Source organism: Halichoerus grypus, chromosome 15 (assembly GCF_964656455.1).
Source record: "Halichoerus grypus chromosome 15, mHalGry1.hap1.1, whole genome shotgun sequence".
Lineage (NCBI taxonomy): Eukaryota > Metazoa > Chordata > Mammalia > Carnivora > Phocidae > Halichoerus > Halichoerus grypus.
In genome coordinates this window covers 43,894,108-44,181,881 of record NC_135726.1, presented here as the reverse complement: position 1 = coordinate 44,181,881, position 287,774 = coordinate 43,894,108, and the positions used below count along the sequence as shown (strand labels likewise).

Here is a 287,774-nt window from a genome sequence, read left to right as displayed (position 1 = left end):
AGAGAGCTGTGAAAGCTGTCAAGAAGAGGCAGGAAGATAGAAGGCTGGGAACTGAGTGTGGTATCAGAGTCAAAGGCTGGCTTGGATGGCAAGGCTGAAGAGTCTTAGAGTGAGGCCACTGCAGAAGCAGGGGCAGGTGGGCCAGAAAAAGCCAGGGGCATTGAAGAGCCTGGCTTCCTGCTGCTGCCTGGATCGGCTCCCAAATTTCAGCTCAAGGGCAGTTCCTGCCCTAAAAGGAAGGGCGAAAGTTCTGGTAGGGCTGCTAGCCATAAAAGCAGGTAGCAACGGTGGCCTTTGCAGAGGTCCCTGGTCCCATAGGACGGGGCTCATGTTGGACCCTGGTGGAAACCTGAAGATGAAAGCCTGGCAAGGCAGAGTGGTGTCTACGGCAGATACACCAAGTCCAAAGCAGCCACTGAGGTCCGTTCTGCAGATGTGCTGACTGCGATGTCAGGGGGGTGATTGCCGAGGCTGGTGAAGACGGGGACACTGGCGAAAGGGACTCGGAGAGGAGGCTGTAAGAAAAAGGGAGGAGAATCCACACACATAGATGTAGGTGACTCGATTCTAAAGACAGGAGAGGGAGGGGGATGAGGTGCTAGGAGGTGTGGTAAGAGGAGAAGATCCTGCAACTATGACTGAGGGATTGGAATGCAAAGGGCCTCTCTTCTCATTATTAAGTGAAACCCCAAAGATGGGCTGGAATCTAAAGTAGCACCAGGAGAGACAGCAAAAGGAGAGTTGGAAATTGTGCATCCCATTTCATGACCGATATCTGGTGTGCGGGTAAATAAAGGGGCAGACGGGATTGGGCCCCCGTGGACAAGTCGGTCAAGTCAGTGACTGCTAATTTGGTCATTTCTGGAATCTGCGAGGGGAAAGTGGCCAATGGCAAAGTAACTGGGTTCCCTGCAAGAAATAGGGAGCGAGAAGAGGTAGGCTGAGTGGTCTGAGTTTTATCCTCCAACCTTGTGGTTCCATTGGTGCTGTGTTGTTCTCCAAGCTGAGGTCTTCAGCAATGACCATCCAAGGAAGGGAGGAGGTGGGAGCAGACTCGCTTCGAACCCACAACCGTGGCAGTGGCAGTAGTAGAGGCCCTGAAAATTTCTGTTCACAGAGCCGACCACTGACAGGTGTGGGTGGAGAATTTCTCCTTGACAGAGTATCCGAAAGCTTTTCTGTCTTGGGTCTTCTTTGACATCAGTAAGGGGGGAGAGCTGAGTCAATGGCCTTCATCAAGCTCTTCCTTTCTCAACCTCTCTGGCAGCTGGGCCAGACAGCCCCGCTGCACCGGGCTCATCCTGCAGAGAGGCAGGAATCCTCCAGCAGGGCTGGATGAGCTGCTGAAGGCATGGCCTTGGGTGAAGGAGCTCATGGAAGATATCTGACCTAAGCAATCTTCTTGGAATAGAGGTTTCCCTTCTGAGGCCCAGGATGCTCCCACATGTGTGACATCTCCACTTGTCACCAGGAGCCTAGGTGCTGATGGTACACTCCCACTGCTACGGGGACCCCTTTCTGGTAGTCCTGCCTTTTGCATACTTTTGTCTTCCTTTGATATCCCCTTCCTTCACACTGCTGGTGACTTCAGCTCAGTCTCCTTTAAGCAAGAATCTGGGGGTGACTGGATGGCCTTGGCCATCCCCAAACCCAAGTTGGGGAGACTGGGGGGGTTGGCCCTGTCTCCCCTGGTGTGTCCAGACAGTATGGGATGGCAGCAGTCTGGGATGGCTGACTACCAGATTAGGTGACAAAGGAGGAGTCATTGTGTGCTCTGGAGAAGGGGTCTGTATCATTCCAGAGCGGACACTTTGAGGTACATGCAGAGAGCAACAGCTTCTTCAGAGAGCCCCCTCGGGACCATGAGAGAGCATCACTGAGGCTGCCTGATCTGATACCACCTGTGAGGGGGATGTAACACCAAGAGGGAGAGGCCCTGGATCCAGGCAGAACTGTCTAACTGTCTAGGAAAAAGGCCAAGGGCAGGAGCAGGGGCAGCAGGGTGATCTCTGCCAGAAGAGGAACACATGTGTGCCAAGGGGCAGGGACAGGGCAAGAGAGAAGCTTGCTGAGGAAGTTGCCCATGAAGGACAATTTGTATACTGCTGGGTCTTGGAAGTGTAGTTAAGGACATTTGGAGAGCTCTCCTAGCTCCCTGCTCCTCCATGGCACCCCGTGCTCTGTTCAGCCTGCTGCTTGTGACCCATCACTGGAACACGGGACAGAAGAGCACACCAGCTCAGCCTCCACCAGCAGAGGGCATGCGGGAAAAGTGCCAAAGGCAAAGGGCAAGGCCCAGAGGGCGAATCCTCCCGGGACTTTCTAGCGCTTCCTGACTTTCCTGCTGCTGGTTGCAGGTGTGTGACCCCAGATGGGCCTGGCGGTTTGGTGAGACCGTTAAAGCCCATAAATTCCAAGAGCCTGCATGACTGTCAGCCCAGTGCCTAACTGGAGGGCAGCAGCATGGGCAACCTGTGGTTGGGGTTCTGCCAGCCCTTTTCCCTACGGTCCCCGGGAGGCCGGAGCCTGCTCAAGGCCAGAGCAGGAGAGCAACGGAGACCCTGCCCAGGTGGGGCATGGCTTGTGAGAGTTTGGGGTAGAAACACTAAAGCTGGGGAGACTGGGGGTTGGCCCTGTCTTACGTGGTGCGTCCAGATGGTATGGGATGGCAGCAGCAGGTCTGTGCTGAGGTGGGAGGGCGGTGAATTTGCCCCAATAAACCTCTTGGAATAGAGGTTTCCCTTCTGAGGCTCAGGATGCTCCCAAATGTGTGACCTCTCCACTTGTCACCAGGAGCCTAGATGCTGATGGTACACTCCCGCTGCTACGGGGACAAGCACAGGAGCCACCAGTTAACTCTCACAACCCATCTCCCACCCCTTCCGTGCCAGTAGGTCATGGCTCAGAATACCACCTCCTCCAGAGGCCACTCCAGCTTCTCTCCAGTTCCTGGAGCCGGGGGCCCCTTTTCTGTGGCCACTCTGGAAAGGCAAGTGTCCTGAGCATCACCAGCTGGACTACTGGGTTTCTGAATACCAGTGGCGACATGGAGATTGCACCACGACGCGTCTTTTTTTTCTGGCAGGCATGTCCTCTTTGCTTGTTTTCGCAAATTCGGTAAAATAGCATTTAAGCCTTAGACCCTTCATCAAGTCACACAGGTAGGAGTAATGCCGCAAGAATTTTAACCCAGGCTCTGTGATTCCAGGGTTCGTGCATATAACCACCAGACTGTGGTAGCTTCTCATCAGGTATGCACCCTGTTTCACCATTTTTCTTTTTTTTTTTAAAGATTGTATTTATTTATTTGACAGAGAGAGACACAGCGAGAGGGAATACAAGCAGGGGGAGTGGGAGAGGGAGAAGCAGGCTTCCCGCGGAGCAGGGAGCCCGATGCGGGGCTCGATCCCAGGACCCTGGGATCATGACCTGAGCCGAAGGCAGACGCTTAACGACTGAGCCACCCAGGCGCCCCCACCATTTTTTGATACTTAGTACAGTCGCATACACTTAATGAGCACGGTCACTGCCTATGAGGAGATCTTCTTTGGCTTAACTCATAAATCAACCACTGGCCATACCAGGCTCCAGGCTCAGAAGATGTAGGACAGGGACTGTGAGTTGGTAACATCCCTAGCAGACATTTCTCCTCAATATGAGCCTTGCAGCAAATCATGCAGCTATGACAGATCTCCCAGGTGCATGAACAGCAGGTGCTATCAGCTGTGTGCTGGATCTACCCTGGCCTACAAGCCTTTTGCCCCAAGGGCACCAATATCTGTTGTAATAATTCCATAACCAGCTTTCAAGGTCATGGCCAAGATGAACAACTTACCAATATTAACTTTTCCAGTTCACCAGTTGGTACAGCTTTCGTTTAAAATTTTTTTAAATTTAAAAAATTTAAAAAAAATTTTTTTTCCTCTCAGTATTTTGTAGCAGTGTTCCAGAAATTATAGATCATAGATCATGGGTCAGATCTGGCCCCCAGCCTGTTTTTGTAATGCCAATCAGCTTGAAATGACGTTAACATTTTAAAAATGTCGTAAAATCAAAACAAAACCAGAACATGTGACAGAGACCATACATGCAAAGCCTACAACTATTTCCTATGCGGTGCTTTATAGTGAAACTTTGCCAACCCCTGACGTGTACTTTTTTGGTGCATAGGTCTTATACAGTATCTGCTAATTTACTCCTCACTACTTTGTGAGATTTTAAAAATGCTATTGTAAATGGTATCTTTTAAATTTTAGTTTTCAGTCATTTACTGGTAGCATATCGAATATACAATTGGTTTTTATATATTGATCTTGTATGCTGGAAGTGTGCTAAATTTCCATGCTCCTGGTATTTCTTTGTAGAATTCTTATGATTTTTTAAACACACATTCATGGTTTCTGTAAATAGAGTTTTACATAATCCTTTTTAATCTGTATGCCTTTTACTCCTTTTTACCTTTACGTTTGCTCTGACATCCTGTAAAATATTGAATACCAGTGAAGATAATAAACATGTGTTCCAGGTTCCAGTTCTTAAGTGTTCAGTATGCTGTTAGCTGAAGGTTTTTTGTATATGTGCTTCATCATATCAAGGAAATCCCCTCCAATTTCTATTTTGCTGGAGATTACTTTGAAAGAAGTGTTGAATTTTGTCAATTACTTCACAAACAGATTTGAGATAGTAATATGGCTTCTCTCCTTTATTCTGTAAATATGAATTACATTGATTGTTTTTTTTAAATGTTAAACCAACCCTGATTCCTGGGACAAACCCCACCCAAGAGGTGGTCCTGCTAGATTATCCTCTTATATTTGGTGATTTCCTGAAATGGTCATTAAAGACTTTTATGTCTATGTTCCTGAGGGATATTAATCTTTAAATTTCTTTATGTTTTTGTACTAGAGTAATGCTGGCTTCTTCGTAGAATGAGTTAGGAAAAGTTTCCTTCTTTGTTTTCAGAGTTTGTGTAACCTTGGTAAAATATCTTCCTTATATTTTTGATACAATTTACAGGAAAACCATATGGATGTGCAATTTTCCTCATAGAATGGTGTTTAAAGTCACTTGTTATCCCTTTAATACCTACCAAATCTGCAGTGATGCCCCCCCTTCATTCCTGATATTGGAAATTTCATTTTTCTTTTTTTATTTCCTGGTCAGTTTTTCTAGGGATTTGTCAATTTCATTAACCTTTTAAAAATCCGTTTTTAGTGTGTTAATTTTTCTGTATATTTTCTACTTCTGCTATTAGCTTTATCATTTATGTCTACTTATTTTGGATTTAATTTCTTTTTTTTTAAAGATTGACTTATTTGAGAGAGAGACAGAGAGTGCAGGGGGTGGGGAGAGGGAGAGAATCTTAAGCAGACCCCAATGAGCATGGAGCCCAACACAGGGCTCAATCCCATGACCCTGAGATCATGACCTGAGCCAAAATCAAGTCGGGCTCTTAACCAACTATGCCACCCAGGCATCCAGTGCTGTCCAGTGTTTGTAAGTGCAAGAAGGCTGTGATGGACCTTAAAGAATATACATGTGTTAGATGGGCTACCTTCGGTCAGGAGTTGTACTGCTGTTGACTCGGAGTTCGATGTGAATGAATCAACAACATGGCACATGCTCAAGTAGGAAGAAGAAATTCACTGATCTGTACATGAAGCCACTCCAGAAAGTGTTAAAAGTATCTTTTAGAGTGTGTGGTGAAGCTATGAAAAAGATGGAAAAGCAGCTCAAGTTGTGGATTCGTGAGATGAAGATCAATAAAAAAGTATAGGAAGGCACTGTTCTGAGGCTGAAAGCCAAAATTTAAGAGTCCTGTTACCCAGATAGGGAAAATGTTAAACCCTGATCAGCTAGTTAGCTGGCTTGCACATTTCAAGAGACAATACAGTATGAGCAGTGTGCAGATAAGGCCATTCCTGCAGATCAGGAGGCTATGGAATAATTTTTTAAATACCTGCTAAATATTAATACAGGGAAAGTGTTATTGTGTAAGAGCAGGTTTCAGTGCCAACGAGACTGGCTTGTTTTCCTAGGCTATTGACAAATGAACCCATATAATGCAAATGGCCTCCAAATCCCCTCTTCAAATTATTCAAATATCATGCAATCTTGCTATTTTGTGTCAATACTAACAGTGACTGACTTTAAGTGCAAACCCCTAAGATGTACGGAACCCCAAATCCACAAGAACTTAAAAGGAAACTCCGGTTCAGGAGTTTGACATCTGACATACGAGATGTCAGAAACATTCTGGGATTAAGCTTCTACCACTGCCCATCCAAGAAGCTGACTGCTGTCTCCGGGCCAAAAACCTTGCCTCCAAGGTTGTATTGATTTTGAGTATTGCCCCAGTCCATTGCCATGAAGAACTTGCAAATGCCCACCCCAACCTAGGTGTTCTTTTCATGCCCCTAAACACTAGGTCTGTCACCTAACCTGGCCATCAGGACATAATAAAGCTTTCATGGTGAACACCACGAGGGAACTTTATAGTAAAGCAATACAACACCAACAAGGAAACCGGCATGACACACTACTGGCAGTCGGTCACTATGGCCACGGTCGGGGACTGTGGTGCACAGCCTGGGGTGGTATCGAGGAGACTACTATCAGTAACACCTGCAAAAATGGCCAGACCGCCCAAAAAAGTTCAAAGGCTTTGAAGGTGTCACAGAAAATATAAAGGCCAATGGCAAACACATAATGCATATCACATGGCAAATAAGTGGAAAAAGCCTCAGTGACATGCGGGAAGATGTGGAAGAAATTTGGGCAGAAAAGGTGGTAGAATCCGCAAAGACCCAGAAGAGAGAGCAAAACAAGGCACTAAAGTCAGTGGAGATGAGGAAGGTGATGAAAACCCGGCTACCACTGAAATGTCCCTCTCACAGCAGCCGTATCAGAATGGAATTCTGCCTTGGAAGAATTTGCAATGACATGAAAGAATGTGACCCTATTGTTGAATGCAGCCTCCTGCTATTTTTCAAGCGGCTTGAAATAAGTACCATCAACTACTTTGGTTTTCTTGGGGTAAGCCAAGGTCAAGAGGTTTAGCCAGAGTGCACTGCCCCACCACACGTCCCACAGCTCTCTCAAAACTAGTTGTACTTAATGTTAATCTTTGATTAATTTTAACTTTTTCTGCACTTTCTTTGCATGACTGTACAATATAGCACAGTGTAGGTGTTCACATTACTGTACTGTTTACTGTGTTTATTTAATGTGTGAGACTAAACTGTGTGTATTGTTTGTATGACTGACTTAAAGTAGTACAGTAAAAATAGAATACACTATACAAAATGATGTAACAGAAATAGTTTTATTATAATACTGCATATTATTTCTAAGAAACATATATTAAATTCAGATGCCTTTAAACAGAACAAAAATCCCTAATAGGTCATGCATTGATTGGTAGATGAAAACGTGAACAGAGGCTCAGACGAACATAAGTTTGCATTTCCCTTAGAAGCAATGGTTCAGTAGTCATTAATTCAGTGTTTGTGATGGATTTACAGAATACAACTACGATGAATAACAAGAATTGACTAAATATATGAGTGTGTGTGTGTATGTGTGTTAAGTATTTTATGACTCAGGCCTCTGAATCTCTCACAAACATTTATGCTCCCCAAGGGTAAAAATGACAATGTTTTAGAATAAGGAGTATTTTCAAAAAATGTTGGCAGCAGGGCTGCCTTCAATGGTCCAACTCTCCTGACGACAGATATATAAAGGACACATGGGGCGCCTGGGTGGCTCAGCCAGTTAAGTGTCTGACTTCGGCTCAGGTCATGATCCCAGGGTCCTAGGATTCAGCCACACACCGGGCTGCCTGCTAAGCGGGGAGCCTGCTTCTCCCTCTCCCCCACTCGTGTTCCCTCTCGCGCTCTCTCTCAAATAAATCTTAAAACACACACACACACACACACACACACACACACACACACACACACATAAAGGGAATGAGGTCTTTTTCTCTCTCATACCCCCACCATCCCCTGCCCCAACCCCTAATGACAAATTATCACAAGCTTGGCAGGGAAATTGGAAAGAAGCCATACACTCATTTCCTTTCCCTTTCTCTTCTACATCTCCTCCTCCACCTCTCATTGTACTTCTAAAATACTCTTGAGATGATTTTATAGTATAAATATAAGAAGCATTCTTGCTGACATATTTTCTAAATGCATAACCACTGGGCCTCACTTGTGGATGATTCCCAGGGGTAGTGTAAGGGTGTAGGCTGGGTCAATTTCTAATATGACCCTTGAGATGACCTGCCACAAAAAGCTTTCACACAGATGGTAATTATGTTTCTCTTCAGTATGAATTATCAGATAATGAGCAAGATATATTTCTCTGGCCAAAAGGTTTTCCTGAAAAGTTACATTCAAAAGAAAAGGTATTTCACCAGTATGAGTTCACTAAAATTGACCGATGTAAACAACCTGCAGAGGCCTTTAAACTCTGGTATGAATTTTTCGATGGTGAGTGAAGGATGAACTGTGGCTGAAGGTTTTTCCACATTCACTACATTCAAAGGGTTTCTCTCCAGTGTGAGTTCTCATGTGTTGAGTTAAGGCAAAGTTGTCACAGAAAGCCTTCTTACAGTCTTTGCATTCATACGGTTTCTCTCCAGTGTGGATCCTATTATGACGAACAAAGTTCGCAGGCTGGGTGAAGGCCTTCCCACATTCTCTGCATACATAGGGCTTCTCGCCAGTGTGAATCCTCATGTGTCGAGTAAAGGAAGAGCTGTAGTAAAAGGCTTTCGCACATTCTTTACACTCCAAGGGTTTTTCTCCACTGTGGGTCCTATTATGTCGGATAAAAACAGAGTGGTGTGTAAAGGCTTTTCCACAGTCACTGCATTTATAGGGCCTCTCACCAGTGTGAATCCTCATGTGTTGAATTAAGGAAGAGCTGTCACAAAAGGCTTTCCCACATTCCTTGCATTCAAAGGGCTTCTCCCCAGTATGAGTCCTCTTGTGCCGGATAAAAGTGGAGCGGTGAGTGAAGGCCTTTCCACATTCGCTGCACTCAAAGGGTTTCTCTCCAGTGTGAATCCTCATGTGTTGAGTGAAGGATGAGCTGAGGCAAAAAGCTTTTCCACATTCTTTGCACAAAAAGGGTTTTTCTCCTGTGTGGGTCATATTATGCTGGATAAAAGTGGAACGGTGAGTGAAGGCCTTTCCACATTCACTGCACTTGTAGAGTTTCTTTCCAGTGTGAATCCTCATGTGTTGAGCAAAGGAAGAGCTGTAGTAAAAAGCTTTCCCGCATTCCTTGCACAAAAAGGGCTTTTCCCTAGCATGGGTCATATTATGTTGGTTAAAAGAAGAGCGGTGGGTGAAAGTTTTACCGCATTCTTTGCACTCATAGGGCTTATCTCCAGTGTGAATGCGCTGGTGCTCTGTGAGGTGAGACCTGCGTTTGAAGGCCTTCCCACACTCAATGCACTTGTACGGTTTTTCCCCAGTATGCAACCTCATATGTCGAATGAAGTCTGCCATATAACGACAGGCTTTCCCACATTCACTGCATTTATAGGGCTTCACTCCAGCATGAATCTGCTGATGCCGACCAAGGGCCCAATTCTTGCTAAACCTTTTCCCACAGTCTTTGCACTTATACATTTTATTCCTTGCATCTATCACAGGGGCTTTTCCTGGTCCTTGTTCATGTTCACGTAGATCACCTTGGGTAGTGACTCGCTCCTGCAAAACCGTTAAACACAAACGATCATCTGTCTCCAAATCATCATGTTTATGGGTCAACTTCCTAGGGCATGTCTCCTTGTGGGGGTCTGCTCCTGGCCTCAAGTTCCCTTCCTGCATTTCTGATAGCTTTTCCTGATCCCTTGCTTGCCCCAACCTGGAATCCCTTGGGACTCCCTGGGTCACTTGTTCCTCAAAAGGGGCTTCCTCAGTGAAGGCCAGCTGAGAAGCAGTAAGTTCTGTGGTCTCAGGTTTTGCTTTTTCACCTGAAGGGAATCCAATACAGAAAGGTGTCTATTAGTCATGTCAACACAGAACAAACAAAATTACCATCTGAGTGGTAGAATGAAGATGAAAATAACCCCTCTAATTCCTGTGGCATTTATGTATCTATTAAGCCCAGGTTTACAGTTTCTTTCTTCACTAATCCTTGGACTCTTGACATCTTTAAAAGGCAACCCAGGAAGAAAAGCTGGGGCAGGGCGTAGAGAATCTGGAGCGGAGAAGACTCCTCACCCTCCAGAATGGCGGAGGGTGGGCAGAGTAACGACTACACCGTATGTAACGACTGGGCCCCAACACGGTACGGCAGCACGGGGAACGGGCACCGAGCCTGACCCACATGGGAGACCGGGGGAGGCCAGTGGAGGCTATCTGGAAAAGGTGCTGTGGGAGCTTATTTCTAAAGGAGAGTAGGGATTCTCTGATGGAGGAATGAGGAGAGAAACTACAACATGCGGTGTCTTCAGAGAATTCCGAATGCCAGGCAAAGTGAAGTGGACGAGAGGATGGTGGAGATGAGGATGGAGAGGCAGACAGGGACTAAGGAAAGAAAAAAATCTCGGGATTCTGGGCTGTGGGATAGTGGGGGACAGTGAGAAACTATTGGGCGGGCGTACTGAGTCTACTTCATCTGAGTAAAGACTAGGAGAACAGACACCAAACAAATACCACTGAGATGAGGAGAATTATAAATTTACCACATTAATGAAGATCTCTATGAAAAGGGAGATTAGTAATATAAAGTTGTCCTTAAATTCATCTATAAATTCAATACAACCTCAAATAAAATCCCAATAGTTTTTCAAGGATATTGACAAACTGATCGTGAAATTTACATAAAAGAACAAACAGACCAGGCTATCTCCAAAGAAGAAAAAAGAAGGGAGTCTTGCCCTTTGAGGAATTAGAATTATGATGATTATATACAAGGCAGTACGATGTAGCCATAGATTTAAGATAAACTGTCAAAGGAAAAAAACAGAATTAAGAGCTCAGAAATGTATGTATGAACTTTGAAATATGACAGAAGCAGCAGAGAGGCCCAGTGGGAAAAGGAGGGACCACTCAATAAGTGGATCTAGAGAAACAATTTCCCATATGGGGGAGAATGAAATTGCATTCCTAACCTCATGCCACATAAAAATTAACTCTAGACTGATTAAGACCTAATTGTCAGAGGCTCACCATTAACAACATTTAGTAACTAGTAAAAATGATTATCTTTTAGATCTTGGGAAAGTGAAAGATTTCATAAACAAGATAAAAAAGCATTAACTGTAAATGAAAAGACTAGTCAATTTGACTAAATATTATTTTTTAAAAGGCAAACGGTGGGGGGCGCCTGGGTGGCTCAGTCGGTTAAGCGTCTGCCTTCAGCTCAGGTCATGAGCCCAGGGTCCTGGGGTTGAGCCCCGCATCAGGCTCCCTGCTCAGCGGGAGGCCTGCTTCTCCCTCTGCCTCAGGCTCCCCCTGCTTGTGCTCTCTCTGTCAAATAAATAAATAAAATCTTAAAAAAAAAAAAAAAAAGGCAAACAAGGGTATCTAAATTAATATCAGATACCACAGACTACAGACCAAAGTAAATGAGAAAAAGAGGGACATTATACAATGATAAAAGATCAATCCACCAGGAAGACATAACAATCCTAAATCTGTATGCAACAAATATCAGAGCCCCCAAATAAACCAAAAACTGAGTTCAAAGGAGAAAGAGAAAAACCACAATTACAGTCGGTAACTTCAACACTCCATATCCAAAATGAAAACTAAGCATATTTGTATGAGCTGACATTCACAGAAGATCTGCATCAGCCAATCAACACATGAAGAGGTGCTCAGCTCCCCTGGGTATGAGGGAAGGGCAGAAGAGCACAATGTGATACCGTATTACATTCACCCGACTGAAAAAACTAACGAACTTGACGGTATCAAGCGTTGGAAAGGCCACAGGTCCGTGGAACCGTTAGTGTAACGCAGGGGAAGTGTAAACACGTAAGATGCCATGTGAGAAAACAGCAGGGCAGCATCTAGTAAAGTTCTCCTTCTGCTCACTTATAATAATCGAAAAATTCTAGCCCTAGGAACACTACTAAGAGAAATTCCTACACATATGCATGAGGACATATGTAGGTGAATTTTCACAACAGCACTCTGTGGGTATAAAAAACTGGACACATGAAAGTGCTCATGAAAATAAATGAATACATTGTGTTATATTCATGCAAATGACTACAGAAGAAAAAAATAAGTGAACTATACTACATGCATGGTGAATCTTAATAATATACTGTTGAATAAAAAGTACAAATCATGTAAGACAATATAACCTATGATATACTTTTCATAAAGTTCAAATAAAAAAGCACGTATATACATGAGTACGATGAAGTAATTTTTAAGTCTGTTTTGAGAATGTCAGTTAATAATGGCATTATAAAAACACGTACATAGGATACACGCATCCCTGTGTTTATTGCAGCATTATTTACAGAGACCAAAATATGCCCCAAGCATCCACTGACTGATGCATGGATAAAGAAGAGGAGTTATATATATGCAATGGAATATTATTCAGCCATAAAAAACAATGAAATCTTGTCATTTGCAACAACATGGACACAGCTAGAGAGTATAATGCGAAGTGATCAGTCAGAGAAAGACAAATACCATATGGCTTCACTTATATGTGGAATTTAAGTAACAAAACAAATGAACAAAGGGAAAAAAGAGACAGACAGAGACAAACCAAGAAACAGATTCTTAACTATAGAGAGCAAACTGATGGTTACTAGAGGGGAGGTGGGTGGGGGGATGGGTTAAATAGGTGATGGGGATTAAGGAGTACACTTGTCATGATGAGCACCAGGTGATTAACATAAAAATGTAAAAAATATATATAAGTACCTTCATTTATTTTTTGTTTTATTTACTGTGGTAAAAAAATATATATATAACATAAAATTTAACATTTTAAGATAAAACAATCTTAAAATGTAATGGATAGAATAATTAGATGAAGTGGAAAAACTCCTTGAAAGATTCAAATTACCAAAACTGACGCAAGATAAACAATATATGAATAGCCCTATATTTACCCCAAAAGCAAATTGTTATGGACTGCATGTTTGTGTTCCCCCAAAATTCATGTGTTGAAGCCCTAACCTCCAATGTGAATTTGGAGATAGGGCCTTTATGGAAGCAAGAGACACCAGAGTGTTCTCCCTCTTCTCCCAACCACCCCCAGCACACACACAACACCTAGGAAAGACTATGGTCTCCCTTTGTCTTCTTATAAGGACACCAATCCCATCATGGGGACTCCACCCCCATGACCTCATCGAAACCCAATCATCTCCCCAAATCCCGACCTCTTAATAGCATCACACTGGGGGTTCTAACCCCCCAGCTCCAAGTATGAATTTGGGGAGGACACATAACAATGTTCACAATAATGTTACATAAGAAAAATTATGTAAATCAACCAGTCCAGTACATGGCAAATGTTCAGTAACCTGAACACCCCTCTTATCATTATTATAGGTGTTGCACTTGCCAATCAGAATGTCCACAGTAACCTGAGTAAGAACATTTTCAGTAGTGTGGTGCTGAGAAACAACACTACTGGGTCTCAAAGAATAAAGGGGAAGATACCACCTGCTCCCTAGTAGGTGTTAACGGTTGACGACCCTTATGCATGACTGCTGGGAATGTGAAACGGTGCGGTCCCTTTGAAACTGTTTGGTGGTTTCTACTGAAGCTAATCATGTATCTACACCATGATCCAGCCAGGCCACTCATTTACATATTCCCAACAGAAATGTGTGCTTATATCCAACAAAAAATATGATCAAGAATATTCATAGCTGCATTCTTCACAATATTCTGAAAATGGAGAACAAGCCAAATAACAGGAAAATGGATATATGTAATCTATTCATTCACTGAGACACTGCACAGTTAAGAAATAACTCTAAATTTTGCAAGCACATGAGGGAACCTCAGAGCCATGATGATTATCAAGACGGACATAACAGTATTATGTACTGTGGGGGTCCATTTATAAGTCTTTAAAACTAATCTACAGTGATTGAGTTGAACAGCGGCTACTTTTGTAAAAGGGGTATTAACAAGGAGGGAGCAGAAGAAACCTGGGAGGTGCTGGAAATATTTCTTGACCTGTGTGGTGGATACTTGGGGTTATATATGTAATATTTCATAAAGATGAACCTTTAAGATTTGTATATTCACTATGTGTAAGTTATACCTTCGTACAGTAATTAAAGAAAATAGTAAAATAGTAACGAGGAAGCCTAGAAGTCCTGCGTAGCTGTCTCTTCAGAGAATGAGAAAACTCCCAGAAGCTTGGTTGTTCAGGTGAAATAGAGTCGTCAACAATTACATGTGTTGGGAGAGCCAAGAGCATGTTTTGTTTCAAGTTTCCCCCAAGTGTCCAAAACTTCACTGTGTTTCCTATGTTGAGTTGAGAGAAGGTGAAGATATAGAAGAGGCAGGAATTATTTCCTTCACTTCCTTCACTTATGTGAAGACCCAAGGTCCCAGATGCAGCAGACTCATGTACGGCTTCCTGTAATTCCTACCTCGTGGTGCTTACACCCTGTTATGATGCCCTCTGGCAGAATGGCGCAGGCCCTTGATTTGCTTCTGATGTGGCCAAGTGGTGGAAATGTAAAAGATGAGGCTGTGTGTTGCATCCCTCTTGCTGGAGTCTCTCCCACCAACACTTGATCTGAAGGAACCTGACATGCTGTGGGGTGTCTCTGACTGTGGTCTTACCATTCTATAAGTCAAGAAAGCCAGGGACCAAAGAACGACCCCACACCACCTCCGTCTTCTTCACACCCTCTATCCAGCTGTTCCTGAATCTTGATCGTGTTTCATCTTCCGTATCTCCAGAATCCGTCACCTTCCCCAGCTCCATCGGTTCCGCACGAGCATCCTCGTCCAAGCCATACTCGTCTCTAGCCCGCATGACGCTAGCAGATTTCCAGCTGCTCTCCATGTATCTGCTGCGTGCCTCTGATCCGCTCTCTGCCTTCCGTCCGCTTCCCCATCCACTCACCCTACTTCCGTCTGGGAGCGGACCCCACCAAGTTGTGCCTGGACTTCTGACCCACAGATGAGAAGCAGTATATAAGTGATACTGTAAGCTCTGTTTGTGGTAATATTGCCACACGGCAAAAGACAACTAATACACCTGAGAAGTTAGGCGAAGGTGAGATCTAGACTCTGCTGGGGGAACTCGCCATGCCGGGCGTGAGAACTCTTCCACAGAGGTGAGAAGTAAGCTGCAGGATGAGTCTGTCAGGGGTAAAGAGCAAGAAGGCCAAGTGTGTAGCCTCTCTTCTCAATGTGAAGTAGGTCACATGCTGAGTTATGAGCAGTGAGGTGGGTGGCGATATCTCGAAGAAGGGTGAGTGGATGGGGAAGCGGACGGAAGGCAGAGAGCGGATCAGAGGCACGCAGCAGATACATGGAGAGCAGCTGGAAATCTGCTAGCGTCATCGGCCTAGAGACGAGTGTGGCTTGGACGAGGATGCTCGTGTGGAACCGACGGAGCTGGGGAAGGTGACGGATTCTGGAGATACGGAAGATGAAACACAATCAAGATTCAGGAACAGCTGGATAGAGGGTGTGAAGAAGACGGAGGTGGTGTGGGGTCGTCCTTTTGTTCCTGGCTTTCTTGACTTACAGAATGGTAAGACCAGTAGTTGAAAATGGCGAGGTGGGAGGAGTGGGCCAGATCATGAGGTCCTTTTTAGGATGTCAGTGGAACACTGGAACATTAGGATATTCAAGTGAAGATGTGGAACTGCAGAGCGGGGTGAAGGTGTGAGACAGACTCTAAGGGGTGAGGAGGGGAGGGCTGGACACTTGCTGGCTGAGCAGCCAGAAGGAACACGAGAGGGGAGAGATCACGAATCTGCACTGAAGCCTCTCCACCCACTCGATGGCCCCAGCAGCTCTGACAGCCCAGATGTGAGGCTGAAAAAGGCAAATGTCTCCTTGAGGTTTTATAAGACAGGAGGGCAAGAAGAGAACAAGGCTAGGGACTGCTTCCGAATATCTGCTTCACAAGTGGAGGGATGGATAGATGCAGAGATGTATAGGTGAATGAATGACTGGATGAAGGTGGAAAAGTGTGGGATGCAAAGTATAGTTAGAGGTGTAATCTGCAGAAAAAGAAAGGACTGTCTTTTCTGAATTTGGAAGGAAGTCTGAGATATTATTCATTATGACTAATAATGCCTAAATATTACAAACACACAACTTTTGTTACTTTGTCAGTCACTCTGAGTCAGGCAGTGTGCAATAAGCAGTTTCTTGTTATCTAATTACATTCCCAAATAATCCGATGATGCAGAAACCATCATTACTATCTTTTTCTAATGTAGGCTAGTTTAGCAGACTAGGATATGTTCATCATATCCCTGGCCTCTTCTCCTTGGGCACAAAGCTAAACCACATTTCCCAGTTTGATGCGACATGTAGCCTAATGACCAGTTCTTGTCAATGAAATCTGAACGAAGTGATGTATGTGTGCAAGGGGATAGGACTACAGATCTTCCACAACTTATGATGGGTTTCATCTCAATGAACCCATCAAAATGCGTTTTTTAAAATAAAGATTTTATTATTTATTTGAGTCAGAACGAAAAAGAGAGATCACAGAGGCAGAGGAAGAAGCAGGCTCACCGCTACGCAGGGAGCCCAACGCAGGGCTCAATCCCAGGACCCTGGAATCATGACCTGAGGTGAAGGCAGACGCTTAACCGACTGAGCCACCCAGGGGCCCCCAAAATGCATTTAATACACCTAACCCACCACACATCATAGCTTAGCCTAGATTACCTTAAACGTGCTCAGTACACTTACATTAGCCTACAGTTGGGCAAAATCATCAAATACAAAGACTATTTCATAATAAAGTGTTGAATATCTCATGCATTTATTGAGTATTGTACTGAAAGTGAAAAACAGAATGGTTGTAAGTGTACTGTGGTTTACCCGCGCGATTGCACGGCTGACTGGGAGCTGTGACTCGCTGCTGCTGCCCAGCATCAGGAGAGAGCGTCATACTGCAATATCGCTAGCCCAGGAAAAGATCCAAACTCAAAATTCAAAGGCCACCTTCTACCGAATGCATACTGCTTTCACACCACTATAAAGTGGAAGAATCCAAAGCTGAAGCACTGTAAGCTGGGGGCCGTCTGTCCTCCCCTGCTCTCCTATTCCTCTTGGCCACTTGGATGATGCCAGGGCAAACTTAAAGCAACATACTGACAACAGAACGCACCTGGATCCCTGAAAAAATAGGTGGTACAGAGTACCCCTGCTGACCCACATTAACCATGTCATAAATGAGAAAAAAACTCTTATTAATTTGTTAACTGACGTAGAATTGGGAGTTTATCTTTTACAGCAAGATAGCATTAACTTAGCCTAACTTGTATATCAAAGGAATAGCAAGATCATGCAACTTCCTCAGTCATGAGGCCAGTGAGTGGCCAAGCATTTAGAGCTTGTCTCTTACTCAGTATACCACCTCCCAACCCTAATAAAGACGAAGAGTGCGATGGGGTGGAAAGACAAGGGAAACAACTGGGAGTGCTCCATGACCAACCAAGACTCCGGGAAGGCCACAAAAGAAGCTGCCCATGGAATTTCAGACAGGTGATCCCCTGGTAGTCTGTGAGTTGCCATGAAACCCATTGCCAGGACACCCACCTGCCAGACTCTCAGCCACCTACCTGTATAGGTGCTTTTGGAGAGGCCTCTCTTCACTGTCCATAGTTCCTGCCCATGTTCCACTAGGTAGGTCAGCTCTGGTTTGGGAACAGGATGCCCTGTGCATGCAGAAAGAAATGGGGCATGGGTATGTAGGTAAGGACAAAAGGAAAAGTGTCAAGTATACAGGAGTATACACCTTTCACATGCCACCATGAAACTCCAGAAAGGAAATGACTCCTTCCAGAAGGTGTTCCCTAATGAAGCCAGTAGGATTCCACCTCCCCGTGGATCAGAACTACCTGGAGATGTCTGTTAAACCAAATGTGAGTTAAACCAAATCTCTGGGCATAAGGACAGAACACAGGGAGTCTGTAAAGCTCCCCAGGTGATTCTGGTGCCCAAGGATGGCTAAAAAACATTGGACTGAATCAACTGTTGAATGGCATCTACTGATAGTTGTCCGAGGTGGGCCGTGACCTAAAACCGCTACCCATTCTGAAGAAAAAGCCTTTAATCCAAGTTGGGAAGACAGAGCTGAAGGTGGGGACCTGCTGCCCTACTTGCCGCTGTAGCATCCCATGGCGACTTTGAGGATACTGGCCTGATGGCCTGGACCAAGGACAGAAAGTGAACAGACACGCCTGGGTTGGCACCTACCAGGCCAGGAGCCAGCATCACCTCAGGGCTTCTCATCAGGTGAAGTCATTTTCAGGGGTGAAATCAGTATGAGGAGGTTTTCTGGTACATGCACCCAAGCATGTTTTGCCAAATGTGAAGGCTTAAAGACAGGAGGACTCTGGAGAGAATCCAGTGACTAAGGCACCACAACCCACAGAAACTCCTAGAAAATCCTATACTGCAGGCCAGAATGTATCCAGTTGTCCTGCAGCAAATGCTCACTGATGTTTGCTAGATGCCTGGAACTGAGCCCCATGATGGGGCAGTGTCAAAGTTAAATCAGAGCTTCCTTCATCTCTGTCCTGGAACTGAGCTCCCTGTCCCCACAGGGACTTGGCTCCTGTTGGTCCCTCCATCTGGAATACTATTCCCCACGCATCTCCTTTCAACAACTAATCACAATGGTCACAAGTTACTGCATTGATGACTGACCTCCCGGGAGAGACAATGTGGACACAAGGCCGGGAGAGCCCTGTCATGGTGACCATTTGGACATCTGGGAAAAGGGAGACCTCAGGCCTCAATTCAATTCATATTCAGACCAATTTCTGGGTAAACTGGCCATTTAAAGTTTCACTGGGAGAATAGTTGGGACTTACTGATCTAGTACATGTAACAAGTACATGTGTCATACTTGCTTGTTCCTAGTTCTATTCTAAGCACTTCACCGCTATTAGGTCACTTGGGCTAAGTGAAAGGTTACTATAAAAATACAATAAAATCAAATTAACTGTATTAAGTCCCCGGAAGCTCACGCTGCGTCCTCAAGGCTATGTGTCCTACAGCTATTCTTTCTGAAGGGGAAATTAGCTAAGAGACACAGGAGAGCTAAAGATGCAGCACCAAGCCCAGACTCTTCCAGCAACAATCAGAAGGCAGGAAAGAGGAAGGAAAAAGGAAGAGCTTTCTTAGATCCCCATCAACGCCATTGATGATGTGTCTGTGCACCCTCTAAAATGATCTCCCTTAGCAGCAGAGAAGCAAGGCATAGGCCTTAGGAGATAAGGGAAAACTGCAGACACCAGGAGCCAAAGAAGCCATTTAGCCGAGATTGTGCTGCTTAGAAAAATACCAGTAGCACTGATGTCAAATATCTTCCTGTCTGTCTGATTCGCCCACTTCTTGGAGAACTCACAGGTCCTGCTTACTGGGCCATGAGGACATTTGATCCACCAAAGTGAACCAATCACCTTACCTATTACGGAGATCTGGAATAAGGACTTCAGACTGAGGACAGCTTTTGCTGGACACTTGGGTAAAAATGTTGAGAACTATGTTTCTTATACAACAATCCCTATTGGACACATAGGGACGCCAATAAGAGGTTAGAACAGAATAGGCTGAGGACGTGGGGAGACAGGAAGGTGGGTCCCAGAGGCCTTCTCAATCAGCCATGCTTAGAGAGAAAGGATGGAATGAAAGCCTGTGGGTACCACTCTGGAGAGCAATGAATCCTTACCCAGTGAGACCAGGAGCCCACAAGTCTCCAGCATCACCTCCCGGTATAAGGTCCTCTGGGCTAGGTCCAGGTGTCTCCACTCCTCCCCAGTGAAGGTCACAGCCACATCTTTAAATGTTATCAATGCCTGGAATATCAAACAGAAGTGATGGGTGGCTGTATATCTATTAGATGAGATGACAGCCTGTTGCTTGGTCACCGGCAGAAGTCCAGAAAGAACCGAGGCCTGAACCCCTGAGTATCTCCTGAGAACCTAGCTCTGTGCTGGGCTCAGGAGAGAGGCAGGAGGTGCCTCTGACAGAGTAAAAGAACGTGGGAAAGAAAAGCCTCCTGTGTAGGAAGCCATTGGAGAAAGACACAAAACAATGATAATCTTATGTAGGCAGTGAGGAGCAGATATTAAGCCCATGAGTAAGTGCCATCACCTCCATTTCACAAGCAGCAAACGGAGGCTCAAAGCCAAGTGGAACAGAGTTGTGTGTCTAATGAGAAGGGGCAAGATTTGAACCCAAGTCCCTCAGGTCCAGCCATGGTCGGGGGTTTAGATTTAATCTAAGTGTGACATAGTCCCAGAGAGAAAAATCTTTCGTTCATCAATCCCTTATTGGGCACTGGTGCAAGCGCAGCACTGTTCTAGGCTTGGAGATAGAGCAGAGAACAGGAGCTCACACTCTGGAGCTGGGGAGAGGTCTGGACAAGAAATTAAAGAAATGAGCAAGATCAAGTCATATGGCCCTAAGGGCTCCGAAAACAACAAAAGAGAATGAACTGATTGCAAACATTAGGGGACTTTAGCTGGAGCAACCAGGGAAGGCCTCTCTCAGGGGGCACTGGAATGGGAGCAGGCCAGGTGAGGAAAGATTAATAACTAACCTAAGCCCGAAGGTGGTCAGAGCTAGGATGAGAGTAAACAGGGTGACATGCTAGAGAGTAACTTAAGGCCTGTTGTGTGTTTACAACTCAGGAGACACAGCATTCCTGTACACCATCATTAATGAATATTGGAATGGAGTCACTCTTCAAGCACAGGTTTCCCCCACTATCTGAAAGCACAGTGTTCCTATGAAAACTTTCCTAAGCCAAAATGCAGTAACATGAAAAGTATCCCCCAACTTCCTGAAAGTTCCCCTTACTGCCAACTTTGCTTTTAGGAAAAACTTACATTAGCACCTGTTTTCACCAACCGAAAGAAATCCCAAAAGGATTTTTGTTTTTACCTTACTAATGTAGTCTCTCCTAAAAGCCAGTGGCAAAATCCAAACCTTTGGAAAGCGGGAGAACCTGAATAAGAAAATGTGTTAAAGAGGAAAATGGATCACTGTTGCAAGTTGCAAACCAACTCCACTTGTAATACACAGACGGCAGCTGCAAAGTTCAATCCAGTGACTGTCTTGTCTTCCCCACCTGTCCAGGGGCCTTCTATACCTACCAGAGAAGCAGCAATTCACAAAACGCAGCTCCCGTCCCCTCTCCCAGCTTCCAGCTGGGTAGAGGCCTAAGGCAGGGAGGCCCGAAGGCCAGGCTCTCCCTGGTGTGAGCCTAAGAGCAGAGCAGGACCAGGTTAGTCCCTCTCAGAATCACATCCAGACTGATGCTCTCTGGGTCGCGCTGAGCAATAAGGACACTTCACACACATACTCTCTCTGGTTCCCTCAAGTGAGAGACAATAATCGTTAATACACACGGTATTCCAATTTTAGACCCGAGGGAATGGAGGCCAAGGGCAGTGAAAAGGCAAGCTGAGGTCAGGGGCAGAAATGGGGGCCTCCCCCCCTTATAACCCCTGGCCTGGATTCAGAACCCTGGGTTAGAAGTGATTAGATCTACCCCCACCCCCACCCCCCCGCCGCATTCCTCCAGGAACTCCAGATCCAAGAGCATTAAGAAGGAATGGCGAAGAGTCCCAGGATCTGTATCACTGCGGGCGGAACCGTGAGGACCGCGACCCCAGCGCGCGTGAGCCTGCGCGACCCTCCACTCACCAGCGCCGGCGCCGCCATGAGGCCCACGGGCCGAGCGAGACCGCGAGAAGCGGCGACTAAAGCCCGTCTAGCGAGCTCAGCCGACCCCTCACCCCAGCCCAGGGCCGGGTGACCAGGGACCTCGGTCTCCGCTGTGTAAACGCGCAACAAGGTCCGGGGGCCCCGTGCGGGTGCCTCGGGAACGAAGGGCTAGTGCCGCGGCGCCGGAGAGGCTAGGGGGACAACCCCGTTACAGGTGGTTTCGGGCTCATGCAAAACCGTGGAGGTAGGTCCTATCCTCCTCACCGTCCTTCGCTCAGTCTGGAAGACCCTTCTGGGTAGCGGCCTCCTCCCACCGCTCCAACCAGAAGCGCCGCTCAACACAGACACGCTACACCCAAATGACGTCCTAAGCGGAGACGCCAGAAGTCCCGCCCACGGTGCGGCAGAAACGCCCCTCTCCGCTCTCTGTCATTGGCTGAGCGCCCGCCTTCGCCATCAGAGGCACTGCCTTCTGGGTAATGTAGTTTCTGACTGCATCTAGGCGGCGCGCGCTCTGTTCTCTGAGAAACCTGGCTTAAAGTTCCAAAGACCGGGGTATGGCTTTTAAGAGGTTGAAGGAGAAGCGCACAGATTTCAGTGGCCCTTCAGGCAAGGTCTCACCTCAAACAGGTGACGCCTACCGTGACCTTCCTCCCTGTGTACCGCAGTGGGATCACTCACTTCTTTCTGAGCCGGTATTTACAACGAAATGTGAAGATAATTCTTGAGTGTAGTGATTTTAAAAGTTCCTCTAATCGGCAGTTTCCAACCTGCAGACCACTACAGCATTCCCTTGGGAATTTGTTACAAATACAGGCCCCACTTGACTCCTACTGAATCAGGAACTCTGGGCTAGGGCCCCACATCTATGCTTTAAAAAGCCCTCCAGAGGAATTTAATGCTCCAAAGCGCTGAGAACCAGCCTCTTTAAATTCCAATGAATAGATGAGCTAAAACTGCCTCTTTTGTGGGAGATAACTAAAAAGGGCTCAGTAGCAGACCTGGCACATAATGGCAAGTACATAAGAGCTAGTGCTGTCATTATTATTATTTTATATTAGTATCATTGGTAATGTCATCACAAGGATCTGACATGCACTCCGGGGAGACAGGAAGTCTGATGCTTCTTGGCAGAGGCATTGGTGACATTTGTCAAAATATATAATACTTTGACTCAACAGGAGCCTCCTGAAGAGTATTTAAAATGTTTACATAACAATACACTCGAATCAGGCAGAAGCATTATTCAAGACTGCTTTTGACTTCCTTTATGACAGGGACTCTTCTATGATATGAGCACTGAAACTAAGGTGAGTGGGAAGAAGGATTGGCGCGGTATAGAAATGTTTTTAGAGAAATGAAAAGGCAAAAAAGTCAGACAAAAATTATGATGTATTTCCACAAAGTTACATCAAGCGAGCCTGCCTCTCCGGCCTCCCCTTCCACCTCTTCAACCTCTGCCAACCCTGGGCCAGCAAGACCTTCCCCCCGCATCCCCCTCCTCTCCTCATCCCATTCAATATGAGGACGATGAGAATGAAGACCTTTATGATGATCCAATTCCACTTAGTGAATAGTAAATAATCATCATGCTTTATAGTTAATAAACGTATCTGTTGTGTATGTATGTGAAAATCTAGTAACTGCATTGTGAGAACCGTATGGAACCTTTTCGTGTCCTCATCATCTAAGTCCTCCTTGTGTAGAACTTTAGGATCACCTGAGAATTTTTAAAAATGCAAGGTCTCTGGCCCACCTGATGAGGGAACACAGAAGGCCAGCTGAAGACGAGGCACAAGCCAACACCCTGCAGAAGCCTCCCTCGTCAGTTTGATCAGACTGTCCTGGGTTTAGCACTGAAAGTCCCATGTACTGGAAACACCCGTCCCGGGACAAAAGTCCCAGTGTTCAGTGATAGGTACAGAAGTTTGCAGCAAACCCATACATGAGCCAAAAACATATGGGCTGAAAGCAAAACTGTTTTTAATGCCAGGATGCTGGGTATGGCATAGATTATTGGCCATGTGTAGTTGCTGTAGCTGGCCCAGCTCACACCTGAGTGATTTTATGTTGAGGCATCATGTATAAAAGACACCTTACTTACCCCGATGCCACCTAATGTATATAGTGAATCAGTGAAGCCACAGAAAGTGAAGCAGTTTCCTGATCCACACTGATCCCACCCCAGATCAGACATTCTTCTGTCTCAGTTCTTTCCTCTTCTTGCATGTCTGTGCCTGTATTTGTTTCCTATCACTGCTCTAAAAAAAAATATTACTACAAATTCATTGGTTGAAAACCACACACACACACGATTTATCATCTTGAAGTCTCTGAGCCCTTGAACTTCAGATCAGAAGTTCGAGGGGCTCTGCTGGGTGTTCTGAATAAAAATCCACAGGGACAAACTCAAGGTACTGGCCAGGGCTACAGTATTCATCTGGGGCCCTGGGCCTTCTTCCACAATCACTTTGTTTCTGTTTTTGTTTTCAGAATTCATTTCCTGCTCACAGTTTCCATGTGTCCTCCTTGACTTTTAAGCCAGCAGCACTGGATTGAGCGCTTCTCTCTAGCTTTGAATCTCTCTTCCTTTTTACCAACCAGCCAAAGAAACTAATCTGCATTTAAGGGCTCCTGAGATGAGGCTAGATCCGGCCAGATAACCCAGGATCATCTCATTTGAAGATCAACTGATTAGTAACTTTGCTTACATTTACAAAGTCTCACCTGCCACATATTCAGCATATTCATGGCAGTCACACCCGGGGGCAAAACGTAATGGGTTCCAAAATTCAATCTACCATGTCCCCTTTTACCTGTAAATTCATTTATATCTAAATATCTATGTCTATGTATAGGTTCTGGAGCAGATTTATATTTTCTTAATAGTAAGCCTGGAATTCTTTTATATGTGAATTTAATAGTTTATCCACACAACTCAGCTAATGAGTATCCTCATGTCACTCTTACAGGCTCTAGATGTTAAAAGCACAGCTGGACTCAAATTATGGTTTGTCTCAGTTCCGCACAATGTCCTTAGTCATAATAGTTTGCTTCTGAATAATTGTGATTTCCCCTGATTTTTGAAACCAAATGAATCATTTTGGGGAAGTTTTCATTTTACTTACTTGTATGGATTTTTTCCTCTACTTCACCTGATAGTCACATGCTGGGTCCGTGAGGAATGACTACTGACGTGAGTTTACATCTCACTCCTGTCCCTGACGACAGAGATCTCATTTGGAAGAGACCTGGGATTTAAGCCCAATATCCAGCCTTAATTTTTTAAGTGTCACATTTACATAATTCTTATTATTTCTTGTTTCTCATGCCATAAATCAGGTATTTTCTTAGCTGTATTAAAATTCACACATTTGTGAATGAAAAAGCAGGTTTCCATATGGTGGTTGCACTTGTGTAAGAACACACTTCTATTTGAGATTTGTCCCAATTTTTCTCTTAGAGAAACTCCCAGTATGTGCATTTGTCTGCTAGGGTTGCCATAACAAAGTACCACAGTTTGGGTGGCTCAACCAACAGAAATTTATTTTTCTGCAGCGCTGGAGGCTAGAAGTCCAAGATGAAGGTGTTGGTAGGTTTGGTTTCTTTTGAGTTCTCTCTCCCTGGCTTGCAGATATATGCTCTCACAGTGTCCTCACATGGTTTTCCCTCAGTCTGTGTTGTCTCTGATCTCCTCTTCTGATAAGGACAGCAGTCATATTGGATGGGGGTCCACCCATGTGACCTCATTTTACCTTAATTATCTTTGAAAAAGCCTATCTCCAAATACAGCCACATTCTGAGCTAATAGGGGCTAGGGCTTCAACAGATTTTGGGGAAACGCAATTCAGCCCATAACATTGTGAAATATGGCATATGTATAAGAAATTTAAAACTATGAAGATTTTAATCTTTTTAAAGTTGATACCTATGTAACCACCACTAAAGGCAATACAAAGAATAATAGCAGTGCCCAGAGTCCGGAGAACTCCATCCCAGTCACAACGTGCTCCCGCTCCAAAACCGAGAGGAATTCTAAAACCTGACTGAAAGCCAGTATGACCTGACTTGTTGGATAGTTTTTCCTATTGTGTCTCAATCCCAAAAATAGAGTTTGGTTGTGGCTGTTACTGAATTTTATATGAATGGAATCCTAAATTAGGGGCTCCATTTGGTCTTGTTATTGTCTTCAAAATAAACATACAAGATTCACCCATCTCATCCTGTGTATCTGCATATTATCCATTTTCATTGCTGTTGAGCTAATAATGGATCTATCCATTCTGCTGCTGATGCACATTTGTATTGTTTTCAAGCTACTGGTAACGTAATCATGCTGCTGTGAGTTTTTGTCCAAGTATTCTGATACACATAAAATCGACCTTTGTATAGCAGTAGTTTACACACTTAAAAAAACATTCATTGGGAAGACATAAATATGTTTATGTACTTAACTGCAGAACTTTGAAATATACAAGGCAAAAAGTGACCAAACTAAAGGATAATATACAAATTACAATCATACTTGAGGATGTTAACACTTCTTTCTCACTAATTGTTAGAATAAGTAAACAAGAAGCAAATCGGAGTGCAAAAGATTTATCTTGACCTAATGGTATTTGTAAAACACTATATCCAACATTAGCTGAACACACTTCTTTTTCTTTTCTTCCTTTTTAAAGGACATGGATGAAACATTTATTCTGTCTTGCTTGAATGAACTGTATTTCAGGGTAAGAGGCTGATGTCAGACAGTTCTTTTTTTTTAATTTAAATTTATTTAATTAACATACTGTATTATTAGCTTCAGGGGTAGAATTTAGTGATTCATCAGTTGTGTACAACACCCATTGCTCATTACTTCAGGTGCCTTCCTTAACGCCTGTCACCCACATACCCCATCCTCCCAACCACCTCCCCCTCCAGCAACCCAGATTGTTTTTTATAGCTAAGAGTCTATTATTATTTGCCTCCCTCTTTCTTTTTATCTTCTTTTATTTTTCCTTCCCTTCCCTTATGTTCATGTGTTTTGTTTCTGAAATTCCACATAGCAGTGGAATCATATGGTATTTGTCTTTCTCTGACTTATTTTGCTTAGCATAATACCCTCTAGTTTTATCCACGTCATTGCAAATGGCAAGACTTCATTCTTTTTGATGGCTGAGTAATATTCCAACATATATATATATGATATATATATATATGATATATATATATGATATATATATATATATATATATCACCTCTTCCTTATCCATTCATCTGCAAGGGACATCTGGGCTCTTTCCATATTTTGGCGATTGTGGAAATTGCTGCTTTAAACACTGGGGCACATGTGCTCCTTCAAATCACTATGTTTATATCCTTGGGATAAATACCTAGTAGTGCAATTGCTGGGTAGAACATACTGCTTTTTCAAGTGAACCTGGAAGGTTCATGAGGTAGGCATATATTGGGTCAAAAACTATGTCTTGACAAATTTCCAAAGTTGAACATATATACAGGGTTTTTTCTCTGAACACAGCGGAATTAAAGCAGAAACCAATAACTAAGATATCTAGAAAATCTGCAAATATTTAGAAAGAAATGAAAACATACTTTCACATAACCAGTGGGTCAAAGAAGGAACAATATAAAATTAGAAATAATTTGAACTGAATGATAACTGAAACAGAGCAAATAAAAAAAATTTTTTTAAGATTTTATTTATTTATTTGAGAGAGAGAGAGCACAAGCAGGGGGAGTGGCACGCAGAGGGAGAAGCAGGCTCCCCGCTGAGCAGGGAGTCCAACTCTGGGGCTCCATCCCAGGACCCCAGGTTCATGACCTGAGTTGAAAGCTTATCAGACTAAGCCACCCAGGCACCCCAGAGCAAATCAAAATTTACAGTATGTGGTTAAAGCAGTGCATAAGGGAATGTTGCATCTTTAAGTGTTTATATTAAAAAATAAGAAAGATCTAAAAACAGTGACTTAAGTTTCCATCCTAAAAACAGAGAAATGAAAGCAAGTTAAATCCAAAATAGAAATAGATAACAAATATAGGAATGGAAATAGAAAATATACAGCACAGAAAATTACCAAAGCTAAAGTGGGATTTGTAGAAGACTAATACAACTGATAAATGTCTACTAAGATTAATCATGAAATAAAAAGTGAAATTTCAAACTATCAGTATCAGGGGAAAGGGGGTATTGCTACAGATTGGAAGACATTCAAAGGATACGGTGATTCTAAACACCCTTTGAGCAAGAAAATTGCAGGTTCAAAGAGTTCTCCTGGTGAATTTCATCACATATAGAAGATATTTTACCAGCGTTGTACAAACTCTCAGAAAATAGAGGAGGCAGATTCTCCGAATCCATTCTATGAGGTTAACACTACCTTCATACCAAAATATAAAAATAAATGTACAGATTCATGTACTCATAAACACAGATATGACAATCTTTAACATATTAGGAAATCCATCCTAACCAAATTTAAAAATGTACTCTAGAATGACCAAGTGGAAATTGCAGCAGGTACCCAAGGTTGGTTTCATATGGAAAATCAATCAATGCAATTTACCATCTGAAGAGACTAAAGGAGAAAAGCCACCTGCATATCTCAAAGCTGTGGGGGAATTAATTGATGAAGTTTAACATAGCTTTCAAAAAGATCTCTCGGTCAAGTAGGAATTGGAGGGAATTTCCTCTTTCCTAAGGCAAAGCAGGGTGAAGTGACCACAAGTGACTCTGCCTTGGGACAGAAGACTTTGAAAGCGGAGCGGAGTCTGCACCCATCGGCAGGGCCTCTCGAGGCCTTGATCTGGAGAAGAGCTCTCACCCGCAGCTGTATGGTTTGCCATACAGCTACAACAGATGCCTCATGGGCTCATGCTGGCAACTAGTGACCTGTGTCCTACACCTTCTGAGGGGACTGGAGCCCAGTGCGGCCTGTGGGGGCCTTAGAAGTGCCAGTAATTCAGACCTGGTGGGCAGCGTGGGATCCTTACAGGGGTGCCATGGTGCTGAGCATCCGGACTAGAAAAATGGTCATCCGTGATCCCTGCATGATGAGGGGGCACCACAGTCAGGTGGTGAGTGCATGAGCTCTGGAATCAGACGGACCAGTTCAAACCCTAGCTTCACCATCATGTGGGGCCCTCTGGAAGATGCTGAGGGTTCATGCTTTTTGTAATCTGTAAAACTGTAAGAAGAAGCGAAGAGCACCTGCCTGCCTGGAAGGGATGTGGTGGGGCACAGCACCTGGCAGGCTAGGCCACTCCATCGGCCCCTACTCAGAAAACTCGGCAGCCCCGCTGCTGATGCTTGGGACTCACACTTTTCCAGGGCTGCGACAAGGCTGGCCTTGTCTTGCTCCAGGACTAGAACAGACCACACACGGGTCCCTTGTAAGCGGATTTTCTGGAAACCCAACCTACCAGTATGGAAGAAAGGGAGGATGTGAGGGTAAACAGGTGTTGTCCATGGCGGCTGCCTGGGTGAATCACACCCTGTGTTGCTGGGTCACTCCATGGCCCCCCCGTCACCTGCCAGCTGAAGCCATCCCCAGACTCTGGGTGCACCAGTACCCGCAGGAAACAGAGCCCAACCTCATCCTCTCCGTCAGGGTCTCTCTTACACTGACCTAGAGTGAGCCAGGCCCCCAGTCCATCAAGACTTAGGTTGCTCCAGGGCTCGGCTCTGAGCAGGCTCTGCTTCCTCTGCCCCCGGGAGAAATGGCTAGTGGACCTAGAGGCACAGATTGCCTCAGCTACAGCCCTGGGCCAGGTGCCGAGGAGGCTGCAGACCCCGAGCCCCGGTGGTCCCACTTCTGCTGGCAGCCAGCACCAGCAGTCCTGAGCAGTGCCCACAGAGTGCGGGGGCACTGCTGGTCCCCAACACCTGCAACCGGGTGCGGAAATCCCAAAGGGACTGGAGAAGGGCCGTTGGCCCCACCCTCTGCCCTCTGGCGCCCTTGCTTCCACCCTTTGCTGGCCAGGACTTTCCTGTCACACATCCAGTGATGAGTCCCCAGCATCAGGCTGAACAGTGCATGATTCGCCTTGGAAGAGTAGGTAGCTAGAGGCACCTCCAAATTACGTACTACGCTCCCAGGATCAGACAGCGAACACATACCTCTACATGGGCAATTTAAAGCAACCTTCTCCCCTTTCCTGACCCAGCTCCTGTTCCCCAAGCAGCTGTCACCCACCCGTTCATCCAGCCCCGTGTCCCTCCTTCACTTCCACCAGTGCCTCGGTTCTCACTGGCCAGCCCATCACTGCCTCCCCGTCCCTTCGCCCGGGGCAGTCAGCACATCCGTAGAGGTGACCTCCCAGGGCATTTTGGAATTGGGTGTAACCCACATGGGCTCCGCTCCCCATTCCCAGGCTTTCACCTCCCGGTATCCCTAAGGATCCACTGTGCGTTACCTCCCCATTAACCAGTGATGAGGGAACAGAAGGCAAGCTGAGAACAAAGCAGAAACCGGCACCCTGCACCCACCCCCTTTGGGATATATGTGACATTCCTCAGGCACCGCTGGCCGCCCTAAAGGAAACAATGGTTGACTGATAGACATCACAGTCCTGCAGGACCAGGAGTGCTCCTCAGTTTACAAATGTCCTAGTGATTTACAAGGAAGCAGCTTTCTTATCAATAGCCTAACTTCCAAGAGACCATAACTCAGTTTCCTGAAGCCCTAACATCACCCTCCCCTCCATAAAATTAAGGGAGGCTGAGGCAGAAGGAAATGTAAATAAAATTGGATTTCTTCTGAACCTGAAGCCCATTGACAAGGACGTGTGATAGGAGGAATGTAACATTCCTCCCGGAAACTCCCAACTGTCTTCATGTTAGTGTCTCATTAGAGGGAAAAACAACCTTGGTTTGACAATAACCAGGCCCCCAGTATCCTGAGAGACTCTAGCATATGACAGTCCTTCTGGACACCCCCTTTGTCCTCACCTCCCCAACTCCTCAGTATATAATCAGCCACTCCTCAAGACCACAGGGCAGCAGCTCTTTCTGCCCACGGGTCCTGTCCCCGTGGTGGAGAATCATCCTGTTGATGCAGTTTTGGAATATAGGTGAGGCTCAGTGGGGTGGAGTCTGGAGCCGACGAATCAGTGTTCTCTTCCCGCGTCTGGTCGGTGCCCTCGGGGCCCGTCTGGCCAGAGCCAAGCTCTTCCTATTGGAGAAGCCTGCACCACTGAGAAGAAACACAGGCTTGAAGATGCTGCTCTTCGTGCCTTCGGTCAGATGCCTCAGGGCCACCGGGCCAGGGCACCTCTGTTGCTGTCACAGGGGCTGGCACCACAGTGTGGCTGGAGAAACGACCGTCCGCGAATCCAGGCAGGGCACGTGGGGTCCATGAGGGCAGGGCACACGGAGTGCCGTGGGAGGCGGGGCACACTCGCTGTGTTTGGGCACACTTGTAGTTCCACCATCATTCAGAGCAGCTGGGGATACTCGTGGCCAGAGCACATGAGTTGCAGTCAGATGGGACAACGTCACTCTTAGGAAGACACTTGGGGCCTGGCCTTCAGTCGGTCCACTGGGGCCTTCTGGCCAGGATGCCCCCTTTGACTTTGTAGGAGCCGACACCACTGAGAAAATACCTGTGCTTCCCGCACTTCTTCACCCCCTCTGACCAGATCACAGGGGCCTCTTGAGCGGGTCCAGCGAGGAGCAGCCTTGCCTTGGGGGTGGCCTTGGCACCTGTCCAGGGATTCCCTGTGGCCACGAGGGTGGGGGCACCCACCCACTGGTTGTCTTCTCCTGCAAGAACTAGGATCGCAGCAACTAGGAAGCAAAAGCCTCCTCTACACATGGCGGCGACCACTGTCCCTCACTCGTGGGTGTGCTTTGCTGGGGAGGGACAGTCTCAGGCGCGTCTAGTTCTGTCCATCAAACTTCACCTGTTGTTTGTTTCCCTAGAGCAAGCCGGAGGCCCAACAGCTCAGGGTGTTTGTGTATGTATCCAGATTGTGGGTTGCGATGAGGCTGCTCAGGGGTCAACACACTGGCTCGAAAAGGTCCACTGTGGAGAGAAGGGAGAGGTCTGTAAGCATCACCCGGGCAACACTCTGCTTTCCACTGTCGGCCTGCAAGCCTCAAGCTCCAGGCCCGGTTCCCTCTAGTCTTAAACCAGCAGGACACCCACTGCTACCAACAGTGCCCCTTCCCTCTTGCCCATTGGCTCCAGTGGGTCCTTCTCCTTCTTTCCCAGATAGAATATACGTATACGTACGTTGTTCTTGTTAATTGGGCCTCCGCTGATGTGTTTTGCTTCTTCAACTCAATGAGGGAGGTAGAAGTGACCTGTATAAGTGGTAGTGTGTTGAGCCAAACTTAACTGTGCAAAGCTTCTGTGGCCCGGGAGATAGGACGCAGAGGCAGTCCCACTGGGGGCAGCAGGAGCTGACTTCTGAATCTGTGCTGTGTCAGGGACAGCAGCCCGGGAGGAAGCGAGGTGCAGACGGGGGACACGGGCCATGACTCTCCCTTGCCGCTTCCTTCTGGGCTTCTCCCCGGCCGCCTGGCCTCCATGGAGGCCACATCAGCCTTGCTGCGTAAGCAAACCACACTGTACAACTGTAGTCTATGGAAAGTATTTCGATGTCCCCGTTTAATTCAGATTAGGCCAATAGTCCACACACATTCACACTTCACCCAGTGAGGACTGGCTTGGGGGGAAAAAGGAAGAAAAACTCATGTCTGTTTTCTGATTTTTGGAAAAAAAAATTTTTTTAAAGATTCCTTATTTGATAGAGAGAGACACAGCGAGAGAGGGAACACAAGCAGGCCAAGTGGGAGAGGGAGAAGCAGGCTTCCTGCTGAGCGGGGAGCCCGATGCGGGGCTCGATCCCAGGACCCTGGGATCATGACCTGAGCCGAAGGCAGACGCTTAACAACTGAGCCACCCAGGCGCCCCTAGTTTTTGAAAAATTTAAGTCAAGGATCACTATATAGATATTGTTCTCATGCTGCTTTAAAGAATCTGAAATGATTCTCTTTTCTGGTCAACAACTGGGTAGGTTCTATTTGGAAAAACAAGTCTTCCCCTCGTCTAACCTACTGAAATATCAAATTGCAAGAATGACAGTGTCACTCAAGCTTGGCTGGCCTTAGAGTCATGCTGTGTCTCCACGAGACTTTATTGCTGAAAACGGAATCTTTTCTAACACATGTTACAGCCCAAAAAGACAGGGCTGTAAGCAAAAAGGCAGGCATTTCCCTCAGCTTCTTACCTGTTATTTTCTTAAACATTTACTTGGTGGTGACCCTACACTAGACACTATGGCAGACCCTAGTGATGCCGAGTTTAAAGGCATCTCTTGCCGCACAGGAATTTACAATATAGTGAGAGTCCGACGAACAAACCAAATATTACACAGGACGGGGTAGTGGTGGGGATTTCAAAGCAGGTAGGAAGGACAGAAAACTAAGTCTGGGAGGGATGGAACTTTAATTACTCCTCAAGAAGAAGAACGAAATGGCCAGGTAGAGATGGACTATTTTCAGGTCAGGGAAATACCACATGAAGAGTCAGGGAAGGAAGAGCACTCATGACCCAGTGCGCACCAGGCAGAATCTTCTCTCTGACCACAAGAGAATTAAAGTAGAACCAATAATGAGTAGAGCATCCTCAAATATCCAGATATAAAGCAAAACATACTCTTTCAGAACCAATGAGTCAAAGAAGAAATAAGAACAAAAATGGGAAAATAGTTTAAACCAAATGATAATTAAAACACGGCAAGTAAAAATTTGTGAGACACAGCTAAAGCAGGGTGCTTCAGGAAACTTTGTAGTTTTAAGTGTTTATATGAAAAAATAAGAAACAGTTAAAAATAATGGTTCAAGTCTGCATCCAAAGAAAATAGCAATTGGTTTAAATAAGATCCAAAATAAGAAACTGAAATTACACAGCACTGAAAACTAAGCTGAGCGAGGAATTTTTAAAAGATGGGTAAAATTCATAAACCCCTACTGCGACTGGATGAGAAATAAAAAGAAAATTCAAATGACCAATATTATGAGTGTAAAAGGGGGTATGACTGCCCATCTGAAAGACAGGAAAATGGTAACAAGGGACCACAAGCCCCTTTCAAGTTAGAAATTTCCACCTCCAAATGTTTTGTTGTTTCCCCTGATGAACTCTATCATACCTATACTGACATTATTTTACCAGTGATACACAAATCCTTTTAGAAAATAGACAAGGAGGTAAGTTTTGCTAACTCAGTCTAGGTAGCCAGCGTTATTTACCCTCATCCCAAAACTCACAAGGAAAAAAAAAAAGCACAGGTGAATATCTCTTATAGCCCTAGAACCCCCCCCCCTTTTTTTTTTTTTAAGATTTTATATATTCGACAGAGAGAGACACAGTGAGAGAGAACACAAGCAGGGGGAGTGGGAGAGGGAGAAGCAGGCTTCCCGCTGAGCAGGGAGCCTGATGTGGGGCTGGATCCCAGGACCTGAGCCAAAAGCAGATGCTTAATGACTGAGCCACCCAGGCGCCCCATAGCCCTAGAAATCTTTAATTTCATTCTAGGAAGTCAAATCCTACCAAATATAAAACGATGATCTAGTATGATTAAGTGGGTTTTTTTTTTTCAAGAATGTAATGTTGTTTTGAGTGACTAATAATGCATTCATGTATAATCACCATATGAAGAGACTAAAGGAGAAAAGTCATAGGATCCTCTCAATGGTTGTGGGAAAAGTAATTGACAAAATTGACTCCCCTTTCAAAGGAAAATGCTCAGCAAGGTAGGAATGGGACAGTTTCACTTAGGTGATAAAGCACATCTACAAAAAAACTCCAATTAACAGCACACTGAATGCTTTTACCCTATCATCAGAAGCTAGGAAAGGCTGCCCTTTGTCTCCACTTGTCTCCACTCAACATTTTCCTGGATCTTGTAGCTAATGTCAAAGGTAAAGAGAACTAATAAAAGACATACAGGTTTAAAAAGAAGGAAGAGTGCCTTTCTTGCATAGAAAACACGATTGTGCTTGTAGAAAATCCAATGGAATCTACAAAGAAACTGGAAGAAGGAAGAAATGAATTGAGCAAGTTTCCCGTGTAAAGGTCAATATACAAAAGGCAACGGCTTTGTCTGTGTACTACCAAATACCAACACGTGTAGAGTGCGTCCGTGCAATGTACGTACATGTACAAGGCCTTTAAGCCAGGCTCGATCCCGCACCCACCTGGGGTGCGTCTCCTGTCCTTGGACCCGGGAGATCATTCACAGACTGCTGTGTAGTCAGCTACAAGTCTTCCTCAGACAAGAAGTGCCTGATGGTGCTATGCGGACCATTGGTACTCCCTGCAAAGGGAAAAGAATGAGAATACAAGGCATGCAGATGGAAAGGGAAGTAAATTAGCTTTATTCATAGAATCATGATTCGGAGAAAACATTATTGCGTATGTAGAAAATCTTGAACCTACACAGGAACTTCCAGAAGGGAGGTGATAGAATGCTGTGTCTGTGTGCTCATAGCATGTTCTGTAAACTACCAATGTACTATTGAAAAATAAACTTCACAAACCCCATACAGTCCTTATGAATAAATTAGCAAAAGCTGTGGAAGACCTATAGCCACAAAACTATATAAGGGTGGTTGTGAACTTTCTCTTCAAAGTCCAGAAAATAGATATTATAGGCTTTGTGGCTCATAGATCTCGGTCACATATTTCTGCGTGTGTGCGTGCGCACGGGCATGCGTGCGTGTATATGTTACAAGTATTTTCAATTGTTAGCATGGTTCTCAGCTCTCTGGTCTTACAAAAACCGGCTATGGGTTGAATCTGACCCAGAGGCCTCGGTGTTGGCTGCTAGCACAGAATATTGCTGAGAGAAAATTAAAAAGGCCTAAATATATGGAGATATATACCATGTTTGTGGCCTGGAAAACTTAATATTGGTCAATTGTCCATTTTGACTAGGACTCTGAAACCTGACCTATGGAGTTATCCCAAGCAATGCTGGTGCCCTCAGGGCATAAGGGTTTTCAGGGCAGGGAATCCTGTGCCCACCTGATGGGCGTCCCCTATGCCCGCACTGGAGAAGACAGATCCCAGCCAGCTGTGTGGTTTGCTGCAAGACGCAATTACAAGAGAAATCTGCCGTGGAGATGGAGTGACAACTGGTGGTCCCTGCCTACGTCTCTGAGACTGAGGCCCAGTGTGGTCAAGACCCACTTAGAAGTTGAACCGAATTAGCCCTCCCAGAGGCCAGTGCATGTGCTCATCACAGGTGTGCCCCCAGCTAAGGACCTTAAGGACTATTTTAAAAAAGAACCTGGTGATGTGCACGTGAGGAGGAGTCACCAGGGTCTGATGGTTCAAGGCTGGATCTGTAGAATCAGACAGCTTGGGTCAAGCCCTGGCAGGGCCACTACCACGTGTGTGGGCTGAGCAAAGTTCTAGGCCTTCCATATGGTTTTGCCAAACTTGTAAAGCTAAGAGAAGAGGCTCTGCCTGCCAGGAAAGGGTGATGCGGTGGGCAGCATCCGGGCAGGTCAGAGCCCCGGGGTGCTGCCTCAGAAACCAGCCCAGCCGGGCAGCTCATACTGCGGGCTCAGGCCTTCCCAGGGCGGCCGCCGAGGTGCCGGCCTCCAGGATGTGGGGCGGCCCCACAGAAGATCCCCGAGGTCGGGGCCCTGGGCCCTGAGCTCCCCGCGGGCGGCGGCGGGCTGGCATAACCGCTGTCCTCCGCGGCGGTTGGAAGGACGCGGCTGGCGACTCTCGCGCCCGCCGCTGCCGTGTCCCGTGTCCCTCGCCCCCCCGGGGCACTGGCCCTGCTGCCGCCTCCCTGGAGCCCGGGGTCCCTCAGTTCCCGGGGCCGGCGCCCCCGCTTCCCCCGCATCCGGCCGTACCTGGTCCTGCCGCCGAGCCCGCTCCCCGCTCGGAGGGTCGGGGCCCCGGTACTCGGGGGCGACGCGCGCTGCCCTCGGGGACCGGAGAGAGAGAGCGCGGAGGTCCCAGGGCACCGAGGCCGCGGCGGCTGCCCGGACCCAGACGCCCAGGAGGCCGGTCCCGGTTCCGGGGAGGCCAGCCCCGCCGTCCTGGACGGTCCCCACGAAGCGCGGGCGACACCCGGTGCCACCGGCTGCAGCCCCGTGCGCACAGCCCGAGGCGACCGAGTCCCGCGGACCCTGACCGTTGTCCTCGCCCTTTGCCCTCACTGCCTTTCTCTCCAGCCTTCCGTCCTCTGCGCGCCCGTTCTCTGCCCCCCCCCTCGGTCCCCCCCCCGTGGCCCTCCTGAGCCATGGGGCAGGGCGCGGGGCTCGGGTGCTAGGACACCTCGCTGACTTTTCTACCGAGTCCAGGGATTCTCCTGCACACAGAGGGCTCTTTCCGGAAGCTTCTGCAGGCAGCTTCGCCCCCCTGCGGGTGCCCCCCAGTGTCCCCCATGGGGCCTGGGTCACCCCTGTCCTGCCCCTCACTGGGATGCTTGCAGGCTCCTGGGTCTGCACCCCTCGCTCCTCTGTCGCCTCTGTGACCTGTCAGCTGGAATCTGAGCCTGCAGTCCTGGTGGGCCTCTGTGCAGGGGGGACTCCCAGAAGAAGGTGCTGTTTGCTGGCCCCCCCAATATGTTCTACTAAAGCCAGAGCCAGAGACAGGCTGCCTGTGGCTACTGACACTCATTTAACCTCCTGGACTGCTGATGGCTGGGGCGACATATATGTTGTTTAATCTGCAAACTACCTGTGCACCTGAGACAACCACCTCAGAAAGACGGAACAGCTGGTCTCTGTCCATACAGAGGTCTGGGACCGGCCCTCGATTTACCCTGGTTCTGTCTGGCTTCAGTGCCTCAGTGAGCACACACGTCACGACCCCTCCCCCCCCCCAACAGCTCCCGCCCGGTCGCCTGCCGCAGTCAGCTCACAGCGCAGGGACCCCCGGCACTCAGGGCTGAGTCCCGGCTGGCTGAGCAGACCCAGTCTAGGACTGACGCAGGTGCAGTCAGGTGTCTGGATTCTAGCGTCAGGTACGGGAACGAAGGAAGACCCGTCAGAAGCAAGGACACTGAGGCAAAGACTCATCACCACAATGGGTTTAGGTTCAAAAGGACTTTTTCCCCCCCACGTACAGCTTGCACATGCTCACTGCTGGGAAGATGCTTTCCCAGCTGCCGGTGCTGGTGTCCCGGGACACAGAACCCTGAGGAAGCCGGAGGTGGCTCCTGGCTAGGTCCTGGGCCCACGGCAGGGCTTCCCAATCCCCTCACAGGAGCCAGCACAGCCCCTTGGCTGACCCCCCGCTCGCCTGTTCCTGAGGGGTGAGATGCCTTTGGCGCAACGGAGCAATAGCCAGTGGACACAGAACATTAGACCCGCTTTCTTCAAAACTTAAAACATAGAGAAGGCAGATCATTGCAAGTAGAGTCCACATTTTAAACAACAGATGGGTTTCAAGGGGAGATGGCCACACTTTACAAAAACCACCAGAGAAATATCATGTTTAAAACCCAACACGAGAAAGGAGATGTGACAGAGGCAGCAGCTGTGTTCCTTTGCAGCTCTTTTGAGGGGTCAGAGGCGGGTGTGAGGCCTCTGGCGGGAGAGAGGGCTGAAAGGTCTGAGAGCCAGCTCTGGGACACCCCTCAACCCTGAAGAGGCCTGAGGGCAGGCTCTGTTCTGCCGCCACAGGGGCAGAGAGGCTCCCCTAGCCCCACAAGGACACTGTAATTTTACATCAGGGAGAAAATACCTTCCCGAATTGTTCTTATGGAAAATTGGTTACTCGGCAGTGACCCAGAAAAACATACAACTTAGAATTGAAGCCTAAAAGCTTGAATGGGCCCCTTTTAAAATTGGGAAAATTGACCAACCACAGAAGAAAAATAAAGATCTCTACTGTGTGACTTCCCTTTGTATTTTGCATATGAGAGGAGAAAAAAGCAGGGCAAGGAAATGCAGGATATGAGGCTCTTGCTGAAAAGCTGTGAAGTCACTTCTAAGTCAAAGAGACAGGTTTTCATGACAATTACCATCTAGAAATACATATGTTTTCAGATAATAGGGAACTGGCAGGCCCATATAAGTTACTAAACTGCTAACTGAGTGTGGGACCAAGGCCGGCAGCGAGGGGGTGGGGGAAGCGCAGGGGAGACCTGCTTTGCTCCAGAGGACAGATGGCAAAACCCTGGGATAAAGAAGCCAAAGGCCAGGAAATAGGGGTGGCTTCATGTTCTCCTCCACCTTGGGGTGGTTTCATGTTCTCCTCCTGCCTGCACCCTAAAGGGGTTCTTCAACTTTACGGGTTGTTTTCAGCTTCTGAAATGAGGCGATAATTAGGCTTTAAAGCTGAAGGCTTTTGCCTACCGGTTGGAAGAAATATGTGCAAGTCATATATTTGAAAAGGGTTAATATCCAAAATATATAGAGAACTCATACAACTCAACAGCAAACCAAACAATCTGAATAAAAAATAGAGGATCTCCACAGACATTTTCCCCAAGAAGACATACAGATGACCAACAGATGCATAAAAAGATGCTCAACATCACTCATCATCAGGGAGATGCAAATCAAAACCACAATGAGATATCACCTCACACCTGTCAAAACAGCTGTTATCAAAAGGACAAGAAATAACAAATGTTGGCAAATATGTGGAGAAAAGGGGACCCTTGGGGGGCACCTGGGTGGCTCAGTCGTTAAGCGTCTGCCTTCGGCTCAGGTCATGATCCCAGGGTCCTGGGATCGAGCCCCGCGTCGGGTTCCCTGCTCGGCGGGAAGCCTGCTTCTCCCTCTCCCACTCCCCCTGCTTGTCCTGCCTCTCTCGCTGTGTCTCTCTCTGTCAAATAAATAAATAAAATCTTAAAAAAAAAATTAAAAAAAAAAAGAAAAGAAAAGGGGACCCTTGGGCACCGTTGGTGGGCATTTCAATTGGTGCAGCCAGTAAGAAAAACTGTATGGAGCTTCTTCAAAAAATTGAAAACAGAACTGTCATGTGATCTGGCAATTCCACTGCTGGGTATTTACTGAAGAAAATGGAAATACTAACTCTAAAAGATATCTGCACCCTATGTTCACTGCAGCATCATTTACAGTAGCCAAGATTTGGAAACAACCTACATGTCCATTCATAGATGAATGGATAAAGAAGATCTGGTAGGTAGGTATGTATGTGTGTGTGTGTGTGTGTGTGTGTATATGCATATATATATGTACCTATATACATACATATATATATATATACATATACACACACACAATGGAATATACTCAGCCATTAAAAAGAATAAAACCTTGCCATTTGCAACAGCATGGATGGACCTTGAGGGCATTATGCTAAGTTAAATAAGTCAGACAGAAAAATAAATACTGTATGATATCACTTATATATGGAATCTAAAAAACCAACCAACCAAACAACAACAAACCAAGCTCATAGAGATGGAGAACACATTGGTGATTGCCACAGGGGAAACTGGAGGGTGTGCAAAAGGCCTTAAGGAGGTCAAAAAGCACAAACTTCCAGTTATAAATTAGTCATGGGGATACAATGTACAGCATGATGGCTATAATTAACATTGTATTGTATATTTGAAAATTGCTAAGAGAGTAGATCTTAAAAGTCCTCACCACAAGAAAAACATGAAAAACAAATTGTAACTATGTATGGTAAGGGATGTTGACTACACTTATTGTGGTGATCTGTCTGAAGGCCTCCTTCCTTGTTCTGGGAAAGATCTCATCTCTGATCCTTTGTCAGGACAGGCTGGGGGACCACCCCCTCCTCAACCTGAAAGGGTGGTGGGAGCACACAGTGAGAAGTGGACCTTGGCTTCCTCCATTTAGCAATATTCATTTAAGGTTTCTTCCATGTGTTTACTAAAACCTACTAAGGTTGGTAGCTTATTTCATCACTGAATAATATTCCATACTATAGACCTACCAGTTTGTTTTTCCACTCTTCTATTGAAGAGCATCTTTGTTGCTTCCAGGTTTTGGCAATTACAAATAAAGCCACCCAGGAGCCCCTATAAAATGTTTTATGTAGGCCTAATGGTAATCAAACAAAAACAAAAACAAAACCCACCAAAACCTATAGTAGATACACAAAAGATAAAGAAAAGGAATCAAAGCATAGCCCTACAGACCAAATCACAAAGGAAAACAGCACAAGAGGAAGAAAGGAAGAAGGGAACTATAAAACAGACATAAAACAATGAATATGAGGAATTCTTAATCTCAGGAAACAAACTGAGGGTTGCTGGAGTGGGGGTGGGTGGGAGGGATGGGGTGGCTGGGTGATAGACACTGGGGAGGGTATGTGCTATGGTGAGTGCTGTGAATTGTGCAAGACTGTTGAATCACAGATCTGTACCTCTGAAACAAATAATGCAATATATGTTAAGAAAAAAAAAAAAAAGAAGAAGATAGCAGGAGGGGAAGAATGAATGGGGGGAATTGGAGGGGGAGACGAACCATGAGAGACGATGGACTCTGAGAAACAAACTGAGGGTTCTAGAGGGGAGGGGGGTGGGAGGATGGGTTAGCCTGGTGATGGGTATTAAAGAGGGCACGTTCTGCATGGAGCACTGGGTGTTATGCACAAACAATGAATCATGGAACACTACATCAAAAATTAATGATGTAATGTATTGTGATTAACGTAACAATAAAAAATTAAAAATTAAAAATAAAAATAAAATAAAAATTCACACACAAAAAAACCCAATGAATATGATGGCAATAGTAAGTCTTAACTTATCAATAACTATTTTAAAAAGACTAAATTACCCAACCAAAACACACAGAGTGGCTGAAAGGAAAAAAACAAAAAACAAAAAATAAGCCCCAACTATATGCTGTCTTAAGAGACTTATTTCAGCTTTTAGGATAAAGATAGCCTGAAAGTGAAAGGAAAAAAAAAAATCCCTACAAATGAACACCAAAAGAGATCGGGGTACCTACATCTATATCAGACAAAACAGAATGTAGGTCAAAAAATATCACAATATACAAAGAAGGTCATTATGTAATGATAAAGGTATCAATTCAAGAGGACATAACAACATAAATATGTATGTGCCAAACATCAGAACAGCTAAATATATTAAGCAATATTAATAGATCTGAAGGCAGAGATAGATTGTGATGCAATAATAGCAGGGGACTTCAACTCTCCACTTTCAACAACATCCAGACAGCAAATCAATAAGGAAATATTAAATTTGAGCTACACTTTAAATCAAATGGATCTAGCAGACACATACAGAACATTCCATCCAATGGCAACAGAATACATATTCTTCTCAAGCACATATGGAACACTCTCTAGGATAGATCATGCTAGGCCACAAAACAAGTCTTAAATTTAAGAAGACTGAATCTTCTTGTTCTGAAGAAAAACTGGAAAATTAAATAACACATTCCTGAGCTAACAAAGAGTCAAAGAAGAAAACAAAAGGGAAATAAAAAATATACTAAGACCAACAAAGATGGAAACACAATATATCAAAACTTATGGGTTTCAGCAAAAGTGATTCTAAGAGGGAAGTTTAAAGAGATAAAGACCTACATTAAGAAAAAAAGGGCTGCCTGGGTGGCTCAGTCAGTTAGGCGTCTGCCTTCGGCTCAGGTCATGATCCCAAGGTCCTGGGATTGAACCCCACATCAGGCTCTCTACTCAGTGGGGAGTCTGCTTCTCCCTCTCCCTCTGCCTGCCACTCCCCCGGCTTATGCTCTCTCTCTCTCTGTCAAATAAATAAAATCTTTAAAAAAAAAGAAAAAAGAAAAGAAAAATCTCAAGCAAACAACCTAACTTTATTATTATTTTTTAAAGATTTTATTTATTTATTTATTTGAGAGGTCAAGAGAAAGCATGAGTTGGGGGGAAGGGCAGAGGGAGAGGGAGAAGCAGACTTTCCACTGGGCAGGGAGCCCAACGACGCAGGGCTCGATCCCAGGACCCTGGGATCATAACCCGAGCCAAAGGCAGACACTTAACTGCCTGAGGCATCCAGGCACCCCAAACAACCTAACTTGAAAAAGAAGAACAAACTAAGCCCAAAGTTAGCAGAAGGAAGGAAATAACAAAGATGAGAGCAGAAATAAATAAAATGGAGAATTAAAAAAAAATAAAAAGATAAAAAAACTAACAGTTGGCTTTCTGAAAATATAAACAAAACTGATATGCCTTTAGCTACACTTAAGAATGAAAGGGGGAAGGGGCGCCTGGTGGCTCAGTCGTTAAGCGTCTGCCTTCGGCTCAGGTCATGATCCCAGAGTCCTGGGATCGAGCCCCGCATCGGGCTCCCTGCTCAGCGGGAGGCCTGCTTCTCCCTCTCCCTCTGCCCCTGCTTGTGTTCCCTCTCTCACTGTGTCTCTCTCTGTCAAATAAATAAAATCTTTAACAAAAAAAAAAAAAAAAAAAGAATGAAAGGGGGAAAATTCAAATAACAACAGAAATGAACAAGGAAACATTACAACTGATACCACAGAAATACAAAGGATCAAAAGAAAATGCTATGAACAATTATAAGATAATGAAACCATGCCCCATAGGGTTAATGAGGTTGAAACTAGCAGAACATTTAAAGCTTATTTTTCAGAGAACTGTTTCTCCCTAATCAGCTATTGTGTCTTTTCAGACCCCACTAACACATCCACTAGCTGTCTCTGCAGAAACTTGGACTCAAGGTCAACTGATATGGGTCCAGCCTAGAAACAAGCAAGGCTTCCTGGAGACAACAAGCCCAAGACCCCCATCTAGTTTTTATTTGCTCTTGGAGCATGCCCATAGCCCTTTCTCCTTGTCCTAAGACAATGTCCTGACATCAGGGGCTGAATTTTGTTTTGTCCTGATGTTAAGTCACCACACCGAAATGAACATGGGATGTAGGTTACAAATATGTTTGCTCCATGCACATACTCCATCTTTCCTCATGAATAGTCATAATTTCCCCTGCCCTCTTCATCAATATGTATGTAATCTCCACCCCTATGATTATAAAAAATTTGTTCTCTCCCCCTTTGGGGTGGTAGATTTGAGGCCTGCCCTCCCATCTCCTCATCTGGCTGCCCCTCAAACCCTTCCCTCGAGGCACACCTGATGTCTCCGTGATTGGCTTTGCTGCACATCAGGCAGAGGTGCTCAGGTTTGGTAACAATAAAAAACTGGACAACCTAGAAGAAACGAATAAATTCCTAGAAACATAAAACTGAAAAGCTTGATGGGGCACCTAGGGGGTTCAGTCGTTAAGCGTCTGCCTTCAGCTCAGGTCATGATCCCAGGGTCCTGGGATCCCCTCATTGGGCTCCCTGCTCAGCGGGAAGCCTGCTTCTCCCTCTCCCACTCCCCCTGCTTGTGTTCCTTCTCTCACTGTGTCTCTCTCTGTCAAATAAATAAATAAAATCTTAAAAAAAAAACCAAAAACTGAAAAGATTGAATCATGAAGAAATGAAAATCTGATTAGATCTATATTCAGTAAAGACATTGAAACAGTAATAAAAATTCTTCCAACAAATAAATCCCATGAACAGACGGTTTCACTGGTGAATTCTACCAGACATTAAAAGAACTAACACCAATCCTTATCAAACTCTTCCAAAAACTGAGGAGCAAAGAATAATTCCAACTTATTTCACAAGGTCAGCAATACTATGATACCAAAGCCAGACAAGTATACTACAATAAAAGAAAATTACAGGTCAATATACTGATGAACACAGATGTAAAAATCTTCAAAAGAATACTAGCAACCTGAATCCAACAGCACATTGAAAGAATCCCATACAATGATCAAGTGGGATTTATGCCAAGGACTGCAAGGATGATTTAACATGAAAGTCAAGAAATGTGATACACCATATTAACAGAATGAAGGATAAAAGTAATATAATCATCTCAATAAATGAAGGGAAAATATTAAACAAAATTCAACACCCTTCATGACAAAAACTTTTAACGAATTAGGTATAAAAGGAATGTAATTTGGGGCACCTGGGTGGCTCAGTCGTTGGGCAACTGCTTTCGGCTCAGGTCATGATTCCAGGGTCCTGGGATCGAGCCCTGCATCGGGCTTTCTGCTCCGCGGGAAGCTTGCTTCTCCCTCCCCCACTCCCCCTGCTTGTGTTCCCTCTCTCGCTGTCTCTCTCTGTCAAATAAATAAATAAAAATCTCTAAAAAAAATAAAATAAAAGGAATGTAATTCAACATAATAAAAGTCCATATAGGACTGGCCCACAGCTAACATACTCAATGGCAAAAACCCAAAAGCCTTTCCCTCTAAGATCAGGAACAGAAGGGTGCCCACTCTCACTACTCCTCCTAAAAAAGTACTAAAAGTCCTAACCAGAGCAGGCAGGCAAGAACAATATATAAAAGATACCTGAATTGGAAAGGATTAAGTAAAATTGTCTCTATTTATAGATAGATTTTCTTATATATAGAAAACTCAAATACACTATTAAAAAACTGTTAGAACTAATAAACGAATTCGGTAAATTTGTAGGATACACAATCAACATACAAAATTCAGTTGTGTGTCTATACACTAACAACGAACTACCTGAAAGAGAAATTAAGTAAGCATTGCATTTACCATTTACCACAGTATTAAAAGTAATAAAATGATTAGGAATAAATTTAATCAAGGAGGTCAAAGACTTGTACACTGAAAACTATAAGGCACTGATGAAAGAAATTAAACTCAAATAAATGGAATAATATCCTGTGTTCATGGAATGGAAGAATTCATACTTTCAAAATGCCCATATCACCCAAAGTGATCTGCACATTCCATGCAATCCCTTTAAAAGTTCCAACAGCATTTTTCACAAATATTTTTTTAAATCCTAAAATTCATATGGAACCACAAAAGACCCTGAATAGTCACAGCAATCTTGAGAAAGAACAAAGCAAAAGGCATCACACTTACTGATTTCAAACTATATTACAAATTCATAGTAATCCAAACAGTATGGTACTGGCATAAAAACAGACACACAGACCAATGGAACAGAACAGAGAGCCCAGAAATAAACCCACACAGGTATTGTCAACTCATCTTTCTAAGGGCACCAGGAACACACAATGGGGAAAAGATTTTTTTTTCCATAAGTGGTGCTAAAAATTTGGATATCCACATGCAAAAGAATTAAAATGGATCCCTATTTTGCACCATACACAAAAATTACTTGAAATGCATCAAAGACTTAAATGGAAGACTTGAAATTATAAACTCCTAAAAGAAAATATAGGTAGTAAGCTCCCTGATACTAGCCTTGGTAATGATTTTTGGTTTTTATTTTTATTTATTTATTTTTTAAAGATTTTATTTATTTATTTGACAGAGAGAGACACAGCGAGAGAGGGAACACAAGCAGGGGGAGTGGGAGAGGGAGAAGCAGGCTTCCCGCCGAGCAGGGAGCCCGATGCGGAACTCGATCCCAGGACCCTGGGATCATGACCTGAGCCAAAGGCAGACGCTCAACGACTGAGCCACCCAGGTGCCCCAGTAATGATTTTTTAGATACGAGAACAAAAGCACTGGAACACAGGCAAAAATAAACAAGTGGGATTGCTTCAAATTGATAAGATTCTGCATAGCAAATGAAACAACCAACAAAATGAAGAGGCAACCTACAGAATGGGAGAAAATATTTGCAAACCACATAGCTAATAAGGAGTTAATATCTAAAATATTTAAAACTCATACAACTAGGGTGCCTGGGTGGCTCAGTCGTTAAGCGTCTGCCTTCGGCTCGGGTCACGATCCCAGGGTCCTGGGATTGAGCCCCACATCGGGCTCCCTGCTCCGCGGGAAGCCTGCTTCTCCCTCTCCCTCTCCCCCTGCTTGTGTTCCCTCTCTCCTCGTCTCTCTCTCTGTCAAATAAATAAATAAAATCTTTAAAAAAAAAAAAAAAAACTCATACAACTAAATAACAACAACAAAGAACACCTAATACAATTTTAAAATGGGCAAAGGACCCGAACAGACATTTTTCCAAAGAAGACAGGCAAATGGCCAATGGGTACATGCAAAGATGCTCAACGTCACTCATCATCAGGGAAACGCAAATCAAAACCACAATGAGATATCACCTCACACCTGTCAGGATGACTATCACCAAAGAGATAAGAGATAACAAGCGTTGGGGAGGATGTGGAGAGAAGGGAGCCTTTGTGCACCTTTGATAGGTATTTAAATTAGTGGAGCCACGATGGAAATCAGTATGGAGGGGATCCTGGGAGGCTCAGTCCTTAAGCGTCTGCCTTCGGCTCAGGTCATGATCCCAGGGTCCTGGGATCGAACCCCGTATCAGGCTCCCTGCTCTGCAGGAAGCCTGCTTCTCCCTCTCCCACTCTCCTCCTGCTTGTGCTCCCTCTCTTGCTGTCTATCGCTGAGAGAAAGAGAAAGAAAGAAAAGAAAGAAAAGAAAGAAAGAAAGAAAGAAAGGAAGGAAGGAAGGAAGGAAGAAAGAAGAAAGAAAGAAAAGGAAGGAAGGAAGGAAGGAAGGAAGGAAGGAAAGAAAAGAAAGAAAGAAAAGAAAAGAAAAGAAAGAAAGAAAGAAAAGAAAAGAAAAGAAAACAGTATGGAGATCCCTCAAAAAATTATAAAGAAAGCTACCATATGACCCAGCAATACCACTTCTGGGTATTTACCCAAAAGAAAAAGAAAAAGAAAAAGAAAATCTCCAAGAGCTGCGGTGTTCTCTGAGGTGGTCCTCTCGCTGCACTGCTTCTGGTGCTGTAGGAGGCCTGCAGGGCACCAGAGTTGTCTCCCAAATGCCACCAGTGTGCAGTTTTTGCCTGGAGGGTATTTCCTGGCGCTCAATCAGGAGTAAAATGTCTTTCACAACTGGGCACAACTCTGGGCAGGGTGGGCCTTCTGTTTAGGTGGATCTACCTTGCAAGCCTTGACCTTAAAAAATCCCTAAATTTTCCTCCTTGAAAAAGTCCCCTCCCCCATCCTCCATTTGAAACCAATGCTGTGAAAGCAGAGAAATGCTGGTGAAGTACGTGCAGACTTCAGTGGGAGAGGGCAGCCGCATCACTAAGGTTTGTCTTACAAAGCCAAGAATGAGCACACAGGTCGGGCAACAAGGGGCTGAAGTTAGGGTGAGGAGGGTCTGTGGTGCAGTACTGAGCCTGCAGGCCCATACAATGAAGAACATTCCACGGGGAGCTCTACCGTGAGCAAGGACACAGTGATGGGATGCAGCACAAGGAGGGAGAGGCTGGGTCCCCAACTCACTTCTCCACAGATGGCTTTCAGCAGGGGCTTGTCTGCTGGTGGCACGTGAGTGATGAGAAGGGTGTTCAGACCCTGGGGAAACTGACTGCAACCGAGGAGCTGGTACTCATGAACCACTTAGGATATGTGCACATCTCACAACCCATTTTGTGCAGCTCAGTGTTGGAGAGCATTTCAGAGGGAGCAGTGGAGAGGAACAGGGGAGACCTGGAGACCAGATATGGGTGACCAGAAGTCAGAGGAGGAAGGATAACAGGGCAAAATGTCAAGAATGGGACTACAGGACAGAAATGAGTTATGCCTAGTCCGTGGTATGAATACAATGATGGGCACTGGAGAGGTTCCTGGTATGATCTGAACTTGGCCCTGACACTGAGCCATCTCCTACTTCCCACTTAGCAGGGTCAACCCCCCCCACCCCCTCCCAGGGCCCTCTTGCTGTGGCTGGAGTCACAGCTGCCCTGTCAGGCACCCATGTCTCTCCCCGCAGCTCCAGTTGGACAACTATGCATATCTGGGAAGACGCCAGTCCTAAAGGGAAGACAAGTGAGTGGCCAGCCCTGATGCAGAGCAACCCGCCCCATGACAGACCACAGGAAAGAAAACTAGTATTACCAAAGAACCTTGGAGGAGTGTCTTACAGGAATAGGCCAGTGGTCCCCACGAGAAGTGATTATGTTGGTGTCTGCAATTTCTGGCTGCAATTTCACGAGGAAATGCCCGCTAGAGAGAGGTGGCTAGACTCTGGGGCAGAGTTGCAATGAATCTGGACAGTCACTCTGCCAGAGTGAGGCCGAGTCTGGTGGGACCAACTGGTTTCACTGAAAGACCTCCTACCCCCATATCCTTCCCTACACATCTGCCGAAGGGCTTGGGGAGAAGAAGGGGAAGTGTACTCTGCCCAGCCTGCCCCCCCCCAGCACCCACACAGGAAAATTCAGGGGAGCAGTGTCCATAGTCTGGCTGTGGGAAGGAAAGAGCAGCTCCTGGAGAAAGGAGGAAGGAGAGAGCCCAGTCAAAGATGCTGGGGTGAGCGCGAGAGACCTACCCAGTGAGGCCACAAGTGCAAAGTTCTCTAGCATCACATCCTGGCACAGGAGTCTCTGAGTCCCATCAAGGAACTTCCACTCTTCCTGAGACAAGTCCATAGCCACATGCTCAAAGGTCACAGCAGGCTACCATCATGGGGACAGCAGTGTCCCTGAGCCACCTCTCACTGGGACCCTCAGTCTACCCCCCAAACATCCACTCCCTGCCCCCCCACCCCAGCTCCTAAACTGACAGGATATGCAAGGCCCAGATGCCACTGATTCTAGCTCTCTCCTCTTTCCTACTGATCACTCTGTCACCCCGTATCATGCCCACTCAGGCATGAAGGCAGATAAACAAATGTCATTCAAGCACTGGGCGTGACATGAGAGGCCCCACCTCCTCTCTTGCTAGCAAATTCCCCAGGGGTTCCCAGAGCATGCCTCCCAGACACAACCAAACATGGGCTCAGCTTTCCCCCTTAAGCTGCTATGAGCAAGGCCCTGGGACCCCCAGTTCTCCCTCCCTCCACTGAGCTCATCACTCCATGGACCACACCGCCCTCCCATCTCCGACCCCCACCATCATGGCCCAGCCCACATCCACAGTATGTTCCTAGCCATCCCACATGCCACTCTGCCCTTGGCACCCAGAGTGTTTGGCAAATACAATCAGGATCCATCCTGCCCTGGACCTCGGGTGGCCCACACTGGCAGAGGAAGCCCCTAGTCCTGCTTTAAAGGCCTCTTCACCACGCCCTTTCCTGCTTCAGCCTCAGCCCCCTGCAAGCGCATGCAAGAGGTCAAACACCTTAAGCCTCATCGGCTGTGTGCTGTACACACAGTCCCCTCACCAGTCTCAGCCTTCCTCTCTCCAGCCAAGCCTCACCCAACACTCCACCCCACTGTCCCCTGGCCTTCAGTGACTCTCCTGTTTGCTCCTGGGTTGATCTACCAGCCTGTGGAAAACCCTCCAAGCCCCACAAGGTCACCGAAGTAGGCTGGCCAGCCCTTAGAGGGCTGAGTAAGCACTGGCCTTGGCCTCCCTGTCATCTCATTCCCATCACTGTTGTGCTTCCACATCCATCTCATGTCCATTCCCCTGTGGAAGCCTCGGCCCCCTACCAGCCCCACCTCTCTCCCACGGCCACCACTCTCCCTCATCTATCCTTGTGATCTGTCCTTGTGATGCTCACCAACCCCATTCAGGTGCCCAAGACACCTTTGCCACCATGACCTGAAGATGTCCCCTCCTAAATGTGATTCACAGCTCAACCCTGGTCCCCACACAGGCCATCACCTTGTGGTGTCTTAAGCCCGAGCCCTACACTCAAATGCAGATTTGTGTGCATCTTGTTGTCCATCAGTGCCTCCACTTTGAAGTCCCAGAACTCCTCATACCCAACATGTTCAAACCGAACTCCTGATACTCCCTCTGAAAATTACTCCTACAAATGACTACATCCTACATTTCAGTTGATGGCATCTCTTGCCTTCCAGCTGCAAAAGCCCAAACCCTTGGAGTTATCCCTGTCTCCTCTCTCTTTCATCCTCCATAACAGAAAGCAGTCAGACCTACTTTACAAGCAAATCCAGAAGCCCTAAATTTTTCCCACCTCTACAACCAACAACCTGATCCAGACACTACCAATACTCATCTGAACTATTCAGTACCCTCCTCCCTCACCCCTATTCTCTGTTCTCCAGTCTGAAGCCAGAGGAAGTCTGTTAAGTCCTGATTCAGATCACCTCCCTCCTCTACTCTGAATTTCCAACATTCCAAACTTCCTCAGAATACAGGCACAGTTCCTTAGTCTGCCATTCTAAGCCCGACTCCTATATTTCTTCACCAGACATAATGGGAGACGTGCAGTTCCCTGAATCCTGCCAACTCAGTTTCACCTAGAAGTATCTGCAAATGCTGATCTCTGTGTCTATAACACCTCCTAAATAGCATTCTATTGGTTGTCAGAAATGGAAACCCCCTCATATAACCCCTGGTGTGGGTTCAGGACCCTGAGTCTCAAGGAATCCAGGGGCCCTAGTCCCAATAGCCATGGGGGCGACAGGTGCAGCATTCTGGGACACCGCAATCCCAGAGACTATATGGGTGAAAATGGGTTGGGTGAGGGCCTGAGATACCCTCCACTCACCTGTGCATGGTCCACAAACATTCCTGCAGCCATGGGTCCCTGTGAGAATAAGACTGTGATAGCTATCCATGGTAGGGTCTCAAGGGTTCATCCAAACCTTTTATCACTGATCCAAATGTCTAATTTATGAGCCTGTCATTAGTTTGACCTCGTTAGCTGTATGAGTTTGGACAATTCAATCTCTCTGTGCTTCAGTGTCTTCTTCTGCAAAATGGGGATAGTAAGGGGACCACACTCATAGGGCTGGCGTTGGGATCAAACACATTAGTACATATTAAGTGCTGAGTGTATGCTATCCAAAGAATTAGGGCTTTTGTCAGTGTTCTCAACGTAAATTAAGTGATAGACTTTGAAATTTTGTTGTTTTTTTTTTTAAAGACAGAATTTTTTTTTTTTTATTATTTATTTGAGAGAGAGAGAATAAGAGAGAGAGCACATGAGACAGGGGAGGGTCAGAGGGAGAAGCAGACTCCCTGCCGAGCAGGGAGCCCGATGCGGGACTTGATTCAGGGACTCCAGGATCATGACCTGAGCCGAAGGCAGTCGCTTAACCAACTGAGCCACCCAGGTGAAATTTTGAACTTGTTTCAGCTACCTTTATGCATTTAAGAAAATATGATATTTAAGACTTGATTTTAGTATATTAGCATACCGCTTAGTTACATATTAAGGGGTAAACCAAGTATTAAGTGCTTTCATAAGTTTACCTTGTTAAATCCATACCTTTAAAATCTTAATTAGGGGCACCTGGGTGGCTCAGTTGGTTAAGCATCTGCCTTCGGCTCGGGTCATGATCCTGGGGTCCTGGAATCGAGCCCCACGTCGGGCTCCCTGCTCAGCGGGGAGCCTGCTTCTCCCTCTCCCTCTGCCTGCCACTTCCCCTGCTTGTGCTCTCTCTCTGTCAAATAAATAAATAAAATCTTTTAAAAAATTAAAAAAAAATAAAATCTTAATTGACTGGGGTGCCTGCGTGGCTGAGTTGGTTAAGCACCTGCCTTCGGCTCAGGTCATGATCCCAGGGTCCTGGGATGGAGCCCTGCATCGGGCTCCCTGCTCAGTGGGGAGTCTGCTTCTCCTTCTCCCTCTGCCAGCCTCTCCCCCTGCTTGTGTTCACTCTCTCTGTCTCTCAAATAAATAAATAAAATCTTTAAAAAAAAATTTTAATTGGCTACCTACAGGAACACAATCAGACGAATAGTGATTGCTTAATTTTAAAAAATAAATGGTGTTCCTTAAGTTCATTAAGTTAAAAATAGGGGGTATGGGGGCTAGGCCTTGGCAGGTGGAGGGATGCTAGTCCTCTATCCTTAAAATAGTCCTCTTTCCTTAAAGTCTACCTTGTATTCTATCATTTCTACCCCTGACCAAGCCAGCCTTAACATTTCCTCAGCCTAAGTAAACTTGATTCAGGTTTCTTCCTGACTATAGGCCCCTTACCTCCCTTTTCTTAGAGCATTTACTTTAGGAAACTCGCAATTGTAATTTCTTTCTCTGTCCCTTGAAATATATGTAAATCTTCTCCCAGCCCAATTTACAACCCAAGAAATGACTTTTTCAAGGACTTGGGAACCATCTCTTTGAAATATAAACATCGAAAGAGACACCATCCCTATCTCTCAGTCTCTGTGGGAGAGTGGGAGCCTAATTTCAATAGATACCAATTAGAAAACACATATGTCTTAATCATAGAGAAAAAGATTTGCAAAAAGAGTTACTCCTGAGTAACTCCATGTGCTCCATAGATCCCGCTGACCAACCTCCCCATCTGGCTGGTGTCCTCCAGTACTTTTTCAATGGCTCACTCTAGCACTTAAAAACACTCCTGTCTTTTGTTTCGGGGGAACTCAAGTTCAGTCCCTCTCCTATTGCAATAGCCTTGAATGGTCTTCTTTGCTCATTTTAACTTTGTCCAGCAGCCATTTTACTCTGACAGCCCTCTGGTTACTGCTTTGGTCTAGCCTCATGGTAGGGCTCCCAGACTCTCTTGCAGGAGCTTTCTCCAGCTTTTCCCACTTCCACTCTCCTCACCCCTCCGCCAGGTCCGTTCTACACTGAGCAGCCTTTGGGAACCTTTTAAAATCCTACCTCAGATCAAGTCTCTCAGTTCACAACTCTCCATGGCTACCATCACCCTCGGAATGAAGGCCTAACTGCTCAGGCTGCCACACCACTCCCAATCTGTTTTCCTGTATATAAGAGACAGGCCCCAGGTTTCCCGAGCACTCCACTCGATCTCACTTCCAAGCCTCTGCATATGATAGTTCCTCTGCCTGTAATACTGTTCCACTCCTCATCACACCGATGGTCAAAAATGGGCACCCCCGCCAGGAAGGCGCCAAGGTTCTAAACAAAGGGCCACACTGAAAGTGAACCGTGCAGGCACTCCTCATTCGGGTCTTTAGGATTCAGAGGCAGGAGTTCCCACGGGTGTCGGTGTGGAGGATGCAGCACCAGCTTGCGCGGGGTCCATCAGGGCAAACACAACCATCAGGGCCCGTCGGAGAGGCAAAGCGGGGAGTCGCCAGGAAACAGGCCAGAGTGCTGCGGGCTCAGCCAAACGCACGGGGTCACCCCAAGCGGCACTCTCACCAAGTCTCAGAACCGCCTCTGTCAGTGTGGACACATCTACTTCTGCGTCTCCCGCTCACTTTATCTTGGGTTCCACCAACTACTTCAGTACTACATCAGGTGGCCAGGCTCAAGAGTGACAAAAATGACCGCCTCCAGAAGAAATCGGAAGTCCTGCCTAGGCACTTCCGCCTGCTCGGAAAGGCGTCTCTCCAGGGCCGGGTCTTCATTGGCCCAGCGCTGCAGAAGCACGGCGCAGGGGCACATGGGTAATGTAGTTCCCGTAGGTCACGGGCCTTGGTCAGTAGCTCCACTACGGGGCCCCTGGGCAAGGGCTAAGGAAGGGCTACATGCTGAGAAACGGTGCCCCCAAGCTCTGAGAATTGAAAGGAATCTCATTCCTCGTAAAGAGACGCCCTGATTTTTCCACGAAGTGTAGTATACAACTGATCACAAATGTTTAGAGACCTTATTTCAGATGTCCTCCAAAGCTGCAAAATACCGCAATGTCAGTCTGATAGAAAGTGTGCTCCCTATTAGCCGGGAACTAATAGATGTTATCTCGATTTTTCCCAAATATATGTAGACGGAAGCTTTAGAGTTCAGTTTGCGAGACTCAGTTTATTTGTTCAAGGATGAGAGAGAAAAACACTCCAGACAAGACCATCAGGGGGAAGCTGGGGGAGGGAGTTAGGTAGACGCTGTCTGTACTGGGCCGCGGGTTCAAACAACACCTCCCAGTCTGGGTTTCCGATCCAGGAGCAACACTGTTTTATCCTGATTTCTTTCTGAATTTATTTCTTAATTCATATGCTTACCTATGTTAAACAAAAACAAAGGAAAAACAAAAACAAAAAACAGAACCATACAGTAAAGTAGTAAAAGCAGAATTTCTTCAGGAACTATTGCAACAGGGATACTAGACTTCAGTCTCAATTGAACTGGGCTCAATTCTGAATACAAGTCAAGGTGAGGATTTATAGCTGCCATATAATGATTCATAAGAAATATATATTTGACGGGGCGCCTGGGTGGCTCAGTCGGTTAAGTGGCTACCTTCAGCTCAGGTCATGATCCTGGGGTCCTGGGATCGAGCCCCACGTCAGGCTCCCAGCTCCGCAGGAAGCCTGCTTCTCCCTCTCCCTCTGCCTGCCACTCTGCCTGCTTGTGCTCTCTCTCTGTGTGTCAAATAAATAAATAAAATCTTTTAATAAAAAAAAAAGAAAGAAATATATATTTGAATGATCAAATGTCCCCCATCGGGCCTGGGTCACCCTTGTCCTGCCCCTCACTTTAGATGCTTGCAGGCCCTGGATCATATGAATGATCAAATATATATTTCTTAGTTATAGTTTTCTTTTTTTTTGTTTAATATTTTATTTGTTTATTTGACAGAGACACAGCGAGAGCAGGAACACAAGCAGGGGGAGTGGGAGAGGGAGAAGCAGGCTTCCCGCTGAGCAGGGAGCCCAATGCGGGGCTCAATCCCAGGACCCTGGGATCATGACCTGAGCCGAAGGCAGATCCTTAACGACTGAGCCACCCAGGTGCCCCTTTAGTTATAGTTTTCATCCACAGTTCCTGAAACTCTTAAGAGCCATACAGGTAAGAAGGGTGTCTTATTAATGAAGGTGACTTTTGGACCCCACCCAAGGGCAGGGCTAGTCCACGGGAGAAACAACCATGTGATCAGGGAATTGGAACATTCACCTGATCCCACTCCACCTCTGGGGAGGAGAGAGCGACTGGAGGTTCATCATTCATTGATTTAGTCAATAATGACTGTGCAAGGAAGCATCCATGAAAACCCAAAAGGACTGGGTTTGGAGAGCTTCTGGGTTGGTGAACATGTGGAAATTTGGGGAGAGTGACAGAGCATTTCTGGATCTGGCTTTACTAGGACAATTGGAGGTGCCAGCAGACACAGCACCTTCTTCTGGGAGTCCACCTGCACGGGGAGGAGGGAATCCAAGAGGAGGACCAAGAGGACCACCAGGACTGTGGGCTCAGATTCCAGCTCTGCCAGGCGACAGAGGAAAGAGGGGTGCAGACCCAGGAGCCTGCAAGCATCCCAAGTGAGGGGCAGGACAGGGGTGACCCAGGCCCCATGGGGGACACTGGGGGACACCGGCGGGCGGGCGAAGCTGGCTGCAGAAGCTTCCGGAAAGAGCCCTCTGTGTGCAGGAGAATCCCTGGACTCGGTAGAAAAGTCAGCGAGGTGTCCTAGCACCCGAGCCCCGCGCCCTGCCCCATGGCTCAGGAGGGCCACGGGCGGGGACCGAGGGGGGGGGGCAGAGAACGGGCGCGCAGAGGACGGAAGGCTGGAGAGAAAGGCAGTGAGGGCAAAGGGCGAGGACAACGGTCAGGGTCCGCGGGACTCGGTCGCCTCGGGCTGTGCGCACGGGGCTGCAGCCGGTGGCACCGGGTGTCGCCCGCGCTTCGTGGGGACCGTCCAGGACGGCGGGGCTGGCCTCCCCGGAACCGGGACCGGCCTCCTGGGCGTCTGGGTCCGGGCGGCCGCCACGGCCTCGGTGCCCTGGGACCTCCGCGCTCTCTCTCTCCGGTCCCCGAGGGCAGCGCGCGTCGCCCCCGAGTACCGGGGCCCCGACCCTCCGAGCGGGGAGCGGGCTCGGCGGCAGGACCAGGTACGGCCGGATGCGGGGGAAGCGGGGGCGCCGGCCCCGGGAACTGAGGGACCCCGGGCTCCAGGGAGGCGGCAGCAGGGCCAGTGCCCCGGGGGGGCGAGGGACACGGGACACGGCAGCGGCGGGCGCGAGAGTCGCCAGCCGCGTCCTTCCAACCGCCGCGGAGGACAGCGGTTATGCCAGCCCCCCGCCCCCCCGCCGCCGCCCGCGGGGAGCTCAGGGCCCAGGGCCCCGACCTCGGGGATCTTCTGTGGGGCCGCCCCACATCCTGGAGGCCGGCACCTCGGCGGCCGCCCTGGGAAGGCCTGAGCCCGCAGTATGAGCTGCCCGGCTGGGCTGGTTTCTGAGGCAGCACCCCGGGGCTCTGACCTGCCCGGATGCTGCCCCCCGCATCACCCTTTCCTGGCAGGCAGAGCCTCTTCTCTTAGCTTTACAAGTTTGGCAAAACCATATGGAAGGCCTAGAACTTTGCTCAGCCCACACACGTGGTAGTGGCCCTGCCAGGGCTTGACCCAAGCTGTCTGATTCTACAGATCCAGCCTTGAACCATCAGACCCTGGTGACTCCTCCTCACGTGCACATCACCAGGTTCTTTTTTAAAATAGTCCTTAAGGTCCTTAGCTGGGGGCACACCTGTGATGAGCACATGCACTGGCCTCTGGGAGGGCTAATTCGGTTCAACTTCTAAGTGGGCCTTGACCACACTGGGCCTCAGTCTCAGAGACGTAGGCAGGGACCACCAGTTGTCACTCCATCTTCACGGCAGATTTCTCTTGTAATTGCGTCTTGCAGCAAACCACACAGCTGGCTGGGATCTGTCTTCTCCAGTGCGGGCATAGGGGACGCCCATCAGGTGGGCACAGGATTCCCTGCCCTGAAAACCCTTATGCCCTGAGGGCACCAGCATTGCTTGGGATAACTCCATAGGTCAGGTTTCAGAGTCCTAGTCAAAATGGACAATTTACCAATATTAAGTTTTCCAGGCCACAAACATGGTATATATCTCCATATATTTAGGCCTTTTTAATTTTCTCTCAGCAATATTCTGTACTAGCAGCCAACACCGAGGCCTCTGGGTCAGATTCAACCCATAGCCGGTTTTTGTAAGACCAGAGAGCTGAGAACCATGCTAACAATTGAAAATACTTGTAACATATACACGCACGCATGCCCGTGCGCACGCACACACACACACACAGAAATATGTGACCGAGATCTATGAGCCACAAAGCCTATAATATCTATTTTCTGGACTTTGAAGAGAAAGTTCACAACCACCCTTATATAGTTTTGTGGCTATAGGTCTTCCACAGCTTTTGCTAATTTATTCATAAGGACTGTATGGGGTTTGTGAAGTTTATTTTTCAATAGTACATTGGTAGTTTACAGAACATGCTATGAGCACACAGACACAGCATTCTATCACCTCCCTTCTGGAAGTTCCTGTGTAGGTTCAAGATTTTCTACATACGCAATAATGTTTTCTCCGAATCATGATTCTATGAATAAAGCTAATTTACTTCCCTTTCCATCTGCATGCCTTGTATTCTCATTCTTTTCCCTTTGCAGGGAGTACCAATGGTCCACATAGCACCATCAGGCACTTCCTGTCTGAGGAAGACTTGTAGCTGACTACACAGCAGTCTGTGAATGATCTCCCGGGTCCAAGGACAGGAGACGCACACCAGGTGGGTGCGGGATCTAGCCTGGCTTAAAGGCCTTGTACATGTACATACATTGCACGGACGCACTCTACACGTGTTGGTATTTGGTAGTACACAGACAAAGCCGTTGCCTTTTGTATATTGACCTTTACACGGGAAACTTGCTCAATTCACTTCTTCCTTCTTCCAGTTTCTTTGTAGATTCCATTGGATTTTCTACAAGCACAATCGTGTTTTCTATGCAAGAAAGGCACTCTTCCTTCTTTTTAAACCTGTATGTCTTTTATTAGTTCTCTTTACCTTTGACATTAGCTACAAGATCCAGGAAAATGTTGAGTGGAGACAAGTGGAGACAAAGGGCAGCCTTTCCTAGCTTCTGATGATAGGGTAAAAGCATTCAGTGTGCTGTTAATTGGAGTTTTTTTGTAGATGTGCTTTATCACCTAAGTGAAACTGTCCCATTCCTACCTTGCTGAGCATTTTCCTTTGAAAGGGGAGTCAATTTTGTCAATTACTTTTCCCACAACCATTGAGAGGATCCTATGACTTTTCTCCTTTAGCCTCTTCATATGGTGATTATACATGAATGCATTATTAGTCACTCAAAACAACATTACATTCTTGAAAAAAAACAACCCACTTAATCATACTAGATCATCGTTTTATATTTGGTAGGATTTGACTTCCTAGAATGAAATTAAAGATTTCTAGGGCTATGGGGCGCCTGGGTGGCTCAGTCATTAAGCGTCTGCTTTTGGCTCAGGTCCTGGGATCCAGCCCCACATCAGGCTCCCTGCTCAGCGGGAAGCCTGCTTCTCCCTCTCCCACTCCCCCTGCTTGTGTTCTCTCTCACTGTGTCTCTCTCTGTCGAATATATAAAATCTTAAAAAAAAAAAAAAAAGGGGTTTCTAGGGCTATAAGAGATATTCACCTGTGCTTTTTTTTTTTCCTTGTGAGTTTTGGGATGAGGGTAACTAACGCTGGCTACCTAGACTGAGTTAGCAAAACTTGCCTCCTTGTCTATTTTCTAAAAGGATTTGTGTATCACTGGTAAAATAATGTCAGTATAGGTATGATAGAGTTCATCAGGGGAAACAACAAAACATTTGGAGGTGGAAATTTCTAACTTGAAAGGGGCTTGTGGTCCCTTGTTACCATTTTCCTGTCTTTCAGATGGGCAGTCATACCCCCTTTTACACTCATAATATTGGTCATTTGAATTTTCTTTTTATTTCTCATCCAGTCTCAGTAGGGGTTTATGAATTTTACCCATCTTTTAAAAATTCCTCGCTCAGCTTAGTTTTCAGTGCTGTGTAATTTCAGTTTCTTATTTTGGATCTTATTTAAACCAATTGCTATTTTCTTTGGATGCAAACTTGAACCATTATTTTTAACTGTTTCTTATTGTTTCATATAAACACTTAAAACTACAAAGTTTCCTGAAGCACCCTGCTTTAGCTGTGTCTCACAAATTTTTACTTGCCGTGTTTTAATTATCATTTGGTTTAAACTACTTTCCCATTTTTGTCCTTATTTCTTCTTTGACTCATTGGTTCTGAAAGAGTATGTTTTGCTTTATATCTGGATATTTGAGGATGCTCTACTCATTATTGGTTCTACTTTAATTCTCTTGTGGTCAGAGAGAAGATTCTGCCTGGTGCGCACTGGGTCATGAGTGCTCTTCCTTCCCTGACTCTTCATGTGGTATTTCCCTGACCTGAAAATAGTCCATCTCTACCTGGCCATTTCGTTCTTCTTCTTGAGGAGTAATTAAAGTTCCATCCCTCCCAGACTTAGTTTTCTGTCCTTCCTACCTGCTTTGAAATCCCCACCACTACCCCGTCCTGTGTAATATTTGGTTTGTTCGTCGGACTCTCACTATATTGTAAATTCCTGTGCGGCAAGAGATGCCTTTAAACTCGGCATCACTAGGGTCTGCCATAGTGTCTAGTGTAGGGTCACCACCAAGTAAATGTTTAAGAAAATAACAGGTAAGAAGCTGAGGGAAATGCCTGCCTTTTTGCTTACAGCCCTGTCTTTTTGGGCTGTAACATGTGTTAGAAAAGATTCCGTTTTCAGCAATAAAGTCTCGTGGAGACACAGCATGACTCTAAGGCCAGCCAAGCTTGAGTGACACTGTCATTCTTGCAATTTGATATTTCAGTGGGTTAGACGAGGGGAAGACTTGTTTTTCCAAATAGAACCTACCCAGTTGTTGACCAGAAAAGAGAATCATTTCAGATTCTTTAAAGCAGCATGAGAACAATATCTATATAGTGATCCTTGACTTAAATTTTTCAAAAACTAGGGGCGCCTCGTGGCTCAGTTGTTAAGCGTCTGCCTTCGGCTCAGGTCATGATCCCAGGGTCCTGGGATCGAGCCCCGCATCGGGCTCCCCGCTCAGCGGGAAGCCTGCTTCTCCCTCTCCCACTCGTCCTGCTTGTGTTCCCTCTCTCGCTGTGTCTCTCTCTATCAAATAAAGAATCTTTAAAAAAAATTTTTTTTCCAAAAATCAGAAAACAGACATGAGTTTTTCTTCCTTTTTCCCCCCAAGCCAGTCCTCACTGGGTGAAGTGTGAATGTGTGTGGACTATTGGCCTAGTCTGAATTAAACGGGGACATCGAAATACTTTCCATAGACTACAGTTGTACAGTGTGGTTTGCTTACGCAGTGAGGCTGATGTGGCCTCCATGGAGGCCAGGCGGCTGGGGAGAAGCCCAGAAGGAAGCGGCAAGGGAGAGTCATGGCCCGTGTCCCCCGTCTGCACCTCGCTTCCTCCCGGGCTGCTGTCCCTGACACAGCACAGATTCAGAAGTCAGCTCCTGCTGCCCCCAGTGGGACTGCCTCTGCGTCCTATCTCCCGGGCCACAGAAGCTTTGCACGGTTAAGTTTGGCTCAACACACTACCACTTATACAGGTCACTTCTACCTCCCTCATCGAGTTGAAGAAGCAAAACACATCAGCGGAGGCCCAATTAACAAGAACAACGTACGTATACGTATATTCTATCTGGGAAAGAAGGAGAAGGACCCACTGGAGCCAATGGGCAAGAGGGAAGGGGCACTGTTGGTAGCAGTGGGTGTCCTGCCGGTTTAAGACTAGAGGGAACCGGGCCTGGAGCTTGAGGCTTGCAGGCCGACAGTGGAAAGCAGAGTGTTGCCCGGGTGATGCTTACAGACCTCTCCCTTCTCTCCACAGTGGACCTTTTCGAGCCAGTGTGTTGACCCCTGAGCAGCCTCATCGGAACCCACAATCTGGATACATACACAAACACCCTGAGCTGTTGGGCCTCCGGCTTGCTCTAGGGAAACAAACAACAGGTGAAGTTTGATGGACAGAACTAGACGCGCCTGAGACTGTCCCTCCCCAGCAAAGCACACCCACGAGTGAGGGACAGTGGTCGCCGCCATGTGTAGAGGAGGCTTTTGCTTCCTAGTTGCTGCGATCCTAGTTCTTGCAGGAGAAGACAACCAGTGGGTGGGTGCCCCCACCCTCATGGCCACAGGGAATCCCTGGACAGGTGCCAAGGCCACCCCCAAGGCAAGGCTGCTCCTCGCTGGACCCGCTCAAGAGGCCCCTGTGATCTGGTCAGAGGGGGTGAAGAAGTGCGGGAAGCACAGGTATTTTCTCAGTGGTGTCGGCTCCTACAAAGTCAAAGGGGGCATCCTGGCCAGAAGGCCCCAGTGGACCGACTGAAGGCCAGGCCCCAAGTGTCTTCCTAAGAGTGACGTTGTCCCATCTGACTGCAACTCATGTGCTCTGGCCACGAGCATCCCCAGCTGCTCTGAATGAGGGTGGAACTACAAGTGTGCCCAAACACAACGAGTGTGCCCCGCCTCCCACGGCACTCCGTGTGCCCTGCCCTCATGGACCCCACGTGCCCTGCCTGGATTCACGGACGGTCATTTCTCCAGCCACACTGTGGTGCCAGCCCCTGTGACAGCAACAGAGGTGCCCTGGCCTGGTGGCCCTGAGGCATCTGACCGAAGGCACGAAGAGCAGCATCTTCAGGCCTGTATTTCTTCTCAGTGGTGCAGGCTTCTCCAATAGGAAGAGCTTGGCTCTGGCCAGACGGGCCCCGAGGGCACCGACCAGACACGGGAAGAGAACACTGATTCTCCACCATAGTTCTCATCCTGGCCCCTCTCACTGGAACTCTCACTGGAACTCTCACTGGGCCCTGGACGAGTGGACCCTGAGTGCTTGGATTGCAGCTGGGAACAGACAGACCTCCAAGCACAGGTGTGGTGTTGCCCCTCTTACTGCAGCTGGGGTGCTTTGGCCGGATGGTTTCCAGGTGATGTGAACACAAGGAGGAACAGAAGTGTCTTCTGGCACATCTGTTGTCAACGACGGTTTCTCTGCTGACAGGGACAAGAGTGCTCGGCCTGGGGATTCCGGGCGGTCTGACTTTGGGCAAAAAGGAATGTGTCCTCCAGGGGAGGCTCGCTGTCTCCAATTTTAACAGAGGTGTACGGCTGGCAGGACCCCGGAGTTCAGGTCTCAGCCTCCCCCAACATGAGCCGAGGTACTGGGTGTCCCCCTCGGCCCTGTGCTAAAGCTGAGTGCTTCAGACATGGAGCTGGGGCCTGGGGCGGACGTGCTGACACCGGAACGGTCATGACCCAAAGTAGCTGCAGATGCCTTGAAAGGAAATGGGTCTGGAGTCATGTTAGCAAAAGGGGAGCTGCGCCTAGTGCTGGGCATCCTCCTGATGAGGGCTCCAGTTCCGTGGATGATGGCTGGCTGACCAAGATGCCAAAGGGGGAACACGGGAGTGTCACGTATGCAGAAGCTGACCGACTCGTGCTCCCACTGGGTGCCTGGGCTTCCGCAGAGGTTAAGACTGGAGCTTGTCCTGAGACTGCCAGATCTCCCACAGGGTGAGAGCTAGCAAAGCTGCTGGGTGCGGGGGGCTGTCAGGAGGACCCTGGGAGGGGGGCCTGGGAGCCATATCAATTTCATCAGAGTCAAAGGCAGGCTTGGATGCCCAGTTGGCTGACATCCTGGTGGCTGTAAAGCAGGTAACTGCAAAACCAGATATGGATTGGCTAGTAAAGACAGGGGCACTAGGGACAGTGACTCTGCTCCTGCCCATCAGGGACTCCACATGTGACTGAAGCACAGCTCCCGGGCTCAAGCAAAGGTTCAGAGTTGGGGTAGGGCTCCTGATTATGCTGGAGGTGGACTGGTAGAGACTGGAGCTGTTCCACACCGAGCGGTCCTGGTGATGCAGTTTTGGAATATAGGTGAAGCTCAATGGGGTGGAGTCCGGAGCTGACGACGACCAAGTAGGAATTCTTGAGGAGTCTTTGGTGCAAAATGGTGGTTTATTAAAGCACAGGGACAGGACCCATGGGCAGAAAGCTGCTGCCCTGTGGTCTTGAGGAGTGGCTGATTATATACTCAGGAGTTGGGGAGGTGAGGACAAAGGGGGTGTCCAGAAGGACTGTCATATGCTAGAGTCTCTCAGGATACTGGAGGCCTGGTTATTGTCAAACCAAGGTTGTTTTTCCCTGTAATGAGACACTAACATGAAGACAGTTGGGAGTTTCCGGGAGGAATGTTACATTCCTCCTATCACACGTCCTTGTCAATGGGCTTCAGGTTCAGAAGAAATCCAATTTAATTTACATTTCCTTCTGCCTCAGCCTCCCTTAATTTTATGGAGGGGAGGGTGATGTTAGGGCTTCAGGAAACTGAGTTATGGGTCTCTTGGAAGTTAGGCTATTGATAAGAAAGCTGCTTCCTTGTAAATCACTAGGACATTTGTAAACTGAGGGACACTCCTGGTCCTGCAGGACTGTGATGTCTATCAGTCAACCATTGTTTCCTTTAGGGCGGCCAGCGGTGCCTGAGGAATGTCACATATATCCCAAAGGGGGTGGGTGTAGGGTGCCGGTTTCTGCTTTGTTCTCAGCTTGCCTTCTGTTCCCTCATCACTGGTTAATGGGGAGGTAACGCACAGTGGATCCTTAGGGATACCGGGAGGTGAAAGCCTGGGAATGGGGAGCGGAGCCCATGTGGGTTACACCCAATTCCAAAATGCCCTGGGAGGTCACCTCTACGGATGTGCTGACTGGCCCGGGCGAAGGGACGGGGAGGCAGTGATGGGCTGGCCAGTGAGAACCGAGGCACTGGTGGAAGTGAAGGAGGGACACGGGGCCGGATGAATGGGTGGGTGACAGCTGCTTGGGGAACAGGAGCTGGGTCAGGAAAGGGGAGAAGGTTGCTTTAAATTGCCCATGTAGAGGTATGTGTTCGCTGTCTGATCCTGGGAGCGTAGTACGTAATTTGGAGGTGCCTCTAGCTACCTACTCTTCCAAGGCAAACCATGCACTGTTCAGCCTGATGCTGGGGACTCATCACTGGATGTGTGACAGGAAAGTCCTGGCCAGCAAAGGGTGGAAGCAAGGGCGCCAGAGGGCAGAGGGTGGGGCCAACGGCCCTTCTCCAGTCCCTTTGGGATTTCCGCACCCGGTTGCAGGTGTTGGGGACCAGCAGTGCCCCCGCACTCTGTGGGCACTGCTCAGGACTGCTGATGCTGGCTGCCAGCAGAAGTGGGACCACCAGGGCTCGGGGTCTGCAGCCTCCTCGGCACCTGGCCCAGGGCTGTAGCTGAGGCAATCTGTGCCTCTAGGTCCACTAGCCATTTCTCCCGGGGGCAGAGGAAGCAGAGCCTGCTCAGAGCCGAGCCCTGGAGCAACCTAAGTCTTGATGGACTGGGGGCCTGGCTCACTCTAGGTCAGTGTAAGAGAGACCCTGACGGAGAGGATGAGGTTGGGCTCTGTTTCCTGCGGGTACTGGTGCACCCAGAGTCTGGGGATGGCTTCAGCTGGCAGGTGACGGGGGGGCCATGGAGTGACCCAGCAACACAGGGTGTGATTCACCCAGGCAGCCGCCACGGACGACACCTGTTTACCCTCACATCCTCCCTTTCCTCCATGTTGGTAGGTTGGGTTTCCGGAAAATCTGCTTACAAGGGACCCGTCTGTGGTCTGTTCTAGTCCTGGAGCAAGACAAGGCCAGCCTTGTCGCAGCCCTGGAAAAGTGTGAGTCCCAAGCATCAGCAGCTGGGCTGCCGAGTTTTCTGAGTAGGGGCCGATGGAGTGGCCTAGCCTGCCAGGTGCTGTGCCCCACCACATCCCTTCCAGGCAGGCAGGTGCTCTTTGCTTCTTCTTACAGTTTTACAGATTACAAAAAGCATGAACCCTCAGCATCTTCCAGAGGGCCCCACATGGTGGTGAAGCTAGGGTTTGAACTGGTCCGTCTGATTCCAGAGCTCATGCACTCACCACCTGACTGTGGTGCCCCCTCATCATGCAGGGATCACGGATGACCATTTTTCTAGTCCGGATGCTCAGCACCATGGCACCCCTGTAAGGATCCCACGCTGCCTACCAGGTCTGAATTACTGGCACTCCTAAGGCCCCCACAGGCCGCACTGGGCTCCAGTCCCCTCAGAAGGTGTAGGACACAGGTCACTAGTTGCCAGCATGAGCCCATGAGGCATCTGTTGTAGCTGTATGGCAAACCATACAGCTGCGGTGAGAGCTCTTCTCCAGATCAAGGCCTCGAGAGGCCCTGCCGATGGGTGCAGACTCCGCTCCGCTTTCAAAGTCTTCTGTCCCAAGGCAGAGTCACTTGTGGTCACTTCACCCTGCTTTGCCTTAGGAAAGAGGAGATTCCCTCCAATTCCTACTTGACGAGAGATCTTTTTGAAAGCTCTGTGAAACTTCATCAATTACTTCCCCCACAGCTTTGAGATAGGCAGGTGGCTTTTCTCCTTTAGTCTCTTCAGATGGTAAATTGCATTGATTGATTTTCCATATGAAACCGACCTTGGGTACCTGCTGCAATTTCCACTTGGTCATTCTAGAGTACATTGTTAAATTTGGTTAGGATGGATTTCCTAATACGTTAAAGATTGTCATATCTGTGTTTATGAGTACATGAATCTGTACATTTATTTTTATATTTTGGTATGAAGGTAGTGTGAACCTCATAGAATGGATTCGGAGAATCTGCCTCCTCTATTTTCTGAGAGTTTGTACAACGCTGGTAAAATATCTTCTATATAGGATGAAATTCACCAGGAGAACTCTTTGAACCTGCGATTTTCTTGCTCAAAAGGTGTTTAGAATCACCGTATCCTTTGAATGTCTTCCAATCTGTAGCAATACCCCCTTTCCCCTGATACTGATAGTTTGAAATTTCACTTTTTATTTCATGATTAATCTTAGTAGACATTTATCAGTTGTATTAGTCTTCTACAAATCCCACTTTAGCTTTGGTAATTTTCTGTGCTGTATATTTTCTATTTCCATTCCTATATTTGTTATCTATTTCTATTTTGGATTTAACTTGCTTTCATTTCTCTGTTTTTAGGATGGAAACTTAAGTCACTGTTTTTAGATCTTTCTTATTTTTTAATATAAACACTTAAAGATGCAACATTCCCTTATGCACTGCTTTAACCACATACTGTAAATTTTGATTTGCTCTGGGGTTCCTGGGTGGCTTAGTTTGATAAGCTTTCAACTCAGGTCATAATCCTGGGGTCTTGGGATGGAGCCCCAGAGTTGGACTCCCTGCTCAGCGGGGAGCCTGCTTCTCCCTCTGCGTGCCACTCCCCCTGCTTGTGCTCTCTCTCTCTCAAATAAATAAATAAAATCTTAAAAAATTTTTTTTTATTTGCTCTGTTTCAGTTATCATTCAGTTCAAATTATTTCTAATTTTATATTGTTGCTTCTTTGACCCACTGGTTATGTGAAAGTATGTTTTCATTTCTTTCTAAATATTTGCAGATTTTCTAGATAACTCAGTTATTGGTTTCTGCTTTAATTCCGCTGTGTTCAGAGAAAAAACCCTGTATATATGTTCAACTTTGGAAATTTGTCAAGACATAGTTTTTGACCCAATATATGCCTACCTCATGAACCTTCCAGGTTCACTTGAAAAAGAAGTATGTTCTACCCAGCAATTGCACTACTAGGTATTTATCCCAAGGATATAAACATAGTGATTTGAAGGAGCACATGTGCCCCAGTGTTTAAAGCAGCAATGTCCACAATCGCCAAAATATGGAAAGAGCCCAGATGTCCCTTGCTGGAATATTACTCAGCCATCAAAAAGAATGAAGTCTTGCCATTTGCAATGACGTGGATAAAACTAGAGGGTATTATGCTAAGCAAAATAAGTCAGAGAAAGACAAATACCATATGATTCCACTGCTATGTGGAATTTCAGAAACAAAACACATGAACATAAGGGAAGGAAAAATAAAAGAAGATAAAAAGAAAGAGGGAGGCAAACAATAATAGACTCTTAGCTATAAAAAACAATCTGGGTTGCTGGAGGGGGAGGTGGTTGGGAGGATGGGGTATGTGGGTGACGGGCGTTAAGGAGGACACCCGAAGTAATGAGCAATGGGTGTTGTACGCAACTGATGAATCACTAAATTCTACCCCTGAAGCTAATAATACACTATGTTAATTAAATAAATTTAAATTAAAAAAAAAAGAACTGTCTGACATCAGCCTCTTACCCTGAAATACAGTTCATTCAAGCAAGACAGAATAAATGTTTCATCCATGTCCTTTAAAAAGAAAGAAAAGAAAAAGAAGTGTGTTCAGCTAATGTTGGATATAGTGTTTTACAAATACCATTAGGTCAAGATAAATCTTTTGCACTCCGATTTGCTTCTTGTTTACTTATTCTAACAATTAGTGAGAAAGAAGTGATAACATCCTCAAGTATGATTGTAATTTGTATATTATCCTTTAGTTTGGTCATTTTTTGCCTTGTATATTTCAAAGTTCTGCAGTTAAGTACATAAACATATTTATGTCTTCCCAATGAATGTTTTTTTAAGTGTGTAAACTACTGCTATACAAAGGTCGATTTTATGTGTATCAGAATACTTGGACAAAAACTCACAGCAGCATGATTACGTTACCAGTAGCTTGAAAACAATACAAATGTGCATCAGCAGCAGAATGGATAGATCCATTATTAGCTCAACAGCAATGAAAATGGATAATATGCAGATACACAGGATGACATGGGTGAATCTTGTATGTTTATTTTGAAGACAATAACAAGACCAAATGGAGCCCCTAATTTAGGATTCCATTCATATAAAATTCAGTAACAGCCACAACCAAACTCTATTTTTGGGATTGAGACACAATAGGAAAAACTATCCAACAAGTCAGGTCATACTGGCTTTCAATCAGGTTTTAGAATTCCTCTCGGTTTCGGAGCAGGCGCACGTTGTGACTGGGATGGAGTTCTCCGGACTCTGGGCACTGCTATTATTCTTTGTATTGCCTTTAGTGGTGGTTACATAGGTATCAACTTTAAAAAGATTAAAATCTACATAGTTTTAAATTTCTTATACATATGCCATATTTCACAATGTTATGGGCTGAATTGTGTTTCCCCAAAATCTGTTGAAGCCCTAGCCCCTATTAGCTCAGAATGTGGCTGTATTTGGAGATAGGCTTTTTCCTCAAAGATAATTAAGGTAAAATGAGGTCACATGGTTGGACCCCCATCCAATATGACTGCTGTCCTTATCAGAAGAGGAGATCAGACACAGACAACACAGACTGAGGGAAAACCACGTGAGGACACTGTGACAGCATATATCTGCAAGCCAGGGAGAGAGACCTCAAAAGAAACCAAACCTACCAACACCTTCATCTTGGACTTCTAGCCTCCAGCGCTGCAGAAAAATAAATTTCTGTTGGTTGAGCCACCCAAACTGTGGTACTTTGTTATGGCAACCCTAGCAGACAAATGCACATACTGGGAGTTTCTCTAAGAGAAAAATTGGGACAAATCTCAAATAGAAGTGTGTTCTTACACAAGTGCAACCACCATATGGTAGCCTGCTTTTTCATTCACAAATGTGTGAATTTTAATGCAGCTAAGAAAATACCTGGTTTATGGCATGAGAAACAAGAAATAAGAAGAATTATGTAAATGTGACACTTAAAAAATTAAGGCTGGATATTAGGCTTAAATCCCAGGTCTCTTCCAAATGAGATCTCTGTCGTCAGGGACAGGAGTGAGATGTAAACTCACGTCAGTAGTCATTCCTCACGGACCCAGCATGTGACTATCAGGTGAAGTAGTGGAAAAAATCCATACAAGTAAGTAAAATGAAAACTTCCCCAAAATGATTCATTTGGTTTCAAAAATCAGGGGAAATCACAATTATTCAGAAGCAAACTATTATGACTAAGGACATTGTGCGGAACTGAGACAAACCATAATTTGAGTCCAGCTGTGCTTTGTAACATCTAGAGCCTGTAAGAGTGACATGAGGATACTCATTAGCTGAGTTGTGTGGATAAACTATTAAATTCACATATAAAAGAATTCCAGGCTTACTATTAAGAAAATATAAATCTGCTCCAGAACCTATACATAGACATAGATATTTAGATATAAATGAATTTACAGGTAAAAGGGAACATGGTAGACCGAAATTTGGAACCCATTACGTTTTGCCCCCGGGTGTGACTGCCATGAATATGCTGAATATGTGGCAGGTGAGACTTTGTAAATGTAAGCAAAGTTACTAATCAGTTGATCTTCAAATGAGATGATCCTGGGTTATCTGGCTGGATCTAGCCTCATCTCAGGAGCCCTTAAATGCAGATTAGTTTCTTTGGCTGGTTGGTAAAAAGGAAGAGAGATTCAAAGCTAGAAAGAAGCGCTCAACCCACTGTTGCTGGCTTAAAAGTCAAGGAGGACACATGGAAACTGTGAGCAGGAAATTCTGAAAATGAAAACAAAAACAAAGTGATTGTGGAAGAGGGCTCAGGGCCCCAGATGAATACTGTAGCCCTGGCCAGTACCTTGAGTTTGTCCCTGTGGATTTTTATTCAGAACACCCAGCAAAGCCCTTGAACTTCTGACCTGAAGTTCAAGGGCTCAGAGACTTCAAGATGATAAATCGTGTGCGTGTGGTTTTCAACCAATGAATTTGTAGTAATATTTTTTTTAGAGCAGTGATAGGAAACAAATACAGGCACAGACATGCAAGAAGAGGAAAGAACTGAGACAGAAGAATGTCCGATATGGGGTGGGATCAGTGTGGATCAGGAAACTGCTTCACTTTCTGTGGCTTCACTGATTCACTATATACATTAGGTGGCATCGGGGTAAGTAAGGTGTCATTTATACATGATGCCTCATCATAAAATCACTCAGGTGTGAGCTGGGCCAGCTACAGCAACTACACATGGCCAATAATCTATGCCATACCCAGCATCCTGGCATTAAAAACAGTTTTGCTTTCAGCCCATATGTTTTTGGCTCATGTATGGGTTTGCTGCAAACTTCTGTACCTATCACTGAACACTGGGACTTTTGTCCCGGGACGGGTGTTTCCAGTACATGGGAATTTCAGTGCTAAAACCAAGACAGTCCGGTCAAACCAGGTTGGTTACCCTAGATACCTTCCTGCATCTACCCAAGGGGAGCATGTGTCCAAATCTCCTCTCTTAAGTCACTGTCTCTCTTTAAATTTTGGGCCAGTTATTTGCTCTGCACTCATAGCTCTCTGATGGGTTGGGAAAAAAAAGTCATCAATCTGATGCTAACCAAGCTTTTTTTGTTGTTCCAAGTATAGGAGAAATGTTCCTTGTAGCTTTTACATCCTGGAGTGGAAGTCACAATCTACAGTCTTTTGTTGTCTGACAGCTATATTCTCCTACAGATATATGATCACATTTCTCTTTTATACAATAAAAGCACAAAATTTTTCTGTGTGTATAGGAAAAATACTTATTCCAATGTGTTGTCGTTTTAAAATTATGCTTCAGGGGCGCCTGGGTGGCTCAGTCATTTAAGCATCACCCTTCAGCTCAGGCCACGATCCCAGAGTCCGGGGATGGAGCCCTGCTTGGGCCCCTTGCTCAGAAGGGAGCCTGCTTCTCCCTTTTCCTCTGCCTGCTGTTCCCCCTGCTCCTTCTCTGTCTCTGTCAAATAAATAAATAAAATCTTAAAAAAATAATAAAATAAAATTCTGTTTCATATTCCTATGACCCATTCTTACTTTTATTGTAGGTTAATTGTTTTAATTTTAGGTGAATTTTGTTTTGCTACACTATCCCAAGGCAAAAATTGTAAAACCATGCTGATTCCAAAAGGTTTATCTTCCAAATGTGCCCCTTCTTTATGTTCAGTATGTCCCTACTCTTCCCCAATATATAAGCTTTATTTTTGTTTGCTTTTGAAATGTTTTCTTTTTGACACCCAAAGTACATTGTTTTCTGCTTCCTTAGAACAGAAGTTGCCAAACCCCAAGACTGTACTGGGGCATATTAACAACTCCTACTCCTCTTCCTCCTTGTTCTTCATCTTTTTCTTCTTCTCCCCTCCTCTCCCCACTCTTTTCCTCATTTCATAATGGCTTGAAGCCATTGTACTGAGCAGTACACTGTGTGAATGATGCTTTGTTTATTAAGCAAATATCCCATCATTGAACATTTCAGTGGTTTTCAGTTTATTTTACTTTAGATCTATTACTTCAATGAATAAGCGTTTGCATGGTTAAGGACATATTTCAATGTTAATTTTAAATGGGAAATGTGAGTAAGTATTAAGGGATAAAGGAGATGTTAGTATGTATAGTTTGATTTTCCTCTAGATTTTAATGAGTACAATTAAAATCTACATTCCCTAGTTATTAATATGATGGATTTGATCAATTTAGAAATGTGGATTATATATCTCACTTGGATGAAAGTTGGAATCCTGAAAACCTCCACTCTTCTTTTTTTTTTTTTTCCTATATAACATGAATTTGCTCATTAGAGACAATCTCAGACCACAGACCATATTCTTAACCAACTGATCTTGGCTTTTCTTCATAGGGATCTTTCAGACAATGGAAACTTTAGGAACGAAACATTTTCTCGTTGATGTCAATTTGTCTTCTATTGACAGAGATGGATGGGAGTCTTTCCTGAGAAGGAGGCAATATGGACCCATTCTCAAAGAATTGTGGTTGTGTGTTTTGGCCACTCTGCAGCTCTCTGAGGGATTGACACAGGGGTTTATTTGCCTTTCTTTTGGCAGCCTTGGAATTTTCTCAGGGCTGGAGCAGCCTCCCAAGCAACACTTGCCAAAAATAATTAAAAGCATATACTAGCCACAGCTGCCAGGGGATAGGGATAACAGACATTGCATGCAGTAGATAGAGCAAAATGTCTAGAGAGAAGCAAGTTGGAAAAGGGGGTATGGGAAGGAATAAGGGCTTTGCAAAGCTCCCACATATACCAGGAAATCTAGAAGACCTTGTACATTTCCAGGGAAAGTGCATGCTTAGAAAAGACCTGAAAAGTCCCCAAGCTTTCACCAATGGTTGATCTTTAGGTTTCACACAAAGGAAATGAAGGCTAAGGCAGAAATGTAAAAGGCCTGGCTAATCAGTGAAGGAGTGGTCCAACTCAGAGCAAATTTGTAAAGGATAGAAGAATATATTTTTGTCTTTGTCTCCAGGCATTTAAGAAGTCCCTATCAAATAGTTATCTTACCATTAAGCTAATAAATAGAGACTTCAGTGACCACCCACAATAACATCTATAAAAAATAATTTAGAAAAGTCACTAAACATACAACTACAACCCACAACAAAACCAACAATAAACCATAGGGTAGGGACCGAGAATCTGATTTCCAGAGTTACTACATTTGAAAGGTCCCATTATCAATGAAAAAATACAAGGAATGCAAAAATCAAACAAGTATGGCTCATTCACAGGAATAAAGAAATAAACAGAAAGTGTCCTTGAGGAAGACCAAGGACTGAATTTATTAAACAAAGGTTTTTAAATCAACACCCTGAAATACACTCAAAGTACTAAGGGCAACCATGGACTAAGCACATAAGGATACCAGAGGAATAATGTCACCCAAAACATAAAATATCAATAAAGAGATAAAAATCATAAAGAGGAACCAAACAGAAATTCCGGAGTGAAAATGTACAATAACAGAAATGAGAAATTCACCAGAGGGCTTCAACAGCAGATTTGAGAAGACAGAAGAAATGATTGGTGACCTTAAAGATAAGTCAATTGAAATTAAACAGTCTAGGGAGAAGAAAGGTAAAGGAATGAAGAAAAATGAACAGAGCCTAGTGGATTTGTGAGGCAACCTGAAGAATACTAACAGACACATAATGGGAATCCTAGAAGGAGAGAAGACAGAGTGAGAAGGGTGCAGAAAGAATGTCTGAAGAAAAATGGCTGAAAATTCCCCCGACTTGATGAGAGACAGGAATCTATACACCAAGAAGGTCAGCAAAACTCCAAGTGGGATAAACTCAAAGAGATCCACACCAAGTAACATCATAATGAGATTGCCATAAACCCAAGACAGAGAATCTTGCAGGCCAAGAGATGAATGATTCATCATATTGAAGGGATTCTTATTAAGACCAACAGTCAATTCTCTTCAGAAATCATGAGTGCCATATGCAGTAGGATAACATCTTAACACTGCCAAAAGAAGAGAAATCAACCCATCATCAACCAACTGATTTTGACACTAGCAATGATCAACCCATAATGGAAATGAAGAAAACAATTCCATTTATAAAATCACCAGAAAGGATAAAACACTTAGAATTAAATTTAACCAAGAATATACAATGTTTATGTACTAAAAGCTACAAAATATTGCTGAAAGAAACTAAAGAAGACCTAAATAAATGTAAAGATATCCACACTCATGTGACAATATTGTTAAGATGCCAATACTCCTTAAACTGATCTACAGATTCAACTATCAAAATCCCAGCTGGCTTCTTTATAGAAATCAACAAGCTGGGGACGCCTGGGTGGCTCAGTTGCTTAAGCATCTGACTCTTGGTTTCTGCTCAGGTTATGATCTCAAGCCCTGCATTGGGCTCTGTGCTCAATGGGGAGTCTGCTTGAGATTCTTTCCCTCTCCCTTTGCCCCTCCCCCCTTTTGCACACACTCTCTAAAATAAATAAATAAATCTTTAAAAAAAAAAAATTCTCTCCCTCTCCCTCTGCTCCTCCCACTCCTGAGGAAAAAGAAGTCAATAAGCTCATTTTCAAATTCATATGGAAATTCAAGGAACCAAGAATGGCCAAAACAATCTTAGAAAAGAAAGAACAAAGTTGGCAGTGTCATACTTCTGATTTCAAAACTTACTACAAATCTATAGTAATTAAAATACTGTGATACTGGCATTAACATAGGAGAGCCCAGGGATGAACCTATATATCCATGACCAATTGATTTTTGACAAAAGTGCTAAAACCATGCCATGGGGAAAGAATAGTCTCTTCAAAAAATGGTGATGGGACAAGTGGATATCTACATGAAAAATATAAAGTTGGAACCTTATCTTAGTCCATATAAAATTTTCAACTCTAAATGGAGCAAAGACTTAACATATGAGGTAAAAGTACAAAATTCTTAGAAGGAAACATACAGGTAAATCTTCAACCTTGAACCTGGTATATTAGTCATGGTTTTGATTTGCATTTCCCTGATGCATTTTGTAAGCATTTTTAATATGTTCTGGGTACTGGGCTCTTATCAGATATATAATTATAGATATTTCTTCCATTCCTTTGGTTGTCCTTTCCTCTTTTGAAAGTGCCCTTTGATGCACAAAAGTTTTTAATTTTGATAAAACCAAATTTATCTATTATTTTTGTTGTTGCTTGTGTTTTGGGGTCATATCTAATATAGAAATTTGGCTTGTAAACGATATATCTAATAAGAGTTCAGTATCAGAAAGGCTTACAACTCAACAACAAAAATACACATAACCCAATTTAAAGAATAAGCAAAGGACTAGAATAAGTACTTCTCCAACGAAGATATACAAGTGGCCAACAAGCAAAAAATATGCTTAACTTCATGAGCCATTAGGAAAGTACAAATCAAACCATAAGGCACCCACTAGGGTAGGTAGAATTCCAAAACTGAAAATAACAATGCTGGCAAGGATGAGGAGAAATTGGAACCCTTGCACACCCCTGATGAGAATGTAAACTTTTAATGATGTAGCCATTGTGGGAAACAGTTTGCAAGTGGGACTGTAACACTGCACAGCCACTGTATAAAACAGTTTGATGGTTTTCTGGTACCTCAGTGAGTTAAATATAGAATTCCCATATGATTCCATAATTCCACTCTTAGGTATATATCCCAAACAATTGAAAGTAGACATTCAAACAAAAATTTATACATGACTGTTCATACAAACACTATTCCAAAACACCCCCACACATCTATCAACTGCTGATAACAAAAGGTGGTATGTTCATACAGTGGAAAAAGGAATAAAGCAATTATACATGCTACCACATGGATCAACACTGAAACATTATGCTAAATGAAAGAAGCCAACCCTGAAAGGCCACATATTGTGATTCCATTTGTATGAAATATTTTATAGGAAAATCCAGAGAGACAGACAATGGATTGTTTGTTGACAAGGGCTGAGGAGGAGGTAGGGCTGGTGGTGGAGGGAGTGGTAAGAAGTAATAGGGAAGGACTGATTAATGGGTACCGGGTTTCACTTTAGGATGATGAAAATAATCTGGAACTAGATGGCTGCACACTCTGTGAGTGTATTAAATGTCACTGAATTGTATACTTTAAATATACTTAAGGGGCACCTGGGTGGCTCAGTACATGAAGTGTCTGCCTTCGCCTCAGGTCATGATCCCGGAGTCCTGGGATCAAGCCCCATGTCAGGCTCCCTGCTCAGCAGGGAGTCTGCTTCTCCCTCTCCCTCTGCCCCTACCCCCCACCTTGTGGTCTCTCTCTCTCAAATAAATAAATAAAATATTTTTTAAAAATACATATATACTTAAAATGATTAATTTTATGTTATGTGTATTTTACCACAAAAAAAAAATATTTTTTTTAATATATAAATACAGAAGATGAGGCTAGCCGTCTAAAAATCAGCAGGCATAGGGGCACCTGGGTGGCTCAGTGGTTAAGCATCTGCCTTCCGCTCGGGTCATGGTCCCAGGGTCCTGGGATTGAGCCCCACATTGGGCTCCCTGCTCAGCGGGAAGCCTGCTTCTCCCTCTCCCACTCCCCCTGCTTGTGTTCCTTTTCTCCCTGTGTTTGTCTCTGTCAAATAAATAAATAAAATCTTTAAAAATAAATAAAAAATAAATAAAAATCAGCAGGCATAATTAAGGGAACACTATACGGTCAGAGCCTGTAATTTACCTCCTGCTTAGAGGTAAATTGAGTAAACCAGAGGCTTGTTAATTTCACAACTTCTACACATTAAATCTGCAGACATTCAAAAGATCCAAAGTAGAAAAATGATATGTGTATGCAGATGAATTTTCATATTAGCATTGCTTGAGCATAAAATAGTTGAAAGCTTTTAAAATATCTGACTTACTTGGGCGCCTGGGTGGCTCAGTCGTTGGGCATCTGCCTTCGGCTCAGGTCATGATCCCAGGGTCCTGGGATTGAGTCCCGCATCGGGCTTCTTGCTCGCCAGGAAGCCTGCTTCTCCCTCTCCCACTCCCCCTGCTTGTGTTGCTGCTCTCACTGTCTCTCTCTCTGTCAAATGAATAAATAAAATCTTTAAAATAAATAAATAAATAAATAAAATAAAATATCTGACTTACCTTTGGAAAAGATGATTTTATACCAGAATAATTCACTGGTATAAAATCATAACTAAAGTAATAATCAAATTGGGAAGTGCTTAGTTTATTAGGTTGGGCAAAATGAAACTGCAGATATTTGACTGTTTTTGACCTAAATGAATGGCAATTTCATATGATTCAACCTAAAATAAAGTGTGAAAAAGGTGGTATGCTATCTTATTATTTCAGTAGAAAAGTGTGACATGTTTTTACATGAGTTTTTGAAGAAAAGCAGGATGACAATTAGCAAAATGTCTAATATTTGGTTTGGTTTCAGTTGGAATTTTTTCTTACAAAAAATGTTTCCTTTGTATGTATTTTTCCATTAAAAAAGATATGTTTATTACCTAACTGCTATTTGGCAAGATTAACATTCCAATGTAACATAAGGTCAGAGAGCAAAGTCCACAGCTGAGACTGTTGAATGCATAGGAGGAATAATGAAATGATTCTCTGAGGACTACATTGATGGGTTGTCCTATAAACTGGCAAGATGCTCCCCAGTCCCATTCTCTCTTTCTGGATGCTCAGGAGGACAACACATCCCACCTTCTCTTACACTTAGTTTGGAACCACGTGAAGGAGTTATGGCCAATGGAATATGGGCAGATGGGATTGTGCGGTTTTATCTTCACTCTGTTTTCTCTTTTGTGCTCCTGCATGAGTTTGCCTCCTTACCTAGTGGTTTTGGTTATCACACTTGGGCATGATTTAGTGCTCCCTTGGGGCGTAGAGTTTCAGGTCATGCTGATGGGGTCTTGATGAGGATGGGACCTACTGCCCCTGAGGTGCTGGACGTCTAGGCTGTGTCACAATTGCAATTTTGTACCTGTGCCAACTGCCCTGAAGCCAGCAGGAAGACAGGAACAGGAGTGAGGTCCTGGTTCCTGAGAATTAGAGGTAAATAATTACCTGTCAGCTTGTCTCACCAACTTGAAACTATGTCAAGTCTCCTGTCTACTTAGGCCTCTGGGCACTTAGTCCTGATCTTCCCAAGTGTTGAATCATGTGGTCTGGTATGAATGCATCTTTTGGGTAATAAGGATACCTGCGGTTTATGAAACATTCCTACATGAGCTGCTTAAGATAAATAAGTGAACAAGTAAGCAGGTAAATGAAGCAAGCAGCATGAAACTGCCGTTTTATGCAAAAATGTTTATCATTATCTATGAGGTTACTAGTTGATTCAGTGAGCCATTGTATTTTATGTTTGATCAAAGATAGCCAATGACTCTGCAAAAAGGCATATCTGACTTGCCCCCCCAACACATCAGTATATGTGGAAGCCTTGTGATCATGTTGCCAATAATAACGGCTCTACGTATTGAACACCGTATGCTAGGTCCTGTATTAATCCCTTTTTATGTCATTTCCCATGAGGTAGGCAGTACTGTTGACCCTTGAAGAGCACGGAAGTTAGGCGAACCCATGCCAACCCTCATGCAGTTGAAAATTCACATATAATTTTTGACTTGCTCAACGCTTGTCTACTAATAGCCTACTGTTGACCAGAAGCCTTACCAATAACATAAACAGTCAATTAACGTATATTTTGTATGTTATATGTATTATGTACAATATTCTTACAATAAAGTAAGCTAGAGAAAAGAAAATGTCATTAAGAAAATCATAAGGAAAATATATTTATAGTCCTATACTATAAAATTCTATATATAGAGCCACGCCGCTAGTAAGAAGAACAGGAGCCTCCAAGCCGCTTTGGCAGATGCAGCCACAAGAGGCAGGGGTGTCCAGGATCCCCAGGCCACCAACTCAGTCCTGAGCCGGCAGGAGCGAGGCAGCCATCTGCAAAGGGGCAGCCAAGGCAGTGGTGCCTGGCCCCAGGCAGCTGCTTCTAGAGCTGGCATTGCTCCCGCCACTCCGGACCCAGTGACCCCCACATTCTCAGTGGCCACACTGGACCTGGGCAATCAGGGAGAGAGCTGGGAGAGATTCCAGAAGCAGCAGAGGCTCACCTTGGAGGGTGCGGCCAAGCTGCTGTGGGGCACCTTCGAATACTAGGGCCTGGTGAAACACACAGGAGGCTGCCGCTGTGGAGCATTGAGCTTTGAGGTTTGGGCCTCAGTGAACTTGTACATCTTTGATTGCAACTGCAGTAAGTACAAGAAGCAGCAGAATAGACACTTTCTTGTTCTGGCCTCTCGCTTCAAGGTCCTGAAGGGAGCCCAGAGCATAACCACACACGTGTTCAACACTCACAAAGCACAGCACACCTTCTGTTAAGAGATGTGACATTCAGAGCTTATACATGATCTGCTCACACCCCCAAAGCTTCAGAATTGTTGACACTGCCTGGATGAGGGCACCGTGTGTCCTGTGGTCGTTGAAGGATTCAATGGCAGCGATTGGGAGAATGAAGGAGCACAAGACCATCAAGAACATGTCACTCTTGGGGCGCCTGTGTGGCTCAGTCAGTTAAGTGGCTGCCTTCGGCTCAGGTCATGATCCTGGGGCCCTGGGATCGAGCCCCACGTCCAGCTCCCTGCTCAGTGGAGAGCCTGCTTCTCCCTCTCCTTCTGCCTGCCACTCTGCCTACTTGTGCTCTCTATCTGTCGAATAAATAAATAAAATCTTTAAGAAAAAAAAAGAACATGTCACTCTTTAGTGACATCCTTCTCCCCTCCGAAAAGGAGGAACGATTGGGGCCAGTAGCTTTGCTGTCCTCACTGCACCTGGGTGGTGCACAGGGCTGACCCAGGCTGCTGGTTACCTTGACAAGAAGCCATCTTGATCTCTGCAGTTCACCCCAGCCACCAGGTTCTTTAGGCAGCTCTTTGGCCCTTCATGGATAACTTTCGACTTCCCCAAAGCCAGGCTTAGATATAGGCTAGTTGACATTCTTCTTTCTCTTCCCAACTTTTGTGTGATATTTTAGAAACATATTTTTAACGTTAAAGCAAAAAAAAAAAAAAACAAAAAAAAAACAACTGGATGTAAGTGGACCCAAGTAGTTCAAACCCATCTTGTTCAAGGGTCAACTACGCTATTTTCCCATTTTAGTCACTGCATTTTCATTACAACCAGTTGAATACCCTGAGGTAGCACAGAGTGCTGGGCCTTACCCACTGTGTTTCCAAGTCACTAAATCTGGATGGAGCATGAAATTTGCATTCCCAAGTTCCAAGTGATCCTGCTGCTGCTGGTTCTGAGATCACAAATTGGGAGCCACTGAATTAGAGGACCATTTAGTGGTATTGATACAAGGCAGGCCGGGTCCGACGATCCAGATGGGGTCCCACAGGACCAGCTAGGAGGGTCCTTGGCTTCATGCAGAATAGAAATCAATTCCATTCTTGTTTCACCACCACTTGTCTTTCTGCCTTTAGATTTTGTGAGCAGCAAGTGGCCAAACCTGGTCTGTTTGGGACCCTAGCACCAGGTGTTCTTGTACCCCTGTGCCCCATCTACTGGGGAGCATTTTAAATTACCATGTTCCAGAATTACCTTCATTTTTCATTGTAAATACTGGCTCAGAGAGGTGAAGTGAGACCACAGCGGTACACAGGGAGGAATGTCAAGGTATGGATCACATGTTAGAGACCTTTGAGGCAGGACATTGCCTAAAGGGCATGGAAATCTGTGTGCTCTGCCTTCAACTTCTTACAAGCCACACCATGCCTTTCGAACTTTAAGAGGACATTGCTCAGAGAACAGGAAGTGTGCTCCCCATCACCAAGATTCAGTCAGAAACTACATTACCCAGAAGGCAGTGCCTCTGACATTGGAGGCAGGCACTCAGCCAATGACAGAGAGTGGAGAGGGGCATTTCCTGCTGCAACTTGGGCGGTGCTTCTGGCTTCTTCTCTCTTAGGACTTCATTAGGTTGTGGCAGGTCTGTACTTAGCTGTGCTTCTGGTTGGAGCTCTGGGCAGAGGCCGCTTCCCAGAAGGGTCTTCCAGACTAGCCAAAGGACAATGAGGAGGATAACACCTACCTCCAGGCTTTTGTATGAGCCTTGACCTCCCACCCCCCACCCCCTACCCCCACCCCTGTAATGGGGTTTGCCCCCTAGCCTCTCCAGAGCCTCGGCACCAGCCCCTCATCCCCACAGCCCCCATAGGCGGCCCCCTGGACCTTGTGAATGTTTACACAGTGAAGATCAAGGTCCCTGGTTACACCTGAAGATTGAAAGTGAGGGGATGAAGACACATTTATCATGCAAATGGACATCAAAGGAAAGCCAGAGTAATAATACTTATATAAGATAAATTAGATTTTAAACTAAAGACTGTAATGAGATGAAGAAGGACACTAAAACATAATAAAGGGGACTATTCAACAAGAAAATCTAACAATTGTAAATAATTATGCCCCCAACTTGGGAACACCCAAATATAAAAAACAATTAATAACAAACATAAAGAAACTCATATTATCAATGAGAAACTCCATTATCAATGGAGACAGCAATGGACAGATCATCTAAGCAGAAAATCAACAAGGAAACAATGGCTTTGAATGACGAACTGGACCAGATGGACTTCACAGATATATTCAGAGCATTTCGGCCTAAAGTTGCAGAATATACATTCTTTTCCAGTGCACACGGAACATTCTCCAAAATAGATCATATACTGTGTCACAAATCAGGCCTCAACAAGTACAAAAAGATTGAGATCATACCATGCATATTTTCTAACCACAATGCTATGAAACTTGAAGTCAACCACATGAAAAAATTTGGAAAGACCACAAATACATGGAAGTTAAAGAACATCCTACTAAAGAATGAATGGGTTAACCAGGAAATTAAAGAAGAAATTAAAAAAACAACAACAACATGGAAACAAGTGAAAGTGAAAACACGCCAGTCCAAAACCTTTGGGATGCAGCAAAAGTGGTCCTAAGAGGGAAGTATATAGCAATACAGGCCTACCTCAAGAAGCAAGAAAAATCTCAAACAATCTAACCTTACACCTGAAGGAGCTAGAAAAAGAACAATAAATGAAGCTTAAAGCCAGCAGAAGAAGGGACATAGTAAAGATTAGAGCAGAAAGAAGTGATCTAGAAACAAAAAACAGTAGAACAGATCAACAAAACTAAGAGCTGATTCTTTGAAAGAATTACTAAAATTGATAAACTCCTAGCCAGACTTATCAAAAAGAAAAGAGAAATGACCCAAATGAATAAAATCACAAATGAAGGAGGAGAAATAAGGAGAAACCAACACCACAGAAATACAAACAATTACAAGAGAATATTATGAAAAATTATATGCCACCATATCAGACAATCTGGAAGAAATGGATAAATTCCTAGAAACATATACACTACCAAAACTGAAACAGGAAGAAATAGAAACCTTGAACAGACCAATAACTAGTATAGAATTGAATCAGTAGGGGTGCCTGGGTGGCTCAGTCGTTAAGCATCCGCCTTCGGCTCAGGTCATGATCCCAGGGTCCTGGGATCAAGCCCGACATCGGGCTCCCTGCTCAGCGGGAAGGCTGCTTCTCCCTCTCCCACTCCCCCTCCTTGTGTTCCCTCTCTCGCTATATCTCTCTCTGTCAAATAAATAAATATTTTTTTAAAAAAGGTATATAAACCCCTAACTTAAAAAAAAAAAAAGGATCGAATCAGCAATCAAAAATCTCCCAAAAAACAAAAATCGAGGTCCAGATGGCTTCACAGCAGAATTTTATCAAAGATTTAAAGAAGAGTTAGTACCTATTCTTCTCAAACTATTCCAAAAAATAGAAATGGAAGGAAAACTTCCAAATTCATTCTATGAGGCCAGCATTACACTGATTCCAAAACCAGACAAAGACCCCACTAAAAAGGAGAATTACAGGCCAACTGATGAACACAGATGCAAAACTTCTCAACAAAATACTAGCAAATCAAATCCAATAGTACATTAAAAGAATCACTCACCACAATCAAATGGGATTTATTCCAGGGTTGCAAGAGTGGTTCGATATTCACAAATCAACCAATATGATATACCACATTAATAAAAGAACCATAAGATCCTCTCAATAGATGCAGAAAAAGCATTTGACAAAGTACAACATCCATTCATGATAAAAACCCTCCTCCACAAAGTAGGGATAGAGGGAACATACCTCAACATAATAAAGACCATATATGAAAAACCCGCAGCTAGTATCATTCTCAATGGGGGAAAACTGAGAGCTTTTCCTGTATGGTCAGGAACAAAACAGGGATGTCCACTCTCACCACTGTTATTTAACATAGTACTGAAAGTCCTAGTCACAGCAATCGGACGACAAAAAGAAATAAAAGACATCCAGATTGGCAAGGAAGAAGTCAAACTTCCACTATTTGCAGATAACATGATACTCTATATAGAAAACCCAAAAGACTCCACCAAAAAATTACTAGAACTGACAAGTGAATTCAGTAAGATCACAGGATACAAAATCAATGTACAGAAATCTCCTTGTACTGATACCGATAATGAAGCAACAGAAAGAGAAATCAAACAATTGACCCATTTACAACTGCACCAAAAATGATAAGATACCTAGGAATAAACCTAACCAAAGAAGTAAAAGATTTGTACTCTGAAAACTATAGGACACTTATGAAAGAAATTGAAGATGACACAAAGAAATGGAAAAATATTCCATGCTCATGGATTGGAAGAACAAATATTGTTAAAATGTCTATACTACCCAAAGCAATCTACCCACTTAATGCAATCCCTATCAAAATACCACCACCATTTTTCAAAGAGTTAGAACAAACAATCCTAAAATTTGTATGGAACCACAAAAGACCCTGAATAGCCAAAGCAATCCTGAAAAAGAAAAGCAAAGCTGGAGGCATCACAATTCTGGACTTCAAGTTATATTACAAAGCTATAGTGATCAAGACAGTATGGTACTGACACAAAAACAGACACATAGATCGAAGGAACAGAAAAGAAAACCCAGAAATGAATCCACAACTATATGGTCAACAAATCTTCAACAAAGCAGAAAGAATATCCAATGGAAAAAAGACAGTCTCTTTAACAATGGTGTTGGGAAAACTGGACGGCAACATGCAAAGGAATGACACTGGACCACTTTCTTACAGCATACACAAAAATAAATTCAAAATGGATGAAAGACCTAAATGTGAGACCTGAAACCCTCAGAATCCTAGAGGAGAGCACAGGCAGTAACCTCTTTGACATGGGCCATAGCAATTTCTTACTAGATATATCTCCTGAGGCAAGGGAAACAAAAGCAAAAATAAACTGTTGGGACTTCATCAAGATAAAAAGCTTCTGTCAGCGAAGGAATCCATCACCAAAACTAAAAGGCAACCTTCAGAATGGGAGAAGTTATTTGCAAATGACACATCCAATAAAGAGTTAGTATCCAAAATATATAAAGAACTTTAAAAACTCAACACCCAAAAACAAATAATCCATATAAAAATTGGGAAGGCATGAATAGACATTTTTCCATAGAAGACATACAGATGGCCAACATTCACATGAAAAGATGCTCAACATCACTCATCATCTGGGAAATACAAATCAAAACTACAATGAGATATCACTTCACACCTGTCAGATGGCTAAAATTAACAACACAGGAAACAACAGGTGTTGGCAAAATGTGGAGGAAGGGGAACCCTCTTTACACTGTTGGAAGGAATGCAAGCTGATGCGGCTACTCTGGAAAACAGTATGGAGGTTCTACAAAAAGTTAGAAAGAGAACTACCCTATGATCCAGCAATCGCACTACTAGGTATTTACCCAAAGGATACAGACATACTAATTTGAAGGGATACATGCACCCTGATATTTATAGCAGCATTATCAACAATAGCCAAATTAAGGAAAGATCCCAAATACCCATCTATTGATGAATGAAGAAGATGTGAGATAGATATTATATATACATATATATATATATATATATATATATATATATATATATGTATATGAGATAGATATTTTATATATTTTTATATATATTTTTTGCTATATATTTTATATATATCCCCAATGGAATATTACTCAGCCATAAAAAAGAATGAAAACTTGCCATTCGCAACAGTGTGAATGTAGCTACAGAGTATTATGTAAAATAAGTCAGTCAGAGAAGACAAGTACCATATGATTTCACTCATATGTGGAATTTAAGAAACAAAACAGATTAACATGGGGGAGGGGAGAGAGAGGCAAACCAGAACACAGACTCTTCGTTTTTCTTCAAAAAACAGACTCTTAACTGTAGAGAACAAACTGAGGGTTGCTGGAGGGGAGGGGAGGGGGGTTGGGTTAAATGGATGATGTGTATTAAGGAGAGCACTTGTGGTGGTCAACACTGGGTGTTGTATGTAAGTGATGAATCACTAAATTCTACACCTGAAACTCATACCACACTGTATGTTAACTAAAATATAAATTAAAACTTGAAAAAAAAACCACTCTAGACCTACAGACTTTTAGTTGCATTAACACAGCATCTGAAGCCCCAGATGCAGGCACACAGTGCAGACCAGAGAGGCTCTGCTGTTGCTGCTCCCATTATTTGAATTACTTTTCCCCGCTCTTCCAATATCCCAGAGCGCTTACTCTCTGCTCCTCACTGCCCACACGAGATTATCATTGTTTTATATCTTTCTCCAATGGCTACCTACACAGGAGGCTTTTCTCTCCCATATCTTTTATTCTGTCAGAGGCATCATCTGCTTCCCTCCTGAGCCCAGTACAGAGCTAGGTTCTCAGGAGATACTCAGTGGTTCAGGTCTTTCTGGACTTCTGCTGGTGACCAAGCAATAGGCTCTCATCTCATCTTCCAGGCACTGGTATCATTTAAAGACATGGCTGTGACCTTCACTGAGAATGGAGATATCTGGACCTGGCCCAAGGAATCTTATATCTGGAGGTGATGCTGGAGACTCTGGGCTCCTGGTCCCACTGGGTAAGGATTCAATGCTCTCCAGAGTGGTACCCACAGGCTTTCATTCCATCCTTTCTCTCTAAGCATGGCTGATTGAGAAGGCCTCTGGGACCCACCTTCCTGTCTCTCCACAACCTCAGCATATTCTGTTCTAACCTGTTACTGGCATCCCTTTGTGTACAATAGGGATTGCTGTATAAGAAACAATTCTCAACATTCTTACCCAAGTTTCCAGTAAAAGCTGTCCTCAGTCTGAAGTCCTTATTCCAGATCTCCATAATAGGTAAAGTGATTGGTTCAGTTTGGTTGGATCAAATGTCCTCATAGCCCAGTAAGCAGGACCTGTGAGTTCTCCAAGAAGTGGGCGAATCAGACAGACAGGAAGATATTTGACATCAGTGCTACTGGTATTTTTCTAAGCAGCACAATCTCGGCTAAATGGCTTCTTTGGCTCCTGGTGTCTGCAGTTTTCCCTTATCTCCTAAGGCCTATGCCTTGCTTCTCTGCTGCTAAGGGAGATCATTTTAGAGGGTGCACAGACACATCATCAATGGCGTTGATGGGGATCTAAGAAAGCTCTTCCTTTTTCCTTCCTCTTTCCTGCCTTCTAATTGTTGTTGGAAGAGTCTGGGCTTGGTGCTGCATCTTTAGCTCTCCTGTGTCTCTTAGCTAATTTCCCCTTCAGAAAGAATAGCTGTAGGACACATAGCCTTGAGGACACAGCGTGAGCTTCCGGGGACTTAATACAGTTATTTTGATTTTATTGTATTTTTATAGTAACCTTTCACTTAGCCCAAGTGACCTAATAACGGTGAAGTGCTTAGAATAGAACTAGGAACAAGCAAGTATGACACATGTACTTGTTACATGTACTAGATCAGTAAGTCCCAACTATTCTCCCACCGAAACTTTAAATGGCCAATTTACCCAGAAATTGGTCTGTATATGAACTGAATGGACGCCTGAGGTCTCTCTTTTCCCAGATGTCCAAATGGTCACCATGACAGGGCTCTCCCGGCCTTGTGTCCACATTGTCTCTCCCAGGAGGTCAGTCATCAATGCAGTAAATGGTGTTAGCTTGTGACCATTGTGATTAGTTGTTGAAAGGAGATGCGTGGGGAATAGTATTCCAGGTGGAGGGACCAACAGGAGGAGCCAAGTCCCTGTGGGGACAGGGAGCTCAGTTCCAGGACAGAGATGAAGGAAGCTCTGATTTAACTTTGACACTGCCCCATCATGGGGCTCAGTTCCAGGCATCTAGCAAACATCAGTGAGCATTTGCTGCAGGACAACTGGATACATTCTGGCCTGCAGTATAGGATTTTCTAGGAGTTTCTGTGGGTTGTGGTGCCTTAGTCACTGGATTCTCTCCAGAGTCCTCCTGTCTTTAAGCCTTCACATTTGGCAAAACATGCTTCGGTGCATGTACCAGAAAACCTCCTCATACTGATTTCACCCCTGAAAATGACTTCACCTGATGAGAAGCCCTGAGGTGATGCTGGCTCCTGGCCTGGTAGGTGCCAACCCAGGCGTGTCTGTTCACTTTCTGTCCTTGGTCCAGGCCATCAGGCCAGTATCCTCAAAGTCGCCATGGGATGCTACAGCGGCAAGTAGGGCAGCAGGTCCCCACCTTCAGCTCTGTCTTCCCAACTTGGATTAAAGGCTTTTTCTTCAGAATGGGTAGCGGTTTTAGGTCACGGCCCACCTCGGACAACTATCAGTAGATGCCATTCAACAGTTGATTCAGTCCAGTGTTTTTTAGCCATCCTTGGGCACCAGAATCACCTGGGGAGCTTTACAGACTCCCTGTGTTCTGTCCTTATGCCCAGAGATTTGGTTTAACTCACATTTGGTTTAACAGACATCTCCAGGTAGTTCTGATCCACGGGGAGGTGGAATCCTACTGGCTTCATTAGGGAACACCTTCTGGAAGGAGTCATTTCCTTTCTGGAGTTTCATGGTGGCATGTGAAAGGTGTATACTCCTGTATACTTGAGACTTTTCCTTTTGTCCTTACCTACATACCCATGCCCCATTTCTTTCTGCATGCACAGGGCATCCTGTTCCCAAACCAGAGCTGACCTACCTAGTGGAACATGGGCAGGAACTATGGACAGTGAAGAGAGGCCTCTCCAAAAGCACCTATACAGGTAGGTGGCTGAGAGTCTGGCAGGTGGGTGTCCTGGCAATGGGTTTCATGGCAACTCACAGACTACCAGGGGATCACCTGTCTGAAATTCCATGGGCAGCTTCTTTTGTGGCCTTCCCGGAGTCTTGGTTGGTCATGGAGCACTCCCAGTTGTTTCCCTTGTCTTTCCACCCCATCGCACTCTTCGTCTTTATTAGGGTTGGGAGGTGGTATACTGAGTAAGAGACAAGCTCTAAATGCTTGGCCACTCACTAGCCTCATGCCTGAGGAAGTTGCATGATCTTGCTATTCCTTTGATATACAAGTTAGGCTAAGTTAATGCTATCTTGCTGTAAAAGATAAACTCCCAATTCTACGTCAGTTAACAAATTAATAAGAGTTTTTTTCTCATTTATGACATGGTTAATGTGGGTCAGCAGGGGTACTCTGTACCACCTATTTATTCAGGGATCCAGGTGCGTTCTGTTGTCAGTATGTTGCTTTAAGTTTGCCCTGGCATCATCCAAGTGGCCAAGAGGAATAGGAGAGCAGGGGAGGACAGACGGCCCCCAGCTTACAGTGGTTCAGCTTTGGATTCTTCCACTTTATAGTGGTGTGAAAGCAGTATGCATTCGGTAGAAGGTGGCCTTTGAATTTTGAGTTTGGATCTTTTCCTGGGCTAGCGATATTGCAGTATGACGCTCTCTCCTGATGCTGGGCAGCAGCAGCGAGTCACAGCTCCCAGTCAGCCGTGCAATCGCGCGGGTAAACCACAGTACACTTACAACCATTCTGTTTTTCACTTTCAGTACAATACTCAATAAATGCATGAGATATTCAACACTTTATTATGAAATAGTCTTTGTATTTGATGATTTTGCCCAACTGTAGGCTAATGTAAGTGTACTGAGCATGTTTAAGGTAATCCAGGCTAAGCTATGTTATGGGATGGGTTAGGTGTACTAAACACATTTGATGGATATCAGGATGGAACCCCATCATAAATTGAGGAAGACCTATAGTCATATTCACTTGTACACATACATCACTTCCATTCACATTCCATTGACAATTACTGGGCATTAGGCTACATGTTGCATCAAACTGGGAAATGAATCAGTTCTAGCAATTTTTTAGTGGAGTCTCTCAGGTTTTCTATAGTATCATGTCATCTGCAAACAGTGAAAATTTTACTTCTTCCCTACCAGTTTGGATTCCTTTGATTTCTTTTTGTTGTCTGATTGCTGTGGCTAGGACTTCCAGTACTATGTTGAATAGAAGTGGTGAAGAGTGGACATCTTTGTCTTTTTCCTGACTTAGGGGAAAAGTTCTGTTTTTCCCCATTAAGGATATTAGCTCTGGGTTTTTCTTTTCTTTTTTTAAAGATTTTATTTATTTATTCATGATAGACAGAGAGAGAGAGGCAGAGGCAGAGGGAGAAGCAGGCTCCCCAAACAGCAGGGAGCCCGATGCGGAACTCCGATCCCAGGACCCCGGGATCATGACCTCAGCCGAAGGCAGACGATTAACCATCTGAGACACCCAGGTGCCCAGCTCTGGGTTTTTCATAGATGATCTTTATTGTGTTGAGGTATGTTCCCTCTAAGTCTATTTTGTTGAGGGTTTTTTTCATGAATAGATGTTGTATTTTGTCAAATGCTTTTTCTGTATCTATTGAAATGATCATATGTTTTTTATCCTTTCCCTTACTGATGTGATGTTTCAATGTGATCAGTCAACCAAGTAAGAGACAAGCTCTAAAGGCTTGGCCACTCACTCACCATCACATTGATTGATTTACAAATGCTGAACCACTCTTGCAACCTAGGAATAAACCCCACTTAATCACGGTGAGTGTTTTTTAAAATAAGAAATTGAATTAATTTATTTTTTAAATCTTTTTTTTCTCCAAGTTTTTTTTGTTTTTTTTTGTTTTTTTTTTTTTTTTAATAAAGATTTTATTTATTTATTTGACAGAGAGAGACACAGCGAGAGAGGGAACACCAGCAGGGGGAGTGAGAGAGGGAGAAGCAGGCTTCCCGCGGAGCAGGGAGCCCGATGCGGGGCTCGATCCCAGGACCCTGGGATCATGACCTGAGCCGAAGGCAGACGCTTAACGACTGAGCCACCCAGGCGCCCCTTTCTCCAAGTTTTTATTTAAATTCCAATTAGCATACAATGTAGTATTAGTTTCAGGTGTAGAATTTAGTGATTCATACATACATACAACACCCGGTGTTCATCACAAGTGCCCTTTGTAATATCCATCAACTATTTAACTCATCCCCACAGCCCACCTCCCTTCCAGTAACCATCAGTTTGTTCTCTATACCTAAGAGTCTGTTTCTTGGTTTTCCTCTCTTTCCCCCGCTATGTTCATTTGTTTTGTTTCTTAAATTCCACATATGAGTGAAATCATATGGTATTTGTCTTTCTCGGACTTAGTTCACTTAGCATAATACTTTCTAGCTCTATCCATGTCATTGCAAATGGCAAGATTTCATTCTTTTTTATGGCTGAGTAATATTCCATTGCATATATATATCACATCTTCTTTATCCATTCATCAGTTGATGGACATTCAGGTTCTTTCTATAATTTGGCTGTTGTTGTCCCCTACTATTGTATTATTATTGATTAGTTCCTTTATGATTGTTATAAACTGTTTTATGTGTTTGAGTGCTCCTATGTTGAGTGCATAAATATTTACAGTTTTATATCTTCTTCTTGGATTGTCCTCCTTATTATTATATATTGTCCTTCTTTGTCACTTGTTACAGTCTTTGTTTTAAAGTGTCCAAAATAAGTATTGCTGCTCCAGCTTTCTTTTGACATCCATTTTTATGATGGATGTTTCTCCATCCTCTCATTTTCTCTTTTTTTCTTTCTTCTTCTTTTGTTTAATGTAGGCTCCACACCCAGGGCAGAGCCCAGTGTGGGACTTGACCTCACAACCCTGAGATCAAGACCTGAGCTGAGATCAAGAGTTGGAGGCCTCTAACAGACACATGAAAAAATGCTCAATATCACTCCGTGTCAGGGAAATACAAATCAAAACCACAGTGAGATACCACCTCACACCAGTCAGAATGGCTAAAATTAACAACTCAGAAAACAACAGATGTTGGCAAGGATACAGAGAAAGGGGGACCCTCTTACACTGTTGGTGGGAATGCAAACTGGTGCAGCCACTCTGGAAAACAGTATGGAGGTTCCTCAAAAAGTTGAAAATAGAACTACCATATGACCCAGCAATTGCACTGCTAGGTATTTATCCAAAGGATACAAACAGTGATTCGAAGGGGCACCTGCACCCCAATATTTATAGCAGCAATGTCCACAAGAGCCAAAATATGAAAAGAGCCCAGATGTCCATTGACAGATGAATAGATAAAGATGTGGTACACACACACACACACACACACACACACACACGAATATTACTCAGCCATCAAAAAGAATGAAATCTTGCCATTTGCAATGATGTGGATGGAACTAGAGGGTATTATGCTAAGTGAAGTCAGTCAGTCAGAGAAAGACAAATACCATATGATTTCACTCATATGTGGAATTTAAGAAACAAACCAGTTGAACATAGGAGAAGGGAAGGAAAAATAAAGTAAGATAAAACCAGAGAGGGAGGCAAACCATAAGAGACTCTTAACTCTAGGAAACAACCTGAGGGTTGCTAGAGGGGAGATGGGTGGGGGTATGGGGTAATTGGGTGATGGTCATAAAGGAGGGCACTTGGTATAATGAGCACTGGGTGTTATATGCAAGTGATAAATCACTAAATTCTACCCCTGAAACTAATAATACACTGTATGTTAACTAATTGAATTTAAGTAAAAAAATTTTTTAAAAGGGTCGGAGGCTTAACCGACTAAGCCACCCAGGCACACCCCATCTTCTACTTCCAATCTGCAGGTGTCTTTAGGTCTAAATGGTCTCTTGTAGGCAGTATATAGATGGGTCTTGTTTTTATATCCATTCTTTAACCCTATATCTTTTGATTGGAGCATTTAGCCTATTTACATTCAGAGTAATTATTGATGGATATATATTTATTACCATTTTATTACTTGTTTTGTGGTTGTTTCTGTAGATTTTCTCAGATCCTTTTTGTTTTTCTCTCTTTCACGTTGTGCTGATTTTCTTTAGTGATATATTTGGATTTCTTTCTCTTTGTTCTTTGCATATTTATTAGTGCTTTTTGATATATGGTTACTACCAGGTTTATATATAAGCTCTTCTGCATGTAAGAGTCTATATTAAGTTGATGGTCATTTAAGTTCAAACTGATTCTTTTCTCCTCCCCTCCCCATGTTTTAGATATATGTTATCATATTTTATGACCTTTTTGGTGATTTCCTTGAATGATTTTTTACAGAAATATTCATTTTTACTGCTTTTGTGTTTCCTACCTCGATACTGTCACTTTTGGTCTCTCCTTTCCCCTCAAAGCATCCCTTTTAATATTTCTTGCAGAGCTAATTTAGTTGTCATAAACTCCCCTAGTTTTGGGAAAACTCTTTATCTCTCCTTCTATTCCGAATGATAGCCTTGCTGGATAGAGTATTTCTTGGCTGCAGATTTTTCCCATTCAGCACTATGAATATATCATGCCACTCTCTTCTGGCTTGCAAAGTTTCTCCTGAAAAACCCCCTGCTAGCCTTATGGGGTTTCCCTTGTAAATTAATGACTTCTTTTGCTTTTAAATTTTTTTATCACTGTATCTTGCATTTAATTATGGTATGTCTTGTTGTGCATCTGCTTTTATTGATTTTATTGGTGGTTCTCTGTGCCTCCTGGATCTGGATATCTATTTCCTTCCCCAGATTAAAGAAATTTTCAGCTATGATTTCTTCATATAAATTTTCTGCCCCCCCCTCTCTCTTCTTCTTCTTCTGGGACTCCTATAATACAAATGTTATGTTTGATGGAGTCACTGAGTTCCCTAAGTCTATTCTTTTCTCTCTTCTATTCAGCTTGATTACTTTCCATTACTCTGCCTTCCAGGTCACTAATTCATTCCTCTCCTTCTTCCATCTCACTGTTCATTCCATCAAGTACATTTCTCATTTCATTTATTGTGTCCTTTATCTCTGCTATGTTATTCCTTATCTCTATATTAAGGATCTCACTCATATCTTCCACTCTTATCTCAAGTCCAGTGAGTATCCTTATGATCATTGCTTTAAATTCTATATCAGGCATGTTAATTATATCTGTTTTTGCTTTGATCTCTGGCTGTAGTCATGTTCTATTCTTTCATTTGAGATAAATTTCTCTGTCTCCTCATTTCGTCTGCTTCTCTGTGTCTGTTTCTGTGTGTTAAGAAAATCAGCTAAAAAAAAAAAAAAAAGTCAGCTGTGTCTTCCGCTCTTGAAAGTAGTGACTTTATGAAGAGGTCCTGGAGTGCTTGCAGTGTCCCCTGTCCAGAACCTTGGCACTTCAGGAGAGTATCCTATGTGTGTTGCTTACGCCCTACTGCTGTGTCTGAGTCACTTTTCCTTTCAGTGCTATTGTCTACACTGAGCCTCTGCCTGTTTTGGCCATGCTTGTTCTCTGTGGTGTTAGTGGGACCCAGTCAGGCCAGCTCTTGGGGGTAGTGCCCACCTGGGAACCTGGGAGCAGGGTGGCCGTATTAGCTAAATCGGCCCTAGGCCACTAGTTAGATGAGGACCCCCTGAAGTGCCGTGATGGCTGGGGCACAAGGCTGAGCACAGCACACAACCCTGGCTGGAGCAGGCTGCTCTGTGCGGTGCAGTGGTTGGGCTCTGCCTGGTGGCTGGGTGTAGTGCATGGCAGCAGCTACGCACTCGGTGGCTGGGCACAGTGCACATAGTTGATGGGGAGCGCATGGCTGGTCGTGGCCCATGAAGGTGGCTGGTGGGGGTGACTGGGCAGGGTGTGCAATGGCACCTGTGGGTGTTCGGCTAGGCACAGCATGCAATGCTGGCTTGGGGTGTTGGGCTGGGTAAAACGCAAGGGTGGCAGGGGGCACACAACTGGCTGTGGCACAGCACGTGTGTGTGGCGTGCGTGGTGGCAGCTATGCTCTCGATGGCTGGGCTGGGTGCTCAAGGCTTGAACAAATGTGCCCTGAGCCCAGGGCCTAGGCTAGCAGGCTTGGAACGTGCACATCCTCAGGAGAACCCATGGGTTTGGCACACTGCTAGTGGGTTAGGTAGCAAATGTCTGTGCAGCCCTAACCCCGCAGGTGGCTCTGTGCTTATGAGGGGTGGGGGGCTGGGGAGGAAAATGGCACCTGCTAGCTCCCTTGTTTTTGGAGAAGTCCCCCAACATGCTCTGAAATCAATATGAATAGATCTGTCTCCTGTTTGCCCCCAGTGTTGTGTAAACTGCCATTTTTATGTTGCCTCTCCATGCAGTCTGTTGTTTTTTTAAGGGCAGGGACCCAGCTATCACTTACCTTCCTGGCTCCCCTAGTGCTGAGTCAGCTGACCTCCAAAGCTCCAGGTTTCAAGTCCCACTGATTTTACACACTCACAGAATTCAGGCCCTGTGGTTTTTAAAGCCAAATGCTATGGGGCTTAGTCTTCCCCATGTGAGCTCCCTGGTGTGAGGGCCTGTTTCTCCACCCTCTCTGCAAATGCAGCTCCCTGCCTCCTTCAGGCAGCCTCCCTGCGCCTTTCTGACCTTCCTAAACTTTCAGATGCAGCTTCTTCTCTGTATTTAGTTGTGAAGTTTGTTCTGCCAGTCTTCAGATCACGTTTATTGACTTGGATGTGGATGATACCTAGTTGAAAACATGAGGCAGGGCGAGCTCAGCATCCTCCTATTCCACCAAATTTTCTTATACTTCTTCTGTAGGTTTATAGTTTCCAACAATTTGGAAATATTTCAGGCATTATTTCTTCCAGTGATTTTCTGTCCCTCTACCTCTCTTTCAGCGCCTTCAGTTAAATATGTATATTAGTTCCTTTGAAGTTGTCTCACTGCTCATTGATAACTGTTTTTTGTTTTTTCTCTCAGTTTCATTTCAAAAAGTTTCTACTGCTACATCATCCAGGTTCCTAAACTTTTCTTCTGCAATGTCCACTTTACCCTTAGTCCCATCCCATTTACCATAAATGATAGCTTTTATCTCTTTTAGTTAGACTAGGGTCTTCCTTAGGTCTTTCATGTTACTACTTAACTTGTTCAGTCTTTCTCCTTGCTTCTTAGACATATGGAATACATTATTCTGTTTTAATGTCTTCTACTTTTACTTTTATTCTGTGCCCATTTTAAGTGATTGGTTTTTCTTCTGATTTGGGTTATATCCTCTTGTTTCTGTATATTACCATTTATTTTTTATTAAGATGTCAGACATGATTTGTGAATATTTTTGCATTCCTGTAAATATTCCAGTGGGGAGACTGGCATTCTTGCAAAAATTACATAAACAAATGTAAACTGACAACTCTAGCATTGCCTGTGAAAGGTGGGGTCCTCAGCAGGGCCATCAAGATTGCTCTCAATCCTCTGCATTTAGGCACCTGTGAATCTGTCTTCTTGTATGTCTCCTGGGGGCTCAAGTGATCACTGATTAGCTTTCATGTTTTAGTAAAAGGAAACCTTTTCAAAATATACAGCCTTTGTATAGTCATGAGTAATAGTAATTTATCCATATTCCCTCTATTTGCACTGGGTGTATGTTGTGTCTGATATATGGAAGTATAACTAAATGGCTTATAGAACCAAGACCCTCAGTTCTCTCCCCAACCAGAGACCCTCAGTTCTCTCTCCAACTTCCTGGGAGTCCACCTTCAGCCTAGAGGCATAGGTTGAGGGTCCCCAAAGGGTTTGTAAAACAAAACAAACCAACAACAAAAAAATTCCACCACGGAGAATGTAAACAATTTAAAAACAGCTCTGGCCTTTTCTCCTGTGGAGAAACTAGAAGACCCTGGTAGAGGCTGGATTCCTGCAAGGATGCCTTCTAGGGGTGGTCCATTCTTCAGTATGCCATAGCCATGCCCAGCATTTGTTCCCTTATTAATGACCCAGTTTGTCCCTGGGGCATGAAGAAGGTGCTCCTTTGTTTCCACATTCCCTGTTGCTCTTAGGATGACATCCAAACCCCTAATATGTCAGAAAAGATACTTTAGGCTCCAACCCCTCCCCTCTCTGCCTTGATGAATGCTCTCCCAACCACCCCAAACTACATCAACACAATAGAACTTCTTTCCCTCCCTAAAACCCAGCCTCTCCAGCTACCAGGCCTTTGTTCAGATGTTCCTCTCTGCCAGGGACAATGTCCTGAGAGTTTGCATTTATCCCAGGTTGCGAGGTGCTGATGTTGCTGGTCCAGGACCATACTACAAACTACTGATTCACTCAATTATTATAAGAATTCACATGTTCTCTGAACATTTCCTGCATCTATGTCTTGGGTCTTTCAGTGTCTCAATTCTCCTAAGATTTACAATGAGGAAATGGGTTTGTATGTTCCATATCAATTCCAGAATTTAAATCATTATGTAATTAGCAACCTACAGTCATCAACAAATGTTTTTTTCTCACATAAGTATTGACTAATTATCAATGAGTAATCCTATATGAGGCTATTATTCTTACAAAAATAATTTTTAAAGGAGAAATAAAACCACAAATAATTAAGCAATTTGTTTACATGTTAGGACCTGCCATCCTTCCAAAAAATCAGGTTCTTCTCAATGTAATTGGTGAGTACTTACAGACATGGTCCTGTCTTTTCTTGACATGTCCCATTCTGGTCTTAGTGTGTAATTTCCCTTAACTTGTCTACTGGTGGGTTCCAACAGAGATAAGTTAGCTCAGTTCCAAGAGACAAAAGCTAGCAGGTGTGGTTTGTGGCACTCTGAAAATTACCATGAAATATATATTATTATCTTATATGAGACTTGGATAATTTGCATGGGTTTCTCCCTTTTGCCTTACTTCTTTTAGAAACAAGGACATAACATCCAATTTCCTTAGAACAAGAAGGCTATGTATTACGTATTGAGGTTTTTTTTCTTTTTATTATAGGATATATAATATATAAAGTTTACCATTTTAACCATTTTTAAATGTACAATAGTATTAAATACATTCACACTGCTGTGCATTCCTCAGCACTCCATTTCTAGAAATTTTTCATCATTCCAAATAACTATTCAATTAAACAATAACTGCTCCTTCCACCCTGCCCCCAGCTGCTGGTGACCTCTTATTCTACTTCATGTCTTTATGAATTTCCCTACTCTAGGTACCTCATATAAATGGAATCATACAATATTTGTCCTTTTGTGTATGGCTTACCTCAGTATGTTTCCAAGGTCCATAAATATTGTAGTATGTATCAGAATTCTATTCCTTTCAAGGCTGAATAATATTCCATTGTATGTATATGCCACATTTTGTTTATCAATTCATGTGTTGATGGATATTTGGATTGTTTTTCGTCCTTTTTGGCTACTGTGAATAATGCTGTCACCATAAATGTCAGTGATTAATTATCTGTTTGAGTCCCTGCTTTCAATTCTTTTGAGTATATATCTAGAAGTGGAACTGCTGAAAAATATGGTAGTTCTGTATTTAACCTCTTGAAGAATCAAAATACTGGTTTCCACAAGGGCTGTACCATTTTACATTCCCATAAGCATGGCACAAAGGGTTCCATTTTCTCCACAATGTCACTGACACTTATTTTCCCTTTTTTAAATTTTCCTGTTATAGCCATCTCAGCAGTGATCTCATTGTGGTTTTGATTTGCATTTTTGATGACTAATTATGTTGACCATTTTTCATGTGTTTATTAGCCATTTATGTATCTTCTTTGGAGAAATGTCTGTTGCTAGTCTTTTCAGTATGTTTGCATCCATTTTCATAAGGGATACTGGTCTGTAGTCTTTTTGTTTTGTTTTTCTTTCTTGTAGTATCTGTGTCTGATTTTAGTATTAGGACAATTCTAGCATCATAAAATGAGTTAGGAAATGTTGCCTTCTTTTCCAGTTTTTCAGGGTGTCCTTCTCCTTAAATGGTCTTGGCATCCTTGCTGAAAATTGATTGACCATATATGTAAGGGTTTATTTCTAGGCTCTCTATTCTATTCCATTGGTCTGTATGTCTGTCCTTATGTCACTGCCATACTGTTATAACTAATGTAGCACTGTAATAAATTGTGAAGTTGGGTAATATGAGTCCTCCAACTTTATTCTTCTTAGGATTGTTTTGGCTATTTGGGGCCCTTTGTAATTCCATATGAATTTAGGGATTGGCTTTTCCATTTCTGGAAAAAAAAAAAAGGGCTGTTGGAATTTTAATTGCATTGAGTCTGTGTATCTCTTTGGGTAGTATTGACATCTTAACAATGTTAAGTCTTTTTGTTTTCTTTTGAACATGAGTTATCTTTCCACTTATTTAGGTCATCTTTAATTTTCTCCACAAGGTGTTTTAGTTTTCAGCATACAAATATTTCACCTCGGTTAGATTTATTACTAAATATTTTCCTCTTGTAGGTACTATTATAAATGGAAGGAGTTTCCTAATTTCCTATTTGTATTGGTCATTCCTGTTCCATAGATACACAATTGATTTGGGGTACTGATTTTCCCTGCAATTTTGCTGAATTCATGTACTATTAGCCTTATTAGTATTTGTGAATTTTTTTGTGAATCCTTTTATATATAGGATCATGTCAGCTCCAAAAACATACTTTTACAATTTCCTTTCCATTGTGGATGCCCTTTATTTCCTTTTCTTGCTTTATAGCTCTGGGGTAGAACTTCAAGTACAATGCTGAATGGTAACTGTGAAAGCAAGTCTTCTTTTTCTGACCTTAGAGGAAAAGCTTTCAGTCTTTCACCACTGAGGACAATGTTAGCTGTAGTTTTTTTCATGTATACCATCATGTTGAGGAATTTTCCCTCTGTTCCTAGTTTTCTGAGCATTTTTATCATGAAGGTTGTTGGATTTTGTTAAATACCTTTTCTGCATAAATTGGGATGATCATGTGAGTTTTTTCATTTTATTAATGGGATGGATTACATTGGTTGATTTCCTTTTCACTCTTGCATTGCTGGGGTAAATTCTATTCGGTCATGGTGAACAAATCTTTTAATATGCTGTTGAATTCTATTTGCTAATATTTTGTTGAGGATTTTTGCATCTATATTCACAAAGAACATTGACCTATAATTTTCTTTTCATGTGATTTTTTTTATCTGGCTTTGGTATTAGAATAATGTTGGCCTTATAAGTTAGGGAGTGTTTCCTCCTCTTAATTTTTTGGAAGCTTGAGAAGAAGCATTGGTGTTAATTCTTCATTAAATGTTTAGTGGAATTCACTTGTATAGTGATCTGGTCCAGGACTTTTCCTTGTTGGGATGTTTTTGATTACTGATTTAATCTCTTTACTTTTTGTAGATCTGTTGAAATATTCTATTTCTTTGAGTCAGTTTAGATAATTTCTGTGTTTCAAGGATTTTGTCCATTTCTGCTTGGTTATCTAATTTGTTGGTGCACTAATATTACACTGTATGTTAACTGGAATTTAAATAAAAAATTGGAGAAAGAGAAAAATAATTTGTTGGTGTACAGTTGTGTTGTTGTTTTGGTTTTTTGGTTTTTTGTGTTTTTTTGAGAGAGAGAGAGTGAGAGCAAACATGAATGATGGGGGAGGGGCAGAGAGAGAGAAAGAGAGAGAATCTTAAGGAGGCTCCACGCCCAAGGAGCCTGACAAGGGGCTTGATCTCATGACCCCTGAGATCATGACCTGAGCTAAAATCAGTCGGACACTTAACCAACTGAGCCACCCAGGTGCCCCTACAGTTGTTCTTAATATTGTCTTATAATCCCTTTTACCTCTGTAAGGTTGGTTGTAATATCTCCATTTTCAATTCTGGTTTTGGTTATTTGTGTTCTCTTTTTTAGTCTAGGTAAAGGTCTGCCAATTCTGTTGATCTTTTCAAAGAGTCAACTTTTGGTTTCATTGATTTTTCTCTGTGTTTTTCTGTTTTTTATTTGGTTTATCTCAACTTTGTTTTTTTATTATTTCCTTCTTCCATACTTTTTTAATTTGTCCTTTTTGTAGTTCCTGAGGGTGTAAAGTTAGGTTATTGATTCCAGATATTTTCTCATATAGGCAATTTATGTTACAAGTTTCCCTCCTAGCACTGTTTTTTCTATATACCATTAATTTTGGTATGCTGTGTTTTGATTTTCATTAGTCTTTTCTGATTGATATTTTCTGATTTGTGACTTATTCTTTGACCCTTTGGTTGTTTTCTTAGTCCATTCAGGTTGCTATAACAAAATACCAGAGATTGGGTAGTTTATAAGCAGCTTAGATTTATTTTTCACAGTTCTTGAGGGTAGAAGTCTGAGATCAGGGTGCCAGCGTTGTCAGGCTCTCTTTCAGGTCGCAGACTTCTTTTGTATCCTCACAGGGCAGAAGGGGCTAGAGAGTTCTACGGGATCTCTTTTATAAGAGCACTAATCCCATTCATGAGGGTTCCACCATTACGACCTAAGCACCTCTCAAAAGACCCACCTTTTAATACAATCACATTGGGCAGTAGGACTTCGACATAGGAACTTGGGGAGGACACAAACATTCAGACCATAACAATTTTTTAAGAGTGCACAGTTTAATTTCTGCATATTTGTCTACTTTTCCTTATTAATTTCTAACTTCCTCCTGTTGTGGTCAAGAAAGTTACTTTGTATGTTATCTGTTAAATCTACTGATACTTGTTTTATGCGCTAATAAATAAATCCATCATGAAAAATGTGCTGTGTGCAATTGAGAAGAATGTATATTCTGCAGTTTTGAGGTGGAGTATTGTTATTTGTCTGTTAGGTGTAGTTGGTTTATTGAGTTGTTCAAGTCCTTTATTTATCTTCTGTGTGGTGAACTATCCATTATTTCAAGTGGAGTATTGAAGTCTCCAACTATTAACGTACAAGTCTATCTCTCCCTTTAATTCCGCCAATTTTGCCTCATATATTTTGATGGGTCTGTGATTAGATGTGCAAATGTGCAATGAGATAATTGTTATATCTTTTTCCTGTGAACACTTTATTAATATATAATGACCTTGTCACTTGTAATCTTTCAGATCTAAAGTCTATTTTGTCTGATATTAATGTAGGAGGCACCACAGCTCTGTTTTGGTTACTATTTGCAAAGAAGAATTCTTCCACTCTTTGATTTTTAACATATTTGTGTGTTTGGATCTACTGTGACTCACTTGTAGACAGCATTTGCTTGGATCATTTTTTAATCCATTCTGCCAATATCTTTTATTGGAGAATTTAATCCATTTACATTAAAAGTAATTACTGGAAAGGAGGAATTTCTGCCTTTTTGCTCTTGATTTTCTATATGCCTTACAGCTTTTTGATTCCTCATTTCCTCCATTGGTGTCTGAGGAAGCTTGGGTGACAACTAAAGTGAACTTTCTAAGGTGGACAGTAGTCCCTCTGGCAGATGAGCTTGGTAATAAGGGAGATAAGGAAGACATTCTAGGCTGAAGGAACAGCATGCCAAGGGAATATTTTTTGTTCAAAGAGGCATAAGAGGACCTGTGTGGTTGCCAAAAGAAACCTTAATCTTCTGAGACACAATATTGTCATGGGGCAGTTATATGGTCTTTTACTGGGTGCTCAAATCTGGCCTGTGTTCTTAAAAGATGTGTGACTATGGGAAACTTACTAGAGTTGAGTCTCAGGGTGCTGAGAATGCCACGGAGATGATTGTGACATTCACCTCATAGTCAGTGGGAGGATTAATAAAAGTAAGAAAAACACACCAAGCAACTCACATGTGCCAGGCACCCCACCGTTTGCTTTATGAATATTTTCTCTTTAATTCTCACAACCACCTGGTAAAACAGGAATTAATTTTGTGTTGATGTAGAAATCAAGGCTTGAGAGTTGAAGGGACTTCCCCAAGTTTATATAGGCATACCTCATTTTCTTGCACTTCACTTTATTGTGATTTGCATTTTTTTTTACAAACTGATGGAGGTTTGTGGCAAACTTGCATCAAACAAATCTGTTGACATTGTTTTTCCAACAGCATTTGCTTGCTTTGTGTCTGTCACATTTTGGTGATTCTCACAATATTTAAAACCTTTTCTTTATTATTGTATTTGTTATGGTGATCTGTGATCAGTGACCTTTGATGTCACTATTGTCATTGTCTGGGGTGCCAGGAACCGCACTCATATAATACCATGAACTTAATCAATAGTGTGTTCTGACTGCTCCACTAACCTCCTGTTCCCCCATCCCTCTCCTCTCAGGCCTCCTTATTCCCTGAGACACAATATTGAAATGAGGCCAAGTGACAACCCTACAATGGCCTCTAAGTTTTCAAGTGAAAGGAAGAGTCACACATCTCTCAAAAGCTGGAAATGATTAAGCGCAGTGAGGAAGGCATTCAAAAGCCAAAAGAGGCTGAAAGCTAGGCCTCTTGCACCAAACAGCCAAGTTGTGAAGGCAAAGGAAAAGTTCTTGAAGAAAATGAAAAGTGCTACTCCAGTGAACACACAAATGTGTGAACACCAGCCACAACATTCCCATAAACCAAAGCCCAATCCACAGCGAGGCCCTAACTCTTCAATTCTAGGTAGGCTGAGAGAGGTGAGAAAGCTGCAGGAGAGACGCTGGAAGCTAGCAGAGGTTGATTCATGCAGTTTAAGAAGCCATCCCTAGAACATAAAAGTACAAGGTGAAGCAGTGCTGATGTAGAACCTGAAGCAAGTTATCCAGATCTAGATAAAATAATTAATGGAGGTGGCTACGCTAAATAAATTTTCAATGTAAATGAAACACCTTCCATTGGAAAAAGATAACATCTAGGACTTTCATAGCTAGAGAGAAGCCAATGCCTGGCTTAAAGCTTCAAAGTACAAGGTGACTCTTCTTAGAGGCAAACGCAGCTGATGACTTAAGTGGAAACCTAGTGTCCATTTACCATTCTGAAAATCCCAGGACCCTTAAGAATTATGCTAAATCTGATCTGCCTGTGTTCTATAAATGAAACAACAAAGCCTGGATGACAGCACATCTGTTTACAACATGGCTTACTGAATATTTTAGGCCCACTGTTAAGACCTACTGCTCAAACAATGAATCATGGAACACTACATCAAAAACTAATGATGTACTGTATGGTGACTAACATAACATAAAAACAACAACAAAAAGACCGACCGTTCAGGAAAAAAAGATTCTTTTCCAAATATTATGGTCTAATTGACAATGCACTTGGTCACCCAAGAGCTCTGATAGAAGTGTACAATGAGATTAATGTTTTCATGCCTGCTAACACAACATCCATTTTGCAGCCCATGAATCAAGGAGTAATTTTGCCTTTCAAGTCTTATTATTTAAGAAAAACATTTTGTGGGGCTTCTGGGTGGCTCAGTCATTAAGCGTCTCCCTTCGGCTCAGGTCATGATCCTGGGGTCCTGGGATCGAGCCCCGCATCAGGCTCCCTGCTCAGTGGGGAGCCTGCTTCTCCCTCTCCCTCTGCCCCTGCTTGTGTTCTCTCTCTCGCTGTGTCTCTCTGTCAAATAAATAAATAAAATCTTTAAAAAAAAAAAAAAAGAAAAAGAAAAACATTTTGTAAGGCTATCGCTGCCATAGATAGTGATTCCTCTGATGGAGCTGGGCAAAGTAAGTAAAAATCTTATGGAAAGAATTCATCCTTCTAGATGCCATTCATGATTCATGATTCATGGAAAGAGGTCACACTATCAACATGAACAGGAGTTTGGAAGAAGTTAATTCCAACCCTTGTGGATGACTTTGAGGGATTCAAGACTTGATTGGAGGAAATTACTACAGATGTGGCAGAAATAGCAAGTGAACTAGAATTAGAAGTGGAGGTTGAGGATGTGACTGAATTGCTGCAATCTCATGATAAAACTGAAGGGATGAGGAGTTGCTTCTTATGGATGAGCAAAGAAAATGGTTTCTTAAAATGGAGTCTACTCCTGGTAAAGATGGTGAAGATTGTTGACATGACAGCAAAGGATTTAGAATATTACATAACTTAGTTGATAAAGCAGCAACAAAGTTTGGGAAGATTGACTCCAGTTTTGAAAGTTCGAGCTATCAAACAGCATTTCACGACAGAGAAATCATTCTTGAAAGGAAAAGTCAATTGATGCAGCAAACTTCACTGCCGTCTTATTTTAAGAAATTGCCACAGCCACCCCAACCTTCGGCAACTGCCACCCTGATCAGTCAGCAGCCATCAACGACAAACGACACCCTCCTCCACCAGCAAAAAGATTATGACTTACTGAAGCTCATATAATGTTTAGCATTTTTTAGCAATAAAGTGTTTTTCAATTAACGTATGTACTTTTTGAAAACATAATGCTATTGCATACTTAATAGGCTACAGTATAAACATAACCAAAAAATTCACTGGACTCACTTCATTGCCAAACTTGCTTTATTACAGTGGTCTGTAACCAAACCTGCAATATCTCTAAAGTATGACTGTACAGAAGGCAAGTGCCAGTCTCAATAGGCTGATTCAGCTCCAGGAATTGGGGTGAACTGGAAACATTTGTTTTAATGCTGCATATAAAACCCTTGGCTTAAAGTTCAGGTTACGTTACATAGTTTAGGTGCACAGCCAGCCACGAGGCTCCTCTGCAGCTGCTAACAATATTGTTTATCATCATAATTCTCTTCCTATTCACCTTTCATGCCAGAGCTCTTACTTTCTGTGCCTCTCAAGCCACACAGCCTCGTCTTTCTTTCATCAACGGCTTCTTCATCGGCAATTTTTCCCCCTAACACAACTGCTTAAAATCGTATTTAAAGTGTCTGACTCCCCTTTGATGCCCAGCACAGAGAGAGACTCCTGGGAAGTGCTTGGTGATAAGTGCCTCGGTTCTGTCAGGATCTGTACCAGTGACTGCACAATAGGTTCTAATCACATCTGACTAACCCCAAACTAATGAAGCTACTCTCGCTTTCCAGGCATCGGTGACCTTCAGTAACACGGTCATAACCTGGCAGTGAGGACAGCTGCACTCAGCCCAGAGGACCTTGTGCTGAGAGGTGATACGGAAGGCTGTTGCTAGGCTTCTGATCTCACTGGGTGAAGCCTGACCTCTCCTCCATAGAGGGACCTGATGCCTCCTTCATTCTGCCTGTTCTCCAAAACACATCTTTAGGGCACCCTTCCTCCTTCCTGCAGCCCAGGTGAGTTGTCTTACCTTCTCCTATCTGGTGCTCTTTGTGTCTCCTTGGAGTATTTGGGGAAATGGCTCAAATACCAAAGGAGGACTTGTTGGAAGGAAATGGGAGTGTCTTGTAAGAAACTCCAAAAAGTGAAACAATTAAGTAGATAAGAGAGACAGGTGATTAGGAAGACTCACTAGATAGGACAGACCAGAATGATGAAGCAGCCACGTGAAGATAATAATGATGATGAAATTAATAGCTAATATCCACTGAATGCTTCTGAGGTATCGGGCACTGTAAACATTTTACACCAATTAACTCATTTATCTTCATAATAATCCTGTGAGGTGTTACTATCCATTTATAGATGGTGAAGTAATTTGTCCAAAGTCATATAAAGACAGTATACATGCAACTTGGATTTATATCCAGGTAACATGACTTTTGGGCATATACTCTTCACACACACACATGCATGCACACATGCACACACACATGCACACACACACAGTTTTGAGCTCTTGAAAGGTATAAAGTGTGTCTTATTTATCTGCTCAAGAAATGGTTAACAGACATGACTATGATTCTCCATCAGTGACATTGTAACATCATGATCTTAGCCCAATCTTCCAATAAGGTAATATACTCTTACTGCTTTAAGTCATTCACTATATTTGACCCTGGCTTTCTTTTCCTAGTTCAGTATCATTGTAAGATGTCATCATGTGTATGCTCATGCTTCTTAATTGACAAAGTATGAATATTTGGATGAATCCTCTCATAACAAAATAACAAGGTAACATAAAACTATGTGTAGTGAAAGCAAATAAAATCTAGGGATTGAAGTACTACTTCATCTTTGTGGTACCAGTGCTTGGGAGAGCAGGGGAAGCAGAGAATGGGAGAAACAGAAAGCATGTCATTATCCTACAACTGGATATATATAGTGGCCAGTCTACCCATAATCACAACGGTTCTTAATCCTTGTTTGATACCATTCCGTGCTTCCTTAATTAGGTCTCTCAAAGATCCTTCAATGTTCTTTAGAATCTCAAAATCTCATAAATAAAACTAAATCAAAGGAAAGATAAATCTTTTTAAAAATTCACCATACCATTCCAACCCACTATCTCTACTGAGAATTGCTATGGAATGTGCCTTCACCTCTTGGTTTTCAATGAAGGTAGTTCATGTACTAGAGCAGAATATTTTGTCGAAAGTTGGAAACCCTATCACTCATTCCACATCAGAATTATGTCAGTGACATAACATTCCTTTTTAAAATAATTTACTTACATCAAATGCCATAGAGAATATAACCTGAAATATAAGCTGTATAAGTGCGCTTTACTTCTAAGTGTGCAGACAGTTCTAATCATTGACATGTATCACCTGCCTAGTCACAAGATAGGAAACCATGGGGCCAGTCAGACTATTCAATTTATCTAAAACTTAGACTATTTGAAGCCAGGCTCTTTACAAACCATGAGTATCTGTCGGGGTTTGGTACAGAAAATGAAAACTGTCTAAGTATTTCAAGAAGACTTATATTACAAGTAACTGTTTTCCAAAACTGGTAGGCAGGCTGGAGGAAAAGTAATGGGGACAGCTCTGGACTATTAATTTCAATGTAAGCTCTCGTAACTATGAGCCAGCATGGAGAAATGACTGCTGCTGTTAACTAGTAATGCTGCCAGCCCTAACAGCTCAGTGCCACGCACCTTGAGACTAGACACTGGATCACGGAGTCCAGATGCAGCTAACATGACAGAACAGGCTTCTGGACTCTGCCTAGAAGGACTCGCAGAGTGTATGTGCCCGCACACAGCTATGTAATTAGTGCTCCTCCTTTAGGATTCAGATTGCAAAGCACATCCACCATTAAGCCTGCTCTGATCTCTCATAGTTTGTTGTTTCTTGGTTATGCTCTCCCTGTACTTGTAAAAATTAAAATGTGTGAAACTGACACCAAAATAATGATATTCTTAGCACAGAGATCAGGCCATTTTTCTCTAGCTTAGCTAGTCTCCCACTAAAGGCTACAGTAAGGCTTAATTCTGCAAGAGGAAAGTAGAAAATTTTGTAAGAAATATCAGTGTCACAGTGAAAGAGTTCATTATATACAAACTGATTTTATTAGAGACCAAAAACTTTATTCACACCACCTTTTACTTCTTTTGCAGCTTTAATTTTTAACTTTAAAACATTTTCTGGATCCACTGGGTGACTAAATATCTTCACATGCCCATTAGCTAAAGAAACTTTTATGTAGGACTTGAGTAAAATTGCATGCTACTGCTATAAGGCATATTCAGTTACAATCTACTCGTTTGCTCTTCTGTAGAACTGCTTACAAACAGCATCGTTGCAAAGAAAGATTTACACGTAACTCCTACAATCTTCAGGCTGTTCTAGCATTAATCTTCTGATGTCTAGCAAGATAAGAACTCCCAGTGAACAGTTTGCTACACTTCTCATATAAGCTCTCTCCAGTGTGAGTGGATATAGAATAAGGAATACACCTTAACTGAAGGACTTGCCACAATTTTTACATTCATATTGCTTCTCTCTCGTGTGTACTCAATAAGAAATTCATATTGCTTAATGTCTTTCCCATGTTACATATATAGGGTTTTTCTCCAGTGTGGACTTATGTCAATTAAGGGATTAATACTGGCTAAAGGCTTTCCCACATTTATTGCTTTCATAGGCAGTATGAAGGCAATAAATGGTCTCTCTACAGTGTGAACTGTGATGGACAGTAAGGCTTGTACCACTGCTAAAGACCTTCCCATATTTATTACATTCATAAGAATTTTTTTTCCAGTATAAATTTTCAGGAAAGATCTATGGCTAAAGTGTATTATGACAAATATTCTATTCATACAGTTTCTCTCTTGTATGATTTTTCACATGTATAATGATTCATATGGCCTAAAGGCTTTTCTACACTTATTGCACTATTGGGTTTCTCTCCATTATGTATTCTCTGATGGGCAGTAAGATTTGAGCCTTTGCTAAAAGCTTTCCCACACTCGTTACATTTATATGGCTTTTCTCCAGTATGAATTCTCTGATGTACAGTAAGGTTTGAACTACAGCTGAAGGTCTTCCCACATTTAATACATTCATAGGGCTTCTCTCCGGTATGAATTCTGTGATGTTGAAGCAGGGATGACCTATGACTGAAGGCTTTCCCACATATACTGCATTCATAAGGTTTCAATCTAGTGTGATTTCTTAAATGCATATTCAGTGATTCTGGCTGGTTGAAGGATTTCCTGCATTTTTGACATTCAAAAGGCTTTTCTTCATTATGAATACTCTGATGCTGAATAAGAAATGACAAGCTGCTAAAGACTTTCAGACATTTGTTGCATTCGAATTGTTTCTCTACAGTGTGAATTCTTTGATGTCGAGTAAGGTGTGAGCTACAGCAAAAGGCTTTTCCACATTCACTACATTCGTAAGGTTTCTCTCCGGTATGAATTTTCTGATGGTGAATGAGAGATGACCTATGAATGAAGGCCTTCTCACATATTCGACACTCATAGAGTTTTTCTTGAGTGTGAATTCTCAGATGTTCAATGAGATGTGAAACACGACTAAACGACTTTCCACAGTTCATACATTCATATGGTTTCTCTCCAGTGTGAGTACTCTGATGATTAGTAAGTGAGGACACATGGCTAAAGGCCTTCCCACATTCAATACATTTGTAAGGTTTCTCTCCACTGTGACTTATCTGATGTCGAGTTAGGGATGAGCCATGGCTAAAAGTCTTCCCACATTCATGACATTCATATGGTTTCTCTCCTGTATGAATTCTCCAATGGCGATTAAGGATTGATTGTTTGCCAAAGGCTTTCCCACATTCATTGCATGTATAGACTTTCTCTCTATTATAAGTCTGATTAAGGGTAAGAGATTTGCTCTGGCTGAAGGCTGCCACACTTTCTTTAGAATTCAAAAGTTTCTTTCCACCATTGATCTCCTCATTTTTTATAACAGACTTTTTTGGTAAGCTCTTCTTAAATATATCATGTTTATGTGATTTCCCTTCAGCAGAAATTCTCTGTGGTTCAGAAAGAATAGACTTTAAATAGAAGATGCTTCTAAATGTATTGTATTTGTAAACATTTTCCCCAGTGGGGCTTTCTCTAAAGGTGAGGGTCACCGGTCTGAAATGTTCTACCTGATTTTCATGCTTCCCCTCCAACTTCTCTATATATTCCCAGTCCTTGTTAAAATTTGAAAATTCATGACTTTGTTTTATAATTTTTTCTATTATTACCGTTTGGGGTGAATCTTCGTCATAAATATCCTCCTTCGTTAATAATTTCTTGTTTCCCCATCTTGATTCCCAATCTGAAATATATCAAGAAAGCAAAACACTGCTTTTTCTGTACTTCTTGAAAAGAAACTTCTATGGTAAGAATAAGAGATAAGAAACAGAGCACATCTCCACCCCCAGAAAGCACATGACTGAATTCTCATTTATTCAATAATTTCTGAACAAAGTTCAAATGGAGCAGAGAATAGAGACAGCTCACAAAGATGGGTACAGGGTGTAATAAGGGAAATGAGTTAAAAACAGGCAATCAGTATGTGGACTAAAAGTGAAATTATCAGGAAAAAACGCACAAAGTCTTCTGGATTCCAAGCCAACATTCTATTCTATACCTACATTTATGTGGAAGACCACATTTTGTCTCACAGCCTTGGTTCTCCAACTTTCAATTAATCTCAATTTGATGTCAGATTAGCATGCTTAAAATGCACAATTTATAGCAGTACATTAAAAAGTTAACAATGAACAAAATATTCTTTATCACTCAGAAGAATTAGGCTTTGTTTGTTGAAGATCTGTGTGAAATCATAGAAAATATTGTTCCTAGAAACCTTTTTATACATTCTTTACTTCCTCTAACTCTTATGTTCACATTTGACCTCTGAAGCTCAGCCTTAGGGGAAAAGAGATTTCCCATCTGACAGCCTTTCTTCACCTAAAATGATTGGTATATTTTTCCTTAGGTAGTCTTAAAGAGAACAATTTGCTTTATTTTGTTTCAAATAAAACAACAATTTGAACTATTATGATCACAAAATCTTCACTTTTGATTAGATAGCATAATACAGAAAGATAATAATTTGGGATGGAGGAATGGCCATTTTAAAATCTAAGCTAAGGTTTCAGATAATCATTAGCCCACATACCACTAACTTATACTCAAAGATGGGATGGAGTTGTAAAGTGCTTTTATATAATACAATATTATTGTTAAAGGCGAGGGTTGACTCTTTTGTTTTATTTTGACATGGCATGTCCTGAAATAAATATCAATTCAATATGGAAAAAAAAAAATCTAAGCTAAGGATCCCTCAATTTGTTACATTTGGGATCTCTGAAGACAGTATCCCTAAAATATCCTAAAATGCCTCCATCCTTTCCACAAGCATGTTTAACAAAGACCTCTTGTGCCTGATTCTGCATGACTTACCTGGAAACATACCTTTTGACAGTTTTTTCTCCACCATCCAAGGTTCTTTCCCATCCTCCAGTAAGCTGATCACATATGGCTTAGGTATGGAAAGACCTGCTTACAGGAAAAATATAAACCTGTTTAAACTACGGTTCTCATGGAGGAGAGGCCACCATCATAAAAGGAACCAAAGGCAGTTCTGAAGGATGGTCACTGAAATGGGAAAATAAGCTTCAGGAAGGGCACAATAGAGCTCTACACATCCTTGGGAACATGGAACAAAATTCCAGCCATTTACTCAGGAGAATCTCCAGCAATTCTGAGTAACAGAAGATCTCCCTCTTTGGGGTGAAGAGGGAGATATGCTTACCTAGAGAAACCAGGTTCTCATAATTCTGGACCATCACATCCTTGTATAAATTCCTCTGAGCAGAATCCAGCCATCCCCACTCTTCATGAGAGAAGTCTATGGCCACATCACTAAATGTCACCTGAAATAGCAAACATATTTAGGCTCAGTCACAGTCAAGGCCACTTCTGTCACTGGTTAAGGGGTAAAACTGCCCTGGCTGTAGAAGAAAGGGAACAAGATTCAGTAGTTGTGGCAATGACCAGGAATCTGATCTAAGTTAAGTAGTAATTGGATAATTATGTGTTTGGCATTGTTTTACAAGAAGGGTAAGAGACTAATATAAGAGCTTTGCTTCAGAAAAGTTAATTCTGTCAAAGGCAAAAGAATTCTAAAATTTTTTTAAATCTGCATTCAACATTTGACAGCATATAGTCAAGTGCTTAGTTGTGTTTTTTATAGTTTACATGATAGGTAAATAAAAAAACGATGATCCACTAAGGTTCAAAAAAATGATCCAGTAAGTTCAGAAAAAGACATCTTGAAAGACAGACGTATACATAACTAATTTATAAACAAAACCCATTTATGGTATATAATTAAACCCTGTATTGATAATCTATAATTAAAATAATTTGACACCCCTGGGCAAGAAGACTGAAGAATAGTTTCATGCCATCGGCAGTCCCTGAATTGGACCTTAAATAAGGGCAAAGAATTAGAGGACACAGTTCAAGGAAAATATTCTAAGGAAACAGTATTCATTCATGGTATTATTTAAAATATCAAAACTTTAGAAAAAGCTCAAATGTTCAGTAATAGTTTGTTAGTCAAATTATAATACATGCAAAAAATGTATGCATTTAAAATGGCATTCTTATTACTTTCAATGGTGAAAGAGACCTTATTTGGCTGTGACAAATTTTTCATTCCAAGGGTGGTTGATTCAATAGTCTATTATTTTATTTGGATATTTTGCATGTATCTTCATTAGTGATACTGGTCTTTGGTTTTAAAGAGGTAATTTACCTTCGTGAGGTGTTGGGAAAATAGTTAAAAAATCAAATCTGCCAAGCAGAAAATCCTCTCCACAATGTAGAAAAGAGAACAGTTTTACTACTGAATAAGCATCACAGCAGACTGTAACACACTTCATAGGCAATCACTGAGACTGCAAGGACAGAAAGAAATCTCACCCTTTTACAAAGCCAGGCATGTATAATCTATAACACAGACGTTTTCAAAGAAATAATTTGTCCTCAAGTAAGAGGACTTGGCAGCATCATTTGCAACATACAGTTCATCCTAAATTCACCTGGTAATTGGAGTGGCCAACTGTGTTAATTGCTTTTACTCCAAGAAAAATAAAACTTCTCCTATCTTTATGACAAGCAGATAGTTAGAACTTGGAGCCAGGAGCCTAGGCTAAACTCTAACACAGACTGGGAGATAGAGGTGCATCGTCCTTCAGGTTTTCATTTCAAAGAGATGGCTGCAAGGCCTTAAGAAAGACTTGACTGCCCTGAAAAATGGGCAGACGCTTATTTAGCTTTGAAAAAGATTCACAAGCACCTCAAAGGGAGAGGGAAAGGATTTACAATTACAGGTTTTTCTCAAAGGAAATACTCTAAAAAAAGGGAGGAGGGGAGGATCTCTTTCCCTTTTGGCACCAGGGAAAACTCCTTTTTCCATTTGTATTTATTCTTACCCAGGTATTAGGGTTAGCTTTATCATATGAATCAAAAAGTTTCCCATCTTTTCCTACTTTCCACAATGGTTTTAAATGATTGGCTTTTACAAACCCAACTTGATAAACCAAATTTAAAAATCAATACTAGGGGCGCCTGGGTGGCTCAGTCAGTTAAGCATCCAACTCTTGATTGTGGTTCAGGTCATGATCACAGGGTGGTGAGACTGAGCCCCATGTCAGGCTCTGCGCTTAGCGGGGAGTTTGCTTAGGATTCTTCCTCTGTCTCCCTTTGCCCCTTCCGCCCACACATGCACACTCTCTCTCTGTAAAATAAATGCATAAATCTTTTAAAAAATCAATACTAAATTAATGCACAAGATAATTTTTTTTTTTTTAAGATTTATTTATTTATTCATGAGAGACAGAGAGAGAGAGGCAGAGGGAGAAGCAGGCTTCCAAGGAGCAGGGAGCCCGATATGGGGCTCGATCCCAGGACCCTGGGATCATGACCTGAGCCAAAGGCAGACGCTTAACCACCTGAGCCACGCAGGCGCCCCACAAGATAATGTTTTATTCCACCAATGCAAAGAGGTTTCATATTTTAAGTTTTGAACACATATTCATGAACGTCATTATATTAAGTCTAAAAAAGAAAACTCACATAATCTCATTACTAGATACCCTTTGTTCTTTATTTAGGTCAGAGTTTCTCAACCTTGGCATAATTGACATTTTAAGCTAGATAACTGTTGTGGGAGCTGTCCTGTACATTGTATAATATTTAGTTAGTAGCATCCCTAGCCTCTACCCATTAGATACTAGTAGCAATTCCCCGCTGCCCCCCTGGAATTATTCTTAGAAAATGTATTGTAAACCCTAAGGGGTAATTGTGGAAGCAGCTGAAGCATCAGCAGCATTCCTGTTCTTGGGCTATTGAACGTAATAGTCTGCTTTGAACGGGATCCCATGATCCCCTGGGTCATTCTTAGAACATGTATTGTAAGCCCTAAGGGGTGACTATGGAAGCAGCTGAAACGTCAGCAACGTTCCTGGTCTCAGGCTATTGAACAGAATGGCCTGGTATGAACAGGATCCCATGATCCCCTGGGGCAGGGCATACGTTTAGAGCTTTGGAAGAATATAACTCTCAGTCCCCCTTCCTGCACCTGGCGACTGCTGGCAGAAACCTCTCTCTCCTCCCTTATCCCATGACTGCCTCCCTGAGTGCTGGTGCGTAGGGGAGGATGCAAACCTGCTTTATGGCTTCAAGATAGTTGCCATCCCTTTGTACTCCTTTCCCACCCTTTGATGCATCTGTCCTTGCTTTTCTGATAAAAAATAAAATAAAGGTTATGCGCAGAATTTAGCTGCTGCTCTCTCCCTTGTAGAGGCAGTCCTGCACAGCAGCTCAGATCAGTGTCTGAGAACTTTATTTCAGTGCATGACGACACCCCTCAGATTGTGACAACCAAAAATATCTCCAGACATTATCAAATGCCCCCTATGGGTAGGGCTAAGGGGGACAAATTCATCCCTGTTTGAGAACCACCACTTTAGAAAATGTTTGCAGTTCCCTGAAAGACTCTCTTAGCCCTACCTACCTATGCTCAAGGTACTCCCTCAGTTTGGTGTAACTTCACTTCTATCTCTGCCTCCCTGGTACCATGGGCCACCAAAGCCAGTTTCAGCCTTGCTTCCCCAGGGATGCTTCAACTCTCTCTTCCCCCTTCAACTGCCTGGGCAGCCTAGGATGTTCATTCATCTTTGTGCCCAGAAGAACTTAGGATATTTGTTCCAGCACGTATGTTAATTTCTTACGCTTTCTTGCTTTTCTACCAGCTCTGTACTGCTCAATACAGCCACTAGCCAAATTTGGCTATATAAGTTTAAATTAATAAAAAAAGGGGCGCCTGGGTGGCTCAGTCGTTAAGCGTCTGCCTTCGGCTTAGGTCATGATCCCAGGGTCCTGGGATCGAGCCCCACATCGGGCTCCCTTCTCCGCGGGAAGCCTGCTTCTCCCTCTCCCACTCCGCCTGCTTGTGTTCCCTCTCTCGCTGTCTCTCTCTGTCAAATAAATAAATAAAATCTTTAAAAAAAAAAAAAATAAATAAATAAATTAATAAAAAAAATTTTTTAAAGATTTTATTATTTATTTGAGAGAGAGAGCTAGAAAGAGCACAAGTGGGGTGAAGGGCAGAGGGAGAAGGAGACTCCCCGCTGAGCAGGGAGCCCGATGCGGGACTCAATCCTGGGACTTCAGGATCATGACCTGAGCTGAAGGCAGACGCTTAACCGACTGAGCCACCCAGGCACCCTAAATTAATAAAAATTAAAAATTAAATAAAATTTAAAGTTCAGTTCCTGGGTCACTTTAGTCATAGTTCAAGTACAATAGTCATATAGGGTTGGTGGCTACCATATTGGACAGTACACATAAAGAACATTTCCACCACTGTGGAAAGTTCTCTTAGTATTGCACTAGATCACAAAGTCCTACATGTCAGTGTACACTCAAACCCACGTTAACCCAAACCAGTCGGTTAAGCATCACTCCTGATTTTGGCTCAGATCATGATCTCAGAGTCCTGGGATTGAGCCCCAAGTCAGGCTCCATGCTCGGCAGGAAGTCTGCTGGAGATTCTCTCTCCCCCTCCCCCCGACTCTTGCTCACCCGCTTGCTCTCTCTCTCTAAATTAAATAAATAAATCTTTTTAAAAAATGAATCAATGAATGATTGGCAACTAGTTTACTTTAGCTTTTACTTTAAAAAAAATAGTTTTTCAGGGCGCCTGGTGGCTCAGTCGGTTAAGCGTCTGCCTTAGGCTCAGGTCGTGATCCCAGATCCTGGGATCCAGCCCTGCGTGGGGCTCCCTGCTCAGTGTGGAGCCTGCTTCTCCCTCTCCCTCTGCTTATACTCTCTCTCTGTCAAATAAATAAATAAAATCTTTAAAAAAAAAAAGTTTTTCTATTTTAGTTATCTAATATTCCCAAGAAACCAGACTCTGCCCAACATCACATATGCCACTAATAACTTCCATGCAGGCTTCACCTTCCACCCCATGATTCTACCCTACCATTTTTTAAAGTTTATTCACTCAACAATTATTTACTAAGCCTCTGTTTTGTACCAGATACCACTCTAGGTACTGAAAACAATCAACAAAGAAGGGAAAAAAAATCCCTCCCAGAGGGATGAGACAAACAATAAGCCTATGCATTTAGTAAGCAAATAATGTATTATCTAGTGAGTGATAATCACTATGGAAAACAACCAAGCAGTGAGGAGAAGAAGTGATTGTTAGAAAAGCTGACTGCAGGTGTTCAGGGAAGCTTTACTGAGAAAGTAATCACTGAGCAGAGATATGAAGGAGGTAAGAATGCAAGTCTGTACATTTCTGGGGAAAGAAGATTCCAAGCAGATGGTACAGCAATTTCCAAGGCCTGGAAGCAGTAGCCAGTGGCTAGAGCTCACAACAAACAAGGAGACAGAGGTAAGATGAGATCAGAGAGGTAAAAGCCTAATTGCACAAAGCTTTTTAAGTCACCGTAGAACTGTGACATCTGAGTTAGGGCCACTGAAGAGTTTTAAGGTGAGCAATGACAGGATGGTGGCAGTGGTGGTGGTTGTGATGGTGTAACCGTTGGTCAGATTCTGTAGATATGTATGTATGTATTTTAGATCCAACCAGAGTGTCTGAATATAAGTTATAAGAGAAAGGAAAGAATCAAAGATGACTCCAAACATCTCTCGACTTGAACAACTGAAAGGACTGATATATCATTAACTGAGACCACATAATAGTACTCTGACAACCATAAAGCAAATAACCCAAAATCCCAAACTTGAATTTTGAATTGTAATTTAAAAAAAAAAAAGTTTTGCTCACGACTCAAGCAGAAAAATGGTAGAGAAGAGGAGCACTGAGAGAAGATAGTACTTTGGAGGTCTTCTGTGGGCTCCATCCTTTGCTACAGTGAAATGAATCATAGATCCGGTCCCTAAAAGGACTTTGTTAGGCAGGAACTGGTAGGAGAAGCAAAGCAAACACTCAAGAGTTCTGCTAAGGTGGTTCAGGAAGATCTGGGGAGATTACCGACTTACCTGGAACATGACTTGTCAACACAGTCCTCTTTCCAGCCTCCTGTCTTAAAGAGTAGGAGTGTCCTGAGAAGGCAGATCAAGAACACAAAAAAGGAGCCATGAAAAATGAGGCTTATCTCGCAGCGCTGTGACACATCCGCAAGTAAACACTGGGAATCACTTTCTAGGGCTCCATTCTCTCCCTAAACTAGCAGAGTGTTCCTTGGCACGAGGTAACCATTCACCAGGTGCCAGAGGCTTGTAAACCAACTACTACATATTTTTGAGACAGACTCACAAAACAACAGTAATAACGTTAAGAGCTCATTCAATCTTCACAACTATGCATGATTGACATTCACATTATTCCACATTTCTTTTCTAAACGATGAGATTCAGCGATACTGAACCAATTTGTTGAAGGCTGCACAAATGGAAAGCGTCACTTTCACGACTGGATTGCCTAAAAACCACTGCGGATGGCGTTTTCTCTCAGGGCGTACGCTGCACAATCACTCGCCCATTTCCTTCTCGCAACAACTCAATGAGGTAAACGACACCCCTTTTACAGAGCAGACAGGCCCAGGAAGCTAAGACCCCGCCGGGGCTCACACCGCGGTGTAGACTCGGCACCAGCGAGGCTGTGGCGGCCGTGCCCGGCGCCCGGCCACCCTGCCGGGACCCACACTTGCCTGAGTCCCGGCGGGCCCTCCCTGACCCTGAAGCCGGGGCCCGGGAATCCAGAGGCCGCACCTCCGCGCACTTGACCCGCGGAGAGCGGACCACGGCCGCCGCCGTCGAAAGAACTGCACTACACAAGGAGAATTCCGCCGCCTGCTTGAGATTTCCGCGAGGCAGACCGAGGAGAGAGCGCACACCGGAACAGCATTTCCCAGCTTCCTCCGCGTCAGCGACCAGTCACCTGTGCCTCGCACGTCGCCGCGTAAAACCACACTTCCCAGAAGGCTGCGCGTTCGCGCGCTCTCTGAGCGCCTGGCGAGAAAAAACGGCTGAGCTCCCTGAGGAACGCCACCGCCTGCAGCCTTCATCGCAGAGCTGCTCAGCTAGGACGCGCACGCGAAGTGTCGAAAGGACAACGGGACCGCCCTCTGTGTGCTTCTTAAGTACAATGGCGTCCGAAGCAAGAAACTACACTTCCCAGAAAACGATGCGGCCGCGAAAGGTCTTCCGGGTCGCGGGTCCGCTCGCGCGTCCGCCCTCCTGCCGGGACGTGGGCCGTCCGTGCTGGTGCCGGCGGAGAGCTGGCGTCTGTCAGCGCTCTGGCCAGCTCGTGTGGGCTTTGAGTGTTTGGCGCCCGCTTGCCCAGGACTGTGGTTCCTAAAATGCCCGTTGTCGGCGGACAGACAACACTTCTCGGGAATTGGTGCGGTCGCGTCACGGCTCTGACTGCCGCTGTCGTGTGTACAGGTCAACGAAGGACTCAGAAACGGCGGCCTCAGGTGCGCGCTTTAAGGAAAAAGGCCTTCACTCCTGTAACCCGTAGAGCCTGACCCACTTCTTTCCCCAGAAGCGCTGTCCTTGCCCCCCAACCCTCACCCAAACGCCCGCTGGACGTAGATGTACCTAGGCCAAAGCACTCTACTGCGGCTGTATATGTGGGTTGTTTCCTTTTTTTTTTTTAATTTAATATTACTTATAATTGTTCATTTTATTTTTTATTTTTGGATTTTATTTGTTAGAGAGCACAAGCAGGGGGGAGCGGCAGGCAGAGGGAGAAGCAGGCTTCCCGCTGAGCAAGGACCCTGGGATCTTGACCTGAGCGGAAAGGACATGCTTAACCCACTGAGCTTCCCAGGCGTCCCTGTTCATTTCATTTTAATTATGCTTATTTTTAAATTATAATGTGACTATGAGTTTTCTTGTATATGTCAAGCACTTAGGTGCATAAGATTCATTAGACAATGCTTCCACCTTGGTATATATCTTAAGGCTGTGGTATTTAATTCCTGTAGCATCTGTTGGTGGGAATGCAAGCCGGTGCAGCCACTCTGGAAAACAGGATGGAGGTATCTCAAAAAGTTGAAAATAGAGCTACCCTACGACCCAGCAATTGCACTACTGGGTATCTAGCCCAAAGATACAAATGTAGGGATCCGAAAGGGCACATAAACCCCAATGTTTAGAGCAGCAGTGTCCACACTAGCCAAACTATGGAAAGAGCCTAGATGTCCATCGATAGATGAATGGATAAAGAAGATGTGGTATACACACACACACACACACACACACACACACACACACACACAATGGAATATTATGCAGCCATCAAAAAATGAAATCACCATTTGCAACGACATGGATGGAACTAGAGAGTATTATGCTAAGTGAAATAAGTCAATCAGAGAAAGATAAGTATCACATGATCTCACTGATACGAAGATTTTGAGAAATAAGACAGAAGATCATAGGGGAAGGCAGGGAAAAATGAAACAAGACAAAACCAGAGAGGGAGACAAACCGTAAGAGACTCTTAATCTCAGGAAACAAACTGAGGGTTGCTGGAGTGGTGGGGGTTGGGAGGGATGGGGTGGCTGGGTGATAGACATTGGGGAGGGTATGTGCTATGGTGAGCGCTGTGAATTGTGTAAGACTGATGAATCACAGACCTGTACCCCTGAAACAAATAATACATTATATGTTAATAAAAAATTGTTAAAAAATTAATAATTCCTGTAGCAAGAGTAGTTTGTAAAAACACTGGCATCACCTAGATTCTCCTCAAGGCTTACAGTAGGTAACAAGAAAAGATTTGCCAGTGCAAAGTATATTCCCATCCATGTCTTTATTATACAATGACAAATTGTTTTCCAAAATTGTACCAATTTGCACTCCTACCATGGTTTATAATTATTTTGGTTGCCAGTTATTACTGCCAGTACTTGATTTTGTAAAATTTTCAAATTTTGTCAATCCGCTAAGTGTGAAATTGTGACTCAGTGTGGCTTAAATTTGCATTTCTTTTATTGTTAATAAGATTGAGAATCTTTTCATGTGTCTCTTGGCTTTAATATTTCCTTCTCTGAGAATTGCACATCTTTTGGTCAATGTTCTTTTAGAGCAAAGGCCTTTTTGATATTAAAATACAAGTTATACCGAAAAATGCAAGATTTTAAAGGGGGAGTGCAGAGACTAGGATATTAGAGTTTTTTCCCCCTTAGAATCCTGGGTGGAACTGGATTCAGTAGCCAAATGTGTTTTTGCATGTTTTGGGGTGTGAAATTCTTCGATTTTTCTCCTGCTAGGGATATGTTGAGCAACTTGAATCTGTGAAGTGGTGTCTTCCTCTGCTCAGCAAATTTTTCTTCCCTTTATATACTGCCTCTTCCCCATTCTTTCTTTTTGTGAACACCAGTTGGTAGGTCTTTCTACTCTGTCCTTCATGGGTCTTAAATCCTCCTCTGTAATTTCCATCTTTCAGTGTCTGTATTGCATTCTGGATAATTTATTCTGCTGTCTCCTATTCATAATTCCCTTTCCAGGCAATTCTTTTAAATTTCAGTTTTTTAAGTACTTGTGGTAACATGGTAGACACAGTTGACTCATATGTGCATGTGATAATACCAATAACAAGATTTTATGAATCTCTTTGTAAATTTATTTAATTCCTCACTCAATTTGCTTTGTTTCCTTTTGGTTGGTTATCTTTGTGTGTCAGTTTGTCCCTGTAAAGAGATATTCTGGGGCCTCCCAATATCCTTGTATGAAAGTACCCTTCTTTTCTAGAGATTACATAATTTCATTTTCGGACAAGTTCTGGGATTACTGCCAGTCTGAAACCACTTTAAACTATATTTAGATGTAGAGTCCCTGCTCGGTCCATCCAGTAAACCTTACATAGGGATTCTTCATTGTTGCTGCTTTCTCTCATAACCTTCCTGCGAGAATTATAAAGCCTTCCCATTATGAGTCCTCAGATTTTTGGCACATAAATTAAGTTCATGGTGGGGTGAGGGGAGTGGCTAACCTCAAAGGACTAGATGGGGCTGGGAGCAGAGGGGAGAAGTTTAAATAGAGGGCTAATCCTTTTGTTTCAATAGCTATTTATGGCCAGCTCTTAACATTACTTTCAAAGCTGAACCCCTAACATGTGAGTGCTCCAAAAAGGATAGAGGCACTCTGATGAGTAGAGAATGAGAGGAGAAATCTAGGGGCGGGGGGAGTGGGAACTCACAGGTGTAAGTAAGCTGGTTTTAAATATGCCATTCTCTTGTAAAAGAAAATAGAGTCAAAAGAGATCAGTAAGGAGATAGCAAAATACTTGACATGACATACTGAACCCATTCCTTCCACTAGCTCTAAGCTGCCTTCTTTACTTTTTCTATTAGGCAATATTTATAGTAAATGATTTTACTGTTGGAATTTATCTGGTCAAGGGCACATTTTAGAATATGAACTTGGAAGAAGAAGAACCAGTTAATGTTGATTCTGAAACTGTCCCAAGACTCAGGGCAAAAAGTAAGTTTGGAACTCAAACTTCCATAGGCATCAAAAAATCATATATTTTTGCCATAGAGAGAAATTCCTGCTGAGACCTCTGGTAGAGATCTTTGTCCTTGTTACTGGCTCATCCTCCATCTATCACTTTATAATGAGCCTACACATTCCATTATAGGCCAAAGTTTTAAATCCACGAGTCTAGTCCCAGTTCTCTTGTCACTAATTTGAAGACCTGTCCATTCCAGTCTGGCCCAGGCCTGACCCCAGAATGTCCAGTGTAGAACCTGTGCAGAGCCTCCAACAAAACCTTCATGTTCTCTCCTTCTGTCCTTGAGGAAATCGGACATCCTACATCTCTATTTATGTTACCAGTATTAGGTTCACACCAGACTAAAGGGTGAACCCCGTGGGAAGTGTCAGGTGTCCATACATTTGACCAATAGTGTATAGCCATTGTTTTGGTAGGTCGGCTGGGTTCCCTGAGGGCAACTAAGGGCTGGTGTCAAGGGCCCTGTTTGTGGCTATGATGGGGAGAGGGATGCCCTTCTCATTTCTTTTCCTCTCTCTTGGATCATGGAGGAACTGGAATAAACCTTGCTTTACTTCCAGAAGAGACTTCATTTAGACCTTAAGCCTGAGAATACCTTCATGGGGTTTACAAGGAAGAAAGCTCATATTTTTCCCACTAGTTGATTTTGCATGATTTCTCTAAAAGGTGGCTTAGGGAAGATGAACTCCAATATGTAGGTTAGTCTGGGAAAATGAGTGGATAGAAAGTTTTACTGTTTTGTTTTTTTTTAAGTTCAGTAAACACTATAGCAAAATTTAGAAAAATATTAACACTACCTTTAGAAAGTGACCTAACATGCTCATCTGTTGAAAGGTATTACTTATTAACAAATATAGATTTATGTGTACTCTCATTCTTTTTAACTGCTCAATCCATTGTGAATGTCTTGCAATATTAGTAACATACAACCTATGCTGTCATTAGAATGTCTACAGTGTTCCGTATATAGGAATCATAGAAGTAACAGATTTAAGCAGTCTCCCCTTGATGAACTTTTTCTTTGTGCTCAGATTTTTATTTATTTATTTATTTTTAAAGATTTTATTTATTTGAGAGAGCGAGAATGAGAGAGAGAGAGAACATGAGAGGGGGGAGGGTCAGAGGGAGAAGCAGACTCCCTGCTGAGCAGGGAACCCGATGTGGGACTTGATCCTAGGACTCCAGGATCATGACCTGAGCCGAAGGCAGTCGCTTAACCAACTGAGCCACCCAGGCGCCCCTCAGATTTTTATTTAAATGTGTGAAGAATATCCTTGTACATATGTTGTTGCATATGTATTTGCTTTTGTGGTTTTTTTTTTTTTTTCATTATAAATCCCTAGATGCTATATTACTGGTCAAAGAATTTCATTTTACATTGAGAAAATTGAGAGCCAGGACAGGAATTTAAACAGTAGAGAGACAGGACTGAATATTGACTTCCAAAAATCCGTATGTTGGAGTCCTAATCTCCAGCAGTAAGAACATGGCTGTATTTGGAGATAGGGTATTTCCAGAGGTAATTAAGTTAAAATGAGGTTATTGGGTTGAACCCTAATCCGATAGGACTGTTGTACTTATAAAAAGAGGAAATTGGGACACAGACTTGTACAGAGGGAAGACCATGTGAAGACACAAAGAGAGGCCTCAGAAGAAGCCAAGCCCATCAACACATTGATCCTGGACTTCTAAGCCCCAGAACTGTGAGAAAATAAATATCCGTTGCCACCTAGTCTGTGGTACTTTGTTATAACAGCCCTAGCAAGCACCTTGGAACATGAACTTTAGGAAAATAGCTAAAGGACTGAGAAAAAAAAAAGTCTGTGAATATTTGTGTGCCTGTGTGTGTGTTTGTATCTCTCTGTGGATGTTCGCCTATGTGTGTGACCATTTGTTAATTTCCATCTAGGTATGTCCTTGGGTGCATGGGACTTATCTTTGCAATTATATACATGGGTACCTTTCCCTGATTGTGTCTTTGTCCATGCGTGACTCTGTGTGTATTTTTCTCTCCCTGTGTCCAGAAGTCTCTTCCTGTGGATGTTTCCATATTCTTCTTTGATGTAATTCTTTCCATATTCTTCTCCAGTGTGTATGTGTATGTAGCATTGAATGTGTCTGCATCTCTGCATGTGTGTCTGTGAGGGTTTCTGTCTGTTTGCCCAGGTGTGTGGGGGAGCGTTTTTCTTGGTGTGTATGTGTGGGTGCCTTCGTGTATTGACATCTATGTATCCTGTGTTTGTTTGTGTCTTTCTGTCTTAATGAGTATTTGGGTGTTTACCCCCCATGTTTCTATAACACATGCCCTGTAGGGGTGTGTGTGTGCGTGTGGGCGTGCACACACGCGTGTGTGTATAGTTTCTGTGTTGTATGAGTGTCTCTATAAGAGTGCACATCTGCTTATATCTCTTTGTATTGTCCAGTGTGCATTCCTGTATCTTTAGCGTCTCTATTTGCCTATACATGTCTCACAGAGATTCTGGGTGTGCCCTGTGTCTGTTTCTGGGTGGCCACAACCACAGCAACCCCCATCCTGTCAGCCCCAAGTTCCTTCCTCTGCTCCGGCCAGTCACTGCTGACCAACTGATGCTCAGGCTCTCCCAGAAGCGTGGGAACTCCTGAACTCTGGGTCTGAAGTCTTTTCTTAGCTCAGAAGTCCTTAATGACCAAGCATCCCCTTTCCCGAGTAATATAAGTGACTACTGCATTTTTGGTACCTCTTCCTTCTAGATAAACACCTTCTGCCTTTTAGATAATTTCTTGGGACACCCTGACATAGAATCACCCCATTTCTGTACAGCATCCAATCCAGAACAATGCTCTGCTTCCTTAAACTCACCAAGTCACGTAAGAAAGCCTAAAGCCTATACTGTGTCCTTTCTAACACCTTCTTACTGAGATGTCCTGTTATTCCCCGTGTACAGCGTCCTGCATTGCAGGCCACCAGTACATTTCACTTTGTTTGACTGCAAGTGTCTGCCTGATACTCAGTGGCTGGAGGGCACTGACACTACCATGTCCAGCTCATAGCAATCCCCTCAACTCCAGACCTGTACATCTGATCAGATACTCAATGTGCCACCTTGAATGTCGGATGAACATCTCAAATCAAATGTGTCCGAAACTGAGCTCTTCATTGCCTCCTGCTCCAGCACTGCTCTTCCCTCTGGCTTTCAGATCTCAGGACACAGCAACTGTATCTTCCCAGATGCTCAGAGTAAAAACTTCATTGCCATCCTTGACTCCTTTTATTTCTTCCTGTATGCAATCGGTTGTCATATTCTGTCCAATTTACCTTCAGTATACCCCAAATCCACCACTTCTCATCACCTCCACTATTACCATGGTGTGGCCAGCCACCACTGTCTCTCACCTGGATTATTGTTCCATCCCCTCACTGGTGTCCTAGCTTCCATCCTGACCCCCCCAAAGTCTGATCTTCCCACAGAAACTGAGAGATCCTCTTGGACCATCTCATTCTCCTGCTGAGAATCCTCAGTGTTTCCCCACTCTTTCCAAGTCAAAGCCAAAGTCCTGGCAATGGCCTCCCCTTCATTACCTCTCTGTGATACATCTCCTCTTCCTCCCAAATTTCACTCTTCTGCAGCCACACCCACCTCCTTGATTTTTATTTTTAAGCAACTGTGGAAACCTGGAAATGTCCCCCGAAGGTAACTAATCCCTGGAACCTGTGTTACCTTATCTGGCAAAATAGATTTTTTGCAGATGTGATTAAATTAAATTTTTGAGATTGAGAGATTATCCCAGATTATCTGAGTGGGCCCTAAATGCAATTGCAAGTGTCCTTATAAGATAGAAGTAGATGGGGCGCCTGGGTGGCTCAGTCGTTAAGCGTCTGCCTTCAGCTCAGGTCGTGATCCCAGGGTCCTGGGATCGAGCCCCGCATCGGGCTCCCTGCTCTGCAGGAAGCCTGTTTCTCCCTCTCCCACTCCCCCTGCTTGTGTTCCCTCTCTCGCTGTCTCTCTCTGTCAAATAAATAAAATCTTAAAAAAAAAAAAAAGATAGAAGTAGAAACAGGTCACAGACAGGGAGGAGAAAACAATGTGACCATGGAGAAGAAATTGAAATAATGTGGCCAAAGCCAAGGAATTCCTACAGCCACCAGAAGCGGGAAGAAGAAAAAAACAGATTCTCCCCTTCCTCAGGAAGGAGCACAGCCCTGCAAACACCTTGATTTCAGCCCAGTGAATGTAATTTTAGACTTCTGGCCTCCAGAATTTTAAGAGACTAAATGTGCATTTTAAGCCAGCAGGTTTGCAGTGATTTGTTTCACAGCCTCAGAAATGAGTATGGCACCCCAGTCACACTCTTGCCTCAGGGCCTTTGCTCTTGCTGCTCACTCTGCCTGGATCACCCTCCTTCCAAACAGCTCTGCCAGTTCCCCCACTCCTCCAGGTCCTCACTCAAATGTCTCATCACTGACTTCCCGGCAGCCATCCCATTCAAATTACCAATTTCCCACACATACCTATCTTTCTTACACTCTGTACTTTCTTCCTCAGCACTTATCATGTGACGTATCATGAATCTGTTTTGTTTACTTGTTTATAGTCTGCCTCCCTGTACTGGAATGTGAGCTCTATAAGGGCAGGATTTCAGCCTCATCTTTCCATCTTTAATTTTCCAAACTGTGCCTGGCACTTAACAATGGTAATGTTAAGAGTCTCTACTACAAGACAGTCAATTTTCAGAAGGGGGAACTGAGACACAGAAGTTAAATAATTTGATCAAGATCAGTCAGGAAATTCCAGAGCATCAAATCCAAGCTAATGGGCTGCACCATTTCACCCCCACTGCCCAAGCAGATAACTTAGCATCCTATTTATAGCTCAGGATAGTCTCTCTGCCTTCATGGCTGTACCCTCTGCCATGCCCTGTAACCCTGCCACACCATGCACATGGATGCCCCTAAATTCTGCTGTGTGGTTTGGGGGAGTTCAAGGGCTGGATTCCAGGAAGTCTTCAGGAGCCACTGATCATGAAGAAACTGGGGGCTATCCACCATACCTTGAAGGGACATTTGATAGAAACATGGATATCAGGAGTGCTTTTGGATGAAGTCTCTGATGGAAATGAGGAACATGCTATTGAAAATTGGAGGAAAGTTTATTCTTGGTATGAAATGGCAGAGAATCTGCTCAAATTGTGTTCTAGTGTTTTGCAAAAAGTAGAACTTGCAATTGATGAACCTGAATATTTAGATGAGATTTCTAAGCAAAGTGCTGAAGGCACGGCTGTCTTTCTCCTTGCTGCTTTTGATAAAATGCAAGAGGAGAGAGATAAACTAAAGAAGGAATTGTTAAGCAAAATGTAATCAGAACTGAAGATTTGGAAAAATCCGAGCCTGTCCATTTTGCAGAAAATGAGAGGGAGTAACGTCAACAAGATGGCAGACAGGAAGCTCTAAGCCCTCACTCCCCCATGGAGACACTGAATGAGCAACATGTGTGAATCAAAATACCACTGTGAGAACTCTAGAGACCAGTTATGAACCTGCCACGGTGCTTCCTGAATCTGTTGGTTTACTTTTTGTCACTTTTGGAGAGCGTTTATGCATTTTCTCTTTGAATGTTGCCTCTCTTCTATTCTCTCAATTCTTTCTTTGCAGAAATTCAATTTTGCCAGACTGTAACATTTTAACTTTCACATCACTTTTCTGTTTTACTTAATTTTTCCTTTTCTTTGTGTATTAAATGCAATGCTGATGACTGGAACCTTAAGAAGCAATCATAGCCCAAACTGGACCCCATTGGAACAAGACTGTCCTGAAGAAGTGATACAGGCTTTTCAAGGACTGCATGTTTCTGGGGGACTTAGGAAATTCATGATGGAGCTTTCTCACCAATAAAGCAGAAGCCTTTCCCCTGCCCTTCCCTCCCCTTCCAAATTTCCCAACCTCCACACTGGTGGTGATGCTTGTTTTTAAAAACTCTCATCAACAAAAACTTAGATGTTGCAAAAAATAAATAAATAAAACGGGCAAAGGACTTGAACAGACATGTTTCCAAAGAAGATATACAAAATAACCAATAATCACAGTAAAAGATGCTCAGTATCATTAATCATTAGGGAAATGCAAATCAAAACCATGAAATTTCACTTCACAGTTCAAAACCACTAGAATGGCTATAACAGAAAAAAATGGAAAATAATAAGTATTGGTGAGGATGTGGAGAAATGGGTACCCTCATACATTGCTGGTGGTACAGCTAATGTGGAGAACAGTTTGACCACTCTCAAAAAGTTAAACACAGAATTACCATATGACCCAGTACTTCCTTTTCTGAGAATATACCCAAAAGGATTCAAAACAGGTATCCAAAAAAAATAAAAAACAAACAGGTGTCCAAACAAAAATGTTACACAAATGTTCACAGCAGTACTGTTCACAATGGCCAAAAGCTGGAAACAACCCAAATGTGATGAAGGGATAAGGAAATGGTTCTATATCCATAAAATGGAATATTATTAAGCCATAAAATAGGTATATATACATCCTAGAAAATAGATGAACCTTGAAAACATGCTGAGTGAAAGAAGCCAGACATATTGTACCTTATATTGACATACAAGGGTACATATTGTATGATTCCATTTATATGAACTATCCAGAATAGGCAAACCCATCAGGGCGGAAAGCATATTAGTAGTTTCCAAGCACTGGATGGAGGGAATGATGGAGAGTAAGCGCCTAATGGGTGGTGGGTTTTATTTTGGGGTAACATAAATGCTCTGGAACTAAATAGTGGTGATGGTTGCAAAACATTGTGAATGCATCAAATACCATTGAATTGTACACATTAAAATGGTTGAAATAGATTCCTAGGGTAAATGGCAGAGTAGGAAGATCCTAAACTCACCTTGTCCCATGGACACACCTAGATAACCATCATATAAGTGTAACTAACACAGAAAAGAGCTGAAGACTGGCAGAACAGACTTTCCACAGTTAATCATAGACAGGAGGCCACATCTAAAAGGGTAAGAGGGGTGGAGATATGGTCAGGAACCACAAACGAGAGGGACACTACAAGCACAGGGTAGGGAGAGGAAGAGACCCCACACCAGGCAAACCCCAGACACCACAGACCTGCACTGGGAAGACAAGTACCCATTACATTTAACTTTGAAAACCAGTGGGGCTTAACTTCACGAGTTTTTACAATCAGCAGGGCTAAACTGGTACTTTAAAAATCAGCAGGAGGCTTGGGAGGGCTGGAGGGCACAGGAAACAGTCCGTACCCTTAAAGAGACAGCATAACAAACAACCCCTCTGAGATAAAGCATAGAAGCAGCAACTGGTAAAGTGCCTGGGGTATAACTGAAGATTTATTTACTAATCCCAGAATGTGTGCTGGAGGGGCAGGGATCTTTAGGAGACTTCTCAAAGAACAAAAGAGCTGGCAAACACCTTTTCTCTGCCTCTCATCCCCGGCTAGATAGCCAGACACCTGCAGAAACCGGCACAAAGACCCCCACTTGCCTTGCTAACACTGTGCGCCCCACCCCACATTCTCCTGTGAATCTGCCCTATCCAACCTATGCCACTCAGCTGGAGTGCCTCCAAAGTGGCTCCTGCCACATCACATCCTGGAAGCAGTTGGGGCCAGGACCAGCACCACTCCAAAGTGACTCCTGCCCTGGGGAGAGGGGAAGGTGTGTAGTCACACACCAGTATGACTACAGCCCAGGCATACAGACTGAAGGCAGACATCTGATCTGACTGCCAGCCCTGCCAACCAGCAAAAACCTCTTAGGGGGCAGCACAGGCAGATTGCAGCTCTGGCAGATGGACTGAGAGCAGGCATATAGTCTGACTGCTTATATCACCCAATTTCAAACACATGGCAGCCCAAGACAGGACACTTAACAGCACAGGGACCAAACCTGGCCCACAACAGGCAAAGTGGGACACTGTAGCCAATTGGACTGAAGGCAAATCAGCTTAGCCACAATAGTAGGGTGAACGCGATGGACATAGGAGACACCCCCGAAGTGCCAGGTTCTGGTGAACAGGGAACATTGCACTACAGGGCACCAGAGAACTACTACTTCATAAGCCCACTACTTCCAAGATCAGAAGACATAGTTGACTTTCCTAATACATACAGACAACCATAGTGTTGGACAAAATGAGAAGACAGAGAAATATGTCCCAAATGAAAGAACAGGACAAACCCACAGCAAAAGAGCTAAATGAAATGGAGATGTGTAATATACCTGAGAGCATGTAAAGTAATGGTCATAAAGATACTTAGTGGATGTGAGAAAAGAGTGGAGGATCTCAGTAAGACCTTCACCAAAAAGATAGAAAATATAAAAGAACCAATCAGATGAAGAACTCAATAACTGAAATTAAATATACACTAGAGGGAATCAATAGTAGAGTAGAGGAAGCAGAAGAATGGATCGGTGAGCAGGAAGACAGAGTGATGGAAAGCAACCATGCTGAATGGCAAAAAGGAGAAAGAATAATAAGAAATGAGAACAGGTTAAGGGAACTCAATAACATTATCGAGTGTAATAGTATTTGCATTATAGGGATCTAAGAAGGAGAAAATAAAGAGAGGCAATACAGAAAATGTATTTGAAAAAATAACAGCTGAAAACTTCCCAAATCTGGGGAAGGAAACAAACATCCAGATCCAGGAGACACAGAGAGCAACCAACAAAATCAACCCAAGGAGATCTACACCAAGACACTTTAATTTAAAATGGCAAAAAGTAGTGATAAGAAAAGGAATTTTAGGGGCACCTGGGTGGCTCAGTCGTTAAGCGTCTGCCTTCAGCTCAGGTCATGATCCCAGGGTCCTGGGATCAAGCCCCAAATTGGTCTCCCTGCTCAGTGGGGAGCCTGCTTCTCCCTCTCCCTCAGTCGCTCCCCCTGCTTGTTCTCTCTCTTTCTCACCCCCACCACATAAATAAATAAATAAATACGTAAGTAAATAAATAAATAAATAAAATCAGTCAAGAAATTCATGAAATAAAAGGAGGTAAATTATGCATTCATATACATAAAACATTGGGGAGAGTAAATTTAGTGTTTTTAGAATGGGTTCAAACTTAAGTGACCATCAACTTAATATAGACTGTTATATGCATAAGATATTATATACAAACCTAATTATATACAAACCTAATGGTAACCACAAATCAAAAACCTGTAATAGATATGCAAAAAAATTAGGAGAAAGAATTCCAAACATATCCCTAAAGAAAGTCATAAAAACACAAGGGAAGAGAGCAAGAGAAGAAAGAAACAGAGAAGAACTACAAACACAATCCTAAAACAAGTAACAAAGTGGTAAGAAGCACACACTTATCAATAATAAATTCGAATGTCAATGGACTAAATGCTCCAATCAAAACATATAATGTGACTGAATGGATGAAGAAGCAAGACACATCTATATGCTGCCTATAAGAAACTCAATTCAGACCTAAAGACCCAAGCAGGTTGAAAGTGAAGGGATGGAGAAGCATTTATCACACTATTAAAAGTGAAAAGGAAACTGAAGTAGCAATACTTAGGTCAGATACAATAGACTTTAAAACAAAGACTGTGACAAGAGACAAAGAAGGACACTACATAATGATAAAGGGAACAATCCAACAAGAGACTATAACACTTGTAAATATTTATACACCACATGGGAGCACCTAAATACATAAACCAAATATTAACAGGCATAAAGGAAGAAACTGACAGTAATACAATAATAGTAGAGGACTTTAACACCCACCTACATCAACAGATAGATCACACAGACAGAAAAACAAGGAAACAGTGGCTTTGAATGACACATTGGGCCAGATGGATCTAACATATATTCATAATATTCCATCCAAAAACAGCAGAATACACCTGCTGAGGGCAGCTAACCTAGACACCAGCTTTTTGCTGCACTTTACTCTAAACTCCAAGCTCCTGCACCTTGGTGTGACTGTCCTTCTGGGACAAACCTCCACCAGCCCCAGGGTGGCAAGTCACCCCCCGCCCTGCAGTGGATGAGTGCGGGTCTGTACCATGCCACATCCCTAAAGATTGGAGTTTTGAAACACAGTGGGTCTGCCTAGGATAAAACACAAGTGCACTGCATTGCCAGGCAGCAGACAGCTGGCACACAGACAAGGTAAAGGCAGGGATCTGAGGGATGCCTGGGACACATGAGGGGAGATTATTCCCTCTTCTGTGAGTGCTTCCAGGACAGCAGGGGGTGGGAACTCCCCTCTCCAGGGACAAGGGATAGAGCTGGCACCATTTTCCCCCCCTACCCATCAGCATGGACTGACTTCAATAAGCAGCACAGCGCCAACAGTGGAGCCTGAGCTGCTTACATCAAGCCCCACCCCACTGCACTTTGCAGGTGCTTCTTACTAGGGTAAGTGTGCCTGAGAACCAGAGCAGTGGGCCCTTCCCCCAGAAGGCCAGCACAAACCCCCTGAAAGCACCAAGTCTACAGATCATAGAGTGCTGCAAAGCTTCAGTTCTAGTGGAAATAGCATCAGGCCTCTTTTAACAAGCAGACCAGAGCACACCTAGTTAAAACTCACCACACTCTGAACAACGTCCAAACACTCTCACTGCAGTCTAGGAGAAACTCTTCAGAAGACTGACCTGAGGGAAAGAGCAGCCAAAACACAGCAGCAGAGTGCACATAGCACACACCAGAAACACTTCTTGAAGCTCCAGGCCCTTGACAGCATACGACTTCTTAATAAAGCCATTACTCTCAGGAACAGGAAACATAACAGGCTTTTCTAACACAGAGAAGAAGACAGAGACCTAGACAAAATGCCAAGATGGAGGAATTCATCCCAAAAGAAAGAACAAGAAAAGGTCATGGCCAGGGATCTAATCGAAATGGATATAATTCATATGCCTGATCCAGAATTTAAAACAACAATCATAAGGATGCTAGCTGGGTTTGAGAATAGCATAGAAGACAGTAGAGAATCCCTTAACACAGAGATAAAAGACCTAAAATCTAGTCAGGCTGAAATAAAAAATTCTGTAACCAACATGAAAAACTGACCGGATGTAATGACAAGATTGGAAGAAGCAGAGGAATGAAAAAGTGATATAGAATATAAAATTATGGAAAATAATGAAGCTGAAAAGAAGAGGGAAAGAAAAATATTGGATCACAAATGTAGACTTAGGGAACTCAGTGACTCCATAAAGCATAATAACATTTGTATCATAGGAGTCCCAGAAGAAAAGAGGGAAAGGGGGCCTGAAGATTTATTTGAGGAAATTATAGTTGAAAACTTCCCTAATCTGGGGAGGGAAGCAGACATCCAAAACCAGGAGGCACAGAGAACTCCCATCAAAATCAACAAAAGCAGGCCAACACAAGACATATCACAGTAAAATTTGCAAAACATAGAGATTAAGAAAAAAAATCCCATAGGCAGCAAGGGAAAAGAAATCCCTAACTTATAAGGGAAGACAAAAAGTTAGCAGCAGGTCTATCCACAGAAACATGGCAGGCCAGAAGGAGTGGCATGATATATTCAATATGCTGAATGGGAAAAATATGCAGCCAAGAATATCCAGCAAGTCTGTCATTCAGAATTGAAGGAGAGATAAAGAATTACCCAAATGAAAACTAAAGGAGTTTGTGACCACTAAACCAGCCCTGCAAGAAATACTAAAGGGTACTCTTCAAATAGTAAAGAAAGACCAAAAGTGACAAACACTAGAAAGGAACAGAAAAAGTCTCCAGAAACAAAGACTTAACAAGTAATAAAATGGCACTAAATTCATGCCTATCAATAATCACTCAAAATGTAAATGGACTAAATGCTCCAATCAAAATACACAGGGTGTCAGAATGGATTAAAAAACAAGAGACATCTATATGCTGCCTACAACAGACTCATTTGAGACCTTAAGACACCTGCAGATAAAGTGAGGAGATGGAGAACCATTTATCATGTCAATGGACGTCAAAAGAAAACTGGAGTAGCCATATTTATATCAGACAAATTAGGTTTTATTTTTTTAAGATTTTATTTATTTATGTGACACAGAGAGAGAGAGAGAGAGCACAAGCAGGGGGAGCAGCCAAGAGAGAGGGAGAAGCAGGCTCCCCACCAAGCAGGGAGCCTGACATGGGGCTTGATCCCAGGACCCTGGGATCATGACCTGAGCTGAAGGCCAGGTTCTGCGCATAACCCAAAATTCCAAAGCTCGTGATGTCGGTAGCAGTGTGGGCACTGAACATGTGCATGAGCCCCGAAGCTGTTCTGTTGAGCTTCGCCATGTTCATCATTGCCTCCTGGTATGCCAACTTGACATCTTCTTGGGTGACCACTAGTTTGATCTTATTCCATTTTTCAGGAATGTCCAGCCACTGGTGCACGGCCACAGCCATCTGCGTCCCCAGGGTCTTCATCAGCACAAGCATGTTCCCTGGCACCACGTTATCCAGCATGAGAAATTCACTGGGCTGGCAGAGAGTTGTGGCCACTCCTCCCAGAACAATCCAGGGGTTTAACACCATCTGGCCACCAGTCACAGATGTTCCTGCCTCCTTCGCTGCATCTTTAAAACCCTGTATAATTAGGGGCATAACTTTATCCCTTTCCCTGTTGGTCATTTTATTACTGATTCCAAAGAGCATCAGCATATTGTCACATTCCGTGACCCCCATGGTGTAGAGGTCACTGAGAACGTTGGCACATGCTATCCTGCCCATCACATAAGGGTCACCGATGATAGGATAGATGTAATCCGTGGTTTGAACCAAACAGAGACTGCCATGCCTCAAAGGAATGACACAAGTATCCATTCCAATGCCAAGCTAGAACTGATAGACAAATTCAGTAAAGTAGCCAGACACAAAATAAATGTACAGGAATCCGTTGCATCCCTATACACCAATAATGAAGCAGCAGAAAGAGAAATCAAAGAATAAATCCCATTTACAACTGTGCCAAAAACCATAAGATACCTAGGAATAAACCTAACCAAAGAGGTAAAAGATCCGCACTCTGAAAACTATAAAACACCTATGAAAGAATTTGAAGATGACACAAAGAAATGGAAAAACATTCCATGTTCATGGATTGAAAGAACAAATATTGTTAAAATGTTTATACTAGCTAAAGGAATCTACCCATTTAATGCAATCCCTATCAAAATACTACCAGCATTTTTCACAGAGCTAGAACAAACAATCCTAAAATTTGTATGAAACCACAAAAGACCACAAATAGCCAAAGCAACCTCGAAAAAGAAAAGCAAAGTTGGAGGTATCACAATTCTGGACTTCAAGTTATATTACAAAGCTGTAGTCATCAGGACAGTATGGTACTGACACAAAAACAGACACATAGATCAATGGAACAGAATAGAGAGCCCAGAAATGGATGCTCAACTCTATGGTCAACTAATCTTCGACAAAGCAGGAAAGAATATCCAATGGAAAAGACAGTCTCAGGGCGCCTGGGTGGCTCAGTCATTAAGTGTCTGCCTTCGGCTCAGGTCATGATCCCAGGGTCCTGGGATTGAGCCCCTCATTGGGCTCCCTGCTTGGCAGGAAGCCTGCTTCTCCCTCTCCCACTCCCCTTGCTTGTGTTTCCTCTCTCACTGTCTCTCTCTCTCTGTCAAATAAATAAATAAAATCTTAAAAAAAAAAAAATACCACCACAATCTCTTCAACAAACTGTGCTGGGAAAACTGGACAGCCACAGGCAGAAGAATGAAACTGGACCACTTTCTTACACCATACCCAAAAATAAATTCAAAATAAATGAAAGACCTAAAATGAGACAGGAAACCATCAAAATCCTAGAGGTGAACACAGGCAGCAACCTCTTTAACATTGGCCATAGCAATTTCTTACTAGACACATCTCTGGAGGCAAGGGAAACAAAATGAACTATTGGGACTTCATCAAGATAAAAAGCTTTTGCACTACAAAGGAAACAGTCGAAAAAACCAAAAAACAACCCACAGAATGGGAAAAGATATTTGCAAATGTCTTATCAGATAAAGGGCTAGTATCCAAAATCTATAAAGAACTTATCAAACTCAACACCCAAAGAACAAATAATCCAACTGAGAGATGGGCAGAAGACATGAAAAGACATTCTTCAAAGACGACATACAAAAGGCCAATAGGCACATTAAAAAAAATGCTCCACATCACTTGGCATCAGGGAAATACAAATCAAAACCACAATGAGCGGGGTGCCTGGGTGGCTCAGTCATTAAGCCTTCGGCTCAGGTCATGATCCCAAGGTCCTGGGATCAAGTTCCACATCAGGCTCTCTGCTCAGCAGGAAGCCTGCTTCTCCCTCTCCACTCCCCCTTGCTTGTGTTCCCTCTCTCACGGTCTCTCTCTCTGTCAAATAAATAAAACCTTAAAAAAAAATTAAAAAAAAACAAAAACACAATGAGCTACCACCTCCCACCAGTCAGAATGGCTAAAATTAACAAGTCAGGAAACGACAGATGTTGGCAGGGATGCAGAGAAAGGGGAACCCTCCTACACTGTTGGTGGGAATGCAAGCTGGTGCAGCCACTCTGGAAAACAGTATGGAGGTTTCTCAAAAAGATTAAAATAGAGCTACCCTACGACCCAGCAATTGCACTACTGGGTATTTACCCCAAAGATACAAATGCAGTGATTCGAAGGGGCACCTGCACCCCAATGTTTATAACAGCAATGTCCACAACAGCCAAATATGGAAAGAGCCCAGATGTCCATCAACAGATGAATGGATTAAGAAGATGTGGTATATATACACAATGGAATATTATACAGCCATCAAAAAAATGAAATATTGCCATTTGCCACAATGTGGTTGGAATTAGAGGGTATTTTGCTAAGCGAAGTAAGTCAATCAGAGATAGACAATTGTAAGATCTCACTCATATGTGGAATTTAAGAAACAAAACAGGATCATAGGGGAAGAGAGGAAAAAATAAAACAAGATGAAATCAGAGAGGGAGACAAACCGTAAGAGACTCTTAATCATAGGAAACAAACTGAGGGTTGCTGGAGGGGAGAGGGTGGAGGGATGGGGTAACTGGGTGGTAGACATTAAGGAGGGCACGTGATGTAATGAGCACTGGGTATTATAATATAAAATATAAGACTGATGAATCACTGACCTCTCCTTCTGAAATCAATAATACATTATATGTTAATTAATTGAATTTAAATTTTAAAAAATGAAAAAATAAAAATAATAAAAATTAAAAAGGCAAACACTTTGAAAAAAAAAAGAATTCAGTAAAATTGCAGGATACAAAGTGAATACAGAGAAAGCAAATGTGTTTCTATACACTTACAACAAAACAACCAAAAAATAAATAAATAAAACAGTCCCATTTACAACAACATCAAAAACAATGAAAACCTCAGAAATAAATTTAACCAAGGAGGTGAAAGATCTGTATGCTGAAAACTTTAAGATTTTGATGAAAGAAACTGAAGAAGACGTGAACAAATGGAAAGATAGCCCATGTCCATAGATTGGAAGAATTAATACTGTTAAGATATCCATATTACCCAAAGCCATCTATAGATTCAACGCAATCCCTACCAAAATTCCACTAGCTTTTTCACAGAATTAGAAAAAATAATTCTAAAATGTGAAGCCACAAGAGACCCAAAAGTCATAGCAATCCTGAGAATGAAGAATAAAGGCAGGGGCATCATGCTTTTTTATCTCAAACTATGCTAAAAACTACAGTAATCAAAATAGTATGGCACTGGCATAAAAACAGACACATAGACAACAGAACAAAATTGAAAGCCCAAAAATAAATCCTCATATATATGATCAACTTATATTTGACAAGGGAGCCAAGAATATACAATGGGGAAAAGATAGTCTCTTCAATAAATGGTGCTAAAAAAACTGGATATCCACAATGCAAAAGAATGAAATTGGACTCCTACCTTACACCACTCACAAAAACTAACTTGACATGAATTGCTGAATTATTATATTGTACACCAGAAACTAATATAACGCTGTGTATTAATTATACTTGAATTAAAAATGAATTAATGTGACATGGATTAACAACTAAATGTAAGACCTGAAAACTTGAAACTCCTAGAAGAAAACAAGGAAAAGCTTCCTTACATTGGTCTTTTCAGCAGTTTCCTGCCTGTGACACTGAAAGAACAAGAAACAAAAGCAAAAATCTATAAGTGGGGGGCACCTGAGTGGTTCAGTCAGTTAAGTGTCTGCCTTCGGCTCAGGTCATGATCCCAGGGTCCTGGGATCAAGTCTTGCATCGGGCTCCCTGTTCAGTGGGGAGCCTGCTTCTCCCTCTCCTCCCTGCTCGTGCTCTCTGTCTCTCTCTCTCAAATAAATAAATAAAATATTTTTTTAAAAAATCAGTAAGTGGGACTACATCAAACTAAAAAGCTTCTGCATGGGGGTGCCTGGGTGGCTCAGTCGTTAAACATCTGCCTTTGGCTCAGGTCATGATCCCAGGGTTCTGGGATCGAGCCCCACATCAGACTCTCTGCTTGGTGGGAAGCCTGCTTCTCCCTCTCCCACTCCCTCTGCTTGTGTTCCCTCTCTCACTGTCTCTCTCTCTCTGTCAAATAAATAAATAAAATCTAAAAAAAAAAAAAAGATTCTGCATAGCAAAAAAATTAACAAAATGAAAAGGCAACTTGTGGAATGGAAGAAAATACTTGTAAACCATCTATCTGATAAAGGGTTAATATCCAAAATATACAAATAACTCATACAACCCAGTATTTAAGAAACCCAATTTTTTGGGTGCCTGGGTGGCTCAGTCGTTGAGCATCTGCCTTCGGCTCAGGTTATGATCCCAGGGCCCTGGGATCGAGTCCCACATCAGGCTCCCTGCTCCGCCGGAAGCCTCCTTCTCCCTCTCCCACTCCCCCTGCTTGTATTCTCTCTCTCACTGTCCCTCTCTCTAAGTAAATAAAATCTTAAAAAAAAAAAAAGAAAGAAACCCAATTTTTTAAAAAAGAGCAGAGAAAATGAATAGGCACTTTTCCAAGGAAGACATACAGGTGGCCAACAGGTACATGAAAAGGTGCCTGACGTTGCTGATCATGTACACACACACACACACACACACACACACACACACACACAAACTGAATATTTTTCAGACACAAGAAAGAAGAAAAACCTGTCATTTGTGACAACTTGGGTGAAACCTGAGGGCATTATGTTAAGTGAAATGTTAGACTGAAACAGATACTGTACACATTCATTTATATGTGGAATCTAAAAAAGCCAAACAGAGAAACAGAAAGTATAGTAGTGCTTACCAGGTCCTGGAGGTGGAGAAAATGGGAGATATTGGTCAAAGGGTACAAATTGCAATGATAAAATTAACAATTCCTAGGGATTTAATAGCATGGTGATTATAGCTAATAATACTATATTACATACTTGAAAAATGCTATGACAATATGTCTTAATTGTTCTCACCACACAAAAGCAATGGTAATTATGTAATGGGATGGAGGTGTTAGCTAATGTCATGTTGGTGACCATTTTGCAATATATAAATGTATCAAATCAACACAATATACACCTTAAACTTACACAATGTTATATGTCAATTATATCTCAATAAATTGGGGGCAGAAAGAAGAAGGAAATCATAAAAGCTGCCAGAGGAAAATGATACATTATGTACAGGAATACTGTCGCAAGAATGACAGCTTAATTCTCATCATAAACTATGGTGTACAGAAGACCTCAGTAAAGCTCTGAAAAAAAAAAATCTATCAATCTAATTTGGTCATTTGTATCTTCTCTCTTTTTATCCTGATCAATGTGGTTAGATGTTTATGGATTTTATTGAAAAGCCAGATGTTGGGTCTTATAAATTTCTCTATTATCTTACAGTTATATATTTGAGTGGCTTTTTACTCTGGTCTGTTCTTTTTTTTTCCCTCTGCTTACTTTGGATTTTTTTTTTTTCTCTTCCTTTTCTAGTTTCTCAAGATAGAGTGATTGATTTGAGATCTTTATTTTATAATATTGGCATTTAGTGCTATAAATTTGCCCCTAAGTGCTAGCAGCATCCCACAAATCTTGATGAGTGGTCTTTGATTTTTATTCAGAACAAAGTACTTTCTAATTTCTCATTTGATTTCTTTTTTCACTTGTGGATTGTTTAGTAGAAGTATATGATTAAATTTCCCAGTATTTAAATACTTATCAAATATCTTTCGATAATTGATTTCTAATTTAAATCCATTGTGGTCAGAGAATATAATTTGAATTATTTGAATGATATATTGTTGGGTAATGTGTCAATCAGGTCAAGTTGCTTGTTAGTGTTGTCCTAATCTTCTATATCCTATTGATTTTCCTGTCTGCTTGTTCTATCAGTAATTGAGAGGGAAATGATGTAGTCTCTAAGTATAATTTTGGATTTGTCTACTTCTTTCATTTCTTTTGTTTTTGCTTCATATAATTTGAAGCTTTGCTATTAGGTGCAAAAATGTTTAGGATTTGTATATCCTCTTGTTAAATTGACCCTTTTATCATTATGAAATAATCTTTCTTATTCCTTGTAACATTTTTTTGCTTTAATATATACTGTATCTGGTGCAAATGTAGGAACACTGGCTTTCTTTTTATTAGTGTCATCATGTTATATCATTTTCCACCTTTTTGTTTTTAGCCTATATTTGTCTTTATATTTAAAGTGGGTTTCCTACAGGCAGTATATGTTGAAGTCTTCTTTTTTATTCACTCTAACAATCTCTGCCTCTTAAATAGAATTTATAAACCATTTATATTTAAAGTGGTTACTGATATGATTGAGTTTAAATCTATAGCTTTGATATTTATTTCCCATTTGTCCTATCTGTTCTGAATTATTCCTTTTTCTGCCTAATTTTGAATTTTTACAATTCAATTTTTTGTCCTATATTCACTTATTTTTTAATATTTTTAAAGTGGTTTTATTTAGGGGCACCTGGGTGGCTCAGTCAGTTAAGTGTCTGACTCTTGATTTTGGCTCTGGTCATGATCTCAGTGTCGTGAGATAGAGCCCTGTGTCAGGCTCCATGCTGAGCATGGAACCTACTTAAGATTCTCTCTCTCCCTCCCCTTCTGCCCCTCCCTTCCCACTTGTATGAATGTGCACACATTCTTTCTCTCAAAAACATAAAAATTTAAATTTAAAAATTTAAAAACATAAAGTGGTTTTATTTATAATATACATCTTTAACTTAACACAATCAACACTCAAGTAATATTATATCCCTTCACATATAAGATTTAAAAATACAAGAATAGGGGCGCCTGGGTGGCTCAGTCGTTAAGCGTCTGCCTTCGGCTCAGGTCATGATCCCAGGGTCCTGGGATCGAGCCCCGCATCGGGCTCCCTGCTCGGTGGGAAGCCTGCTTATCTCTCTCCCACTCCCCCTGCTTGTGCTCCCTCTCTCACTGTGTCTCTCTCTCTGTTAAATAAATAAAATCTTTAAAAAAAAAAAAAATACAAGAACAGTAGGCATCCATTTCTTCTCCCCTGGCATTTGTGCACTGTGTAATACATTTTATTTCTACATGTGTTTCAATCCCAATAGAGATCATTATTCTATTCTTTTATTTTTTAAGAAAAAAGATTTTATTTATTTATTCATGAGAGACACAGAGAGAGAGTCAGAGGCAGAGGGAGAAGCAGACTCCCCACAAGCCCGACGTGGAACTCGATCCCAGGACTCTGGGATCATGACCCGAGCTGAAGGCAGATGCTTAACTGACTGAGCCACCCAGGCGTCCCATCTATTCTTTTATTTTAAAGAGTCCATTTTATTCCAAATAGAATTTATATATTGGCTAACTGAACATAATAAAAAAATAATAATGAAAAAATAAAAAATAAAAAAATGCATATTCTGTGAACAACTGGGGAAAAAAGAATTTTAATGTAAGAAAAACTATTATAAAAGTATTATACTCTCTATGTGTATACATAATACATAACTATATATAATTATGTATATTATAAATATATATAAATATACATATCTTTGGGAAGGTCTTCTTTACTCTGAGGTTATAGAAATATTCTTCTATAATTTTTCTAAGACTTTTTTATTTATTTTTAAAGATTTATTTATTTATTTATTTCAGAGAGTAAAAGAGAGAGAGCACGCGTGGGGGAGGGGGGGCAGCAGAGGGAGAGGGAGAAGCAGGCTCCCCTCTGAGCAGGGAGTCCAATGCGGGGCTCGATCCCAGGACCCCGGGATGCTTAACAGACTGAGCCACCCAGGTGCCCCTCTAAGACTTTTTTTTCTAAGATTTTCTTTATTTATTTATCTGAGAGAGAGGGAGAGAGAGAGAAAGATCACAAGCAAGGGGAGGGGCAGAGGGAGACGGAGAAGCAGATTCCCAACAAGCAGGGAGCCCAACATGGGGCTCAATCTCAGGACCCTGAGATCATGACCTGAGCCGAAGGCAGACACTTAATGGACTGAGCCACCCAGGTGCCCCTTTTCTAAGACTTTTATGGGATCGTTCTGTCTCACTCTTTAAATATGTAAGTCTTTAAGTTATCTGAAGTTAATTTTTTTTTTTAAAGATTTTATTTATTTATTTGACAGAGAGAGAGAGAGACAGTGAGAGAGAGAACACAAGCAGGGGGAGTGGGAGAGGGAGAAGCAGGCTTCCCACGGAGCAGGGAACCCGATGCGGGGCTCGATCCCAGGACTCTGGGATCATGACCTGAGCTGAAGGCAGACGCTTAACGACTGAGCCACCCAGGCGCCCCTATCTGAAGTTAATTTTGAAGAAAGCTATAAGAGAGATATCCAACAGTTGTATTTCCCTGAATGTTCAGTCAGTTGATCCAGCACCATTTCCTTTGTGAAATAATCCTTATTTCTTCATTTATATTTGCAAGTTACCTTTATCATAAAATCCATGATTATTTAGACCTATGTCTGGCCTTCGATAGTCCATTTATCTGCCTGTGATGTGTATGTTTTATTTTTATTTTTTTTAAAGATTTTATTTATTTATTTGACAGAGAGAGAGAGAGCGAGAGCAGGAACACAAGCAGGGGGAGTGGGAGAGGGAGAAGCAGGCTTCCCGCTGAGCAGGGAGCCCGATGCAGGGCTCCATCCCAGGACCCTGGGATCATGACCTGAGCCGAAGGCAGATGCTTAACGACTGAGCCACCCAGCCGCCCCTGATGTGTATGTTTTAATATTTCATAAGGCTTACTACCCCTAATTACTTTTTAAAATTTTTGTTTAGCTATTCTTATTTTTCCAAATATAAATGGCACATAAATAGCCATTTAATTATAGATTTTAAGCTGTTTCTTTTATTCAACATAATACATTTGAGATTCTTCCATACTGTTGCATGCACCAATAATTTGTTCCTTTTTATTGCTGAGTAGTATTCAATTGTGTGAGTGTGACACATTTTATCTATCCCCACTTGGAGGACACTTAGGTTGTTTCCAATTTTGATAAACTGAAATCTGAATAAAGCTGCTATAAACATTGCAGGTTTTTATGTAAACATAAATTTTATTTCTCTTGAGTGTATACTTGGAGAGAAGTTTCCAAATCATATGGCAAATGTAAGGTCAATTTCATAAGAGTAAAGTACTTTTTGTTAGGGATATTAGGAAGACGTTGTTTAAGGGTACAAACCCACAAGCAGTAGACAAATAAGTCCTGGAGATCTAATGCACGGCATAGTGATTATAGACAACAGAACTGTATTATAAACTTCACAGTTGCTAAGAGACTAGATCTTAGTTGTTCCCACCACAAGAATAAATGATAATTATGTGATGTGATAGAGGTGTTAGCTAATGCTATGGTGGTAATCATATTGCTGTATATAAGTGTATCAAGTCAACACATTATATACCTTACACTTACACAATGTTGTATGCCAATTATACCTCAGTAAAAATGAATTTTTAAAAAATAAAATACTTTTTTCTTTTTTTTAAAGATTTTTTATTTTCTGGGCGCCTGGGTGGCTCAGTTAGTTAAGCGACTGCCTTCGGCTCAGGTCATGATCCTGGAGTCCCTGGATCGAGTCCCGCATCGGGCTCCCTGCTCGGCAGGGAGTCTGCTTTGCCCTCTGACCCTATCCCCTCTCATGTGCTCTCTCTCATTCTCTCTCTCTCTCAAATAAATAAATAAAATCTTTAAAAAAAAAAAAAAGATTTTTTATTTTCTTATTTGACAGAGAGAGACACCGCGAGAGAGGGAACACAAGCAGGGGGAGTGGGAGAGGGAGAAGCAGGCTTCCCGCGGAGCAGGGAGCCCGACGTGGGGCCCGACCCCAGGACCCTGGGATCACGACTTGAGCCGAAGGCTGACGCTTAATGACTGAGCCAGTCAGGCGCCCCTAAAATACTTTTTTTCTTCAAAAAAAATCCTCTTGGTGTTTTCATTAGGATTACAATAAACTGCTGTTTTTAGGGGGAAATGACATTTTTTTCTTTATTTTTTTTTTAAAGATTTTATTTATTTGACAGAGAGAGACACAGCAAGAGAGGAAACACAAGCAGGGGGAGTGGGAGAGGGAGAAGCAGGCTTCCCGCGGAGCAGGAGCCCGATGCGGGGCTCGATCCCAGGACTCTGGGATCATGACCTGAGCCAAAGGCAGGTGCTTAATGACTGAGCCACCCAGGCGCCCGGGAAATGACATCTTTATGCTGTTAAAATTCCCATTCAGGGCGCCTGGGTGGCTCAGTTGGTTAAGCGACTGCCTTCGGCTCAGGTCATGAGCCTGGAGTTCTGGGATCGAGTCCTGCATCGGGCTCCCTGCTCAGCAGGGAGTCTGCTTCTCCCTCTGACCCTCCTCCCTCTCATGCTCTCTGTCTCTCATTCCCTCTCTCTCAAATAAATAAATAAAATCTTTAAAAAAAAAATTCCCATTCAATAGTCTTTTCATTTATTTAAATTCTGTGTATATTTGTCCCTTAGGAGGAATTTAGAGTTTTTTCAATATTCATTAATTCAACAAATATTTAGTGAGAGCCAATTCTGTGCCTTGAAAATTAGTACTGGGTTTGGAGATTTAAATTTGGAAGTTGTAGATATCACTAAGAAAGAAACTTAGCATGTCCCAAGTTCATACACTAAGAAAGTGTATGTAGAAAAGAGATATAAAGAAAGTTATTCCTAGTATAAGACAGAAGTAACCAGAAAAGCTGAGAAAGATCCCCCAGTAAGGTAGAGAAAAACCAACAGACTATGATATCATGAAAGTCAAAAGAAAGGGGTGGGAGGGAGAGAAAGAGAGAGATCAGTCATGACAAATGGATAATTAACTATTGAAATTATGGCAAATGAATCATTAGTCCACATTAATCCACAGAGAAAGGCTTGGCAGGCCCATCTTCATTTCTTAAATATTTGGTCATTTTGTTCAATGCCACTTAAAAAAAATCGATTCTTTCTCCATGATTCAATAAGCTGTCACTATTATATCTTAAACTATCTTTGAGTCTATTTTTTTTTAAAGATTTTACTTATTTGAGAGAGAGAAAGCATGAGAGGAGTAGGGTCAGAGGGAGAAGCAGACTCTGCTGAGTGGGGAGCCCAACACGGAGCTCAATCCTGGAACTCCAGGATCATGACCTGAGCCAGATGCAGATACTTAACTAACTGAGCCACCCTGGAGCCCCTCTTTGAGTCTATCTGTGTGTTTTGTATCACAGTGGCCATCTATTTATCTACCAAAACTAGACTATTTATTAGTCATAAATATATACCTATGTTATAAGACCTAGTGAGAAAGATCCTGCTCATAGTTCTTATTTTCTAAATTTTCTTGCTTGATTTCAAGAATGTGTTCTTTTGGATAAACTTTAAATCAATCTTCATTAGAACATAATTAATTTAGATGGATTTAGGACTAGTTGACATTTCTTTTTATTATTATTATGTTCAATTAGCCAACATATAGTACCTCATTAGTTTTTGATGTAGTGTTCAACGATTCATTCATTGTGTATAGCACCCAGTGCTCATCACATCACGTGCCCCCTTAAAGCCCATCACCCAGTTACCCCATCCCCGTACCCCCTCCCTTTCCGCAACCCTCAGTTTGGTTCCCAGAGTCCAGAGTCTCTTCATGGTTTGTCTCCCTCTCTGATTTCTTCCCAGTTTTCCATTCCCTTCCCCTGTGGTCCTCCACACTATTCCTTATGTTCCACATATGAGTGAAACCATATGATAAGTGTCTGTCTCTGCTTGACTTATTTCACTTGGCATAATCCCCTCCAGTTCCATTTCTACAGGGTCAATTTATCCTGTATAAAATATGATTTAGCCCTCTATCAATTCAAATTTTATTTTGTATTTATCAATAAAATTTTAGATCTTTAGTATGACCTGAACACTTAATATTAAGTCTAGCAGACTTGGCAGGTATAAAATCCATTTGTAAAATGAGCCAACAGGTAAATTAAAACGCTTAAGTTCAACCATTAGGCCAGAAAAGAGCCAGAACTCAAGCCCCTGGCCTCTTGGCATGTCCCAAGTGCAACACCCTCAATATGACCTTATTGTGCTTGCCTGGCCCAGGAAGGTAGAGAGAGGTCACCTGATGTGCTACTTTTTCTGTGAGCCATACTCACTGGAGCCCAACACTGCTCTAGTCTCTGGGAAATAAAGGTAAAACCTACTCCTAGCCTTGCAGCTTCACAAGTAGCCTACTAATAAATACAATTGCCGATCTGATGCTTTTGGAAGTAGGCTCAGAGGGCTCATGACACTTGCCAGAGGTGACACATCCTGCAAGTAAGATTTAAGAGCCTGAGCTCCCCGCGACAGCAGCATTCCCTCTGGGTTGGTTTCCACTCCCTTTCTCCCTTCCTCCTGAGCCAAGATTGCATGGCGGTCCTGGGTCCACTGGCAGAACCCAAGAACAGCAGTGGAACTGGGTTTCTCGGCAGAAAGGCCGGCCTCCTCAGAAGACATCCACCTAAGAAGCATAAAAGGGCGGATGCCACTGGGAGACGGAGAGGACTTGTGATAAGCCCACTCAGGTTATCGCTTGAGTCCACCCTCCAACGACCAGGGTGACATGTAAGGGGCTAAAGGCTCTGCAACGGTGGCAAATGCGGAGTCAGCAATAGGCTACGTGGACATTTTTATCCATCCAGAGTGGGGAATCCTGGGCTTACATATATGCTATTTAATCCACACACAGAATCCCCATTTTACAGATGAGAGAATAGCCTGAGAAAGAGGAAACCGCTCGCACCTGCTCCTGATTCGGCCTGACTCCAGTCCCCACGCTCTCAGTGACCACATGTGTCTCCCCCCCTCCCCTTCGCCGTGTCCCGGGACCTCCTGCCAGGCCTCGCACACTCTCTGCCGAGCACACAGACATGGGGCATGCAGAGCTAAGCTGCAGTTATTTTATTACAGCCAGCCTGATAGAGACTAAAGGAGGTGAGGACAGGTATGGGGATTCCAGCTTCAGGTGTGAAGAACAGAGCAGGAGGACAGAGCTCAGATCAGGCATCTGGGGCAAAGATTCATCTCCCCAACGAGGTCACGACATTCTTCAATGGGACCACAGCTTCAGAGATGCACTGCTTGCTGCTGGTGATGGTAGCCTGGGAGAGAGTAAGACGAGGAGGAACGGAAGACCTGAGCGCAAGGCAGAGCGATCCATCCCCTCAGGATCACCCCGCTCCTCATCCTCAGGGATTCGGCTCCATCCCCAGCAAGAACCCTGGCTGGAGAGGGAGCTGCAGTCCATCAGAAGAGGATGAAGATGACTCCCCAGTCGCCCATACACAGGTGTCAGGGGGAAGTCTGAACAACCAGCGAGGGAGGCAAGGAGATCAGAATCTTCTGGGCTGTGGGTCTATGTGATGTCTCCTGCACCTGAGACTCGTCTGTCAGGTGTGTGGGACCTATGGAATGTGGATGCGGACGCGGTAAACAGTCTCATGGCCCTGTGCGCCTATATTAATGCAAGAAATTCTGCTGCTTCATAAACCTCTCATTTTGCAGAACCAGCACTTAGGGGAAGAGAGTGATGAGACAGACTAATCAAAATCTACATAACTGTGCAAGAAGAACAATGACGGAAGAAGACAGTTCATCAGGGGATGCACTGACCAGCCCTGGGGAGCAGGTGCATGTAGCTAGAAGCTGCCTCGGGGGCCCCAGGCACCAAAAACAACAGAGCGCAGCTTCTGGCTTTCGGCACTGAGACGAGACAGATGGAAGTGGGACTCAGAGCCAAAGAACAGCCATCAAGGTGGGCAGTAAAACAGGCCGAAAACCAGAAGCCTTACAAGGCCAGGGAGTCCCTTCCTGAGAAGGGAGTCGAAGGGCAGGTGATCAGTTTCGACATTCGTAAAACAGAGCCGAGCGCGCTCCTACACCTGCAGGAGCTGAAGTAAGGACCCTTGCTTTCCTGCCGAAGGTTAAAATTCTACTCCTGCAATGCTGGCTCCCCTAAAAATAGCCTGAGTCACACACTTTCTGTGTCGCACCGATGTCAGTCCCCGATTTTCCAGCTGTCTGTAAATTGGCACGAGAGGGACACGTGTGGTAGAAGAAGAGGCTGGATGTGCATGGGGCGTGTGGTTGCATACTCTGTGTGCTGCAGGATGGAGTGAAGTTTATGTGCTTGATTGTTTGTAGCTCGTGTCTGTCGAGGAGCCGCTGACGGCGCGGTCTATTTGTACGTGCACTATTCCAATATGCTGCATGTGCGGCAGCAGGGTGGGGATGGGGGGAGAGGACAGTCAATTACCATGACAGTCAGATCCAAGGCCTTGGCTTTGAGTCCCTTCTCACTGTAGCAATCCTGGATTTTTTCCATGGCTGCTTTTTCTGGTTCAGTGGCATTGACCAGATCAAGGCTGGCGTCCAGCGTTAACTTCTCTCCAATGGCCACGGCACCAAAGATCACATAAAAAATAGGGCAAGATTTCACTGAAGACACAAACAGAAAACACCTCAACAAAAGAATCACCAGGGTAGGAGGCTCCTGTTTCCCCACCACTTGACAGGACTTCACATACCCGGGGTGTTCTGACTCACCTTCCACGGAGACCTACCCCCTCCCCGGACTGCTTACATCCCAGACACAGAGACCATTTTCCAGGAGGCACGCTCAGCAGGAGGGAACAGTGTGAGACGCCCCGGACTGCGCCTCAACACATACCAGCCCGCCTGCTTCTGACCTTCCATTAAGCCCCACTACCCCCAACAAACTCTCCCCTACTGTGTGCACAACTAAGGACCCCTCCACCTGCAAACCTCTCCCTCCAGTCCATGCCTGAAAACCTCAGGGGGTTTATGCAGGACCCCTGGGTAATGATCTCCCAGCTGCCCCCTAACTCTGTCCCTAGAATCTACTTGGAGATCACCATGGGGAGTGAGGGAGTGAGACAGAGCGAGGCAAGGATCAGGAAGGCCATCTGTCCCTCATTCCTACTCTCACCCATCTCGATGCCCAGCTCTTGGGTCACCAGCAAGGCCAGCACAAGCAGCGTCCCCTTCATAGTGCCAACCGCCAGACTGTTCTGCTCAGTGCAGCGTTGCTGCTTTTTAAACTACCAGCTCCCTGAGTCTCGCCCACACCCCTTCTAGGAGCTCCAAAGGCTTGTGGGCAGGGACCTGGCACACGTGGCTCCTTCAGCCCTTGGGCTGAAAGCCTTCTGGAGAGGATGTGGTTTTTCCTTCGCCAAAGACCAACTGGAGCTCACATTTCTAAGTGACTTCACCCTGAGCCAACTGCTCTGTTGTCCCAGCCCGAACTGTGACCCCTGTTTGCTGCTACTCCTTCCCCCCAACCTCTCCTGGTTCCAAGTGCAGTACTCTCCCAACCACAGGAGGGTCAAGGACAAGTCTATACCACGACAGGTGGACAAAAGATCATCCAGCCTTTCCTGGGCCTAAGTTTAAGTCCTGGAGATAAGTATGGGGTGCTGGGCCCAACTAGAGCCTCTTGAACACCTTAACTGCTGCAGTCTCTGGATTGAGCCCCCAAGGATGGGTGGACACCATCCTTGGGCCCTGAAGCATGCCCTACCAGGGAAGTCTCAGGACTCCAATAACGCTCCAATGTAGGATCATGTCACCTGCTTCCTTCTCACCCCTTCTCACCCCTGCAAATTCCTGGGCACCTTCTGGACTCCCAGTGGGTCCAGCCTTGGCCCTGACTCGCCCCCCTCCATCAGTGAACCTGGTCCCAAGAGGAGCTTGGACTTAATAGCCCATCCAGAAACATCAGTGAGTAGCTGTGGAGTTGTACAGTGTGTCGCCCGTGTCCCCTGGGAGCTTGAGCTCTACAGACCAGAGTGCGAGGTCAACCAGAGGTGGCACTCCGTCGGCTTAAAATCTTTCAAGAGTTACACTCAACCTCCTACTCCAGAAAAGTGGTTTATTGGCACAAACAAGATGAGACAGTCCATGAAAATTCTAGAAGGAAGCTCCCAGTGGCCAAATCTGGAACAATTTAAGCAACAAAAGAAATGACATGGTATTAGATGATAACCCAAAGCATAAAATTCTATCTGTGAGTCCATACTGATGTAAATAAATGATTTAATAAATAAGAAAATGAAGAGAAGAGACAGATATTCCTCACAGAAGCATTCCAAATAATACACATAGATACTGTCTTCAGGAAGTGGAGCTTATTGCCCTGTCCTCCTGGTGAGTGGGCTAGACTTAGCAACTCAATTCCAAGGAGTCCAGAAAGGGGAAAACCATGCAGAAACTTAGCAAACCCAACATTAATCAAATGATCAGGACTAATATAACCATGGTAAGACGTATGGATGTCACACATGCCACGATGTGATGTGACAATATAGCACTTCTCCTCTTTGTAGTCCCCCCAAAACCCAAGGTCTGAGCCCCAGTCTAGATTATGAGAAACACAGCAGACAAAATCAGTTTGGTGAACATTCTATAACACCTGGCCAGTCTTCAAGACCATCAAGGCCATGACAAACAAGGAAAGACTGAGAAATTGTCACAGATCAGAAGAGACTAGGGAGATATGACAATTAATGCTGTGTTTAGGATATGGATCGGATTCTAGAACACAAAGAGGACATTAATGTACAAACTGGTGAAATCCAAATAAAGTTTGGAGTTTAGTTAGTAGTAGCATGCCAATGTCAGTTTCTTGGTTTTGACAAATCTTTGTAACTTTTCTGTAAGTCTAGAATTACCCCCAAATAAAAAGGTATTTAAAAAAAAAAAAAAACCACTTGCATTACTAAGGGACTGCATATACTACAAGACCTTGTCCAGAAAGTCCCCCTGACCTCAGCAAATGTCCCCACGTCCAGCGATGTCTCAGATGGTTTTGTGGCGCCCAGTGGGGCTGGACGGACATCAGCATCCTGTGTCACTCTAGCACTCCAAACTCTGGCTTCATCATCTCCCAGAGCTGGGGAGAACCTGAAGGAAGTGCCTAGTGAAGGACAGCAGACATATGATCCTTGCCCAGGTGCCCCCGCCACACTGAAATTCGGTCCCAGGAGAGAAAGAGCAAGCCATGTCCAATCTGGGGCATATGGTGCTCACCTTCCCAGGCTGATAAGTGCCCAAGAACCTCTGAGGGACATCCGCAGTGGCCCAAGCCTGTCATGAGATGACCTCACAGGGATGGCCTCTGGGCATCATGGCTGGAGCGGCTCCAGGGTAGCCACCTGACAGCCGGAGCTCAGGACTCGGCACCTCTTTGCCAAGAGCAGTTACCGGATGTGAATCCTGTTTGGCGTAAGGCTCTGACTGGGGTCAGAAAACTTTTGTCTTACCTTCAGCAAACTCTGTTCTTTCACAGCTGACTCAGAGAAAGGGCCAGGCAGATACCTCCAGCAAGCAAGCATAAGGGAAAATGTTCTTGGTTATTATCAACTCCGCAGAAATAGGATATTCCTCTCGTTCGCCTAACAGACATCTGTGCAGCCCCTGCTACGTGTCCTTGTCCTGGGGATGCAGCAATGCACACAGCAGAGCCCTCTCTCTCCCGGGGCTCATTACACATCTGAGAGGAAGTGGAAGACATCAGCGAGTGACAAGATGAAGCTGGGGAGAGCAGCAGGTGCTGTGGGGGAAGGGGCGGGGCTCTAAGGGGTCAAGCACGTGGGAAAGGCTCTCTGAGAAGGTGCCGTTTGAAGAGAGCTGAGCAATTAGGCCCGGAATCACGTGCCTGGAGGAAGAGCCTTCCAGGCAGCGGGGGCCGCTCGTGCCAAGGCCCTGCTGCGGGAGTACGATCTGGAACACAAAGCCCCTGGCCACGGGCATGGTCAGGAAGCGGAAGGAAGACCAGGGAGGGAGGAGAGAATGGCAGGGAGAAATTCAGAGAGGCAGCAGGTCTTCGGTGGGGCACCGGGTGTACAAAGCACACAGGGCTTGTAGGCCATAGAAGCAGCTCGGCTTTTCCTCAGATTGTACCTCTGGAAAGAGAACGGTGCGAACCGTGTAGAGAAACTCCGAAGAAGGGGCTGGTCAGGGCAAGATGCTCTTCCTGAGCCACACGGAGGTACCACCAGACTCACCAGGTGACAGGACCCGGTCAGCACAGAGGGGAGGATTCAGGACCCAGAAACAGACCCAACAGACTGGCTCCAGGGAGGCCACTGAGCAGGTCAAGGACAGAGATGGGGATGAAGGCGGAGGCAGGAGCCACCGGAGAGCGGCCTTCCTTTGGCACTTACTGGCTATGAGACCATTAGGTCGGCACTGGGTTTCCTGAAAAATCCCTCAGTTGGGACCAAACGGTCTTCAAGGTCACAGGTAAGAGGCTGACATTGGCCATCATTCGGGAGGCCTGATTTGGGAGACTTTTTGCCCCTTTTCCCAGTCAACCTAGGAAATTTCCATTGTGAAACGTCTGGTGTCAGCTGCCACTTGGACAGAGCCCACAGATGGGGAAGGGAGGCCAAGGTAGTGTCCTTTGTTGACTCAGGGACTTAGGATCTTGCCCACACATCCATCTCCTGCCTCCACGGCCCCCAGGCAATTCCAAGCTGCAGCCCAGAGAGGGCCTCCTGGACAAGGATGTGTCAGCACAGTCCCCTCCTGCCTACCCCTCCAGCTGGTATAAAAGGGCTCCAGGCCTGGGAGGGAGCAGCTGTGGCCTGCAGCATGAAGCCGGCCGGTGCTCTCGTGCTCCTCTGGGTTGCCTCGCTCCTGCTCTCGGGCCGAGGTGGGCGCCTAGGGCCACGGGTTCTCCGGGGGTTCTGATGCCTTCCTAGGGCAGTTGTGAGCCTGTCAGGAGGAGGAAGGGAGGAGCATGACCTGGCGAAGGTCTTTCGACGGAGTGTCAGCTTATCTTTGTGTTCCAGATTGTAAAATTTGCTCAGCGGTGAGTGATGATGTCACCTTGTTCCTGACGGGCACCACTGAAGAATATGTCCAAGAAGTGGCGCAATACCGAAATGAATCTATAATATTGGAAAATGCCAAAAGCCTGAAGGAGTGCATTGATGGGAAAATGACAGCGGACGACAAGACGAATGCTGTCAATGTGCTGGTGGGTCCAGCTCTATGTGTCCCTGTCTCTGGCGCCTGTCTGGGGGTCTGCTCAGGGCGGGACAGGGCAGGGCGGGGGGGGGGGCGCCCATTTTTCTTCTCCACCATAGCCCTTCCCTGGGAATCAGGGATGAGAAAGACCTCATGGATGGGGAAGTAGAGAGGATAGTGTGGGAAAGACAGCCCAGCCCTTGAGCTTTCCGGCCGGCCCTGGCTGCGCAGTGCTTCCCGGCCACCAGCCTGGGAGTCTGCAGGCCCTCCTGTGTCCTTGGCATCACCCAGCCTCAGTGTCAGGTCCTCAGCTCTGGCCTCCCTGACTCCAGCCTCTCCAGCATGTGAGCCTGGATCTTTAAACTGTTAGCATTGGGTCCTTCCTGTCTCCAAACATGGGCTCCTTTACCTTAACTCCTCAAGTTCCCTATTCCATCCCCCCTAAGACCCTCATTTGTCCTCATTCCCTGGGTCCCAGAGATCCATTCTGTGCCTCACCTGCCAGGAGAGCAGAGGGGAGGGGAGGGGAGGGGAGAAGGCAGCTTCCAAAAGCACCGCCCCCCCCGGCCCTTCCCAGGCCTGAGATGCCCCGTGTGGAAAATCACAGTGAATCCTCTCTCTGCTGTCCCAAGAGTGGGAACAAGCTACTGCTTCAAGCAGCAAGTGTCCAAGGGGCAGGAGGAGGAAGCAGAGCCGGAGACCCCCAGGTGCCCACAGGTGCATCTGGAGCCCCGCCAGGACCTTCTCGGCCGCCTCTTTCCATTCTATCCACAAATGCCCCCCATCCCACCACAGTGACCCCTCTTCCCTCTGCTCCCCTGGAGGAAGAGGCGCACCTGGGATTCTCTTGTGGTGCAGGAGATTGGGAGGAATCCACCTTTGCCTGCTCAGATCCAGAAGCCATCCCCCAAACAAACCCGCAGGCTCCTCCCCAGGAAGGGTCCAGTGAGTGTTCAGGAGAGCTCGATGTCTCTCGTAGCCCTTGAGGCCTCACCAGGTTTCCTGACTTTCTCTTTGCAGGATAAAATATACGCAAGTCCTTTGTGTTAACGGAGCCATCTCTTCCAGGAGCCCCAAGGATGTCACTTAACTGATCACTAACTAAGTAGTCTCAGCAGCCTACCATGTCCAGGTGTCTGAGTAAAGGATTCCAGCAATAAAAGCCTTGCAATCCATGGACAGTGCTTGCTCCTAGGCCTGGGCTTTGGGGGCGGAGGGGTGTCACAGCGGGGACCTCCAGGGTGCCTTCCCACTGTGGCTAGATTTGAATGCTGCCGGATGTTCTTCCTCCATGGAATGCCATGGGCGGGGTGGGGGCAGGGGGGGATGATAATTAGAAGAGCCGGGGTGGCTGAGCACTTCTGTGCCCCAGGACCCACAGGTGGCACAGGCCGCCTTGCCCAGAGTGAGACCCGGCTCTTGGCCAACGGCCAGCCGCTCTGACGCCCAGGGTCTGGCTGGGGGCTGCTTCTGAGATGGAAAACCAGCCCTGTGATAGCAAGTGGAGTCCAGGGGGCATAAGCAGGTTGTGAGGCAGAGACTCCTCCCATCACAGGTGCCCCAGGATGTGTATTCCACACTCGGCCATTTTACACATCTAAAAGCTCTGGGGCTTTCACAAGGAGAGCTGGGCTCTGAGAGAGATGAGTTGGATGGGTCTTCCAATGTCATGGATAAAGACTCACCCCGGTCCGTGGCAAGTGCAGGGAGTGAGGGGCGCCCCACTGAAAGGTGAGAAGGTGATGAGTGACGGGCAGTTTGTTCTCACTGAGACACAATCAGTCTCTCGACTGTTGCTCACCTCCCACAGAACTCCCTGGGGACGGGTGGTACATGAGGCATCTCGAGGTTGTCCTTGTGCACGGCCTTCTTCCGACCTGTGCAATCTTTATCTAACCTGGGGCCAGGGTAAAAAAATCAAGTGCAGGGGTGCCTGGGTGGCTCAGTCGGTTAAGCGTCTGCCTTCAGCTCAGGTCATGATCTCAGGGGTCTAGGATCGAGTCCCACTTCAGGCTCCCTGCTCAGTGGGGAGTCTGCTTCTCCCCTGCCCCCCACCCCGCACTTGTGCTCTCTCTCTCTCTCAAATAAATAAATAAAATCTTAAAAAAAAAAAAAAGTGGGGCACCGGGGTGGCTCAGTCTTTAAGTGTCTGCCTATGGCTCAGGCCAGGATCCCAGGGTGCTGGGATCGAGCCCCGCATCGGGCTCCCTGCTCAGCAGGAAGCCTGCTTCTCCCTGTCCCACTCCCCCTGCTTGTGTTCCCTCTCTCCTGTCTCTCTGTCAAATAAGTAAAATCTTAAAAAAAAAAAAAAAGTCAAGTTCAGATGCCCTTCTAAATCCCATTCTGTTTGACATCCAAACTTCGATGGCTTGAAAGGTGAATGTCAGAAACTTGAGGCTTTTGATCTCAGATTCTCACATGACCTTGCCTCTGAGATCATAAAAGCCCCGCGCCACTTCCACGTAGTCCCACCTAAGTTCACCTGAAGCTGTGGCAGATAATCCCCTCTTGGAGACATCGTCCCTCCTCAAACACCTGCATCTCCCTTCACTGTTCGCTGGCCTTCCCCCCGACCTGGGAGCTTGCTGAACAACTCTTAGGCTCACTCTGAGAGTGTGAAGGAGTTTATGCCCACAGGCAACCCTCAAACAATACAGATCCCAGCCTCCTCGACTCAGTTATGGAGGTGAATTCCACCCCGTCTCTGATAAGATGTCCCCTGCTCTTGAGTCCCAGTTGCCCAGCCCTGTGGCTTTTCTCACTTTCCTGTTTCACTTCCCTTAGGTTCCTCACCTGAGCACCCTGAGATCACCTCCCAAATAAATTGCCTGCCCCCAAGTCCTCGTGTCTGGGTCTCCTCTGATGGGAACACAAACTGACCCAGTGACCTACGTCCAGCTTCCTGACCAAGAAGGAAAGGCAACCAAGTAGAGTAGAAGACGTTTGGTGAAAGCGGCAAGAGGAAAAGACTGGAAAAGCCTGAGGAGTTTCTTCCATACTGAGGCCATGAGGGGCTAGCCCATCCTACATTCTTTCAAGAGAGGCACAGAAGACATAAGAATAAATCAGAAGGATATCTAACCCATTTTGGTCTAGGTGCCCAGGAAAAAAAAATAAGGCAAGGCCCGAGATTACTGGGGAAGCTCTAGACTAAGAGAGACCCTGAAAGGAGCCCAGGAGGAATAAGGCAAAATAAGGCAGGCTGATCATTAAAGTCCAAGGAGACTGTGTACTACTGTCCAGTGGTGCACGGTGTGCTCACTGCATCGGCCCAGGCTTACAAAACACCCCACCTCTCAGGAAGTGCTGTGAAGTGGAAAAAAAACAGTGAAAAATAAATTTCTGGTTCTCTTTTCCTTCTCAAAGTCCCATGAAAAAGACAGTAAAAGAATTTAAAAGTATAAGCCCACATGGACAAAAGGAACAGTACAGGGATTATCACCAGGTGGTTGAATATAACATGTTTTCAGAGAATTGGGTGCCTGGGTGGCTCAGTCAGTTAAGCGTCTGACTCTTGATTTTGGCTCAGGTCATGATCTCGGGGTCATGAGATCGAGCCCCGTGTCAGGCTCCATGTGGGGCATACAGCCTGCTTAAGATTCTCTCTCTCCCTCTCCCTCTCCCTCTCCCTCTGCCCATTCCCCTCCTCGCATGTTTTCTCTTTCTCCCTCTCTCTCAAAAAAAATAATAAAAATGACATGTTTTCAGAGAATAGAAAGCAGAGAAAGATGTGCTAACTCCAGGTAGAGAAAGCCACATCTAGTAAGTAAGGGAAAAGAAGGGAAAAGCCAATTTTTTCTACAGAATCCCAAATAGGTTTGGACTTCCGAGGCACTGGGCAGTGCAGTGGGTAAGAGTAAATAAAGCTGCAAAGCCAAAAAGAGGCAACGGATGGGAAATTTCTATGTGGAACCACTGAATCTCTAATCTCACTTCCCTATCCCTTTCATGCACAGAATGTCTGGATCCAGGCATTCCTTCCAAGAAAGAAGCTGGAGAGGCAGTATGATGTAATGGTTAAGAGCATGGACCCTAGAGCCACACTTCATGGGTTCAAAATTGTTTGTATTCAAAAGATCAAAGATTAGAGCGCCTGGGTGGCTCAGTCGGTTAAGCATCTGCCTTCGGCTCAGGTCATGATCCCAGAGCCCTGGGATGGAGCCCCGCATCGGGCTCCCTGCTCAGCAGGGAGCCTGCTTCTCCCTCTCCCTCTGCTGCTCGCCCTGCTTGTGCATTCTCTCTCTCTCTCTGACAAACAAAATCTTCAAATATATATATAGTAAATATATGTATATGGCAAAGAAAAAAGTTTATTTTATTCCAAGAATGCAAACATAGTTTAGCATTACAAAAATATAGAATTCACTGCCTTAACAGACTAAAGGAGAAAAATCAAATGATCATCTCAATTAGTGCAGAAAAAAAAGTTCTGGAATACTAAAGAGTCATTTATGATTTTAAAAAATTAAAATGGGAAAAAAGAGGTTTTCATGAGCATGATAAAGTGCATTTGTAAAAAAACTACAACAAACATCATACTTGATGGAAAATATTATAAGCAATCCACTTAAAATAAAAATGAGGTGGGGCACCTGGGTGGCACAGTCAGTTAAGTGTCTGACTCTTAATTTCAGCTCAGGTCATGATCTCAGGGTCATGAGATCAAGCCTTGCATAGGACTCCACACTCAGGACAGAGTCTGCTTGAGATTCTCTTTCCCTCTCCCTTTGCCCCTCCTGCTCTCTCTCTCTCTAAAATAAATAAATCTTAAAAAAAAAAAAAAAAGAAATGAGGTAAGATGTTTACCAAGGTATCACTGCTTCTACTAAACAGTATACAGGGGTGCCTGGGTGGCTCAGTTGTTAAGTGGCTGCCTTCGGCTCAGGTCAGGATCCCAGGGTCCTGGGATCGAGTCCCGCATCGGGCTCCTTGCTCAGCGGGGAGCCTGCTTCTCCCTCTCTCTCCCTCTGCTTGTGCTCTGTCAAATAACTAAAATCTTAAAAAAATAAAATAAAATAAATTTGTATTTTTTCTCTTGATTTTTGAAGCCATTATTGTTGTCTTTTTGCATGCTTGCTTATTTTTTAATCACTTGCAAGACACTGTGAGTGATAAATTACAAAGACAACTTCAGGCCGTGGAGGACAGTACATTCCTCTAGAAAGGGAATTACTTCTACCCCTGTCGTGCTATTAGGGTAGGGCACAAACACTGTCATCCCATCTAGGTTTGAATCTGTGTCAAATAAATTAAAAAAAAAAAAAAAAAAAGATACCATACCAGGGAAGACCAAGAAGAAGATTCTGATAGAGCAATGGAACAGGAGGCTGAATGCATAGCTACAGTGCCATCTCAGAGGTGACAGGTATTCCATCCTCTGGGATGCACCATGCACATTACATAAGAAACCTTTCTATGGTACAATGTCTCTGTATTAGTCTCCTATTGCTGCTGTAACAAGCTATCACAAATTCACTGGCTTAAAACAAGACAAATTTATTAGCTTACAGTTCTGGAGGTCAGAAATCCAAAATGGGTCTCACTGGGCTCAAATCAAGGTGTCAGCAGGGTTGCATTCCTTCCGGAGGCTTTGGGGGAGAATTTGTGGGGTTGGTTTTTGGTTTTTGTCATTTTTGTGGTTGGTTGTTGCCTTTTCCATCTTATAGGGGCTGCCCATATTCCTTAGCTTGTGGCTGCCTGCCATCTTTAAAATCAGCAATTACATCACTCTGGCCTCTGCTCTCAACAACTCTCTTTCTCTGATTCCCCTGCCTCCCTCTTTCACTTATGAGGACGTTTGCAATGACATTGAGCCTGCTCAGGTAATACAAGATAATCCCCTCATTTCTACGTCCTTTAACTTAATCACATCTCCAAAGCTCCGTCTGCTATGTAAGGTAACATATGCACAGATTCCAAGGGTAAGGATGTGGACATCCCTGGGGGCCACTGTTCTGCCTACCACAGTTAGTTTGCCTTCCTCCGAAAGGAAGAATACATGGATCTGGGAAACAAGGATGGAAGCAGAAGTGGTCCCATTTGCCATCACTCCCAACTGGTTCACTTGGGGAATATTTGCTTCCTGTCCCCATACTGTAGGCTCTCCAAGATTAGAGGTCCTAGTCTCCAAAGGGAAAACACTTCTGCCAGGAGACACAGAAGGAGTCCCTTCAACTAAAGGCTATGGTTGAATTGCTTTTCAGCCTTCTGGCTAAGACCAAGTGTAAAAGCTATGGATGCTGCCGAGACAATTGGGGCTCCTATGTCTAGGGACCACCAGCAAGAAGAGTCACCTCCTTCACAGGGATAACTGACTCTGATTATTTGGACCTACATTGGAGCTTGACTTCTCTATCAATTCCTATATCCTTCACCCTAACTTGCACAGTGCTGATCCCAAGGGTATTCTTTCCTAAATAAACAACTTGGATACTTAATGCCTTCTCAGAGTCTGCTAGCTGGAAATCCAAACCTCTAACAGCTTCACTGATCTTGTGATCAACCCAACAAATAGCAAAGATGGGAGTGGATTCTGTAAGAGTTGGGGAAAGAATTTTTTCCCACATTATATAAACTGTATGCTTGGAAATAAATGGAAATTATAGAATTTTTTTTTTAATTGTATGAGATTACTTAGACTGTACGATATCATATGGAACAATGATTCTCAAAGTATATGACACAGTCCTTGAAGGTCCCCAAGGCCCATTCGAGGGGGGCATGAGGTCAAAACTATTTGAATAATAATACCAAGATATAATTTGCCCTTCTCAACTGTACGTTTGACAGAATAGCAATGATGGCTAAAACCATGGGTGTCATCACACGCATCAAGGCAGTGACCCCAAACTATACCGATAGTCATTATAGTTTTCACTGACACACACACATACACACACACACATACACACACACACAGCTAGTTTCCCTTGAGAATATGCCTGATAATTTTTACTGTTTAATGTACAAGTTATTAATTGTATGAAATCTTGACCTTTGAGTACAAGTCTGTGTAATGTTCTGTGTGATGAAATGGGATGTGTGCATCAAGCACTTCTGCACACCTACGAAGGATGGTTGTCTAGAGGAAAACCCCTTCTGTGATTTTCGGAATTGTGAGTTGAACTAGCTACCTTTTTCATGGAACACCCTTGGCACTTGAAAGTACAACTAGGAGATAAACAATGATATTTCATACCTGCATACTTAGCATACATCTCAAAGTGAACCTGTCACTATGAGAAAAATATTTGCCAACATTTGTGGCCAGCAAAAATATTGAGCGATCAGGTAAAAATTAGAATTTTGGAAAACTTGTATCCACCACCATGAATATGACAGCTTCCCAATACTTAAAGATTTTTTTGGTGACATCAGTGATTATGTTAATAAATGTGATCCGGGCACCTGGAAAAATGTGGAAAAAATTCTTTCCCTAGACTTTTAGATAGTTGAAAGCATGGAAGGAAGGAAAGAAGGAAGGAAGGAAGGAAGGAAAGAAGGAAAGAAGGGGAGGGAGGGCAGGGGAGGAAAACAGAATCATGGCTGAGATTCATATTACGTTTCAAAGATGGCTGGGTAGGAGTGATAACACTTGGGACTTCATCCAGGATCTATGCTCTAGGTCTATGCGGGAACTTGCGGGGAAGGATGCTTTGCCCCTCTGAATTTTAGTCCCCTTCTGTGTAATGAGAGAGAACTAGACAAGGTCGTGTCCTCTTGCATGTGGCCTAGGGAACTCCTGCCACTTTCAGGGTTATGATTCCTACAGGGCTTGGGTCCAAGGACATGCTCCCGAAGTTTTTTGATAAAAAATGAGCAAGGGGCACCTGGGTGGCTCAGTCGGTTAAGCGTCTGCTTTTGGCTTGGGTCATGATCCTGGAGTCCCAAGATCGAGCCCCGCATTGGCTCCCTGCTCAGCAGAGAGTCTGCTTCTCCCTCAGCCCCTCAGCCCACTCATACTCTCTCACCCTGCTCATGCTCTCTGGCTCTTGCTCTCGCTCTTGCTCTCTCTCTCAAATAAATAAAATCTTAAAAAAAAAAGAGCTGGGGCACCTGGGTGGCTCAGTCATTAAGCGTCTGCCTTCGGCTCAGGTCATGATCTCAGGGTCCTGGGATCAAGCCCCGCGTCGGGCTCCCTGCTCCGCGGGAAGCCTGCTTCTCCCTCTCCCTCAGCTGCTCCTTCCCTTACTTGTGCTCTCTCTCTCTCTCTGTCAAATAAATACATAAAATCTTTAAAAGAAAAAAAAGAGCAAATAAAGAGTGAATGATTTTTTAGGCTTGTTGACTATGACCCGAATGATGGCAATTGCTTCCTTCCCCCAGGCTCAACTCCCTACATCCACTCACCACAGCTGCCAGAGTGACCTTTCTTAAACTCACATCTGAGCAGCCTGTTCTCCACTCAAACCCCTCAGGGATAACTGATCACCCTTCCTCAGGATGAAATGCAGACGCTTTGAAGATCGTTCAAGACCTACCTGCCTCTGGCCACTTTTCTCATCCATCACCCAAACCACCCACAGTGTTGAGAACATGACCAGTAGTTTCAGGCCTCTAGGCCACAGCACATTCTGGCTCCTGCCTACAACTCCCTTCTTTACCTGAGCTGCCTGGCAAAGCCCCAGCCCATCCTGTCAGCTCCTGTTTCTCCTTCACTTCCCTCCAACTTACTGTGGGGCATCGGTCTCTACACATCTCCCCTGGATCATGAGAACCAGTTCTCCTCTGGTTCCCTGGGCCTAGCAAAATAGCAGGGAAAGCTGAGGGAGATTTTAGGGATTTGGTTGCAACAGAGGCCCCCTCAGACCTCCCACGCCATCCAACAGCCGCCTCCCAGGAGCTCTGGGCTAAACCTTTGCCAGGATCCCCGCCAGCTCAGAGCTGGCCTCCTACCTCTCAACGACCCACTCTCCGGCTTTACCCAGCACTCCCAACACCTCCCTCAAGGCTCACCCGCATCCTACGCATCCTACTTACGACTCACCTCCTGGCCCCAACGTGCGCACCTCATAGAGGTTATTTCCCCTCAAATGTTTGGGACCCCTAAGTGTGGACCTTGGCACTAGCATCTTTCTGGGATATGGCATCCTTCCTCCAGACTCATCCATTAAGCCCCCTGCCCAGGACAACCAGAACTGACCTCCCAGAGTTCAAATCTCATCATGTGACCAGCAACCCCTCAGAACCTCAGACTCAGGATTCTAGGCTATGGGAAAAAACTGGCAAGAAGACCGCAAGAGGTGCTGACGTGCCTCCTCCAGTCAGCGGATTGGTTATTCACATACTGGTTGCTGATTTAGAGCACACACTGCATCCCGGAGGACATCCTACCAGCCCCGAAATGTGTCTTTGCCCAACCAGCATACCTGAGCCTTCAAAAGGCCAGGCAATCAAATCAACTGCTTCTGGTTGAGGGGGAACATAGCAAGACCAGTGACTTTAATGAACATGAGACAACTGGCATGCTTCATTTGCTGTAAAGTGATGGTAAGCAAGGCATTTCCTAAGTCTAGACATCATCTAAACTTTTATTATGGATCTGGTAGTCCCAGCAGTGGCCAGAGGAACAGGTGAGGCGGATAGGATTCAAAGTGGTGCACAAGTGATGTTTTGTACCCACTCCTTTCTCTTTCTTCTTTCTCTCTGTCCCCACATCATCTCATGGATGTTCTTATATTAAAACACCATCTTTACGGCATTAACTCTCCATTTTATATCTCCACTCCAGATCGGAGTTCCAAACTCATAGCTAACTGCCTACTTGAAATCTCCTATTAGATGCACTCGAATATCTGTCCAAAGTCCAAAATGTAATTCCAAATTTCCCCCAAAATACCCTGTATCCCCCTAACCATGGGAATTCTTCCCCATTGTAGTAAATGGTACCCTCAGAGCCCCTTTCCCTCACCATTCACAACAAATCCACCAGATCTCCTATCAAATCTATCTCTAAAACATATCGTGTCTGTATTGTTTTCTCTCAGTATACTCTACCATAACCTTGGTGGAGAAATCTCTCCCCAGATGAGGTCAAGGCAGTACCCAGCTGATAACCAGAGGTCAGCAGGGACCTCCCCAGGAGCCACTGCAGCATGGATGTGGGAATGAAAGCCAAGTGGTAAAACGTGAGATATGGAAGTGGAGACCAGAAGAATAGCCTAGTCTTGCTGTGAAGGGGAACAGGGTCAGTGTAATTGCCCCTCACCCCCGGGGAGGGAATAAGAGAGTCAGGGTCAACCTTTGCTCCTAAGGTTGCTAAAACTATCCTCAGTCAGAGTTAGCCCTCTGCCTCATCGTCCCACATGTATGATGCCCTCAATCATACTATCTCCCCCAAACCTGATGCAGCCTTCCTCCCCAGGGTCAGTGTGAATCCTCCACCCAAGGACCAGAGAACAGGCAAAGAAGTGGATGTATAGGGGGTTGAGCTAAGCAAAGCAGGGGCACAGAAAAACTGTGAGCAGAGCAGTGGAGGGATGGTTTCTGAATTGGCAATTCCATGCCTCTGTCTGGCTTCAGAGATGACAGTACCTGTCTGAGACCCACACAACTGAGGAATCTAGCCAGCACTCAGGCGCCATGTGCAGACTTGCACAGAGAATCAGAGGGAGGCCGGCTGAGAGTGCTGGAAATCTTCATCCACTCTTGGCTCAACTCAAAGGTCACCACATTCCATAAAGTGGAATAAAAGGCAGAGAGTCTCAAGCAGGGTGACTTCCCTTGCTTCCAGCCACCACCACCATCAGGGACCCCAGAGCTGAAGGTACAAACCCTAACCCTGGCCCAGGCACTGTCACAGAAAAGTCTGTCATCAGGCTATGTCATGCAAGTGAGGTGACCCGTGTGGTGGTGAACTTCAGGCAAGCATGAGAGGGTTCCGTGAGGCAGTCATGTGACCAGTCATGTGGCAGGTGTGGGATGGATGTGCATGACGTGGGCAGCTGTGGACAAGCACGTGTACTGGGTGTGGGCTGACGGGACATACGTGAGCGGTTGGGCACAGACAGGTGAGTGTTTGACAGGTACTCAAACGCCACCCTCCGAGGTGCCAAAGTATGTCAGGGTCACAATCCCCCCAGCCCTGGGAGGCCCAGAGTGGCCTCATGTCCTCAGGCAGCACCCCAGCTGTCCCGGAGAATGACCCTCCTGTCGCTAAGGACCCTCCAGCTGTCACTGCCCCCTCAGCTTCGGGAGGGCAGCCCAGTAGCGCTCTCCGGGCCAGAGAAGGAAGGCAGACGAAAGGAGAAGAGCAAAGAGCCAGCTCCCCAGGCCTGTGCTCATGGGCCTAGGCCACGCTGCAGTCTTCCCTGATCCCATGTTTATCTGCTACAGTCTTCCTTGTGTTTCTGTCACAAAGATAGAATCTTCCCAGCTGGTCCTCTTCCCTCAGCTCTGCCCTCAGACCTTGGCCTCTTATTCCTGCAGTCTTTTTGCAGTGCTTTTCCCCCTTTGCAAGTCATTCAGACCATGTCCTATCAGGAAGAATCCCCTAGCCCGATCCTGCAGCCCCCACACCATTCAGCCCCACACCAGACCTCTCCTTCAGACACTCACAGAGTCAGCCAGACATCCCATCACAAACCCACAATTACATTCGGGAAATCCACAGCCAAAACCAGACTGACAGTGAAGACTGGACTTGACCTTTCTCTGTGGCCTTCCCATCACAGCCAGGAGAAGAGCAAACACACCTCCCCTATTGTTTATCACCATTCTGGAATTTGGACCAATGAAACAGAGCCGGAAAAAGAAGTGAGGCATAGTAAGATCCTAATCCATAAAGCATCACTGCTATACAATAGCTTTTATAAATGGAAAAAAAAAAAGTAATTATGCCCAAAGTAATCTAGAATTTGAAACCATTTCAAGTCAAAATTCTACCACATATTTATTCTCTTTTGTTATGTGATGAACTGATTCTGAAAGTTCTTTGAGAATAAACGTTTCAGAACATTCAAACCCTACACCAAAGAACTGAAGAAAGGGGCATAAATAGGAAAATCACAGGAAAGAGAGGCACACGGCCATCACATAGAAAAGATGTTCATCCTCACAAATTATCAAAAAATGCAAAATAAAGGGCACCTGGGTGGTTCAGTCAGTTAAGTGTCTGACTTCGGCCCAGGTCATGATCTCAGGGTCCTGGGATGGAGCCCTGCGTTGGGCTCCCTGCTCAGTGGGGAGTCTGCTTCTCCCTCTCTCTGCCCCTCCTCCTGCCCATGCTCTCTCCCTCTCTCTCTCTAAATAAATAAAATCTTTAAAAAAATGCAAAATAAGACATTTTCATCAAAATAGAACAGACTTTTTTTTTTAACTGGCAATTCCCAGGGATAATAAGGTGTTAGAAAGCAAGTATGTTCATATTATTGACAGGAATGTCAGTGGGCACAAATGTAGTGGATAAGTGGCAGTGTGCATCGATAGCATTATGTATCTGAAAACCCTTCAAACTACCATTTCCACTTTTGTGGCTTGAAGACACAATATTTTTTATCACTACATGACTTACAATAGCAATGTCTTAAATATCCACTAAGCGGGGCACGTAGGTGGCTCAGTCAGTTAAGCATCTGCCTTGGGCTCAGGTCACAATCCCAGGGTCCTGGGATTGAGCCCCATGTCAGGTTCCCTGCTCAGCAGAGAGCCTACTTCTCCCTCTCCCTCCGCCCCTGCCCCCGCTTGTGCTCTCTCTCTCATTCACTCTCTCTCAAATAAATAAATAAATAAAATATTTTTTAAAAAATCCACTAGGAAAACAGGTGATGTTTTACAAGAAATAGATTATTTAAATTTACCTAACCGGCTACAATGAACACACAGTGCTTTGCAGAAAGACAATTTTATTTTATTTTATTTTTATTTTTATTTTTTTTAAAGATTTTATTTATTTATTTGAGAGAGAGAGAATGAGAGAGAGCACATGAGAGGGGGGGAGGGTCAGAGGGAGAAGCAGACTCCCTGCCGAGCAGGGAGCCCAATGTGGGACTCGATCCAGGGACTCCAGGATCATGACCTGAGCCGAAGGCAGTCGCTTAACCAACTGAGCCACCCAGGCGCCCTGCAGAAAGACAATTTTAAAGGGAAGCCATATTTATTTGTATTCCAGTGGATGGTGAGATTCTTACACAGAAAGTCTTTGGAAACCACCACGGAGTGTTGGCTTGGCTGGAAGCATCTCCTGGGGCAGTTAATACTCCTTATCCAGTTCAGACCTTCAAGACCCCTGGGAACTGCAGGTCCTGGAATGCAAATTGAAGGGGGCAATCACAAAGTGAAGGCAGATATCTTCTTACTGCTTCGCAGGCCAAGCCCCCTTATCTCCCCAGTCAACACCTCCTCAGAGCTAGCTATCCTGGCCTCATTGCCAGGGTCCTGGCCATACCGTGCTAATAGGAAGGCAGCCCAAGGTAGAAACACGTCCAAGCAAAAGAACACATGGCACCACGTCAACACACCACTAGTAATAAAACCACTTACAGATAGTGGGCTAGACATCTTCACTCATGTCCTCTCCTACCAGTGACGAAACCCAATGGGGGATAAAAAAAATATTAAAACTGATCACCTCACATACCAAAGAGAATTAGAAGGGGCTCATTAGAGGATTTGAGATTTCAACAAAATGATGGAAAAGGAGAATAGTGGGAGGAGACTGAAGGGGGTGCTTAGCAGGACTCAAAGATAAAGTGCTCCAAAAAGGTGTAAGCACAGGGACACAGCTGATTGCTCCCACAGACTGCCATAGGGGCTGGCTGGATGTGTCATAAATGGGGGTGTAGGTCCCCCACCGTCGGGTCTTTAAGGATCAGTTCAACATGACTGTGGAAATTATACTCAAAGAGGAATATGGAATTAAAAGATTTATTACACTCACAGCAAACCAAATGGGAGAAGCATCAAGGGAACAGGCTCCACCAAGCAAGTGAAGAGTCAAGAGACACTGAGGACTCATAGGCAAGAGCCTTTAAATGGCTTTGAATGATTTCAAACTATACTACAAATTACAGGAATCAAAACAATATGGTACTGGAACAAAAGCAGAATACAGGGCTCAGAAATAAACCCATGCTTAAATGGTCAATTAACCCACGGAAAGGAGGCAAGAACATACAGTGTGGGAAAGACAGTTTCTTCAACAAATGGTGTTGGGAAAACTGGACAGCTACATGCAACAGAATGAAACCAGACCACTTTCTTACACCATATACAAAAATAAACTAAAAATGGATTAAATATTTAAATGTAAGACCTGAAATGATAAAATTCCTAGAAGAAATAATAGGCAGTAAGCTTTTTGACATCAATCTTAGTAATATTTTGGGGGGATTTGTCTCCTCAGGTAAGAACAACAAAAGCAAAAATAAATAGGACTGAAATTAAAAGTTTTTGCACAGTGAAGGAAACCAACAACAACAACAAAAAGGCAACCTAGTGAATGGGAAAAGATATTTGCAAACGATATATCCAGTAGTGGATTAACATCTAACATACATAAAGAACTCATACAACTCAAGGGGGCAGCTAAGATGGCGGCAGAGCTGGAGGATCCTAGGCTTGCCTTGTCCCTCAAACACAGCTAGATTAACTATCAAATCATTCTGAATACTCAAGAAATCAACCTGAGAACTGACAGAACAAACTACACAACTAGAGGGAGAGAAGAGGCCACTTCAAGGAGGTAGGAAGTGCAGAGATGTGGTTTGGGGGAGAAATGGATCATGGGTGCTGTGGAGGGGAGGGAGCCCTGGTTGCAGAGAAAGGCATGAGAGAGAAGATCACGCAAGGATACACACAAGGAGAACACTTCCCCAAAGCCATTGGCTCTGAAAAGGAGAGAGGCTGAATTTCGTCAGGTTTGCAACCAGTGGGGCTCAAAGACTAGAGTTTCAGGGGTCCCTGGGCTTGGCTGTGATAGGCCACCGAGGATGCTGCCCTACGCCTCAGCAGAGGCAGGCAAAACCCCGGGGCAGATGGCACGAACTAAGGATTACCTAAGGGGCATGGGAAGAAACTGTACTTTTTGGAGAACATCTGTGAGAGGTGGCATTGACTGTCTCCGGTGACAAAAGAACCAGCAGGTGCCATTTCCCTCCCCTGCCCCTCAGCATCGGTGCAGAGACACCTGCTGATGGCAACTAACCAGGACACTGGTGGTTTAGCCTGCTTGCTAAATCCCACATCCCTGCATCTGGCATGCCTGCCCTTCTGGGTCAAACCTGCATCAGTCCTGGAGCAGAGAGTCCCTTTCCCAGAGGACCAGTGCAGGTCCCGGCCACCCCAGGTGCCTGAAGTTTAGAACTTTAAAAGGCAGCAGGCCTGGCTAGCGTAGAGCCCAGGGTGTGCTGCGCTGCTCCAGGCAGGCAGGCAACCCAGAGACGGACTGGACTCAGTGATCTGAAAATGCCCGTGACGCACAAGGGGACATTACTCGCTCCTCTGAAAGCGCTTCCCCGAGAGCAGCAAGCAGACTCCTCTCTCCAGGGACAAAGGAGCAGGCTGGTACCATTTACCTCCTCCACCGCTTAGCGTAAGCCAACGTCAGTAAACAGCACTGGCTGCCTAACCTGCTTATACCAAGCCCTGCGCCCTGCGCTAGGCCCCTCCCCCGGCAGACAAGCACGAGCGTCCACACGCACCATGTCTACGGACCACAGAGCTCTGCAAAGCTTCAGTTGTGGTGGAAATAGCATCAGGTCTCTTTTAGCAAGCTGACCAGAGCACACATAGTTAAAACTTGCCACACTCTGGCCAAGGTCCAAGCACTCCCCTCTAGAGGCAAGAAGAAACTCTGTAGGGAACCGACCTGAGGGAAAGAGCAGCTGTAACAGCTGCTGGGGGCTTGCAGCACACACCAGGGACCCTTCCTGCAGCACCAGGCCCTCAACAGTATATGACCTCTTCTTTGTAAAGCCATTACTCTCAGGAGCAGGAAACATAACAGGCCTTTCTAACACAGAGAACAAAACAGAGACCTAGACAAAACGCCAAGATGGAGGAATTCATCCCAAAAGAGAGAACGAGAAAAGGTCATGGCCGGGATCTAATTGAAACAGATACAAGTAATATGCCTGATCCAGAATTTAAAGCAACAATCATAAGGATCCTAGCTGGGCTTGAGAGAAGCATAGAAGACATCAGGGACACCCTTACCACAGAGATAAAAGAGCTGAAAACCAATCAGGCTGAAATGAAAAATATAATAACCAAGATCCAACACTGACTGGATATAATGACCACAAGAATGGAAGACGCAGAGGGATGAATAAGTGATACAGAAGATAGCATTATGGAAAATAATGAAGCTGCACAATAGAAAGAAAAATCTTGGATCACAAAAGTAGACTTAGGGAACTCAGTAACTCCATCAAATGTAATAACATTTGTATAATAAGAGTCCCAGAAGAAGAGAGAGATAAAGGGGCAGAAGGTTTATTTGAGGAAATTATAGCTGGGGGCACCTGGGTGGCTCAGTCATTAAGCGTCTGCCTTCAGCTCAGGTCATGATCCCAAGGTCCTGGGATGGAGCCCCGCATCAGGCTCCCTGCTCAGCGGGAAGCCTGCTTGTGTTCCCTCTCTTGCTGTGTCTCTCTCTGTCAAATAAATAAATAAAATCTTTAAAAAAAAAAAAAAAAAGAAGAACATTTAAAAAAAAATTATAGCTGAAAACTTCCCTAATCTGGGGAAGAAAACAGACATCCAAATCCAGGAGGCTCAGGGAACCCCCATCAAAGTCAACAAAAGCTGGCCAACACCAAAACATTGTAGCGAAATTTGCAAAAAGAAGAGAAAGAAAAAAATCCTAAAAGCAGCAAGACAAAAGAAGTCCCTAACTTACAAGAGAAGACCAGTAAGGTTAACAGCACATCGCTCCACAGAAACTTGGCAAGCCAGAAGAGAATTGCATCTTATACTCAAAGTGCTGAAAGGGAAAAATCTGCAGCCAAGAATACTCTATCCAGCAAGACTGTCATTCAGAATAGGAGAGATAAAGAGTTTCCCAGACAAATAAAAACTAAAGGAGTTCATAAGCACCAAACCAGCCCTGCAAGAAATACTAAAGGGGACTCTTTGAGTGGAAAAGAAAGACCAAAAGTGACAAGGATAGAAAGGACCAGAGAAAATCTCCAGAAACAACAAAACAAGTAATAAAATGGTACTAAATACATATCTCTCCATAATCACTCTGAATGTAAATGGACTAAATGCTCAAATCAAAAGACACAGGGTGTCAGAATGGATAAAAAAAACAAGACCCCTCTATATTGCTGCTTTCGAGAGACTCATTTGAGACCTAAAGACACCTGTAGATTGAAAGTGAGGGGATGGGGCACCTGGGTGGCTGTCAGTTAAGCATGTGCCTTCGGCTCAGGTCACGATCTCTGGGTCCTGGGATCGAGCCCCACGTCAGGCTCCCTGCTCAGTGGGGAGTCTGCTTCTCTCCCTCTGCCCCTTCCCTCTCTCTGTCCCTTCATTCTCTCTCTCTCTCTCACATAAATAAATAAAATCTTTAAAAAAAAAAAAAGTGAGGGGATGGAGAACCATTTACCATGTCAATGGATGTCAAAAGAAAGCCAGAGTAGCCACACTTAGACAAACTAGATTTTTTTTTAGATTTTATTTATTTATTTGATAGAGACACAGCAAGAGAGGGAACACAAGCAGGGGGAGTGGGAGAGGGAGAAGCAGGCTTCCCACTGAGCAGGGAGCCTGATGCGGGGCTCGATCCCAGGACCCTGGGGTCATGACCTGAACCGAAGGCAGACGCTTAACGACTGAGCCACGCAGGCAACCCCAGACAAACTAGGTTTTAAACCAAAGACTGGGTTTAAAAAAAATACATGGAAACAAATGAAAATAAAAACATGCCAGTCCAAAACCTCTGGGATGCAACAAAAGCAGTCCTAAGAGGGAAGTACAGAGCAATACAGGCCTACCTCAAGAAGCAAGAAAAATCTCAAATAAACAACCTAACCTTACACCTAAAGGAGCTAGGAAAAGAACAACAAATGAGGCCTAAAGCTGGCAGAAGAAGGGAAATAAGAAAGATTAGAATAGAAATAAGTGATACAGAAACAAACAAACAAAACCCAGTAGAACAGATCAATGAAACCAGGAGCTGATTCTTTGAAAAAAATAATAAAATTATTTTTATAGCCAGACTTACCAAAAGGAAAAGAGAAAGGACCCACATGGATAAAATCACAAATGAGAGAGAATAACAACCAATACCACAAAAATACTAACAATTACAAGAGGATAAAATGAAAAATTATATGCCAACAAATTGGACAATATAGAAGAAATGGATATATTCCTAGAAACATATAAATTACCAAAACTGAAACAGGAAGAAATAGAAAACTTCAGCGGACTGATAACCACCAAAGAAATTGAATCAGTAATCAAAAATCTCCCAACAAACAAAAGCCCGCTGAGCCGGGAGCCTGATGCGGGGATCGAGCCCAGGACCTGGAGATCACGACCCGAGCCGAAGGCACACGCTTAACCACCTGAGTCACCCAGGTGCCCCTGTGCAGAAGCTTTTTACCTTGATGCGGGGTAAGTCTGGTCCAGGGCCAGATGGCTTAGCAGGATAATTCTACTAATCATGTAAAGAGTTAACACCTGCGGAACCTGAGTGGCTCAGTTGGTTAAGTATCTAATTCTTGGTCTCAGCTCAGGTCTTGATCTCAGGTCATCAGTTCAAGTCCTGTATTGAGCCTACTTAAAAATAAGTAAGTAAATAAATAAGTAAGAGTTAATACCTATTCCTCTCAAACTATTCCAAAAAATAGAAATGGAAGGAAAACTTCCAAATTCATTCTAGGAGGCCAGCATTACTCTGATTTCAAAACCAGACAAAGACTCCACTAAAAAAGAGAACTACAGGCCAATATCCCTGATGAACATGGATGCAAAAATTCTCAACAAAATACTAGCAAACCAAATCCAACAATACATTAAAAGAATCATTCACCATGGGACGCCTGGGTGGCTCAGTCAGTTGAGCGTCTGCCTTTGGCTCAGGTCATGATCCCAGGGTCCTGGGATCGAGTCCCGCATCGGGCTCCTTGCTCAGCAAGGGGCCTGCTTCTCCCTCTGCCTGCCTCTGTCTCTCTGATAAATAAATAAAATCTTAAAAAAAAAAAAGAATCATTCACCATGATCAAGTGGGATTTATTCCTGTGTTGCAAGGGTGGTTCAATATTCACAAAATCAATCAACATGATACACCACCTTAATAAAAGAAAGGATAAGAACCACAAGATCCTCTCAATAGATGCAGAAAAAGCATGTGACAAAGTACAGCATCCATTCTTGGTAAAAACCCTCAACAAAGTATGGTACTGGTACAAAAAACAGACACATAGATCAATGGAACAGAACAGAAAACTCAGAAATGGACCCACAACTATATGGTCAACTAATCTTTGACAACGCAGGAAAGAATATCCAATGGGAAAAAGAGTCTCTTCAACAAATGGTGTTGGGAAAACTGGATGGCAACATGCAAAAGAATGAAACCAGACCACTTTCTTACACCATACACAAAAATAAATTCAAAATGGATTAAAGACCTAAATGTGAGACTTGAAACCATCAAAATCTTAGAGGAGAACAGAGGCAGCAACCTCTTTGATATCAGCCATAGCAACTTCTTACTAGATATGTCCCCTGAGGCAAGGGAAACAAAAGCAAAAATAAACTATTGGGACTTCATCAAGGTAAAAAGCTTCTGCACAGGGGCACCTGGGTGACTCAGGTGGTTAAGCGTGTGCCTTCGGCTCGGGTCGTAATCTCCGGGTCCTGGGCTCGATCCCCGCATCAGGCTCCCGGCTCAGCGGGGAGTCTGCTTCTCCCTCTCCCTCTGCCTCTCCCCCTGCTTGTGCTCTGCCTCTCTCTCTCTTAAATGAATGAATAAAATCTTTAAAAAAAAAAAAAAAAAAAAAGCTTCTGCACAGCAAAGGAAACAATCAACAAAACTAAAAGGCAACTGACAGAATGGGAGAAGATATTTACAAAAGACATAACTGTTTAGTATCCAAAATCTATAAAGAATTTATAAAACTTGGGGCACCTAGGTGGCTCAGTTGTTAAGCGTCTGCCTTCAGCTCAGGTCATGATCCCAGATTCCTGGGATTGAGCCCCGCTTCGGGCTCCCTGCTCAGTGGGGAGCCTGTTTCTCCCTCTCCCGCTCCCCCTGCTTGTGTTCCCTCTCTCGCTGTTTCTCTCTCTGTCAAATAAATAAATAAAATCTTTAAGAAAAAAAACTTATAAAACTCAACACCCAAAAAATAAATAATCCAGTTAAAAAATGGGCAAAAGACATGAATAGACATTTTTCTAAAGAAGACGTATAGACGGCTAACAGACATGAAAAGATGCTCAACATCATTGATCATCAGGGAAATACAAATCAAAACCACAATGAGATATCACCTCACACCTGTCAGAATGGCTAATATTAACAACACAGGAAAAATAGATGTTGGCGAGGATGCAGTGAAAGGGGAGCCCTCTTACACTGTTGGTGGGAATGCAAACTGGTGCAGCCACTCTGGAAAAACAGTACGAAGGTTCCTTAAAAGTTAAAAGTAGAGATACCCTACAATCCAGCAATTGCACTATTAGGTATTTACACAAAGGATATAGAAATACTGATTCAAAGTGATACATGCATCCCAATGTTTAAAGCAGCAATGTCCAGAGTAGCCAAATATGGAAAGAGCCCAAATGTCCATCAACTGATGAATGGATAAAGAAGATGTGGTGTATACAATGGAATATTAGTCATCAAAAAGAATGAAATCTTGCCATTTGCAATGACATGGATGGAGCTAGAGAGTATTATGCTGAGCAAAATAAGTCAGTCAAAGACAAATACCATATTACTTCACTCATATGTGGAATTTAAGAAACAAAACATATGACCATAGGGAGAAAAAATAAAAGAGAGAGGCAAACGAGAAAACAGACTCTTAATTATAGAAAACAAACAGGGTCGCTGGAGGGGAGGGGAGTGGGGGGATGGGCTAAATGGGTGATGGGTATTAAGGAGGACACTTGTGATAAGCACTGAGTATTGTAAGTGATGAATCATTAAATTTACACCTGAAAGTAATATTACATGCTCTGTTAACTAACTGGAATTTAAATAAAAACTTGACAAAGAAAAGAAAAAAGAAACTCATACAACTCAATATCAAAAAGTCCATATCTAAGGGGCGCCTGGGTGGCTCAGTCGTTAAGCGTCTGCCTTCGGCTCAGGTCATGATCCCAGGGTCCTGGGATTGAGCCCCACATCGGGCTCCTGACTCAGCAGGGAGTCTGCTTCTCCCTCTCCCTCTGCCTCTCCCAGTGCTCATGCTCTCTCTCTCTCTGTATCTCTGTGTCTCAAATGAATAAATAAAATCTTTAAAAAAAAAAAAGGTCCATATCTAAAAATGGTCAGAGGACCTGAACACACATATTTCCAAAGAAGACATAAAGATGGCCAATAGGCACAAGAAGAGATGCTCAACATCACTAAGCACCAGGAAAATGCAAATCAAAACCACAATGAGAGATCACCTCATACTTCTCAGAACAGCCAGTATCACAAAGACAAGAAATAGCAACTGTTGGCGAGGATGTGGAGAAAAGGGAGCCCTCGTGCACTGCTGGTGGGATGTAAACTGATGCAGCCACTATGGAAAACAGTATGGGTTCCTCAGAAATTAAAAACAGAACTACCACACAATCCAACAATTCCTCTTGTAGGTATTTATCCAAAGAAAACAAAAAACACTAATCCGAAAAAAACATATGCACCTCTATGTTTATTGCAGCATTATTTATAATAGCCAAGTTACGGTACCAATTTAAATGTCCATCAATAGACGAATGGATAAAGAAGATGTGGTGTGGGGCGCCTGGGTGGCTCAGTCGTTAAGCGTCTGCCTTCGGCTCAGGTCATGATCCCAGAGTCCTGGGATCGAGCCCCGCATCGGGCTCTCTGCTCCACAGGAAGCCTGCTTCTCCCTCTTCCACTCCCCCTGCTTGTGTTCCCTCTCTCGCTGTCTCTCTCTCTGTCAAAAAATAAATAAAAAATCTTAAAAAAAAAAAAAGATGTGGTGTGTTTGTGTGTGTGTGTGTGTGTATACATAGAATATACAATATAATATTACTCATCCATAAAAAAAATGAAATCTTGCCACTTGTGATAACACAGATAGACCTAGAGGGTATTATGTTAAGTAAAATAAGTCAGAAAGAGAAAGACACTGTATGATTTAACTTATATATGGAATCTAAAAAACAAAACAGAAACAGAACCAGACTTACAGATGCAGAGAAGAAACTGATGGTTACCAGAGGGAAGGGGGTTGGGAGGATGGATGAAATAGGTGAAGGGGGTTAAGAGGTACAATCTTCCAGGGCGCCTGGGTGGCTCAGTTGTTAAGCATCTGCCTTCGGCTCAGGTCATGATCCCAGGGTCTTGGGTTCGAGCCCCGCATCGGGCTTCCCACTCTGCGGGAAGCCTGCTTCTCCCTCTCCCACTCCCCCTGCTTGTGTTCCCTCTCTCGCTGTGTCTCTCTCTGTCAAATAAATAAATAAAATCTTAAAAAAAAAAAAAAGAGGTACAATCTTCCAGTTATAAAATAAATAAAACATGGAGATATAATGTACAGCATAGGGAATATAGTCAATAATATAATAACAACTTTGTACGGTGATAGAGTAACTAGACTTATTGTGGTGGCCATTTTGTAACGTAAATCACTATCAAATACACATTCTTCCCAAGCACACACAGAACATTCTCCAGGATAGACCATATATTGGGTCACACAACAAATCTTAGCGAATTTAAGAAAACTGAAATCATACCAAGTACCTTTTCTAACCACAACTGAATGAAACTAGAAATTGGTAACAGGAGGAAAGTTGGAAATTCGTGTAAATTACACAACCACCTCTGAACAACCAAAGGGCCAAGGACGAAATCAAAACGGAAGTAAAAAAATATCTTGAAACAAATGCAAACAGAAACCCAACACACCAAAACTTGTGGGATGCAGCAAAAGCAGTTCTAAGTGTGAAGTTTATAGCAATAAACACCTACATTAAGGAAAAAGAAAGATCTTGGGGCTCCTGGATAACTCAGTTAGTTAAGCATCTGCCTTTGGCTCAGGTCATGATCCTGGATTTCTGGGATCGAGCCCCGAGTTGCGGGGGGTCCCTGCTAAGCAGGGAGTCTGCTTCTCCCTCTCTCTCTGCCCCTCCACTCCTGCTCATGCTCTCTCTCGCTTGCTCTCTCTCTCTAGAGATTGAGAGCATGACTGGGAGGAGGGGCAGAGGGAGAAGCAGACTCCCTGCAGGACAGGGAGCCCAGCACGGGACTCAATCCCAGGACCCTGGGATCATGACCTGAGCCAAAGGCAGACACTTAACCAACTGAGCCATCCAGGCACCCTAAATAAATAAAATCTTAAAAAAAAGATCTCAAACAATCTAACTTAACACCTAAAGGAACTAGAAAAAGAAGTAAATCCAAAGTTAGCAGGAAAAGGAAGGAAATAAAGATCAGAGCAGAAAGAAATGAAATAGAAACCACAAACAAATCAATGAAATTAAGAGCTGGATTTTTGAAACAGTAAACAAAACTGACAAACCTTTAGTTAGAGCAGGACCAAGTCTCCTATGTTGAACTAGGGCACAGACCAGGTTGAAGCCAAGCCCAGCTGATCAGGATGATCACAGAAAGGCAGCTGGCCATCTTTGTCAACATGCCAGGAGTGTGGCTCTTCCTGCTTATCATTCTTTATCGCTAGGTGGCCATCAACCATCCTAAGAAGCAGGAATGAAAGTGGCGCTTTCTCCACTCCAGGGTTCCATAACATAATCTGAAACAAGATGGAGGGTGTAAGGGGCCTTCACACTTCACTTCATCTCTTCTCCCCATAACAACATCCAAAGCACCTACACCTGGATTTTTCCAAACAACTTTTATTTCCTCAAAGCCTTTCTTAACCCTACGGAACAAAAAGTTGCCACTGAGTAGAGCCCAGTATAGGGGCTGTTTTCTTTTCTACTCCCTCTCCCCCAGTATAAAAATAAAGGCATATTTTAAAACTTTAGCTAGAGTAAAAAAGAAAAAAGGAGAAAGACTCAAAATCAGAAATGAAAGAAACAAACCCCTAACATCATACTCAATGGTGAAAAGCTAAAAGCTTTTCTTCTGAGATCAGGAACAAGACGAGGATGCCCACTCTTGTCACTTTTATTCAACACAGTATTTAAAGTCCCAGCCAGAGCAATCAGGCAAGAAAAAGAAATCATAGGCATCCAAATAAGAAAGAAGTAAAACTGTCACTATTTGCAGATGACATATTATACACAGAAAACCCTATACACTCCTCCAAAACACAAAACTGATCAACAAATTCAGTAAAGTTGCAGGATACAAAAGAAATGTACCAAATCTGTTGTTTCTATACACTAATAAACTGTCAGAAAGAGAAATTAAATCCATTTATAATTGTATCAAAAGGAATAAGATACGTGGGAATAAATTTACCAAAGTAATGAAAGACTAGACACTGAAAACTAAATGAAATTGAAGAAAACACAAATAAATGGAAAGATACCCCGTGTTCATGGTTCAGAAGAATATCGTTAAAATGTCCATTCTACCCAAAGCTGTCTATATACGTTCAATCCCGGTCTGGTGGCCGCAGCATGGTCTCAGGGCTGATGAGGCAACAGAGGTCATGGTGGAGGTTGGCTCAGCCTGGCATTTTGAGGAACTGCTGCACCTCAGAGCCAAGTCCCTCCTGTGTTTTATTTTCAGGCACCATGAGCTCCATGGTATACCCAGATGAACATCGTAATGGCAGAGTTAGCCAAAGAACATCCCCAAGTGTCATCTATAAAGCTGGAAGCTAAAGCTGTTCCTGATATATCTTAAAAAAATGAAATTAGTTCCCAACTTTCTGTTTTTCAAGAATTCTCCGAAAATTGACCAATTAGATGATGCACATACCCCAGAGTTGACCAAAAAAGTTCAGGGACATGCATCTAGGTGGTTCCCTTTTTCTTTTTTTTAAATTTTTTTTACAGATTTTATTTATCTGACAGAGACAGAGAGCGCGTGAGAGCACAAGCAGGGAGAGCGGCAGGCCAAGGGAGAATCAGACTCCCCGCTGAGCAAGGAGCCCAATGTGGGATCATGACCCGAGCTGAAGGCAGATGCATAACTGACTGAGCCACCCAGGTCCCCCTAGGAGGTTCCTTTCCACCCACTGGTAAAGAGCATCCTAAAGATTTCAACCTATGCTTGAAGAAATTCACCCCTGTTGCCCCTTGCATGTTGTTTATGAAAGGAACTCTAGGAACCATGCTTCAGTTTCAGCAAGCAGATGGCAAAAATTCTTAACAAACACAATTTTTGGTTTAGCAGTTTTGATATCCTCTCAGATGAAGAAGTTCATCAGGGCCTCAAAACGTATTCCAATTGGCCCACCTATCCCCAGCTCTGTTTCTGGAGAGCTCATAGGGGACTTGATTGAATTAAGAAGCTAGAAACATCTGAAGAACTAGATACAATTTGCCCCAAAGCTCCCAAATTAGAGAAAATAGAGCTTCTGTAATGCTCTTTATGAAAAGCAACAGGAAGCAAAATGTGGATGCAGCTAATAAATTCTGGAAATACTAAATAGTACTGGTGTTGAATATGAGATATTTGATATATTGGAGGATGAAGAATTTCGACAATTAAAAGCTCACTCAAATTGGCCAACATACCCTCAGCTGTGAAAGAGGAACTTGTTGAACATCTGCATATTGTTAAGAAACTGAAAGAAAATGGTGCTTTACTGCCTGTACTGAAAGGAGAAAATAAATGAATGTTAAACTTGGCACCCAACTGCTGCAAAAAATATTTAATTGCAGTGGAGCAGTTCATGACTTAGTCCTCAGAAATGGACTAGAAAAATGTTTCTTAGGGCAGCTGGGTGGCTCAGTTGGTTAAGTGTCTGCCTTCAACTCGGGTCATGATCCCAGAGTCCTGGGATTGAGCCCCACATCGGGCTCCGTGCTCAGCGGGGAGTCTGCCTCTCCCTCTCTATCTGCCTCTCCTCCAGCTCATGCTCTCTCTCACATGCTCTCTCTCACACGCTCTCTCTCACAAAAATAAATAAGATCTTTAAAAAAAAAGAAAAAGAAAAGAAAAATGCTTCTTACCCCGTTACACTTTGTGTAGTTCCAAAAGTTGCGCTAAATAAATTTGTTACTTTTTTCACCAAAAACAGAATGCAATAAACATCTTCAAATTCAATGTAATTAATAAGTAATTAGATCCTAATCACTATCAAAATTCCAATGGCATGTTTCACAAAAATAGAAAAAAGCAATCCTAAAATTCATATGGAAGCACAAGAGACCTGAGCAGCCAAAGCAATCCTGAGAAAGAAAGCTGGAGGCATCACACGTCCTGATTTCAAACTATACTACAAAGCTGTAGTGATCAAAACAGTATGGCACTGGTGTAGACACAGACACACAGATCAATGGAACAGAACCCAAGGTCCAGAAATAAACCCATGCATGTACAGTCCACTAATACTTGACAAAGGAGCCGTGAACACTCAATAGGGAGAAGATAGTCTCTTCAATAACTAGTCTCGGGGAAACTGGATATTTACATGCAAAGGAATGCAATTGGGGGCCTATCTTATATCACTCACAAAAATTAACTCGAAATGGATTAAAGACTTAAATGTAAGACCTGAAACCATAAAACTCCTAGAAGAAAACACAGATGTTACAGAACACTCAATGTGCAACATAGGAGAGAGAAAAAAGGTCAAAATGCTGGAACCCTGAATGTGAGTTGGAAGTATCAGTATAGGGGTGCCTGGGTGGCTCAGTCGGTTAAACATCTGCCTTCGGCTCAGGTCATGATCCCAGGGCCCTGGGATCGTGTCCCCCATCAGGCTCCCTGCTCAGTGGGGAGCCTGCTTCTCCCTCTGCTTGCTGCTCCCCTTGTTTGTGCTCTCTCTCTTGCTCTCTCTCTGACAAATAAACAAAATCTTTAATAAAAAAGGAAGTATTAGTAAAAACTCATGATTTATTTTATCCTTAAAAATGTGACATAGATGAATTCATATATAATATAGATTAGACGTAACACAGTAGAGGCAAAAAGGAAGAAGGTGAGTAAAAGTGCTATGGTCTTGAATTTGGGTTATATGTAAATTGTTACAACCACTTTGGAAAATGATTTCACAATATCTAGGAACACGAAATATTACACATACCATATGACTCACTGGCATATAACCTAGAGAAATTCTTAAATAGATGAACCAAGATAAGAGTTATAATAATGCACACAGATATGCTCTCTACGGAAGCTATCAACTAGAAACGACCCAAATAGCCATGTACAGTATGATGGTTACATCACTTGTGCTGCGCTCATCAATGGGAGATTACCCAGCAATCAGAATGAATGACTCCAGCCACACACAAACACATGCATGAATCTTTCAAATGTAAGACTGGGCAGAAGTAAACACAGAAGAGAGCCCACAGGGTGATTCGAGTAATCTAAGACAGTCCCAAAGCGTTCAATACTAAACAATAAATTGTTTAAGGCTACCTGGTGGCGAAACAATACAGAAAAGCACAGGGGTAATTAACACATCACTCAGCAGGCTCGTTATGCCTGAGGGGGTAACTACAGGGGGATGTGCCCGGAGCAGGGCCCATGTGGGATTCAGCTAATATATATTCTATTTCTCAAGCTAGGAAGTAGATCCCCTGGCACGTTCTTTTAAATTGTACTTACATGTTTTCTAGCCTCAGCATACATGATATATGTCTCAATATAAAATGAAAAAAGAAAAGGAAAACCATGACTCCAGTTGAACCTGGAGAGCAGCACGGAACTAGGGAGACTGTCAAACATGCTTGAACATGGGGGGATCTCGAACATGCTTATGAGCCACTCTCCCGGTGACAGTGGCAAGGAGACGTGGACAAATGCAGACCAGCGAGTTTCTGTTTGAGAACGTGGGACCACATTTCCTCTTGATGAAGACATATGGCAGGGTCTTGCCCCAGCCCTGAGTAGGATGGAGAAAGGAGACGATCAGGACCAAAGGGGGCTCAGCACAGCGCCGAGGGGTGAGAGGAGCGCCTGCAGCACAGGAGGAAGGGGAGAGCTGCAGAACGGCCATGAGACCCAGGGGAGGACTTGCACAGAGGGCTGCTCAGAGGGCCCTGGCCCTGGAAACCCACCTGCCACAGGGACATCCACATGGACATGGTCCTAGCAGTGAGGTCTCAGAAGGTCTGCAGCTGGCTTGGTGGTCCCCTCTAAGGAGGGAGCTGACCCGAGTCAAGGACACTGCTGTGACCTCAGAGCCAGACAAATGTCTGCCTGGAACCGCCAAAGCAGGGGCCTGGAGGTCTTCACGCATCATGCCCCGTCTCCGGGTCTCCGGGTCGTGTGGCCTCTTCCCAGCAGGTGGTCCCAGCTGTGCAGGGGCAGGTTTTAGGACACAAGGTGGGCCCACGCGTGCAAAGTCACACACAGCATTGCTGAAGGGACACAGACACTGTCCCCACAGAGGGACCCACGTACAAACTCCAGACACGCTTTATCCTACGTTTGTTCACCTGAGTGATAACAGTAACTTGCTTTTTTCTCAGGCTGCTGCAAACCTGTCATTACAAATAATTAACCCTCCCCATAATGTCTCAAATAGTAACGAACACCGTTTCATGCCTCCAGCAGAGCAGCCTGGGCATTACTACACGGCTGTACACGGCAGGTTGTGCTTCCAGAACCGACCCTCCAATATTTTAAAATAGAGCGACTTTGTGGACTTTTTTTTTCTTTTCTAGTATTGTAAACATATGCTGTTTGATATTATCTGAATGGGATTCAAAACATTTATTTTTGCAAACAGAACACAAAGCTTTTGGGGCGGGCATCGAAGGAGAAAAAGGAAGTCTGGCTACAAAACTATGCCCGAGCCAGACCCCACTTAAAATCCGCCAGCGTGAACCGGAGAACTTCGGGCCACTGTTCCATCGGGGTTAGACTGGGGTTTCATGGCGCCGAAGCCACACGACCTCCTGGGTCTTCAATCTCGCCTCCTGTGAGGAAGACGAAAATGGGTCTCTCCCTTTCTCCACCTCCCTCTTCGATCTGCCGCACAGCGCCCCAGAAAGCCACCATCACGTGGTCAGAAGTTCCAGAACAAGACAATCGCAGCAACTTGTGTTGTCCGCCAGAGGCTCCAGAATGAAATGCTTTCCCCAGGGGGCAAGTCGGTGCCTCTGAAACTTCAGACCCATCTGCCCGTCCAGGGAGTACAGCAGCAATGCCTTCCGGCCCCAAGCGGCGTTGACCTCATTCGGTGCCCCCAGGGACACTGGGCAGGCGACCCGGTCTGAGGGTCCCGATCGTACCGAACTGTCTGTCCTCTGTGCCAGATGTGAAAGGCTGCACTGAAGAGGCTGGTCGTCTGCAGCTGGCCCGGCTGCACCCGGACTTCGTGCACTCGGTTTTCCACCCTCCTCGGCTCACTGTCCAGTTCCGGCTGTCGTCGTTTATATGGGCCGTGTTCCCTCAGGTACCGAGCTGCCTCTGGATCCAGTCTCTCGGTGCAGCCTGGGCCCTCGCAAGCTTTTCTGCCAGTCTGGCTCCTTTAGCTCTGTCTGCAGCTATTCGGTCACTCTCGTTCATTTGCTTGAAGATCTCCAACGGTGTCTGCCGTCCTGACACGCATCTTCAGGGACATTGAGCTGGTCGAAAAGAGAATCTGTGCATTCCTCACATGGGGATGATCACATCTCTCTGGCCCAACAGGAGGTCAAAAGGGCCCCCGGTGACTGGTCTCTGGCTCAGGTTCTCCATGGCGCCACCACCGGATGCCTCCCCAGTCAGCGCAAAGCTGTTGGCACCTTCCGTATGCGTCATGGTGGCTGGGGGATGATGAATCTGCGAGACACACTATCCTGGTGAGGTTCAATAAATGACTCCTCTCCCTAGGTAGCCCCTTCCTCCGGGGTCTCTCCTGGTTTCCCCTGGAGCTGGGAGCTCCTGGGTGGTGATGCGATCCGTTTCCGGGGCTGGCTGCCGCCCTGACTCCCGAAGCTGGCCTGCCTGGCGCTGCTGGGCACCTCCAACCCCTCCATCCTTTGGGACCTGGAGCCAGCACCCCGGTCCAGGCTTCCCCGGCGGCACCGTGGCCTCTAGAACTGCTACCACCCCGTCTTCAGCTGCTTCCCCATCTGCCAGACAACAGTAACTCACTTTTACTGAGCATTTATTATGCACCTGTTAGTGTGCCCAGTGCTTTATATGTACTGACCCATTCCCTTCACCAGCATCCACCAGCATCCTTGGAGCCAGATGCTGGACCAGGGGCTGGACCCAGCTGTGACTGCTGCAGCCCCAGACCCTGTCGCTTCGGAGAGTGGGGTCTGGTGGGCAAGACAACCCTGGGATGCCTATGGCGGGGGGGATACATGCTCTTAGGGACATGGGCAGGCAGCTTGAAACAGGCCTCCGCATACTAAAAGAACTCTCCCTGCCCCAAGCCCCCTTCCCCTGCTGCACCTCTTCCCAATACACCTGAAAGAGCTGGCTACGCTTGACGCTTCCTCTTCCTTCCATCCCCTCAGCTCAGTGGGCTCCAACCTACTTGTGCCCCATCACGGCCCTGCAACAGCTTTATTCAGGTCACGGTGATCTCCATCTTTCCAAAGCCCCTGCTGCAGACCCTGCCCTTTTTCTGCAAGGCTTCTCCGATGCCACCTTAATCCACCCTCCCTACCCCGCCAGCCCACCTCACCAGCCACTGCTGCTCCATCCCCCTTGCCAAGAGTTAGATGTGGGGCCCCTTCCCTTTTCTGTCTCACTCTCCTTCCCTGTGATCTCAGCGATGATTTCGAACACCTTTCGATCAACCAGCCCTGACTTCCTCCCTGAGCTCCAAACTTAAATATCCAATTGCCTGCTCCACGTGACAGACACAGTGGTGTCTGTCCTTTGCCTCCATATGGCAAAGCAGAATTTTCCATTTACACTCCCACATGGAACCTGTTCTACCATATCTTCCCCTCCAGGGAACGGGGAATATATCCAGCCAGGTGCTCAGTCCAAAAGCCAGTGAGTTATTCTTTTTTTCCCCAATCAGACCAAATATAACAGTCTTTTTTAATTACTTTTTTTTTTTTAAAGACGAGAGAGGGACGCCTGGCTGGCTCAGTCAGGAGAGCATACAACTCTTGATCTCTCGGGGTCGTGAGTTCAAGCCGCACGTTGGGTGTAGAGATTACTTTAAAATAAAATCTTTAAAAGTAAATAAATAAATAAGAAGAGCGAGAAGAAGGAGGGAAGGTGGGCCCACCTCACAGCTAAATGCAAACTTTCCCCCCTGACTCCTAGGAGGGAGACCGCACCACTCCCACCCAGGGCTCCTGTGGTCTTCCCCTAGGACCGTGGGGCTCCTCACCCACATGAGTGGCTCCTGACCCCCATACATGACAGGGTGGGCCCCCTCTCTGCCTCCCAGTCCACGTGGTACCGGCCTGGTCAGTCTGTCTCCTCGCAGACAGAGCCTTCTCTGCTCCCTGCGGGCACTCCTCTCGGCCAGTGGGCCTCCCTCCACTTCCCATGAGACCTGTTCCCCACATCGGAGGAAGGCCCCCTCCGCAGGGTCACAGTCAACCACATGGTGGGCATGGCAGGAGAGAGCTGAGCCGAGCTGGGAAGGCGGAGACTCAAAGCCCCCATCTGGCTGCAAGGACAGCGGAGGGTGGCTGAAATCGACCCCAGGCAGAGGGCCCAGCGGAAGAGGCTTTTGGCAATCCTCCCAGCGCGGCTGGCTCAGGGGGAAGAGCGTGTTTCCCAAACAATCTGGGATTGAAGGAGGCTGAGTAAACACTGGGCCTGGTGAAATGCCCCTCCTGGACTTGAGCCCCACCCTCAGGGTCCGCAAGGCTGACCGAGGACAGGGACACGGATGGCCCAGGCACTGTCCCAGGGAAGTGAGCCGGCTGCGTCACACAGTGCCTGGGCAGATGCGTGCTAGCAGCTTCAGGCCCAGGAGGTGGTCTGTGAGGCAGTTACATACCCCGTGGACAGCGCAGGTGTGTGTGGCACGCGGGCGCACCTGCACAGGTGTGGAGAGGAGGGGCGCTGGCGTGGGACAACAGGAGTGACAGGTGAGCATGTCACAGTCACACCAGCACCACTGCTGGCCACTTCCTTGCCAAGTACAGATGTTTCAGGACCACAGTCCCGCCAGCCCAGGGAGGCCCGGGGGGGCCCCATGTCCTCTGCAGGACAGGAAAAGGTCAACTGTGACACCCCCACCCCCAGGCTCTGGGAGGGCAGCCCAGCAGCGTGCTCAGGGCCAGAGAAAAAAGATGGAAAGGGAGAAGGCACCCTGCGGCTCCAGCTGTGTCCCTCGGGTTCTCCAGGTTCCCCGGGACCCCACACCCTCCCTGGGCTCTGTCTCCAGGAACCAGGCACCTGGTGAGTGCCCACTGCCTCCGGATGGGCCTGCTACCCCAGGAGACACTGTCACACAGAATCCCTCCCCGGATGGCTCTGGACCAGCTTCCCCACCTCCACCCGGGCCACAGCGGCCCCTCCCGTCTCCGAGCCCCCCACCTCGGCCAGAGCGTGTACCCCTCCCCAGCCAGGGACCCCCCCCCACGCCCACTCAGGGTGCGCAGAGCCCCGACACCCACACACCATGCAGGGCCAGGTCCTCCAGAGCGGCCCTGGCTGAAAGGTCACCAGCAAACTCCCGGACCTGCCCTCAGACCCCAACCCACGGCCCTGCTGGAGCCCCTGCAGGCGGAGCCTCCTCCTACCCCCACCGCTGCCGCAGCCCTCACCCCTCCCGGGGAGCATCTGCTAACTAGAGGCGAGATGGGGGTTGAGGTGGGAGAAGCTGGTGGTGAGCAAAGCCTCATGCGTCACTGCTTCTCCCCATTAGCACCACAGACTGGCCCACTGACCCCACGTCATTCCTTGGCCCACGCTGCTCTCCAGAATTCTGCTTCTGTGGGTTTCCATGCCCTGCCCCTCCCAGGTCCCATGAACACTGCCCCAACTGCCCACCCCTTCTAGCCCCACCAGAGCAAGCCCACAGAAGGCACTCAAGTTCATGTACAGCTCAGCACGCTCTCATCTTTGTTTCCTGGCCAGAGAGCAGCAGGAATCACTGACCAGGAGGGGTCAACACCATCCCCTGCTCCCTCAGGACCGTGAAGGCACCCCAAGCCCACGACCCACTCCCAGAACCCTCCAAGAGCCCACCATCGCAGACACACACACACACACACACACACACACACACCCGGGAGCCTATAGTCAAATACAGGATTTGGGCCTTTTCTGTTTGTGGGCTGGCCTCCACAGGGTCTCTGAGGCTGAGAGCCCTCCAAATCACCTGGCTCTGGGGGCACCCCACTTTGTAGGAACAGGTGGGGAAAGGACACCAGGTTCTCTTGGCCTCATTCCATTAATTCAACCGCCCTCCCTTTCTCTCTCCCCCTCTTGCTCATTGTCTCTCAATATCCTTCTCAATCTCGCTCCCCACCATTCTCTCACTCAATCTGTCATACAATGTCTCTCTCTCTCTCACCATCTCTCCTGATCAATCTCTCATGCTCTCTCTCAAACATGCACTCGCTCACACACAATCTTTCTCAGTATCTCAGGGATTCTCTCTCTCTCTCTCACACACACACACACACACACACACACACTCGTAGCAGGGACCCGCACTCAAAGGCCTGTGCGTCTAGGCAGGCACCCCAGCACACAGGCACCCCTGGGAGCGTACCGCCTGGGACACACCTGCACACACCCGATGTGTGTCTGTGTAAACCCCTATTCTTGGGACTTTACATCCCACGTCTGGCTCCTCCATCAGGCAACTAAGGCTGCACTCAGACTTGCAAACCAATGCGGTAGTGGGGTCCTGAGTTGAGACCCCAAAGGCCAGGGCAGTGTGGAGACAAGAGTGAACGGCCCAGACCGACCCCGGCCCGGAGAGCACACCGTCGAGTGAGGAGACAGACATCAGTATGACACACCAAAGGACAGCAGTGATCAAAGGCAGTTAGTGCCACCAGGTGCCAACATCCAGGGAGATATCCTGAGGGCAGGTGGCTTTGGCACCCAGGGCTGGAGGGTCATGGGCAATCTACCTGGCTCAGAGTCTGGCTCTCACATGGCTCCCTCAGCCTCAACAACCATCAGGTCAGCATAACTCCTGAAAACGGACTGGAAGATGCTGCTTTGGGAAAATGAGCTTGGAGAGCAGGGACCCCAGATTCCGGGTTTTCGGTGCCGTGTGATACCTGGAAGCCTGATGTATTCCTGTGGCTGAGAGCTCAACGATTTAACCAGGAAGGAAAGCGGATCCAGGCAGAGCCAACAGCGTGTGCGAAGGCTCTGCGGTAAGAGGGGCAGTGGCGGTCACCAGTCCTGACTGACGCAACACAGAGCCCTGGAGCCCAGAGAAAAAGAGCCAAGTGTGGCCCGAGACGAGGCCACTGCCCCCAGGGCCACGCATTCCCTTGCCCCTGACTTTCAACAAAGCATCACCCAGGAACTCGGAGTGGGCTCCACAACGTGATGACTCCCCCCCGCTGGATTAGGGAGGTGCTGTAACCAGGCTGGAGCAGGTGTGGGTGGTGACCTCCACGGCCGGGAGGTCAGGGGCCACCTCCACAGCACACACAAAGGCAGAGAAAAGAAAAGGGCTGAGTTTGCAGCAAGGAGAAACCAAGGGCAAAGCAGCTTTGACGTCAGAAGCAAAAAGAGAGGACATCCAGAAGAAAGCTTTGCAGTAACTGGCTAGAAAGCAAAACCACCCAGCTCAGGAGTAAGAGAAAGCCAGAAACAGCCTCCCATTCCTGAAATGTACTCTCTCTTGCCCCGTTGCGATCACTGCCTCCGAGAAGCCACCTGATCTTATCGAAGTCCCCTTCTCAGAAAACACACACTTGGGGTGCCTGGGTGGCTCAGTTGGTTAAGCGACTGCCTTCAGCTCAGGTCATGATCTCAGGATCCTGGGATCGAGCCCCGCATCGGGCTCTCTGCTCAGCAGGAAGCCTGCTTCTCCCTTTCCCACTCCCCCTGCTTGTGTTCCCTCTCTTGCTGTCTCTCTCTGTCAAATAAATAAAATCTTTAAAAAAAAAAAAAAGAAAGGAAAGAAATAAAACACACACTTCCCCCATCCCAGGACAACCTCTGCGTTTAAATAGATACTTGGTGAACACAAAACTACCCGTGTACTTGCTCCCCTCAGTCCACCAGGGGAGCCCCGCAGCTCCAGGCCTCAGCCCAGCTGGCCCCCAATGGCTGCCACTTCCTCTCCGATGAATCCCAAAAGGCAATCCGGGGCAACGTTCTGTTCTGATTCCTACAGCCTTGCTTCCCCGGCTGTGATCCTACAAGCAAAGAGACCACATCTAACAGGGGAGGGCAAGAGCAGTGGCCAGGAGCAGCTCACTGGTGACTCAGGCACAAGTGGACTTAAGTCAAAATATCCCACTGATGGGTTACCATGATTAGGGGTCTCTTGCCGCAGGGGCCACCCACGGGTACAAATCCAACATAAGCCATCGCTGAGATGTCCCAGCTTCCCAGTGCTGATGTGCACTGGTGTGGGACAACAGGAAAGAAAATTAATCTGCGTTTCCCCAAACCACATTTCATTAGGTCACTGCTCTTCAGACACGGACACAAAACCCCACATTATTCCGAAGTCCGAAAAGCAAACACATATTTTGAGATTTTACAGGGATTTATACAAAAATAGTTAAAATACAACGTTTTTACTGCCTGAAAACTAACTATATGATCTCCCAATAGGACATTTGTGAGTTTCGTGTAATTTGTCTAAGAAATAACAACCGTGGGCCAAGTTTTTAGAAGAAAACTATATTCTCTTAAAGAAAATGAAAATATTCTCAAAGGACAAACTTAATTTAAGTCAAATCATACGCTTTTGTCGTGGAGCCTGATACACAGAGCGTTCCTGCAACAGGTGTTCGCCCTGCCACGCGGACAGGGCGCCCCCTCGTGGTCCCTCTTGACCGAGAGCCCTGTGGCTGGAATTTGCGTGAGAAGGTTCTTTTCCCAAGGCTGAAGGATGGCGAGCGGAGAAGGCCGGAGGGAGGGGTGGTCCCCAAGCCAGGAGCCAGGGATGGGGAGACCCAGGCGGGATGGTGGCTGAAAACACCCATCAGAATCCCGGTGACCAAATCCCACTGTGGCCAAAGGCAGGGCTCCTTGGCAGGCCCCCGCTCCCTAAGGGTGTCATTCTTCACTCCCTCCTGTGACCCCACCCGCACAGGACACCCTTCCCACCCACCAAAGGCTCTTATGAGACACGCAAACACGCGTGCCCTCCGCCAACCCCCGCCTGCCAGACCACCCCTGCCCCCCCAGGAGAGGTCTGAGACGGGGCCCCTTCTGAACCGGGAAACGGGGGGCCAGTGGGAGGAAGGGAGAAGGCGGCCCTGCACCCCGCGCCCCTGCACGCGGTCTGGGAGCCGGCCCGAGGCCGCGGGGCGCAGGGGCCCGGGAACGGAAGGCCGGCGTGGGGCGGGGAGGGGGGGGCCGGGCAGGGCCGGGAAGGAAGGAAGCGGCCGGAGGAGGCACAGACGGTGAATAAATAGAAGCAGCTCCGCCCCGGGGCCGGCCCCTCGGACGACAGCTCGGTGGCATGTGGGGGGTGGGGGGGGAAGCGGGGCAGCCGCGCCCCCGGGACACGGAGCTGCGACACTGACCTGGTCACCCATCCCGCCCGGGCGCGCTCTCTCACACACGCACACGCACACGCACGCACACGCACGCGCGGCCCCAGCGGGGCTCCCCGTCGGCGCTCAGAGCTCCGTGACGTGCACGGCAGGTGAGGGAAGGGGGCCGGGCCGGAGGCGCCGCAGGTGGCAGCGGCGGCACAGCAGGTGGCCCTCCAGGGGGTAGCAGCGGCGTCCGTCCTCCCCGCTCAGCTGCAGCCCGCAGTCCTAGGGAAGAACACAGCCCCAACCCCAGAGTCAGCGAGGGGGGCACAGGAGAGTAATGGGGTGGGGCGGATCTCTGTCTCCCCCCCCCCCCCCCCCCCGCGCAACTTCCGAAGGACTTTGGCTTTGGGGGCGGGGGATCTGGAGCCCAGGGTCGGCCACAGCCAACCGGAGCTGCCCCTTAGACTCCCAAAGTAGCGGGACACCAGCCTGGAATCTGCTGGAATCTGCAGGAGGGCTGGGCAGTCCACGGGGGCATCAGCCCAGAAATGTGATGGCTTTTAACAACAACCGATTAGGGCGCCGGGGTGGCTCAGTCAGTTGAGCCTCCGACTCTTGATTTTGGCTGAGGTCATGATCTCAGGGTGGTGAGATGGAGCCCCGCGTGCGGCTTCCGCTCAGCGGGGAGTCTGCCTGTCCCTCTCCCTCTGCTCCTCCCCCTGCTCACTCTTTCTCTCTGCAATAAATAAAATCTCAACAAACAACAGGTTATGTCTCCCCGGGGAGTGCAGATAACTAGAAAAGAGAAGCGGACCCACAGCTGAGCCACAGAGGCTCCCACATGAAGCGGAAAGTAGAGGAAGACCTGAGCCAGAGGGATTTGAGGGGAAAATAAAAATTAGGAAAACCAAAAATGGATGGTCCTAAAGAAACAGTGAAGAGAGTCACGGAGGGAGGGTCAGCGTGCAGAAAGCCACCGAGAGGTCAGGACAGTGACAACTGAGAAGTGTCTCCTGGATCCTACCACACAAGGGTCACTGGTGACTGGGGGGAGGCGGATAGGTCAGATACCTGACCCCAGCACCTTAAGAGATGGAGGAGAAAAATCGGGAGAGATCAGTAAACAAGGAGTTGTGTTTTCTGTCCTGTACCTTACCGTTTTCCCACTGCAGTATATTTTATAGGCTAATTGTCTCTGTGTTAACAAGTGGTGAGATTCTTACTGGACCTCGGTAAATGACTGGCAAGAAGCAGGAAGGGCAGCATGAAGGGTGCACTGTCAAGACTGGGGCAAGGCCAACTGCCCAGCTTCTTCCTTCCTCTGCCCCCCAGCCCAAGGAGACCCCTATGGTCACACTCTCACCACATCCAGAGCTAACCTGCTTTGACATTTGTTCCCCGAAGGCCCTGAGACCAACACCTGCCCCGCTCCACACAAGTCACATTCCAGGAATGTCCCTGTCCTGCCACCGGACCCTGACCGGGCCCCACCACTAACCACCACGCTCCAGAGAGGGGCCGAGCAAAAGGGCCTGGAGTCTCCCTGGGGACAGCAGCCCCGAGGCTCTGGCTGTGCATCACCTGAAGCTCACCTTGTTCGTTGGCTCTCAGCATCAACCTTCCCTGTGCTTAGCGGTCATCCCCAGGAAGCAGACAGGATGCTCTGTTACGTCAGAGGGGACACTGTGGCCCTTCTGTAGGCCATGCTGGCTTCTGTTCCTCCTTCCCTGGTCCCCCAGCAGGATCCCAGTTCCCACTGGGCCACCTGCCCCACCTGAGGCCACCTGGTTCCAAACAGACCCTTGACTGCTACTGAAGATTTCTCATGGACACCGCTTTTCACTGGGGCCCTAAACCCAACGTGCTTTTCTCAGTTTCTCTCCTACCTCCGTTCACTCATTCTCAGCCTCCCCGTATGGTTGCTTTGCCTCCATGCACCCCCTAAACATTGGTGTTCCTTGGGCTATCCTGAGCCCCCGCTCCTGCCCCCACAGCTCTCTCTGGAAGACTTCATTCACTCCCCTGGCTTCACCTACATGTTCGTGATGAGACTCGGGTGTCCAGCCATGACAGTAACAAGGACTGAATGTCCCATCCTACCTTTAACAATGAAAAACCAGGTAAAAGATACGAAACACTGATTCTCAGACCCCGGACGACAGACAAGCAGGTCAGTGATCTCTGAGAGAAGGGAGATTCGTGAGGTGAGCCCTACAACTGCCCCAACTTACTACCTGAAGAGACTGTCCAGGCTGCCCAAAGAGGGCCCACTGGTCTCCCTGCGTTGAGAATCTGGGGAGGCCAAGGCAATGAGAAACCACAGGGCAGAGTATCAGAGAGGAGAGAGCTATGTGTGCCCACGACTCCCAAATTCCTACACTTGCAGCCAGAGTCTTTGAATTCCAGCACGTCTAGCTGCCCCAAGGACAGAGTCTTTGAGACAGCACATCTAGCTGCCCCAAGGACATCTCCACCCAGATGTCCCCAGTGTGCCAAATGAGAGCCTCTCTCCCTTCCACCTCTCGCCCTCACTCTCTCCTGGAGCCCTAATGGACAACTCCTAACCCCCAAACTGCCCCGTCCAGTCATGGCCCAAGTCCAGTCCCTTTTAACTACCTGACCATCACACAACTCAGTGTTCTACCCTGAACCCAAGACCACAACCTTGACTCCACCGGCCTCCCCAGGCCAACGCCCTCTTCCTCTATTCATTCTCTGCATGGCAAAGAGCACCCTTTCCAAAAATGGTCATGCCATCGTGTCATCCTTCTCGATCATTCTCCACCATCCTCAGGATAAGTCCACATGCCTCAGCTGGTTTAGCCTTATGTCCCCAGCTCCTGCCAACTTCTCGTGACTCAAAACAACACAGTCACCTTCGCACCTAAGCACATTCTGCTTCCACTGCCTAGAAATGCCTTTGTTACGGCCCCCTTGGGTAACTCATTCATTTTGCAAATCTTAGCTCGGGTGTCACTTTCTCCAGAAAGCCTTCCCTGATTCTCCAAGGCCTCCTATGTACCCTGACAAGTCACCTTGATAGCAATGGTGACCCTATACGGATACTGCGCGAGCACTCATCGCTGCCATAAGAGGGGGGACTCCTTATTTTTATTCTCTGTACACCCCCAGCACCCCACACACTGTAAATCCTCAGTAAATAGGTGACTGAATGGGAAACAGGGGCTGAGAACATATCTTGGGGAGAAGGGAGAGGGCTCCCTGGGGAGGGCGGGGCGAATGGGGCAGAATCATAAAGGAGGAGGTGGGCCCACAGAACACAGAGAAAAGGAGCTGCAGGTGGAGGGGGGCTGCCCCAGCCACCAGTGTTCCCGGGGGCCCCAGGCTCACCTCACAGTGGTAACACTCCACGTGGTAGTCTCTGTCCATGGACACCACACGGATGGTGGTCTCACAGCCCTGGAGGATGAGATGGGGTTTGCACGCAATCAGCACACTGGGGTTTGAGGCGCACACACCTACACAACACGGTCTTGGCACGGCAGACGTGCATTCACGCCCACTTTGCTGCTTCCATGGGCGGGACACACGCCCGGACATCCTCCCGCAGCTACGCCTCACGACAGCATGCACACGCATCCGCGAGAGCGGTCACGTGGGTGTCAATGTGTGTACACACGTTCTGTTCCATTCTTTGCAGTCAGGAAAGACCATGGCCAGGCCTGCTTCCCCAGGGTACATAGGAGGCCTTGGAGAATCAGGGAAAGCTTTTTGAAGAAAGTGACACCCGAGCTAAGATTTGCAAAATGAATGAGTTACCCAAGGAGGCCGTAACAAAGGCATTTCTAGGCAGTGGAAGCAGAATGTGCTTAGATGCGAAGGTGACTATGTTGTTTTGAGTCACGAGAAGTTGGCAGGAGCTGGGGACATAAGGCTATACCAGCTGAGGCGTGTGGACTTATCCTGAGGCCTTATCCGATGCCAAGAGCCGCCCCACCCGAGGATGTCTCCTGCCCGGACTGCATCCTTCCCTCGCCTGCTCCCCCCACCACCTCACCCTGCACCGCTGACAGACCCTGGGAGTGATCCTTCTGTCCATGGGCAATGAAGCTGAGGGCCACCATTTCTAACGCATGCAGGGACTCGTGGGCACTTATGGGCCTGAGGGATATGGGACCAGGAGCATCTGCTCATCCCTCCCAAGACCTGGGGCCAACCTGAGCAGAAGCAGGCCGAGGCCGGGCTGGGCCAGGCACCTGATCATCTCCCAGTGAGTGGTTCCTACCTGTGCAGGGAGGATAGGACGGGCACAGGAGGCACATTTTGGTGCAAAAACCCTGGAGGAATAAAGGAAACCAGAAGTGACCAGCTGAGTGGCGAGAGGCCAAGGGCGGCGAGGCAGACCCACCCACAGTAGCCCCTTGACATGGCCCAAGCATCAGGACCCCTTTCCTTGTGTGGACACACTGGGCTGGGCACCGCCTCTGTGGTGCCTTCTTGGCCTTTTATCTGGCTCCCCAATTCACATCCACCCCATCACCTCCTCCAGGATGGCTTCAGGTTCTCCCTCCCCTCTCCCTCACACTCCCTGTGAGTTCCCTATCCCCTAATGTCCAGGTTTGGGCCTCCCCTCGCCGAGACCCCTGCAAAGCCTGGCTGCACACGGAGTTCCAGGGATCTGTGCAGGGCACCCACCCCATGCAAGGCAGTAGCACGGGACCAGAGCTCAGAGGGCCGGGCCTGGAGCTCCAGCAGGGGAGAAAGGATTGGCTGCTCATCACAGCGATACCAGACAGGCAGGGAAAGGATGGCCGCAGAGACCCCAAGCCCCCACCCCAGGCGGAAGAGGCCTAGCCTGTCACTGGGAGCAGAGAGGCAGATGTGGGTGGGGCAGCCAGGCGAGTCCTCCCGCCCCCACTAGGAGGGGGAACATGCAGGCAAAGGCAAGGAGAGGAAAGAGACGGCTGGTGGCTGAATCATGCAAGAGAGGGCTCAAGGCAGAGATCCATGCCTTGCCCCCACACCAGGGGAGGCTGGAAGTGGCAAGGCCAAGAATGGAGAGAAGACAGACAGGCCAGTTGGAAAACTGCTTCCGGGGGAGGCAGGAGACACGGCGGAAGTCCCACCTGCCCCCCCCTGCCCCCACGCTGGCTACTCACGTGTGATAGTCTCTGACGCAGTAGATGTTGTTCTCCACGTCCACGGTGAAGGGCACCCCGTCCAGGCACTCGTTGCACACTGAGCACCGGAAACAGCCTGGGTGGTAGGACTTCCCAAGGGCCTGCAGGATCTGGGGGTGGGAGGCACTGAAGGGTCAGTGCAGATGGAAGGCTCAGCACAGCCCCCGGAAGAGGCTCTGGTTCTGAGCCCTTGGCAGGTCTGCAACAGGTGAAAGGGTGGGTCCTAAGACCACCCGTGGCAGAGGGGTTCCAGGAGTCTGGGGGAGGTTCTCACCATCTCCATGATGAGGTGTCCACACACGCTACACTTGTCAGCTGTTTGCTGGAACCCGGAGTACTGAGAGGGGACAGAGGATCCGGAAGGTCATGTGACAAAGGGGCCCTGGCTGCCCAGCCAGCACCTCTTCCTGGCCCCAGGCCTCCATGTGAAGCAGGAGGGTTGCCTCCCCTGCTCCCACCCATGGCGCCGGCCGGGCACCCAGCTCTGACTCACCAGGAAGTCCTCCTGGCAGTAGACTTTCTCACCCACGTTGTAGAACGCCTTCCCTCGAAGTCGTCTGCCTGCAAGGACGAGGATCGAGAAGGGGGTCCGTGGGCCACTGGAACCCGGGGATGGGGCCCCTGTTTCCATTTCTCAGGACTCGCCTCCAACAGATGAGAAGCAGATCATGGGCAAATTTTAACATTTCCCTTTAATATTAGGTTATTACTGTGCTAATAATAAATTTTTTTTTTTAATTAAACAGAACACGGGGTGCCTGGGTGGCTCAGTTGGTTAAGCATCTGCCTTCAGCTCAGGTCATGATCCTGGGTCCTGGGATCGAGCCCCGCATCGGGATCCCTGCTCAGCGGGGAGCCTGCTTCTCCCTCTCCCTCTTACCCCTACTCATGCTTACTTTCTCTAGTGCTCTCTCTCTCAAGTAAATAAATAAAATCTTAAAAAAAAAAACCCTACTAGAACTAATAAATGAGGGGCGCCTGGGTGGCTCAGTCGTTAAGCGTCTGCCTTCAGCTCGGGTCATGATCCCTGGGTCCTGGGATCGAGCCCCACATCGGGATCCCTGCTCGTCAGGAAGCCTGCTTCTCCCTCTCCCATTCCCCCTGCTTGTGTTCCCTCTCTCGCTGTGTCTCTCTCTGTCAAATATATAAATAAAATCTATTTAAAAATTAAAAAAAAAAAAGAACTAATAAATGAGTTTATCAGGGTTCTAGGATAGGTGGTCAGAAGGTGAAAACCAAGTATCTTTGTATATTGCAATAACAAATGGTGGGAAAATGAACTTGGAATTTTTAAAACTGCATTCCTAATAGCATCCCAAAAGCCCTGCAAAATACTGAGGGATAAATTTAATAAAAGACGTTGTGTGACCCTCACCCTGCCAAACCAGACTTGGCTGAGAGAAATTTCAAAAGACCTCCGTAAAGAGAGCGCTATACTGCTGGAAGACCGCTCTCTGCTGAGACTCTCACATTTCTGCCCATCTTACCGAGGACCGGCAGCGTTCGTTCTGAATTACCTCCCCGAGGACATTTGTGAAACACACTGCTTAGAAGACAGAGCTAGCTTCTCTCCCTCTGAAGTAGAAAGCAGGTTTTGTCTGCTGTCCATTATAATACAGATGTGTTCCTCAGAAACAAGGGTCAGAGAGCTTTGCTGACTGCCCATTATAAAACATCAGGGTTCCCTCAGTTCAGGGTTCCCTAGCCTTGACACAGACCTACTACATGTGCAGCACCCACCGGGGCCCCTCTGCAGCACCCCTGCGGGACTCGAGGGCATGCAGCGTGATTCAGAGGTGAAGCTCATCCTGTCTGCAGCGCTATAAGCCTCTGCCCCAGGGGGCTCGTGTCTTCAGTCAGCATCAGCGAAACAGTGGCAGATAAACATGTCAGCTTACAAGTAGGGAGAAAAATCTCAGTCCTTGACAATCATCTTCATGGCTTCAAACATCCTGATGTCAGTTCTCCCCAAATTGATCTAGACTTCAATGCCACGCAATTAAGATCCCAGCATTCTTATTTTTTTTGTGGAAACTGACATGCCAATTCTAATTTGTTTGTTTTTTCTTCTTTCAAACCCTTGTGTTGAGGGCTGACTTCCAATTCTAAAATTTATATAAAAATACAAAGAACCTAGAATAGCCAAATAATCTTGCAAAAGATCAACAATGCTGGAAGACTTACACTACCTATCTGAAGACTTCAAGTAATCAAGACCGTGTAACACTGGGGTAAGGAAAGACAGAAAGATCAGTGAAACAGAAGAGAGTGCAAAAATAGGCCCATAAATATTTCAATAAACACACAAGTGGGAAAGCAAACTCTTTTCAGCACATGGTGCTGTGACAAGTGGAGAAAAAAAAAGAAATATGGAACAAAAATGAAACTCAATTCCTCACCTCACACTATACACAAAAGTATATTATGAGGGGCGCCTGGGTGGCTCAGTCGGTTATATGTCTGACTTTGGCTCGGGTCATGATCTCGGGGTCCTGAGAATGAGCCCCATGTCGGGCTCCCTGCTCAGCGGGGAGTCTGCTTGTCCCTCTCCCTCTGCCACATCCCCCCTCCCAGCTCGTGCTCTCTCTCTCACACTCTTGCGCTCAAATGAATAAATAAAATCTTAAAAAAAAAAAGCATAATATGAAGTGGGTTATCAACCTAAACATAAAAATGAGAAACCTAAGAGGCACCTGGCTGGCTCAGTCAGTGGAGCATGTGACTTTTGATCTCCGGGTTGTGAGTTCAAGCCCCACATTAGGTATAGAGATTATTAAAAAAAATAAATAAACTTAAAAATATATAGATAGATACAGATATCATTAAATATATTTTTAAATTATCTATAAGAAAATAGGGGCGGGATGCCTGGGTGGCTCAGTCATTAAGTGTCTGCCTTCGGCTCAGGTCATGATCCCAGGGTCCTGGGATCGAGCCCCGCATCGGGCTCCCTGCTCAGCGGGAGGCCTGCTTCTCCCTCTCCTACTCCCCCTGCTTGTGTTCCCTCTTTCGCTGTCTCTCTCTGTCAAATAAATAAATAAAATCTTGAAAGAAAGAAAGGAAGAAAGAAAAGAAAGAAAGGGAGAGAGAGAGAGAGAGAGAGAGAGAGAAAGAAAGAAAGAAAGAAAGAAAGAAAGAAAGAAAGAAAGAAAGAAAGAAAGAAAGAAAGAAGAAAATAGGGGCACCTGGGTGGCTCAGTCAGTTGTTGTCCGACTCTTAATCTCAACTCAGGTCTTGATCTCAGGGTCATGAGTTCAAGCCCACTGGGCTCCATGCTGGGCTTGGAGCCCACTTAAAAAAAAAAAGTACTATGAGAAAATATTCACAAAACATACATCTGAGAAGGATTTGTACTCAGAATATATATGTTCCTACAACTAAATAATAAAAGACTTAAAGTAACTCTCAATTCAAAAGCTGAGCCAAAGACCTGAACAGACTTCATAAAAGAAGATATAAATGGCCAAGAAGCAGAGAAAAAGCAGCTCAACCTTATTAGTCATCAGGGAAATGCAAATTAAAACCACAAGATACCACTTCACATCCATTAGAATGGCTAAAATTAAAAAGACGAAAATGCCAATTGTTGGCAAACATGTAGAATAATACATCCCTAACATTTCTAGTGGGAGTATGAAAATGGCACAACCCCTTTGGAAAAGTATGGCAATATCTTACGAAGTTAAACATACACTTAGCCTATGACCCAGAAATTCCACTCCTTGGAATTTACCCGAGAGAGAAATGAAAACATTTGTCCACAAATGACCTATACGAGAATGTTCACAGCACAATCTATCAGTGTGTGAATCTACCACAACTTGTGGTAGATTCATACAATAAAATCCTACTCGGCAATAAAAAGGAGTGAGCTACTAATAATATGTGGATTAGGGGCGCCTAGCTGGCGACTCTTGATCTTGGGGCTAAGCGTGAGCCCCACGTTGGGTGTAGAGATTACTTAAAAATAAAATCTGTAGGAGTGCCTGGGTGGCTCAGTCATTAAGCGTCTGCCTTTGGCTCGGGTCATGATCCCAGGGTCCTGGGATCGAGCCCCGCATCGGGCTCCCTGCTTGGCGGGGAGCCTGCTTCTCCCTCTCCCACTGCCCCTACTTGTGCTCTCTCTGTGTCAAATAAATAAATAAAAGTTTTTAAAATAAATAAATAAATAAATAAATAAAATCATTTAAAAAAGATACAGGGACTTAAAAAAAAATAACATGTTTAGCAAAAAAAAAAAAAAATCAGCCACAAAATAGTATATAATCTACGACTTCATTTATATGAAGTTCTAGGAGAGACAAAACTAATCTATGGTGGTAGAAATCAGAACACTGATTGGGCAGATGTGATGGGAAATACTGGGCATCAACTAAAAAAGGGCAAGATTATAGAGTTCCTAGGGTGTTTAAATTTTTCTGTATCCTTGTTAGGGGTGTGAGATACATAAACATATACATGTATCCAAAGTCTTGGAACTACATACTTAAGATCTGTTTGCTGTACCATCTGTAAATGGAACTCAGTTACACACACACACAAAGATAAACTTGAAACATTTTGTGCCACAGTAAAGAAGTGCTCGAAGACCGATGGAGACTTGCCAAAAGGGCACAGGGACCAACCCAAAAGGACCTCCTCTGGCCAAATTTGTGCATCAAAAAGAGTAAGGACTGTATTGCAAAACATGTCATGAAAAAAAGTCCATGAGTCAAAATACTCATAAGAGAAAAACAATTTTGCCCCCATTCAAGTTTAAAACTTTTCTTACTAAAGTTTGAAAATACGCCCTGGGAAAATCCCCCTCTACACAGACCTCACCCAATTCCCACAGACAGACCTCCACAATCAAAAATGATGAAAACATGTGAAGAAATAAGGTATCATGGCCAAGAGTGAGGAGAAACAATAAACAATTGAAGTAGGACTTCAAAGACATTAGATATTAGGATTATTGGATACAGAATACGAGTATTTAATATGCTTACAAAATAAAAACAGATGTCCAAAACCTGAGACTACAAAGACTTCTTGGACAGGACGTTAAAAGCGGTAACTGAAAACAAACAAAGATAAATTGGACTTCACTAAGAATTTCTCTTCATCAGAAGACATCATTAAGAAGGTAATGAAGCAAGAATAGGTTAGGAAAAGAATTTACAACACATATATCCAACACAGAACTCGGTATCCAAGATGCATGCAGAACTCCTACAAATCAATAAAAGTCAAACAACCCAATTTAGAAATGGGCAAAAGACTTCAACAGTCATTTTACAAACAAAGGCATTCAAATGGCCAACAGACATAAAAAGGTATATGAGTCTCCACTACTCATCAGAGAAATTCCCATTAAAATCTCACTAATAGGGGCGCCTGGGTGGCTCAGTCGTTAAGTGTCTGCCTTCGGCTCAAGTCATGATCCCGGGGTCCTGGGATCCAGCCCCGCATCGGGCTCCCTGCTCCGCGAGAAGCCTGCTTCTCCCCCTCCCACTCCCCCTGCTTGTGTTCCCTCTCTCGCTGTCTCTCTCTGTCAAAATAAATAAATAAAAAATCTTTAAAAAAATAAATAAATAAAATCTTTAAAAAAAAGGAAAGAAAAATAAGTATAAAGATCTGTCAGGGGACATAGACACAATACTCACAACAGTTTTATTTATAATCACCAAATTATGGTGATCATCAGTACAGCTTAAAAGTCATGCACTGATGACTGGAAGGGACATAAGGTAATCTTCTGGGGTGATGGAAATGTTCTATACCTTGATCTGAATGGTGATTACATGGGCACACAGACAGGTACAAATGTATCAAGCTGTAATACACTCAAGATTAGTATGTTTTACACTCTTCATATATTTTCAATCTTGATAAAAAGCAAGACACTATCAGAAGTGTTGAGGCAGATTTGAAAAAAGAACCAAAGAGAACTTCTAGAAAAAAAAAAAAAATCCAATCAATGAAATGAAAAACTCAATGAAAGAGTTCAAAAGGAGATTAAACACAGCTGAAGAGAAGAAAATGAATGATCTGGATTCTAGTTTCTGGAAGACAGATCTGAGGAAATTAAACAGAATGGGAGACAGAGAAATGGATAATATGAGAGGAAGAGATTAAGAGACACAATAGAGGGGCACCTGGGTGGCTCAGCTGGTTAAGCTCAGGTCATGATCCCAGGGTCCTGGGACGGAGTCCCACATCTGGCTCTGAGCAGGGAGCCCGCTTCTCCCTTTCCCTCTGCCCAACCCCTCCCCCCTCCGCTTATTCTCTCTTTCAAATAAATAAATACAATCTTTAAAAAAAAAAAAAAGACACAAAAGAATGAGAAAGTCTAATACTCCTAATTTGAATTCTAGAAATAAATAATAGAATGGGAGAGAAGCAACTTTTGAAAATGAAATAGCTGAGATCTTCCCCAAATTGATAAAAGACCTGAATCTTCAGGGGCACCTGGGTCCAGGCTCAGTCATTTAAGCCTCTGCCTTCAGCTCAGGTCATGATCCCAGGGCCTTGGGATCAAACCCCGCATTGGGCTCCCTGCTCAATGGGGAGTCTGCTTCTCCCTTTCCCTCCCCCCTGTTCATGCTCTCTCTCACTAGCTCTCTCTCTCAAATACATAAATGAAATCTTAAAAAAAAAAAAAGAGTCGCATGCTCTATTGACTGAGCCAGCCAGGCGCGCCTACATTAATGAATTTTTTAATGTGAATCCACCCTAGGATTCTTCAAATAAACTCAACTTGGACAGAATGCATTATCTTGATAAAACACTGGTGAATTCAGTTCCGGAGGAAAAAAGACGGGAATAAAATAAATAGTACCAAAAAAAAAAAAAAATTCCCAGAACTGAGGGGGCAAGTCTCCAGTCCTAGAGGGCTCTGTGTGTGCCCAGTGCACCCACAATGGCTAAAAGCCTACACCAAACACAAATCAGATATCCTAAGTCAGGCTTCTGTATTGTACGACGTCAGAAGCACCACTGCGTTATATCTACGTAAATGGCGCCACCGTGTGCAGAACATGGCCATTTCCAGAGGCCATTATAGCCAGGATTTGTGCAACATGACAGTCCTCCTCCCAAGAGCTCCCCAAAGGAAAACCTGGATCACACACACACAAACGCGAATCAGGATGGCATCAGAATGTAGCCGCGACAGTGGCTGCTGGAAGATGAAACCATGACTTCAAAATGCTGAGGGAGGGGTGCCTGGCTGGCTTAGCCCTCGGGGAGTAGGACTCTTAATCTCAGGGTTGTAGCCTCAAGCCCCATGTTGGAGGTAGAGATTACTTAAAAATAAAATCTCTAAAAAAATAAAAGGTTGAGTGAAAATTGTTTCAAATTTGGAAATCCATTCCAAATCTAGTATGAGGGTAGAATAAAGGCATTTCAGACATAGCAGAATTCAGAACACTGACCTCCCATGTGCCCTTTCTGAGAGAACGATAGCAAAATCTTGTAGGCAGCGCTTCACAGCTTTGATTCCTTCCTTCTCCTCCAAGTTGTTCAGTATCCAACCTTACCTCAGACAACCTGGTTCATTCAAGGGAAACCTGAATCCACTCCCATTATCCATGGATGGGCTTGACTAGTATAAAGATAACTCCTCTTCCCTTATTACGGTATTATTCAGAGACTCAGGCAAGTCAGTCAATCATAGCCCTCCCCACCACTCAAGAAACTGGTTCAGGAATGGATGTGTGAGATGCTCTGGCCAATGACATACAAAAAGATATTTGCTAGGTGCTTTCTGGGAAAGAAGTTTCTAAAAACATAACTAGAAGAGATGCCCCCTCTTCCTCCAGACTAGTGGGGTATCATAGAAGTCTCAGACATTTCACCACCATAAGAGAAGTTGCCCTAAGGAAAAAGCCAAACCCAAGGGAAACCCAGCCAAGCTACTCATAGGGCCTGAGGCACTAGATCAATCCCAACCTGAACCAGCCCTATCTCTGGGCTCCCAGTTCATTAAGCCAAAAAATATTTTCCAAGTTTAAGCCTGCTCAGCAGCTTCTCTGTCATGCCCAGCTAAAAGCTTCCAGGAAATAGTGGATTCAATTCATGGAGTATACATGGGAAGACACAGAATGGGCACTCCACAGGGGTCCAGAGGACAACCAACTCAGACTGACGAGGCTTCCAATGGAAATTCAGTAGGAAGCCTTATATAATGGAGCCTCGGGGGGTGGGGAGGGGAGTGAAGATATGATGAAACAAGCCAATACAAGGGGGAAAAAAGGTTAAAAAAAGAAAGAAAAAACTCCAGGAAAAGTAAAAGACTATAAGGGGGGAAAAAAAGGTGGGGGGGGATGTAATCACAGTATGATTTTTGGCTCTGCAGTGAATTTTTAAATAGCACCCAGTCAAAGTAACATAAACCTGGTTGACTGACTTAACTGCAATTTATGATGGGAGTACACTGAGAAAACGGGCAAGAGAAACGGGCAGTGTAAGAACCTGTTCCTCATCTGTCATAACAAAAGTAAGGCTAAAAGGGACACATCCCTGCTTGCGCTAAATAAATAAATAAATAAATAAATAAAATCTTAAAAGAAAAAAGAGCAGTGTATGCTTGTTACAGATTCGAAGGTGTCTACTAGATTCTAGAAATTGCTAAAAAAATACCAAGCGGTTGCCGCTGGGGAATGGGACCAGGAGTGGAAAGATGAGCGGTTTTTTGCTATTGCAAAAATAGCTTCTCGGGTCTACCTGACTTAACACTGTGCACGAATTACACTTGTATAAAATAAAATATTAAAATGCTTGTATAAATAAATGAAAGACATTTACTTGGGGACAAAGCCTGAAGGAACGGTAGTAGAATTGAGTGTAGATTTATTAGGCTGATTGGGTAATAGCTACTTTTTTCTTTTTAGAACTCTGTCTAGTTACATTATAACATTTATAGTTTATACTGTGTGTCAAATTGGGACAAAACGTAAATTGCAGGGAAAAGAAGTATCAGCCCCACACCCAGGCAGCCAGGAGACCTCAGCAGCCTGCACAGGACGGAGGCCCCAGCGCCGAGGGCCCCAGGGGCAGCCTTTCCCTATGGCCAGGAACCTCTCCTCCCTGGTTCCACACCTCCCTCCCCGGGGCCCAGCAGACCCCCAGGGGCCTGGGCCTCCCAAACAGTCCAGGCCCGGAAGGAAAGGGGCTACAACTCAGCCTCCTCCACTCTCCACCTGGGCCAGAGCTGGTGGCCCGTCTGCTTGGGACTGAGGCGCAAGGGGGTCCGTGGTGCAAGAGGGCCAAGGAAGAGGTTACCCACCACAGGAGTCGCAGGTGAAGCAATCTGTGTGGTACAGGCTCCCCATCGCCTGGCACGCCTGCCTTGCTCCGTAGATGCCAAGCCCACACTGGATGCAGATGCCTAAGGGGAGAGGCAGGAGAGAGCCGAGCTCAGCACCAGGACTGTCCTGACGCTGCCGACCTTGGGCGAACGAACCTGCCAAGGCCTCCGCCGCTCGGTTACTAACGGCTGACGTGGGAACAATACGGGTACCCTGGGTTTTGTGCTCGTGGTTGTGTGAGGATTCAAAGAGGTAAGGAGAGCACCCAGCACAGAGTCAGGGCTCACCAACACCGTCCTTGCCAGCAAAATGTTCATGACACGCGGGGCGCCTGGGTGGCTCAGTCGGTTAAGTGTCTGACTCTTGGTTTCGGCTCAGGTCGTGATCTCAGGATGGTGAGATCGAGCCCCACGTTGGGCTCCGTGCTCAGTGCAGAGTCTGCTTGAGATTCTCCCTCTCCCTCTGCCCTTCCCCCTGCTCCCATGTGCTCGTGCGCATGCTCTCTCTCTCTCTCAATAAATAATCTTTTCTTTTTTTAAGAATTTATTTATTTGAGAGAGAGGAAGAACAAGCAGGGGGAGCAGCAGAGGGAGAGGGAGAAGCAGGCTCTCCGCTGAGCAAGGAGCCCAATGCGGGGCTCGATCCCAGGACCCCGGGGTCATGACCTGAGCCAAAGGCAGATGCTTAACCGACTGAGCCACCCAAGCTCCCCTATTAATGACATGTTAATACTAGAAAGTCATTCTGAGCCCCTTCACCAGTGACCTGTTCTTGGGTTGACACAAAATCCTTTCCACTGTCTCTGAGCCAGAAAGAATAAAGAGCACACAGGCACAACCAGGGCAGGGTCACTGAACGCCCCCCCCCAACCACCAGCCCTGCTTTCCTCATCTGGAGCAGGTGAATCTATTCTCTTGTTTAACCAGCACGTCGGTCGACTTGCTGCGCTGCCACATGCCCACGGCTGAGGTGCTGGAGATTCTGCCATGCACCAAGAAAGTCCCCAGCCTCAAGGAGCCCCTGCGCCCGTGGAGGGGGACAGATGACAACAGGTAAATAAGTGCTATGGAGGAAAACAGGGCTGACTGAGTATCTGAGTGTGTGAGTTTTAAATAGGATGATGAAGGAGAAGGCCCCGGTGACAGGCTGGCATTTGAGCTAAGGTCTAGAAGAAATCAGGGAGGAAGGTGCCATGCAAGCATCTGGGACTCCTGAATGGAATCGAGGACCACCCCTAGCAGTACAGTGCCCAGCAGGTAGGGAAGGGGAGGTAAGGAAAAGGGTGAAAAGCAATGCCAGGGACCCAGAATGTGGGCCACCAGCCCGGAAGTCCCCTTCAGTTACCCAGGGTCTCCCACACCCCCCAGGGCATGAAGATGGGCTTCTAGACCCTAAGTCTGCTGGCTGCTCCAGGACATGCTGCCCTTACCCTCTCTCTCTCCTGCTTTCTCCCAGATCTCTCTCGTTAGCATTTAACCACGCTGAGCCTCTCGCCCATCAGCGCTGCCCCAAGTCAAGAAAGCTCAGTCCACACTCATTCGTCTCCTGACTGTGCAGACCTCTGGGCTTTCCGTCCTCACCCTGCTCTAGAGGTGGACCGGCTCCTCCTTTTTCCTTTCCAGGATCTGACCCACACCTAGCTTTCTGGTTCTTCTCCCATCCCAGCCCTAGTGGGAGCTCCCTGCACTGTCCTGGGCCTCCCATGCCTCGGCCTCCCCAGGGGAGGGAGGGCCAGCTCGGATGCCCTCAAAACCAGGCAGACACGTCAAGGCAGCTGAGGGGGACCCAGGTGAATGGAGAACAGAGCCTCGGCTGTGGATGACTACTGGGTGGGAACGCAGGCCCAGAGTTGCTAAGGGGTCAAAATTTTCAAAAGAAGCTAGAAATCTAGATTTGTATGTGAAAGCTTTCCACCCTGAAATGAATTACTAACTTACACGTTTTGCACATGCAGACACCAAACACACCAGGCCCGCAGGTCTCCACGGGTGGCTGTACCCGGGCTCCCGGGGGTCCCACCCACGGCTCAACGTCTCACCCCCTGCCGAGGGCTCCTGGCGCTCTGCCCCAGCCCAGACCTCTCCCCTGAGTCACGGATCCACCTCCCAGCTGGCCCCAGACCACTGCAGGTCCGGAACAGAGCTCTGGATTTCCCACAAAACTGCTCTTGCCTCCGGGTTCCGGCTCGGGCAACAGCACTTGCGCGTATCTGGGTTTCAGGGAGCATCTAGGTCTACCCTCTCTTTGTCACCTCCAACGCTGAATCTCAGCTCCTCTGTTGCCTAATTGCCACTTCATTCCCTTCCCCTCACTTCCACTGGCCTGATTCAACGTCACCAATTCTCATCCCAAAGGCCATTTCAAGAGCGTCCTCAACGCCCGGCCCAACAGTCCATCCGGCAAACTGCTGCTAGACTCATCTTTCTAAAGTGAAAATGACCAACCGCCTCCCCCTTAGCCTTGTCCATCTACTCCGAACACCTGACCTTGTCACTTTCCTAAGTTACCAGAATCCGTGGTGAAGAGTGGAAGTCAGTCGCCCCGTGGGAAGCAGGACGGGAGGCGGGACAAGAGGGGAGGCTATGACTCTGTATGATTCATTTTTGCTTCTTTTTGCTTTTTTTTTCTAAATACGTGCTTGCATCACTTTAATAAAAAGACACTGAAGAAAGAGAACCAGGAGCACGGAGTCCACACAAAATTCAGGGAGTACAGCATTTCGGAGAGAGCGGACTCCACCTGTGGGATGTAACAGTGAGAGGCCAAGGCCTGGCAAACACCGGCTGGGCTTGGGTGTCACCAGGGTCCTGTGCAAGAGTCGGCTCAGTCCCATGAGGGGAGACAGACAGCTGAGGGGAGACTCCAAGCGGGAAGGGTGAGCATGCAGCGAGCCTTTGTGGCCATACAAGGGTGGGTTTGCTTCTTCCTCGCCTTGTTTCTTTTCTTTTCTTTTTAATGGAAGACGCTTTGTATATCCTTATAACCAAAGAAAAAGGGCCAGTGGAAAGAGGAAAGCCGAAGGTGGAGGAGTTGGGGGCTGGAGGGGAAATGACTGTGGTCCTCAGCTCTGGACGTGGACTTGACACCCTGAGGTAAAAGGCAGCCTGCAACTGCGGACCTCAACTTTCTCCGCAAAGTCTAAAGCAAGCGCAGGAGCCAGAGGGACAGGAAGATTGTTGAGGGAATAAAAGAGGGAACGGACCAAGGCTTAGGGCGACGGGTGGTGTCCAGAAGATCACAGGGGGTCAAGACCATCACCCCACCTCCCACCCCCGGTATAACAGCAAAAGGGTGCTGGGGCACTGATTCGGAGTCAGGGGTCTGCAGGGCAGAGGGGATTCGAGGAACCAGAGAGTGAGACCAGGTGGCAATCAGAACTGAAGACCGCCTGAGGAAGGAAAAACAGGGTGTGGCCCTGGGAGGAGGTGGCTCCAGAGAAGGGAGGGAGGTCACCAAAGTTAGAGGTTCTGGGGGAAAAAAAAAAGGTTCCGGAAGCCCGAGGCTGTTGGCTGGCTAAGGGCGGCGGAACTTGGTGAGGAGACATGGGAACGTTCCAAAGATGTCAATGAACGGAGAGAGGGACCAGGAGGTCAGCAAGTGTCAGGGCCAAGGAGAAGGGGGGATGGCACAAAGAGGAAGAAACACACGGAGACAGCCCTTTTGGGCTCATGCTACCTGCCGACTTCCTTTTGCAGAACTATGCATTATTCAAGTTGAATTGGATGAAACTGCCCCTTTTTAGAGCTCCCAAACTCAAATTATCAGCACTAAGTTATCAGCAATTCAAGCAGATAGTTGCCCATATTTTTATAAATTAGGAAAATGTTACCTAGATCTGGTTTCCCTTGGAAAAAAGAAGACCCACCATCCCTCGCCTCCCACTCCTCGGTGGCTCCCATGGGCCCCTTTAGAAAGGATGACCCACCAGCTTCAGCTCTTCACTCTCCCACTACCTGCTTGGGTCTGGCCACCTCAGCTTCACACAAAGAGCCATGAGCAGCTGCGGAGGCTCACAGAACCCACCCCGCCCTGGGCCCTGCAGTGCAGGGGGACAGGACACAGGCAGTCTCGCCTGGAGAGAGCACAGGAGTGGTTTTCTTAAGAAGACCACCGCAGCTTCGGCTCCTGGCACCTGCCCAGCAGGAGAGGCAACAGCTTCCTGACCCATCTCTGCGCTCCCAGGCCACCCGACTGGCAGCCGCAAGACCTACCAAACCACACATTCTCACCCCAACTCTCCAGATGGGCCTGAAACCCTTCCGGACGAGCCCCCTCCCAAAGGCAGACCGACCCTGTGGCCCAGACACTCCCTTCAACACCTGAGCCCTCCCAGGTTGTCACCCTGGGCGCAGAGTGGAACAAAGCGCATCCTTACTCGCCTCCCTTGGCCCACATTCTTCCTCCTGCCCGGAATGCCCCCACCTAGTCTGTCACATACAGCCTCCTCCTCCCTCAGGATCCAGTTCAGGGCGGTCCTGAGCTGCTGCTGGCTGGAATGAATGCATGAAAGATACAAACCCCTGGGCAGCCTCCGTCCTGCTGGGCAAGATAAGCACTCCCACCCCCGCCCGCTCAAAGCCAGGTGCCTCCGCCTTCCTCCTTATTTATCATTTATCCGTAAGGGAGGGAGGGACCGCAGTTAAGAGTCCTACGAGTTATCCAAAGAACTTTAGGGATGGGGAGGCCAGGGTCAGACCGGGAAACAGAGGCTGTCAAGAGACTGGTGCGCTTTGCAACTGCTGCGAAGCAGGACTCCCTTTGCAAACAGCCCATATACGCTGCACAGCCCAGAGCGAGGACAGCCCAGTGTGACCGGCTTGGCCCCCTTACACCTCAGGGTGGGCTTCCCCTCCCTCACACACTCTGCCCCCCGTCACTGCCATTACCAAAGCTTCGGGTCAGGAGGGTCCCGTGGTACCTGGCCCAGTCCACCTCCCTGCTCCTGTCCACTCCCCACACTGCTGGGGGTTACGGGAACACCAGCACGGCGGGGTCCTGCACTGCCGATCACAAAGCGCAATGCAGGATGAGCAGAGGCAAGCGCTAAGGATGAAGAAGAAATGATCCGAAAACGGCTAATTCCGCCGGCCGACATGGCTGGTTCCTCAAGTGAAGAACAGTGAGTGCACCAACTTGGTGCACTTGGCCAGAACCCCTTCCTCGGCCGGAGACTCACAGGCGAAGTCGCCGCTCTAAATAAACCTCGGACCCTGCGGCGCGCACTCACCCCCCCACCCCGCCCCCCGCCCGGCCCCTCCGAGACACGCTTTTCTCCGCGCGGCCCACCCCGACGGCGCCGGGGGGCTCGGGCCGGGCGCGGAGGGCGGCGCGGCCGGGCTCGCTCACCGAAGTAGTCCCGCGCCGTGCGCGCCTCCAGCGCCCGCTCCAGCTCGCGGGTCAGCGCCTCCAGCCGCCGCTCCGCCGCGCTCGGGCCGCCCTCTCGGCCCGCGGGCAGCTGCAGCGAAGGCAGAGGGAAGGGGGCCGGCCCCGCAGGCTCCGGGGAGCGAGTCGGCGCGGGGCCGGCGCCGGGCAGGAGCAGGTCGGCGTAGGCGCCGGCCGAGCCGCGGGAGCCGAGACTGGACACGCTGGAGCGGGCGCTGCCCACCGACGGCGGCCCGGGGCCGGGGCGCGGGTCCGAGCGGCCGGAGCGCGGGCTGCCGTGGCGCTGGTCGTAGCCCAGGCTGATGCCGCTGGAGCGGGCGCTGCCGCCGCCGCCGTCGGAGCCCGCCAGGCTGGCCCGGGGGCTGCCCGCAGGCTGCGCGCTGAGCTCGGGGGCCGCCGCGCGCCGCGGGCCTCGCTCCCCACGGCTCAGTCCGTCCGGCCCGGCCTCGGGGCCGCCGCCGCCGCCGCCGCCCTTCCCTCTGCGGCCCAGCGCCTGCGCCGCCTCGTCTCCCGGCCCGGGCCGCGGCCCCCGCCGACCCCGGCCTGGAGAGTCGCCGCCCGCCTCCAGCTCCCGCAGGGCCAGCCCGGCCAGGAGCAGGGCCGCCTCGTCCGCGGCCGCCCGGGAGCGCTGCATGGCCCGGCCCGCCGGCCCCGGCGCGTCACCTCCGCCTCCGCTTCCCGCCGCCGCTCCGGCCGCGCCGCCGCATCGTCCGCCCCAAGCCCGGAGCCCGCCCCGGGACCCCTGGGCGCGGGGCGGGGCGGGGCCGGCGCCGGGCCGGGGTCGCTCCGCCGGCCACGCGCGGTCCGGGGGCCGCGGCGCTCCGCTGAGTGGCGCGCGCGGCGGAGGAATGCGCGCTCGGAGGCGCCGGGCCGCGCCCCCTCCTCCCGGCGGCCGCGCGGGGGGCGGAGGGACTCCTTTGTGGGGGCAGGAATGCGAGGAAGGAGACGGCGCTGCGGCCTCTGGAATGTGGGGGAGTGGCGGCGGCGGCGGCGGCGGCGGAGCGGCGGTGGCCGCGCTTCGCCGGGCGCTTGGAGGGGCGCGGAGGCTGGGCCGGGACGCCGGGGCGCGCAGCCGAGAGCCGGCCTCGGGGGCCGAAGCGGCGGCAGTGGCGCGGCGGACCGAGGCGGGCGCCGCCGTGCGCCAGGGCCGTCGGGCCTCTGGAAAGGTCCCGGATTCCCGCGGGCTGAGCTGGAGGCGGCTCCCCGGGTCCCGGCCGGAGTAAGAAATACGAGCAGTTGACAAACGGTCCCCACATCCTCCCATCTTACTAACCAGCGCCGCCAGGGTTTCAGGCGCTGGGCCGGACTAGTTCAGCCCGGGGCAGAAGCGCTGCTCCCGCTCCAGGACCCGGGAGGACACTGTGCGTCTCGTGCAGATGGGCCCCCCAGGACCTCGAGTGACCCCCCGGTCCCCCCAGCCCGCCCCGGAGCCATGAGGCTGCGCATCGGGGTCGCGGGGCGGGGGGTGGACTGCCTGGTGGGGAAGGCGCCGAGTGCTGGAAGCCGGGGTTGGTTGGGGACTGGTCCTCCCGCCTGGTCGCTGTGCGCAGGCCCCCAAGGCCAGGCCAGGCCGGAAGCAGGCCTCAGGCTAAGCCGGTGGACCGGTGAGCCCCAGATGTGGCCACCCAGACAGGCAGTCACGAAGAGCTGCGAGGACACCCCCTTTTTCCAGCACCTGCCTTCAGGGGCTCGGGTGAGGCACCAAGGAGGCTCCTGAAAGCACTTGGGCTGCCACAGGTACTGGGACACGGTGGGGCCTTGGGAACCACACTGGGAGGGAGGGGCGGTGAACGACAGGTAACTAGGGCTTTGTCCCCCAAAATACAAGCGACAAAGTCCGTGTATATTTCAAACAGCTTGTAGGGAAAAGCAAACCGTTATCTGCCATGACCTGGTGGATTCAGGAAAACGACTTGAGTGGAAGGGTTTTGTCTCTTTGGAGGCACCCCCTTCTGCTCAGAGAATTTCAGGAAGGTGCCCACGGTGTGGCAGGGAGCGGGGATCCTGAATGGGGGACTGTGTTGGCGCAGCTTGACCACAGAGGACCTCTGGCCTCAACATTGCTGAGAAGCCTGCAGTGTGGCCCATTGTCCTCAGTGGCCGTTTGAGCAGGGTCTCACCCGGCAAGTCCTTCGCAGCGCCCCTCGGATCTTGCGGAATTCCAACCCAGCCACCCACCCAGCCAGCCAACCAAGCTCAGGGTGCGGGGGGCAGGCACAGGTGGATGCATACGTTTGGGGGAGCAAATACCCAGAGGAGCCATCCCACGAGAAATGAGCTCCACTCTGAGAAAAGAGGAGCAAATTAAAATCGACAATGAAATACCACCTTTCACTGACCACATTATCTAATATTTAAAAATGGAAACATTGGCAAGACTGTGGTGAAACGGGCACATATTTTGCTGGTATGAGTGTAAGTTGGTACATCCTGTCAGGAAGAACAATTTGGTGGTATTAACAGTGTCATAAACAAAAACACTCTTCTACACAGTAATGCTTCAAGAATCTGTTCTAGAGAAGTAATCCAAACTGCAGATAATGATGCAAGCATAAAAGTGTTTATCGTGTTATTTATGTAATCTATACAGTCCTAGGATGTCTAGCCTCCTGAAAAGGACCTCTCTGCCTTCAAAGTAGTTCTTAAATAACTGTTTCATCCCCACCTGCCCAATTAGAGCTTTTAACAAGATTTTAACAGTCTATTGGAGTCCGCTAAGTAACAATATATAGGGTCAGCTAAAACACATTGCTTACCCTAATGGTAATTAAGTAATTAATAACAAAGACCCACCAACAGAAACGACCCAAAAGGCTTGCTTTCTCACTCCCCAGCCTCTGCTGATGCCTTTTCCCTCCTCCACTGATGGAGGGATGTTCTCCGTGTTCACCTCTCTCTTTGGCCTTTTTCTTCCTCGGTCCAGTGGTGTGCTGATAGGTGATTAGCAAGCAGTGCTCTTGGGGGAGAATTGTACTAATCAGGAGCCCTGGTTTATAGCATTTACCAATACCACTGTGGTGAATTTCAAACCACCAACATGGTATTACTGCAGAGAGCGGGGAAGAAATGGATATAATCAGCTCTCAGAAGCTAGTATGAGCTGGTTCTAACTACCTGGATTATGCTGTTAAAGTTTCACAACGGAATTGTGGAGCCTCTGGTCCTATCAGCCTCTCAACCAGAATCTTCCCATTGTCTGGGGATGGGGACACACTCAGGAGGCTGGAACAGGACATGTTCAGGCTAGTCTCACACCAAGTCCTAAACCATAGTCTTTTCCTTGTAGTTCTCCAGAGGCCAATCCTACCCAGACTGTCTACACTAATGGTGGTTTAAAGATTCCCCCTCCTGTCTCTCCTTGTAATCTGGCTTCCACCAGACCCCCTTATCTGTCTGTAGTGTTTGTATTGTCTGGACCCCAATTACGGACACGAGTCAGGGGTTTTCCCAGTCTTGGGACACACTCATGCCAATCAAGTGTGGCTGTTTACCTTGGGTTCCTAGGGAAGAGGGATGGTACACAGCCAAACACCATATGGGGGTTTCTGGGACCCACTCTTCTTTCTCTCCCTCAGCCTGCAGCAATCTTTACCCCTATAACATAGTACTTCCTGGGGAGAGCAGCGGGAAGTCTTTCCCCTGAAGCCCACTGGTACCTCTCCCAGCTCAGCTCCTAAGGGCCAGTTTCCCCACAAGGTGTGTGGGCTCTCTGATGCTCCTCTACTGGCAGGACATCTACTGGGAGCTGTGCCCAAAGGGATTTTTCCATCCTCTCCTTTGAGGCCCAGCTCTCTCAACCAGATTGAGTCCGCCAATTTCCCCTGGTCCTGGTATCCCCTTTGGCCTCTTCGGGGGAAGAGAAGGGTCAAAGCATTGACATCTAAAGCCATGGACAGGCATGGTTCCCCGAATCTAAGAATGAGGGTTAGGATCAGATAATTTCAGCTTGCTTCCTTCCTGAGGGTGGGAGTGGCCACCTCGGAAGGACCTTCACTTCCTTGCCCCGAAACCTTATCCTGCATCCAGGAAAGGGAATTTATACACAAACTTTGTATGTGGTGATCACCCCAGCGACCTGCAGTTCCATGGGGTGGGACATTTGGGAATGCTGATTTCTACAGCTTTGTTACCACATTTTTGAGCAGGAGGTTGGCGTTCATGACTTTTAGTGCTGCTGGAAGCTGACGCTGGGACCAATTGGGAAGCTGGGAGACACACAGGATCCCCATCCCACCACCTCTTGCTGCCATTGGTAAGAAGTTTCTGTGAACACCAGACCTTAGTGTCTTACTGCTTTCAAAGGTTTCTACCCAGGCTGGCAAGGTTGGCACGGTTTTCTAAGAAGTGTAGTAGCATAGTGCAGAGTAGGGATGCAACACACGTTTACAGAATGAGCGAATGGCAGTGTGCACAATGCCTACATTTTTCTGAGATTGACTGGATTTTTTTTTTTTTTTTTTAAGATTTTATTCATTTGAGGGGCGCCTGGGTGGCTCAGATGGTTAAGCGTCTGCCTTCAGCTCAGGTCATGATCCCAGGGTCCTGGGATCGAGTCCCGCATCGGGCTCCCTGCTCCTTGGGAGCCTGCTTCTCCCTCTGCCTCTCTCTCTCTCTCTGTCTCTCATGAATAAATAAATAAAATATTTAAAAAAAAAGATTTTATTCATTTGAGAGACAGAGAGAGCACAAGCAGGGGGAGGGGCAGAGGGAGAGGGAGAAGCAGACTCCCTGCTGAGCAGGGAGCATGACTTGGGACTTGATCCCAGGACCCTGGATCATGACCTGAGCTGAAGGCAGACACTTAACCATCTGAGCCACCCAGGCGCCCTAGGTGAGATATTTGTAAGTGAAGGGGCAAAGACAAAACTGTCATCGAGAACATTTCTTGTTTTGTCCTGCTCAGCACTTTCTCCTTTCTCTGGATTTCCTTGGGGAGCCATCCCTCCAGTCTTCCTCCATCTGAGCCACCCAGGCGCTCCAGTGGATTTCTAAAGTAAAAGCCTGAGGATCTACTTGGAGTATTTGTACATTCTAGTAAAAATTTTCTGAGTCTTTCCCTATGTAAGTCGTCACTTGTTGCTAAGATTTAATATTTTTTAAAGCTGAGAGACATTTAACAAAACCCTCAAAATGTTATTTTACCAGGAAAACGTTATTTTCGGGATATAGTCCAACTTCAGAGCATCATCATAGTCCTGTAGTTCAACTCAGATGATCTTTTTATTGAGAACAGTTCAAAAATTTCTCAAATAAACTTTTGGCTGGAATTTATTTTAAATTAGATGCAGGGGGAAAAGTTCCCTGTGTGCAGAGTGCAAATAATGTATTTCCAGTATGAAAGGGTCTATAAAAATACTTCTCTAAATATATCCTCCCGCAAATGGTCAAATGGAGATTCCAGGAGGCCTTTACCCCCTCCCCAAGTCAGTGACTAGAAACATGTCATTTTTTCTTCCCTAACTTCTTTGGGTTTTCTTTTACTTACTTTGTAAGTTTCTATTTTCTGTACATTACAAAAGGCTAGTAGGAAGCTTAAATTTGCCAATGTTCCTTGGCCACCCATGGGCAATTTCCAGGAAGAGGAACATCTATTATGAACCAAATGTTTTCTGGAACTTCTAAGTGAACCATTAATCTACCGGGAGCAACTTGGCTCTCTTCTTAGTTCTCTGGAGGCTCAAATGAAAGAATTCTTCCTAAGTCACAGCCTAGCAACAAGGATGAACAAAGCAGACTTCATCAATGTTGGACCCAGGAATCACTGCAACACTTGTCCATGCCAACTTATATTTTTAATCTTTATTGCCTTTCTGATTTAAATCGTAAGTATCCATTACAAAACTTGAAAGTCACATAGGCACAGAAGGAAAATACAGACTATATATATATATCTCTCTCTCCACTTTTATTACGAAAGTTTTCAGAGAAAAGTTGGATAGTACAATGAACAACGTATATAGGCTCCACCTAGATTCAATAAATGTTATCTTTTTCTTCCTGTATTGTGTATTTTGCTGAGCCATTTAAAAATTGTTATGAAGCTTCATCCCTAATATTCGAAGAATAAAGACACTGGCCTACGTAAGTACAAGGGCATTATCATACCTAAGAAAATACTTCCATTATCACTTTATCCCATTTCCAAATTTCCAATTATCGCAAGAATTGCTAGTCATGTATTTTGCACTTGAGTTAAGAACGTCCCACATTCTGTACTTGTTTCCTCCTAATGTTGTTTAGCTTTTTCCTCTACACCCTCTTTCCTGTCAGCTGGAAGTTGGGTCTAGCTGCTGCATTAGGTTCAGGTGAACAGATTTTTTTCTCAGTCCTGTTGTAGTCTTCATATCATCTCACTGGGAAGCACACGTTAAGGTGTCCCCGATACCAGGTTTGAGTATGTGATTACAGCGGTGACAGATCAGTCCATTATCAAAGGTGGTTGTTTTTTCCTTGGTGAGTTATCTGTACAGCATTTGAACACTGTAAAGATTCTGTTCCTCAACAGCCTGTTACTTGGCTGACTGATTACACTGATGTCTGCCTGATTGATTACTTACGTGGTCAGGCTCCATATTAAAACACTGAATCCTCTCGTACATGCCAAGTATGCAGACTCATCTTTGGGACAACAGACTAGATAGGTAAGCTTGGGTCAGCAGACTGTTCCCATTAAGGCTGGAAGATGGTTTGTCAGACTGTATTTCAGGGTAGAGCTGCTGGGGAAAGGCCCCTGACGAGCTCTGCATCTGGCTCCCCAACTGAGAAGACAACTCGCACGGGAAAACCACAAATACCAGGCCACATCTAAAGCGTGTCCATGCTCCAGGGGCGTGCAGGCAGCTTGGATCTGCTTAGTCTACATGGGCAAGACCCATGTATTGGACCTGCCTTGCTGATAAACCCTGATTTTATAAAAACAGGTTTAAAATGGACAGAACCTGCTGGAAAAGGTAGTAATAGAGTTGTTGCAGAGATAAAAACCACTGGTCTGCCAAAACAGAAACCTATCTCTGCAGATCAAACTGGCTCTTACTGCTATTTATGTACAAATGGGAAAAAAATAAAATATACAAAATGCTGGAAACCATTTTGACAATTGAGTCTACAAGGGCAGGGTTAGGTTTTAGGAATGGAATTTCAAAATTGAAACATGATCACCAGTGACCAACCAGTTAACTGAAACATTTCTGAGAGGTGGAATTCCAGAATATTTCACCATTGTCTGTTACACAGTTCTGTAATTTTGAGATTTTTTTTTCTGGAGGAAAATGGAACATCTAAAAATCTAAAGGCAAAGTGAACCTCACGGGCTCATATAGTTGTAGGTGGGGCTTCAGTTTGCCCAGTGCTGTATTGAAGGCTGGAAGTCAGTCCATCCTGCAGGCATGAAGCGGCATGCTCCTGAGGGCTGAGTCTTGTTCAACATTTTTCTGAAGGCTTTGATTACACGCTGAATTTACAAATGATACAAAACAAGGAGCAAGAGTTAATAAGCTAGATGGCAGAGTAAGAATTATACAAAGTGGAACAAAATTTAATGAGTTAACAATTTGAAATTTAATTGACTGTAGCCACAAAACCACCAAAGGCTGAGGTATCAAATGGGGTGGGTGGGGGGGACAGCTTCAGGGGTTTCTGTTATCTGAAAACTCAAGGCACATCTGTGTGAGGAGAGTACCCTAAGGGCCAAGGCCCTCTGAGGTCCAAGGCGGAGACATGGGTGCTGATCCATCCAGGGCTGGTCTGGCCACTTCTGTAGGCTGGAGTTGGACCCTAAATGGTATACTCAAGAAGGGACTCTGATGAATCGGGGGTGGGGGGTGGGGAGGGGCAACCCAGAGAAGACTGCAGAATAAGGAAGACTCTCCCCTGCTCTGGAATCTCAAATCCAAGGTTCTAAGTTCCTGGGGCTGGGCAAAGATCACTTAATGTTCTCAACAGAAGGCCAGTTGTTTACAATCCAAACTTAAAAAGTAACACTGCCATAAAAGCTTTATTTTAGAAAGTACTTATCTATGGCAAACAGTGGAGATCATTTAACCTTCACATCCATTATGAGTTAACTCTTTAGAAGGAAAGAATTTCGCATGCCTGCAGTAATACATAAACCCAGTAAGGCAGCAGAGACGTGAACTATGCAGGCATGTGTAACAAGTATGCAGATGCCATTTATTTGGTCCATAAGTACAGTATAGTCGTATTTGAGTTCTACAAAACATCAAATATAAATAACCTGAAACTGTAACAATACACAAAAACTGGCTTCTTACACAGACATACCAGGCAGTACAAGCTGAAAACTTGAGTAAATTAACATTGTTTTACATTAATATACATAGTGCCAGTTAACATTTAAAAACACATTTCAATGCATAGCACTTGATACTTCTTTGAATCTGTTTCAGTCAGTTAAGAGTATGAAAATGGTTAGATCTAGGCTAAAAATAATTCTTCTTCTAACCAAAAATAAAGGCATAATATTTATAACCAGGTATCAACTTTACTAAACGACAATATTTTAAAACTGTTAAATGATACCTAAGGGTATTTACATTAAAAAGGCAACATGCATTGTGTTGTTTCATCTCATGACTGGTTATGCACACACTTTGTTCAAAGGGCTTTAAAACTATATTCCTACTTTCAATACAGCATACCGCAGTGTTTCTAATTGTTCTAGCAAAATGAATGCTTGCTTTCAAAGGGAGCAGAATCATCTTCAAGTCACTGGTGTCAATTTTTTCCCTTTGGAACAAAGAACATAACAAATAACCTGGTTCTGCCCAGTAAGAGGGTTCTGTTTAGAAGCATTTCTGTTCAATCTAATGCTATAACATCATCAAGCTCTTCTGTCTGTTCTGTGCGGGACCTCTTTGCACTGATATTCTCTTTCTCATCTAATTTCCTCTTGCGACTTCTCTCTTCTTCACTGATGTCAGCATTATTTGAAGGACCTTCTTCATCTGAATCAACTATGAGCACATCATCTTGCTCTTGTGCTTATTTCAGAAAAAAAGGAAAAAATGGTTAAAAGTGTGGGAGTTATGAGTGATTTACTAATATTTTATGAAAGCGAAAAGCTGGCATTTCTAATATATACCAAACTTAAGAATGGTAGGCTACCCTTAGGGAACCTTCACTTTATACATGACACATTTCTGTACTGTTTTAATGTTTTCTGTAACAAGCACCGATTTGTTTTCTAATCTTAACAAAAAATTGTAACAAGCATTATAGAACTCAAATTATTATAGCTCCTTGTTTCTATTTCTCCAACAGAAAAGGGGAGGGTGCATATCCTAATACTGGTAGTGGTGGTAATAGTAATAAAACAACAACAACAACAACATATATATAGCACTTACAATGTGCCAGGAACTGTTCTGAGCACTTTGCATATAACAACTCATTTAATCATCACAACAACCCTATAAAGAAGATAACATTATTATCCGTTTTCCAGAAAAGGAAACTGACGTACAGAGATTGACTTGCCCAAGGTCACACAATAGCAGAGGATGAGGCCAGGATTCAAATCCACGCAGTGGGCTCTACTGTGCATACTCATAACCTTACACCACAGCTGGTTTTGTGTACCACTCCCAACCCACCCTCCACCCCCGCGCCAAAGCAAAGGCAGAGTACCTACCTATCTTACTCATTGCTATTGCCTTCCAAACCGACCCACAGTAAGGGATCAATCAATTCACATTTCAAATTATGGTTTCTGAAAAACTACCACAGTCCCTTCCTCACAGGAAAATGATAGACTTTTCTATTTTTGTAGGAGGAAAAAGGTCATGACCCCATGGCTCATAGGTGGACCACACTCTAGCTAGTCTCAAAGTCCATCTTTAAAATTCTCAGAGAACGTAAGAACCAAGAACAACCATATTCCAAAGAACACCAAAGACACAGGGTTAAAGAAATGGAAACAAAGAAGTAAAAAAAATTGGTAACTTTTAGTTTCCTGAGTAAAGAATGAAGGGAGGGGGGCTGTTGTGGGATGTGGGTAGGTAGGAAACATCCAAATCTGAGCACACAGTAAAGCACCAAGCACTAGTACTGAAAACCCAGGGAAACAGAGCCTCTGATGCACTTTACCAAAGTCATAATGGTTCTGAGAGACTGTGAAATGCTAAAAATCCTATACTTACAGCATCTGTTCACTCAAAATAGTCAGATGCATTGATTTGTTTCCCCTAAATAAAACAGGTACCCCAAATCCAAAACTACTACTACAAAGAATGAAGTATCTTCATGCACTAGTAAATTCACGGACATTTCCAGTTGTAAAAACCCACTAACAAAAAAGAACAGTTCCTATTTTCCATAAGAATTTCCCCTAGTCTTTAATGTCTTCATTGGTTCATATATTCAGAGCTCCATTAAAACAATCAATGCCAAATCAATACACACCTCTAATAGTCCTATGGATTTCTGTTTTATGGTCAAATTCATAAAATAATCACAGTTCGTTTCTATATAATGGCCTGCTTGGTGGATAATTAAAGTGCTGGCTGGCTGGGGCCATGACTCACCAGTGGATGTGGAAGGCTGAGCTCCATCGTCACTGCCATTGGTTATGCTTTTGGCAGCATCTTCGGCTTGTTTGGGCCCCACTTTTTCTGGGGCATCACCAACAACTTCAAATTCAACATCCTTCCCTAGGTCCTCACTGTAAAAGAACAACACACTGTAAAACTGGGCCACCACAACTACTGACAAAAGCAAAGGAACAACAGAGACAGTGCTCCTCAAAGCTCTAAGTGCAAGTACGATGTACACACCAAATAGATCCTGATTTTCAAAGAACTAATAAAACCAAAAATAAGACTGCACATAACAAATTTTTGGGATAATTCAAATGGTCAATACCAATGCCCCTTCAAATCAAGGAAAAGGTCTTTAAAAAATATTAACACAACTTTTACTGCTAGAGCAGAAACTGGAGTTCAAAACTCTGTGGCCCAAACTAGCTCTTAGGCATTATTTCTTCAGCTACCATGTTTAAAGATTTACACACTCTACTCTGCTCTTGACCAGAGCCATTTGGTGTTTTAGGAATAGGGGGGTTACATGGGCTCTGGGTTTCCCATCTTTACCAGCAGCACCCTGCTTTGGTAATGAGTTCCCAAAAACATGTATGAAAGTTTAATGCATGAAAGTCAAGCAAAAGACTTACATGTTATAAGGGGGGGTTCTGTTCCCAGAGAGCTAAAAAATATGATAAAAAAAACCCTAATTATGCCTCCTCTTTAGACACCATCTGATATATTTCCATTTTATTGTACATGTCCTTCCGTTGTTTTTTCTTGTATGATTGAACACAAGCACACCACCGGCATCCAATGGCGTCTGAGGCGAGAGGTCACTCCCCAGCAATATCCATCTTGGACTCAACTGTCTAACTTTGTGAAAGTTGTACCTATTACTACTAACTCACATTCAGTTTTTCCTGTCATTTTACGCTTTTTATAAACCAAGCAAGTACATAAAATGTGATATTCTCCAAACAACTACACAAGCTTGAAGTTCATAGAGAGATGGCAATATTGGCAAAACAACTGGATGCAGATGGCAACCCCCTTCATGTTTGTTAGATGGTGCCCAAAAGTCTAAGTCACTGTGTAGTCTGGGTCTATCAATGGGAGCATGCACAAAAATGCACCTTATTCAACAGCTAACCATACCAAAGTGGAGGACCATCTCATTCTAACTGTTACATATACGCAAATATTCTGTAATGCAAGCACATGAATGCTTTTTATAAAAATAGCAGGACATTAAATCGAAAAGAAAAAAATACATGATTCAAAAATCTCTATAGGATAATTTTTAAATGTCTTGTTATTGTTATACACCACAAATGAAATATCTGTCTAATGGGAGGAAGATTTCTTCTTTTCTTCTAATGAATCTTTAAAATAATAGAAGTTTTTATTTTAGTTCAATTATCAAAATGAATTCACTTCTGATTCAAATGTCTGGATTTCTACCTTTTCTAGATCTTTCTGATTAGACACTATGATGACTTACCCTTCAATATTTTTTGCCTATCCCTTTTGTTTTTGAATTCCCAAATTCTTCTGTAGGTCAAGCCTCAGGGAACTTAGTAGCCAACTCAAGCAAATATACTGCATGGTTTCAAACGAACAGTAGGGCTTAAGGGTAAGAAAACATTTTGTCTTCACTTTAAAGTTTTTATATTCAAATAATTTCTTACACTTAAAATATTAATAGTTCCTACCTATGAAGGATGTTGATCAATAAAGTGTAGTCCTGAAGGAAGTCATCTGCTTGAAGCCGGCTCCCATTTCTAATTCCAAATTCTGACAGCTTTTTGTGATTATTAGCTAAGAAATTCGAAAGGAATTTAGATACTTCAGTTATATATTCCACTGGAGCAATCCTATTAATTTAAAAAAGATTAAACCCCTACTATGAGCTGAATTCTGTTGCCCCCTAAAATTCCTATGTTGGGAGTCCTAACCCCAGCATCTCAGAACGTGATTGTATTTGGATAGTGCTTTTTAAAGAGCTGAGTAAGTTGTAATGAGACTGTTAGGGTGGGCCCTAATCCAACCTAACCAGAATCCTTGTAAGAAGTCCCTCAAGAGAAACCAAACCTGTGGACATTTTGATCTTAACGACCTGTAGCCTCCAGAATTATGAGAAAATAAGTTTCTGTTATTTAAGTCACCCTGTCTGTGTATTTTGGAATGGTGACTCTACCAAACTAATTCACTAAAATATTAGGCACTTAGAAATTCAGCCCTGAATGAAGAATACTCCAACTACTAAAACTGCTTAAAAAGAACCAAACCGTGTGGAGTTCTGACAACATTCTCCCATTCAAACCAAATTAATCTGGAATCCTGGAGGAGTTGGAAGACAACTTTTAGAGTTGTTCAAAATATATTCTACTTCCAAAGAGGTTATCCATGACAACTTCAACAAACTACTTTTCAGCAAATTCTATAATTCAGAAAATGAGAAAACTTTGTTGATTTGAATGGATTTTCCATTTTTCAACATTTCTCAATGACGAGCCTACGGGACCTCCCCTATCACTCCAATCTAGTTTTAGCTTCTACATGTCATTTCTGCACAGTGCCTAATACCCACAGCATTTAATAAACCTTTGCTACATGGATTATAAATATTCCAATGAAGAACAATTCCTCCAATCAAACTTTTGATGTCACACCACCTCCTCCTATTTCTGAGTCTTTCTGCCTTAACTACCCTTTCTCTCCTGCACGTTCAAATGCTCTTCTCTCGACCTGTAAAAGCACTCAAGTTATCACTTACAAAACTGCTTCCTCACTTTGCTCCCAGTTTCACCCCCTCTTCACGACAGACTGCGCTTTATTGAGTATTTGCTCCATGAGGGGCACAGAGTGTATAGAACCTGTTGACCTATGTAGTGCCTGGCACATACTAAGTAAACTGTATTTTAAATTCTAGTTATCATTAAATTTACGTGATTTTTCTATATGATCTAGTAATCTTTTTCTTTGTTGGTTTTTATAATTTCTTTTGTCGCTTATAAGGAAAATGCTTAGAAAGGATCCTCCCTCCTTGAACCTGAAACCCAGAAACTACTGACAGTTTCTAATTCTTTTATAGATTTTTTTTTAAATTTTATTATGTTATGTTAGTCACCATACAATACATCATTGGTTTTTGATGTACAGTGTTCCATGATTCATTGTTTTCGTATAACACCCAGTGCTCCATGCAGTACGTGCCCTCCTTAATACCCATCACCGGGCTAATCAATCCCCCCTCCCCCCTCCCGATTATTATTTTTTTTTAAGTAAACTCTATGCCCAATGTGGAGCTCCAACTCATGACCTGGAAATCGAGAGCCGCATGCTCTACTGACTGAGCCACGGGGATGCCCCTGCAGGTTTCTTATTTTAACTTTTTAATCTACCTGGAATGCCTTCAGAGAATTATAATTCCTACCCACACTTCCATCCTCAAGTCCTTTCTCACATTCTCCACTCACTACAAACTCCTCAGACCCAACATGTTTGAAAGAAAAATAGTTACTGTGCATTCATTCTATCCTCGTCAACTAGCACCATCTCTAAAGCCAGAGTCATGGCGGCAGTCCTGTACCAGCCCAACAATGCCACTTTTCCTCACCTGGCCCCTGAACTCTGACTCCAAATCTCAACCATGACATCTGCTACTGCCTCAGGAAAAATCCCTCGTTACCTTCATTTTTTCCTCCCTAAATAGCTCCCCGCTTCCTCTTTCACATGCCTAACCCGCCCCCCCGCCCCCCCCCGCAGACAATGCTAGAAGTTAATATATTACTTCCCTGCTTAGAAGCCTTGGTGGTAGCAGGACACTGGGGGAAGAGGATGACAAACACATGTCACGTGTACGCCACAGAAAGCCCTCTAGCTGTGCCACCACTGCTAAGCCCGCAGCACCCCACTTTCCACTGAAACAAATAACTGGCCATTCCAAAAGCCGTTTACGTTTGTAAAGGCTGCTGATTCTGTGCAAGTGCAGATATTGCCTTCTCTGCCCAGAGGGCCTTTACATCTTTAGGAACTGGCCCAGGAGTCCTTTCTCCCGTGACCCTCCTCTCTTCACAAGGCTCTAATTCCTACCTTATACGTCTGTTCCTATAGTTATTTCTTAGACTGTATTAAATCCACTTGTTGATCATTTCTCCTCTCCTTCCAGGCTCTAAAGTACTTCAAGACAGGGACCACTGCCTTACTCATTCTTGAATTATAAACACCTAGGACTATACCTCTAACACAGAAGGACTCTAAACATATTTGAATAAATGCTAGCACCCTCAGTAGCACATGTCTTTTGTGGAAAAGGGCCAGAGATTTAAGCCACAGAGATTCTTGACCTGTTTCCATTTTTGAAGTCCTAGCATTTGAAAGAGCTGGCCAGAACCACAGAACCAAGGAGAGAATGTATAGTCATGGATAAACTTTCTCTGTGTGTATGAAGACAGCTGGCTAAAATGGGGCTTAAATATTCAACTAGATTTCTTAAAATAGACTACTACCTATCCAAAACACGGCCTCGAATTACTCATGACCTAGTATCTCAAACATTTTCTTGACAAAATCTACAGTCAAGAATCCTGACACTAGGTTTTAATGTAAAGGCTTGACATCTGAATAACCTCATGAGGATATGGCAAAGTGTCCTGAATAAATGACCAATGAACAAATGTGTGAATAAATACATCACATACTTGGGGAAAACTGCCCCCAGATTTTTAAAGTAATGGTACACTGACAAAATTGGGGATGTGGAGAAATCAACTAAAACAGTAGCCCAAAGAGATGAGCTGCCAAAGTGACCAAAGAGGTATGGGAACGTAGACTAGTGCAGTCTGAAGGGGAATAACCATAACTAATTCTAAGAAAGCTGAAAAAGAATCAAATGCATCATACTTTTTACAATAAATGCATTAAGAAAAGGGATGACTTGCTTGCATTTTTAAAAAAAGATTTATTGGGGTGCCTGGGTGGCTCAGTCGTTAAGTGTCTGCCTTCGGCTCAGGTCATGATCCCAGGGTCCTGGGATCGAGCCCCACATCAGGCTCCCTGCTCAGCGGGAAGCCTGCTTCTCCCTCTCCCGCTCCCCCTGCTTGTGTTCCCTCTCTCGCTGTGTCTCTCTCTGTCAAATAAATAAATAAAATCTTAAAAAAATAAAAATAAAAAAATAAAAAAAAAGATTTATTTATTTTAGAGAGTGCACAAGTGGGAGGGGCAAAGGGAGAGGGAGAGAGAGAGAGAATGCCAAGCAGACTCTGTGCTGAGCGCACAGACCAACACGGAGCTCAATCCCACAACCCCGAGATCATGACCCGAGCCCAAACCAAGAGTTGGACGCTTAACCAACTGTACCGCCCAAGTGCCCTGACCTGCTTAAACTTTTGAAAAGGGAAGCCTAGAAAACCAAAAGTGGGCACTGATTTTCAGCATTACTTTCTGCTCTATAATGGGCTATCAAGGCTTCTTTCTCTACTCCTGGACAAAACACCTAATAGCCTTAAATTACCCTTCCTACCCTAACAGCCAGAGCAATCTTCTCATTACTAATTCAGCTCCCAGGATCCATGATACAGGCAAGGTGGTTCCTTGTTAGTGAACAAGAGCATCATGGTCACTGTAAACCTGACTATGCACTGGGTTCTTGAGAAACAGTCCCTGAGATACCCTGACAATACGGGAGTCCCCAGACCTGGAACTGCAGTGATCCCAGCAAGGCAGTGCCACCTAGGGAGAGCACTTCCATGACCAAATATTGCTCCATCAGCTGTGATACTGAGTAACGTGTATAGTAAATGGACAAACTAATGTTACTTTTTCATGTATACAGTTTCCACCCAAATGAGGGGAGTGAATAAATGCAATGTATGATACCTTCTGTCTCTCCCTCTTCTGAAGATATTAGGATTGTTCCTTTCCCATCTTCAATTTGGACATCTGGTGCTACCATAGCAAATTTTTCTTTCACTATCTATAAGAAATAAAGATACAAAATATTAATATATATATAGCTAAAGACCATAAAAAAACTTAGACATTTTTTCCATAAAGGCTCTTACTTTCCCCTTCCATTGGAAAGAGGCAAAGTCGTTCGTCAAGATACCTCAGGACATGAAGGAAAGCACTGGAAATTCACCCAATTACTCCATGCCCATGCTGCCCACCCTCATGTTTGACCACTGATGAAGTTCAGATAAAACTTCCTCCAAATGGGAGATTGCGAACTCTTGATTGGCTTAGTATTTTTTCTTCCCTACAGATGAGGTACTGAGCTAGACACTTGGCATATTTCATCTTAGTCTCTATGCCAATCCTCTATTTGCAGATGTTTTATAGATGGAAAATTTCTCATTAAAACTGATTCTTGGATAGTCTTCCTCTTCCCAAGTTCCATCTCTCTTTAAATTCCAAGACGGATCACGAGTGATGATAATCTGTCAAATCCTAGCTGCTCTTAAAAATAACAGGAATTCTCTAAAGGTCTGATTATCCCACAAATAGCTGGCTTGCTTTAAGCTCAAGAATGACTACATACCAACTATAATTATTTCCTAAGAAAGCAGGGGGGGCAATCACCCTCTGCTGGCCAGTTTACCAAATCCTGCTGCTTCATCAAAACATAAGCTCACATCAATCTGCCCTATGCAATCAGTTCTGGGAGAAAGGCTATTCCCTCTCCAGCAGTCTAGGCCACAAGGGTCTATCGCCCCCATGTCATATAAATATGAAACATGATGATGGGGATTATCAGAGAGCAATCTGAAATGATCCCAGAAGTGGGAAGTGGCACCCATTTGGGCCATTCTAGCCAACTTAGAAGGAACCTAAGGATTAGACCACATCCTCAACTTCCATTTCCTTCACTCCAGAGCTCTACTACTGGTGAATCCAGATACACAAACGCAACATTTCATAAAAGGCCAACTTAACACACCACAGTCAGGGATATCGCCTGTCAGGAAACACAGAATTTACACACTATCTGGGAACAAAGTGTCTCTTGCTTGCCAAGAAACCATCACCTCTGTACCACCTGTGGGGCATAGTCCACCCAAATTCATCTATTCCCTTCTGGGATGTGAGGCACATACTCTGGAACCACAGACCAAAAAAATCCAGTAGCAACCCAGATAGTAAAGTAACGTAGAATATGAGAGCAACACACCTTAGTAGTCAGAATCTTTCAGAATAATTACGCGGCTTTTAGTTTGTTATCACATTAACACTATCAAGCAGAAGGGAACCTAGGTTTCCTGTTTTTAGAAGAGGAAAATGAACAAACCTTGTGGAAGAGAACCAGCCCCTGCACTTACCTTATCCTGTAATGTGAGAACAGTCACTTTATGGACATTCAGCCGAACAGTCACCTCTGGCTTGCTGGCACATACGTAACAATTAGGGTTAGGACGATCCAGTGCACAGGGCACAAGAAGCTTCTTTCTTGGGTTTGGTTGTTTATTCAAAAAAATCTTTGGAGGAGAAAAAATACAAGCAGAAACCACAAATCAGTTACAATACCACACAACCTGAAGTCTACCATCTTGTTTACTGTACAGCCAATAAAAAAATAAGTATTCCCTTCTAGATGGGAAAAAACATAAGGAAAATCATGGCCTTTTTAATAAGAGACTGATTTTTCAACTTTCTTTTCCAATTAGCTACCATGTGAAAGGCTGTGCTTACTGAAAAGAAATCTTGTACTAACGACTCTAAACTATTCTGCAAACTAATTTACAAAAGTAAAGGCCTAGCTGTACTCATCCCTGGTATCATTAAAACAGCTTTTGGGGGTCTTCCCAATTAAGGTTGTTCTTATCAATTTTAAGCCAACTTCTCAATAGCAATACACTTATTTCTCCAATTAATGGTAACGCTTTCACAGATGTATGGAACCAATGTACTGCCTTTCTTTTCAAGTTGTCTATGATGATTACGATATTAACATTTATATAATTATGAGAAAAAATAATGTACTTCAGGCAATATTAGCACCTATTTACCATTTCCCTAGTACCCAAACAAAAAATAAAAGCCAATGCAAATTTTTAAAATTGCACTAGAAAAAAAAATGCACTGAAATTTAAAAAGGCCCCAACTTCATATTTCTACAGAGTTTGGTGAACACTAGTAAGATTAATACAAACAAATGTCAGATGAACACTGGAAGCAGATATACAAATTCTCATTTCTTGATGACCATGTTAGGTGTGGCACCTGCTAAGATGACTTAATTCTAAAGAGGAACCCCATGGATTCCCCAACTTTAACGAAGTCAATCCTGCGAGAGGCAGTAAGTGCTGGGAGGAGGACTCCTGTAACAATAGTACTGCTAGCAGTTAATCACTATACTGGCAGGGCCAGAGGCAGGGTCCAATTGGAGAACAGATTTGATTGATCTTAGGCTTCACTGGGAAGGTAACTGTGCTAAGGGAAATCAACAGTCAGGAAAACAAATGCTAACACCATTAACATACAGGCTAACACTATTACTCTGTCCTAATATTCACTTCGTAAGTGTGAACCAAAAAATCCAGACATAAACATCATTAACCCAAGAGAGGGACAAAGCTAAGTAAGCAAAGAAACAAGAAGGATATTATAGGATACGGTAGACATTTTAATAAATTCGACGACAGACTGGCAGTAATTCTACAGTCCTTCACTCCAAAATTTCATGAAAACAATAAAAAGTTTGTTTCTTAAAGTAGGCTCCACACCCAGCATGAAGCCCAGCGTGGGGCTTGAACTCATGACCCTGAGATCAACACCTGAGCTGAGATCAAGAGTCAGACACTTAAATCGAATGAGCCACCCAAGTGGTGTTAGTTTTAAAAGATAAACCTAGTCCAAATCTCACGCAACATAGGAACTCTTTAACAGGAGACTCTTGCATAGAGCAAGGACCTAGAAGGGGAGGTGAATTAAGAACAAAAATATCTTTCCCACAAAAATAGCAAGAAAAATTATCTTGGCCTTGGTGCTTAGGGGAAGTGGGGGAGGGGGGGAGGGAACAACACATATCTTCCTTCATATTTCATTACAGTAAGACAGGGCTCATGCGGATTTACTGTCAGACATAGGAGTTGAAAAACTAAAGCTAAGAATTTAAAAGTAGTCCTGAATTGGTAAGATGCCAGGCACCCAGATCAAATCCTCTTTGAAGAAGTACACCTTCAATAAGTCCTTCAGAGTTACCAGACACAGGGGTGCCTGGGTGGCTTAGTGGGTTGAGCATCTGCCTTTGACTCAGGTCCTATGATCTCAAGATCCTGGGATTAAGCCCCATGTTGGGCTCCCTGCTCAGTGGGGAGTCTGCTTCTCCCTCTCCCCTGCACCATGCTCTCCCTCGAATAAATATATATATTTTAAAGATTTATATTTTATTTGACAGAGCACAAGTAGGCAGAGCGGCAGGCAGAGGGAGAGGGAGAAGCAGACTCTCCACTGAGCAGGGAGCCCGATGTGGGGCTCAATCCCAGGACCCTGGGATCATGACCTAAGCTGAAGGCAGCTGCTTAACCGACTGAGCCACTCAAGCGCCCCATAAATAACATCTTAAAAAAAAAAAAATTATGACACAATTTTAACAAACACTAATTCAAAAAAAAAAAAATCATAAGCCAACCAAATACTGTGAAATCTAGCAGAAATGATAGTAGACTCACCCATAAAGAGTTCAGACACGGACATTATCAAAGAACATAAACTAGGTTTAAAACAAAAAAGGAGACTTTAAAAAGCATGAACAAAGGAGAGAACTATAAAATGACAAAGCAAAATTTAATAAAACTATAGGGAACTTTTAGAATTGAAAAAAACGTAATAGAAGGAACCACACAGGGGCGCCTGGGTGTCTCAGTCGTTAAGCGTCTGCCTTCGGCTCAGGTCATGATCTCAAGAGTCCTGGGATCGAGCCCCACATCGGGCTCCCTGCTCAGCGGAGAGTCTGCTTCTCCCTCTCCCACTCCCCCTGCTTGTGTTCCCTCTCTCGCTGTGTCTCTCTCTGTCAAATAAATAAATAAAATCTTAAAAAAAAAAAAAAAAAAAAAAAGGAACCACACAATTAGTCCCTCTAAGAATTCAGTAAAACTGCAACTATTAGAAGCAAACTAGCTTCTGCTTCCATTTCAGACAGAAATAAGAGAAGGAAGTGTTTTCCTTTTTGCTATAATTTCCAGGAAGCTTACTTACACATAAACTCACAAGGTAAGTGGAACATGGTTTTTCCACTGCTTTAATCAATTTTATTGTTTTAATTTTTTAAATGATCTGTTTAATGTGCTTTTTATAAGTTACTTTTTTCCCCCTAAAGTACAGACTATACTATTAAAAAGAGATTGGACGGGGGCGCTTAGCTGGCTCAGCTGGCAGAGCATGTGACTCTTGACCTCAGGGTTGAGTGTTCAAGCCCCATATTGAGCACAGAGCTTACTTAAAAAAAAAGAGAGAGAGGTTACATAAAGAATGCAAATAGAAATACTCACTGTTCTACACTGGTCTATTTTTCCTGATAAAATCTTCAATCCTTCCAATACTATTAACCCAGCAATCACTGCATTAGTAGTAGCGATAGCAGGAATAATGTTCCCTGCCATTGCTGAAAAACAAAGATGAATATGGTTAACTGTGAAAAAAGAGTAACAGAATTTTAGGTAATACAACTAAAGTATAACATAACTTACATTTTATATCAAATCTGCTCTTCATATTCATACTGAAAATATGCATCCTGAGGTTCGCAGCAGAGGTGACAAAATCCATTGCAGATGGGTCATCCTGCCAATATTTTAAACAATTTATTAAGTCTTCCCACAAACTTACTAATTTGGTTGGTATCACCTTCAAAACAGTACTTTCACACGTTTTGTAACACTGTAGACAGTCAACGAGAACAAGAGGTGGCCTTGAGGAAGAAGCTAGGGTCTCATTATCAGATTCTTGGATCCAGGAATGTAGCCTGACAAGAATGCCAAGACCCACCAGGCTTCTAGGACCTCAATCCTGCTTACACAAATACAGCAGACACTAAGTGTATAGACCGCAACACCAATTCGATTCACTGACGGTGGCAACCCTCTCCTAGGTCCATCGGTCTGTAATGAAAGGTTGTTTGGTAACAGCAAAGAGATAAGGGCTTTTTAGAGAAAAGGGCTTCATTAAAGACTCAAACGTCTGGACTACACCTTTTGGTTTTCCTTCTCCAAATTCCCTTCATACACACCGGTCTCCTGCATTTGCGGTTTCTTTTCACATATGGCAATATAACAAAAGTTTTCCCTTGACAATTTATATTCTTCCTGAGATTGTATCTTGGTCACTTTAGATTTCAGCAAGATTTCCTGCTTCACTGAGAACATACTATCCCAGCCTATAATTCAGAAGCACCAAAGTACAGAAGAGAAAGCACTGACAGGATGTGAGTTCTCTATTTATTGGCTGGCTGGTTAACCTCAGGCAAATGAAATTCCTTAAATCTGTAATTCCTTAAGTAGGGAAAATTATATAAATATTTTATGAGGTTGTGATGAGGATCAAGTATGAATATTTAATAGTACCCAACAGTGTACATTAGGTACTTCCCTAGACAACTGGTTCACCATATCCATTAGGTGTAGATTTTAATCAGAGGGTAACAACTCCCAGTTTCAGTTTCATTATCTAGCCCCTGTGTATGGATGAAAACGTCCTAAATCACTATTAGAACACTAACAATGAAAATATGTATTTATTAAATAGTTAATCTTTATACATAAACCCAAAAGAATAAGGTTTACAAGAATCCCCAAAATATGAACTTACTAGCTCTATTTTGGATGTCTAATTCAATCACAGTTTCAAAATTTGCACAAAATTATCATCTCAGCTTAGTAAAACTGACCAAATTTTTCCCCTTACAACTCATGGCAAATCTCTACCATCACTGAAACATAAAAACTTTAACACAGCTAAATCACTTGCAGATGTAGAAAACACTGATTACAATTAAAAATCAAATTAACTCATTAAATTTCAAAATATGACATCTAACCACAAAATACTATTAAATGTTATTTTAACTTGGTAAGAATAATTACATTTAATTTTTGTATTTAGAGGTCTCAGACCTTTCACTATTTCAATAGAAAGGCAATTTTATTACTTTCAAGGTTAATTAGGCTCATGAGCTGTTGTCTCCAAAAGGATTTTATGACTTCTATTAACAAATCTGTATTACACAAGAAAGTTTTTAAGTCAGTGAAACATTTTACTTCAATAAATTCACATTATTTCTCCAGTCCAATTATGTTCTCAAAACATAATTATAAACCACAAATCCATAACCAGAATCTAAAATCAAGTTCTGTATTACTTGAATTCACGTAGAGAAAATTCATAGTTCAATGTAGTAATTAGAAATGAAAACATCCAAGCAAACTCAACATTATGTCCTCAAATTCTGGTAGAATAAATGATATCCAAAAAATTACTAGTTTCTGGTTACAGTTCAAGAACAAAAATATGCATGTGATATAGAATTGCCACATATTTTCAAAACGAACCTTGTCCCATATGAGCTCAGCTCCATCCCCTTTTTCTGCTAAATGAACTCTTAAAGTCTCAATGCTCTTTGAAAAAAGACATGCATAGCTCTTTACATCTAGAACTTGCTGGTCTTTCAGACCTAACTGCGGTTCATTTTGTTGATCTGATGCATTGGTTTCTTCTCCTAAGGGAAAAAATATTAGAAATTTCACTATTAAACATCATCCCTCTATTTTATTTAAAAATTCAATGCTTGACCAATAAGAAAATCAAAATGAAACAAATTCCATTAAGATAATTATTAGGATACTACAAATATTTGTGCAAGAAAATGGCTAATAGGAACCTCATAAAACCACTAGAGAATTCAAAGATACAATGTCGATAAGATAAACATTATGCCCAGCACATAGTTAGCACTCAGCAAGTGGAAGATATCAGAAGCATACTTTTTTTTTTTTTGAAGATTTTATTTATTTGACAGAGAGAGACACAGCGAGAGAGGGAACACAAGCAGGGGGGAGTGGGAGAGGGAGAAGCAGGCTCCCTGCTGAGCAGGGAGCCCGATGCGGGGCTTGATACCAGGACCCTAGGATCACGACCTGAGCCGAAGGCAGACGCTTAACGACTGAGCCACCCAGGCGCCCTATCAGAAGCATACTTAAATTTAGTCTGTAAAACCCAGCAAATGCACTACTGGGTATTTACCCCAAAGATACAAATGTAGTGATCCGAAGGGGTACGTGCACCCCAATGTTTATAGCAGCAATGTCCACAATAGCCAAACTATGGAAAGAGCCAAGATGTCCATCAACAGATGAATGGATAAAGAAAATGTGGTGTGTATACACACACACACACACACACAAAATGGAATATTATGCAGCCAACAACAACAACAACAACAAAAAACCAAAATCTTTCAACGACGTGGATGGAACTAGAGAGTATTATGCTAAGCGAAATAAGTCAATCAGAGAAAGACATGTATCATATGATCTCACTGATATGAGGAATTCTTAATCTCAGGAAACAAACTGAGGGTTGCTGGAGTGGTGGGGGGTGGGAGGGATGGGGTGGCTGGGTGACAGACACTGGGGAGGGTATATGCTATGGGGAGTGCTGTGAATTGTGTAAGACTAATGAATCACAGACCTGTACCTCTGAAACAAATAATATACGTTAAAAAAAGAGAGAGAATATAGTAGGAAGGGAAAAATGAAGGGGGGGAAGTCAGAGAGGGAGACAAACCATGAGAGACTATGGACTCTGAGAAACAAACTGAGGGTTCTAGAGGGGAGGGGGTGGGGGAATGGGTTAGCCTGGTGATGGGTATTAAAGAGGGCACGTACTGAATGGAGCACTGGGTGTTATATGCAAACAATGAATCATGGGACACTATAGCAAAAACGAATGATGTAATGTATGGTGATTAACATAATAAAATAAAATTTAAAAAAATATTTAGTCCGTAAAGACAAATATTCATTACTGTAGAGAACTGCTCCCAACTGACACCCCAAATCTCCTGGGACCCTTTAAGTTTCAATGTGCTAATCACTGCAGTGCATACATTAATTGTAATGTAACTTATCTAAGGCATAGACATAATGTGTGGAAGGGGCGGTAGGATAAGGAAGAAGTCACTACTACAATAGTTTTTCTCACATTTAAAATTGTAAGTATGTCCCTAAATTAAATCCTAAAGAGATAATCACACAAAGGTACAAAGATGTGCATGTATTCTTATCACAACACTATTTGAGGGAAAATATGAAACAAAGGTTAAACAATAAGGGACTAGTTAAATAATACTGACTGGAAAGAGCAAGTAACAATATATAAATGTGTATGATTCCATTTATGTAAAGCGCATAAACAACTGCCCTTTATTTCTGTGCACAGATAGAGTTGACTACCAAGACATTCCCTAAATGTTAACAGTGGCTATTTCTCTAGGTGACAAGATTTCCAGCCATCTTCCTTCTTCATATGTTTCTAAACTGAATTTCTTACCATGAAATTCAGGGTTATTTAAAGATTTTAAGTGAGAGAACTTCCAATTTAGGTATCCCAAAGACTAAAATGTATTTAAGTTTATTTATTTAAGTAATACCTACACCTAATGTTGGGCTTGAACTCACGACCCTGAGGGTCAAGAGCCACATGCTCTTCCAACAAAGCCACCCGGGCACCCCATAAAATGTATTCTTTACCTTGACTTTGTACTTCAGCCCAGTCCAACGGAACCGGAGGTTTCCTTTTCCGCCACAGTTTGTCCATTGTCAACAGATACCGGATATCATCTTTAAAAAGCTTAAAAAAAAATTAAAAAATAACAAAGATAAAATCCCACAAATCCTATAGTCCCTATGCTGATAAAATATAACAAAATTTCATTGATTTACTATAAATATTACACCATAAAATCTTCTGATTTAAAGATATGTCCTATACAAGCAGATGCACACTTTCCAAAAGAAAAACCCACAAAACGTAAACCTTTTATAAAAATATTTATACAGAACGTCTGCATTTGAAACAGTGAAAGCAGAAAAGCTGAGAAAAAGAGTAAAGGAACTGTGAATAGTGCTCACGGCCCCTGCCCCGCTAAGTCACCTCCCCCAAGCATACCTAAAGTTCCAAAGATCGATCTGAAGCAAAATCATGCCAATCAAGAAGTTAAATAAACATACACCAGTTCCATAAGAATTGAATTAAATCACTGAGCCTAGAGATACCAGTTAGCAATATCTCCAAGTTCATGGGTATAATAGCAATAAAGCAGAAACATTTTATTTTTTAAAGAATTTATTTATTTATCTGAGACACAGAGAAGATGAGAGAGAGAGCATGAGCAGGGAGGAGGGGCAGAGGGAGAAGCAGACTCCCCACTGAGCAGGGAGCCTGACACAGGGCTCGATTCTAGGACTCTGGGATCATGACCTGAGCTGAAGGCAGATTTTTTTTTTTAAATATTTTATTTATTTATTCATGAGAGAGAGAGAGAGAGAGAGAGAGAGAGAAAGAGAGGCAGAGCAGAAGCAGGCTCCCCAAGGAGCAGGGAGCCCGATGCGGGACTTGATCCCAGGATCCTGGGATCATGACCTGAGCCGAAGGCAGATGTTTAACTGACTGAGCCACCCAGGAACCCCAAGCATACATTTTAAAAGTACAGTGCTGAAAACCAGAATTTAATCACCTGTAACATCTTTGAAATGTGGTCCGGCCCCCCAAAAAGCCCAAAACCAAAACAATTTCTTTTGCAAAAATGTTATGGGGTGCCCATGTGGCTCAGTCATGTCCAACTCGTGATTTCGGCTCAGGTCATGATCTCAGGGTCACGAGATCGAGCCCCAAGTCAAGCTCTGTGCTGGACATGGAGCCTGCTTAAGATTCTCTCTCTCCTTCTCCTCCCACTCACATACACGCTTTTCTCTCAAAAACAAAATAAATTCATGTTGTAAGCAGTATTATATATAGCCTGAGAGACTATCACGTGAATGGCACTATCCTATGGTAGAATTTCAGATGATTTTATTATATTTACTTTTTCCTCAGCTGTATTTTCTATTGTCAGTTGATTTAGTCAATACATTTATTTTATGTGTCAGCTATGAACTTAAAATTGGCTTAATAAAAAAATTCAGAACCATTTCTTTTTTAAAAAGATTTTATTTATTTATTTTATTAATTTTTTTTTTTTAAAGATTTTATTTATTTACTTGACAGACAGACACACAGCTAGAGAGAGAACACAAGCAGGGGGAGCGGGAGAGGGAAAAGCAGGCCTCCCGCCGAGCAGGGAGCCCGATGCGGGGCCCGATCCCAGGACCCCGGGACCATGACCTGAGCCGAAGGCAGATGCTTAATGACTGAGCCACCCAGGCGCCCCTATCTATTTATTTTAGAGAGAAAGAGAGTGAGTGAGCATGGGGGAAGAGGGCAGAGGGAGAGAGAGAATCTCAAGCAGATTCCCCCAAGAGCCCAGTGCCCAACGCAGGGCTTAATCCCATGACCCCGAGATCATGACTTGAGCCGAAATCAAGAGTTGGCTTCTTAACCAACTGAGCCACCCAGGCACCCCAAAAATTCAGGACTATTTCTATCAAAATATATTCAATTCAATCAGTATTTATGAAGCATCCTTAAATCTCTGGAAAACCAGCCAAATATACAAATAGTTAGAATACAAATTTAGTGTGAGAATCACACAGCTTTGAGTACTAGCAGGAATTTTGTTCTGAGGAATAAGGAGAGTTCAAGGAGCTGGTAACATCTGAAATGGGTGCATAGGCAAGGAAATAAGTTCAGTATGACTTGGGTAACAAAACTGGTTAGACACATTTTATAGAGGACCTTAAGCACTTGGCTGAAAAGCCTCCCAGGCAATGGGGAATTAGCATGGTTTTCCATGCACAAGCTCCACACCCTTTATCCAATTATTAAATACTGGGAATCCCTCAGAGTTCTAAGATGGTACTAAACCATCTTCATGCTCTTTTCTCTTAGGCCTACAAACAGGCCTGCAAATCCCAGTCTAAACCTCTCTGCTTGCCTTTAGAATTACCTGCCCTTACTCTAATATTCCAGAGGAATCTCAAATTGATTCTATCACCTTATCTCATCCTCTAAGCCCTACACAACACACCTGCTTCCCACCTTACCTACCTCAGAGAATGGCACCTTGTTCATTCTACTGCCCAGCAGGAAACCAGGTATCATTCCTGATTCTTCACTGTTCCTCACTTTGAACAACCTAAGTCTTTTATTTTTTTACAAAAAGATTTTATTTACTTATTTCAGAGAGAAATAGCATGAGCAGGGGTGGGGGACTGGGGATCGGATCTTAAGCAGACTTCCCGCTGAGCATGGAGCCCACCGTGGGGCTCAATCTTACAACCCTGAGATCATGACCTGAGCCAAAATCAAGGGTTGGACACTTGAGGCGCCTGGGTGGCTCAGTTGGTTAAGAAGCTGCCTTCGGCCCAGGTCGTGATCCCAGGATCCTGGGATCGAGCCCTGCGTTGGGCTCCTTGCTCAGCAGGGGCCTGCTTCTCCCTCTCCCTCAGCCTGCAGCTACCCCTGCTTATTCTGTCAAATAAATAAAATCTTAAAAAAAAAAAAAAAAGAGCTGGACACTTAAATCAACTGAGCTACCCAGGTGCCCTAAACATCCTAAGTCTTGTTAAATCTACTTTTTCTCCACCCTCCACTGGGAATGCAGATAGGTTGTACTTCAGATTATTCTAGCACTGTACAACTTCAAAAGGTACTGTCCCATATTGATTACAATAGGAATATCAGGTCCTAGAATGGTGCACAGCATACCCTCTATATCTGATCCTATAGACCACCTTTTAATGGATTCCCATTGCCTTGGTATAGCATCCTTGTCATGATCTAGGAAGTCTTGCCTGATGTAGCCTCAGCTTATGTTTCGATTCCTCTTCCCAGTCTCCCCTTTAATGAGAATTATTTCAGTTTTCCGACCTGAGACCTTCTGTGTACATGTAGCATTCTTATCCCCAGCCCAATTCTTTAAAGTCTTGGGTTGAAATGTCACTTCCTCTGGAAAGCCTCTTTTGAAACCTCATACTGGGTCTAGTAACACTGTTTAATAACAATGTTAAGTCTACTTAGTCTTAAAGGGTTCTAATGCATCTGATCTTAATGTCATGACACTCTGATTTTGATATTACTTTTCAATGTCTGACTTTCCCTCTCAACTATGAGTTACCTACAAAGAGCTGGGACCCTATTTTCCATCTTATTCACTGCTGTATCTCCTATCAGAGTGGTGACCAGCATACAGCAGATGCTTAGTTACCTACTGAACAGACTGGAGATGTACTTGAGATTATGCTGGCATTCAACACTGCTCAAACTGGAATGGGAATAGGTATACGGACACAAGTCTGGAAAATACTGTCACTATCCATAACAGAATTAAGTACATTTTAAGCATAACCAAAATTGATTTTCTAAAGAAAAGGCTATAACAAGGAAATAAATGCAACAGGTTTAAGAATCAACCTATGACATCTCTTGCACTGAGGAAAAAGAGAGAAAACATAAACTGGAGGGAGTAGTAGGCCATTTGCGTAGGACCTATGCATGTTGGAAAGCAGACAGAAGCCAGGAAAGATCAAGATGCGGGGCAGAGAAAAAATACTGTTTGAAAACTAAGATATAAAATTAAATTGGCAAAATACGGTGATAAAAAATTTAAAAGCAGCAAGACAAAAGAAGACAGTAACTTACAAGGGAAACAAACCCCTTATGGCTAGCAGATTTTTCAGCAGAAACTTTTCAAGCCAGAAGGGAGTGACATGATATATTCAAAGTGCTGAATGGGAAAAACCTGTGGCCAAGAATACTTTATCCAGCAAAGCTATTATTCGGAATAGGAGATTAAAGACTTTCCCAAACAAAAAAAAAAAGTTCATGACCATTAAACCAGCCCTGCAAGAAATATTAAAGGGGACTCCTTGAGTGGAAAGGAGACCAGAAGTGACAGTATGAAAGGAAACACAAAAGCAGTAAGAATGAATATTTCTGTAAAAAGTCAGCCAAGGAACTCACAAAATAAAAGGATATAAAGTATAACAACATATATCTAAAAGATGTGGAGAAAAGGCATAAAGAATGGGTTCAGGGGAGCCTGGGTAGCTCAGTTGGTTAAGCGACTGCCTTCAGCTCAGGTCATGATCCCAGGGTCCTGGGATCGAGCCCCGCATGGGGCTCCCTGCTCGGCCGGAAGCCTGCTTCTCCCTCTCCCACTCCCCCTGCTTGTGTTCCCTCTCACGCTGTATCTCTGTCAATTAAATAATTAAAAAAAAAAAAAAAAGGGTTCAAACTTAAAACCACCATCAACTTAACAGAGACTGCTATATGCAGAAGAGATTATATACAAATCTAATGGCAAAACCACTAATAAATATGCAAAGAATAATGAGAAAGAAATCCAAATGTGTTACTAAAGAAAATCAGCAAGCCGAGAAAGACAAAAAAGGATCAGCGAAAATCTTCAGGAACAACCACAAAAAAATGAAAACACTTGATGGAATAAACAGCAGGATGGAAGAAGCAAAGGAATGAATTAGTGACCTAGAAGAGAGTAATGGAAAGTAATCAAGCTGAACAAGAGAAAAAAGGCATTATGCAAAATGAAGATAGACTTAGGGAACTCAGTGACTCCACCAGACATAACTAACATTCCTATTATAGGAGTCCCAGAAGAAGGAGAGAAAGGGGGGCAAAAGATTTATTTAAAGTAATAGTTGAAAACTTCCCTTATCTGGGGAAGGAAACAGATATTCAGAGATCCAGGGGACACAGAGAACTCCCATCAAAATCAACAAAAGCAGACCCACACCAAAACATACTGTAATTAAACTAGCAAAATACAGTGATAAAGAAAAAATCTTAAAAGGTACAGGGGGCACGTGGCTGGTTCAGTCAGTAGAGCATGTGACTCTCAGTCTCAGTTTTGAGTTCAAGCCCCCATTCAGCATGGAGCTTACTTAAAAAAAAAAAAGACAACGGTACAAGGGGAAAGGAAAAGTAGAAGTATTAACCTTTACTTAGAGATTTCTCTCAAATAGCAGGGGGGAAAAAGTACGCACAAAGTGCGACCTTCTCTTGACATCTGTCCAATGGCTTCAAACCTGTTAATAAATCCTTAAGGTCATCTGCTCATCTGGTAGGAGTGTATTAGGCAGTTCAAGAAAAGCTGAGAAATCTTCAAGTATCTATTATGATAAACCTGCTAGGGAGTGAAGGCAAAAGAAGTAAAAAGACTTTTAAACATAGACATGAATACCTAGCTGGACTATAAATTAGATAGAGCCAATTAAAACAATCTTGTAGATTTCTCTAGAAACATTCAGCAGGCAAATAATATATACTAATGAAGAGGGATCTGACCAAGAACGAGAGGATTAGGGATTCAAGAGTAATTAAGTACATGTCAGATTCCCAAGAGATTTGAGCAGGAAAGGGATATAAGAGAAGATGAGAAACAGCAGGAACCAAAGATCAGTTATAAGGAAAATCAAGAAGTTCAGTGTAAGTGAGGGAAGGAAAGCCAACCAAGAGTGTATAAGTGAGCCTCTCTATTTTAATTCCTATGAAGATGCTATATTGATTTATCATTAGTGCTAAAATTACAAAACCTAGGGGTGCCTGCACGGCTGTTGGTTAAGCGACTGCCTTCGGTTGAGGTCATGATCCCAGGGTCCTGGGATCGAGTCCCACATCAGGCTCCCCTATTCAGCAGGGGAGTCTGCTTCTCCCCCTCCCCCTGCTCATGCTCGCTCTCTCACTCACTCTCTTTCAAATAAATAAAATCTTTAAAATTCCAAAACCTGCTTATCCTGATGATATCAATCAACTTATTAAGACAACATTAAGCATAAAAAGCATATATTTCATGTACTATTTTAAAACAAACAGAATAATAAATCTATCCATAATTATGAAGAAAGTAAATCTAACCTTGGTAAAAAGTTTAACCGGATCATATCCAGTTGATTTAGCCCATTCCTTAGTGGAAATACGTTTAATTTCACCATCTTCGTTAGATGCTCTGGCTCTGGCTTCAGCTTCCATTGGTTCCCCTATAAAATGAACACCATTTTATTCTCAGCTATAATAAATGTAGAACTAAGCTCTCATCTACCTTTGGGGGGAAAAAAAGAGTCATTTGTGGAAGTCATCTGCACATGACACATTCGGACCTCAAAGAGAAAGAAAAATAATATGCTCATTAGCATCTTTTCCTACCTCAGTTTCTTAAGGCCACATGTAGAACAGTTCAAAATATGGACCTGTAATCAGATCTGGAAACAACTCTCTGCTCTATTTACTACATTTGTGACATTTCTGCATCTTGTCTTCACCAGTAAATGGGACTACTCTTTTTTTAAAACATTGTTTTAAAGATGAAATAATCCATCTTAAACACATAATATACTGTCTAACACAAAACAGCAATTATTTTTTTCTCCTCTTATGCTATCAATATTAAGACAGCAAAATAAAGGCAGTCCTCATTATATAAGAGAACATATCCCAATCTACTCACAGGAAGCTTCAGGGTCAGCTCTGTCAGGGGATACTTCTTGATCAGCATCTTCTTCCCCAAACAACTGGCTATAATAAGAGTAATAAATATTTATGTTCAACAAAATATTGTGAACAAATATTTACTTTTCCTACTTCCCCTCAAAACAACTAACTTAGAATATTCCAAATCTATAGGAGGAATGAGGAATAAACAATTGGCAGGCTAAATTTTAGTAAACCTATATTCATTCCTATCATCTAGGTTCTGCAAATTCCTATGTTAAAATCTTTGATCAAGACACAGGTGAGCAGCTTTTACATTTTACTTGGATACCATTCTAATGCCAGAATGATACTTGTGAAATACACCTGCAGCTAGCTATTAGAAAAACATTATTACACATCTGCTACATGCTGGGCGCTGATCTAGGTGTAAGAATAAGCAGTGAGTAAGATGTTTTTTTCATGGTACTGTATCTCTTTACTACTAAAAGGCCTTCAGAAACAATATATTAAGCAGGAATTCTCCTGTTAATCCAGTTATCCTAAAAACTATTTAATAACACTTACAGGAACATAATGTTCCACCTTTCCTCAAGTACTTGACTTACAAGAAAGCTATCTTTTCAAAGGAATCCTTTGCAGTTATAAAAAAAAGGAAAAGCTATCATCTCAAAGTTTCTCAAAACTCCTGATATACTCTACAAGAAAATGTCCACTTGTTTCCCAAAGTCACTGTATCAATTTTCACCCCAATGGCATGTAAGAGTTCCTATCGATTCACTTCCTCTCCAGACTTAACATTTTACCAAACTACTGAGTATAAAATAGTTTCTTGTGATTTTATTAATTTTCCATGTTAGTCATGAAGTTAAACATATCTTCATTTGCTTACTGCCTATGTGGGTTTCTCTTTAAGTGAAAAAATGCCTGTTCATATTATTTTGTCAGGTTGCCTATTTCTTGATTACAGGAATATATTCTAAGATCGTAATTTTTAGTTGACTTTATGTTGCAAATATTTTCTCATGTCTTTTGACAAGAGATATTTAATTAATTTCAAGGAATCAATCCTTTCCTTTACGGTTAGCACTTTGTGTCTTGAGACATTGTTCCCTAAAGATTTTCCCCTATATTAGAAAGATTTTTTTTTTTTAAGATTTTTTTTTTTATTATTTATTTGACAGAGAGAGAGACAGCGGGGGAGGGAACACAAGCAGGGGGAGTGGGAGAAGGAGAAGCAGGCTTCCCACCCGAGCAGAGAGCCCGACGCAGGACTCGATTCCAGGAACCTGGGATCATGACCTGAGCTGAAAGCAGACGCCTAACCAACTGAGCCACCTAGGCGCCCCTAGAAAGTTTTTTTCTGTTGACATCTAAATACTTAATCCATCTGGACTTAATTTTTATATATTCTTTAAAGTAGAGAATGTAAGTTTTTTCCACATTGATAATGAATTGTCCTACCTTTTATTTAATCCCTTCTTTCATCTGGGATCTCGTATGCAACCTTGGTCATGAGCTCTGCATTGTCCCCATGGTCTGTGTTTCTATCTCTGTACCAGCAACACACTGTAAGTTACTTTTAGCTTATATTAAACCTTGACATCTATTAGAACAAGTCACCTCAACCTACTCCTTTCCAAGAATGTTTAAGCCTTATTCTATAAATTTTCTAATAGCTGAACGAGTTCCAGTACAAACCCTGATGAGATTTTGATTGGAACTGCATTTGAATCTATAGATCAACTTGAAGACAAATGACACACACACAATATTGACTTCCAATCCACAAATACATTCTTTCCTCTTATTTTATCCTTCTTTTTATGTTCCAATGGTTACTATAATTTTCCATACTGGGTCTTATAAATCAAGATTTATAAGTACCTGAGAGTACTTCATGCTTTTAGATGCTTTATTTTTAGGTATCTTTAATATTTAATTATACAATTTTATAGTGAGTTATCCATTTTTTTATTTTTTAACTGCTTGATGCTGCATATAGAAATGTAATCTTTTAGTTGGCCATGCTGCTAAACTGTCATTATTTCTAATAATTTGTCTATAGATTCTTTGGAGCTTTTTATGCAGGTAACTATATTGTATACAAACAACAGTTTTGTTTCTTTTTTTCTCAACTCTTCTCCTGTATTTCCTTTTTGTCTTATTGTATGGGCTAGGAACTTCATTACAACACCAAGTAGAAGCAACAATAATGGGCATCCTCATGTCAACTCTGATTTCAAAGGGGATGATTTGTAACTTTTATCATTAAAAATAATGCTTGTATTGGTGCGCCTGGGTGGCTCAGTTGGTTGGGTGTCTGCCTTCAGCTCGGGTCGTGATCCCGGGGTCCTGGGATCAAGCCCTGTGTCAGGCTCAGCGGAGGTCTGCTTCTCCCTCTGCCCCTCACCCCCACTTGTGTGCACACTCTCTCTCAAATAAATAAAACTTTTTAAAAAATTTAAAAAATAATGCTTGTATTAAGTATATGGTTGGCAAACAGTGGAAGTTTCTGACTGCTGGAGTGAGACTGTACAGATAATCAAGGGGAGGAATCTAGAATGATCCCTATAGTAATGGATTAGAGCTGGAGACACCAGTATGAATTCATATTTACCTTAATATACAGAAATGTTTATAAATTTGTGTATATATACAGATTAGCATAGATATATATTTGCTCTGTTGGCTAAAAGGGCCTAAAAGATACAACAACTAATAGCATGCCAAGCATTCAGATCTTGGTTTCTAATGCCATTCTTCAAAAAAAGGAACCAGGGCGCCTTGGAGAAAGGTCTGATTCTACGGCAGGAAATAACATAATGAGCCTGGAACATCTAGTACCAGAAGGCAAGGAACTGCTCCCCAAAACCCCCACTCACATCGATGGCAGTATGTCTAAGAGCACAGAGCTAACAGAAAGAGCTCCCAGTGGCCAAAGCTAGAACAATCTCAGCAACAAAATATACTATTGGACTTAACCCGAAGTATAAAATATATTCAATATGAATGCAGACTGATATAAATGATGAATCAATCAATAGATGGGTGAGAAAAGACAAACCTTCTAGGCAGAAGAACTCTAATTTATGTAGATACCTCTGCCCTCAAGGAAACAGAACACAGCTCCCATTCCTTAGGTGTGGGCTGCACACAGTGACTTCCCTCCAAAGTGTACGGTACAACAGAGAAGGGGGGATGGGGAGAGTAACTTTACAATGGAGAAACCTGACAAATACTACCTTAGTTAAGTGATCAAGGCCAACATTAATAGTTCTAAATCATGTCAGTAACATATTTACTCTTCATACGATGTGATGAAAATGGCAATTTATCTACCTCTGTGATTTCCCTCCCAATAGCTCATAATAACAGTGTTAACATCAAAAAAAATTTCCCATAGTGGGCCATCCTACCTGACCAGCACTCTCAAAATTATCAGGTCATCAAAAAGGAGTAAAGTCTGAGAAACTATCACAGCCAAAAGAGGCCTAAAGAGACATGACAGACAACTAATGGTAATGTGGTATCATGGAACAGAAAAGGGACACTGGGTAAAAACAAAGGACTTTCTGAATAAACTATGGACTTCAGTTAAATATGGTATCAATAGTGGTTCATTAATCGCTGCATACGTATCATACTAACAATGTTAATAAGGGAACTCTGTATTATCTTCTCATTATTTCTGTAAATTTGAAACTGTTCTAACAAGTAAAATCTGTTAAAAAGAAAAAAATGTTTGCCAAATAATGCTTACAAAGTATATTTTTTATGAAATTTCATTGTTATACCATCATATGTGTACTTTTCTGAGAGCATACACATTATACCTTAATCAAAAAATAAAGAAAACCAATGTTTGCTATAAGTTTGTAAAAGGTATCTTTTACCAGGTTGATAAAGTGTTCTTATTTTATTAAGAATTTTTGGGATGGCTGGGTGGTGTAGTCGGTTAGGCGTCTGCCTTCAGCTTGGGTCGTGATCCCAGGGTCCTGGGATCAAGTCCCACATCCAGCTCCTTGCTCTTCTCCCTCTCCCTGCCACTATCCCTGCTTGTGCTCTCTCTCTCTCCCCGACAAATAAATAAAATTAAAAAAAAAAAGAAGAACAACAAGAACAAGAATATTTGTCATGAGGGGTGCCTCGGTGGCTCGGTCGGTTAAACGTCCAACTCTTGATTTCGGCTCAGGGTTGTAATCTCAGAGTCATGAGACTGAGCCCGTCCGACTCTGTGCACCATGGGGAATCTGCTTCTCTCCCACTGCCCCTCCCCACGCTCTCTCTCAAATAAATAAATTAAATTAAAAAAAAAAGTCTTGAAATTCTCCTTTTATTCTGTAATGGCCTTAAATGGTTTTGTTATCAAAGACATGATAGCCCCATAATGCAAACTGAGAAGTATTCAGGTTTTAAAAAATGTCTCTGGGACAATTTACTTAACATTATAACGATATAGTACTTGCAAGTTCAGTGGAAATCACCAATAAATTCAGATAGGTTTGGTGCATTATTCAGAATTCAGACCACTTATTAAATTCCCCTAAAGTATAGTACTGTTCAGGCTTTCTTATTTCTTTTTGAGTCAGTTTTTTTTTTAAGTTTTTTTTCAAAATGAATTTATCCAGGAGCACCTGAGTGGCACAGTCAGTTAAGGATCCCCCTCTCGGGTTTTGGTTCAGGTTGTGACTTCATGAATCATGAGATCGAGCCCCTTATCTGGCTCCACAGTCAGCAGGGAGTCTGCCTGAGATTCTCTCCCTCTCCCCCACCCCCGCGCTCTCTCTCTCTCTAAAAAAAAAAAAAAAATTTTATCCAGATTAAAAATTTCTGTATACAGGCATGGTCTTTTTATTATCATCCTTTTGTTCTTTACTATCATTTAAATCTGTGCTGAGATTACATTCCCCATTTATTTCTCTCTCCTTTTCATGATTGAACTCACGAAGTATATTTTTCCTCTTACCTCAATTACATCCTTCCCACTAATTTCCTTGGAATTTATCCTTTTTCTAATTTAAGTTGAGTCCTTAGCTCATTAATGTTCATCTCTCTTCATGTGTGTAAGCCTAGAACTTTTCTTCCAACTGCCACATTCAATGCATCCAAGTTTCACATGTAGTATTTTCATTATCATTAAAAAGTATTTTTAACTTCCATGATTTCTTTTTTAACCAATGAATTACTTCTAAGTATGTTTTTATAATTCCAAATACACAGACTTGTATTCATTTAGTTATATGCCTGTCTCCAATATCAGGCTTCCTATATAGTCCATGGTATATAATGGACACGCATGCAATATTGGCTGAATTCAGCACAAGAAGTAACAAGAAAGTTAACGGAGCGTCTCTTTGTCATATTTAAAAGAATATTCCTCATAAATACAATCTGAGATATAAAAATAAAAATGACCCCATTTCCCATCGTCAGTACTGAAAATACACCCAGAAATATATATACTCTTACTTGAACAAATACTTTGCCCAAACGATGCAATGAATAGGTTCAGAAGGGGTGTTACGAATTGTACAGCCAGGGAAAGTTCTCTGGGTAGGTTTGGGATGACATTCATAACACTCAGTTACACCCTGCAAAGTCAGAATACAAGAAAAGTATTTATCCCATGATGGTAGTTTCTCAACGTCATAAAGTAATCATCATAAATATTCATTCATCTACATTCTAACTGGGCTTTATACTGTCAAGAAAATTTTAAAATATCAGTGACTCCAAAATCCTTACTTTACAAACAAGGAACTGTAACAAAAGTGAACTGAATCAATCACAGTCACAGCTAAGTCTAAGCCAGGATTCCTGACTCCGGCCCAGTAAACAACACTTACAACAAGCCAAAAACAAAATCAAAAACAAAAAGCCACACTGCACCTGAATATCAAATACAAGAAGTTTACCTTAATCACACTAAACAAAAGAAAAACTACTAGAAAGACAAACAACAGCTTTCTAACCAATTATCCCTCAAAGGTGTGGACCTCAGTTATTTAAATATTATTCATAGCCTTACCTTATAATCTCCTAAAAATTAAGAAAACTAAAAGTAATTAATAATTTCAAGAACCACCTAGATACACAGAAAAATCCTAGATATTACCAAACAAAATACTTCTCATTTTGTTGAGCTAGGGTTACATTTTAATTTGCAATGTAAGGAGTCCTTGAGAGAAGTCTATGGTACCTCAGACAATCTTTCAAAACCATCAAATGAACATTCCTCATTTCAGCAATTCTCAACCTCAGTATTAATACATAACTAGTACCTTAGGATCAGGTTAACGAACCAAAACCTGCAAATATTGTTTTAATATAAATGACAGCAGATCCAGGATTTTCTCCATAATACCATTTCTGGTGTCCTTTCAATAAACCTTCTTGGGGGCAGCCATATGACCAGCAGCCATCCCTCAAATCACAGTGGATAAGAGAACGACTGCTGTGACCTATAAACAGACCCTGAAGGACTCCACTGATTTAACTAAATTTAATACACATTGATATTTACAAGTCTTTGTAAAAGGATACTAAATAAGCTTCCAAGAGTATTTATCAGCTAAAACAAAAGAAGCAGAGCCACAATTTCCAACATGGGTAAACTGCCAAATAATGGACAAAAGTAGCAAATTTTAAGTGGTAATTCAAATTTTGGTTTCAAAACCTGCAAAATGACTCTTCAAATGTATCTGTGTTTAATTTCCTAAAAGAACTAAAAGAAAAAAGATCACAATGCTGAATTTTATAAAACTGGGTTATGAGTCCACAGGTATTTATTTGCTCTATTAATCTCTAGTTTTCTCTAAATGTCTGAAATATTTCACAAATACAACAAATATTTTCAAAGTACTCTTCAGATCTTTGAAGTCCAGACTTCAGATAAAAAGTAACTTTGGAGAAGGCAGTTTTATCATACACCAACTATGGCATCACAGGTAGTTTTATAGCTACAAAGTATTTTAAAAGGCAATGTCATTAAGCTTACCAGTCTAATAATTTTAATATATAAGCTACAGAAGCAAAGTAGCACAGAGCTAGAAAAATCTCTGCCTATATTCTTTGTATTACCTTTATAGTATCTAAGTTTTACCAGAGCACAAAACATCTTGGATGGTGACTAGCCCATATCATATAAATCCAAAGTTTACTTCTTCCCTCCTTAAGGTCCCAAATAAATATTTGGGAAGTAAAAACTTACTTTACCTTTTTGATGGTAGTTACTTGCCCAAGGTAACCAGCAGTTCCACTCTCAATAAGAGGAACATCAGCTGCCAGACACATCCTATTAACATGGTTGCGGGCAGCTGGAAGAAAAATACTAGTTAGCAGGAGTTTATGGGGGGAAGAATTAGTTACTTTAATTAGGATAACATTTACCCAAACTATTTTTTTTTAATTTGTTATGTAATTTTCTTATAGCTATGACCAGTGTAATAAAACGGTTACACTTAAAGAGACATTCACTAGCAAAATTCCAAACATAAGGAATTTATATCACAAATTTACTCCAGGAAAAGCACACCTATAAATAATTTTTGGATTCTAAAGTGTCACCTTTCTCTTCCGTTGCTGTGTGCCTACTCTATTAATCTCGGCTAAAACATTGTTTCAGTGTGTTCTGAATCCTTACTATTATTCTAATAAAATTATCAGGTAACACATGGAAATGAATGGAGAATGGAGAATATCAACTTGGAACTACTAAGGCAGTTTAAGACAAGGGGAATAAAGAGGAGTCTAGTTAAAAGTCATTCAGAGATGCCTGGGTAGCTCAGCCAGTTGAGTACCCAACTCTTGATTTCGGCTCAGTTTCTCAGGGTCGCGGATTAGGCTCTGTGTCGGGCTCCATGCTCAGCACAGGGTCAGCTTGAGATTCTCTCTCTCTCTCTCTCAGCTCCTCCCCCTTCACTCAGGAGCACACTCTCTCTCAAATAAAATCTTTAAAAAAAAAAAGTCTTTCTGACCTTTCCTCATGCTACTTCGTGTTTTTTCTTTGGTATTTCAAGCTCAAAATGGTTACAAACCACTCCACAAATGTTGTTTTACATGTAGAACAATGACTGGCTATGCAACACTTGATTATAAGAAACATTACCCCCTACTGTGGAAAGCTTAAATGGTCTAAAATATGTACATCTAAATAGAATCCAGCCTGTTATCTTACGGCACCCACCTATACCTAAAATAATTCAAGATCCATGGCATCTATACTAACTTTGACATCCTCTTGCCCCAGTCTTCAAACAGTGGTTTTACAGCCCCGATCGCACTTTAGAATCACATGGGAAACTTGGAAAAAATATGCTCAGGCGTCATTCAGAGAGTCTGACTTAACTGGTCTTGAGATGTGAGATACAGGCACAGATATTTCTTAGATCTCCATGTAAATGAAGGAAGTCACACTGTGCTTAAGTGATGGGATACTCTGAAACAAGCACACACCCACATACCATATGTAGTCACCCTCTTTAGCGATTTTAACAACTTCTATGTTCACACGTTTTGCTAGAACAGCAGAGTATGTGATAGCTAAATTCCTGCCCGAAACCAGTTCTAGTTAAAATTACAACCAACTGGCAAATTTTAAACCTAACCTTACTGCTCTCTAGATGTAACTCATAAGGAAATACTTTAAAACACTAAAAGGCTGTGGAAACAGCCTTGTTACGGGGGAAGGGAAATACTTAGGAATTAAATGTATTAAAATAATCTCACCTCTGTTATCTAAAGCATTCATAACCAATATAAATTGTCGAAAAAATTCCACATTATAGTCAGGGCTACAAAACAAAACAAAACAAAACGTCACCAAAACAACTGGCCTTATACCTGATCTTCACAGAATACAGGGTCCTAAAAAGCATACTAAAGTAACAGTGCAAAAATAACTGATATTAGGGGTATGTATCATATAATAGATTTGACTTTTTCGAAACACCATAGCAGATTTCAAAGAAATAATTTCCCCTTAATCCCTGTGACTTGACATCCTTTTTGGTCAGCAATCTGGGGCCTAAGAGCACGATCTCAAACTGGCACAAAGATGGCATGACTTCACCAGTCCCACCAGGCCTTCTCCGGGCAGCCTGGGAACATACAAAGAACACATTCCCAGGATCTGCCTGGCCTCTGGCTTCACCTCACATGGTCAGGATCAGGCAAGGTTCAGGCCTCTAGGGTCCCCGCTTTTAGCAGCACTGGGAAAGCAGCGCAGGGTAAGGGGGTTATGGAGCTACAGGAGGGTTTGCAGAGCAAACATGCAGAAATAAAAAAAATTGGATACAGATTTCCTGAGAAAGTGTAACACTTGCTCTAATTCCAGACCTCAAACAAGAAGTAATTATTTCTAATACCACTTACTTGTAAGTTAGGCAACAACTATAAAGGATCATTTAGACCCAGGGTTCCTTTGTTCCAACACTTCCAAAATTACATATTTACTCTATCTTTACTGAGATCAGAGCATATTTATGTATGGTGAAAACTATGGTCCCGTCACAATTCCTAGCGTTATATTACAAAAGTCATAGTCCAAATAAACAAGTTATTTTGGGAAGGAACCTTTTAAACTGAAAAAGACCAGAACTGAAATCAGTCAGAATGAGAGCAATATATTTAGAAGTCTGAATCATCACATACAAGGATTTTTCATAGTTTAAGTGTATCTGTATTTAAAACAAAACTATAGGGGCACCTGGGTGGCTCAGTCGGTTAGCCGGCTGCCTTCAGCTCAGGTCATGATCCCAGGGTCCTGGGATCGGGGTCCGCATTGGGCTCCCTGCCCTGCAGGAAGCCTGCTTCTCCCTCTCCCACTCCCCCCTGCTTGTGTTGCCTCTCTCACTGTGTCTCTCTCTGTCATATAAATAAATAAATCTTTAAAAAAAACAAAAAAACAAAAAAACAAAACTATAAGGCCTTTTATGTTTCCAAATAACTTATTTATTTAAAGTATTAAAATATCTTACCTCTTATTTCCTCTTATCTAACTCATTTAAATCATATATATAAACTGTTAATAAAACTCAACTTACTTGGGCACAAGCTACCACATTTTAATTTTTCTAGAAAAATCATTTTTTCTTTTGTAAGTTTTTATTTAAATTTCAGGTAATTAACATACAGTATAATAATAGTTATGTAGTGATTCAAGACTTACATACAACACCTGGTGCTCATCACAAGTGCCCTCCTTAATCCCCATCACATATTTTACCCACCCCCAACCAACCTCCCCTCTGATAACCATCAGTTTGTTCTTTATAGTTAGGATAGAAAAATCATTTTTAAAAACCAGAATGACTTCAAACTCCTGTATCTGGCTACTAAAAATACCTAACGCTTTTGAAGTTTAATTGACAACAAACACAATTTTGCAACATAATAATTAGAACATACTTCATGATGCTGTCATGGTAGGCTATGATATTAGCTTTTGGGTAAAACTGCAGTACACTTTCTTTGGCAACCTGGAAAAACAAACAACACTAAATTACTAATTTACTAAATAGCTACAACATTTCTCTCTGTATGTCAAGTTTATTTATGGCACACAACACTGCCATTTCACCTACTTACATATCCTATTTATATTAAAAACTAAAGAAATATAAAAATGTGACAAAATCTCATTAAGATTAAGCTATACACATATTTATAAAATAACAGGAGAACTGGCCCCTTCCCTTATACACATCTACATGAATGGCAAGCTTCAACAAAAACATAAAATGCAGTAACTAAGTGTGATTTGTTCATTCATTCAACATTTACTGAGTATCTTCTATGTGCCAGATCTGCATGAAGCACTTGGTGAGCCAAAGTGACACTGATCAATGTTGATAAACAGAACTACAAGCTATGATAAATGATACCTAGAAAAAGTAGAAGCTATAGGGCGCCTGGCTGGCTCAGTCAGAACAGGCTACTCTTGATCTCAGGGTTGTGAGTTCGAGCCCCGCATTGGGTATAGACATTACTTAGATAAGCAAAAAAAATTTAAAGAAAAAGTAGAAGTTGTTAGGAGAGGAAGGTCTGACTTAGTCTACGAGGTTTAGTCAGAGTGTATCCCTAGAGAAGAAAGCCAAAATTTGAAAACTAAAAACGAGAAAACAGTGGGAGTTTGTCAAAAAGGTTGGGAGAAAAGCAAAGTGAAAAGATGTTTTAAAACACTGAATCAAGGGGCGCCTGGGTGGCTCAGTCGTTAAGCGTCTGCCTTCAGCTCAGGTCATGATCCCAGAGTCCTGGGATCGAGCCCCACATCGGGCTCCCTGCTCAGCGGGAAGCCTGCTTCTCCCTTTCCCGCTCCCCCTGCTTGTGTTCCCTCTCTCGCTGTCTCTCTCTCTGTCAAATAAATAAAATCTTTAAAATCAATCAGTCAATCAATCAATCCCTGAATCAAGATGGAATACTCAAGGAACTAACGAAAGGTCAAGGTGGCTAGAACCTCAGGGAAGGCCACCCTTTTAGAAAAAGTGCAACAAGAACATAGGCTGTAGTTTCTCTTGCCCTCAAATACAGCAGTCAACCTCTGGGGAACACTGGAACAATGCTCATCCTAAGCAAACAATCAGAAATTTAAATATGAAGGGGACACCATTTACTGGATTGGGTAGAGCACATCTACTTCCTCAGCAGACCAAAACAGGAGGGTGTAGTCCTTTACATCTTTATTCTTCACAATCTCTCAAGTAAAAAGAGGTGGCTTCCCCCATATGCTCCCTCCTACTGAAAAGTCCCAATTAATCTGATAACAGAAAGAGAAGATCCATCAAAGTGCAGAAATATTAATGAATAAATAGAAACAGTATATAAGAATAATGTTACCTGGGCCTTTGATCTTCCAACATGTTTCTTTTGAAACAAAAACTGCCTGTTGAGGTTGCTGACATCGATAGTATCCAGATCAATCTACAAGTGCATAAACTCCAGATAAATCACAAATTTTCTGGTATGTTTGAGCAATATCACTATCCTCAGCATCCATAAACCAAAACTTTTGCTATTTGTTACATTAGCAGAGAAAATGCTTTTCATTTTCAACCAGTAATAGCAAAATTATTAAACTGATAAAAATAATTTAACACATATTTTAAAGAACTTGGGATTTAATTTCAGAGATAACTTTCTCAAAAATATTTTAGAAAGGACACATCTTTTTGTTTGTTTAATCCTTCTGGAAAGTATGTTTGGAAATTCCTTAGATGCCATAAAATTATATGTCTGTTGAAAATAAATATATAATTCATTTATCTATCAATCTAATTAATTACTCTTTCAAATCGAGTATGTTAGATTTAACTGTGACTTCTTTTCTTAAATGATACTTGGCAGAGTTACTGAATGTTTGCTGCTTTAGTTCAAAGTCTTCATCTACACACAACTCTATTTACAATTATTATTAACCTAAGGGCTGTTAAAGGAAATGTCTACACGAGGTTAAAAATGTGTCACATTTTAAGTTTTATCTAATTGCTGCTTAAATAAACATAAGGGAAGAAAATAATAATGACTTAAAGACTTTCATTCCATTTCAATAAATTTATATGAAGAGTAATCAAACGTTCTAATCATGAAACAGCTTAACAGTTTGGGTTATAATTTCTCAAAATCATTATATAACCACCTAAACATTTTCTATTTGTACTTTCCACATTTATTACAAAAATTAAATCAAATAAAAAAGAATGAGCATTTTTCAGGTGCCCAATCCACGGTCTTGTCTATTACAAAACGGTTCTTTTAAAAATGCAGCAGTAGTTACCAGCTAAAGCACAATCGTATCTGGATCTGCAGTACAGAACTGGATGGGAAGACTAACCTTTTAACAGCCAAAGAAAAAATGTGTAAATTCTTTTCCCTCCAGTCACTCATTTATTAGTTCAGTCTGCTACTTCTACTTTTTCCATTCCGTGCTTCCACCACACCTTAAGACAATTTAAACTCACATCCAAATTCCTAACATCCCCAATCTCTAAAAAGTTTAATATAAATAATTTAAAATTACAGCCACTCTACGTGAGTGCAAAAGTTAAAATCCTCACCAACATCTTTAACGACATAAGCGACTGTGTCTACGGAGATAATGACAGTCACGCAGATTGTAACCACAAGAGAGGAGCGCGAGTCCCAAAAGAGTCCTGCCACTTGCTTCGTGACCCAAGTAAGTTACTAAAACCCCTCTAAATCTCACTTTTCTTCTCATCTGTTAAAAAAAAGGGATGAAAATGGCGTTTGCAACCTTACGGAGGCAGCGAAGATTAGATGCGTTAATGCAAGTTAACCGCTCAGAACTGCGCCGGGCTCGGGACAAGCGCTCAGTATGTATTGGCTCCTATTACCGCCACCCTCTGCTCTGGACCAGTATTTCTGAGTTAAGGGAGACCGCCAAAATGAAGTCACAACATCCACGAGACTCAAACAATCACCTCCGCCTCCCACTAAAGCTGGGGAACAGCTCTGAAGCGAAAAGACACGAGGCCGCTCCCACAACCTAGAGCCGCCACAAATTAGCGCTGCCAGGGAGGCAGGGGGCGGCCGCGCGGCGCGACGCCCGGAAGACCCCGGCCCGCGGCCTCTCTGGCGTCCCGAGCGGACCGGGCGTGCAGGGAGGCCCGCTCCGGCCCCGCCGAAGAGCGCCCTCTCCGCAGGGAGCCACGACCCCGGGGCTTCCAGGCCTGCTGCCGCCACCCCCGCCACCTCAACTCTGGTCCCGACCTCCGGAGCCCGAGCCCCCGGCCCCGGCAATACGGCCCGCCATTCAGCCCGCGCGTACGCCTGGCCCTCACCAGGTCGATGTGGGAGAAGCCGGTGAGCACAAGGTTCTTGAGGAGCTCGCAGCCGATGCCACCCGCGCCCACCACCAGCACCCGGCCCCCGGCCACGGCCTCGGCCAGCTCCCGGGGCAGTCCCCGCGACAGTGCCATGGCGGGACGACCACGAGCCGCGGCGGAGGCGGAGGCGCGAGAACTGAGCCGCGGCCGGAAGCAGGTGGGGGAAGGGCGGCCCAGCTTCCGTTCCTGCGCACTGCGGCCGCCGGTTGGCGCCGAGCGGGCGACGCCCGGGACCTGTGGAGTGAACTGCTTGGGTCCAGGCTGGGCTTTGCGCGAAGGAGCTCTCACACCTCCCGCCGTACTCCAGGCGGTCGTGTTTTTCACGCGCAAAGAACCGCTGTCTGGCTTTAGGAAACCTAAGGGCCACCTTTTAGCCTGGGGTTTGAACTCGCAGCCAAGGCTTACAGGTTAGAAAACAGATGCCCCTGTATGTAAAGAGCTCCTACAAATTAACAACAAAACAAATACCACCCAAACAACAAATATAGGCCAAGGATGTGAACAGGCACTCACAAAGGAAATGAATATGATCAATAAACATAAAATTTAAAGAAAGAAATGTAAAATAGTACTTAAATCATTTTCACTTATGAAGCCAGCAAACAAAAAAGTGCAACATTCCGTGTAGTCAAGAGATAGGAAAACAAGCATTCCCGTAGCTATCAAGTAAGGATTCTAAAGCAAAGCTTTTCTAGAGAGTGTTATAAGATAAACTGAAGCATATTTAAAAATTTTTGTTTGAGCAAACTCGATTTGAATTGGGCAGCATTCAGTCTAGGAGATAAAAAAGCTCTGAGGAGCTGTACCAAATGAAAGACTTTCATGGCTAGCAGAGAAAAGGAGCAAGGAAATTATACAAAAGTGGGTTGGTTATTGCAAGGTTACTTTCCTTTAGGGGATTATCAGGTAGATTACCTTTTTAAAATTTTAAATATTTAAGTAATCTCTACACACAATGTGGGGCTCAAACTCACAACCCTTAGATCAAGAGTTGCACACTCATCAGACTGGGCCAGCCAGGCACCCCTGATCAGGCAATTCCTGATGGACTGGTTTAAAATTCCATTTCTGGGAGAACCCTAACTGTAAGTCTCTGCTTGGTGATGTGAGGCTTAGCCTAAGCAACTCCATTTTGGGCTTGTTGTCTTTTTTTTTTTTTTAAACAAGGGTAATTTGGAAATATGATTCAAAAATCCTCACAATATAACATTAAATGATTGGGGCATCTGGGTGGCTCAGTCGGTTAAGCGACTGCCTTCGGCTCAGGTCATGGTCTCAGGGTCCTGGGATCGAGCCCCTTTCCCACTTCCCCTGCTTGTGTTCCCTCTCTCGCTGTCTCTCTCTGTCAAATAAACAGAAAATCTTTAAAGAAAAAAAAAGATACAAAACTATTTGTAAGATTAAATTTTGTAAAAACAAAAATATATTAAAAAGCAGGAAGAAAACCACAGTTAATATTTTGTGTATCTGTGTGTGATGGAATCGTGAATAATTTTTATTTATTTTTTAGGATTTTCTGTATTTCCAGATGTTCATGCTCCTCAAAGAAAATGCTAACTCTGAAATCAGAAAAAATTATCCCAAATACTAAAAAGAAAGATAATTATGTAATGTGATCGAGGTGCTTGTAAAAAAGAAACAAAAGGCTAAAAATGGAGTCACTTGTGCTAAACCAAGGTTAATACCTAACCTAATTGCAGTTTCAGCCTTTCTCAGGAGTGGAATTTCCTGGTCAGCACTAGTGATTTAATCTGCCTGAGGTTAGGTAACCTTGCCTGAAATAATCTACTCTTCTAACTTCCTGTCCCACCATCCTTCTGCCAATAAACACCTCCCATTTTGAACACCTCAGAACTCCTTTCTACTTGCTAGATGGGATGTTGTCAGAATCATGAATCATTGAATAAAGCCAGTTAGATCTTCAAACTCATTAGTTGAATTTTGTTTTTTAACATACTAAATATTGCTACAACAGCAATCATATTACAATATGTAAATGTATGAAGTTAACATATTGCACACTTTAAATTTACACAATATTATATGTCGAATATATTCAGTAAGAAAAAAAATTTTTTAAGTTTTTTTTTTTTTATTCATTCGAGACACAGAGATAGAGAGAGAGAGAGAGCATGAGCAGGGGGAGAAGCAGAGGGAGGGGGAGAAGCAGACTCCTCGCTGAGCAGGGAGCCCGATGCAGGACTCGATCCCAGGACCCTGGGATCATGACCTGAGCCGAAGGCAGACGCTTAACCATCTGAGCCACCCAGGCGCCCCTCAGTAAGAAAAAATTTTTAAAAGAAAAAAGGTAAAGATAGAAAACAGAGGAAAATGCTTTTGACTTCTGTGGTCTTTCTCATCAGCTGCTTGGTTCACCAACCACACACCAAGCTGGTCTAGTCTCTGAGGAATACTCAGGCTGCTGTTCTGAGGCATGAGTGCAGGAAGTGCCGGAGTACTCCCTGGGGGGCGGGGGTGGGGAACCCCTGCGCAGCCGGCTGCTGATGTTCCTTCCCTACATAGGGCTGACTTTTACAAAAACCCCATCCTGGCAGTTAAATTTAAAGGAGACCCTTCCCAGGATGCTGATCTTACTTATCCCTCTGGACACTCAGCGAATGGGAGCCACCTTCCTTGGCTTCTCTCCTGCCTCCCTTCTCTTCCCCTAGACGGGGCTAGGCTTAGTTACCTAATTCTGAGGGCCTGTGCTTTTCTTTGTGGATTTGGATTTGTGTGTGTGAGTTTGAGTATAAAGTGTAAAATGCTTGCCCACCTTAACAAATTCAAATAGGATACAAGTGCAGGAAGTGAAAGCTCAAAGTCCCACCCATACCTAATCCTACTCTTTGGGGCCCTTGATGGCCTTTGTCTTTCCTTTTTTTTAAAATAATCTCTACTCCCAAGTGGGGCTAGAACTCAAGAGGTATGCATGCTCTTCTGACTGAGCCAGCCAGGTGCCCCTGCAGTTTTACATTTAAAGGGGTTCACACTGGACTTATATTCTCATTATCCTATTTCCCTGACAATATATAACAACCTTACCGTTGTTTGCTGTGCTTTGCCTGGTAACTTCCTGTGACTGGTTCCATGCATCCCACATGTCTTTATCTTCAGCTGAAGGTGGTATTTGAGGTAATAGCTTGGGACATTTCAAGGAGTTACTCAGTTTTTCTGGGTATCTCCCATCTATATAGGAGGTATACATAAACTTCTGTTTTTCACCTGTCAATCTGTCTTTTCTTATAGGGAGGTCTCAGCTAAGTACCTAGAAGGGTAAAGAGAAAATTATTCTTCCTCCCCTACATGCCTAAAGCCTCACTGACCAGCACGTTCAGTTTGTACACAGCCAGCCACTTTCCCTCGGGTGCCCCGGGAGGCAGGATCAGGTGGTGTTCCCACCAGTCACACGCTGCCCAGGAGAACCCCTCCTCATGATAATCTGGACCCTAATGTGTTATTTGCCAGAGTAGCAAATCAAACTGTTTAGAGCAGTTTCCTCATCTACGCAGGCAAAAAGCAAGTCTGTACAGTTGGTGGGCATGTTTTCATACTGCTGTCAAAGTGTAGCAGAATGGAAGGGGTTAACATAAAAACCAAAAGGAGAAAGGGGAGATTGGAAAAGTGACCACCTGGAAGAAGGGACAATGTCCAGAATAGAGAAGGGGCCCCTTTGCTGGGATACTGCAGGGGCAGAAGGTGGGACGGGGTGAGGGTGGGGACCATGAGTAGGGAGAACACAGGGCAGGTCTAAACAGCTAGGTGGCCCTAGCTAAATAGCAGGGTGGGAGCCTCAAGAAGCCGGGGTGGGTCGAGTGGTTTGGTCAACATCCAGGGACTGCAACAGAGCGCAGTGAAGTACGGAGGCAGCAGAGGTGGGGTAAGAGGCTGACCGCTGCCCTTGGCTCTTCGGCCGCTCTCCCTCCGACAAAGCCCATTAGGTTGCTTGTGCAGGGAACACCCGCAATCTGGGCTGGAGAGGAGCCACATTCTGAGCTGCCTCTGTGGAGACAAGCAAACTGGCCCTGGGAGGGTAGACCGGTCCACAGCCAGAAGCTTCTAAATCTCACCGCAGCCCCAGCACAGGTGCCAGAAAGCAAAAAGGACCACACTTACAACAAAGAGTGAATAATCTGTGAGTCAAAATGAAGTAAAAATACACAAATCTGGACATTAAAATTTACTTTAATTTATATAAATAAAAGGAAATGCTCTACTTAAATAATGATTCATCTGGGTCTTCTTGTATGATACAAAGTTCTTCCATGGGAGTCTGATGATTTTGAGGCCAGCAACTCTTCTTACATGTGTAAATTAGAATTGTTCCAAATTCTACAGAAAGACCTGAAAGACACAACATATTCAGGATTCTAACAAAGAGGAAATGTTAGGAGATACACTCACTATTTAAAGGTTTGCTTAGTGGATAGAGCCCAGACTCTGGAGCAAGACTACCTGAGTTTAAATCCCAGTTCTACCACCTGAGTAAGGGACTTCACCGCTCTGTAATAATGACCGCATTTATCATGATGATAAGATTGTTGTGAAGAGGGGTGCCTGGGTGACTCAGTCAGTTAGATGTCTGCCTTCGGCTCAGGTCAGGATCCCAGGGTCCTGCGATCAAGCCCTATGTCGGGCTCCCTGCTCAGCAGGGAGTTGCTTCTCCCTCTCCCTCTGCCCCTTGTCCCTACTTGTGCTCGTGCTTGCACGCTCTCTCTTCCAAATAAATAAATAAAATCTTAAAAAAAAGAAAAGATTGTTGTGAGGAGGATTAAATAAACTAGTGCATGTAAGATACTTAGAACAGAGCCTGGCATATCTTAAGTGCTCAATGTAAAACAAAGAGGTTAAGCAACGAGAAGATAATAGAAGGAGAACGATGACGCAATATCAGGGTAAATCACAGGAGTGATTTTACCCGATAAGCTGAAAAAATTAGGAAACAGGAAAACCAGTGTTCACTACCTTTCAGCCACATTCCTCCCCACAGTAAGTGACCGCTGATGACAAAAAGCAGATTTAATAGGAAATATACTTTAAAGTCTTTATTATAACTGTCTAGGATACTGGACACTGAAAATCAGGGTTTTTTTTATAGATTTTATTTATTTATTTGACAGAGAGAGAGCACAAGCAGGGGGAGCGGCAGGCAGAGGGAGAAACAGGCTCCCCACATAGCAGGGAGCCTGATGTGGGGCTCGATCCCAGGACCCTGGGATGACCTGAGCCGAAGGCAAATGCTTGCTTAACTGACTGAGCCACCTAGGTGCCCATCACTGAAAATCATTTAAAAATATGTCACAGGGCTGGGCAAGGGGTGGGGGCACCTGGGTGACACAGCTGGTTAAGCATCTGACTCTTGGTATCAGCTCAGGTCTTGATTTCAGGGTCGTGAGTTCAAGCCCTTGTTGGGATCGATGCTAGACACTGAGCCTACTTAAAAAAAAAAAGGGGGGGGGTTCGTGGGTGACTCAGTCAGTTAAGCATCCAACTCTTGATTTCGGCTCAGGTCATGATCTCAGGATCCTGAGATCGAGCCCTGTGTCAGGCCCCAAGCTCAGCATGGACTGTGCTTGAGGTTCTCTCCTTCTCCCTCTGCTCATACTCTCTCTCTCTCTCTCAAATAAATAAATAAATAAAATCTTAAAAAAAAAATTTCATGGGGCTCCTGGCTGGCTCAGTCAGTGGGTTGGGCATGTGACTCTTGATCTCGGGGTCATGAGTTCGAGCCCCAAGTTGCATGTGGAGCTTGCTTGCTTACTTAACTTACACACATACATAAATAAATATCACACTAAGAGAACACACTACCTCCAAAAAAGGATTCTCTCTCTCTCTCTCTCTCACACACACACACACACACACACACACACACACACAATCCTAAGTGCTTACAGAAATTTATCAATGTACAGAGCCATGAAGAATAACACCAAGAAAACATGATCAACAAGAACTCCTGCTGATATCAGAACGGTGAAACAAGTCAACACGAGGAGCTAGACAACTGGTTTGGAGCAGCAAAGGAAAACCACTTTTTTTTTTTTTTTAAAGATTTTTTCTTTATTTATTTGACAGAGAGACAGCGAGAGAGGGAACACAAGCAGGGGGACTGGGAGAGGGAGAAGCAGGCTTCCCGCTGAGCAGGGAGCCCAATGTGGGCCTCGATCCCAGGACCCTGGGATCATGACCTGAGCCGAAGGCAGACGCTTAACAACTGAGCCACCCAGGTGCCCCAGGAAAAACACTTTGAAAAGAAAATGCAGGCAGGGATAATGGAAAGAAAAGCACTAAAGACAGAACTAACAAGGCCAAAATAGAGCTGATTTGGGAGAAATGACCTGGTGAATTTGAGATAATTTCCAACCAGAATATGCAACATGTACTTTGCAGAGGGCATAAGAAGGCTGCAGTCTGAGAACTAGTAGCCACCAGGGTAGAAAGGAGCAGCGGAAAGGAATCAGATGGAACAAAATACCAAACAGCGGAGTACTGAACATGAGGCCTGAGCCCAGGGCCCTAGCATAGAAGGGCGAGGGAGGGGTAGGAGAAAGAGGAAACTGAGAAAGAGGAAACTATCTGGAGGTCAAAACAGCCCCAGTATGCATCTAATGAAAAACAGCATAGGCCACAAGGAACAGAAAAGACAGGTGAAACCTAATTACAGGTAGAAAGGAGAAAGGGAAGGCTTAAGAGAATGGCAGTGAACGCAGAGGGAAAGAGGAAAGATGGGAGTACAGGAGAAGAAAGGTGACCAACACAACTGTTACTGCTTCGTAGAAAAGCTACACATGCAACAGAAAAAATATTCAGAAATTCAAAAAAAAGAAAGAAAGAAAGAAAAACTAAATGCAAGTCTGAAAATCCACCTTGTCCCAGGATGAAAGGATTATGGAACAATACAACAGCAAGACACACTAGTTCAGAGACTGGACTTCAGGAATAAAGAAAAATCTACAGGTGCTAGCATAAACGCTGGTTACAAAGTGGGGGGAAATCAGGCCACCCTCAGACTTCACTCACAGCCTAAAGATCTCAATATAAAGGATCTTAGGGATTGGGAGAAAAATGTACTTCTCTGTGAAACGGGGCCACGGCAGATGACAGGAGAGCCAGAGGGGCTCTCACTGTGAGGACATAACAGCAGCAGGTCTACCACCGTCGGGAGGAAAGAAAATGGGACCTCAGGATTTTATACATGGGTTGTCCTTCAATACAAAGGCAGACATTCTGAAGTAAGAATAACCACTATAAGCCCTCCTTAAGGCTATCACCTGATAGAATGTAGCTGCCAGAGAAGAATCAAAATAAAAGATTCAGGAATGGAAAAGCTCACTGAAAAGAATGGTGTGAACACACAGACCACTGAAACACAGAACAAAAGCTTATTAGCTGTGACAATCATGGTGACAAGAGTACAGACTTATAAACCTCAATGAAGTACAAATAATACTAAAATGGGGCATGTGGCTGGCTCAGTTGGGGGAGCATGTGACTCCTGATCTCGGAGTTGTAAGTTCAAGCCCCACAATGGGTGCAGAGATTACTTGAAGCAATAAAAAAAAAAACTTAAAAAAAAAAAACTACAATATTTGGAGGTAGAGCAGGACATAAATTTCCTTATAGTATAAAGCCAAATACATATGATCTAAAACTGAAAAACGGAATGAATGTAATTCTCTTAGCTTCAGAAGGATCGTTTAGAAACTAGGTAAAAGAACCCACTGCTTACAATCCTGCTTCACATACACTTACTTTTCCTTATGTTGAATTTGCACACATTTATTCCAATATTCTTAATTAGTATATACTGAATTTTCCTGTCTTTAGAATTTTTTCTTTTTTTTAAGATTTTATTTATTTATTTATTTGAGAGAGAGAGAGAAACAGCATGAGAGAGGAGAGGGTCAGAGGGAGAAGCAGGCTCCCCGCTGAGCTGGGAGCCCGATGTGGGACTCGATCCCAGGACTCTGGGATCATGACCTGAGCCGAAGGCAGAATTTTTTTTTCTAGGGGGCTCAGTCGGTTAAGTGTCTGCCTTCTGCTCAGGTCATGATCTCACGGTCCTGGGATTGAGCCCCACATGGGGCTCCCTACTCTGCGAGGAGCCTGCTTCTCCCTCTCTCTCTGCCTGCAGTTTCCCCTGCTTGTGCTCACTCTCTCTCTCTGGGTCAATTAAGTAAGTAAAATCTTTAAAAAAAAAAAAAAAAAAAAGAAAAAATTTTTTTTCTAGCCATCTATCTATCTAAACTTCCTACCTGTATTAATGTCAAGAATGATGACTAGAATGATGTTGACATATGTTGTTAGTAATGGTGATTTCCAAGGTTCGCCAGACATTTATAGAAAATCTCCAACATAACATTTGGGGATCAGAAAAATTACAGGAGGGGGTGCCTGGCTGACTCAGTCTATGGAGCACCCAACTCTTGATCTCGGGGTTGTAGGTTCAAGTCAACACTGGGTGTAGAGATTACTTAAAAATCTTTAAAAAAAAGTTGCAGAAAATAGACAACATGGGTAACAAGTGAAAACTTAAAAAAACAGACCACTTCTCTTTTTTTAAGTAGGCTCCACGCCCAGCATGGAGCCCAAGGTGGGACTTGAATTCACGGCCCTGAGTTCAAGACCTGAGCTAAGATCAAGAGTAGGATGCTTAACTGACTGAGCTATCCAGGTGCCCCTAGACCACTTCTTAAAGATATAAAAGAACTCATCAAACAAAACAAAACAAAACAAAACAAAAAGGTGGTATGAAAAAGTTTCAGAGAACAAGGAAGAGCTTTTGAAAAATAAAAATAGAACAGCCAAACTAAATTCAAAAGAAGGGTTAGAAGATAGAGTTAACAAAGATGTAAAGTTAAATAGAAGCACTCAGGCTCAAAGTCATACACCATATGATTTCATTTGTGTGAAGTTCCAGAGCAGGCAAAATTCATAAGGGGACAGGGGAGAGTGATAACCCTAGAGAGGAAGGAGGCCCAAGGGACTTTCTGGGACACTGCAAACACTCCCCATCTTACTCTGGGTGATGTAATTACAAGAGTTTATTTATGTAAAAATTCATCAAGCCGTAGGCTTAAGATTGGTGTACTTTACTGTGTGCTTTTTTTTTTTTTTAAGATTTTATTTACTTATTTCACAGAGTGAGATACAGCGGGAGAGAGAGCACAAGCAGGGGGAGCAGGAGAGGGAGAAGCAGACTCCCCGCTGAGCAGGGAGCCCAATGCAGGGCTCGATCCCGGCACCCTGGGATCATGACCTGAGCCGAAGGCACACGCTTAACGACTGAGCCACCCAGGCACCCCGTGTGCTTCCTTTTTAAAAAGGAAGTACATGGCAAGGATTTCCTGAATATAAAACCAAAAGCACAGGCAACAGACGTAAAAATAGACAAATTGGGCTATATCAAAATTAAAAACTTAGGTGCACCAAAGGACACAACAGTGAAAAGGGAACCTATAAAATGGAAGAAAACATTTGCAAAAATCACACCTGATAAGAGGTTCATATCTAGAATATAAAAAGAACTCTTACAACTCAACAACAAAAAGTCATATAACCTGACTACAAAATGAACCGTAAGACTTGAGTAGACATTTCTCCTAAAATGATATGTAAATGGCTAACAAGCCATTTGGATGCTCAACATCATTAATCATTGGGGAAATGTGAATTGTAACCACAGCAGATACATCACATCCATTAGGATGGTTACTAGCAAAACAAAACAAAACAAAAAAACGGAAAACAAGTGTTGGTGAGGATGTAGAGAAATTGAAATTCTTATGCACTGTTGACTGGGAATATAAAATGGTGCAGCCACTATAGAAAATGTTATGGTGGTTCCTCAAAGAATTAAAAATAGAATTACCATATGATCCAGCAATTCTGCTTCTGGTATATATATCCAAAAGAACTGAAAGCAGGATCATGAAGAGAGATTTGTACACCTATAATCATAGCAACAATATTCACAATAGCCAAGAAGCAGAAGCAACCCAAGTGTTCAACAAATGAACAGATGAACAAAATGTGGTAGATCCATACTACAGAGTATTATTCAGCTTTAAAAAAGAAGGAAATTCTGAAACATGGTATGACATGGATGAACCTCACTAATGCTAAGTGAAATAAGGCAGTCTCAAAGGACAAATACTATGATTCCACTTATATGAGGTATCTCAAGTAGTCAAATTCATAGAAACAGAAAGTAGAACGGTGGTTGCCAGGTGCTGAAGAGAGGGGGAAATGGGGAGTTGTTAGCCGTCACAGAGTTGCAGTTTTGCAAGAGGAAAAAGTTCTGGAGAATGGCTGCATAACAATTTGAATAAACTTAACATTACTAAATTGCACACTTACAAATGGTTAAGATGTTAAATTTTATGTTATGTATATATATATGTATGTGTATATATATATATATATATATTTTTTTTTTTTTACAACTAAAAAGATGAATAAAGTACACAATTGAAGAAAACTGGAAAGTGAAACAAAAATCAAAACAAAAAAGAACAGAATCAAAACAGAAGTTCCCATAAAGGTACAACAAAAAAAAAATGGAAGAAAATCATCAAGGAAGTTGAAGGACATGAGTTTCTGAACTCAAAACACCTATCAAGTACTCAGCAAGAATAAAGTGAAGATTCTAAAAGTGACCTGGAAGCAAGAGTTCCCACTCAAAGGACTAACAGTCAGAATGGGACTGCTTTCTATAGCAACACAGGATACTAAAAGAATGAGGTAATATTGGGGCATCTGGCTAGCTCAGTAGGTGGAGCATGCGACTTTTGATCCTGGGGTTGTAAATTCGAGCCCCACGTCGGGTGTAGAGAGTACTTAAAAATAAAATCTTAAAAAAAAAAAAAGAGGGCCCTTGGGTGGCTCAGTCGTTAAGTGTCTGCCTTCGGCTCAGGTCATGATCCCAGGGTCCTGGGATCGAGCCCCACATCGGGCTCCCTGCTTGGCAGGAAGCCTGCTTCTCCCTCCCCCACTCCCCCTGCTTGTGTTCCCTCTCTCGCTGTGTCTCTCTCCGTCAAATAAATAAATAAAATCTTTAAAAAAAAAAAAAGAGTAACATTAATCTTTAAAATTCTGAAAAAAAATTATTAATGTCTTAGGATTCAATATCTGACTAATATTATGAACATAAAAATAGAATAAATATATTTTAAGACCCGTAGGATACTTTAAGTATCTATCTCCCATGATCCCTTCTCAGGAAATTACTGGAGAAAAGTGCTATATCAAAACTGAAAGAATAAACTGAGAAAGAGGAAGATAAGAGTTCTAGGGGGGACGCCTGGGTGGCTCAGTCATTAAGCGTCTGCCTTCAGCTCGGGTCATGATCTCAGAGTCCTGGGATCGAGCCCCACATCAGGCTCCCTGCTTGGCTGGAAGCCTGTTTCCCCCTCTCCCACTCCCCCTGCTTGGTTCCCTCTCTTTCTCTGTCAAATAATAAAATCTTAAAAAAAAAAAAAAAGTTCTAGGAAACAGGGGGACCCACTTGGAAGAGGGGCAGGGGGATACCAAAATAAAGGCAGGTGACCCAGGATGACAGCAATGCTAGAGGTGTGGAAGGCCTAGAGCTCAGACTAGCTCAGGAGAATCAGGCACATCAGACTTCAGGGAACCAAACATGGAACCAGGTAGTCTGGAGTTCAATTTGTGAGGAAAATAATATTAAGAAGCTCCAGGAGGGTGTGAGAAGAACTGGCCATAAGAATCAAACAGGTTGGGGCGCCTGGGTGGCTCAGTCGTTAAGCGTCTGCCTTTGGCTCAGGTCATGATTCCAGGTCCTGGGATCGAGCCCCGCATCGCTCAGCGGGAAGCCTGCTTCTCCCTCTCCCACTCCCCCTGCTTGTATTCCCTCTCTCGCTGTGTCTCTCTCTGTCAAATAAATAAATAAAATCTTAAAAAAAAAAAAAATCAAACAGGTATTATCACGTCCAAGAAGAACATCTGAGCACAATATACTGCTTTGCTAACTACCGACTTAAGTGGGAATTACCAACATGACTGAGAGTATGGAAGAAAGTGATAGGGTGAGGAAGAATGGGAGGGGGCTGTGAGAGATCCAAATCCTCCTATACCAATTCAGGAACTCAACACATACCGTCTAAAAGAGATAAACGTAAAAAGTAGCACCTTTTATTTAGAATTACAAAAATAAATTCTAGAAGAAACAACCTGGATTGAGGCCACTGTCTCCCTTGAGTGCAACTAGACAGAGGAGGGGAGAAAATGGGGCCACAGAAGTTTGTTAGAAGCCTTTCAGGACTATGCACCTTTAAACATTGTGAGCATTTATGAATTTGACTCAATAAATAGGGAAGACACTGGTATTTCAAAAGAGTATTCACTGTCAGCAACATAATAACATAATTTCAGTATTTGTGTACTATGTGCTCAAAGCCAAGCCTATTTAGCAGACAAAATACACCAAAATATATGTAATTTCTTTTTTGTGTCAAAGAAGTTTTTTAAAAAGTTCATATTCTCTTTTTTTTAAATGTAACCTCTGCGCCCAATGTGAGCCTCGAACTCATGACCCTGAGAGCAAGAATTACATGCTCTAACTGACTGAGCCACCCAGGTACCCCTAAGAAGTTCATATCCTTTGGTAAAAAGATTCTACTTCTGAGATTCAATATTGAAGAAATACTCAAAATCACAGAAAAGCCTCTATAGAAAGGGTACTAATTAAATTGTTATTTATACTAAAGAAAAAGAAAAAAAAAGAGAAACAGTTGAGATATATGATAACTTCGGAAATCACTGGATAAAATGGAACTTTCACTGGGAAAAATATTCAATGACACTAGGAAATTCTGTGAAGAAAGAAGTATGAAAACAATTTTAAATTTATCTCTTAATGTGTATAGAAACAAGAGAAAATAAATATTATTACCAGCAATTATCTCTGGGTAACTGGATTTCTGAAGTGAGCATTGCATGTACACTTTAAAAAATACTTTTAAGGGGCGCCTGGGTGGCTCAGTTGGTTAAGCATCTGCCTTCGGCTCAGGTCATGATCTCAGGGTCCTGGGATCCAGCCCCATATCGGGCTCCGCGCTCAGTGGGGAGCCCGCTTCTCCCTCTCCCTCTGCCTGCCACTCCCCGTTTGTACTCGCTCTCTCTGACAAAGAAATAAAAAATCTTAAAAAAAAAAAAAGAATACTTTAAAGGGCACCTGGGTGGCTCAGTTAAGCGTCCCTCATCACTTCTGCCTCGCCCTCTGCCCTTCCCTCCCACTTGTGCGTTCTCTCTCTCTCTCTCTCTCTCAAATAAATAAAATCTTAAAAAAAAAAAAAAAGAATTATCACTTCCAAGGGCACCTGGCTGGCTCAGTCAGTGGAGCATGCATCTCTTGATCTGGGGGTCGTGAGTTCAAGCTGCACGTTGGATGTAGAGATGACTTAAATGAATAAATATTTAAAAAATAAAAAATATTTTTAAAAGAAATTAACACAGGAGCACCTGGCTGGCTCAGTTGGTGGAGTGTGTGACACCTGATCCTGGGGTTGTGGGTTCGAACCCCACTTTAAGGTGTAGAGATTACTTAAAAATAAAATCTTAAAAAAAAAAAAAATTATCACAAGCAAAAGAAAAAAATCAACAAAATGAAAAGACAACCTACAGAATAGGAAAAAATATGTGCAAATCATATATCTGATAAGGGGTTAATATCCAAAATATATGGAGAACTCATACAATTCACCAGCAAAATAATATGAACAATCCAATTTAAAAATGGACAAAGGACATGAATAGACATTTTTCCAAAGAAGACATGTGAATGGCCAACAGATACATGAAAAGGTACTCAACATCACTAATCATTAGGGAAGTGCAAATCAAAACCACAATGAGATATCACCTCACGCCTGTTAGAATGGCCGTCACCAAAAAGTCAAGAAATAACAAGTGCTGACAAGAATATGGAGAAAAGGGAACCCCTGCATCCTGTTATGGGAATGTAAATTGGTATTGCCACTGTGGTATTGAAAATAGTATGGAAGTTCCTCAGAAAATGAAAAATGGAAATACCACATAATCCAGCAATTCTACTGCTGGGTATACAGAAAATGAAATCATTATGTCAAAGAGATATCTGCACCCCCATGTTCATTGTAACATTATTTACAATAGCCAAGACATGGAGTGCCTGGGTGGCTCAGTCGGTTGAGCGTCAGACTCTTGATTTTGGGTCAGATCATGATCTCAGGTTGTGGGATCAAGCCCCTAGTTGCGCTCTGTGCTCAGCGTGCGGAGTCTGCTTGTCCCTCTCTCTCTGCTCCTCCCTCCGCTCACTTTCTCTCTCTCTCTCAAATAAATAAATAGCCAAAATGTGGAAACCTCAGTGTCCAATGATAGACAAATGGATAAAGATGTGATACACACACACACACTGGAATACTATTTAGCCACATAAAGAAGAGAATCTTGCCATTTGCAACAACATGGATGGATCTTGAGAGAATTATGCTAAGTGAAATAAGTCAAAAAGCGAAAGACAATAATGTATGATCTGACTTGTATGTATAATCTAAAAAAAAAAAAAGACTCAAAACTCATAGAAAAAAATGATCATATTTGGGGTTATAGAGGTAGGGGGTAGGAAGAAAGAGAATTGGATGAAGGTGGTCAAAAGGTACAAATTTCCAGTTGTAAGATAAATAAATATCAGAGATGTAGATTTGGAAAGTTTTTAAGAGGACAGATCCTAAGAGTTCTCACCACAAGGAAAAAAACCAATTTTTTTTTCTTTCATATCTATATGATTGATATTAATTCAACTTATTGTGGTAATCATTTTAGAATATATGTAAGTCAAATTAGTATGCTGCACAAACAGTGCCTAAGAGTTCAATATTTTGAATTTGCAACAAACAAGCAAGACATAAAATAAATGCATTAGTAAGAAAAATACGAAGACCTTGGGGTGCCTGGGTGACTCAGTCGTTAAGCGTCTGCCTTCGGCTCAGGTCATGGTCCCAGGGTCCTGGGATCGAGCCCCACATCGGGCTCCCTGCTCAGTGGGAAGCCTGCTTCTCCCTCTCCCACTCCCCCTGCTTGTGCTCCATCTCTGTCATTCATAAATAAATAAAATCTTTAAAAAAAAAAAGAAAAAGAAAAATACGAAGACCTCAAAAAATCAGGGCTCAAAGGACTGGCCTTTATAATACACTCACTGAAATCCTGCTTAAAAATATGTATAACAGAAAAATTTTCAACTATGTATTATTAATACATGGAAGGGCAAAATAAAACCAACATTTTTTTTCTAAAGAACAAATGAAGAGTTGGCTTAATTACCTCCATTAAACCTAATTGTTATAATTACTGCTTTGCTATTATATTTGCTTTTCCTGGTGTCTTTATAAGGATCACCAAAGGCATTATGAGTTTATGCAGCTGCTCACATGGTGTTTTTCTTAATTGAAATATAATTCACATGCCATAAAATTCACCATTTTAATTTTTATGTATTTATTTTTAAAGTGGGCTCCATACTCAGTGTGGAGCCAACACGGGGCCTGAACTCACAACCCCGAAATCAAGACCTGAGCTGAGATTAAGAGACGCTCAACCAACTGAGCCACCTAGGCGCCCCTAAAATTCACCATTTTAAAGTACACAATTCAATGTTTTTCAGTTTATTCAGAATTATAGAAACAAATTTTAAGTAGGAAAAACTTTTCAAAGGGATTCAGACACATTATGGTCAAACTGTTAAAACTCAAAGACAAAGATCATTTTTGAAAGCAGTAAGACAGAAATAACTAGTTACGTACAAGATACCCTCATTAAGATTTAACAGCTGATATCCCAGAAACCATGAAGGCTTGGAGGCAGTGGATGACATATCTAAAGTCCTGAAAGAAAAAGACTAAAAACCAACGACTGTATATCTGGCAAAACTACCCTTCAAAAATGAAGGAGAATTAAGACATTATCAGATTTTTAAAAGCTGAGGGAGCACATCTGCCCTCTAAGAAATGCTAAAAGGAATTCATCTGAAATTAAAGAACTCTAGACAGGAACTCAAAAACAAAAACTAAAGAATACTAGTTGATTACTTCATAAAAGCCAGATTTGGTTTACTGTACTTTTGGTTCAGGTTGCAACTTCTCTCTTTTTCCTATATAATTAAAAAGGCAAATGCATAAAACAATAATTATGAATCTATGTTAATAGACATATAACGTATAAAGATATAATCTGTGACAATAACAATATAAAGAGAGAGGAATGGGGTGCCTGGGTGGCTCAGTCGTTAAGCGTCTGCCTTTGGCTCAGGTCATGATCCCAGGGTCCTGGGATCGAGCCCCGCATCGGGCTCCCTGCTCGGCGGGAAGCCTGCTTCTCCCTCTCCCACTCCCCCTGCTTGTGTTCCCTCTCTCGCTGTGTCTCTCTGTCAAATAAATAAATAAAATCTTTAAAAAAAAAAGAGAGGAACAAAGAGGTATACAGAAGCAGAGTGTTTGTATACTATTGAAACAAAGTTGATATTATTCAACTACATTGTTATAATTTTAAGATGTTAACTCCCCAAAGTAACTACTAAATGAGTAACTAAAAAAAATGAAAGTGAATCTGAATGTTATACAACCCACCCCCCCAAAATCACCTAAATACAAAAAAGAAAGAAACAGTCAGTCATGGAAGAATTAATTGAGAAACAAAAATATTATAAGACATACAGAAAAGAAACAGCTATATGGCAGAAGTCAATCCTTCTTTACCAATAATGACATTAAATGTAAATGGATTAAGCTCCATTAAAAAAGGGCACTGGCAGATTGGATATAACAAAAATAAAACAAGATCCATCTGTACACTATCTATTAGAGACTCTCTAGATACAGGGACACAAAGAGAATGAAAGAAAAAGGATAGAAAAATATATTCTAAGCAAATAGTGTAACGATTATAAACATATATACTTCTATATGAAGAGGCCCAAAATGTATGAAGCAAAAACTGACAGAATTGAAGGGAAAAGTAGACAGTGCTACAACAATAGTTGACTTCAATACCCTACTTATAGTAATGGATGAAACAACCAAACATAAGATCAATAAAGAAACAAAGGTTTTGACGAGGCTATAAATCAATTACCACTAACAGGCACATACCCCCCCCCCAAAAAAAAGAACGTGCACATACAGAACACTCCACTCAACTACAGCAGTAAACACATTCTTTTCAAGTGCACATAGAATATTCTCTGGGATATACCATATGTTAGGCCACAAAGTAAGTCTCAATAAATTAGAAAGATTGAAATCACACAAAGTTATCTTTTCCAATCACAATGATATGAAACTAGAAATAAGTAATAAAAGGAAAACTGGAAAATTCACAAATATGTGGAAATTAAATAAAACACTTTTAAATAACCAAGAGGTCAAAGAAGAAATCATTAAGGGCAATTAGACAATATTTATCTGAGACAAATGAAAACAAAAACACGAAATACCAAATCTTATCAGATGTAGTAAAAGCAGTGCTAAGTGGAAAATTAGAAGCGCAAACACATACATTAAAAACAAAGAGGGGTGCCTGGGTGGCTCAGTTGGTTAAGTGCCTACTCTTAATTTCAGCTCAGGTCATGATCTCAGGGTCCTGGGATCAAGCCCTGTGTGGGGTTCTGAGCTCAGTGGGGAGTCTGCTTCAGGACTCTCACTTTCCCTTTGCCCTTCCCCTTACTTGCTCACTCTTTCTCAAACTAATAAATAAAACTTAAAAAAAAAAAAAGGACAAAGAAAGATCTCAAATCAATGACCTAACTGTATACCTTGAGGAATTAGAAAAAGACCACCAACCAACCAAAGCTAGCAGAAGAAAAAATAAAAGATAGAGATTTTAAATATGCAGACTATAAAACAATAGAGAAAAATCTAGGAAGTCAACAAATCTTTACCTGGAATGACTAAGAAAAAAAGAGAGAAGACTCAAATCACCAAAATCAAAAATAAAGTAGGGACATTACTACTAATTTTATAGAAAAAAAGTATTATAAGTTGTATAGCAATAAATCAGATAACCTGAATGAAATGGACAAACTACCAAAACATGCAATCTACCAAAACTGACTCAAGAAATAGAAAATTTGAACAGACCTGTAACTAGTAAGGAGATTGAACCAGTAATCAAAAACCACCCAACAACACAAAAGCCAAGAACTAGATGGTTTAACTAGTGAATATGACAAAACATTCAAAGAACACCAATCCTTCCTAAACTCCGCCAAAAAACTAAAGAGAAGGGAATGATTACTAACTCATTCTACAAGGAATTTATTTTCTAAGTAGACACTACACCCAACATGGGGCTCAAACTCACAACCCCGAGATCAAGAGTTGAATGTGGGGTGCCTAGGTGGCTCAGTCGGTTGAGTGTCCAACTCTTGATCTCAGCTCAGGCCTTCAGCTCACAGTTTTGAGTTCGAGCCCCATGTTGGGCTCCGTGCTGTGCATGGAGCCTGCTTTAAAAAAAAAAAATACAGAAACACATTAAAAAAAAAAAAAACAATTAGATAAGTAAATAAATAAGAGTTGCATGCTGCATCAACCAAGCCAGCCAGGTGCCCCAAGGCAAGCATTATCTTAATACCAAGTCTAGACTAAGACACTACAAGAAAATTATAGACCAATATCCCTTATAAATGTAAGATACAAGGGTGTCTGGCTGGCTTAGTGGGTAGAGCATGAGGATCTCGATCTCGGGGTTGTGAGTTCAAGCCCCACATTGGATAAAGAGGTTGCTTAAATAATCTTAAAAAAATAAATAAGATACAAAAATACTCAACAAAATACTAGCAAACAAAATCCAAGAGCTTATTAAAAAGATTTATACAGCGGGGTGCCTGGCTGGTTTAGTTGGTAGAGCCTGTGACTCTTGATCTCAGGGTTCTGAGCTTGAGTCCCATGTTGGGTGTAGAGATTACTTAAAAATAAAATCTTAAAAAAAAAAAAAAAAGATTTATACACCATGATCCAGTAAGATTTACCCTAACATGCAAAGGTGGTTAAATATACAAAAATCAATGTAATACACGTTAATAAAATAAATAGAACTGCATGATCATCTCAATTGATGCAGAAAAGGCATTTGACAAAAATCAACACCCTGTAGTGATAAAAAGAACTCCAAAAACAGAAGGGAAATTCCTCAGTGAGGAACAAGATTAGGATGCCCACTTTTGCCACTTCTAATCAACACAGAAGTTTTAGAGGAATTAAGCAAAAAGAAAAAAAGAGAAATAAAAGGCAAAATTGTAAAGGAAGAAATAAAATGATCTCTGTTGCAGATGATTTTATCTTCTATGTAGAAAAACCTAAATATCCACACCAAAAAATTGGGTTTCATATATTTTTCCTATTGTGTCTACATTCTCCTTTGAAATCTCTGCTTTAGCCTTTATTTCTTCCTTTCTTTTGTCACCTTTGGTTGGTTGGTTGTTCTTAAGTTCCTTGCAATGTATGTTAGGTCACTGATTTGAGATCTTTATTTTTTATTTTTTTAAAGATTTTATTTGGGGCGCCTGGGTGGCTCGGTCGGTTAAGCATCTGCCTTCAGCTCAGGTCATGATCCCAGGGTCCTGGGATCGAGGCCCGCATCGGGCTCCCTGCTCCGCGGGAGGCCTGCTTCTCCCTCTCCCACTGCCCCTGCTTGTGTTCCCTCTCTCGCTGTGTCTCTGGTCAAATAAAAAAAAAAAAAATCTTAAAAAAATAAAAATAAAAAATAAAGATTTTATTTATTTATTTGACAGAGAGAGACACAGCGAGAGAGGGAACACAAGCAGGGGCAGTGGGAGAGGGAGAAGCAGGCCTCCCGTGGAGCAGGGAGCCCGATGCGGGCCTCGATCCCAGGACCCTGGGATCATGACCCGAGCTGAAGGCAGATGCTTAACCGACCGAGCCACCCAGGCGCCCTTGAGATCTTTGTTTTAAACATATGTGTTTTCAACCCTAACTTTTTCTTTGAGCACTGCTTTCACAGGCTCTCATAAATACATTCAGCAAAGTTGCAGGATAAACAATCAATCCAAAAAAAAAAAAGATTAAAAAAATAAAATACTTAGGAATAAATTTAACCAAGTAAGCAAAAGACTTGTACACTGAAACCTATAAAACACTACTGAAGGAAATGAAAGACACAAATAAATGGAAAGACATCCATGTTGATGAATTGGAAGAATTAATACCGTTAATATAACAGCTCAGTCAGAAGAGCATGCAATTCTCAATCTCAGGATTATGAGTTCAAGCTAAAATTGGGGATAGAGATTACTAAAAAAATAAATAAACTTAGGGGTGCCTGGGTGGCTTGGTTGGTTGAGCATCCAACTCGTGGTTTCAGCTCAGGTCATGATCTCAGGGTTGTGAGAGTGAGCCCTGCTCTACGCCCAGTGTGTGGCCTGAACCCATGACCAAGATAAGAGTCACATGCTCTACTGACAGGGCCAGCCAGGTGCCCCATTACTTTTATTATAAAAACTTAATTTTTGTTTAGAAAGACCATATAATGATGACAAAATAACTATAATCACGTAAAAGTTATTTAAAAAAATTTTTTTAAGAGATTTTATTATTTGAGAGAGAGAGAGAGCACTTGAGCATGAGCAGGGGGAGAGGCAGAGGGACGAGCAGTTTCCCCAATGAGCACAGAGCCCGACGCAAGGCTTGATCCCAGGACCCTGAGATCATGACCACAGCCAAAATCAGACGCTTAACCAACTGAGCCACCCAGGCACCCCTAAGTTTATTTTTAAATTTAAAAAAATTTTTAAGTACGCTCTATGCCCAACATGGTAAGGTTTAAACTCACAACCCCAAGATCAAGTCACGTGCTCTACCAACTGAGCCAGCCAGGTTCCCCAAATTATTTTTTTAAAACATTTTTTAATTTTTAAAGTTTTTCAAAATAATTTTTAGTAATTGCTACACTCAACATGGGTCTCAAACTCACGACCTCAAGATTGAGTCACATGCTCTTCCAACTGAACCAGCCAGGTACCCCTGTAAAAGTTATTTGTCTCCTCCGCCCCCAGTTTTTTTAAATAATAATAAATTTTGACTGTAATACAATGCTATTTAAGTTTTTTGTTTGTTTCTTTCTTTTTTTTAAGTAAACTCTACCCCAATGTGGGGCTTGAACTCACAGCCCTGACATCAAGAGTCACATACTCCACGAACCTAGCCAGCCAGGGGATCCCGCTATGAAAATAATTTTAAGGATAGAAAACAGCTTGGCCTTAAACCGACAAAATGGGGGCACCTGGGTGGCTCAGTCAGTTAAGCATCTGCCTTCAGCTCAGGTCATGATCCCAGGGTCCTAGGATCAAGCCCCCCGTTGGGCTCCTTGCTCAGCGGGGAATCTGCTTCTCCTTCTCCCTCTGCCGCTCCCCCTGCTTGTGCTCTCTCTCTCTCTCAGATAAATAAAATCTTTAAAAAAAAAAAAAAAAAAAAGCCGACAAAATGGTATCAGTGTTTGTGTTGGATTGGTTGGATTATAAATTTCCCAAATTTTTTGTAATATGCTTACATTTTATAAGTAAACAAAAATGAAATGATAGCCTTTCCTTGTAAAATAATTCCATATTAGTGCAATAAATCCACAAACTTAAATTAATAAAGGGCTTATTGGGGCGCCTGGGTGGCTCAGTTGGTTAAGCGACTGCCTTCGGCTCAGGTCATGATCCTGGAGTCCCTGGATCGAGTCCCGCATCGGGCTCCCTGCTCGGCAGGGAGTCTGCTTCTCCCTCTGACCCTCCCCCCTCTCATGTGCTCTCTCTCTCATTCTCTCTCTCTCAAATAAATAAAATCTTTAGAAAATAAAAAATAAAAAAATAAAGGGCTTATTACCTAAATTAGTGCTTCTGAGCATGCTGACCAGTGCTGGCATAAGCTGAAACTCAAATGTCCTTTGGACTCCACAGTGGCTGCAGGCTGGGAGCTCAGTGACTTCTGATGTAGGGCAGGTCAAAAAAAGTGGTTCTCCACTCCAGGAATACCTAGAGCAAGGAAACAATAGACCCTGAAGAAGGACCATACACAAATCACATTTCAACATCAGAGACCATGCTTTGCAAACTTTGCTTCCTTCTTGCAGAGTACCAGGAGCAAAACCAGAGAGCAAAGAAAATCCAAAGGCCCAAAACCTAGCTGCAAGCCTGTAGAGATCAGCAAGATATCTGAAGTCTTGTCAATGTTTGATTCAAAGTCTGGATGAAGGCACTAAAGCCAATGTTGAACCGAATCTAACTACAACTGCAACAAAGTCCAGACAGAGCTCAACCACAGAGTAAGCACACTTGGATCTCCACACTACCAGCCTTACAGAAGAAGGGACACACCCTTCTAAGGAGTAAATATTTACTTCAGTATCTACTGTTCTTCAACATACAATGGTAAACAATAAAAAGAAATTAGATATACAGAACAGCAGAAAATTAATTTATTTATTTGAGAGAGAGTGTATGCATAAGCTGGGGGGGGGTGCGGAGGGCAGAGCAAGAGGGAGAGAGAGAACCAGAACCCTAAGCAGGCTCCACACTCAGTGCAGAGCCCAACGCAGGGCTCGGTCTCACGACCTGAGCCAAAATCAAGAGTCGCACACTTAACTGAGCCACCCGGGTGCCCCAAGAGCAGCAGAAAAATTTAAGCCACAAAAAAAGTCAATATAAGAATACCCACAGGGGCGCTGGGGTGGCTCAGTCGGTTAAGCATCTGCTGCCTTCAGCTCAGGTCATGATCTCAGGGTCCTGGGATCAAGTCCCTCATGGGTTCCCTGCTCAGCAGGGAGCCTGCTTCTCCCTCTGCCTGCCCCTCACCCTGCTTGTGCACTCTCTCTCTGAAATAAATAAATAAAATCTTAAAAAAAAAAAAAAAAATACCCACAGACAAAATGACGGAGTTACCAGAAAAAGACTTTAAAATGTCAGTGGAGGGGCGCCTGGGTGGCTCAGTTGGTTAAGCAACTGCCTTCGGCTCGGGTCATGATCCTGGAGTCCCGGGATCGAGTCCCGCATCGGGCTCCCTGCTCGGCAGGGAGTCTGCTTCTCCCTCTCCCGCTTTCCCCCTCTTGTGCTCTCTCTCTCTCTCAATAAAATAAATAAAATCTTTAAAAAAATAAAAAAATAAAAAAAATAAAATGTCAGTGGAAGGGGGATAAAACAAACAATAAAATATCCATAATAAACATATAGGGGCACCTGGGTGGCTCAGTTCATTAAGCATCTGCCTTCGGCTCAGGTCATGATCCCAGGGTGCTGGGATCGAGCCCCACACTGGGCTCCTTGCTTAGCAGGGAGCCTGTTTCTCCCTCTCCCTGCCGCTCCCTGTGCTTGTGCTCTCTCTCTCTGTGTCTATCAAATAAATAAGTAAAATCTTTAAAATAAAAATAATAATAAACATATAAAAGAATCTAGCAGAAAAGGTATACATGCATAAACAGATGAGGAAGTCAGCACAGAAATGGAAACTGAAAGAGAAATGCTAGAAATGAAAACTGCCATAGCTGAATAAAGAATTTCATTCAATAAAAGTTAACAGCAGGTAGGAAACAACAACATAAAATCTGTGAATCTGAGGAAAACAGAAATATCCAAAATGAAACAAAAAGTGAAAATAATTTAAAAAAAGAAACAGGGTCTTTAAAAACCATGGGACAATTTCAAATTGTATGTCTAAACATACAAGTAACTAGAGTCCTAGAAAAAGGAAAGAGGACAGAAGAAATATTTGAAGAGATAATGGCCAACATTTTCCCAAAATTCATGAATAGACATCAACGCAAAAATCCAAAAAGTTCAGCAAATACCACGCAGGATATATTAAAACATACAGTCACTGAAGTACGTGATAGTTTAATTACATAAATATAACAAACATAAGAACAACAATAAGAATTACAGCTAATTTCTAACAGAAACACTAAAGGCAACAAGTCAATGGAACAAAATCTTTCCAGTGTTGAATGGAAAGCAATAAAAAACAAATTGTATATCCAATAAAAATGTCTATTAAAAGAAATATTAACAAATACATTTGTAGACAAAACCTTCGTGGCTATCTCCAACAAACCCACACTTTATTTTTATTTTACTTATTTACTTACTTACTTACTTATTTTTAAGTAGGCTCCATGCCCAATGTGAGGCTTGAACTCACAACCCTGCAATCAAGACCTGAGATCAACAGCCCGATGTTCAACCGCCTAAGCCACCCAGGCACCCCTAAGCTTGCATTGTAAAAAGAAAAAAAAAAAAAAAAAAAATCAGAAGTCCTTCAGACTTCTGAAATACCAGATGGAAATACCAGATGGAAGCTCAGCATGAAGGAATGTAGAGCACGAAAAGGGTAAATAGGTCGATAAATATAAAAGACCTTCTGATCATTATTTTCATTATTTTTTAAAAGATTTTATTTTTTGTTTTAAGTAATTCTATACCCAATGCAGGGCTTGAACTCACAACCCTGAGATCAAGAGCTGCATGCTCTACCGACTGAGCCAGCCAAGCACCCCCAATCATTATTTTTAATTTTATTGTATATATATTATCCTTAAAAACTATTATTTCAAACAAAAATAATAATACATTATGGGATATAAAGCACATAGAGAAGTGAACATGTGAAAACAAGATCACAAAGGGCAGGGGAAAGGTAAACAGGATTCTGTGCTATGGTTCTTAGTTCATAAAGTAGCACCTACTGTGTGAAGGCACACTGCAGGAAGTCCAAGATGCACATTATAATCACTAAAGCAACACTGTTTATGGCAACAGGAAAGACATAAAATCATAAATTAACAATATTCAATTCACTGAAAATAAGGTTAAAACAAAAGGGAGCAGACGGACAAAAAAACTAAAAAGGAAAAAAGCCAATACCAGAGTGACAAAATTAACCCACCGCCACCAATAATTACATTAAATGGACTCAAGACCCTATGTAGAAAGCAAACAGTCTGGATAAAATATAGGCAAGACCCATATATATAAGGTGTTTAAAAAGGATACTTTAAATATCACCTCACCCCTGTCAGAACGGCAACTATCAAAAAGACAAAAAATAGCAAGTGTTGGCGAGGACGTGGAGAAAAGGGAGCCCTCGCGCGCTGTCCGCGGGAGTGGAAATTGGTGCAGCCACCGTGGCGAACAGTATGCACGTCCCTCAAAAGATCAGAAACAGAACTACCATGTGATCCAGCAAGCTCATTTCTGGGTATTTATTCAAAGGAGACAAAAACACGAACTCAAGAAAGAGAACTACCCTCATGTTCACTGCAGAATTATTTACAATAGCCAAGACATGTAAGCAACCCAAGTGTCCATCGACAAATAAATGGATAAAGAAATCGTGGTGTGTGCGCGTACATGTGTGTGTGTTGTGTGTGTATATACACGTACACATACATATACACATACAACACACAACAGAACACTCAGCCATAAAGAAGGAAATCTTGACATCTGCGACAGCATGGATGGGCCTCCAGGGCATAATGCTAAGTGAAATAAGCCAGACAGAGAAAGACATACTGTGTGAAATCACTTATAGGCAGGACCTAAAAAAACCAAAAAACAAACCAAACTCATAGAGAAGAAATTGGTGGTTTCCAGAGTCGAGGGATCAGGGGTGGGAGAAATTAAGTAAACCGGCTTTTTTTTTTCTTTTTTACTTTAAAGAAATCAAATAACTTAAAAAAAAAAAAAAAACACTATATTTAAAGGAAGAGGCTAAAAGTAAACAGTATAAAAAAGATCAACCATACAAAGATTAAACAAAAGAAAGCTAGTGTGGCTATACCGACAGGAGATCAAATACAATCCAAGGAAGAAGCATCAACAGAAATAAACAGCAACATTTATTTATAATTATAACAGGATCAATTCATCAGATAAATAATCCTACAAGTGCATACATCTTAAAACAGTACCAAAATGCATGAGACAAACTTTAACAGAATTAAAAGAAGACGTATCTATAATCATAGCTGAAAGTTTTGACACTCCTCTCTTAGTAACTGATAAGCGAGACAAAAGTGATCAGTAACAGAAACTGGTGTTGCAACAATTGGATATTCATACAAAAAAAGAACCTTGACCCTCATACATCATATACAAAAATTAACTCAAAATGGATCACAAACCCCTAAATGTAAAAACTAAAACCAAAAACTCCTACAAGAAAACACAGGAAATCAAACACAATAAATTCTGTTACCTTTGGTTAGAGAGAAAGTTCTGAGGAAATAAAAAGTTGAGGGCAGCTGGGTGGCTCAGTTGGTTAAGCCTCTGCCTTCGGCTCAGGTCATGATCCCGGAGTGCCAGGATGAGCCCTGCATCCGGCTCCCAGCTCAACAGGGAATCTGCTTCTCCCTCTCCCTCTGCCCCTCCCCCTGCTCATGCTCTCTCTTTCTCCCTCTCCTCTCAAATAAATAAATAAAATCTTTAAAAAAAATCTTAAATAAAAAATCAAAGTTCTCAATGTACTGAAAAGATATTGTAGAGATTACTTTAAAAAAAAAAAATCATACTAGGGCACCTGGGTGGCTCAGTCAGTTAATCGTCTGCCTTCAGCTCAGGTCATGATCTCAGTCCTGGGATCGAGCCCCGTGTCAGGTTCCCTGCTCAGCGGGGAGCCTGTTTCTCCCTCTGCTGCTCCACCTGCTTGTGCTCTCTCGCTCTCTGTCAAATAAATAAAATCTTTAAAAAAAAATCACAGTATATGATCCAAATTATGGGTTTTTTTTTTTTTAGTTTTTAAGTAATCTCTACACTCAACATGGGGCTCGAACTCACAACCCCAAGATCAAGCGTTGCATGCTCTACTGACTGAGCCAGCCAAGTGCCCCCCAAATTATGTTTTTTAAAAACATACATTTCCTGAGGCGTCTGGGTGGCACAGTTGGTTAAGCACCCAACTCTTGGTTTCGGCTCAGGTCGTGATCTCCGGGTCATGAGATCGAGCCCCACATCAGGCTCAGTGCTCAGCCTGGAGTCAGCTTGAGATTCTTTCTCCCCCTCCTGGCTCATGCTCTCTCCCTCTCTCTCTAAAATAAATAAATAGGGCGCCTGGGTGGCTCAGTCGTTAAGCATCTGCCTTCGGCTCAGGTCATGATCCCAGGGTCCTGGGATCGAGCCCCACATCGGGCTCCCTGCTTGGCGGGGAGTCTGCTTCTCCCTCTCCCACTCCCCCTGCTTGTGTTCCCTCTCTCACTGTGTCTCTCTCTGTCAAATAAATAAATAAAATCTTTAAAAAAAAAAAAAAAAAAAAGAAATAAAATAAATAAATAAAGCTTTAAAAAACAAACAAAAAACCCCACACAAGTTCTACCCACGTACATACGTCCAAATGCATAAAAAATAAGCGAACATAATACACTAAAATCGTAGCCTCTCGGTTTGTGGAATATTAGATTTTGGTTTTCTCATTATATTTCCCAGTATTTTCCAAACTAACATGTATTGCTTTTATAATCAAGAAAAACAATAAAAGAAAATGTGCCTCTACCTCAAAATCTGCTCCTGACAAGAAGCAATTCTCTTCATGAATTTGTAAAATATCTTATCTCCACTTTTAATTGTGGTCTTCTCATATTTTTCATCACCATCACTAGGAAGACTAAAAAAAGAAAAGCAGAAAACACTTCTGAGTCTCTATATCCAGAGAATTACAATATTTAGAAGAGCAAACAAGATAATGCACATAATTTAAAAATCATAAATTTAAGCAGCGCCTGGGTGGTGCAGTCGTTAAGAAACCTTTTTAAAGAAACCTTTTTAAAAAATCGTAAATTTGGGGCGCCTGGGTGGCTCAGTCATTAAGCGTCTGCCTTCGGCTCAGGTCATGATCCCAGGGTCCTGGGATCAAGCCCCACATCCGGCTCCCTGCTCTGCGGGAAGCCTGCTTCCCCCTCTCCCACTCCCCCTGCTTGTGTTCCCTCTCTCGTTGTGTCTCTGTCAAATAAATAAATAAAATCTTAAAAAGAAAAATTGTAAATTTAATACCTTGTAATATCTAACAGTAATCTCCTACACACCCTTCTCCCAAGCCCTGCTCCCTTGCCATTTTCAACTCTGGGATAATTATTTGCAATTTTAAAAGTCTTTATGCCCATTGACTATCTCCATGTCTTTCCCCACTATGGATTATTTTTCAACACCAACCAGTCTGCAAGCAGTCCAACATTATTCTGAAAAGCTTACAAAGGAAACAGCTCTGGTAAAGAACCAGGTCAGGAAGGGAAAAATGAAGGGGGGGAAATCGGAGGGGGAGACAAACCATGACAGACTATGGACTCTGAGAAACAAACTGAGGGTTCTAGAGGGGAGGGGGGTGGGGGGATGGGTTAGCCTGGTGATGGGTATTAAAGAGGGCACGTTCTGCATGGAGCACTGGGTGTTATATGCAAACAATGAATCGTGGAACACTACATCAAAAACTAATGGTGTAATGTATGGTGATTAACATAATATAATAGTAAAAAAAAAGAACCAGGTCATCTCTCCAAATATCCTATCGTAATTCTATTATAATAGCAAAAATGATCATTCTTATTTCTTTATAGGGCTTTGGTTTAGAAAGCCTTTTAGGACCTATTCTCTCAAGTGACTCCTAAAACCATCTGATGAGACAGACAACAGAGATATCAACACGACTCTCATTTCCCTGGTGCGGCTGAAGCTCTGGGCGGGTCTCTGACGTCCCAGGCCAGTTCTTGAGCCACAGCCAAGAGTCAAAAAACAAATGGCATTTTTCTAACTTACCTGTCTGAGCCAATCATTTAAAGACAAAAAATAAAGTTAAAGAGATAGTAGACACACGTTCTTCTGTACCAGCTGTCACCCCTAACTTCTCTGTTCCTCTTCTTGAGGGTAGTTAGAAACAGAGCAGTGTTTTCCAGCTAACTCAAGGGTGGCTGGTAAGATTGCCTTGTCTGTTTCCCTTTCTCATCCAAGAGGAGCAAAGCAGAAAGGTCCTACACGTACAAGCTCTGCTTGAAAAAGTTTCCCCAAGTACTAGAATCAAACCAAAGGGTACCTACTGTGGCAGCTTCCTGGTCAAGTCCCCTCTCAGACTCAGCAGCCCACGTTCTCACCTTTGGGAAAGCAACTGTTCCATATCCACTCCTTCTTTCTGTTGATACTCCCTCAGAAGGCTGTGAGCGTGCTCTAGGCTGACGAAGTCCCTGTAATCCTCCTCATCCACAACACAGATGTAATATGGCAGGAACTGTGGCACCTCAGAAGGCAAGGCCATGTCCTCCCCAGGAGAAGCAGGAGAAGCAGCGCCCGGGACAGCATCCCGCAGGTGGAGATCCTGGAGCTGGGCAGTACAGTCTATGTCTCTGGCACTACTGGAATCATTTCCAAAATCCAAGGTAAGCTGTGGTGGCGGCGCCTCCTCACTGTCACTTCCCCAGTCACCTGCACCTTCGCACCAATCCTCTGCTGCAAGGCCATTTTCCTGTTTCTGGAAGAATATTCAGTGAATGAAGCCCAAGCACACTTGAGCGATCTCACCTATTCCCTTGGCTTGAGCTACCCATTCCTTCACCTTCTCGAAGGAGCCTTCACACAGCACCTTCCCCTCTTGCACATTCTGATTCAACTTCCTGGTCCCCATACACTCAAAAGCATGCTGGAGGTAACAATAAGTCTCTTCCCTTTCCAGGGGCAGCGTGGCAAACGTAGTACAGTGGTTTCTTCAACCATCTATTCCCAACTCTTTCAGTTGTGCTTCATGTACTACAGAAGCTAGCAGGAGAGAACTACATTTCCCAGACTCCTTAGCAGCTAGGGGTTCGGATATGATCAAGGGCTGGCTAGTCAGGCCCATTAGGGAGACACAAACTTGAAACAGAATGAGGTGGAAAGAGAGGCCATGAAGCAAAAGTGATATAAAGCAAGGACCTGGAGCCAAAAGATCTAACAAGGGCAGCTTCCGCTTCACCAGATCACATCTCAGCTTTCTGACTGCAGGTGGGGTAGGTGGTATAACAGCTCCTTGACAGGCCAGTTCTGAGGGGTGGTTCGTTCCTGGAGCGGCCCCCTCCAACCTATCCAGTGATAGTAAAAACCTAATTCTGTCTCGGCTTTAAAAAGTCAGTGTTTTTCTTTTTTTTTTTTAAAAGATTTTATTTATTTATTTGAGAGAAAGAGAGAGAGACAGAGAAACAGCATGAGAGGGGAGAGGGTCAGAGGGAGAAGCAGGCTCCCCGCTGAGCCGGGAGCCCGATGTGGGACTCGATCCCAGGACTCCGGGATCATGACCTGAGCCGAAGGCAGTTGCTTAACCAACTGAGCCACCCAGGCGCCCAAAGTCAGTGTTTTTCTATTACCTGCAACCCAACCCTGACAAATATAGGCAGACACCAACGGTTTCATCTTTTCGTTCCTGGTACTGCTGGTACCATGCCTGGCACACGTTTAGAACTCAGCGTATATACATACATAAGCGGACATTTACAGGCAAAAGGAGACTGAATTTTGTTCTGCAGCTACCAACTTGCCCAACCTTTTAATTCAATAAATTCAAACTTTTTTCTGATTGTTTGCTATAGACATGTACAGGTACCACAGGAACTATGTTTACTATAAACACATATATATGTATTACACACAAACACATATATGTATACATCCATACTTTTTTCCCAAACAAAAACAGCGAATTATGTGCCTCAAGGCCTTCAGTGTATATCAAAAGAAAAAAAGAACAAAATCTTAAGGAGATAGCACTTCACAGTTCAGAAAAGTGCAAAAACCATGCCAACGTACTTCAAAAGGCCACGGCTGAAAGTTTATCTTAAACGATATTCTAGAAAATACCCTCAAATTACATTAAGTCATAATATGCTAATCACAACCGGTTTACCTGAGCGTCCTGCGCCCCCCTCTCTCGCATCTGCAGGCACTGGGAACGAAACACCTTCCAGCTTCGGGGTAAAAAATAAATGGCAGTGAGGCTCCAACGCTGACCACCAGCCAGCTGGCCAGCCCTATCCGGTGCGGCCGGCGCGGCCCCCAGCTCCCGCCCACTCGGCATAAAAGCCCGAGGCAGCTCGGAACTTCCCCGCCTACCTGCGCGTCCCGCCGCGGCCGCACCTGGGAAAGGGGCACGCGAACACGTGCAGTAGCCGGTGAAACGGGGAGCCTTCCAGCGGACAGTACACCTGCACGACCAGGGCAAGAGGCTGCCTGCAACGTTCACACACTGGCCTCGGCGCTGCTACCGCCGGCAGGGCGTCCTGAGGGCAGGGGAAGCGCTCAGACTCCGGCTCTGCTCAGGGACCTCGCCCCCTCCCTCAGCCCGTAGCCCTCACCAGCACCCGCCGACCCCGGCTCCGGCGCTCCACCTCACCGGAAGGCCGCCCAGCTTGCTAGCAGTCCAGGCGCCCGGCCCCGTGGGGCGGCCGCGCACTGCAGTGTCTCGAAGTCCGAGCAGCACTGGTTTCCGAAAAGCCGCCATGACTACGAGGCACCCACGTGGAAAGGCGAACTACGGCGGCCGAGACGGTGCGCCTCTCCGCGCACGCGCACTGGCTACACCTGCGAGACGGCCCCGCCCCCTTAAGATTATGCTTAGGAGGATTAGGTACCCTGAGCTGCGCAGGGCTCAAAATGCGGGAGCCCCAGACATTTTGTGCCTCCGAATGCGCCGAGGTAGGAAGTACGCACCATCTAGTATGAAGAAGTCTTGCCAAAAGATTTTACGTGAAGTGGAATAATAGTATTATCGTTAAGACAAAAAAAAGTTTTGATTTTTCAAGGTACACGTCAAAATGCTTACAGAGGAAATTGCGGAGCGGGCCATGAGTTGGTAACTTGAAATTCGGCGTCAGACAGAGATCCTTGACTTTTATATGTTTGGGATTTTCCATAAGGGAAATTTTTTTTTTTTTTTTTAATGCCTGTGGCACAACCTAGGTGAATTTTGAAAACATCATGATAAGTGAAAGAAGCCAGACACAAAAGGCCAAGTTCTGGAAAAGGTGAACTTCAAAGAAAGAAATCAGATCAATTGTTGTCAGGGTTTGGGTTCAGAGGGTAGGGATTGACCACAAAGGGGTGCCAGGAATCTACCTCTTCAGGTGATGAAAATGCTGTATATCTCAACTGTGGTGGTTATGTGACGTATACATTTGTCAAAACTCAAAACCGCACCCCAAAAGAAGGTGCGTTTTTCTGTATGTAAATTATACCTCAACCTGATTTTTTAGAAAATGCAGATTTCGGGGTTGCCTGGGTGGCTCAGTAGTTGAGCATCTGCCTTCGGCTCAGGTCATGATCCCGGGGTCCTGGGATGAGCCCCGCATCGGGCTCCCTGCTCCGCGGGAGACCTGCCTCTCCCTCTCCCCTTCCCCCGCTTGTGTTCCCTCTCTCGCTGCCTGTGTCAGATAAATAAATAAAATCTTAAAAAAAAAAAAAATGCAGATTTCAAAGGCACTCTTGCAGTCTTCATACTATAGTGTGCAAAGGAAGTGTATGTTTTCAAGGACTGACACCTTCA

The 287,774-nt window shown here is 44.0% G+C and overlaps 7 protein-coding genes, 2 long non-coding RNA genes and 5 pseudogenes across 24 annotated transcripts; 4 read left to right on the top strand and 10 right to left on the bottom strand.

The window, feature by feature from the left end:
* Nucleotides 1–7,305: 7,305 nt before the first annotated feature.
* On the bottom strand, nucleotides 7,306–22,272 carry ZNF599 (zinc finger protein 599). Of its 2 annotated transcripts, none has more exons than XM_036108520.2 (4): nucleotides 21,876–22,272; nucleotides 19,894–20,020; nucleotides 17,777–17,872; nucleotides 7,306–9,991 (listed from the first exon to the last, which is right to left on the bottom strand). In XM_036108520.2, exons 1-4 carry the CDS (start codon nucleotides 21,891–21,893, stop codon nucleotides 8,469–8,471), a joined length of 1,764 nt encoding a protein of 587 aa, XP_035964413.1. In that variant the 5' UTR covers nucleotides 21,894–22,272; the 3' UTR covers nucleotides 7,306–8,468. The 2 variants fall into 2 exon arrangements, with proteins under 2 accessions (XP_035964413.1, XP_077919807.1); XM_078063681.1 differs by having other exon boundaries at nucleotides 22,161–22,272.
* A 5,327-nt stretch (nucleotides 22,273–27,599) lies between these two features.
* Nucleotides 27,600–54,009, bottom strand: LOC118545932 (uncharacterized). Its single transcript, XR_013444046.1, has 3 exons — nucleotides 53,886–54,009; nucleotides 35,104–35,222; nucleotides 27,600–31,924 (listed from the first exon to the last, which is right to left on the bottom strand). It is a non-coding gene; the product is annotated as an uncharacterized LOC118545932 (long non-coding RNA).
* Nucleotides 54,010–73,194: 19,185 nt separating this feature from the next.
* On the top strand, nucleotides 73,195–79,301 carry LOC118545972 (centromere protein V pseudogene; annotated as a pseudogene).
* Nucleotides 79,302–107,177: 27,876 nt separating this feature from the next.
* Nucleotides 107,178–117,559, bottom strand: LOC118545926 (uncharacterized). Of its 7 annotated transcripts, none has more exons than XM_036108509.2 (6): nucleotides 117,361–117,553; nucleotides 116,690–116,752; nucleotides 110,919–111,039; nucleotides 110,579–110,665; nucleotides 109,360–109,433; nucleotides 107,178–109,140 (listed from the first exon to the last, which is right to left on the bottom strand). In XM_036108509.2, exons 2-6 carry the CDS (start codon nucleotides 116,696–116,698, stop codon nucleotides 107,947–107,949), a joined length of 1,485 nt encoding a protein of 494 aa, XP_035964402.1. In that variant the 5' UTR covers nucleotides 116,699–116,752; nucleotides 117,361–117,553; the 3' UTR covers nucleotides 107,178–107,946. The 7 variants fall into 7 exon arrangements, with proteins under 7 accessions (XP_035964402.1, XP_035964400.1, XP_035964393.1 ...); XM_036108507.2 differs by having other exon boundaries at nucleotides 110,567–110,665; nucleotides 117,361–117,552; XM_036108500.2 differs by having other exon boundaries at nucleotides 107,178–109,433; nucleotides 110,567–110,665; nucleotides 117,422–117,559.
* Nucleotides 117,560–129,688: 12,129 nt separating this feature from the next.
* Nucleotides 129,689–134,029, bottom strand: LOC118545927 (selenide, water dikinase 1 pseudogene; annotated as a pseudogene).
* Nucleotides 134,030–146,566: 12,537 nt separating this feature from the next.
* On the bottom strand, nucleotides 146,567–148,766 carry LOC118545928 (major allergen I polypeptide chain 2-like). Its single transcript, XM_036108511.2, has 3 exons — nucleotides 148,629–148,766; nucleotides 147,936–148,117; nucleotides 146,567–146,781 (listed from the first exon to the last, which is right to left on the bottom strand). The coding sequence occupies exons 1-3, from the start codon at nucleotides 148,687–148,689 to the stop codon at nucleotides 146,701–146,703; spliced, it is 324 nt and encodes a 107-aa protein (XP_035964404.2). The 5' UTR covers nucleotides 148,690–148,766; the 3' UTR covers nucleotides 146,567–146,700.
* Nucleotides 148,767–149,252: 486 nt separating this feature from the next.
* On the bottom strand, nucleotides 149,253–151,260 carry LOC144380274 (uncharacterized). Of its 3 annotated transcripts, none has more exons than XR_013444298.1 (3): nucleotides 150,961–151,260; nucleotides 150,466–150,614; nucleotides 149,253–149,635 (listed from the first exon to the last, which is right to left on the bottom strand). It is a non-coding gene; the product is annotated as an uncharacterized LOC144380274 (long non-coding RNA). The 3 variants fall into 3 exon arrangements; XR_013444300.1 differs by having other exon boundaries at nucleotides 150,466–150,601; XR_013444299.1 differs by lacking the exon at nucleotides 150,961–151,260 and adding an exon at nucleotides 150,728–150,750.
* A 947-nt stretch (nucleotides 151,261–152,207) lies between these two features.
* On the top strand, nucleotides 152,208–153,846 carry LOC118545929 (major allergen I polypeptide chain 1-like). The gene is made up of 3 exons (XM_036108512.2): nucleotides 152,208–152,354; nucleotides 152,494–152,681; nucleotides 153,692–153,846. Exons 1-3 carry the CDS (start codon nucleotides 152,294–152,296, stop codon nucleotides 153,719–153,721), a joined length of 279 nt encoding a protein of 92 aa, XP_035964405.1. The 5' UTR covers nucleotides 152,208–152,293; the 3' UTR covers nucleotides 153,722–153,846.
* An 11,894-nt stretch (nucleotides 153,847–165,740) lies between these two features.
* Nucleotides 165,741–209,912, bottom strand: WTIP (WT1 interacting protein). 3 transcript variants are annotated; one of them, XR_013444437.1, is made up of 10 exons: nucleotides 209,226–209,912; nucleotides 203,858–203,959; nucleotides 195,083–195,150; nucleotides 194,864–194,926; nucleotides 194,569–194,699; nucleotides 193,695–193,746; nucleotides 192,800–192,868; nucleotides 189,494–189,730; nucleotides 176,329–176,559; nucleotides 165,741–165,912 (listed from the first exon to the last, which is right to left on the bottom strand). XR_013444437.1 is itself a non-coding variant. In XM_078063771.1 (8 exons), the coding sequence occupies exons 1-8, from the start codon at nucleotides 209,893–209,895 to the stop codon at nucleotides 189,590–189,592; spliced, it is 1,296 nt and encodes a 431-aa protein (XP_077919897.1). In that variant the 5' UTR covers nucleotides 209,896–209,912; the 3' UTR covers nucleotides 188,623–189,589. The 3 variants fall into 3 exon arrangements, 1 of the variants encoding a protein (XP_077919897.1); XM_078063771.1 differs by lacking the exons at nucleotides 165,741–165,912; nucleotides 176,329–176,559 and having other exon boundaries at nucleotides 188,623–189,730; XR_013444438.1 differs by lacking the exons at nucleotides 165,741–165,912; nucleotides 176,329–176,559 and having other exon boundaries at nucleotides 189,663–189,730; nucleotides 194,569–194,715.
* On the top strand, nucleotides 176,407–176,520 carry LOC118545930 (dolichyl-diphosphooligosaccharide--protein glycosyltransferase subunit 4-like; annotated as a pseudogene).
* LOC118545931 (glutaredoxin-3-like) lies at nucleotides 177,179–178,838 on the top strand (annotated as a pseudogene).
* On the bottom strand, nucleotides 181,602–189,520 carry LOC144380332 (beclin-1-like; annotated as a pseudogene). The gene is made up of 2 exons (XR_013444439.1): nucleotides 189,494–189,520; nucleotides 181,602–182,669 (listed from the first exon to the last, which is right to left on the bottom strand). The product of XR_013444439.1 is annotated as a beclin-1-like (transcript).
* Nucleotides 209,913–217,409: 7,497 nt separating the features above from the next.
* On the bottom strand, nucleotides 217,410–255,394 carry UBA2 (ubiquitin like modifier activating enzyme 2). Of its 2 annotated transcripts, none has more exons than XM_036108489.2 (17): nucleotides 255,199–255,394; nucleotides 253,238–253,321; nucleotides 251,810–251,880; nucleotides 250,130–250,194; nucleotides 248,618–248,718; nucleotides 246,872–246,993; nucleotides 241,416–241,483; nucleotides 240,827–240,948; nucleotides 234,544–234,643; nucleotides 232,345–232,511; nucleotides 230,488–230,581; nucleotides 230,290–230,402; nucleotides 227,119–227,274; nucleotides 225,680–225,776; nucleotides 221,512–221,617; nucleotides 219,803–219,939; nucleotides 217,410–218,260 (listed from the first exon to the last, which is right to left on the bottom strand). In XM_036108489.2, exons 1-17 carry the CDS (start codon nucleotides 255,334–255,336, stop codon nucleotides 218,079–218,081), a joined length of 1,923 nt encoding a protein of 640 aa, XP_035964382.1. In that variant the 5' UTR covers nucleotides 255,337–255,394; the 3' UTR covers nucleotides 217,410–218,078. The 2 variants fall into 2 exon arrangements, with proteins under 2 accessions (XP_035964382.1, XP_035964384.1); XM_036108491.2 differs by lacking the exon at nucleotides 255,199–255,394 and adding an exon at nucleotides 253,015–253,157.
* A 4,013-nt stretch (nucleotides 255,395–259,407) lies between these two features.
* On the bottom strand, nucleotides 259,408–287,569 carry PDCD2L (programmed cell death 2 like). Of its 3 annotated transcripts, none has more exons than XM_036108495.2 (7): nucleotides 286,626–286,888; nucleotides 286,346–286,512; nucleotides 286,140–286,200; nucleotides 284,362–284,735; nucleotides 282,774–282,884; nucleotides 277,119–277,267; nucleotides 259,408–259,584 (listed from the first exon to the last, which is right to left on the bottom strand). In XM_036108495.2, the coding sequence occupies exons 1-7, from the start codon at nucleotides 286,731–286,733 to the stop codon at nucleotides 259,454–259,456; spliced, it is 1,101 nt and encodes a 366-aa protein (XP_035964388.2). In that variant the 5' UTR covers nucleotides 286,734–286,888; the 3' UTR covers nucleotides 259,408–259,453. The 3 variants fall into 3 exon arrangements, 2 of the variants coding, with proteins under 2 accessions (XP_035964388.2, XP_035964389.2); XR_013444095.1 differs by lacking the exon at nucleotides 259,408–259,584 and adding an exon at nucleotides 281,805–281,947 and having other exon boundaries at nucleotides 277,156–277,267; nucleotides 286,626–287,569; XM_036108496.2 differs by lacking the exon at nucleotides 277,119–277,267 and having other exon boundaries at nucleotides 286,626–286,915.
* Nucleotides 287,570–287,774: the final 205 nt, after the last annotated feature.

Bases quoted from the DNA above. Each gene is read 5' to 3' on its own strand.
- LOC118545928 (XM_036108511.2), bottom strand. From the start codon at position 148,689: ATGAAGGGGACGCTGCTTGTGCTGGCCTTGCTGGTGACCCAAGAGCTG. The intron at 148,118-148,628 runs GTGAGAGTAGGA...TTGTGTCTTCAG, and splicing joins AGAGCTGGGCATCGAGATGG to TGAAATCTTGCCCTATTTTT. The intron at 146,782-147,935 runs GTAATTGACTGT...ACTCTCTCCCAG, and splicing joins CCTTGGATCTGACTGTCATG to GCTACCATCACCAGCAGCAA.
- PDCD2L (XM_036108495.2), bottom strand. From the start codon at position 286,733: ATGGCGGCTTTTCGGAAACCAGTGCTGCTCGGACTTCGAGACACTGCA. The intron at 284,736-286,139 runs GTAAACCGGTTG...ATATTCTTCCAG, and splicing joins GGGGGGCGCAGGACGCTCAG to AAACAGGAAAATGGCCTTGC. The intron at 259,585-277,118 runs GTAATAAGCCCT...TGTGTCTTTCAG, and splicing joins GCTCAGAAGCACTAATTTAG to GTCTTTCTGTAGAATTTGGA.
- ZNF599 (XM_036108520.2), bottom strand. The intron at 17,873-19,893 runs GTAAGGATTCAT...CTGCATGCACAG, and splicing joins TGGGCTCCTGGTCTCACTGG to GGCATCCTGTTCCCAAACCA. The intron at 9,992-17,776 runs GTAGGTGGCTGA...GATTCCCTTCAG, and splicing joins CTCCAAAAGCACCTATACAG to GTGAAAAAGCAAAACCTGAG.
- LOC118545926 (XM_036108500.2), bottom strand. The intron at 110,666-110,918 runs GTAAGCATATCT...TTTTCCTGTAAG, and splicing joins TGAGAACCTGGTTTCTCTAG to CAGGTCTTTCCATACCTAAG. The intron at 109,434-110,566 runs GTAAGTCATGCA...GATATATTTCAG, and splicing joins GTCAAAAGGTATGTTTCCAG to ATTGGGAATCAAGATGGGGA.
- WTIP (XM_078063771.1), bottom strand. From the start codon at position 209,895: ATGCAGCGCTCCCGGGCGGCCGCGGACGAGGCGGCCCTGCTCCTGGCC. The intron at 194,927-195,082 runs GTGAGTCAGAGC...GTCCCCTCTCAG, and splicing joins ACTGCCAGGAGGACTTCCTG to TACTCCGGGTTCCAGCAAAC. The intron at 194,700-194,863 runs GTGAGAACCTCC...TCCCACCCCCAG, and splicing joins GACACCTCATCATGGAGATG to ATCCTGCAGGCCCTTGGGAA.
- LOC118545929 (XM_036108512.2), top strand. From the start codon at position 152,294: ATGAAGCCGGCCGGTGCTCTCGTGCTCCTCTGGGTTGCCTCGCTCCTG. The intron at 152,355-152,493 runs GTGGGCGCCTAG...TTTGTGTTCCAG, and splicing joins GCTCCTGCTCTCGGGCCGAG to ATTGTAAAATTTGCTCAGCG. The intron at 152,682-153,691 runs GTGGGTCCAGCT...TTCTCTTTGCAG, and splicing joins CGAATGCTGTCAATGTGCTG to GATAAAATATACGCAAGTCC.
- UBA2 (XM_036108489.2), bottom strand. From the start codon at position 255,336: ATGGCACTGTCGCGGGGACTGCCCCGGGAGCTGGCCGAGGCCGTGGCC. The intron at 251,881-253,237 runs GTAACATTATTC...TTGTTTTTCCAG, and splicing joins TTGGAAGATCAAAGGCCCAG to GTTGCCAAAGAAAGTGTACT. The intron at 227,275-230,289 runs GTGAGTATTTCT...TCTCCTCCAAAG, and splicing joins AAATAGACCAGTGTAGAACA to ATTTTTTTGAATAAACAACC.